Raw genomic sequence first — 288,358 nt, forward strand, 5'->3', positions numbered from 1 at the left:
CATTCCTACATTACTATTCCACGTACGAAGTCAGATGTCACAGGATGATCGATCATCTATTCAAGGCAATACCTTGTCGCTGTATGAACCACATGAGTCAGTCTCAAGGAACTTTGTTTTCCTCTATTTCATAAACATCGATCCTCTTTTACGTTCTTTAAAGCAAATACATTTGTTTAATATCCATCCACATTGTTTTTGTAATTCTTCTCCAAAACCACATTTTAATAGCGTCAAGTTTTGTTCCCTCCTGTTTTACTAATACCCAGGTTTCGCACCCATACAGTAGCACACTCCAAACAAAGGAACTGAGAAATGATTTTCTGGTCTCCAAACTGAGATGGTTGTTTAGCAATAAGGTTTCCTTATTTCGGAAGGATGGTTTTGCTACCATTAACCTTTTCTTGCTTTCTGAAAGGGATCTGTTATCAAAGGTAATTATAAGAGTTATGTGACTTGCTCTAACGGTGTGGTATTGTTTTCTGCCTGTGGGCTTCATTTTTGTCTACTATCATGAATTTTGTTTTCTTTATATATATTTTTAGTTTAAATTTTCCCGAGGATTTGTTGAATGTTCTTAACATCTTACTCGTGTCCTTTTCGGAATTAGCTAAGGGAGCAGTATCACCTGACTGCGCACCCCTTTAGTGTTGTTCCCGTGTGGGAAGGGCCTTCCCATTATGATATGAAACAACTGATACGATATTGGAATACTGAAACACATATTGGATTGCTGGTACTTGCTTGCGAAATATCACAACACATCTGCACCAATATTCAGACAGACCTGGAGCCAGGGAGATTAAATATATAATAGCAGTGGGCATTTCCATGTCGCAAAGCCTGGCTAGTTCAAAAGATTATCTCGGCGGAAAGTACACGAAGTGTCCCCTCCCTGATTTACGCAAGTGGAAAGGGAACAAAAGTAACAGAGACGTTAATTGTTACCAAGAAGAGAAGACTGTTATTCTTGCACAAGGTGAGTTCGCATAACGACACAGGTTCTGAGAAGTAAGGACCAAAAACGGGCATATACTCGTCAGGTTGGCGACTGGAACATTTAAAAGACCCGCTTTTGTTTATATTCTGGTAACTTTTGGATTTTTCCCGAGGGGGCCAGCTTTGAATTAGTAAATATGAAATCCGACTATATTTCCCATTAATAATAAATGAAATATTAAAACCACAGAACTCCAAATGTGAGAAATTTAGAAGATCGTCCCTACGATGATAGACAATAAATTAGGTAAATTAAGGTATTAATTTCTAGAAATTGACCCAAGCAGGACTATTCTTGGCTAGAACTACACCACGCCATTAGCGACGCTCAGAATTGCACGAAACGTGGGGGATGGAAATTCATTGGTATCTTTATAATCTACGATCCAACTTGGATAAGATTACGACGTGTGAGTGTATATTATCAGACAGTTCACATTGAACATCCTGGTCAGCTCCCTCTCTCTCAGGGTTGATCTCTGGTGAACCGAAAGAAGAGGGCAAGCGACTCGACACAGAATTGTACGTCGAGCCTCTGCCGCTCCATGCAAATTTATCTGTGCCGTACTTAAGCTGGTTGTAGTACATAACATCAGTTATATTAGTTATATAAACAGTGATCAGTTCAATTTAACTTTACGATGACTCTTATATCGTAGGAAGTCATTGAGAATAATATCAATTATTGGCAGATGCCGGTGGCACTTGTAAGAAAACATTGTGCTTAGCCTGCACTTACAATATTTAAGATGAGACGCGAGATTTCGTCACATGTGGAGGAAACCGAGTCAGTGTATCAAACACTAGACGGCCTAGACAACATTTACGGGAGTGCCGTATTTGACAATCGCGAATCGCCTCGGGTCGATTGATACGATACTTCGTCGTTAGTATCAACAGTTCCTAGTGCGGGCAGGAACAAAGAAAGTGTCAGTGAAGGTATAGATGATCTTAGGCAAATATGCACATTTCCTTGTAGAAATTTTAGTTTAAGATGAGTGTAATGTACTGTATAGGCCTAAGTGCACAGGTTAATTGAGCTCCATTTCTTGATGGCAGAGTAAAGAGGATGAGGGCCTCTCGCCCTGTCTCCATCCAACGCAGGAATTCTACACAGTGATGAGTACCTTAATTTGATTAGTCATTTTATCGCAATAACATGGGAAAATAAGTAGTTTAATAATGGTTACCTAACGTAACACATGAACCGCTCCTCGATTCCATGATTTATTTAAGAAAAGACGGGCGGAAATATTTAGATTAAATGTGAAAAGGGTTAAATTAATTAATTCATATTTATTTGTTGTACATAAATTGAATAGGGATGATATAATTTCATTACGCTTCTTTGTTGTACATACATTTGATTTTGGGTTTGTTTAATTTGTTTATTGTTTGTTTCGGGGAGTGTTACGCTAATCCAGGTATTTGAGTGAATTTCTCGACCACTTTTTCAATGTTGTTTTTTAGTACTAGGAATTAGGCATGTTTTTACGATAAAACCAGTGATATGAAAGTGACAGTGTATTTAAATGTGTGGTTTACGTACAGAAGGTCGAATAACAATAATAATAATAATAATAATAATAATAATAATAATAATAATAATAATAATAATAATGATAATAATAATTGTACCGGTTGGTACACCTCTACGCCACACATTTGAAAATTCCGCCTTGAAGTACTCCTCTACAGAAGAAACTCTGAACTTTAAAAATTGAATTAACTCAACAGATTCTCAGAAGATGTCACTGTGTTAATTTCGAACGGGTTTTGTCGACTAATTATCAAGAAGTGTGCACATTCTCTCACAGATGTCTCTACAAAAACTATGATCATGCACCCTGGTGCGAAGTGAAGTAACTTTATTTGAAGAAATTTTATATTCATAAGTTTGTTCTTTACTAAATTTCGTTCTTTCATTTGTGGGTTGGCAACATTAATCTTTTCTTCCCGCCGGTTTTGAAGTTAGCCAATCAATTATTTCTGTAATTAATTTTTGACCAATCGTGTCTTTCTTCTTCAATTTTGATGTGTAACTTTCAGCCAGCCAATAAACGTCTGTGGGTGGGTCTTAATTATTCATGAAAGGTCTCGAATCTTCCCAGAGAGTATAAAAACTGCTGATTTTCCTGTCTCTCGGCCACTCTAACAACATCTAGCCTAGTGTATGGAAGTGTATCAGGGGGGCGGGAAGCGCCTCTTTCATACGGCAGCAGCTCTTCAACAAGATAATGGCCACTTAACATCTTTATATCTTGCTAGCTCAGCAGTTTAACCCTCGGGGCAGGTCCGAAACCTTTTTTTACGTAACCTATCTCTTAAACATGTAAAATTTTGTAAATCTTCATATAACTTTAACTAAAAATCGCGGATAGAGAGTGCTTTAACCTCTCGAGCTCCCCTTCATTTTAATTTGAGGTGACTATGTTTTCGTAACCGATTTTCTACTCTTTCTTAATGTATTAATTTTTTTCTTATACGAGTCACCTCCCTAGTGTGGGAATAGACCCTGTTTAAACGGCCTAGTTCCCTTAGGTTTTAACAAGCCTTCATGTAGGAGTACAAGTACTCGCCTCTATTAATTTTGCATTTTGGGGCCATTTTCTTAACCTTTTCTTGTCTGATGAGGCCCAGTAGGACATGAGCTTCCAGTACAGAGACTGAAATCTAGGAAGAGCTTCCTACGAACATCTCAGGAACTTATAGTACCAGCTGAGAAGGCAAGGATACAGCTATGGAAGACGAAGATCCCCCAAGGCTGTGAGCAGATGGCGGTTGAGGAACGTTTGCCACCCGGTTGCAATGAAAGCTGGACAATCTGGAAATCTCTCAATAGGTTGAGATCAGGAGTGGGAAGGTCCAAAGTTAATTTGGCAAGATGGGGCTTCATCAATGGCGACAACACCAAGTGTGACTGCGGAGAATATCAAACCATCCAGCATATGCTTCAGTGTCCGCTGTGTCCATCTTTGTGCACGCAAGATGACCTGCATTGAGCTACAAAGAGAGGACTCGAAGTAGCGTTGTATTGGTCCAAGATTATTTAAATGTTACTTGAAATTATTGTAACTGTTTTCTTTTTTGATGTATCTGACACGAGAATAATAATAATTATGAGTTGTGCCTTGATGGCAGTTAATTGTAAAGTATGGTATTGCCTTCTATAGGCCTGAAAATTGAGAGCGGGTCAGCTCTTTCTGACGTGGTAAAAGTGCCTCTAGGAGGCCCGATATGGTTTTTGGAGCTAACGCTCCTTGAATGAAGGGGTTTTCTGCCCTTTGATCTTGTGTGTACCTGGGTAAAGTTGGGCTAGTAGCTCAAGGCTTGTGAAATTGGGGCTCGAAGCTCAGAACTTGTAAAGACCCCGAAACTCGGGCTTTCGTTTGTAAAATTATACCTTGTACCTGATTATTGGATAGTTGTTGACTTGTTGTATTTGTTAAGTTTTCAAATTCTATAAAAAAATTTGTTAAATCTTGCTATGTTCGAAAATATAACCTTTATAGAAATTTTAATTCAACTTTCGGCCTTGTAGTTAGACCCATTCCAGCCCGCACCTTCTTTCACCTCTGCCTTCCGCGGGTAACCCCGTAACAAGTGGTAGCACAGCGTGGTTGAATGGGTGTCATTTCAGCCCCTTTTAACTACTAAACATTGCATTTAATTTGAACTGTAACAATTTTCTCAATTGCTGGAATTTTCCTTCCGGTTTTTCTAAATTGGTCAATCTTTTGTCATCATGTCCGGACCTTGCGATGTCCTCCATCCCGGCTATTTGCGCAAGGAGGAATTGATTTATGAATTAACAATTAGAAATGTTCAATCTGGAGGCACGGTTGCGGTAGACACCAACAAGCTTAAAGATTCCCTTGATTTGCCGATTAGTATCCCAACCTTGGGAGAGAAAGATATTGACGACGCTCTCTCCACGATCACGAACAATACTACTGAGCTAGCATCCGTAGTTAGTTTTTTGAAGTAGGTGACCCATCCCCAAATCAACTCAAAAGAGTACAGGCCAGATTGTACCATTTTTCCAATGGAGTTAGTGATCTATTGTCTCTTAAGTTGAGTGACATTCAGGGGAAGGAGGCTAGTGCTCCTGTTGAACACCTTTCTAAACTGTTTAGTAAGGTTAATCAATTGTTAACTGGGGCAGCGGCTCCCAAAACCGTCCAGCCCACTGTGATAAACATCGCTAGCGAGGAAGAGTCGTCCAAGGGGGAAGAAGGTAGGAAATCCGTAGGAGTCCAACAAACACCTGCCCCATTAGAAACCGAGTCAGGTCGTCGTACATCCATCCCTCCACTTGTGTTGAATAATGCACCCTCTGAAACAGCTTCTCCACCCCTAGGCCGTTGCCTACTATGTGACCAGGGTTCAGTAGCTTACCTCACCTTTGGCTTAGAGGTATTTCTAAGTTTTCCGTTAACCCCACCAGTGATGTCATTTCATTTTTAAGATTTTTAGTCGCGTTCCAGGATCACGCCCTTGTCTTTTCTCTTTCCCCATGTCAAATTCTTCAGATTATTTATCCCTATGCCATCGGTGTCCTTCCAGACAAAATATTAAGAGCCATAGCTGATCAATCATCCATAGAAGACTTCCATGCCCACCTGTTAGCTAATTTCATTCCGGCTCGAGCAAGGTCCTCTCTAATACAGAAGTATTATTACAGAGTACAGCGCCTGGATGAAAATTTTCATCCAAGACATTAAATTCTTCACTAGGGTATTTGCTCTTCATTTCCCAGAAGATCAAATTGTTCACGCCATTGTGGAAGGAATTTCACCACCCTACAGGTCATATTTGTGTTTCACGTCGCGTTCGCAAACTTCTGCCGAGTTAGAGGCTATGGCTGTCTCAGCCGAGGGAGTTAAATATGCAGACACCTTACGCGTCGCGAAGGATCCCCCTCCGTCGTCGAGTAATTTTCGGCCTCCTCCCCGCCGAACCTTCACACCCCGCAAATGTTATGCTTGTGGGTCGCCTGACCATCTTTGGAACAAGTGTCCATTGATTAAATCTAGCGGGACAAGGAGTGGAGCAGGGTCATCCCAAGTCTGTTTTAAATGCGGCTCGTTTTCCCATATAGCCAAGAATTGCCCTAATACTAACTAATAGCACCGCCTCCTGTTCAACTTCTGCTGCAACTTCCACCAATAATCGAAAGTGACTAGTGGCTTCGGCTGAGCCGGCAAATTCATCCTTTCAAGGCTCAGCCCCAAGTAAATCATCCGAAATCTCAGGCTCGGAACATGGTAGAAAGTCCAACCCCAAATTTGAATGCCCTAGAGAATGTCTTAGGATTACTGCGGATTCCCCCGCACCTGTACCATTTCTCAAAATTGAATTAAATAATGAACCCGTCACCGCTCTATTAGACTCAGGCAGTGTTTGTTCAATTATTTCGGCTGAATGGTACTCTAAATTAAAGTGTGCCTCTAAATTTTCTGAATATTGTTCGTCTTCGGGTCAATGCATTTCGGCCAACCTTTCTCCATTAGAGATTTCAGGTTTTATCTTTGCCAAAATTAGGATTGCTAAATTTACTTGGAAAGAAAAATAGTTGGTGGTTAAGCATTTGTCTTGCACCATCATATTAGGAGCGGACTTCATATCTCAACCCGGTCTTGTGCTCGACATTCAAATTTGCTTGTAATTGTAATGTAATTCTGTGTCATGTTCACTTATTTCGCCTACCCAGGACGAGATGTTCTTAGACCTTAGACATCTACCTGAGGAGCAGGCTGAGAGTATTCGTAAGTTGTGTCAGTCGTTTCCAGAGGTTTTCTAAGATACCCTTGGTGTTACTGACCATATTGAATACAAGACTGAAGTTACGGATTCGATTCCTGTTCGATTTCCATCTTATAGGTTATCTCCACCTAAAATGAAAGCTCTGAAGGAGATCATAGAGCAGATTCTGAAAGATGGTATTATTCCACCCTCCAAGTCGGCGTATTCATCGCCTATATTTTTTAGTTCCGAAACACCAAGGTGGCTTCAGGCCTGTGATTGACTATAGGGCTTTAAATCGGAAGGTGGTGTTACAATCTGTGCCCCTTCCAGACCTTCACTCTTGTTTCTCATGGTTTCGGAAAGCTAAATTCTTCACCATCTTAGACCTCAATCAGGCGTATAATCAGATCTCTCTACATGAAGAATCTAAACATCTGACAGCTTTTGCCACGGATTGGAACTTGTATGAGTACAACCGCGTGCCTTTCGGGCTCCCCACGGGAGCAGCTGTGCTTACGAGATTGCTAGACAGGGTCTTCTCCGACATCAAATTCGAATACTTATACCATTATCTTGATGATGTCGTCGTATTTTCTGAGAGCTTTGAAGAACATCTAGATCATCTGAAAGAGGTCCTGAGTCGCCTGCGTAAGGCAGGGTTAACCGTGAAGTTGTCTAAGGTTGCTTTCGCTAAGCCTTCTATGTCATTTCTAGGGCATATTGTGTCGCCCGATGGTGTCGCAGTGGATCATTCTAGAACACAGGCCATCCGTGATTTCAAACCTCACAAGGGCCTCAAATGTATTGCCAGATTCATTGGCATGGTGAATTTCTTCAAGAAATTTATTCCTAACTTCGCTAATAGATCGGCGCACTTGAACTTACTCCGCAGGAAAGGCGTCAAATTAGAGTGGGGCCCTTCTCAACAAGCCGCTTTGTAAGATCTCAAATTAGCTCTTTGTAAAGCCAGTGTCCTTGTTATGCCTGATTTCTCTAAGAAATTCATCTTCCAAACCGACGCGTTGTCGTCGGCGGTGGCTGCAGTCCTTCTTCAAGAGACTGAACTAGGGAGGCGAACCATCGGCTCGAGAAACTAAGTATTCCATCTATGAACTTGAGGGTTTGGCAGTCTTATTTGCTCTAGAGAAGTTCCGCCTCTATCGGGAACACGTTAAGTTCGACTTGGAAACGGATAACCAAGCCTTAAGTTGGGTCTTAGCTAGGCCGCGTCGTACTGGTCGCATAGCCCGCTGGGCCATCAGGATTGCTGCTTTCCAATTTGATGTTAGGCATGTGAGAGGGTCTGAAAATGTTGTGGGTGACGGACTAAGCCGTATGTTTTCCAATGATGTGGAGATCTTTGAACAGGAAGACAGTTCTTCACTGCCCGAATCCATACCTGCTGGGGTGAATGACATTTTAACGGATGCTGCCATGTTGTTTAGGGATATTGAAAAATATCAACGGGAAGATCCGACGCTGGCCCCTATTATGGAAACCCTTTCTTCTGGGGAACATGATGTCCTTTAAGTACTGAGGAATGGTGTTTTATGTTGCCCGTCGAGGTATGATCAGAAGATTAAAGTTGTGGTTCCAGCTGTTCTTGTACCTATGATCTTCAAGTACTACCATGAGACACCGTTAGAGGAGGTATTTAGGCATCTTCAAAACCCGGGAAAAGATCCGAGATATGTTCATTTGGAAAGGTATGGACGGCGAAATTCGGGAATTGGTGAAAGCTTATAAATCTTGTTGGCTTAGTATACCTACCATGTCCACTAAGCAAGGGCTATTGTCTCCTCATCAACGTCGCGCAGCATGGAACGCCTCTATATCGACTACGTAGGACCCTTCCCCCAATCAAAGGGGAATGCCAACAAATTCATTCTTGTGTGTGTAGATGGTTTCACTAGATTTTCCTGGCTATTTCCGACTAGCTGGCTACCGCGCAGTCCACCATTTCTTGTTTAAATTCCATCTTTGCTTCTTTTGGTCCGTGTCAATATATTGTTTCTGATAATGCTAAAGCCTTTACCTCCAATCTCTTTCGTAAATTCTGTTTTGATCTGTCCATCTCACATGTAACAACATCAGCGTATTATCCTCAACCTTCTCTGGCTGAAAGGGTCAATCGTAATCTGAGGTCGGCTCTAATTGCCTATCATCATGATGATCATTCCAGGTGGGACACCTCCCTGCATTGGCTAGACTTCGCCTTGAATTCGGCGGTTCATGAATCTCACAAGTTCACTCCAACTTCGTTGATGTTTGTACCCAATACGCCGCTCTCTAACCTTTAGTCTCTTAGTGATATACTACCTGAGGCAATATCCCGATAATACTGTATTAGAGATCTATGGAAGAAGGCTAAGGCGAAACAAAAATTTCGCATGAGAAGGTTAGGGAAAGATATGATCGTGGACGGAGGCCCACCAATCTAAAAGTAGGAGACCAAGTTATTATCAAGAACTTTGTTCCCGCGGGCAAGCTTGCCCCCAGATTTCATGGGCCGTGCACGGTTTTGGATTTCCTAACTCCAGTAACATTATTAGTGAGCAATCCAGCCACCGAGAGAATCTTTAGGGTACATATATCACAGATTAAATCTGTTTAATATCCTGGTTAACTTAGCCACTAAACCTTGCTGGAACTCTGAAGGTTATATTTTCCATTAATCTTAGGCCTTCTGCCCCTTGTTTCCTCATCTGCTTTGTATAAGTATGTAAAACCTTCCCCTATGGTTACTCTGCTCTCCTTTCCTTGCGGACATTACCAAGCTCCCGTCTCCTGCTAAACCATACCAGTGGCTTAAAAAAAATTCCACGCCGCTGGCCACCCAGACTCACCAACTTCGCACTTGCGGCGTCCTTCACCACGACTACCCCTCTCATAGTGCGGGAGAGAGGTATCTCAGGGGTACTTGAGGGGTCCGGAGGACCTCGACTGGACATCGGCAGTGGCGGGTGGTCTTGCCGTCAAAATTTCATGCACAAGTTACCAACAACATTTTTCTGCCGCCGAGATCTTACTATTTCAGTGCCTCGCAGCCTTTTTGTTGCCTTACCACCACTGTGGTGGGGTAAGGGCCCACTCCACTCACGTGATGTCCTTCTGTGTACGGCGCGCCGGAGGCTATCTCCCGGCAGAGGCTGAAATGCGGCGCACCAACCGCAAGCTTATCTGGGGACTGTAAACAAACTTCGCACCTGCGGCGTCCTTCACTACGACTACCCCTTTCATAGTGCGGAGAGAGGTATCTCAGGATACTTGAGGGATCCGGAGGACCTCGACTTGACATCGGCAGCGGTGGCTGGTCTTGCTGAAAAAAATTTTCATCGTGTGGTTGGCATTTTACGGCAACAAAGACACTCTCAAGTCGGAGTTCAACTAACTCCTAACTATCTATTTCAAAACAGAGAAGACTAAAAAAATTTTTTTATGCTATATATAGTTTTTAAAATTCCTGTACAAGAATTTGAAAATTCTTAATGTCTCATCCTCCCTCTAATCTATTTGCAGGGAAGCAGAAATTTTCTTTAAGTGATGATTAATTTTGGTTAAGAAACGTGGAATTTTGTTTTGGAAGATAATTTTCTTCAACTTCTTCTGTGTCACCCCAGGGATGGACATTTGGAGGGGGGAGGGGGAGTCTGTACCGGTTGGTACACCTCTACGCCGCACATTTGAAAATTCCGCCTTGAAGTACTCCTCTACAGGAGAAACTCTGAACATTAAAAACTGAATTAACTCAACAGGTTCTCAGAAGATGTCACTGTGTTAATTTCGAACTGTTTTTGTTGACTGATTATCAAGAAGTGTGCACATTCTCTCACAGATGTCTCTACAAAAAACTATGATCATGTACCCTGGGGCGAAGTGAACGAACTTTATTTAAAGAAATTTTGTACTCATAAGTTTCTTCTTTACTAAATTTCGTTCTTTCATTGTGGGTTGGCAATATTAATCTTTTCTTTCCGCCGTTTTTGAAGTTAGCCAGTCAATTATTTCTGTTATTAATTTTTGACCAATCGTTTTTTTCTTCTTCAATTTTGATGTGTAACTTTCAGCCAGCCAATAAACGTCTGTGGGTGCGTCTTAATTATTCATGAAAGGTCTCGAATCTTCCCAGAGAGTATAAAAACTGCTGATTTTTCTGTCTCTCGGCCACTCGAACAACATCTGGCCTAGTGTATGGAAGTGTAGCAGGGGGCGGGAAGCGCCTCTTTCATCCGGCAGCAGCTCTTCAACAAGGTAATGGCCACTTACCATCTTTATTTCTTGCTAGCTCAGCAGTTTAACCCTCGGGACAGGTCCGAAACCTTTAATATGCAACCTATCCCTTGAAACATGTAAAATTCTTCCGTCTTTGTAAAACTTCATATATATTTAACTGTAATTCGGGGATAGAGAGTGCTTTACCCTCTAGAGCTCCCCTTCATTTTTGATTTGAGGTGACTACGTTTTCATAACCGATTTTCTTCTCTTCCTTAATGTGTTAAAAAAATTTCTTATACGAGTCACCTCCCTAGCTTGGGAATAGCCCCTGTGTCATCGGCCCCCTGTCTCTTAGGTTTCGAAATGTGTATTTAGGAGTGCTAATTCACGCCTCCTTTCCTTTTTGCATTTAGGGGCATTTAAATTAACCTTATTATAATTTATCTTTAAGGCCCTGTAGGCTGGGTACGAAATACCCCTGTTTAATTCTTGTAAGTTGTGCCTCGCTGGCAAGTGATTGTAAAGTATAGTATTGCCTTGAAAGATTGAGAGCGGGTCAGCTCTTTCCGGTGTTTTGGAAAGTGCCTCTAGGGGGCTTGACATTACTGCGTGGGAGCAAGTGCTCCATGTAATTAGGGGTTTTCTGCCCTTTGGTCATTTGTGGTTGTAAGCTGAGAGCTCAGGATTTATAAAACTTGGGGCTCGAAGCCCAGATCTTGTAATGATCCCCTGAAACTTGTACTTTCTTGCTCTGGTTTATAAATTATACCTTGTACCTGATTTTTGGCTTGTTGTTGATTTGTTACTTGTTGAATTTTGAAAGTCTATATGAAAATTGTTAAGTTCCGAAAATATAACCTTTATGGAAATTTTAATTAATCTTTCGGCCTTGTAGTTAGACCCATTCCAGCCCGCACCTTCTTTCACCTCTGCCTTCCACGGATAATCCCGTAACAATAATAATAACAATTGTTCCGCGGTTTTTGTGGACCGCAGAGGTGAAAGAAGGTGCCTACTCAAGCCTACTCGAGGCAACATACCATGAAACTCTAATCATCCCTGGCCTTACAAGGCACTATTTACAAACAGGGGTATCTAGTACCCACCCTGCAGGGCCTTAGTGAAAAAGAACAGGTTAAATAAACGGCCCGAGTACAATTTGAATAGAGTCGAAGACTGAGCTCCAAAATTATTTTTATATCCTATAGGGCACTTGGTCGACGAAACAGGGGCTATTCCCAAACTACTGAGGTTGCACGCATGGAAATAACTTTAATACATGGGAGAAACAAAAACGTGGCATCTCAACCCAAGATTAAGAGGAGCTCGAGAGGGTATATCACGCTCTATCCCCGGTTTACAGTACAGATTTTACGAACTTATTACATTAGCCGGCACAAAGTTACACTTTTAGAATGAAGGTTTCATGGTTAACGATTTCGGACCTTTCCCTCGGGTTAAACTGCGGAGCTAGCAAGAAAGAAAGAATGATATTATGTGGCTATTATATTGTCGAAGAACTGCTGTCTGATGAAAGAGGCCTCCCGCCTCCTGCTCTGACACACACACTTAGTAAGCTCACGATCAATTGGCCAAGAGACGTGGAAATCCGCAGTTTATAAACCCTCGGGGAAATTTTGAAGCCATTCCAGATTAAACTAGGCACACCCCCTCACGTTTATTGGGTACTTTGAAAGCTACACTGAAAATCGTAAAGGAAGAAGAAGACTGTGATTGGTAAAAAATGAATTACAGAAATTAGGGATTGGCTGGATTCAAAACTGGCGGGAAGGAAAGATAAATATTGCCAACCCAAAAATAAATGTACTTCAACTAGTAAAGAAATATGAATACAAAACTTCTTTAAATCAAAAGTTCTTTCACTTCGCATCAGGGTGCATGATCATAGGTTTTTTGTAGTGACATCTATGGAATTAAGTCCAAACTTCTTGATGAATAGCAAACAAAACATGTAGAAATACAGTCTGTTCAGGAAATTTTGCAATATTTAAATTACATCAGATTTCTGTGGTGACTTTTTCTGAGTAAACTTATAAGTTGGTCTAGTTTCAATTTCACAGTTTCTCCAGTAGAGGAGTTCTTTTAGGCGCTAGATTTAAATGCGCGGCGTTGGGGTGTACCTCCCGGTACAGAACTCCCCACCTAAATGTCCTTTCTAGGGGTGACACAAAAGAATTTTGAAAACATATATTTCACTTTGAAGAAAAATTTCTATGTTTTTTGTTGATAGGTAGAAACACGTTAAACTCCAGCTTTAGAGTGTCTTTGTTGCTGTAGAATATGAAATATATGTTGATAAATTTGACGGGATGTCCTGCCGCCGCTGCCGATATCCAGTCGAGGTCGCCCGGACCCCTCAAATACCCTCAGATCCACCTCTCCCGCTACTATGAGAGGGGTAGTCGTGTTGATAGACGCCGCAGATTAGAAGTATATATACAGTCCCCAGACGAGTTGGCGGTAGGGGCACCGCACTTCAGCCTTTGCCGGGAAGAATCACTCCGGCGCGCCGTTCAGAAGGAGGCCTTGCTAGAGCGAATAGGGCCCTTCTTCTCCCTGGTTTCACTCACATGATGTTAAAATACGGCGACGGCCAGCTGAGGGGGCACTGAAACAGCAAGAGCTCGGCGACAGAAAGGTGTTGTTGTAGACTTGAGATTAGGGGTACGATCTTTATAGGTGATGCTGCTGAGGGCCGGGGGCTTTTTAATGGCCAAAAAGGAATGGACAGCAGGAAAACCAGAGGGGAAGATCGTACATACAGTTTATACACCAAAATAAAATAATTTGGGGCAGAATGCCTCCCAAAAAGTATAACCTTCAAACTGCTGCTAAACGTTGATGGCTAAGTTAACATTGACATTACACAGGTTGCACTTGAGATAGGTAACTCTAAAGATCATCTCTGTGGATGGTTTGCTCACTAATAAGGTAACCGGTGTAAAAAATCGAAAATGATGCACGGCCCATGAAATCTGGGGGCAAGTTTGCCCGCGGGAACAAAGTTTCTAACTATGACTTATCTCCTACTTTTAAATTGGTGGACCTCCGTCCACGATCATATCTTTCTCTAACCTTTTCATGTGACACTTTAACATTGGCCTTAGTCTTCTTGCATAGATCTCTAATATTATTGGGATCTATTGTCTCTGGCAGAATATCATTAAGTGACCAAAGGTTAGAGAGCGGCCTGTTAAGCCCAAATTTAAACATCAGAAAAGCTAGAGTGAACTTATGGGACTCGTGAACTGCCGAATTCAAAGCAAAGGCCAACCAATGCAGGGACGTATCCCACCTGGAATGATCTTCATGATGAAATACAATAAGAGCTGACAAAGATTACGATTGACCCGTTCAGCTAGAGATGGTTGAGGTCAAAACAGAATTTACGGAAGAGGTTGGATGTAAATGCCTTACCATTACCAGAAACTATATATTGACACGGGCCAAAGGAATCGAATATCGTATTTAAACAAGAAATGGTGGACTGAGCGGTAGCCAGCTTACTGGGAAATAACCAGGAAAACCTAGTGAAACCATCTACACACACTAGAATGAATTTGTTGGCGTTGGGTAGTCTATATACAGGCGTTCCAAGGGGCGCGACGCTTGCTGTGATGACCTAGCTTAGTGGACGGTGGTCTCCACATCATGAGCAAACATGCGGCTTACTCCCTCCGCTACGACTTTTTCGGATCCTCTGATATGCCTAACATCAAACTGGAAGGCAGAAATCCTGATGGCCCATCGGCTATACGACCAGTACGACGCGGCCTAGCTAAGACCCAACTTAAGGCTTAGTTATCTGTTTCTAGGTCGAACTTAACATGTTCCAGATAGAGTCGGAACTTCTCTAGTGCAAATAAGACTGCCAAACCCTCAAGTTCATAGATGGAATACTTGCCTTCTTCAGCCGATAGTGTCCTAGATGCGCCTTCCGTGATCATTTTCTTGAACAAGCACAGCGGCCACCGCTCACGATGAGGCGTCGATTTGAAAAACGAATTTCTTCGAAAAATCAGGCATAGCAAGGACAGGGTCATTACAAAGGGCTATTTTCAGATCTTCAAACGCGGCTTGTTGAGACGGCCCCCCACTCAAATTTGATGCCTTTCCTGCGGAGTAAGTTCAAGGGCGCCGCTCTGTTAGGAATAGATTTCCTGAAGAAATTCACCATGCCTATGAATCTGGCAATTCCTTTGATGTCCTTAGAATGCTTGAAATACCGGATGGCCTGTATTCTAGAAAGATCAATAGAAACACCATCGGGCGACACAATATGCCCTAGGAATGGCATGCAAGGCTTAGCAAACGCTACCTTAGATTACTTCGCAGTTAACCCTGCCTTACGAAGGCGATTAAGGACCTCCGTTAGATGATCAAGGTGTTCTTTAAAGGTCTCAGAAAATACGACGACATCATCAAGGTAATGGTACAAGTATTCGAATTTGATGTCGGAGAAGATCCTATCTAGCAGTCTCGTGAGCATAGCTGCCCCCGTAGGGAGCCCGAAAGGCACGCATTTGTACTCATACAAGTTCCAATCCGTGACAAAGGCTGTTAGATTTTTTGATTCTTCAGCCAGAGGAATTTGATTGTACGTCTGATTAAGGTCGAATATGGTGAATAACGTAGCTTTCCGAAACTATGAAGAACAAGAGTGAAGGCCTGGAAGAGGCACAGATTGTAACACCACCTTCCAATTTAAAGCCCTATAGTCAATCACAGGCCTGAAGCCACCTTGAGGTTTCGAAACCAGGAAAATGTGCGATGAATACGCCAACTTAGGGGGTCGAAAGATAGCATCCTTTAACATCTGATAGATGATCTCCTTGAGAGCCTTCATTTTAGGAGGAGATAGCCTATAAGGTGGAAATCTAACCGGGATCGACTCACTAACCTCAATAAGGTCAGTAACACAAAGAGCATCGGAAAATATATCCGGAAATGACTGACACAATTGACGAATACTGTCAGTCTGCTCCTCAGGTAGATGTCTAAGGTCTAACCACATCTCATCCTGGGTGGGTGAAACAGTTGAACATGATGCGGAACTACACTTAAGCAAGGGAATTTTACAGTTGCTAGCAAATTTGAAAGTGCACGACTTGTTCTGAAAGTCGAGCACTAGACCAGTAGAAGACATGAAGTATGCTCCTAATATTATGGGGCAAAAGAAGCGCTTAGCCACAAACAATTTAACTTTCCAGGTGAATTTAGAGATCCGAATTTTGACAAAGATAAACACTAAAATTTCTAAGGGAGAGGAATTGGCAGAAATGCATTGAACCGAAGATGAACAATAGTCAGAAAATTTACAAACAGACTTTAATTTAGAATACTAGTCAGCCGGAATAATAGAACAAACACTCCCAGAGTCTACTCACTATTCAATTCCACATTCAGGAAAGGTACAAGTGCGGGGATCTCCGCCGCAATCCTAAGGCATTCTTTAGGGCATTCAACTGCGGGGTTAGAAGAACTTCTACCCTGTTCCAAGTTTTCGGTGGGTTTAACCGGGGCTGAGCCTTTGGAAGATGAATTTGCCGACTCAGCCGATGCCCCTAGTCACTTTCGATAATTCGAATTGGTAGAGGTTGCACCAGAAGTTGAACGGGAGGAGGTGCTATTGGCATTAGGGCAATTCTTGGCGAGGTGATTGAAGGAGCCACACTTGAAACTCCTTGTGATGAACCTGCTCCATTCTTTGTCCCACTGGATTTATTGAAAGGGCACTTGTAACGCAGATGATCTTCCGACCCACAAGCATAACATTGGCGGGTGGTGAAAGTTCGGCGATGTTTAGGCCGAAGATTACTCGAGGACGGAGGAGGCTCCTTAGCAACTCGTAAGTTGTCAGAATACCTAACTCCTTCGGCTGTGACCGCCATAGCCTCTAATTCAGCAAAAGTTTGAGAACGCGACGCAAAACACAGGTAGGACTTATAGGGCTGGGAAATACCCTCAGCAATCGTCTGCACAATTTGATCTTCTGGGAAATGGAGAGCAAATACCTTTGTGTAAAACTTAATATCTTGGATAAAGTCTGCCAGGTTTTCATCCAGTCGCTGTACTGTGTAATAGTACTTTTGAATTGATGATGACATTGCTCGATCCGGAATGAAGTTAGCCAGCAGATGTGCGTGGAAGTCTTCTATAGAGGATTGCTCAGCTATTGCTCTGACTATTTTGTCCGAGAGGACACCTATGGAGTAAGGGTAAACAATCTGAAGAATTTGAGAAGGAGAGAGAGAAAACACTAGAGCGTGATCTTGAAATTCAACTAAGAATCTTAAACATGAAATTACATCATTAGAAGAATTAATAGAAAACTTCGAAATTCCCCTAAGCAACAATGCCAAAAGATGAGGCAAACTACTGGAGCCGGGTGACATAATAGGTAAGGTCCTAGGGGGTGAAGAAGCTTCAGACCCAGTATTATTTAAAAAGAACGGTGGAATGGATGTACGACGATCAGGCTCGTTTCCTAATGGGGCAGACGTTTGTTGCGTTGATACAGATTTCCTGCTTTCTGCACCCTTGGAAGAATCCTCCTCACGATGTTTACAACAGTGCCTTTGTCGGTTTTTGGGGGTAGCTGCCCCAGTCAGCAATTGAAGAACTTTGTTAGACATTTCAGAAAGGTGTTCAACCAGGTTACTAGCTTCCTTAGCATGGTCTTCTTTTAGTTCAAGAGACAATAGGTCCCTAACTCTGTTGTAAAAGTGAAACAATCTAGCCTGTACTCTTTTAAGTTGGTTAGTAGAAGGATCACTCACTTCAAAAAACTAACTACGGATGCTAGCTCAGTGGTGTTGTCCGTGATAGTGGATAGAGCCTCATCAATATCCTTCCCTCCCAAAGTTGGGTTACTAATTGGTAATTCTAACGAGTCTTTCAGTTTGGTTGTATCTGCCGCAACCGTGCCTCCAGATTGAATATTTCTAATAGGTAATTCGTAAATCAGTTCCTCCTTGCGCAAGTAGCCGGGATGGAGGACTTCGCGAGGATCGGACATGACGACAGAAGTTTACAAATTTAGAAAATAAGAACAGAAAAATGCCAGCGACTGAGGAAATCGTTAGAGTACAAATCGAATCCTATGTTTAGCCGTCAAAAGGGGCTGAATTGAGACCCATTCAACCACGCTCTGCTACCATTTGTTCTAGGGTTTTTGTGGAACGCAGAGGTGAAATAAGGTGCCGGAATGAATGGATCTAACTGCAATGTCCAGAAAAGGATTTCAAACTTAAACTGAAGTTTATATTTTCTTAAATTCAACCTTAACAAATGAAACGTCAGGTACAATGACAAATTTTAAACCAGACAAGATAATCCAAAATTTAGTGAATTTTAACATGTGGGCTACAAGCCCCTCGCTTTACAATCCTCGAGCACCTAGCTCAAATTTACAAAACGAGCAAAAATTTACAACAGGGCAGAAATCCCCTAATGCCCGGAGCACTTGCTCCCTAAATTTCCATATCAAGCCTCCCAGATACACTTTTACAACACAAGAAAAAGAGCTAACGTGCTCCCAGTTTTTCAAGCATACTCAAGGCAACATAGCATACAACTCTAATCATCCCTGGCCTTACAAGGCACTATTTACGAATAGAAATCAATTACACAGGTGTATCTAGTACCCACCCTGCAGGGCCTTAGTGAAAAAGAACAGGTTAAATAAACGGCCCGAGTACAATTTGAATAGAGTCGAAGACTGAGCTCCAAATATTTTTTTATATCCTATAGGGCACTTGGCCGACGAAACGGGGGCTTTTCCCAAACTACTGTGGTTGCACGCATGGAAATAACATTAATACGTGGGAGAAACAAAAACGTGGCACCTCAACCCAAGATTAAGAGGAGCTCGAGAGGGTATATCACTCTCTATCCCCGGTTTACAGTACAGATTTTACGAACCTATTACATTAGCCGGCACAAAGTTACATTTTTAGAATGAAGGTTACATGGTTAACGATTTCGGACCTTTCCCTAGGGTTAAACTGCGGAGCTAGCAAGAAAGAAAGAATGATGTTATGTGGCTATTATCTTGTCAAAGAACTGCTGTCTGATGAAAGAGGCCTCCAGCCTCCTGCTTTGACACACACACTTAGTAAGCTCACGATCAATTGGCCAAGAGACGTGAAAATCCGCAGTTTATAAACCCTCGGGAAAATTTTGAGGCCATTCCAGATTAAAATAGGCACACCCTCTCACTTTATTTGGTACTTTGAAAGCTACACTGATCATCGAAAAGGAAGAAGAACACTGTGATTGGTAGAAAATGAATTACAGAAATTAGGGATTGGCTGGATTCAAAACTGGCGGGAAGGAAAAATAAATATTGCCACCCCAAAAATAAATGAAGTTCAACTAGTGAAAAAAATTATGAATACAAAATTTCTTTAAATGAAAAGTTCTTTCACTTCGCACCACGGTGCATGATCATAGGTTTTTGTAGTGACATCTATGGAGAAAACTGCAAACTTCTTGATGAATAGCAAACAAAACATGTAGAAATACAGTCAGTTCAGGAAATTTTATAATAATAATATTACATAGGATATCTGTGGTGACATTTTCTGAGTAAACTTATAAGTTGGTCTAGTCTCAATTTCACAGTTAATAATAATAATAATAATAATAATAATAATAATAATAATAATAATAATAATAATAATAATAATAATAATAATAATAATAATAATAATAATAATAATAATATTTGTTACGGAGTTATCCGTTGAATTCAGACGTGAAAGAAGGTGCGGGCTGGAATGGGTCTAACTACAAGTCCGAAAGATGAATTTAAAATTTAAATAAAGGTTATATTTTCAATAGACAACAAGAGGTAACAAAACTTTACATAGAATTTGAAAACTTAACAAGTCAATCAGGTACAAGACCAGAAAAGCAAGGATTTAGATACAAATTAATGATCTGGGCTTCAAGCCCCACCTTTTACAATCTCTGAGCTCTCGGCTCACAACCCCAAAATATCAAAGGGCAGAAAACCCTTAATTACATGGAGCATTAGCTCCCGACTTTACATCTCAAGCCTCTCTAAGGCACTTTTATCACAACACCACAAAGAGCTGACCCGCTCTCGATCTTTCAAGCCTATAAAGGCAATAACAGACTATTACACAAACTGCCATCAAGGCATAATAAAGAAACAGGGGTATCTCGTACCCAATCTACTGGGCCTTAGTGTGCAAAAATTGGTTAATTTAAATGGCCCAAAACAAAAGATGGAGGCGTGAATTTGCACTCCCAGATCTACATTTTAAAACCGAAGTGGCTCTAGGCCGATACACAGGGGCTAATCCCAAGCTAGGGAGGTGACTCGTACGAGAAAACTTTAATACATTAAGGAAGAGAAGAAACGGTTACGAAAACGTAGTCACCTCAATTTCAAATGAAGTGGAGCTCCAGAGGGTACAGCACTCTATATCCCCGAATTAAAGTTCAAGAAAACTGAAGTTTACCAGGAAAGGGGTTTACATGTTTAATAGTTTACATATTAAAGGTTTCGAACCCTCCCCGAGAGTTAAACTGCTGAGCTAGCAAGAAATAAAGATGTTAAAAGTCATTACCTTGTTGAAGAACTGCTGTCTGAAGAACGAGGCCCTTCCCGCCCCCTGCTACATATTCACATACTACGCTAGATGTTACTGAAGTGGCCCCGAGACAAGAAAATCAGCAGTTTTTATACCCTCGTGGAAAGTTCGAGACCTTTCCTGAATGATAACAACCCGCCCTCAAACTTTTATTGGCTACAGGACACAGTTACATACAAAATTGGAGAAGAAAGCCCCGATTGGCCGAAAATTAATTACAGAAATTCCTGATTGGATACATTCAAAACAGACAGAAGGAAAGGATTAATATTGCCAACCCACAAACGACAGAACAAAATTTAGTAAAGAGAAAATTTATGAATACAAAATTTCTCCAAGAAGGTTCATTCCTTCACACCAGAGCGCATTATCATGGTTTTTGTTCGAGACATCTGTTAGAGAATGTCCACACTTCTTGATCACTGAAAAACGAAAGCAAATCAAAAACATACAGTGACATCTTCTGATAAGCAGGAGAGTTGATTCAGTTGTTAAAGTTCCGGGATTCTCCAGTAGAGAAGTTTCGATTGGCGCAAGATTTGAACTTGCGTCGTAGAGGTGTACCGCCCGGTACAATAATAATAATAATAATAATAATAATAATAATAATAATAATAATAATAATAATAATAATAATAATAATAATAATAATAATAATAATAATAATAATAATTGTACCGGGCGGTACACCTCCACGCCGCTAATTCAAATATTGCGCCAGTTGAAACCTCCCTACAGGAGAAACTCTGAACTTTAAAATCTGTATTAAATCAAGGGTTTCACGGAAGATGTCTCTGCTGTAAATTTTTAAGTGTTCTGAACTATGTCTGTTTCGATTTGTATTTGTTTGCTCTGTAGTAAGTAGTGTGAACATTCTCTTCTTGATGGCACTACTTAAGAACTACAATTGTGCACCCTAGTGGGAAGTGAAGGATTTATTTTAAGAAATTTGGTATTCATAAGTTTGTTCTTTGTTAAATTTCTTTCATTCATTTTTAGGATTGGCAGTGTAACTCTTCTCTTTCCACCAGTTTTGAATTTGACCAATGAGTAATTTCTGTAATTAATTTTCCACCAATCCTAGATGTCTTCTTCAGTTTTGACTTGTAATCTTTAGCCGACCAATAAAAGTTTATGGGCGGGTTGTTATCATTCATGAAAGGTCTCGAATGTTCCACGAGGGTATATAAACTGCTGATTTTCTTGTCTCGGGGCCACTTCAGTAACATCTTTCGCTGTGTGTGAACATATATAGCAGGGGGCGGGAAGCGCCCCTTTCTTCGGACAGCAGTTCATTCACAAGGTAATGGCCGTTTAATAACTTTATTTCTTGCTAGCTCAGGAGTTTAACCCTCGGGGCAGGTTCAAACTTTTCTCATGTAACCTATCTTTAAAATGTAATAGACATTTGGTAAAATTTCGTCTCTTTAACTACAAATTGGGATAGAGAGTGCCTAACCCTGTCGAGCTCCCACTCATACTGTTTTGACGTGACTACGTTTTCATAACCGTTTTTCTTCTCTTCGTAATGTAATAAAATTTTCTTATCGTGTCACCTCCATAGTATGGGATTAGCCCCTGTATAACTGGCCTAGTGCCACCTAGGTTTTGAGATTTTTCATGTAGGAGTGCAAGCTACGCCTCCAGCCAAGTTGGTTTGTTGGGCCATTTAAATAACCCAGAGTTTGTTTTCTTCATGTGAAGGCCCTGTAGGTTGGGTACAAGATACCCCCGTTTCACTGTATGTGTGCCTTAAGGGCAGTTGGAATGAAGGTTGTAGCCTTTGACAGGCTGGTAAAATTGCGTGCGGGTCTGCTCTTTTTATCTTAACATTGTAATTAGGGGCAAGTGCTCCTTGTACTTAGGGGTTTTCTGCCCTGTAACTATTGTGGTGGTGAGCTGAGAGCTCAGAAATTAATATTGGGGCTCTGTAAATTCTTAAATTGTTAACGTGCTACTTGGTACCTGCCATATCTTTGTTATTTGTTGTCATTTGTTGATTTTGAAAGGAAAATATAACCTTTGTTAAAGTTTTAAATTAACTTTAATTTCGTAAGCTGAGACCTATTCCCGCCCGCACCTTCTTTCACCTCTAACTACCACGGATAACTCGTAACAGGTGGTAGCAGAGCGTGGTTGAATGGGTCTCAATTTAGCCCCTTTTGACGGCTAAAGTTTGCTTTGATTTGAACTCCAACAATTTTCTCTGTCGCTGGCGTTTTTCGAATTTTCCAAATTGGTATTCTTCTGTCATCATGCCCGGTCCTCGCGATGTCCTCCATCCCGGCTATTTGCGCAAGGAGGAGTTAATTTACGAATTAACCATTAGAAATGTTCAATCTGGAGGCACGGTTGCGGTAGATACTAATTAGCTAAAAGACTCCCTTGATTTGCCTATTACCATCCCGACCTTGGGAGAAAAGGAGATTGATGACGCTCTCTCCACGATCACTGATAATGCTACTGAGCTAGCATCAGTAGTTAGTTTTATTGAAGTAAGTGATCCATCACCTAATCAACTTAAACGTGCACAAGCTAGATTGTACCATTTTTACAATAGGGTGAGTAATCTATTGTCTCTTAAATTGAATGATACTCAAGGGAAGGAGGCTAGTGCCGCCCTTAAAAATCTTTCCGATTGATCCAGTAAGGTTGGCCTTCTGTTAACGAGGGCAGTGCCTCCCAAAACCGATAATCCCACTCAGGTGAACGTTTTCAGCGTGGAGCGTTCTCCTACCGGGGAAGAAAGTACTAAATCTGTTGGAGCCCAACTAATCTCTGCTCCATTAGACAAGGAATTGGAACGACGTACCTCTTTGAATAATGCACGTTCTGAATTAGCTTCTTCGAAACTTAAACCTTTACCTACTATGTCACCAGGGTTCAGCAGTTTGCCTCATCCATTAGCAATGTTGCTCAGAGGTATTTCTAAGTTTTCTGTTAACTCTACCAGTGACGTAATTTCATTCTTAAGGTTTTTAGTTGAATTTCAGGATCATGCCCAGGTTCTTTCTCTTTCTCCGTGTCAAATTTTGCAGATCATTTATCGCTATGCAATTGGTGTTCTCTCAGACAAGATAGTTAGGGAAATTGCTGAACAGTCATCCATAGAAGACTTCCACGCCCATCTGTTAGCTAATTTTATTCCAGCTCGAGCTAGGTCATCTCTAATTCAGAAGTACTATTATCGAGTACAGAGACTGGATGAAAATCTTGCTGATTTCATACAAGACATTAAATTCTATACCAGGGTGTTTGCTCTTCACTTCCCTGAAGATCAAATTGTACAGGCTATTGTGGAAGGAATTTCACCACCTTAGAGATCATATTTGTGTTTTGCGTCGCGTCCGCCAACTTTCGCCGAGTTAGAGGCTATGGCTGTCTCAGCCGAAGGAGTTAGATACGCCGATACCTTGCGTGTCGCGAAAGAACCCCCTCCATCCTCTAGTAGTTTTCGGCCTCCACCTCGCCGACCCATCACACCCCGTAAATGTTACGCTTGCGGGTCGCACGACCATCTTCGCAATAAATGTCCATTGGTCAAATCTACTAGGACAAATAATGGAGCAGGTTCATCCCAAGGCAGTTTTAAATGCGGTGCGTTTTCACATATTGCCAAGAACTGCCCTAATGCTAGCAGCACCCCGTCCTGCTCAACTTCTGGTGCAAATTCCACCAAAGCCAAAAATAACAAGTGACTAATTACTACGGCTGAGTCGACTAACTCCTCTTTCCGAGGCTCAGCCCCAAGTAAAACCGCCGAAGTCCCAAGGAAAACTCAGTCTTCGCATTCATCTTTTGAAGGCCCGAAGGAATGTCTTAGGATTGCGGCGGATACCCCCGCACCTATTCCATTTCTTAAGATTGAATTCAATAATGAGCCTGTAACTGCTCTATTAGATTCTGGCAGTGTTTGTTCTATTATTTCGGCTGAATGGTACTCTAAATTGAAAACAGTTTGCAAATTTCCTGATTTTTGTTCGACTTTGGTTCAATATGTTTCGGCTAATTCTTCTCCATTAGAAATTTTAGGTTCTTTAAATGCCAAAAATCGTGTTTCTAAATTTACTTGGAAGGTTAAACTGTTTGTGGCAAAGCACTTGTCTTGCCCCATTATATTGGGAGCCGACTTCATGTCTCACTCTGGTCTTGTGCTCGACCTTCAGAGTAAGTCGTGCACATTCAAATTTGCTGCTAATTGTAAAATCCCCTTGTTGAAATGTAGTTCTGTGTCATGTTCATCTATTTCGCCTACAAAGGATGAGATGTTGTTAGATCTTAAACATCTACCTGAGGAGCAGGCAGCGAGTATTCGTAAGCTGTGTCAGTCGTTTCCAGATGTTTTCTCCGATACTCTTGGCGTTACTGACCCTATCGAATATAAGATTGAGGTTACTGATTCGATCCCTACGAGATTTCCACCGTATAGACTATCTCCACCCAAAATGAAGGCTCTGAAAGAGATCATCGATCAAATGTTAAAAAATGGTGTTATTCGGCCCTCTAAGTCGGCGTATTTATCTCCTATTATCCTTGTTCCGAAACCCCAAGGTAGCTTCAGGCCTGTGACTGATTATAGGGCTCTCAATCGGAAGGTGGTGTTACAATCTGTGCCCCTTCCTGACCTTCATTCTTGCTTCTCCTGGTTTCGTAAAGCTAAGTTCTTCACCATCTTGGACCTCAACCAAGCTTATAACCAGATACCATTAGCAGAGGAATCCAAGCACCTGACAGCGTTTGCCACGGATTGGAATTTGTATGAATACAACCTCGTGCATTTCGGACTCCCCACGGGAGCAGCTGTGCTCACTAGACTGCTAGATAGGGTCTTCTCCGACATCAAACTTGAGTACTTGTATCATTATCTCGATGAAGTCGTCGTATTTTCGGAGACCTTCGAAGAACACCTAGATCATCTGAAAGAAGTTCTCAATCGCCTTCGTAAGGCTGGGTTAACTGTGAAGTTGTCCAAGGTAGCCTTCGCTAAGCCTTCCATGTCATTTCTAGGGCATATTGTATCGCCCGATGGTGTCGCAGTAGATCATTCTAGAACACAGACCATCCGTGATTTCAAACCTCCTAAGGACATCAAAGGTATTGCTAGGTTCATTGGCATGGTGAATTTCTTCAGGAAATTTATTCCTAACTTCGCTAACAGAGCGGCGCCCTTGAACCTTCTTCGTAGGAAAGGCGTCAAACTTGAGTGGGGACCTTCTCAACAAGCCGCTTTTGAAGATCTTAAATTAGCTCTCTGTAATGCCCCTGTTCTTGCTATGCCTGATTTCTCAAAGAAACTCATCGTCCAAACCGACGCGTCGTCGACCGCTGTAGCGGCAGTTCTTCTTCAAGAGACTGAACTAGGGAGGCGTACCATCGCCTGTGCCTCTAGGACTCTATCGGCTCAAGAAGCCAAGTATTCCATCTATGAGCTCGAAGGTTTGGCAGTCTTATTTGCTTTAGAAAAGTTCCGTCTCTATCTGGAACATGTCAAATTCGACTTGGAGACAGATAACCAAGCCTTAAGCTGGGTCTTAGCTAGGCCGCGTCGTACGGGTCGTATAGCCCGCTGGGCCATTAGAATTTCTGCCTTCCAGTTTGACGTGAGGCATATTCGTGGTACTGAAAACGTGGTTGCTGACGGACTAAGCCGCATGTTTTCCAACGATGTAGAGACCCATGAACTGGTTGATAGTTCTTCACCTTCCGAGTCCATACTACCTGAGGTTTATGCTATTCTCACAGATGCTCCCATGTTGTTTGCGGATCTTGAGAAATATCAACGTGAAGATCACGACGTTGGCCCCTATCATGGAAACCCTTTCTTCTGGGGAACATGTCGTCCCTTATGTATTGAGGATTGGTGTTTTACGTTGCCCGTCGAGGCATGATCAAAAGATGAAAGTTATAGTGCCAGCTGTTCTTGTACCTATGGTTTTCAAATACTACCATGAGACCCCAGTGGGTGGGCATTTAGGCATCTTCAAAACCCGCGAAAAGATCCGTGAGATGTTCATCTGGAAGGGTATGGACGGTGAGATTCGTGAACTAGTTAACGCTTGTAAAACTTGTTGGCTTAGTAAACCCACTATGTCCACTAAGCAAGGTCTTTTGTCTTCTCATCAAGCGTCGCACCCAATGGAACGCCTGTATATTGACTACGTTGGACCCTTCCCCCAATCAAAGGGGAATGCCAATAAATTCATCCTTGTGTGTTTAGATGGTTTTACTAGATTTTCATGGTTATTTCCGACTAAGCTGGCTACCGCTCAGTCCACCATTTCTTGTTTGAATTCCATTTTTGCTTCTTTTGGTCATTGCCAATATATAGTGTCCGATAATGCTAAGGCTTTCACATCTAATCTATTTCGTAAATTCTGTTTTGATCTGTCCATCTCTCATGTAACTGCTTTTGTTTACTATCCACAACCTTCTCTAGCTGAACGGGTCAATCGTAACTTGAGGTCGGCTCTTATTGCCTAACATCACGATGATCATTCTAGGTGGGACACATCCCTGCATTGGTTAGCTTTTGCTTTGAATTCGGCGGTTCATGAATCTCATAAGCTTACTCCAGCTTCGTTGATGTTCAAGTTTGTTCCCAACTCGCCGCTCTCTAACCTTTGGTCTCTTAGTGGTATTCTACCTGAGACAATAGATCCGGAGAACATTAAAGAACTTTGGAAGAAGGCTAAGGCCAAACTTAAAGTGTCTCATGAAAAGGTTAGGGAAAGATATGATCGTGGACGGAGACCCACCAATTTGAAGGTATTCGACCAAGTTATGGTCAAGAATTTTGCTCCCGTGGGCAAGCTTGCCCCCAGATTTCATGGGCCGTGTATTATTCTCGATTTCCTCACACCCGTTACTTTTTTATTAAACAATCCAGCTACCGAGAGGATCTTTAGGGTTCACCTGTCGCACGTGAAACCTGTGTAATTTCCGCGCTAACGTAGCTGTTTTTTTTTACCCTTTGAAAGAAATATGAAGGTTATATTTTGGGTTTCATGTTGAGGCCTTCTGCCCTTGAATCATGTTCGTTGTATTTAAATATTCATTGTACAACCTCCCCCGTCAGATGAACTACTGTCCTGTCCACCTAGGCCATTACCAGTCTCCCGTCTCCTGCTCAGACACACCAGTTGCTAATTAAAATGGAATAAAACTTCCACGCCGCTGGCCCCTCAGCCTCACCACAAAGAGTGTACCCTAAAATCATTATGGTCCAACAAAATTCTCCCGCCGAGATCTTAATGTTTCAGGCCCCCCGCAGCCGTGCAGCGCCGTACCGCCACTGTGGTGGAGTACGGGCCCGCTCTACTCCAGTGAGGTCAACCAGTGTACGGCGAGTCGGAGCCCTCCTTCCAGCCAAGGCTGATGTGCGGCGCACCACCTGCTAACTGCGTGCGGACTGTAAACAATCGTCGCGTGTGCGGCGTGCTTCACCACCACTACCCCTCTCATAGTAGCGGAAGAGGTGTATCTCAGGGTACTTGAGGGGTCTGAGCGGCCTCCTCTGGACACAAGCAGCGGCGGCTGGTCAGGAAGTCAAAGTAATTGGCAACTAATGTACTTATGCAGCTACGTGGACATGCCATATCCACAATTACTACGTTTGTGGATTAAACATCAACATCTGGTGGACTTAGGAAAAAAATTTTCTTTTCTTCCAAGAATTAAAGTTTTCCTTTGGAATTCAACTACAATAACCATAGAGACCTTTTCTTCAAATCTAGTGCAAAAGTTTAAAAATTGGATTTTATTTAATCCCACTCATATCAAACTAACTTCTGATTTTCTCTTCTAAATTCTTCAACTCCTCAACAAAACTTAGACTTTCTTAAAACAATTTTTTGTTTTCTCCTGTGTCACACCCTTGGAAGGACTTTGGGGGGGGGGGGGAGGTCTGTACCGGGCGGTACACCTCCACGCCGCTAATTCAAATATTGCGCCAGTTGAAACCTCCCTAGAGGAGTAACTCTGAACTTTAAAACCTGTATTAAATCAAAGGTTTCACGGAAGATGTCTCTACTGTAAATGCTTAAGTGTTCTGAACTATCTCTGTTTCGATTTGTATTTGTTTGCTTTGTAGTAAGTAGTGTGAACGTTCTCTTCTTGATGGCACTACTTAAGAACTACAATTGTGCACCCTAGTGGGAAGTGAAGGATTTATTTTAAGAAATTTGGTATTCATAAATTTGTTCTTTGTTAAATTTCTTTCATTCATTTTTAGGGTTGGCAGTATAACTCTTCTCTTTCCACCAGTTTTGAATTTGACCAATGAGTAATTTCTGTAATTAATTTTCCACCAATCCTAGATGTCTTCTTCAGTTTTGACTTGTAATCTTTAGCCGACCAATAAAAAATTATGGGCGGGTTGTTATCATTCATGAAAGTTCTCGAATGTTCCACGAGGGTATATAAACTGCTGATTTTCTTGTCTCGGGGCCACTTCAGTAACATCTTTCGCAGTGTGTGAACATATATAGCAGGGGGCGGGAAGATCCTCTTTCTTCGGGCAGCAGTTCATTCACAAGGTAATGGCCGTTTAATAACTTTATTTCTTGCTAGCTCAGCAGTTTAACCCTCGGGGAAGGTTCGAAACTTTTCTCATGTAACCTATCTTTAAAATGTAATAGACATTTGGTAAAAGTTCGTCTCTTTAACTAAAAATTGGGATAGAGAGGGCCTAACCCTGTCGAGCTCCCACTCATATTGTCTTGAAGTGACTACGTTTTCATAACCGTTTTTCTTCTCTTCGTAATGTAATAAAATTTTCTTATCGTGTCACCTCCATAGTATGGGATTAGCCCCTGTATATCTGGCCGAGTGCCACCTAGGTTTTGAGAAGTTTCATGTAGGAGTGCAAGCTACGCCTCCAGTCAAGTTGGTTTGTTGGGCCATTTAATTAACCCAGTGTTTGTTTTCTTCATGTGAAGGCCCTGTAGGTTGGGTACAAGATACCCCCGTTTCACTGTATGTGTGCCTTAAGGGCAGTTGGAATAAAGGTTGTAGCCTTTGACAGGCTGGTAAAATTGCGAGCGGGTCTGCTCTTTTTATCTTAACATTGTAATTAGGAGCAAGTGCTCCTTGTACTTAGGGGTTTTCTGCCCTGTAACTATTGTGGTGGTGAGCTGAGAGCTCAGAAATTAATATTGGGGCTCTGTAAATTCTTAAATTGTTAACGTGCTACTTGGTACCTGTCACATCTTTGTTATTTGTTGTCATTTGTTGATTTTGGAAAGAAAATATAACCTTTGTTAAAGTTTTAAATTAACTTTAATTTTGTAAGTTGAGACCTATTCCCGCCCGCACCTTCTTTCACCTCTAACTACCACGGATAACTCAGTAACAATAATAATAATAATAATAATAATAATAATAATAATAATAATAATAATAATAATAATAATAATAATTGTTACGGAGTTATCCGTTGAATTCAGACGTGAAAGAAGGTGCGGGCTGGAATGGGTCTAACTACAAGTCCGAAAGATGAATTTAAAATTTAAATAAAGGTTATATTTTCAATAGACAACAAGAGGTAACAAAACTTTACATAGAATTTGAAAACTTAACAAGTCAATCAGATACAAGACCAGAAAAGCAAGGATTTAGATACAAATTAATGATCTGGGCTTCAAGCCCCACCTTTTACAATCTCTGAGCTCTCGGCTCACAACCCCAAAATATCAAAGGGCAGAAAACCCTTAATTACATGGAGCATTAGCTCCCGACTTTACATCTCAAGCCTCTCTAAGGCACTTTTATCACAACACCACAAAGAGCTGACCCGCTCTCGATCTTTCAAGCCTATAAAGGCAATAACAGACTATTACACAAACTGCCATCAAGGCATAATAAAGAAACAGGGGTATCTCGTACCCAATCTACTGGGCCTTAGTGTGCAAAAATTGGTTAATTTAAATGGCCCAAAACAAAAGATGGAGGCGTGAATTTGCACTCCTAGATCTACATTTTAAAACCGAAGTGGCTCTAGGCCGATACACAGGGGCTAATCCCAAGCTAGGGAGGTGACTCGTACGAGAAAACTTTAATACATTAAGGAAGAGAAGAAACGGTTACGAAAACGTAGTCACCTCAATTTCAAATGAAGTGGAGCTCCAGAGGGTACAGCACTCTATATCCCCGAATTAAAGTTCAAGAAAACTGAAGTTTACCAGGAAAGGGGTTTACATGTTTAATAGTTTACATATTAAAGGTTTCGAACCCTCCCCGAGAGTTAAACTGCTGAGCTAGCAAGAAATAAAGATGTTAAAAGTCATTACCTTGTTGAAGAACTGCTGTCTGAAGAACGAGGTCCTTCCCGCCCCCTGCTACATATTCACATACTACGCTAGATGTTACTGAAGTGGCCCCGAGACAAGAAAATCAGCAGTTTTTATACCCTCGTGGAAAGTTCGAGACCTTTCCTGAATGATAACAACCCGCCCTCAAACTTTTATTGGCTACAGGACACAGTTACATACAAAATTGGAGAAGAAAGCCCCGATTGGCCGAAAATTAATTACAGAAATTCCTGATTGGATACATTCAAAACAGACAGAAGGAAAGGATTAATATTGCCAACCCACAAACGACAGAACAAAATTTAGTAAAGAGAAAATTTATGAATACAAAATTTCTCCAAGAAGGTTCATTCCTTCACACCAGAGCACATTATCATGGTTTTTGTTCGAGACATCTGTTAGAGAATGTCCACACTTCTTGATCACTGAAAAACGAAAGCAAATCAAAAACACACAGTGACATCTTCTGATAAGCAGGAGAGTTGATTCAGTTGTTAAAGTTCCGGGTTTCTCCAGTAGAGAAGTTTCGATTGGCGCAAGATTTGAACTTGCGTCGTAGATGTGTACCGCCCGGTACAATAATAATAATAATAATAATAATTGTTACCGAGTTTTGGTGGTAGGTAGAGGTGTAAGAAGGTGCGGGCGTGATGGGTCTCAAACTACGGAATCAAAGTTAATGTAAAAGTTAACAAGGTTATATTTCCTTTTCAATATTAAGTAATAACAAAGAACAGGTACTTAGTAGCCGAAACACAATTTGAAATGTACAATTACAGGGATTACAGAGTTTGGGCTTCGAGCCCTGAGTTCACAATTTTTGAGCAACTAGCCCAACTTTCCGACATACAAATTTTAACAAAGGGGCAGAAGACCCCAATCAAACCCTGGAGCACTTGCTCCAAATTACACAGTAAAGCCTCCTCGAGGCATACAACACTCCGTTTCCAAAAGAGCCACACGCTCTTTAATTTAAGCCTCTCCTAGGCCACACCAAACTCCACCTTCAAGTTGTCCTCAACGGACATAAACACAGGGGTAAAATACCCAATCTACTGAGGTCTATTAAATGAAAAGCAGGTTAATTGAATGACCTCTAAAACAATTTGAGAGGAGGCGAACTTGCACTCCTAAGACACTTTGATTTTAAAACCTACTTTGGCACTAGGCCGTTATTACAAGGGCTAATCCCATACTACAGAGGTGACTTAATAGCAATTTACATTACATTACGGAAGAATTGGTTGAGAGAATAAGTTCACCTCAAGACGATGTGAGTGGGAGCTCGAGAGGGTTAAGCACTCTCTATCCCGATATGTCGTTTTAAAATAGAATAGATACCAGTTGTTTTTACATTTTAGGAAAAGGTTACATGGTTGAACGCTTAGAACCCGCCCCGAAAGTTAAACTGCTGAGCAAGAAAAGAAAGAATTTATTAATCGGCCATTACCTTATTGTTGACCGCCGCCGAGGAAAGAGGCGCTTCCCGCCTCCTGCTATGTACTTAATACACTGAAAGATGGAACAGAAGTGGCCCGGAGACCCTAAAATCAGCAGTTTATATACTCTCGCGGAAGTTTCTAGGCGTTAGGGGAATGAAAACACCCGCCCACAATGTTTTTATTGGATAGGGCCCCGCAACAGATACAAGTTGGGGAAGATACACCAGATTGGTCAGAAATTACTAAAAGAAATTCGGGATTGGATAAATCTAAAACAAGGGGAAAAAGAGGGGTATACAGCCAACTTACACAATAACAGAAAGAAATTTAACAAGAAACAAACTTTTGAAATAAAAATTTCTCCAACAAATAGTTCTTTGACTCCGCACTAGGGTGCGCTATTGTTGATCTTCAGTAGTGTTTTCTAGAAGAGAAAGTTCACACTTCTTACTTCAAGCGAAACAAAAACACATCAAAAGTGACACAGTTCAAAAACTCAAAATTTTCCACGTGGTGACATCTTCTGAGAAAGTAGAGAATTAATAGAGTAGATAAAGTTCAACCTTCCTCCAGAAGAGGAGTTTCAACTGGCGCAACTTTTAAATAAACGGTGTAGAGGTGTACCGCCCGGTACAGACCTCCCCCCCCCAAAAGTTCCTCCAGGGGTGACACATGAAATCAGTTTGAAACAAAGTCCAAGTAATGATGTTGATACGAAGATAGATAGCAGAAGCATTTACAAGATTTCTTAATTCAGTTTCAAAATGTTGTTGTTGCAGGTGAATGAAAGTCTTTAAGTTTGTAGAATTTGAATTTCTGAAGATAAACTTTTAATACTTAGAAGTGAAGAAAAATTTTTGCACGGTCCACCAAATATTGCTGTTGAATTCCCAAATGTAGTTATCTCTTATAGTAACTGTCCATGTAGTTGATGTTGATGAAGTTGGATGGCCGGACCGGCCGTTGCAGCTTGCGTCCAAAAGGAGGCCGCTCGGACCCCTCAAGTACCCTGAGATACCGCTCGCCCGCACTATGAGGGGAGCAGAGGTGTTGAAGCACGCCGCGCCCGCGGTGAACATATACAGGCTGCGGGCAAGTAGCAGGTCGTGCGCCGCACGTCAGCCTTGGCCGGGAGGAGAGCTCCGGCTCGCCGTGCACATGTCGTCCTCGCTGGGGCCGAGGGGGCGCGACCTTGGCTCCAGTTGCTGCACGGCGCCGCGCGGCTGCGGGGGCACTGAAACATTAAGCTAGGCGGCAGAATTGTGTTGGACCATCATGTTTCTTTTAAGGGCACAGGCATGTAAAGAGATTGAGGGGCCAGCGGCGTGCAGATATCCATGGCATTTCATCTAAGCCAGCCACTGAGTGTGGTGGAGCAGGAGACGGGAGCGTGGTAATGGCCGTGACAAGGACAGGATGGCAGTTTAACAATCGGGGGAGGTTTACAAGAAATGCTTGCATATAAAATAAAATAGAAGGAGCAGAATGCCTTAAGAGTTGAACTCAAAAAAAAAAAAAATAACCTTCATATCCTTTCAAATTATATGAAGCAAGTTGAAACTAAATTTACACCGGTTTCACCTGTGACAGGTGAACCCTAAATATCCTCTCGGTGGCTGGATTGCTTAGTAACAATGTAACCGGTGTGAGAAAATCGAGAATGATGCATGGCCCATGGAATCTGGGGGCAAGCTTGCCCGCGGGAACAAAATTCTTGACCATAACCTGGTCACCTACCTTCAAAGGGGTGGGTCTCCGTCCACGATCATACCTTTCCCTAACCTTTTCATGAGACACTTTAAGATTGGCTTTAGCCTTCTTCCAAAGATCTTTAATATTGTCCGGATCTATTGTCTCGGGTAGAATGTCACTCAGAGACCAGAGGTTAGAGAGCGGCGTGTTGGGAACAAACTTGAACATCAATGAAGCTGGAGTGAACTTATGAGATTCATGAATCGCCGAATTCAAAGCAAAAGCTAACCAATGCAGGGACGTGTCCCACCTGGAAGGATCTTCATGATGATAGGCGATAAGTGCGGACCTGAGATTACGATTAACCCGTTCAGCCAGAGATGGTTGAGGGTAATAAGCAGAAGTAGTTACATGAGAGATGGACAAGTCAAAACAGAATTTACGAAAAAGATTTGATGTGAACGCCTTAGCATTATCAGATACAATATATTGGCACGGACCAAAAGAAGCAAAAATAGAATTTAGACAGGTAATGGTGGACTGAGCGGTAGCCAGCTTAGTCGGAAATAACCAAGAAAATCTGGTAAAACCATCTACACATACAAAGATGAATTTGTTGGCATTTCCCTTCGACTGGGGGAAGGGTCCTACATAATCAATATACAGGCGTTCCATGGGGCGCGACGCTTGATGAGAAGACAAAAGGCCTACTTTAGTGGACATGGTGGGTTTACTGATCAAACAAGATTTACAAGCTTTTACATGTTCCCGAATTTCACCGTCCATACCTTTCCATATGAACATTTCACGAATCTTTTCACGAGTTTTAAAGATTCCAAGATGCCCCCCCAATGGGGTCTCATGATAGTATTTGAAGATCATAGGTACAAGAACCGCTGGAACAACAACTTTCATCAACTTATCATGCCTCGAAGGGCAACATAGAACACCATTCCTCAGAACATAAGGGACAGCATGTTCCCCAGAAGAAAGGGTTTCCATTATCGGAGCCAGCGTCGGATCTTCACGTTGGTATTTCTCAATATCCCTAAAAAGCATGGGAGCATCTGTTAAGATGGCATTAACACCAGATAGTATGGACTCGGAAGGTGATGAACTGTCGACCGGTTCGTGGGTCTCTACGTCGTTATGAAACATACGGCTGAGTCCATCAGCAACAACATTTTCGGTACCTCTGATATGTCTAACATCAAACTGGAAGGCGGAAATACGAATAGCCCAGCGGGCTATACGACCAGTACGACGCGGCCTACCTAAGACCCAGCTTAAGGCTTGATTATCTGTCTCCAGGTCGAATTTAACGTGTTCCAGATAGAGACGAAACATTTCTAAGGCAAATAAGACTGCCAAACCTTCGAGCTCATAGATGGAATACTTGGCTTCTGGAGCCGACAATGTCCTAGACGCATAGGCGATGGGTCGCCTCCCTAGTTCAGTCTCTTGAAGAAGGACTGCAGCTACTGCTGACGACGACGCGTCGGTTTGGACGATGAATTTCTTCGAGAAATCAGGCATAGCAAGTACAGGGGCATTACAAAGAGCTAATTTAAGGTCTTCAAAAGCGGCTTGTTGAGAAGGTCCCCACTCGAATTTGATGCCTTTCCTACGAAGAAGGTTTAAGGGCGCCGCTCTATTAGCAAAGTTAGGAATGAACTTTCTGAAGAAATTCACCATACCAATGAACCTGGCGATACCTTTAATGTCCTTGGGAGGTTTAAAATCACGGATGGCCTGTGTTCTAGAATGATCAACTGCTACACCATCGGGTGACACAATATGCCCTAGGAAAGACATAGAGGGCTTAGCGAAGGCAACCTTGGACAACTTAACAGTTAACCCAGCCTTACGAAGGCGATCGAGAACTTCTCGCAGATGATCTAGGTGTTCTTCAAAAGTCTCTGAAAATACTACGACATCATCTAAGTAGTGATATAAGTACTCGAATTTGATGTCGGAGAAGACCCTATCTAGTAGCCTAGTGAGCACAGCTGCCCCCGTGGGGAGCCCGAAAGGCACGCGGTTGTATTCGTATAAATTCCAGTCCGTGGCAAACGCTGTAAGGTGTTTAGACTCTTCGGCAAGGGGAATTTGATTATAGGCCTGATTTAAGTCCAAGATGGTGAAGAACTTGGCCTTACGAAACCATGAAAAACAAGAATGAAGGTCGGGAAGGGGCACAGATTGTAACACCACCTTCCGATTGAGAGCCCTGTAATCAATGACAGGCCTGAAACCTCCTTGGGGTTTCGGTACTAGAAAAATAGGCGAAGAATACGCTGACTTAGAGGGCCTAATAATACCGTCCTTCAACATCTGATCGATGATTTCCTTCAGAGCCTTCATTTTAGGTGGAGATAGCCTATACGGTGGAAAACGGACAGGAATCGAATCCGTAACCTCAATTTTGTATTCAATAAGGTCAGTGACACCAAGAGTATCAGAGAACACCTCGGGAAACGACTGACACAGTTTGCGAATACTATCAGCCTGCTCCTCAGGTAGATGTCTAAGGTCTAACAACATCTCATCCTGGATAGGCGAAATAGAAGAACATGACACAGAATTACACTTTAATAGTGGGATTTTACAACTAGAAGCAAATTTGAATGTGCACGACCTAGACTGCAGATCGAGCACAAGACCAGTGTGAGAAATAAAGTCAGCTCCCAATATAATGGGGCAAGACAATTGCTTGGCCACAAACAATTTAACTTTCCATGTAAACTTAAAAACACGAATTTTGACCAGTAAGGAACCTAGAATTTCTAATGGAGATGAATTAGCCGAAACGTATTGAACAGGAGAAGAGACATAGTCAGGAAGTTTACAAACCGTTTTCAATTTAGAATACCATTCAGCCGCAATAATCGAACAAACACTACCTGAATCTAAGAGAGCTGTTATAGGCTCGTTATTTACCTCAATCTTAAGAAAAGGAACAGGTGCGGGGGTATCCGCCGCAATCCTAAGACATTCTTTAGGGCATTCAAAAGATGAACTTGAAGGCTGATCGTTCTCTGCATTTACAATCTGTTTACTAGGGGCTGAGTCTCGGGAAGATAGATTAGTCGACTCAGCCGAAGCCACAAGTCACTTTTTATTATTGGTGTTACCGGGTATTTGTGGTAGTTAAGCATGAAAGAAGGTGCTGGGTGGTGAATAGGTCTCAAGCTACTAAAGAGAAATTAAATTTTAAAATTTAACAAGGTTATATTTTCTTTTCCAAATTAGGTAACAACAAAATAGAACAGGTACTTAGTAGCCGAAATACAACTTGAAATGTACAATTACAGGGATTAAAGAATTTGGGCTTCGAGCCCTGAAAACACAATTCTTGAGCAACTAGCTCAACTTTACGATATACCAATTTCAACAAAAGGGGCAGAAGACCCCAATCAAACCCTGGAGCCCTTGCTCCAAATTACACAGCAAAGCCTCCTCGAGGCATACAACTCTCAGTCTTAGAAAAGAGCCACTCGCTCTTAAAGTTAAGCCTCTCCCAGGCCACACCAAACTCAACTTTCAAGTTGTCCTCAAAGGACATATACACAGGGGTAAAATACCCAACCTACTGAGGTCTATTAGGTGAGAAAAGATTAATACATGACCTCAAAATACAACTTGAGAGGAGGCGAACTTGCACTCCTAATACACTTTGCTTAAGACCTACTTGGCACTAGGCCGTTAATACAAGGGCTAATCCCATACTACAGAGGTGACTTAATGGCAATTTACATTACATTACGGGAGAATTGGTTGAAAAAAATAAGTTCACCTCAAGACGATGTGAGTGGGAACTCGAGAGGGTTAGCACTCTCTATCCCATAATGTAGCTTTACAAGAGAATAGAAGAAAAGAGTAGTTACATTTTAGGAAAAGGTTACATGATGGAAAACGCTTCGAACCCGCCGCGAGAGTTAAACTGCCGACCTAGCAAGAAAAGAAGATATTAATAGGCCATTACCTGGTAGTAGATCGCTGCCGAGGAAAGAGGCGCTTCCCGCCTCCTGCTATGTACTTAATACACTGAAAGATGGAACAGAAGTGGCCCGGAGACCCCAAAATCAGCAGTTTATAACCTCTCGCGGAAGATTCTAGGCGTTAGGGGAAATAAAACACCCTCCCTCAAAGTTTTTATTGGTTCGGGAAAAGAAACCCCTACATAGAGGAAAAGAAACACATTATTGGTGGAAAATTAATTAAAGAAATTCGGGATTGGCTAGATCCAAAATAAGGGGAAAAGGAGGGGTATACAGCCAACTTAAACCATGACAGAAAGAAATTTAACAAAGAACAAACTCTTGAAATAAAAATTTCTCCAACAAAATAGTTCTTTGATTTCGCACTAGGTCGCACTATTGTTGATCTTCAGTAGTGTCCTCTAGAAGAGAAAGTTCACACTTCTTACTTCAAGCGAAACAAAAACACATCAAAAGTGACACAGTTCAAAAACTCAAAATTTTCCACGTGGTGACATCTTCTGAGAAAGTAGAGAATTAATAGAATAGATAAAGTTCAACCTTCCTCCAGAAGAGGAGTTTCAACAGGCGCAACTTTTAAATAAATGGTGTAGAGGTGTACCGCCCGGTACAGACCTCCCCCCCCCAAAAGTTCCTCCAGGGGTTACACATGAAATCAGTTTGAAACAAAGTCCAAGTAATGAGGTTGATACGAAGATAGATAGCAGAAGCATTTACAAGATTTCTTAATTCAGTTTCAAAATGTTGTTGTTGCAGGTGAATGAAAGTCTTTATGTTTGTAGAATTTGAATTTCTGAAGATAAGCTTTTAATACTTAAAAGTGAAGGAAAAATTTGCAATGTCCATCAGATATTGCTGTTGAATTCCCAAATGTAGTTATCTCTTATAGTAACTATCCATGTAGTTGATGTTGATGAAGTTGGATGGCCGGACCGGCCGTTGCAGCTTGCGTCCAACAGGAGGCCGCTCGGACCCCTCAAGTACCCTGAGATACCGCTCGCCCGCACTATGAGGGGAGCAGAGGTGTTGAAGTACGCCGCGCCCGCGGTGAACAGATACAGGCTGCGGGCATGTAGCAGGTCGTGCGCCGCACATCAGCCTTGGCCGGGAGGTGAGCTCCGGCTCGCCGTGCACATGTCGTCCTCGCTGGAGAGGAGGGGGCCCATCCCCCTCCCCAGTCGCTGCACGGCGCTGCGCGGCTGCGGGGGCGCTGAAACATTAAAGCTAGGCGGCAGAATTGTGTTGGACAATCATTTTCTTTGAGGGTACAGGCTTGTGGAGAGGTTGAGGGGCCAGCGGCGTGTAGATATCCATGGCATTTACTATTATGAAGCCACAGTGTAAGGTGGAGCAGGAGACGGGAGCGTGGTAATGGCCGTGGCAAGAACAGGATGGCAGTTTAACGGGTCGGGGCAGGTTTTACATAAGGCTTACATCTAAAACCAAAATATTACAGAAGGGGCAGAATGCCTTAAAAGTGAAACTCAAAAAAAAAAAATATAACCTTCATATCCTTTCAAAATACTATGAAGCAAGTTAACACAGAAATTACACCGGTTTCACCTGGGACAGGTGAACTCTAAATATCCTCTCGGTGGCTGGATTACTTAGCAATAAGGTAACCGGCGTAAGAAAATCGAGAATGATACAAGGCCCATGAAATCTGGGGGCAAGCTTGCCCGCGGGAACAAAATTTTTGACCATAACCTGGTCACCTACCTTCAACGTGGTGGGTCTCCGTCCACGATCATACCTTTCCCTAACCTTTTCATGAGACACTTTAAGATTGGCTTTAGCCTTCTTCCAAAGATCTTTAATGTTATCCGGATCTATTGTCTCGGGCAGAATGTCATTCAGAGACCAGAGGTTAGAGAGCGGCGTGTTGGGAACGAACTTAAACATCAAAGAAGCTGGAGTAAATTTGTGAGATTCATGAACCGCCGAATTCAAAGCAAAAGCTAACCAATGCAGGGACGTGTCCCACCTAGAATGATCTTCATGATGATAGGCAATAAGTGCGGACCTGAGATTACGGTTAACCCGTTCAGCCAGAGATGGTTGAGGGTAATAAGCAGATGTAGTTACATGAGAGATGGACAAGTCAAAACAGAATTTACGAAACAGATTTGATGTAAAAGCTTTAGCATTATCAGATACAATGTATTGGCACGGACCAAAAGAAGCAAAAATAGAATTTAGGCAAGTAATAGTGGACTGAGCGGTAGCCAGCTTAGTCGGAAATAACCAGGAAAATCTTGTAAAACCATCTACACACACAAGGATGAACTTGTTGGCATTGCCCTTTGACTGGGGGAAGGGTCCTACATAATCGATATACAGGCGTTCCATGGGGCGCGACGCTTGATGCGAAGACAAAAGGCCTACCTTGGTGGACATGGTGGGTTTACTAAGCAAACAAGATTTACAAGCTTTTACAAGTTCACGGATTTCACCGTCCATACCTTTCCAAATGAACATTTCACGAATTTTTTCACGGGTTTTAAATATTCCAAGATGCCCTCCTAATGGGGTCTCATGATAATACTTGAAGATCATAGGCACAAGAACAGCTGGAACGACAACCTTCATCATCTTATCATGCCTCGATGGGCAACATAGAACACCATTCCTTAGAACATAAGGGACAGCATGTTCCCCAGAAGAAAGGGTTTCCATTATCGGAGCCAGCGTCGGATCTTCACGTTGGTATTTCTCAATATCCCTAAAAAGCATGGGAGCATCTGTTAAGATGGCATTAACACCAGATAGTATGGACTCAGAAGGTGATGAACTGTCGACCGGTTCGTGGGTCTCTACGTCGTTATGAAACATACGGCTGAGTCCATCGGCAACAACATTTTCAGTACCTCTGATATGCCGTACATCGAATTGGAAGGCAGAAATACGGATGGCCCAACGGGCTATACGACCTGTACGACGCGGCCTACCTAAGACCCAGCTTAAGGCTTGATTATCTGTCTCCAGATCGAATTTGACGTGTTCCAGATAGAGACGGAACTTTTCTAAGGCGAATAAGACTGCCAAACCTTCAAGCTCATATATGGAGTACTTGGCTTCTTGAGCCGATAGAGTCCTAGATGCATAGGCGATGGGACGCCTCCCTAGTTCAGTCTCTTGAAGAAGGACTGCAGCTACAGCTGACGACGACGCGTCCGTTTGGACGATGAATTTCTTCGAGAAATCAGGCATAGCAAGTACAGGGGCATTACAGAGAGCTAATTTCAGATCTTCAAAAGCGGCTTGTTGAGAAGGTCCCCACTCGAATTTGATGCCTTTCCTACGAAGAAGGTTTAAGGGCGCCGCTCTATTAGCAAAATTAGGAATGAACTTCCTGAAGAAATTCACCATGCCAATGAACCTGGCGATACCTTTAATGTCCTTGGGAGGTTTAAAATCACGGATGGCCTGTGTTCTAGAATGATCGACTGCTACACCATCAGGTGACACAATATGCCCTAGGAATGACATAGAGGGCTTAGCAAAGGCAACCTTGGACAACTTAACAGTTAACCCAGCCTTACGAAGGCGATTGAGAACTTCTCGCAGATGATCTAGATGTTCTTCAAAGGTCTCTGAAAATACGACGACATCATCTAAGTAGTGATATAAGTACTCAAATTTTATGTCGGAGAAGACCCTATCTAGTAGCCTAGTGAGCACAGCTGCCCCCGTGGGGAGGCCGAAAGGCACGCGGTTGTATTCATATAAATTCCAGTCCGTGGCAAACGCTGTAAGATGTTTAGATTCTTCGGCAAGGGGAATTTGATTATAGGCCTGATTCAAGTCCAAGATGGTGAAGAACTTGGCCTTACGAAACCATGAAAAACAAGAATGAAGGTCGGGAAGGGGCACAGATTGCAACACCACCTTCCGATTGAGAGCCCTGTAATCAATGACAGGCCTGAAGCCTCCTTGGGGTTTCGGGACTAGAAAAATAGGCGAAGAATACGCTGACTTAGAGGGCCTAATAATACCATCCTTCAACATCTGATCGATGATTTCTTTCAGAGCCTTCATTTTAGGGGGAGATAGCCTATACGGTGGAAAACGGACAGGAATAGAATCCGTGACCTCAATTTTGTATTCAATAAGGTCAGTAACACCAAGAGTATCAGAGAACACCTCGGGAAACGACTGACACAATTTCCGAATACTATCAGCCTGCTCCTCAGGTAGATGTCTAAGGTCTAACAACATCTCATCCTGGGTAGGCGAAATAGATGAACATGATACAGAATTACACTTTAACAAGGGAATTCTACAATTGGACGCAAATTTGAATGTGCACGACCTACTCTGGAGATCGAGCACAAGACCAGTGTGAGAAATGAAGTCCGCTCCCAATATGATGGGGCAAGACAAATGCTTGGCCACAAACAATTTGATTTTCCATGTAAATTTAAAAACACGAATTTTGACATTTAAGGAACCTAGAATTTCTAATGGAGATGAATTAGCCGAAACATATTTAACAGGAGATGAGTCAAGGTCAGGGAGTTTACAAACAGATTTCAATTTAGAATACCAATCAGCCGAAATAATGGAACAAACACTGCCTGAATCTACGAGAGCTGTTATAGGCTCGTTATTTAACTCAATCTTAAGAAAAGGAACAGGTGCGGGGGTATCCGCCGCAATCCTAAGACACTCTCTGGGGCATTCAAAAAAAGAATTTGAAGATTGCTCATTCCCTGAATTCTCGACCCTTTTGCCCGGGGCTGAGCCTTGGAAAGCAGAATTAGTCGACTCAGCCGAAGCCGCTAGTCACTTTTTATTATTGGCATGGGTGGAATTTGCACCAGAGCAGGAGGGGGTGCTATTTGAGTTTGGGCAATTCTTGGCGATATGTGAGAAAGCCCCACATTTAAAGCAGCCTTGTGATGACCCTGCTCCATTCCTTGTCCCACTTGACTTGATCAGAGGACACTTATTCCGCAGATGGTCAGGCGACCCGCAAGCATAACATTTACGGGGATTGACTGGTCGGCGAGGTGGAGGCCGAGTGTTACTAAAGGAAGGCGGGGGTTCTTTCGTGACACGCAAAGAATCGGCGTATCTAACTCCTTCCGCTGAGACTGCCAATGCTTCAAGTTCCGAGAACGTTTGCGGGCACGCCGCGAAACACAAATATGACCTATAGGATGGTGAAATACCTTCCACAATAGCTTGTACAATTTGATCCTCAGGGAAGTGAAGAGCAAACACTCTAGTATAAAACTTAATATCTTGGATGAAGTCAGCCAAATTTTCATCCAAGCGCTGTACACGGTAATAGTACTTCTGAATCAGGGAGGACCTGGCCCTAGCCGGGATGAAGTTAGCTAGCAAATGGGCATGGAAATCGTCAATAGATGATTGCTCGGCAATGGCTCTTACGATTTTATCAGAGAGAATACCAATAGCATACGGATAGATAATTTGCAAAATTTGACATGGCGAAAGAGAAAAAACAAGAGCGTGATCCTGAAATTCCACTAGAAATCTTAAAAATGAAATTACGTCACTGGTGGTATTAACGGAAAACTTGGATATACCTCTGAGCAACATTGCCAATGGATGAGGCAAGCTGCTAAACCCGGGCGACATAGTAGGTAAAGGTTTCAATGGCAAGGAAGTTAATTCAGCACGTACATTGTTCAACGATGTGCGGCGTTCAGACTCGTTGTCCAATGGGGCAGAGATAGTTTGAGCAGCAACGGTTATCCTATTGCCTTCTCCCTTAGCAGGATCTTCCTCACTACTTACATTCACAACGGTGGGCTGATCAGATTTGGGAGGAACTTCCCCAGTTAACAATTGAGTGACTTTACTAGACAATTCAGAGATAGTTTCAAGGAGCGTATTAGCTTGCTTCCTCTGAACGTCATTCACCTTCAGAGACAACAGATCATTAACTCTATTTGAAAAGTGATATAGCCTGCCTTGCACACGCTTAATTTGATTAGGAGACGGATCGTTTTCATCAAAAAAGCTGACTACAGATGCTAGCCCAGTAATATTCTCGACGATCGTGGAAAGAGACTCATCAATTTCTTTCTCTCCCAAATTGGGGATGGAAATGGGCAAATCAAGGGACTCTCTAAGCTTGTTGGTGTCGATTGCAACCGTGCCTCCAGATTGCACATTTCTGATAGTTAACTCGTATATCAACTCCTCTTTGCGCAAATAGTTAAGTAGGAGAACATCGCGAGGGCCGGGCATGATGACAGAACAATTTTGAAAAACTCAAAAAATTCCAGCAACTGAGACAATTATTAGAGTTCGAATCAAAGCAATGTTTAGCCGTCAAAAGGGGCTAAATTGAGACCCATTCAACCACGCTCTGCTACCACTTGTTACCGGGTATTTGTGGTAGTTAAGCATGAAAGAAGGTGCTGGGTGGTGAATAGGTCTCAAGCTACTAAAGAGAAATTAAATTTTAAAATTTAACAAGGTTATATTTTCTTTTCCAAATTAGGTAACAACAAAATAGAACAGGTACTTAGTAGCCGAAATACAACTTGAAATGTACAATTACAGGGATTAAAGAATTTGGGCTTCGAGCCCTGAAAACACAATTCTTGAGCAACTAGCTCAACTTTACGATATACCAATTTCAACAAAAGGGGCAGAAGACCCCAATCAAACCCTGGAGCCCTTGCTCCAAATTACACAGCAAAGCCTCCTCGAGGCATACAACTCTCAGTCTTAGAAAAGAGCCACTCGCTCTTAAAGTTAAGCCTCTCCCAGGCCACACCAAACTCAACTTTCAAGTTGTCCTCAAAGGACATATACACAGGGGTAAAATACCCAACCTACTGAGGTCTATTAGGTGAGAAAAGATTAATACATGACCTCAAAATACAACTTGAGAGGAGGCGAACTTGCACTCCTAATACACTTTGCTTAAGACCTACTTGGCACTAGGCCGTTAATACAAGGGCTAATCCCATACTACAGAGGTGACTTAATGGCAATTTACATTACATTACGGGAGAATTGGTTGAAAAAAATAAGTTCACCTCAAGACGATGTGAGTGGGAACTCGAGAGGGTTAGCACTCTCTATCCCATAATGTAGCTTTACAAGAGAATAGAAGAAAAGAGTAGTTACATTTTAGGAAAAGGTTACATGATGGAAAACGCTTCGAACCCGCCGCGAGAGTTAAACTGCCGACCTAGCAAGAAAAGAAGATATTAATAGGCCATTACCTGGTAGTAGATCGCTGCCGAGGAAAGAGGCGCTTCCCGCCTCCTGCTATGTACTTAATACACTGAAAGATGGAACAGAAGTGGCCCGGAGACCCCAAAATCAGCAGTTTATAACCTCTCGCGGAAGATTCTAGGCGTTAGGGGAAATAAAACACCCTCCCTCAAAGTTTTTATTGGTTCGGGAAAAGAAACCCCTACATAGAGGAAAAGAAACACATTATTGGTGGAAAATTAATTAAAGAAATTCGGGATTGGCTAGATCCAAAATAAGGGGAAAAGGAGGGGTATACAGCCAACTTAAACCATGACAGAAAGAAATTTAACAAAGAACAAACTCTTGAAATAAAAATTTCTCCAACAAAATAGTTCTTTGATTTCGCACTAGGTCGCACTATTGTTGATCTTCAGTAGTGTCCTCTAGAAGAGAAAGTTCACACTTCTTACTTCAAGCGAAACAAAAACACATCAAAAGTGACACAGTTCAAAAACTCAAAATTTTCCACGTGGTGACATCTTCTGAGAAAGTAGAGAATTAATAGAATAGATAAAGTTCAACCTTCCTCCAGAAGAGGAGTTTCAACAGGCGCAACTTTTAAATAAATGGTGTAGAGGTGTACCGCCCGGTACAATTGGCATAGGTGGAATTTGCACCAGAAGTTGAGCAGGAGGGGGTGCTATTTGAGTTTGGGCAATTCTTGGCGATATGTGAGAAGGCCCCACATTTAAAACAGCCTTGTGCTGAACCAGCTCCATTATTTGCCCTACTACTTTTGACTAATGGACATTTATTGCGAAGATGGTCAGGCGACCCGCAAGCATAACATTTACGGGGCGTGACTGGTCGGCGAGGTGGAGGCCGAGTGTTACTAAAGGAAGGCGGGGGTTCTTTCGCTACACGCAAAGAATCGGCGTATCTAACTCCTTCCGCTGAGACGGCCAACGCTTCAAGTTCAGAGAAAGTTTGCGGGCACGCCGCAAAACACAAGTATGACCTATAAGATGGTGAAATGCCTTCCACAATAGCTTGTACAATTTGATCCTCAGGGAAGTGAAGAGCAAACACCCTGGTATAAAACTTAATGTCTTGTATGAAATCAGCCAAGTTTTCATCCAACCTCTGTACTCGATAATAGTACTTTTGAATCAGAGATGACCTCGCGCGGGCGGGAATAAAGTTTGCAAGCAAGTGTGCATGAAAATCTTCAATAGATGACAGTTCAGCTATGGCTCTTACTATTTTGTCGGAGAGAATACCAATAGCATACGGATAGATAATTTGCAAGATGTGACATGGAGACAGAGAAAAAACAAGGGCATGATCCTGAAATTCCACTAGAAATCTTAAAAATGAAATTACGTCACTGGTGGTATTAACAGAAAACTTGGATATACCTCTGAGCAACATTGCCAATGGATGAGGCAAGCTACTAAATCCGGGTGACATAGTAGGTAAAGGTTTCAATGGCAAGGAAGTCAATTCAGAACGGATGTTACTCAATGATGCACGACGTTCAGATTCGTTGTCCAATGGGGCAGGGATAGTTTGAGCAGCAACGGTTATCCTATTAACTTCTCCCTTGGGAGGCGCTTCCTCACTACCTGGATTCACTATGGTGGGTTGATCAGATTTGGGAGGAACTTCCCCAGTTAACAATTGAGTGACCTTACTAGATAACTCGGAAATATTTTCCAGGAGCGTACTAGCTTCCTTCCTCTGAACGTCATTCAGTTTTAGAGACAACAGATCGTTAACCCTATTCGAAAAATGATATAGCCTGCCTTGCACACGCTTAATTTGATTTGGAGACGGATCATTTTCATCAAAAAGACTAACTACAGAAGCTAGCCCAGTAATATTCTCCGTGATCGTGGAAAGAGAGTCGTCAATTTCTTTCTCTCCCAAATTGGGGATGGAAATGGGCAAATCAAGGGACTCTCTAAGCTTGTTAGTGTCTACTGCAACCGTGCCTCCAGATTGTACATTTCTAATAGTCAATTCATAGATCAACTCCTCCTTGCGCAAATAGTTAAGAAGGAGAACATCGCGAGGGCCGGGCATGATGACAGAACAACTTGGAAAAAATCAAAAAATTCCAGCAACTGAGAAAATGGTTAGAGTTCGGAACAAACAATGTTTAGCCATCAAAAGGGGCTAAATTGAGACCCATTCAACCACGCTCTGCTACCACTTGTTACCGAGTTTTGGTGGTAGGTAGAGGTGTAAGAAGGTGCGGGCGTGAATGGGTCTCAAACTACGGAATCAAAGTTAATGTAAAAGTTAACAAGGTTATATTTCCTTTTCAATATTAAGTAATAACAAAGAACAGGTACTTAGTAGCCGAAACACAATTTGAAATGTACAATTACAGGGATTACAGAGTTTGGGCTTCGAGCCCTGAGTTCACAATTTTTGAGCAACTAGCCCAACTTTCCGATATACAAATTTTAACAAAGGGGCAGAAGACCCCAATCAAACCCTGGAGCACTTGCTCCAAATTACACAGTAAAGCCTCCTCGAGGCATACAACACTCCGTTTCCAAAAGAGCCACACGCTCTTTAATTTAAGCCTCTCCTAGGCCACACCAAACTCCACCTTCAAGCTGTCCTCAACGGACATAAACACAGGGGTAAAATACCCAATCTACTGAGGTCTATTAAATGAAAAGCAGGTTAATTGAATGACCTCTAAAACAATTTGAGAGGAGGCGAACTTGCACTCCTAAGACACTTTGATTTTAAAACCTACTTTGGCACTAGGCCGTTATTACAAGGGCTAATCCCATACTACAGAGGTGACTTAATAGCAATTTACATTACATTACGGAAGAATTGGTTGAGAGAATAAGTTCACCTCAAGACGATGTGAGTGGGAGCTCGAGAGGGTTAAGCACTCTCTATCCCGATATGTCGTTTTAAAATAGAATAGATACCAGTTGTTTTTACATTTTAGGAAAAGGTTACATGGTTGAACGCTTAGAACCCGCCCCGAAAGTTAAACTGCTGAGCAAGAAAAGAAAGAATTTATTAATCGGCCATTACCTTATTGTTGACCGCCGCCGAGGAAAGAGGCGCTTCCCGCCTCCTGCTATGTACTTAATACACTGAAAGATGGAACAGAAGTGGCCCGGAGACCCTAAAATCAGCAGTTTATATACTCTCGCGGAAGTTTCTAGGCGTTAGGGGAATGAAAACACCCGCCCACAATGTTTTTATTGGATAGGGCCCCGCAACAGATACAAGTTGGGGAAGATACACCAGATTGGTCAGAAATTACTAAAAGAAATTCGGGATTGGATAAATCTAAAACAAGGGGAAAAAGAGGGGTATACAGCCAACTTACACAATAACAGAAAGAAATTTAACAAGAAACAAACTTTTGAAATAAAAATTTCTCCAACAAATAGTTCTTTGACTCCGCACTAGGGTGCGCTATTGTTGATCTTCAGTAGTGTCCTCTAGAAGAGAAAGTTCACACTTCTTACTTCAAGCGAAACAAAAACACATCAAAAGTGACACAGTTCAAAAACTCAAAATTTTCCACGTGGTGACATCTTCTGAGAAAGTAGAGAATTAATAGAGTAGATAAAGTTCAACCTTCCTCCAGAAGAGGAGTTTCAACTGGCGCAACTTTTAAATAAACGGTGTAGAGGTGTACCGCCCGGTACAATAATAATAATAATAATAATAATAATAATAATAATAATAATAATAATAATAATAATAATAATAATATATTATCGGCATTAAAATTGAGATATGTAAACAGTGTTAAATGACTATGAGATACTAAAATTTGTTTACAAATTGAAATTTCCCGCGGGAGGAAGAGCGAGCCCCTGGGAAGGCCCCTCGGGTGGCGGCGGAGGAGCGGGTCCCTGGGAACCGGAGGAGGAGGCGGCGGCCGAACTGGTAAAACTGAATTGTTTGTACATTGTTTTTGAAGTTCTAAAGTTTTCAACACTTCTATCTTTTCCCTCCCGCTTAATATTTCATCCACTGATCGCTCGCCCCAAGAACTAAACACCCCTGAAGCTATTGACGCAGCCGTGCAAAACCTCACCGCATCCATAAGAACAACAGCAAAAGCTGGCAGCTCGCCGACCAACTACAACACTGATTGAAGGCTTACCGGCAAGATTAAAATTCCTTATCAAACTTAAAAACATCGCCAGACGAAGGTGGCAGGACGGCAGAAACTAATAAGATAAACGCACTTAGAACTTTCTTAACAGAAAATGTTCGGGAGAAATACTAGAGTATAGTAATGAACAATGGAACAACACCCTCCGCCATCTATCAACCAAGGAAAACAGCATTTGGCGAATGACTAGAATACTTAAACGGAAGCCCAACAATTTTCCCATCCTCAAAATCAGCAATATTACCGCAAGCACCAACTATAAGAACACTTTACACCAAATGACGAACCTCAATACACCAAAGAAACAGGAGAAGCAATCACCAACATTCGACGAACGCCATCAAGATATACAGACGAGTATCCAGTCATCACAGTCTGTTACAAGCTAAAATTGTATTTTTCAATTCTACGATGCTCGTCGTCTGTGAGACCGTGAGGTGAACGGATGTGCTGAGTGGAGCGCGGAGCAATGGGTAACACGTTAACACAATATAGGATAGCGATTGGCAGCTGGGAATGTAAAAAGGGAAGTAGAATGGAAACAAGATGGTGGCTACTCTACTGGTGGCGGCGGTGGTGATCGTGTCCAGTAGGTTCCATTGGATGGGAAGAGTTCGAAGCGATTAGAGACATGATAAGAGAGGCTTGTCCGACGGAGCAAATAAAAGAAATGTTCCGAGAGTTATCCAAGGAATTTATGGACCTAAAATTGAGTGTTAAGGAAGATGTAAAGAAGATATTGGAAGAGGAAGAGTGTAATAAAGATGAACTAGACCTATTAAAACAGAAGGTAAGAAATTTGGAGCGGGGCCTGAGAGAAACGAAGAGAGAAGTTGAGAAGAGTGTACAAGAAAGTGTAAGAAAAAATATCTTCATATGTGTCCAAGAAGAGGAAAGAGAGTCGAAAGTTGAACTAGTGTACAAAGTGGTGGAAGTGATCCAGAACAGGATGAAGATCAACTTTAGTCAAGTTGATATAGACGATGTGCAGCGTGTGGGGAGAGTGAAAGGTAAGAGGCCAATTAGAGTGAAATTACTATCGACACTGATGGCGGATACTGTAATAAGAAATTCGAGTAATCTAAAAGGAGAGAAAGTGAGGATAAAAAGGGAGATGGACAGGGAAGCGAGAGAGAAGAATAGAATCCTGAATAGACATTTAAGAGAGGCAAGAAAACAAGGTCTTAAGGCATATATTAGAGGCCAGCAGCTGGTGGTTGGAAACGACACATAGAATCGAGTATGGGGGGTGGGTAGGCTGAAAAACTGGATGTAGAACACCAACAGCAGCAGAACGAGAGGGAGTAGCAAGGAAGGGCATAACGAGGAGTGGCAGTGACGTACAAGTGAGCGAAGTCCACATCACATCAGGTGCGGGAAGTAGGAATGTGCTGAACAGCAGTGCCAGCAACCAGATGGGTGGAAATGCAGAGTCCTTGAAGAGTCAGCACAACACAGAGATGGAGGAAGCAAGTAATGTGCCACAACTGGTGAGGAGTGCAGTGAAAGTTGTGAATGAAGGTAACAGTAGGCAGGGTAAGGATGCATCCTCTCCGAGTAAAAGGAACATAGAAAATAAAATGGAAAAAAGGCAGGCGCTAAACAAGGAAGTATCATTAAGTTTGAAAGATTTATGGGGAAAGAAAAAAGGCACAGGTATGGAGAAAGGGAAGGAAGACGGGAGAAAAGAGGATGAGGAGAGATCTGCAGAGGACATACAGGGAAGAGTGACAAGAAGTAGAGGTTGAAGTGGAGAAGCACAGATGCAGAGAGAGGGAGGGAATAAATAGCGAGATATGGTGATAGGGGTGTGGAATATTGAGGGGTTGTTGGGGAAGATAGGGAATAAAGAATTTGAGAAAATAGTAAAGGAGTATGAGATCATGGGATGGGTATAGAGCAGTGAACGTGATAAAGAAAAAAATGGGGAAATGGTAAGAAACCCGGGCGGGGTTAACAGTTTTAATAAAAATGAGATAGTAGAGAGAGTAGAGAGAATACAAAATGAGGTAGAAGGCGTGGTGTGGTTGAGAATTAAAATGGGAAGTGACGCGAAGGAGGCAATTTGTCTGGCTCTATTATACAACCATCTTAAAGACTCAACTTACGCGATTAAAACATTTTTTGAAGAACTGATTGAAGAAATAAATAAAATTTAAGGATTATATGAAGAAGATGGAATGATATTGTTAGGGGATTGGAATGCAAGAGTGGGTAATAGGGTACCAGATTATGGGAGAGAGGATAATGAAGTGAGAGAGTACAGAAGAAGCAGTAAAGACAAAGGTATAAATAGCTAGAGTTATAGAAAGATTATATATCTTAAAATGGATGGATGAAGTAAGGGGGAACTGACATTCATCACATCGGAGGGTGGGAGTGTAGTAGATATAGGAGTAAGCACGGAAATAGCTCTAAAGAAAATAATAAGTTTTGAAGTGACAGGATGTGTGATAACAGAACATATGCCCATCAAGATAAAATTAAGAGGGGATAATGATGGAGTGAAGAGAGGGGTGGGAAAAAGAGAGGGATGGAAGTACATTTGGAATGATACTACGATTGAGAAATTGAGAACAGAGTTAAAAGAGAGGGAAGAAAGTATAAGGGTTGAAAGTGAAAGGATGCTGGAAGAAGGGGATGTAGATGAAGTTTTAAAACTAATAGAACGTCCACTAAGGACTGTGGGTAAGAAAGTGAGGAGAAGAGAAGAGAAAGACAGAAACATAGGCACGGGGTGGTTTGATGAAGAGTGTAAGGGGAACCGAAAGATTGTAATGGCAGCTCTAGCGGACTTTAAGAAAGGAGGGGAACAAGGGAAAAGAGAGGAATATTGTAAATTAAGAAAAGATTACAAGAAGTTACTAAATGAGAAAAAGATGCTGGAAAGAGGCGGAAGCTGAAAGAGTGAACAGATATTGTAAAGAGAAAAGATTTGATAGGATTTGGGAAACTATAAGTAAGATAAAGAGAACTAGATCGACAGGGGAAGGAACAATGATAGCAGAAAATGAGCGTATAGGATATTTTGCAGAGCTTTTGGGGAGGGGGGAATTGGAGGGAGGGAAAAGACGTATATTGTAAAAGAAGTACAAATAGGAGTACAGTTACTAGATGAGGAGATAACAAGCCAGGAAATAGGTAGGGTGTTAAGAAAAGCAAAAACTAAAACAGCGGGTGGGGCGAATGGTATTACTAATAGGGTATGGAAGGAAGTAGGAGCAAATGAAGCAATGCTGAAAGTGATGGTGAAATTTTTTAACAAGATATGGGAAACGAATAAATTTCCTAGCGAGTGGAGAAAAGGAGTACTATGTCCTATGTACAAAAATAAAGGAATTAGAAGTGATCCAAACAACTATAGAGGAATAACACTCCTGGATTCGCTGTCGAAGGTTTATACAGGAATTCTAGCTAATAGGATTAAAAATTGGGCAGGGAAGTATGGAAGGATTTCAGAGTATCAAAATGGGTTTAGAAATGAGAAAAATACTGTGGATAATGTATGGATTTTGGATACTTTAATTACGAAGTATGTGAAAATAGCAGTGAAGAGATTATATGTAGCAGTAATAGATTTAGAGAAGGCCTTCGATATAGTGAATAGAGAGGCGTTATTTACCAGATTAAGAGATGTTGGGTTATCGAAGAAAATGAGGTTGGCGATAGAAGGAATATATGAGAAAGTATTGGTGATGATTAAATTACAAGGGGGTGGGTTGAGTAAGTGTATGGAATCGAAGAGGGGTGTGAGACAGGGTTGTAAGCTGTCACCGATATAATTTTTATTATTTATAAATAATATATTAGATGGACATCGAGGTGAAAGATGGCAATGCCCTTGGATTGGGAATCGGGAGATACCGGGACTGCTATTTACAGGATCATGGCATTAACAGCAAATGGATTGCAAGCAGGGCTAAAAGAGGTAGTGGAATATACGAGAAGATGGGCGCTCAAAATACGCAGATGTAGGAAGAGGAAAGCCAAAAAAGAAAAGAAATTCTGGATAGTCGAGCAGCAAGAAATCAGACCAGAAAAAATGGAGTATTTAGGAGTAATAATTAGTAGTAACGGATCGTGGGAAAATCAGAGCAGAAGAGCCAAATATAAAGGGAGGGGAGCAGTTGCAGTAGTGGGGATATTAGAAAATAAATTCCCGGATATAAAGTACAAAATCCAGAGAATGGTGTTCCAATCAATGGTTAAAGGAAAAATGTTATATGGGGCAGAAATATGGGGATTGGAAGAAAGTAGAAAAGGACTAAACCAGGTGGTGGCTAAATTTACTAAGATTATTATGGGGGTCCCAAACTGTACTGCAAATGTGGGAGCTAGAGTAGTATGTAAAGAATCGATAGACATTACTATAGCTAAGAGGGTGATGAAATATTGGATGAGATTGGAAGAAGGGAAGGGAGGGAATTTATTACAAGAGACGTACAGGTTCCAGAAAAATATGGAGAACGAGAAGTATTGGGTGAATAAGTGCAAAAATAAATTATGAAAACTAGGGTTAGGAGATATAGGGTATGAGAGATGGGGAGAGAGGAAAGAATGGGTATGGAGAAGGGTTATAAGGAGAGTGGCTGATACAGAAAGATAGAGTTTAATAATGGAATGTAGAGAAAAAGCCTCACTATCAGTATTAAACAAATTGGTAGAAACTATGAACCCGAAAACCGAAGTCGAGGACAGGAAGGGTAAAATAGGTTTATACTGGTGGGTTTTGGGAATTCCAAGAAACAGAGGGTGGATAGGTAGAGAAAATGCGGGTAGATGTATTCTATGTGGAGAAAGATGATCGGACTTACATATATTTATCGAAAGTAAGGAGTTAGAGGAGTTAAAAAAGAAAGTGTTGAGCAAGAAAGAGAGAGAAAAAGTAGAAAAAAGGGAAAGGATGACGGTATGGCTAGCCAGAGAATGGGGAAGAGGAACAAATATTTCCAAATATTTAAATATGGTTAGAATTAGATTTATAATGAAATTAAGAGAACAAGAGGTAGAAGAGGATTGCAGAGGAAGGGGAGGAAATAGGTAGACGAAGCTGCTAGGTTATATATAATTTTATTACAATAAGAGGAGTTTGGAATATAAACAGATAAGATTGTATGATGAAAAGAAGATTTGGATATATTGGGAGAGGATTGCATTATTTGACAGAACGTAGGTGAATGAGTTGATAACACAATAGAAGAAACTTTAAATATTAGTTTAAGATTCTAATAAGTAATGAGTGGCTGTGAGGAGGAGGAACTGTTGGACTGTTTAGGAACATAAATAAGTGGTAAAAAATGGGAGGAATAAGGAAAAGACAGGTTTGATTTGTTGGAAATTCGGTGTTTTAATATGTAAGTTCAACTATAGAAAAAAATGTAATTAGAGAGTAGTTTCTAGTTTTAGAGAAATATGAAAGAAATGTGAGGAAGACGGAACTAGAGAATTGTCAACAAGTACGTTTGTAAATAGTGTTTAAATTTTAAGATTCTAATAAGTAATGAGTGGCTGTGAGGAAGAGGAACTGTTGGACTGTTTAGAAATGTAAATAAGTGGTAAGAAAGGTGAGGAATAAGGAAAAGGCAGATTTGATGTTGGCAATTCGGTGGTTTAATATGTAAGTTCAACTATAGGAAAAAAAAGTAATTAGGGAGTAGTTTCTAGTTTAGTATAAGAGACGTAAGAAGATGAAAGAAATGTGACGAATAAGGATATGGAGAATTGTCAACAAGTACGTTTGTAAATAGTGTTTAAATATTAACTATAGGGTGTAGTGGATGAACATAACCAAGCAGTGTAAAAGTCAACGTATAAGTATTATAAGAGAGATGAACAGAAGCAAGGAAGAAGTGAGAGGGGAAGATTGGGATGGAAGGGTCGGAGGGGTATAAGATGTAGACGGGTGGGGTGGAAGAGTCCCATTCCATGGTGAAAGATGAAGCATGTCCGCTCACAGAAGATCAAGTGAATGAAGATGGGGGAAGGTATGAAGTAAGACGACTCTGTTATAGGCGGAGCAGTAGATAAAAATGTGACGGATCGTATGATGGACTGGTCAACCGCCTATACGATTCGTCACGCAAAAGAGGAGGGAAGCACGAGCTATAGGTAGGGGTAATATCTGAGCCGGGAGGAGTGACTGATAGCGGTGCTGGGTGGGATGGTTCTCTCCTTACTAGGGAATTCCGCGTGCAGCCAGTTAGCTGTAGATAGTAGAATATGTGTTAGTACATTAGAATTGAATTAGGGGATGCCCTAACATGCGGTAGGAGTTCCTTGCATGCCAGTTTTAGGCAAGGTGGTGCAGTACACGGTACTGTCACCACTAAATGACTAGAGTAGATAGTAAATAGTTTTACAAGATATATAATAGTATGTTAGTTAGCTGCCTCTGTGGATCCGTGGTAGAGTGTCGGCCTCCGGATCCCAAAATAGCGGGTTCAAACCCGGCAGAGGTAGTCGGATTTTTGAAGGGCGGAAAAAAGTCCATTCGGCACTCCATGTCGTACGATGTCGGCATGTAAAAGATCTCTGGTGATACATTTGGTATTTACCCGACAAAATTCATTAAATCTCAGCCATAGTCGCCCAAGAGAGATCCGGTTTACTCCGTCTGCCATCTAGTGGGCCTTGAGTAAAACGGAACGTCGAAATTGACGAGCAGACAGCCAGATGGCGTCAAATCGAAATGTCTGCACACGGTAGCTGACGCCATACGATTATTATTATTTTATTAGTATGTTAGTTTATATTGTTTTGTTTTGTTTTGTTTTTGGGTTTAGGTGTATTTCACGGTCTTTATTGCCTGTAACCGATGGTGTACGCTAGGGTGGGCGATGCTCCTCCGTCTATTGTTTATTATTGTATTATTTTCTTTGTTATTATTATCATCATCATCATCACAATTTTTTCTCTGTTTCTACTCTGGCACAAGCAAACGAACTTTCCGTCCCATTAGTTCTTATCTTGTGTGCATTCTTCTTCTTCTTCTTCTTCTTCTTATTATTATTATTATTTTCATTACTATTCTTCTTATTATTATTTATGTTTTTCGTCCGAAGTGAGGACATATCGTATTATGTGACAGTGTTTCCGTTTCGTTTTTCTGCAGTGCCACAAGGTAATGCGTGTGCTTCTAATTTCTGTTTGTTTTTCTCAGTGCATTTATTCGTGCCGATTGACATTCTATCTGCGGCACGTTCTTTATTTACGTTATGTGGACTTGCTTAAGCTAGCAATTGGTGTTCTTGAACGTTATTCAACCGACTTTTCTTCCATATTCTTTATATTCAGTGTTGTCTTTCCTTTATTTCTGCAAATTCGTCTGTTATTTGTAACAATTGTCAGTGCACGCTATGTTCATTTCCTACTCGGCATGTTGTGACCTTGACTAATGCAGTGCTTATTTTGTCAGTGCATTGGACTATATAAACTCTTGCTCCAATACGATACGATGCAAACATGTTCTCTTCGTTGTATATTCATCATTTTGTTATCCTGTTCTGTACCTATCTGTATAACTGTGTATCCTAATTCGTTATCCTCCTACTTTTCCCTTACGTATGTCTATACATACCACTAAGCATTAGATTATCTTTTACATATATGTATTGTACACGGCCTAAGAGCTACTTTGTATACCCATAGGGTAGGAATGAAATAACCTTCTAATAAATAAATCACAGTCACTGAAGTAAAAAACCTAATAAAAACTACCAAATAACAGGGCACCAGGCCCAGAGGGAATTGGCAACAAAATATTAAAGCTAGAGCACTTAACAAATATCTACATGCCGTCCTTCGCCCGGTCACTTTCCTACTAAATGGAAACTTGCCAAAATTATCACTCTCCACAAACCGGGAAAACCAAGACCAGACCCCAAAATCTACACACCAATCAGCCTATTAGACGGATTTGACAAAGTCATGGAAAGACTAGTCTACCGACGACTTTAAAACAACACTACCCTAAATAACTCTCTTCCCCCATAGCAATTTGGATTTTGGAAAGGACACTCTACGGTCCAACAACTCGTCAGGATGGTAAACAGCATCACCAAGACCCGAAACACCAAAAGAGGTCGTGGCATCGTATATCTTGATGTTGCACAGGCAGTTGACAGAGTATGACACAAAGGCCTACTCTACAAGCTTCACCTAAAAGGGCTACAAAATGTATACTGGAACCTTATTGCCAACTACCTTACGGACCGTCAGTTCTACTTTGAAATATTAGGTGAAAAGTCAGGCCAAAAAACAGTGAGAGCCGGTGTACCCCAAGGATCCATTATCGGGCCATACCTGTACTCGCTCTACTGCTGAGACATACCAACCACCCATAAAACAGAGTTAGCACTATAGGCAGACGACAGTGCATTAATGGCAGAATCTTTTCAACCGCAAATTGTAATAAGAGACTTGCAGGACCCCATAACACACCTAGAAATTTGGTGCAGCATGTGGATGATTAACCCAACTAAATCTATCGCAGTATATTATACTGTCAGGTACGAAAGAAAACCTCAAACCTTCTTCGATTCAACAGCGAAGAAATTCAGCGGTCAACCGAGGCCAAATACCTAGGACTAATATTATACCGCACATTCCAATACAAGTCGCACATCAATTACATCCTTGATAAGTCCCAGAAGGCATTCAGATCTAACAAACGATCAATGCTCGAGGTAAAGAACAGAATCCTCATATATAAAACACTCCTTCGGACCGCGACACTGTACGCATCCACAGTATGGGTGTTATATCAAGAAATTCCAAATACTCCGAAACAAAATCCTGTGACTGATTGTCAATGCACCCTGCCATCTAGGGAATACAAAAATTCATCGACAACATAAGATTACCTCCATCAAGGAAGAAATCAAAAATGCTTCAAAACATTTCTACCGACCGGATCAAGAACACACTAATCCACTAACACAGCAACTTCATGAAATGGACGCAGACGTGTACTACCGCTATAAACACCCTAAAACCTGAATAATTAACGACTAAAACCCCTCTAAAATACTCCACCCAAGTATTGCTAATAAATATTGCACAGCAAAAAACTCAAACACCAAACCATATCCTATGTAAATACTGTATATATTGTAAATACCATAGACTAAGAAATCCAGTTCCATTTAAACACCGCCACAATACGGCAACATTGCACATACTTGTAAACAGCTTTACAGTAACATCATCCTCCAATTCATTTCAAAATTCCTCTAAATACTGCGCGTCCTTTCGAGACCCTCAAACAAATTTCCAACTACAAACTGCTAACATTTTACCTGTAAATAAACGCGCCACACTTCTCACCTGCAAATAAACACAAACTGTACCAAATTATACCAAACGTCCACGCTCTAAGAGCCCCATGTCAAGCTGAGATAACAGACACAATGAGGTCAGGGATCCCAATCAAATCCGCGAGGCTCAGGCTCAGGCCTTACTGTCTTTTGATCGCTCCAGTCAAGGGATTCAGAGTGTGTTTATAGAGGAGACGGGGACTGCCTAATCCCAGCAGCTCAAGGTAATGGCAACCTTTACTTAACCATGTAAGAGCCTCGAGGCGAAGGTATCAAAATTCTTTACTAATGTAAATTTCAAACTTGAAATGTAAATTCCAAATAAGTGTAAGAACTTAAGCTTAAAGAGTGTAAACCCTCTTGTATTGCCCTTCTACTTGGTGTTGAGGTCACTGTGTTTCGTAACATTCCAAATAAGTGTAAGGACTTTAGCTTAAAGAGTGTAAACCCTCTTGCATTGCCCTTCTACTTGGTGTTGAGGTCACTGTGTTTTCGTAACATTCCAAATAAGTGTAAGGACTTTAGCTTAAAGAGTGTAAACCCTCTTGTATTGCCCTTCTACTTGGTACTGAGGTCACTGTGTTTTCGTAAAATTTGAATCGATCACTTTCCTTGTAAATTAAAACTTTTCTCTCCATCTAGTCACCTGCTAATCCTCTGTAGCTTCGGGCTAGAAGCCCGCATAGGTTTTTAAATAATTTAATGTGAATTTCAAACGAGTGCAATATTTCGACTCGTAACTGTTTGATTTTGGCCTATAAACTTAACATTTCCTTTTTTTCTCTAAAGCCACGTAGAATGGGTACTTGTTACTCCTGTTAATGTTAACTGCTATTTCCTATGTAAATTCGATTATTGAGTGAATACTGTTCGTTGTGCGTAAAATGCATATTATGCCTTGAAGAGGCATCGATCTTGTAAAAATCTGAAAACATTTTCCTAGGTAGCAATTCTGTAGAGCAAGGATGCTCTTTCTGCTCAGTGGTGCTCCGGTTAAAATTGTGAGTTGGGAACTTCGAGCTCAGCCGGTAAAACTGTTGTCTCATAGTTCTAGATTCTTCTCATTTTGTTGAGTTCACGAGCCAAACTTGCACCTGAGCAATGTTTAAAACTTGAAAGGAAACAAAACTTTTTGAAGAAATATAAATACGGATTTTAGAGTTATAAATTAAATTTGGACCTTTCCTTCATCCACCCATTCATGTCCGCACCTTTTTCACCTCTGTCCACCACTATATTGCCGTAATAATAATAATAATAATAATAATAATAATAATAATAATAAATGTAGTGACCAGTCACCGTGAGTCGGGTTGGTTTCCCTTGAAGGCCTAGGTTCATAACTGTGCGAATAAGACCACGGACCTTCCGAGACCTTTATTGTCGCATTCACAACGGTCAATAATAAGTTGAGTTTTAATTTGACGAGCTATTACTGGCATGCTCGTGACTCTGGATATTTAGGCTAGAGTCCGTCCGTCTACTTTGTCCCATTTTTGTTAGGATAACATTTCTAGGATAGGAATCCGGACGATCTGATATGTATGTGACTCATAAAATGGAAATTTGAGGCGACCACAATTGGCCGCGTCTCCTCAGAATTACGTGTGTAAGCACACGGATTATTGTTTCGATCAGTTGCTCGGCAACTTCAAGTATACTTGTACGAGCGTACGGGTCGCTGTTCGACCCCACCATCAATGTGATAAGATGGTACAAAACAAACTGCATTTCTTTTTCAGGTTTCTTCGTGTCACATTTGAAAATATTGTCAGTATGTAAAACTTGCCAAATTACATGAATGAGTTGCTCCTTGTTGCAATTTCAAAAGGAAAGAGTTACATTATCTTTTTATTGTAGATAGTTAGTCATCCCCATGGAAATCAATTCCGTCACCACCTAGTCCTATTGTAGAGGCTCTTACTTGAATGTCCACGGACGAGCGTTCCCCCTACTTAACTTCGCAAGCCCCGTTCTTCCCTGTGTTTACTTGAGCGTTCGACAGTTTACGAACGAACCGATCACCCCTAAGATAAATGCTAGTCTCAGACTCAGAGGGTGAGCACTCCTCTTCTAATTATTTTTCTCTTGTAGAACTCCCGTGGTTTGAGCTTTATATAGATTCAGATTCTTCCCAGTCAAGTTCCATATTCCTCAATGTTATCAAAGGCTTTTTCCAAGCCACATTAGGTTTCCTGTAAACTTCTCTCCTTCTTAATGATGATAGAGCGTCGCTAGTTCCTTTCTGGGTTCTAAAGTCATATTGATCGTTATCCAATTGTTGTTCCATGTTCCTTCTAATAGCGTCGTTAATGATGATAAGTGAAATCTTAGAAACGTGAGAAAGGATCGCTAACAATCGCATGCATTTGGGAAGTGTAAATGTTCTACTTTTAACTGGCAAGGCTCCTTGTTCAATAATAACTTCAAACAGACCATTTTTCAAGGTATCTGTACCGAGGGTTCATCTTCTCCGGCCATTTAAATTGCGCACCATGTATGTAGTCTAACTTGAATTGATGTACTGCAAGATGCTTTGGTTTTCAACTGTTAGATGGCTCTATAATCGGTTTAATCGCCCGCTTTGGCGGGATCAACGATAATTAATTCTTAAAGGAAACTTAATTTTTACAGTTGGTAAACCTTAAGTTTTTAGAACTGTTTTGTTTATGTATCAAAGTTGTCAACACTTCTGCTGGTTCCTTCTCCAATAGCAATCAACGTATCAGAATTTTGTAAATATTTTCTCTAGCGAATTAAAATTGGGGGTGTGTGCAGGAAGCCAGCCTATCAGGAAAGAGTTCTGGAGGCTTCTTCTCAAAAATACTATAAAAGCTGGGCGCTCCAGGGCCGTATTATCTTCATTGCTCCAGTTAATTGAGTGCGGCGTGTCCTAAGGAAGGCAGAGGACGCGGGCCCAGCAACTCAAGATAATGTGATACATACTGCAGATAACTTGAGGGGAAGGTTCCATGTGAATTTCTAAAATTGCTGTTTAAATCTTGGGCAAGTTAAAATCCCTACTGGAAAATAGAGTGACCATCCTCTGTTGAGTGACTAAAGTTTCATTCTTAACACTTATTTGGTATTCAATGTTTCTCATTGAGTCATCCCGGTGGACAATAGGCTAACCGTCCACTGCAGGTGTTTCACCTCCTTGATCGCTTACAACCAACCTTTAGGCCATTTAGTATGAGCAAGAATGTCCCTGTAACTGTAGAATTGGTTACTTGGAGGAACAGAAAGTTGTAAACTGTTGAGCAATAGATAAGCCCACCTCGGGGCTACTTCGTGTAGGACAACCGATAGGTTGTAAGTGCGCAATTAGAAACAGACGCCTCTGGACTATGATATAGTTAACTATTGTACATTTTATACCTGATTTTAGGACTTGTGTTTTCTAGAGCCGACGAGCTCATTAACATTGTTATTTATTCAAATTTTATATGTATCAATTTTAAAGTAGAGAAAAAAGGAAAGAATAACATTTCAATATGTGTTGTGTTATGTTTGTCAGCCTGTTACCTCGATATTACATCACAAAAGTTCTGCTGGAATGGCATTATTCTCTTTTAGTTTACGGAGTGCTGCTGTAGTGATGGGCGGTCCTACATGTTAAATACCATAGGATTTCAATCATTTCACTTCTATGAGGTTCAAATGAGTGTTAGATCCAAAAATAAAAATTCATTCCTCCAAAACCTTTTGACCTGAGAACTGAGTGTGTATGTTACAGTCTCAGCTGAAGCTAGATTCTTCAAAATTTAAAACTTTGAAAGATTCCTTTCACTTTGGACTTGGCGAAGGGCGGGTATGTTGGCAGTACATTGACTTACCTTCGACAGTAGCCCAAGGATCATCAGTAGTATTGCGATGAATACCAACCCACAAACCGTCTCCAGTCCAATTGTAGACTTCTTTAAGCTCCTCCATGCTTTTCGGCACCCAAAGAGTTGCGCCGAGCTGCTGGCAAGCCTCAGCTCCTTTTTTCCAAGGCATTTGTTCAGGAAACAGATAGTACCTTCCGTGACCGTTAATATGATAGAAATCGTCTGTTGTACCTGGAGATGTAAAGAGAAAATGACAAGTAGTGGACACAGTCGGTTCCGTGGAAGAAGTCCATTAAGAGAGTGTGGTTAGGGGCCGATGACCTAGATGTTAGGCCCCTTTAAACAACAAGCATCATCATTATTATATTGTGGTTCAACATTTTAACGACAAGAAACATCAGCATGATTCTTTATTTTGATTATACTAAACAATGTTTGCCCGGGAGATATTACAAATGATGTTACAGCCTTTACATTGATGACAGCTTCGGGAAGTAATGATTCAGCTGGGTGTACAAACTGAGCACATTTTTCGTAACTGCGATATTCTCGAAAAGACAACAACGGCCCAGTGTGACAGACACATTCTTTATTCAATTAACCTTGACTTTCAGGTGTTTGCGATTTCTCTTGCTTTTTCTTGTAACGCTGGCCCACTCAGTTTCTTTGCTCGAACACATTCCAATCAAGGAAGTTTCACATGTATACGCCAATTTATCGAACTACGAAAAAAATCTAACCAAACACATTTCTTCAAAATTCCATTTATTATCCTCATTCCATAACTGTAACACTAGATCTTGCACTTCCTATCAGCCACTCTTCAATATATAATAGATCCTTCGTTCTGGCTCGGTCACGACTTCCAGCTGCTCTTAATCGACAACGAAATTTAAAATGGCATGCAGAGATTACCTGTTGAATACCGCTGATTGGCTCGTGTGATTGTTGTACGTAGGCCATTTTACTGTACAGCTGAAGAACACTGTAGTTCTTATTATTATATTTTGTTTGTTATACATAGATCACTGTTTATTGCCAGTGTTTTATGTTTTTCAGTTTGTACGTAACTTTTTCATTATGACTTTCGGTAGCAAAAGAAACCTTGACTTGTTAAAAAGTAGACATGAACCCCCAATTATTTTAAATAATACTGTCGTGCTCTATTGAAACTTATGACTGAGACACTAAACTGGACTGAACAAGTGACAAATACATGCCCTTAAGTGCTGCCTCTGTGGATCAGTTGGTAGAGTGTCGGCCTCCGGATCCCAAGATATCTGGTTCAAACCCGGCAGAGGTAGTCGGATTTTTGAAGGGCGGAAAAAAGTCCATTAGACACTCCACTACGATGTCGGCATGAAAAGATCTCTGGTGACACATTTGGTGTTTACCCGACAAAATTCATTAAATCTCAGCCATACACGCCCAAGAGAGTTTCGGTTTACTCGGTCTGCCATCTAGTGGGCCTGGAGTAGAACGGAACGTCGAAATTGACGAGCAGACAGCCAGATGGCGGCACACGGTAGCTGAGGCCATACGATTATTATTAGTGCAGAAATCTCTTTTTCCTCTCAAACGCTACTCTACTATATTTCCAAAACATCTTAAAATACAACTGGTAAAATCCCTAATCTTACCTTTTTTTTTTTTTTTTTTGCTATTGGCTTTACGTCGCACCGACACAGATATGTCTTATGGCGACGATGGGACAGGAACGGGCTAGGACTGGGAAGGGAGCGGACGTGACCTTAATTAAGGTACAGCCCCAGCATTTGCCGGGTGTGAAAATGGGAAACCACGGAAAACCATCTTCAGGGCTGCCGACAGTGGGGCTCGAACCTACTATAATCTTACCAATTCTAGACTACTGCGACACTCTACTTACAGACATAACTCAAGACAGTAACAACATGCTCGAACGGAGTTTAAACACCTGTATTGGATTTATACTTAAGATGCGCTGTGGTTCTCACATTTCACCTTATTATAGGGAGTTGTCATGGCTTCGTGTTCATGAGCGTCGCAGTCTCCACATGTTGTCCCTTCTGCATGGAGTTCTAAATACAGGTGTACCGAATTATCTCTCATCAAACTTTATTTACCTCTCCTCCTATCACAACCACAATTCACGATCTGGCTCCTCGCAGTCACTCCAGGACCTACAACCGCTCCTTTGTAGTCACTGTGGAATACCCTCCCTGCTACCATTAGGGATTTACCTTCTTCTAGGAGATTTATGATCGATTGCCGATATCACTTGCTGACTTGTTCGATGTGCGTAGTGTGAATGAGCTTATTTTCATAAAAATTAGAAATGTATTTGCTAGTTATAGGTATTTTCCTTTTTTTATTATTACTAGTGTTAGTTTTAAAATTATTATCATATTCATTTATATTGTCGTGTTGTATAGTTATTTCTTCTATTACTCTCTAATTTTTAAAATGATTTGTTTTATTTAAAACTATATGTATGTTCATTATTTTAAATGTTGTGGTTATGTACATCTGTTTTATTATTGTTCTGTTCGTTACGACCCCTGAGGATCACGACACGTCTTCTTCACTCTCTCACTCCTCCTCTTTCTCTCTGCTTCCTGGTGTCTGTCCATCTGTGAACTTCCACGAGCTATCCTGTACTGTCATCAGTGGATATTTTTCCTATCTTCTCTGACTTCCTTCATCCACTTATTTCCAGTTAAGCTGGTTAAATTCCACATCTTCGTCAGCCTACTGTCGTCCATCCTCACGAGATGTCCAACAAATCCTAACCTTCTCTTTCCTATCACACTCGAGATTGGGTCTATACTCGCATATAGTTCCTGCCTTGATCTGTGCACCCAGATTTCATCTTGTTTTTTGGTGCCCCATATATGTCTCAAGATTCTTATTTCCTCCTTCTCCAATTGTATGCAAGATCTCCTGCCCAATGTCAGCGTTTCAGTTGCAGATAATGCAGCATTCCTGATGGTTATCATGTAGTTCCTCAAGAGGTTCTTCTTTCCATATGTATTCAAGGCTGCATATCGTAGTTTCAGCAGCAGTTGAGCTCTGTCTGTTTTACTTTTGTTGCTTTGTACTTTACCCGTGATGTTCTCACCTAGGTACCGGAAGCTGTCCACTCTCTCTATCACTTGGCCTTTTACATTCCAATCGGTCTTCGTATTCAGTACCTTCGTCTTGTTGTAGGCTATTTTTAGACAACCCTTTGCTGCAGTCTCAGCTAGATTTGCTAGTGCCAACTTTGCGTCTTCTTCCTCCTCATGTAACAACACCATATCATCTGCGAAGGCAAGGTAATCCACTATGACATTGTTTTTGATCTTATATCCAGTCTGTACACTTTCAATTCCCATGGTTATATTCAACTGTCTCCACTGCTTCATCACTTCATCCAAAACTAGGTTAAATAATATTGGCGACAGACCATCCCCTTGTCGGACTCCTGTCTTAATTTCAGAGCTGTCTGACAACATACTCCGGTATTTTACACTAGCGGTTGTAGCCTTGAATGTTTCCCCCACAAATGCATGTGTCGTAGAATCCAATCCTCTGTCGCGTAGGATGTTCAGTAGTGTGTTCCTGTCCCATTGGCTTTATAGTGTGTGGTTATGATTCTCATCTTGTGTCTTTTGCACAAGTTCACAAGCCTTTCTCCATTCTTATTTGTTCTCTTGTGTGCAGGGTAATCCCCTACATGGCTTTTGGTCTCCTTTCAGTGCCTATCTGTGCATTGAAATCCCCCGGCAAGATAGTGACACCTCTCACGTTTGCTTCCGTTACTACCTTATCCAGTGTGTTCCAGAAGTTCTCGGTCCCTGCCTTGTCTGTTTTGTTCTTATCATTTGTGGGGGTTTGTGCATTAACAAGTGTATAAGTTGTATTGCCAATTTTCATCATCAAGTATGACAGTCTCTTATGCATACCCCTCCAGTCAATGATACTACTCAAGGAGCTTCGGTCTACTATAAACGCCGTACCAAACATAAACGGCTGTTGCTTCATCTTGATAGCCGGTTTTCCCTTCAATATTACATATCCTTCTGATTCCACCGTATCTTCATCTCTGAATCTTGTTTCCTGTAGAGCCACTATGCCGACTCCATGTTCTCTCACGGCATCTAGGACTTGTTTCAGTTTCCCCACTCTTTTCATGGTCTGTATGTTAATGGTTCCTAATCTAAAGGTGCTCTTGGGTCTGATCTTTTGTGTTTGGTGTATTGAGGACGTTGAGGTATTGGGGAGCTCCGACTCTCCTTCCGCACACGATGCAGGTTCCTCAGAATCCGACAACCTGCTTGCGTCGACCGAGGTCGACGGGGGATTAAGTCTCTGGGGTAAAGTAGTGATTATCAGGTGCTCCATGGTTAATTCACAAGCCGAAGTATTAAGCATTGTTACAACTGAGGTACTGAGCCCCAGAGGGCATTTTATACCTTCTGCCAGGATAATGTTCACCCTAGTTTGTGAGGGCTGGGAGTAGGCATTTCCTCCATACCCCCCAATAGCTATGGTTTTCCCGCCAATACTCGGGTGGCTGACTGCAGTGGTTTACCACTGGGCGATGGGGTCGCCACATCCCTACGCCTTCAGTACATCTGTTATTAAACAGTAATTTACGTGGTTAAGTGTAGGACAGGGCCACCAGCCCTAACTTCGCCACTGCTAAAGCTAAAGCTAAATAAATAAATAAATAAATAAATAAATAAATAAATAAATAAATAAATAAATAAATAAATAAATAAATAAATAAATAAATAAATAAATAAATAAATAAATAAATAAATAAGTAAATAAATAAATAAATAAATAAACAATGCTCAGTGGGTGTTTAGCTAGACATCTTTAAAGTTTCAATATTGGTTCGAAAATGAAATCTTGCATGCAACTCTTTGCTTGCCGTAACCAATGGAATTCGTCGGTGCAAGAGCCAAACGTTAGTAATATGGCTAAGCATGAGCACGACTTGATCACATATAAGAGTGTCGCTTTCGGTGGAAATGAAATCTCATAATATTATCAACACAAAAGCTACACGCCACCGTACGAGGAAGTGTAGTGTTGTTACTGTGAGTGTGAGCTTCTGTGAAACTGTAGTACTAGGCCATATAGAGGTAGCTCGCATTCTAGAGATCATACGTTCGAAACGCACCATCGTCCGCCCTGAAGATTTTTGCATCAGGCAAATACTGTAGCTGTTGTGGACACAGCTGTTCCTTCCACACTCTTGTCTTTTCCCATCTCACAGTTGCCGAAAACGTACGTGAATTAGCGAGAACATTATCCGCAAAAGACCACAACACACAGAAACTACTTTTTGAGTGCTTACTTGGCAGTAAATGTAATAAATGAATCCCTCCCAGTAGAAGTATGTCACAGCTCTCTGACTATAGGGACAAGTTATTCTGATATGGATGTAGTCGAAGAGAATTCCGGGGAAATTGTCCCAAATAAAACAAAATATATCAGTGGCCAAGAATTGCGACAGTTACCGTACTGTTTCATGGTACATAACCTTCACTTCTAAACGTTGTTCCCGGCAGTGTTTAAACATGGCCAATAGACAGTGTGTAATTGCAGCTATACTTACACAATGTAGAGATCGGCCCACTCCTGCTCCCTCAGCCACACTTCTGTGCTCTGCTTTGCTTGCCTCCATTTCTACAGCTGGGAGTTGTCACTATGCGTAACAACAGTGTTACCAAGTTTTGCGCGAAATGCTTGTTATTGCGCGTGTTCGGTTTTAATTTGACACAGTAAATAGCAGTTTTATTTGTACGTTGCTCAGAATTTGATAAAGAATGGTATTTACGTATTATGATCTGTAGTGAACTAAGTATCTCTAGGCCCAGGATAGAGAAAGTGAAATCTCTCTGCAAGCGAATAAGGGTAGAAAATCTCCAGGACGAGGAAATTAGACAGAAGTACATGGATATGATTAGTGAGAGGTTTCGAATAGTAGACAGTAAGGAGGTTGAGGATATAGAAAGTGAGTGGGTGGCATACAGGGATGCTGTAGTAGAAACAGCAAGGGAATGCCTAGGAACAACTGTGTGTAAAGATGGGAAAAGGCGAACATCTTGGTGGAATGATGAAGTGAGAGCAGCTTTGTAAACGTAAAAAGAAGGCTTATCAGAAATGGCTAAAAAACAAGGGCCGAGGCAGACAGGGATTTGAACGTAGACGAAAGAAACAGAGCGAAACAAATAGTTGTTGAATCCAAAAAGAAGTCATGGGAAGATTTTGGTAATAACCTGGAAAGGCTAGGTCAAGCAGCAGGGAAACCTTTCTGGACAGTAATAAAGATTCTTAGAAAGGGAGGGAAAAAGGAAATGAACAGTATTTTGAGTAATTCAGGTGAACTCATAATAGATCCCAGGGAATCACTGGAGGGGTGGAGGGAATATTTTGAACATCTTATCAATGTAAAAGGAAATCACCCTGGTGGTGTTGTGAACAGCCGAGCTCATGGGGAGGAGGAAAATGATGTTGGTGAAATTACGCTTGAGGAAGTGGAAAGGATGGTAAATAAACACCATTGTCATAAAGCAGCAGGAATAGATGAAATTAGACCTGAAATAGTGAAGTATATTGGGAAGGCAGGGATGAAATGGCTTCATAGAGTAGTAAAATTAGCATGGAGTGTTGGTAAGGTACATTCGGATTGGACAAAAGCAGTAATTGCAACCATCTATAAGCAAGGGAACAGGAAGGATTGCAACAACTATCGAGGTATCTCATTGATTAGTATACCAGGCAAAGTATTCACTGGCATCTTGGAAGGGAGGGTGCGATCAGTCGTTGAGAGGAAATTGGATGAAACCCAGTGTGGTTTCAGACCACAGAGAGGCTGTCAGGATCAGATTTTCAGTATGCGCCACGTAATTCAAAAATACTACGAGAGGAATAGGCAGTTGTGTTTATGTTTCGTAGATCTAGAGAAAGCATATGACAGTGTACCGAGGGAAAGGATGTTCGCCATACTGGGGGACTATGGAATTAAAGGTAGATTATTAAAATCAATTAAAGGTATTTATGTTGACAATTGGGCTTCAGTGAGAATTGATGGTAGAATGAGTTCTTGGTTCAGGGTACTTACAGGGGTTAGACAAGGCTGTAATATTTCATCTTTGCTGTTCGTAGTTTACCTGGATCATCTGCTGAAAGGTATAGAATGGCAGGCAGGGATTCAGTTAGGTGGAAATGTAATAAGCAGTCTGTCCTATGCTGACGACTTAGTCTTAATGGCAGATTGTGCCGAAAGCCTACAGTCTAATATCTACTTCTACTTCTCTTACCATCCATAGCAGAGTCCATTATTCTCCTAGGTAACCTATCCTCCTCCATTCGCTGGTTTATGCGTACAGCTTCATCCACCGAGTTCATTTCTAAATTAGCCTTTATCTCCTCATTCCGAGTACCATCCTGCCATTGTTCCCATTTGTTTGTACCAGCAATCATTCTTGCTACTTTCATGTCTATTACTTCTAATTTATGAATAAGATATCCTGAGTCCACCCAGCTTTCGCTCCCGTAAAGCAAAGTTGGTCTGAAAACAGACCGATGTAAAGATAGTTTCGTCTGGGAGCTGACTTCTTTCTTACAGAATACTGTTCATCGCAACTGCGAGCTCACTGCATTAGCTTTACTACACCTTGATTCAACCTCTCTTACTATATTACCATCCTGGGAGAACACACAACCTAAATACTTGAAATTATCGACCTGTTCTAGCTTTGTATCACCAATCTGACATTCAATTCTGTTGAATTTCTTACCTATTGTCATCAATTTAGTCTTCGAAAGGCTAATTTTCTTACCATACTCATTGCGCCTATTTTCAAGTTCCAAGATATTAGACTGCAGGCTTTCGGCACAATCTGCCATTAAGACCAAGTCGTCAGCATAGGACAGACTGCTTATTACATTTCCACCTAACTGAATCCTTCCCTGCCATTTTATACCTTTCAGCAGATAATCCAGGTAAACTACGAACAGCAAAGGTGAAAGATTACAGCCTTGTCTAACCCCTGTAAGTACCCTGAACCAAGAACTCATTCTACCATCAATTCTCACTGAAGCCCAATTGTCAACATAAATACCTTTAATTGATTTTAATAATCTCCCTTTAATTCCATAGTCCCCCAGTATGGCGAACATCCTTTCCCTCGGTACACTGTCATATGCTTTCTCTAGATCTACGAAACATAAACACAACTGCCTATTCCTCTCGTAGTATTTTTGAATTACGTGGCGCATACTGAAAATCTGATCCTGACAGCCTCTCTGTGGTCTGAAACCACACTGGGTTTCATCCAATTTCCTCTCAACAACTGATCGCACCCTCCCTTCCAAGATGCCAGTGAATACTTTGCCTGGTATACTAATCAATGTGATACCTCAATAATTGTTGCAATCCTTCCTGTTCCCTTGCTTATAGATAGGTGCAATTACTGCTTTTGTCCAATCTGAATGTACCTTACCAACACTCCATGCTAATTTTACTACTCTATGAAGCCATTTCATCCCTGCCTTCCCAATATACTTCACTATTTCAGGTCTAATTTCATCTATTCCTGCTGCTTTATGACAATGGTGTTTATTTACCATCCTTTCCACTTCCTCAAGCGTAATTTCACCAACATCATTTTCCTCCTCCCCATGAGCTCGGCTGTTCACAACACCACCAGGGTGATTTCCTTTTACATTGATAAGATGTTCAAAATATTCCCTCCACCCCTCCAGTGATTCCCTGGGATCTATTATGAGTTCACCTGAATTACTCAAAATACTGTTCATTTCCTTTTTCCCTCCCTTTCTAAGAATCTTTATTACTGTCCAGAAAGGTTTCCCTGCTGCTTGACCTAGCCTTTCCAGGTTATTACCAAAATCTTCCCATGACTTCTTTTTGGATTCAACAACTATTTGTTTCGCTCTGTTTCTTTCGTCTACGTTCAAATCCCTGTCTGCCTCGGCCCTTGTTTTTTAGCCATTTCTGATAAGCCTTCTTTTTACGTTTACAAAGCTGCTCTCACTTCATCATTCCACCAAGATGTTCGCCTTTTCCCATCTTCACACACAGTTGTTCCTAGGCATTCCTTTGCTGTTTCTACTACAACATCCTTATACGCCACCCACTCACTTTCTATATCCTGAACCTGCTTACTGTCTACTCTTGGAAACTTCTCACTAATCATATCCATGTACTTCTGTCTAATTTCCTCGTCCTGGAGGTTTTCTACCCTTATTCGTTTGCAGACAGATTTCACTTTCTCTACCCTAGGCCTAGGGATACTTAGTTCACTACAGATCAGATAGTGGTCTGTATCATAGAAAAATCCCCGAAAAACTCGTACATTCCTAACAGATTCCCTGAATTCGAAGTCTGTTGAGATATAGTCTATTATGGATCTGGTACCCCTAGCCTCCCATGTGTAGCGGTGAATAGCCTTATGCTTGAAGAATGTATTCGTAACAGCTAAACCCATACTAGCACAGAAGTCCAGCAAACGCTTCCCATTCCCATTAGCTTCCATATCTTCCCCACATTTACCAATCACCTTTTCGTATCCTTCAGTTCTATTCCCAACTCTCGCATTGAAATCGCCCATTAGCACTATGCTATCCTTGCTGTTGATCCTGACCACGATGTCACTCAATGCTTCATAAAGCTTGTCAACTTCATCCTCATCTGCACCCTCACGTGGTGAATACACCAACACAATTCTAGTCCTAATTCCTCCTACTGACAAATCTAGCCACATCATTCGCTCATTTACGTGCCTAACAGAAACTATGTTGCGTGCAATGGTATTCCTGATAAAGAGCCCTACCCCAGACTCTGCCCTTCCCTTTCTAACACCCGTCAAGTATACTTTATAATCCCTATCTCTTCCTCGTTATCTCCCCTTACCCGAATATCACTTACTCCTAGCACATCCAGATGCATCTTCTTTGCTGACTCAGCAAGTTCTACCTTCTTTCTTCCATAAGCCCCATTAATATTGATAGCTCCCTATCGAATTCCATTTCTTTCGCAGAGTTGTTTCCAAGGAGTCCCCCGCCTGTCAAAAGGGAGTGGGACTCCATTACTCCCATAGGTCCGAGGCTTGCTTAAAGTGTTCTGAGCTCGGTAAATTCATGAAGCAGGATGCTACACTACTTGCACATAGTCCAAGTCTCCTCTAACGGGTTATGGACCACCGGTGAATTGTATAGTCCTAGCCGTCTGAGCACAAGGAGGGCCATGACTCAGAATATGTCCGAGATGCCCACTCCCATTCCATAGCAACTGGTATCCCGACTCTCAGGACCACTTAGTCTGCCACTCAGCCGTTGCCCATGGTTCACGAACTAGGACGTGACTATAGTAACCCACAAACATGAAGAGTGGTGGAAGAAAACTAAACGTGAAGGCCTACATTATCGAAAGCTCATAAAATTGATCATCAATAACATTACGTTGACCAATGTTTGTTGTGATGTCGCTTGTCGCTTATGCTGGCACTCATCTCCGATAGATGGGATTACTGCTGTGTACCGAGTATAAGAGCCTGCCTGAGTATTGGCGGGAAATAGCTGGGGACGTGCACACTTGTTGCTTATGGCGACGATGGGATAAGAAAGGTCCAACAACGAGACCCTGTCAGGGATGGGATGAATGAAGCCCCATCTTGCGGCGAGTGCCTGTCGCACTCCTCGGGGGCAATGATTGATGACTGACAGATGAAATGAAATGATAGTGGAGAGTGTTGCTCGAATGGAAGATGACAGGCAAAACCGGAGTACCCAGAGGGAAACCTGTCCCGCCTCCCCTTTGTCCAGCACAAATCTCACATGGAATTACCGGGATTTGAACCACGGTATCCAGCGGTGGGAGGCCGGCGCGCTGCCACCTCAGCCACGGAGGCTCCCAGGAAAGGTCTAAGAGTGGGAAGGAATCGGTCGTGACCTTAATTGGTGTGAAGCCCCAGCATTTGCCTGTTGTGAAAATTGGAAACGGCGATAAACCATCCTGTTTGGTGCCGACAGTGGGGTTCGAATCCACTCTCTCCCGGATACAAGGTTACAGCTACGCGTCCAACTCTCCCGATGAAACATTTAGTGGCAGCAGCAGTAGTATTCGTTAAAAGTAAGAATATGTGTGGTTTTCCATTTGATCGAGTTTTTCATACGATGACATTCGTACTGACGTCATCCTAATGACCTGTGTTAATTTCACTTTGGAAAACCCCTAAGACAGTCTCTCGGAGGGTGTAAAAAGGCAGGTGGAGAGTGACTCTCTGCCATTATAATGAAAACTCCCCAAACTGATTGTGACCAATGGTAGGCAATAGGGCCTACCTTTACAATGAAAATTCCGTTACCCTTTCTTCACATGAGAAAAGGCGTATGGTCTAGGGTAACGTTAAGCGCTACAACGTACATACTACCTAACCTAGAATTCTGTATACAATGTAGAAATCCGTAGCGAAGCACGGCTACACCAGCTAGTTAACGATATCATAAAAAATATTGTGTGGCACACATTTAAATTTACTCCCTCGGATACTGGGATTCGTTAACATACATAATTTGAAGTGCGTGCCTTAACAAAACTAACAAGTTACGATAAACACTCGACGGAATTTGAAGCCGTGATCTCAACACAAAACCATAAGAAATACAGCACAAATAGTACAGCTCCATATTCCGTGGCCAGCAGTTACCAGCCTATCTTAAGGTAATCATGAGTAAAATGTTGTAAATTTTGACCAAAAAATCAAATTTTCAAATTTAGAAATCGTCCGATTCTTTGTCTTTAAAGTGCTGTTATGACGCTATACTAAGGCCCACGGGAGTTGGAGTCTGGCGCCACCGGCGAGGAAAAGCTGACTAACGCTGCTCGAAAATGATCTGTTGCTATGGTAACGATAACAGCGATGTGGGTTAGTTGTTGCTGCTTTATGTATTTACATGTTTGTTTTCCGAATATTATTTTCGTTGTTAGTTTATGTTTCCTGTAAGTTAATCAATGGCTAGTTCCAGTTCTATTCTGTATTGAGTTGGGTTTATTGCCAGAAACTGATGATTTGGATGATTATGCAAGCTCATATTTATCGGCAGTGGAATTATTAACACAAGGTTAGGAACGGGTGAAGTGCAGTGTAACCCTCTCGCTCTAATACGTAATTATAACGAATTAAATTGCTGTTGATGAGAACTATATTAGTGTGCAATGCTGAGATTTAGTGAAATTTAAATTTCTACTGAAATTGATGAATTTGTTACTAATTAATGGATACCATTATTATTTGCTATATGTAAATGGATCACTTCGATTGCCGGTATGGCTGACACAGATATGTGGTAGTGTTGTTATGGTGACCCATCCAATTACTGACCAACGCGATTGTTACCTCAAGTTGGTAATATGTATTTTTTGCAGGAACTACACATTTAATAAACTAATTAATATGAGTATATCTTGAAAGCAGCGTAGTTATCGGCTTCCAAACCACACCGCCATCTCAAGACTTGTGCTCTAATCAGGTGATCGTTGCGAGATGTGGCAGTATTTAGTACTAACCTTAGACAGAGTCCAAATGAGGTTCATGAAATGGATCAGTTACAAAGGTTTGGGTATTTCTCTCTCCTGCTCCGATTACGAGTCTGTTTGCGGGACCATGAGTATGAGGGCATTGCACTCGCGCCGCAGATGTACCAATGCCCTCTTTCCTTATAAGTGTTTGACGAATAGAGTCGCCTGCTCAACATTATTGGAGTTGATACCATTACCGTTCCTCGTCATCTGCCTAAAGGTAGAACTGCAGCTCGGGCAAACTCATGGCTGCTGAATTCACTTGATGAGGTGGGGGCGGTAGAATAACACCCACGGTATCCCCTGCCTGTCGTAAGAGGCGACTAAATGGGGCCCCAGGGGATCTGAACTTTGGAGTGTGGATTGGCGACCACGGGGCCCTTAGCTGAGTCCTGGCATTGCTTCCACTTACTTGTGCCAGGCTCCTCACTTTCATCTATCCTATCCGACCTTCTTGGTCAACTCTTGTTCTTTTCCGACCCCGACGCTATTAGGTTTGCGAGGGCTAGGGAGTCTTTCATTTCACGCCCTTCGTGGCCCTTGTCTTCCTTTGGCCGATATCTTCATTTTTCGAAGTGTCGGACCCCTTCCATTTTTCTCTCTGATTAGTGTTATATAGAGGATGGTTGCCCAGTTGTACTTCCTCTTAAAACAAAAATCACCACCACCACCACTCTCTGCAAAATAGATAAATATGTGTATGTCTCTAGATGTAGTTTAATCATGACAGTTATTTAAGGATATTCATTTGTATTTATCTATTTATTAATTGTGGTTCATGGTGTGGGTTACTGTAGTCACGTCCTGGTTCGTGAACCATGTGGCCTGAGAGTCGGGATACCAGTTGCTATGGAATGGGAGTGGGCATCTCGGACATATTCTGAGTCATGGCCCCCCTTGTGCCCAGGCGGCTAGGACTACACAATTCACCGGTGGTCCATAACCCGTTAGAGGAGAAATCCTCATTTGGACTATGTGTGGGTAGGGTAGCATCCTGCTTCATGAATTTACCGAGATCAGAACATTTTAAGCAAGCCACGGACTTATGAGAGTAACGGAGTCCCACTCCCATTGGACAGGCGAGGGACTCATTGGAAACAACTTGGCGAACGAAATGGATTTCGATGGGAAGCTAGCAATATTAATGGGGCTTGTACCGGGAGCTACACCCCAACGCCGCGCCTAAATGAACTCCTCTATTGGTGAAACAGTGAAACTGAAACTACACCAACTTAGAACTTTACTCAGAAGATGTCACCACAGAAATATGATATATTTTTGTTATTGTGCAGTTGCCTAAACTGAGTAAATTTCTCCTTGTTTTGTTTGCCATTCATCAAGAAGTTTGGACAATCTTACACAGATGACACTGCTAAAAACTATGATCATGCACCCTGGTGCGAGTGTAAGAAGTTATAATTTAAAAACGTTTTGTATTTCTAGGTATTTGTAACTGAATGCTGCTAATTTATTTTCGGGTTGGCAATATTTCCTTTTCCTTTCCGCCAGTTTTGAATCTAGCCAATCACTGAATTCTGTAATTAATTTCCAACCTATCACAGGCTTCTTGTTCGATTCTGAGTGTATCTTTGAAATTGACCAATTAAATTGAGAGGGTGTAGCTGCTTCAGTCTTGAATGACTTCGAACCTTCCCTGAGGGTTTATAAACTGCGGATTTTCACGTTTCTTGGCCAATTGATCGTCATCTTACCGAGTTTGTGTGTGTCAAAGCAGGAGGCGGGCAACCTCTTTCATCGGTCAGCAGAACATCTACAACGTAATGGCCACAAGTAGTATAATAGGGGGATTCGGGCGCCTCCTCCTCCTCCCGCGGCGCGGGAAATTTGAATTCTGGCGGGAAATTTGAATTTTGGCGCGAGATTTGAATTTGTAAACAAAGCCACGTGCTTTTTGACAGCTGTCATCGACAACAACGCATCGCTAACCTCACTGCTGCCATCTCGACGGGCCTAAACCTCAGTAGTGCCAACATAACCTAACTAGCGTGAGGTAAACTAAGCCACGTGTTTTTTGATAGCCACGTGCTTTTTGACAGACAACAACGCATCGCTAACCTCAGTACTGCCATCTTGACGGGCCTAAACCTCAGTAGTACCAACTTAACCTAACTAGCGCGAGGTAAACAAAGCCACGGGCTTTTTGACAGCCACGTGCTTTTTGATAGCTGTCACTTAACCTAACTAGTGCGAGGTAAACAAAGCCACGTGTTTTTCGACAGCCACGTGCTTTTTGACAGACAACAAGGCATCGCTAACCTCAGTACTGCCATCTTGACGGGCCTAAACCTTAGTGGTACCAACTTAACCTAACTAGCGCGTGGTAAACAAAGCCACGTGCTTTTTGACAGCCACGTGCTTTTTTGACAGCTGTCATCCGCCATCTTTAAACTACAGAGCACTGTGCTGCCCTCTTTAGATGTAAAATTCGTCACCTGTCATCGGCAGTGCTGCCATCTTGGCGGGCCTAAACCTTAGTGCTACCAACTTAACCTCACTAGCGTGAGATAAACAAATCCACGTGCAGCTGTCATCCGCCATCTTTAATCACAGTGCTGCCCTCTTTGTGGTGGCGGATAATTTGAAAAATGCTTTTTGATAGCAGGCATCTTTGAGCACCGTGCTGCCCTCTATGTGGTGGCGGTAAATTCCACGTGCTTTACAAACCTATATGCTTTTCTGACAGCTGTCATCCGGCATCTTTAATCCAGACAGAACAGTGCTGCCCGGTGGCGGCAAATTCCACGTGCTCTTGTTTGGAAACAAAGCCATGTGCAGCTGTCATCCGCCATCTTTATTCACCGTGCTGCCCTCTTTAGCTACTTACCTTTGACAGCTGTCATCCGCCATCTTTAATCCAGAGAGAACAGTGCTGCCCTCTATGTAGCGGTGGCAAATTCCACGTGCTTTACAAACCTATATGCTTTTCTGAGAGCTGTCATCCGCCATCTTTAATCCAGAGAGAACAGTGCTGCAATCTATGTGGCGGTGGTAAATTCCACGTGCTCTTGTTTGGAAACAAATCAACATGCATTTTTTGACAGCTGTCAACCGCCATCTTTAATCACCGTCCTGCCCTCTATGTGGTGGCGGTAAATTCTACGTGCTTTACAAACCTATATGCTTTTCTGACAGCTGTCATCCACCATCTTTAAGCTGTAAATCCCCGATTCTCGTGTTAGAAGTTGTAAAACAGATTCTTAATCCGAGTTCTTTGACGTCAGGAAGGGCAACCGGTCGAAAACAATAGTGTATGATGTAAGAGGCTAGATACTGCCAGTTTTGCGTCAGGAACGGCAACTCAACAAATTCTTGCGATTTAAAATCTTAGTTTTGCGTCAGGAAGGGCATCCGGCTGTAAAACAATAGTTCGTGATACAGTGATTTAAAATATAAAAAGACCATCTAGCTGTAAAGCCCGATTCTCGTGTTAGAAGTTGTAAAACAGATTCTTAATCCGAGTTCTTTGACGCCAGGAAGGGCAACCGGTTGAAAACAATAGTGTATGATGTAAGAGGCTAGATACTGCTAGTTTTGCGTTAGGAAGGGCAACTCAACAAATTCTTGCGATTTAAAATCTTAGTTTTGCGTCAGGAAGGGCATCCGGCTGTAAAACAATAGTTCGTGATACAGCGATTTAAAATCTAAGAAGTGCATCTAGCTGTAAAACCCCGATTCTCGTGTTAGAAGTTGTAAAACAGATTCTTAATCCGAGTTCTTTGACGTCAGGAAGGGCAACCGGTCGAAAACAATAGTGTATGATGTAAGAGGCTAGATACTGCCAATTTTGCGTCAGGAAGGGCAACTCAACAAATTCTTCTGATTTAAAATCTTAGTTTTGCGTCAGGAAGGACATCCGGCTGTAAAACAATAGTTCGTGATACAGCGATTTAAAATCTAAGAAGAGCATCTAGCTGTAAATCCCCGATTCTCGTGTTAGAAGTTGTAAAACAGATTCTTAATCCGAGTTCTTTGACGTCAGGAAGGGCAACCGGTCGAAAACAATAGTGTATGATGTAAGAGCTTAGATACTATCAGTTTTGCGTCAGGAAGGGCAACTAGTCTTAAAACAAAACAGATTCTTAATCCGAGTTCTTTGACGTCAGGAAGGGCAACCGGTTGAAAACTATAGTGTATGATGTAAGAGGCTAGATACTGCCAGTTTGCGTCAGGAAGGGCAACTCAACAAATTCTTGCGATTTAAACTCTGTAAAACATATTTTTAACCCCAAGAGAATCGAACCCGAGACTACCGGGTGAGAGGCATGCACACTAAACTAAACTGTAGGCTATAGGTTACATTTTTTTGTTCTACAGTCTTTGAAGTTGTATCAACGCAGTCATTCTGAGCGAGGCGCGGAATGCATGTGTTAGCTGAAATTGTACACGTATCTTTCGGCTGTAGTAGTAACCTTGAACGAAGACACGGTGTGCTGATAAGCGACTTGTAACTCACGAACGTCTTCTTAGCTGAGTAGCATTCAGCCCATGTAAGCTCTTAACATATTATGATTGTACGGAGAGGTTAAAACACAGTACCAATTAAGGTTGTAAAATATTCTGTTCTGTAAAACTGAAATAGTCCTCCTCTGTGGTGTAGTAGTTAGTGTGATTTGCTGCTACCCCCGGAGGTCCGAGTTCGATTCTAGCCTACTCCTACCGAAGAAGCCTGCACAAGGCTTATTACCTCCATCCGACAGATGAATCACCATCAACGTCTTGTACTCAAAAATCATTTTGGAAGGAGTCTGCACAAGGTTTAACGCCCCCCTATCAACAGCCCTTACTTAATGCTGGCTTTTTTGCACACCCCGCCTCTTAGATCATACACCATAGTTTTACGACGGGTTGCCCTTCCTGACTAGGATTTTAAATCGATAACTAGATATCCCGGTACCGGCACATAGCCTACTCCTACCGAAGAAGCCTGCACAAGGCTTATAGCCTCCATCCGACAGATAAATCACCATCAACGTCTTGTACTCAAAATCATTTTCGAAGGAGTCTGCACAAGGTTTAACGTCCCCATCAACAGCCCTTAATTAATGCTGGCTTTTTTGCACACCCCGCCTCTTAGATCATACACCATAGTTTTACGACCGGTTGCCCTTCCTGACTAGGATTTTAAATCGATAACTAGATATCCCGGTACCGGCACATAGCCTACTCCTACCAAAGAAGCCTGCACAAGGCTTATTGCCTCCATCCGACAGATGAATCACCCTCAACGTCTTGTACTCAAAATCATTTTCGAAGGAGTCTGTACAAGGTTTAACGTCCCCATCAACAGCCCTTACTTAATGCTGGCTTTTTTGCACACCCCGCCTCTTAGATCATACACCATAGTTTTACGACCGATTACCCTTCCTGACTAGGATTTTAAATCGATAACTAGATGTCCCGGTACCGGCACATAGCCTACACCCACCGAAGAAGCCTGCACATAGCTTAACGCCTCCATCCGACAAATGAATCACACTCAACACTCTTCAATCATTCTCGCTACTTCGGAAGATAGCGGGTTCGAACTAGAAGCCGTAAAAAATAGCAAATGCTAGGCGAGGGGCCTACGCGATCGTCATAACGTGATCTAGCTAAATGTAGTTTTAGCTCAATACCTTTAAGTGCCTACAGGTAAGGAATACCGCGGATGTAGCTTAGTACCCCCCCGTTTAAGTCGAGAAGTCGAGGATCGCGCGCTAACTTTCCAAGGCTCGATCCGCTGCAGAACTCTTAAATTCTGACACCTCGGCATCAACAGGAGGTTCGATTCCGGCTTAAATACATCAGCCTGCGGGACTTCAGGAGAGCTCTTGTTGCATAAATACTTCGTTCCGACTGTACTGCAGTTGTCAGCGATTTTCACATCCGCTTGGTAACAAGCAGCATATTTACTCGCTGCAGTCTGCGTGAAGTGTTCACAGTTCTCTGTATGCGTTTATTACGTACACACATCTCCCGTCTAAGTACTGTCTGCTGTGAATATTATTCTTCAGCCTTTATCTTAAGGTAAGGTAGAACTGTTAGTTACTTTTTGCAAAGCAACTTCTACGCTAGACATCTACATTCATATATGTTTGTTCTTTTTAGGTACCGTTCGAAAGTACGCATTTTATTCATCCGAGTAACAGTCTGCAGCACGTGCATTTTTTTAAAGGTATGTTTTGGAACTTTGAGTTGTAAAGATAACTAGGCTAGCTGATACACCCTACACTACATTCATATATGTTTGTTCTTTTCTTTTTAGATTCGACCAGAATATTATCATTCGAGTTTCAGGCTTGAACGTACGCATTTTATTTATCCGAGTAACAGTCTGCACCACATTCATTTTTAAGGTATGTTTTCGAACTTTGAGTTGTAAAGATAACTAGGCTAGCTGATGTACCCTACACTACATTCATATATGTTTGTTCTTTTCTTTTAGGTACGACCAGAATATTATCATTCGAGTTTCAGGCTTGAACGCACGCATTTTATTCATCCGAGTAACAGTTTGCAGCGCGAAGATTTTAAGGTATGTCTGACCTCTATTCGTTGAAACTTGGTTTCTTCTAAAACATCGTAACTTTAGTCTATTGATAAATAGTCATTTTCTTTAATCCTCATGCTATAGACGAGGTTAAATTTATAATTTCAAACACGCACATAGCTATGTCTGACCTCAGCAGGCTGAAACTTGGTTTCTTCTAAAACATCGTAACTTTAGTCGTTCTCTTCAATCCTCATGCTATAGAGAGGTTAATTTTATAATTTCAAACACACACATAGCTATGTCTGACCTCAGCAGGCTGAAACTTGGTTTCTTCTAAAACATCGTAACTTTAGTCTATTGATAAATAGTCGTTCTCTTCAATCCTCATGCTATAGACGAGGTTAATTTTATAATTTCAAACACACACATAGCTATGTCTGTCCTCAACAGGCCGAAACTTGGTTTCTTCCGAACATCGTAACTTTAAGCTAATCATAAATAGTTGTTCTCTTCAATCCTCATACTATAGACGAGGTTAATTTTATAATTTCTAACTTACAGCAATGTCTGACCTCAACAGGCTGAAACTTGGTTTCTTCTAAAACATCGTAACTTTAGAGTATTGATAAATAGTCGTCCTCTTCAATCCTCATGCTATAGACGAGGTTAATCTTATAATTTCAAACACGCACACATAGCTATCTCTGTCCTCAACAGACTGAAACTTGGTTTCTTCTAAAACATCGTAACTTTAGTCTTGATAAATAGTCGTTCTCTTCAATCCTCATGCTATAGACGAGGTTAATCTTATAATTTCAAACACGAACACATAGCTGTGTCTGTCCTCAACAGGCTGAAACTTGGTTTCTTCTAAAACATCGTAACTTTAGTTGTTCTCTTCAATCCTCATGCTATAGACGAGGTTAATTTTATAATTTCAAACACGCACACATAGCTATGTCTGCCCTCAACAGGCTGAAACTGAACATCGTAACTTTAAGCTAATCATAAATAGTTGTTCTCTTCAATTCTCATGCTATAGACGAGGTTAATTTTATAATTTCAAACACGCACACATAGCTATGTCTGACCTCAATAGGCTGAAACTTGGTTTCTTCTAAAACATCGTAACTTTAGTCTATTGATAAATAGTTATTTTCTTTAATCTGCATGTCATAGAAGAGGTTAATCTTATAATTTCAAACTCACAGCAATGTCCGGCCTCTATACGTTGAAACTTGGTTTCTTCCGAACATCTTAACTTTAAGCTAATCATAAATAGTTGTTCTCTTCAATCCTCATGCTATAGACGAGGTTAATCTTATAATTTCAAACTCACAGCAATGTCCGACCTCTTTACATTGAAACTTGGTTTCTTCCGAACATCGTAACTTTAGTCTATTGATAAATAGTCGTTCTCTTCAATCCTCATGCTATAGAAGAGGTTAATCTTATAATTTCAAACTCACAGCCATGTCCAACCTCTATACGTTGAAACTTGGTTTCTTCCGTAACTTTCACCTAATCTCTATCGGTCGTTCTCTTTTCAGATGTTCTCCTGCTGCGAGGAACGTAATGTAACGTTTACAAGTCGTGATAACTTCATGCGCCTTATGAAATCAAAACACCCTAGCATAACAACTGCTTTATGTAAAGTTTGTAGTGTGTATTTCGCTAACGTAGAGCGATACGAGGCACACTTAGCAGAGGTACATCAAATATCTACTTGCCCTCAGGTAGCAGTAGGGAAAAAGCGTGCAGCTACTGATGTAGCTGTAGAAAGTACTAGTAGTAAAAAACCTAGGAAAAATGAACTTCAAACTATTCACTGCGAGCACTGTAACACTGATGTACCATCTTCGCATTTTCAGGGACACTTACGGAGTAATGCGCACAAAAATAATGCGTGTAGAAATGGTAGTAACGCAAACATCGAGAAAATGAATACAGCATTTAAAAGTGGGATTGCTAGTTACCGAATTCGCACCAGTCAAAAGTTTCAGAGCACTTCAAACTTTTTAAATTGCGTTCAACCGGATGTACAACAGCTTCTTGCTAAATCCTTGTCCAATCATAGTTTATTTAAAGTTAATTTTGAACTTTTCGCCTTGTACATTAAAAGCATGGATGAATCCGAAATAACGGACATTAAATCATTTAATACGAAGAATTTTGTCATAAGTGAGTCGACTAATTTTGGTGATGTACTTAGGGATGTCGCTAACATTATTTCAACTAAGAGCGAAGAATTTCAGGAAAAGGAATCAGGGTGGGCTTTAGTTGAGATAATGTATCTAGAAGTTAACATCAATAAGTACAATCCTATGCGTGGATCTTCGCACATCGAGCTGCCGACATGGATTCAGCGAAAAGAAGCTGTTGTAAACATCCAAAACAATGACGAAGCATGTTTTGCATGGGCGGTGATGTCAGCTTCAAATCCTGTGAAACGGAATGTAGCGAATAGAACATCATCGTATCCACACTATTCAACGCAGCTAAATTTCGATAGTATAGAATTTCCTGTGCAGATAAAGGATATTAAGCGCTTTGAGGAACTAAATAACATTAGCATTAATGTGTATGGTGTAGAGAAAAAGTCTGTAGTAGGTCCTCTGTATTATACATGTCATAAGAAGAGTACTCATGTTAACTTACTCTATATTGAAAACTGAAAATAGCCACTTTTGCTGGATTAAAAATCTGAGTAGACTTGTTGGCAGTCAGTTGTCAAAACATAAGTGTAAAAAGTGGCTATGTGATGGATGCTTGCAGTATTTTAGAACTGAAGATCAGTTAACGAAGCATTCCAAGAATGACTGCAATCATGTACGTACAGAGATACCTACTACAGGCAATAATGTTTTAAAATTTACAAATTTTCACAAGCAGATGTGGGTACCGTTCGTGATTTATGCAGACTTTGAAGCCATCCTCACGCCATGCAACACATGCTCACCTAATCCTGACAACTCTTTCACTAATACTACGCACATGCATGTCCCGTATAGCTTCGCGTATTACATCAAGTGTAGTTACGATAACACGCTTAACAAGTTAGAGCTGTATCGAGGACATGATGCTGCTAAAGTATTTTTAGAAAGACTTGAAAGTGATGCAGTTCGTCTCGGTCGTATTCTGAATAGTAATATTCCTATGAAGCCACTCACCGAAATTCAGTTAAATGATCATGAACGTGCTACAAAGTGTAGCATTTGTGATGGGGAATTTTCCGAAAATGACCCTAAAGTTTTTGATCATGATCATTTAACTGGTTTCTACAGATGTGCCGCTCATTATAGCTGTAATCTTAAGTAGAGAGTTCCTAAATTTATCCCTGTAATTTTTCATAACTTATCTGGTTACGACTCTCATTTCATCATTTCACAATTTGGAGCTTCAGATGAAAAAGTAGATATAATCCCTCAGAATAAAGAGCGGTACATTGCGTTTGCAAAGTCTGTAAAAGTAGATGCTGAGCATTCTATAAAACTGAGATTCCTTGACTCGTTTCGCTTTATGGCGAGTAGCCTCCATAAACTTTCTAGTCATTTACAGCCTGAACAATTTACGGAAATTCGACGCGTTTTTCCCGAAGAAGCGCAGTTTTATTTACTTCGGCGTAAGGGTGTTTTTTGTTATGAATATCTCGACTGCTTAGACCGCCTAGAAGAACGTGCCTTACCATCGAAACAATCCTTTTACAGCTCGCTGAATTCAGCAGATATTAGTGATGATGACTATTTACATGCACAACATATCTGGGAGCAGTTCCACATTCAAACGCTGGGTGAATACTCCGATTTATATTTAAAGACAGATGTACTTTTGTTAGCTGATGTTTTTGAAACTTTTCGCTGTGTTTGCATGAAAACCTACAGCCTTGACCCATGTCAGTATTTTACAGCGCCTGGGTTAAGTTGGGACGCGATGTTAAAACACACGCAGGTGAATTTGGAACTGCTAACTGATATTGATATGGTGCACTTTATAAAATCATCTATTCGAGGTGGTCTAAGTCAGTGCAGCGGGCGGTATTCGAAGGCGAATAATAAGTATATGCCGAGTTTCGATTCTAGTCAGGAATCTCGGTATATCGTTTACCTCGATGCTAATAATCAGTATGGGTGGGCGATGAGTCAGCATCTACCGGTGAGTGGTTTCCGCTGGCTGACGCAGTGCGAAATTGATGCTTTACAGCTACACGCCCTAGGTGATGAAGCTGATAAAGGCTATTTCCTCGAAGTTGACTTACAGTATCCTAAAGAGTTACACACTTCTCATAATGACCTACCGTTCTGCCCTGAAAATATGAAGCCCCCGTACATCGCATCAACGACGAAAATGCTAAATGCTAATTTGTGTGATAAATCTAAGTATATCATTCATTACCGAAATTTAAAACAGTGTTAGCAGCATGGTTTGAAGTTATCCAAAATTCATCGCGTACTAGAATTTAATCAGTCACCGTGGCTAAAGCCATATATCGATCTGAACAATAATTTAAGAACGAATGCGGTTAACGAGTTTGAAAAAGATTTCTACAAGCTCATGAATAACAGTGTGTTTGGTAAGACTATGGAAAATGTTGACAAACGCGTTGATGTAAAATTGATTACAAACTGGGAGAATATTAAGAAAAGGTATGGTGCTAACTATTTAATAAGTAAACTAAATTTCCACAGCTGCACCATCATACATGAGAATTTAGTTATTATACATATGAATCGTGTTAAGGTTAAGTATGACAAACCTACCTACGTCGGCTTTGCAGTACTTGAATTGACTAAAACACTCATGTATGAATTCCATTACGATTATATGATGAAGAAGTACGCGCATAATGCGCAATTGCTCTACACAGATACCGATTCGTTTATTTATCAAATCAAAACTGATGACTATTACAATGATATAAAGCCGGACTTGGGTAGGTTTGATACAAGTAACTATCCTGCAAATAATCAATATCATCTACCGCTAGTGAACAAAAAGGTTCTAGGTAAAATGAAAGATGAATGTGCTGGGAATATTATCGATTCATTTGTAGGTACTAAATCCAAGTCATATTGCATAAAACTCTTAAATGAATTACAAATAAAGAGATTGAAGGGGGTTAAAAAGAATTTCGTTCAGAATCAGCTAAGTTTTGAAAACTATAACAATTGCATTAAAAGTAATCCACCTGTTTTGCATAAGCAAATGTCTGTTATTAGAAGCAAGAAGCACCAGTTGTACACTCATTTAATTAGTAAGGTAGCCCTTAATAATGTTGGTTGTAAACGGTTTGTCATTCCAAATTCTACCAACACGCTAGCCTGGGGGCATAGTAGTATTGATCGGTACTACTTTACATAAAGCAGATGTAAACATTATGCTAGAGGTGTGTACTTACGTTACGCTGTCTTACATCACAATTCACTGTACATATTGTAGGGAGAGGTACGCTGAGAGCGTAGTACGGCAAGTTTAAACTTGTACATTCAAGAATTGCATCGAGAAGTACGCAAACATCACTAGGGTAAAAACGATTCGAGATAAAACTTGTACATACAAGATGTAAATAAATAATGTAGAATTGGCATATTCTTTTATTTTAGGTTAGGTATTACTTTCCTCCCGCTCCTTATTTGCAAGATAGAGTTTTTGTTTATTACTCATAGAAGAAAGCAAGAAAGAAGGTGATGAGCAGATTCGTAAGTATAGTATCGTCTAGTTCGGTAAGTATCTCGAGAGCAGAATTTTTTGTCAAAAAAGCACATAGCTTTGTTTCCAAACAAGAGCACGTGGAATTTACCGCAGCCACATAGATTGCAGCACTGTTCTCTCTGGATTAAAGATGGCGGATGACAGCTCTCAGAAAAGCATATAGGTTTGTAAAGCACGTGGAATTTGCCACCGCTACATAGAGGGCAGCACTGTTCTCTCTGGATTAAAGATGGCGGATGACAGTTGTCAAAGGTAAGTAGCTAAAGAGGGCAGCACGGTGAATAAAGATGGCGGATGACAGCTGCACATGGCTTTGTTTCCAAACAAGAGCACGTGGAATTTGCCGCCACCGGGCAGCACTGTTCTGTCTGGATTAAAGATTCCGGATGACAGCTGTCAGAAAAGCATATAGGTTTGTAAAGCACGTGGAATTTACCGCCACCACATAGAGGGCAGCACGGTGCTCAAAGATGCCTGCTATCAAAAAGCATTTTTCAAATTATCCGCCACCACAAAGAGGGCAGCACTGTGATTAAAGATGGCGGATGACAGCTGCACGTGGATTTGTTTATCTCACGCTAGTGAGGTTAAGTTGGTAGCACTAAGGTTTAGGCCCGCCAAGATGGCAGCACTGCCGATGACAGGTGACGAATTTTACATCTAAAGAGGGCAGCACAGTGCTCTGTAGTTTAAAGATGGCGGATGACAGCTGTCAAAAAAGCACGTGGCTGTCAAAAAGCACGTGGCTTTGTTTACCACGCGCTAGTTAGGTTAAGTTGGTACCACTAAGGTTTAGGCCCGTCAAGATGGCAGTACTGAGGTTAGCGATGACTTGTTGTCTGTCAAAAAGCACGTGGCTGTCGAAAAACACGTGGCTTTGTTTACCTCGCACTAGTTAGGTTAAGTGACAGCTGTCAAAAAGCACGTGGCTGTCAAAAAGCACGTGGCTTTGTTTACCTCGCGCTAGTTAGGTTAAGTTGGTACTACTGAGGTTTAGACCCGTCAAGATGGCAGTATTGAGGTTAGCGATGCGTTGTTGTCTGTCAAAAAGCACGTGGCTGTCAAAAAACACGTGGCTTTGTTTACCTCACGCTAGTTAGGTTAAGTTGGCACTACTGAGGTTTAGGCCCGTCAAGATGGCAGCAGTGAGGTTAGCGATGCGTTATTGTCGATGACAGCTGTCAAAAAGCACGTGGCTTTGTTTACAAATTCAAATCTCGCGCCAAAATTCAAATTTCCCGCCAGAATTCAAATTTCCCGCGCCGCGGGAGGAGGAGGAGGCGCCCGAATCCCCCTATTATACTACTGCCACATAACTCCTTTTTTCTTGCTGCCTCCGCAGTTTAACCCGAGGGAAAAGTCCGACTCTTTGGCATGAAACAACCCTTCCAAAATGTAACTTTCTTCCGACTGATGTAAAACTTCATAAAATCTTTAACTGTAAACCGGGGATAGAGAGTGATATACCCTCTCGTGCTCGCCTTCACCTTGGTTTGAGGTGACTACGTTGTAACTGTTTTTCCTTCCGTAATTTGTTAAAGTAAATCCTATACAAGTCATCTCATTAGTTTGGGAATAGCCCCTGTTTCATCGGACTAGAGCCATTCAGTTTATTTTTTAGAGTTTATTATCTTGGAGTGCAGGGTACGCCTCTATTCCTTTTGTATTTGGGCCAGTCATTTAACCTGTCCTTTTCCATTAAGGCTCCGTAGGTTGGGTATTAAATACCCCTGTACATATTATTTTCAAATTGTAAGATGTGCCTTGAGAGGCCAGTAATTGTAAGTTGATGTTGCCTTGAGTAGGCTTGGTAAATTGAGAGCCTGTTAGCTCTTTCTCAAGTGTTGTAATAGTAAAGAGTGCCTCTGGAAGGCTAGGTTTTGGTATTTTGGAGAGCAAGTGATCTTGGATTAGGGGATTTCTGCCCTTGAATAATTTGTGCTCTTTTGTAAATTTGAGCTAGGAGCTCAGGAAATGTAAAGCGAGAGCTAGAAACCCAAGATTTATTAAGACCAGTAATCTTGTATTTTTCTAGACTTGTTTTATGATTATCACTGTACATGATGATTCATTAATATGATGAGAAATTGTTGAGTTTATAGTTCTGAAAATATAACCTTCATTATAAGTTTTAAATTAATTTTGACATTGTAGTTAGACCCATTCACCCCGGCACCTTCTTTAACCTCTTCCCGCTCCACGGGTAACCCCGTAACAAGTGGTAGCAGGGCGTGGCTGAATGGATCTCAATTAAGCCCTTTTGGCGGCTAAAATATTGTATCCGTGTCGAACTCTAAGAATTTTCCCAATCGCTGGAATATTTTTCCCTCTCTTCTAAATTTGTAATTTTTCTTTCATCATGTCCGGCCCTCGCGAAGTCCTCCATTCCAGCTACTGCGCAAGAAGGAATTAATTTATGAATTACTGATTAGAAATGTTCAATCTGGAGGCACGGTTGCAGAAGTTAGGCTAAACTTAAGGAATGCCTAGAATTACCAATTCATATCCCAATTTTGGGAGAGAAGGAGAATGATGAGGCTCTCTCCACGATCACTGAAAACACCACTGAGCTAGCATCTGTAGTAAGTGTTTTGAAGTGGGTGATCCTTCTGCTAACCAACTTAAGAGAGTACAGGCTAGACTGTTCCATTTTATAATAGGGTTAGGGACCTATTGTCTCTTAAGCTAAAAGAAGATCATGCTAAGCAAGCTAGTAATGTTGTCGATCATCTTTCAAAAATGTCTAATAGAGTCAATCAATTATTGTTGTCTGGGCCAGCTGCTCCCAAATCCGATCAAGCCCCTTTAATTAACTTGCCTGCTGTGGAAGATCCTTCCAACGGCGGAGAAAGTAGAAAATCTGTGGCAACTCATCAAACACCAGCCCCATTGGAAACAGAGTCTGGTCAACCCAAACAAATTCCACCTTTCTTTTTGAATAATACTGTATCGGAAGCTTCTTAACCCCCTAGGCCGTCACCAGTTAAGTGACCCTGTTTCAGTAGTTTGCCCCAACTACTTGCTATATTGCTTAGGGGAATTTCAAAATTTTCAGTAAATTCCACTAATGATGTAATTTCTTTTCTTAGATTTTTAGTTGAATTTCAGGATCATGCATTAGTGTTTTCCTTCTCTCACTCCCAAATTCTTCAAATTATGTACCCATATTCCGTACGTGCCCTATCGGACAAGATAGTTAAAGCCATAGCTGAACAATTATCCACAAAAGTCTTCCACGCCCACCTGTTGGCAAATTTCATTCCGGCTAGGGCAATGTCATCTTTAATACAGAAGTTTTATTTTAGCGTACAACGCCTGGACGAAAACCTGGCAGATTACATCCAAAATATCAAATTTTATACTCGACGGTTCGCCCTTGCATTTTTCGTAAAACCAGATAGTGCAAACTATAATTGAAGGGATCTCACCACCTTATAGATCTTAATTATTTTTTGAGTCTCGTCCCAAAACCATGGCAGAATTAGAGGCTATGGCGGTGTCAGCCGAAGGGGTTAGGTATGCCGACACCTTACGATTCCCTAAGGAACCCCCTCCAACTTCTAGTAATTTTCGGCCTCAACCTCGCCGAACTTTCACCATCCGCAAATCCTATGCTTGTGGGTCGACGGATCATCTGCGTAACAAGTGCCCAGTAATAAAATCGAGTGAGACAAAGAATAGAGCAGGGTCATCACAAGTATGTTTCAAATGCGGTTCATTCACCCACCGCGCACCCCCTCCTGCTCAACTTGTGGTGCAACCTCCCCGAAAATGACTAGTGTCAGCGGCTCAGGCTCAGCCAGAGGAAGCTCGGGTAAGGATAAGGGTTCTTCTAACCAATCATTTGAATGCCCAAAAAAATGCCCCAAGATTGCGGCGGAGAACCCCGCACTTTTACCTTTTCTCAAAATTGAATTGAATAATGAACCGGTCACCACTCTATTAGACTCTTGGAGTGTTTGTTCTATTATTTCCGCTGACTGATATTCCAAATTAAAGGCCGTCTGTAAGTTTCCTGAATATTGTTCGTCTTCCGTCCAATGCGTTTCGGCTAATTCCTCTCGGTTAGAAATTTTAGGCTTCATCCTTGCCAAAATTCGTGTTTCAAAATTATCTTGGAAAATAAAGTTGTTTGTGGCAAACACTTCTCTTGTCCCGTCATATTGGGAGCGAATTTCATGTCTCAGACCGGTCTAGTGCTCGACATTCAGAGCAAGTCGTGCACCTTCAAATTTGATAATAATTGTAAAATTCCTTTACTTAAATGTATCTCTGTGTCATGTTCATCTACCCAGGATGAGATGTTGTTAGACCTTAGACATCTACCTGAGGGGGAGGCTGATAGTATTCGTAAGTTGTGTCAGTCGTTTCCGGATGTATTTTCTTTATACTCTTGGTGTTACTGACCTTATTGAATACAAGATTGAGGTGACAGACTCGATCCCAGTTAGATTTCCGCCTTACAGTCTGTCTCCACCTAAAATGAAGGCTCTGAAGGAGATCATCGATCAAATGCTAAAATATGGTATTATTCGACCCTCTAAGTCGGGGTGTTCATCGCCCATTTTCCTGGTGCCGAAATCCCAAGGTGGCTTCAGGCCTGTGATTGACTATAGGGCGTTAAAAAGGAAGGAGGTGTTACAATATGTCCCTCTTCCCAACATTCACTCTTGTTTTTCATGGTTTCGGAAAGCTAATTTCTTCACCATCTCAGACCTTAATCAGGCGTACAACCAGATCCCCCTAGCTGAAGAATCGAAACAGCTAACTGCCTTTGCCATGGAATGAAACTTGTATGAGTACAATCGCGTGCCTTTCGGGCTCTCCACGCGGGTAGCTGTGCTCACTAGACTGCTAGATAGGGTCTTTTCCGACATCAAGTTTGAATACTTGTATCACTATCTTGATGATGTCATCGTATTTTCTGAGACCTTTGAAGAACACCTAGACCATCTAAAGGAGGTACTAAATCGCCTTCGTAAGGCCAGATTGACTGTCAAGTTATCCAAGGTAGCTTTTGCTAAGCCTTTCATGTCATTCCTAGGGCATAAAGTGTGTCGCACGATGGTGTTTCTATCGATCATTCTAGAACACAGGCCATCCGGGATTTCAAACCTCCTATGGACATCAAAGGAATTGCCAGGTTCATCGGCATGGTGAATATCTTCGCAAAATTTATTCCTAACATCGCTAACAGAGCGGCGCCTTTGAACGTACTCCATAGGAAAGGCGACAAATTTGAGTGGGCACCGTCTCAACAAGCCGCTTTCGATGACTTAAAATTAGCTATGTGCAACGCCCCTGTCTTTGCTATGCCCGATTTTTCGAAGAAATTCATCGTTCGAACCGTGATTCCACGTCATCAGCGGTGGCTGCTGTGCTTCTTCAGGAAACTGAACTCGGAAGGCGACCATCGCCTATGCGTCTATGACATTATCGGCTCAAGAGGCCAAATATTCCATCTATGAACTTGAGGTTATGGCAGTTTTATTTGCATTAGAGTAGTTCCGAACCTATGTGGAACATGTCAAGTTCGACCTAGAAACAGATAATCAAGCCTTAAGTTGGGTCTTAGCTAGGCCGTAGCGTACTGGTCGTACAGCCCGTTGGGCCATCAGGAGTTCTGCCTTCCAGTTTGATGTTGGACATATCAGTGGATCTGAAAATGTTGTTGCGGGTGGACTAAGCCGCATGTTTTCTCATGATGTGGAGACCACCAAACAGGATCGCCTTCCCACGCCCATACCTTCGGACATTAATGCCATTCTAACTGATGGCCCCATGTTGTTCAGGGATATTGAAGAATATCAACGTGAAGATCCTGTGCTGGCCCCTATTATTGAAACCCTTTCCTCTGGGGAACATGCCGCCGAGGCATGATCAAAATATGAAAGTATTGGTTCCAGCCGTGCTTGTACTAATGATCTTCAAGTACTATCATGAGACCCCATTAGGGGGCATTTAGGCCTCTTCAAAACTCGGGAAAAGATCCGAGAGATGTTCATTGGGAAAGGTATGGACGGCGAAAATCGTGAATTGGTAAAAGCTTGAAAATCTTGTTTGCTTAGTAAAACCCACCTTGTCCACTAAGTTAGTTCTTCTATCTTCTCATCAAGCGTCGCGCCCCATGAAACGCCTCTATATAGACTACGTCGGACACTTCCCCCAATCAAAGGGGAACGCCAACACATTTATTCTAGTGTGTGTAGATGGTTTCACTAGGTTTTCCTGGTTATTTCCGAATAAGCTGGCTACCGATAATTCCAACATTTCTTGTTTAAATACCATATTTGCTTCTTTTGGACCTTGCCAATATGTAGTTTCTGATAATGCTAAAGCCTTTACATCCAACCCCTTACGTAAATTCTGATTTGATCTGTCTATATCACATGTAACTACATCAGCGTATTATCCTCAACAACCTCTGGCTGAGCGGGTCAATCGTAATCTTAGATCTGCTTAATTGCGTTTCATCATGAAGATCATTCCAGGTGGGATACGTCCCTGCATTGGTTGGCCATCGCTTTGAATTCGTCGGTTCATGAGTCTAATAAGTTCACACCTGCTTCTCTGATGTTTACATTTGTTCCAAACACGTCGTTTTCTAACCTTTGGTCACTTACTGAGGTATTACCAGAGACAATAGATCACGATAATATTAGAGATCTGTGGAAGAAAGCTAAGAACAACCTGAAGGATTCTCATGAAACGTTTAGGGAAAGATATGATCGTGGATGGAAACCCACCAATTTAAAAGTCGGAGATCAAGTCATGGTTAGAAACTTTGTCCCGCGGGCAAGCTTGCCGCCAGATTTCATGGGCCTTGCATTATATTGGATTTAGTGACTCCTGTTACATTATTAGTGAGCAATCCAGCCACAGAGAGGATCTTTAGAGTCCACCTCTCTCAGGTGAAACCAGTATAATTGAAGTACATTTTATTGTCATTAAAATTTGGCAGAAGTTTGAGGGTTATATTCTCTTTATTATTTTTCGAGGCCTTCTACCCTGATAATGTTATTTGGTATATGATCTGTATGTACTGTACCAGGCGGTACACCTCCAGCCGCGAATTCAAATATTGCGCCAGTTGAAATCCCTCTACAGGAGGAAGCCTGAACTTTAACAACTGTATTAACTCAATGGTTTCTCCGAAGATGTCTCTACTGTAAATTTTGGAGTGTTCTGAACTATATCTATTTCGATTTGTATTTGTTTGCTCTGTAGCAAGAAGTGTGGACATTCTCTTCTAGATGGCACTACTTAAGAACTATAATTATGCACCCTAGTGCGAAGTGAAGGAACTGTTTTTTGAAGAAATTTGGTATTCATAAGTTTGTTCTTTGTTAAATTTCTTTCATTCATTTTTTGGGTTGGCAGTATAACCCTTCTCTTTCCGCCAGTTTTGAATTTAACGAATCAGTAATTTCTGTATTTAATTTTCCTTCATTCATAGCTTTCTTCCTCAGGTTTCCATGTGTAATTCCTAGTCTACCAATAAAGTTGTAGGAGTGTGTCTAACCATTCTTGAAAGGTCTCGAATTTTCCACGAGGGCATAAAAACTGCTGATTTTCTTGTCTCCGGGCCACTTCAGTAACATCCTTCTCAGTGTGTGATTATGTAGCAGGGGGGCGGGAAGCGCCTCTTTCTTCGGGCAGCAGTTCATCAACAAGGTAATGGCCTGTTAACATCCTTATTTCTTGCTAGCTCAGCAGATTTAACCCGCGGGGGAAGGTTCGAATCCTTTTTAATGTAAACCTTACTATATTCATGTAAATTAACCGCAATTTGGGATAGAGAGTGCCTAACCCTCTCGGGCTCCCACTCATGTTGTTTTGAGGTGACTACGTTTTCATACCCGATTTTCTTCTCTTCTTAGTGTAATAAATTATTCTTCTACGAGTCATCTCCCTAGTATGGGATTAGCCCCTGTATAACTGGCCGAGTGCCACCTAGGTTTTAAGAAGTTTCATGTAGGAGTGCAAGCTACTCCTCCAGTCAATTTGGTGTTTTGGGCCATTTAATTAACCCAGAGTTTGTTTTCTTCATATGAAGGCGCTGTAGGTTGGGTACAAGATACCCCTGTTTCACTGTATGTGTGCCTTAAGGGCAGTTAGGAATGAAGTTTGTTGTAGCCTTTGATAGGCTTGTAAACTTGAGAGCGGGTCTGCTCTTTTCCTCTTAACATTGTAATTAGGAGCAAGTGCTCCTTGTACTTAGGGGTTTTCTGCCCTGTAGCTTTTGTGATTGTGAGCTGAGAGCTCAAAAGTTAATGAATTCGGGCTGTAGCCCAATATATGTAAAAATCACTTGACTGGTTTTTGGTACAGCTTCTGTATACCTGCTTGTCTTTGTTATTTCCCCTAAATTGTGTACCTGATTTAACTTGTTGTTATTTGTTGTATGCTCAAAATTCTATGCTACCATTGTTAAGTTTTGAAAATATAACCTTGTTAAAATTTTAATTCATCTTTCGTGCTTCTGTAGTTCAGACCTGTTCCAACTCGCACCTTCTTTCACCTCTGCTGTTCCACAGTACCCTCGGAACAAGTGGTAGCAGAGCGTGGTTGAATGGGTCTCAATTTAGCCCCTTTTGATGGCTAAACATTGTTTTCGTTCCGAACTCTAACAATTTTCTCAGTTGCTGGAATTTTTGTTAATTTTCTAAAAAATTTCTGTCATCATGTCCGGCCCTCGCGACGTCCTCCATCCAGGCTGTTTGCGCAAGGAGGAATTGATCTATGAATTGACAATTAGAAATGTGCAATCTGGAGGCACGCTTGCAGTAGAATCCAATAAGCTTAAAGAGTCCCTGGATTTGCCTATTACCATCCCGACTTTGGGAGAAAAAGAGATAGATGACGCTCTCTCCACGATCACTGACAATGCTACTGAACTAGCATCTGTAGTTAGTTTTTTGAAGTAAGTGATCCATCTCCTAATCAACTCAAAACAGTACAGGCCACATTGTACCACTTTTATAATAGGGTATGTGATCTACTGTCCTTGAAGTTAAATGACCTTCAGAGTAAGGAAGCTAGTGCTGTTCTGAAAACCTGTCTAAAATGTCTAGTAAAGTTAGCCATTTGTTATCTGGATCTGCTATTCCAAAAACCGACCAGTCTATGGTAGTAAATATCGTAAGTGGGGAGGATTCCTCTAAAGAGGAAGGAGGTAGTACTGCGGAGGCTACCCAACGAACATCTGCCCCATTAGAAACTGTGTCCGATCGTCGCACGTCCATTCCACCCTTCGTGTTAAATAATGCTCCTTCTGAATCGGCTTCTCCGCCACTTAGGCCCCTTCATACTACGTCCCCGGGTTTCAGCAGTTTGCCCCATCCTTTAGCAATGTTGCACAGAGGTATTTCTAAGTTTTCCGTTAACTCTACCAGTGATGTAATTACATTCTTAAGGTTTTTAGCTGAGTTTCAGGATCATGCCCTGGTATTTTTCTCTTTCTCCGTGTCAAATTTTGCAGATCATCTATCCCTATCCAATTGTTGTTCTCTCCGAACAAGATAGTTAGAGCAATTGCTGAACAGTCATCCATAGAAGACTTCCATGCCCATCAGTTGACAAATTTTATCCCCGCTCGAGCTAGGTCATCGCTCATTCAAAAGTACTACTACCGAGTACAACGGTTGGATGAAAATTTGGCAGACTTCATCCAAGACATTAAGTTTTAAACTAGGGTATTTGCTCTACATTTCCCTGAAGATCAAATTGTACAGGCTATTGTCGAAGGTATTTCTCCATCATACCGATCATACTTGTGTTTTGCCTCGCGTCCGCAAACTTTCGCCGAGTTAGAGGCTATGGCTGTCTCAGCCGAAGGAGTTAGATACGCCGATACCTTGCGTGTCGCGAAAGAACCCCCTCCATCCTCTAGTAGTTTTCGGCCTCCACATCGCCGACCCGTCACACCCCGTAAATGTTACGCTTGCGGGTCGCCTGACCATCTTCGCAATAAATGTCCATTGATCAAGACTAGTGGAACAAGGAATGGAGCAGGGTCAACTCAAGGCTGTTTTAAATGCGGCGCGTTTTCCCATATCGCCAAGAATTGCACAAATTCGAATAGCACCCCCTCCTGCTCAACTGCTTGTGCAACTTCCACCAATGCCAATAATAATAAGTGATTAGTGGCTTCTGCTGAGTTGGCGAACCCATCTTCCCGAGGCTCAGCCCCAAGTAATCATGTAGAAATTTCAGGGAGAACTTAGTCTTCAAATTTATCTTTTGAGGGTCCCAAAGAATGTCTTAGGATTGCGGCGGATACCCCTGCACCTGTTCCTTTTCTCGAAATAGAATTAAATAATGAACCTGTAAGAGCTCTATTAGATTCTGGCAATGTTTGTTCCATTATTTCGGCTGAATGGTATTCCAAATTAAAATCTATTTTTAAACTTCCTGATTTTTGTTCGACTTCGGTTCAATATGTTTCGGCCAACTCATCTCCATTAGAAATTTTAGGTTCTCTGTATGCCAAGACCCGTATTTTGAAATTCACTTGGAAAATAAAACTGTTTGTGGCTAAGCACTTGTCTTGCCCCATTATATTGGGAGCAGACTTCATGTCTCACACCGGTCTAGTGCTCGACCTTCAGAGCAAGTCGTGCACGTTCAAATTTGCTACGAATTGTAAAATTCCCTTATTGAAATGTAGCTCTGTGTCATGTTCATCTGTTTCGCCTACCCAGGATGAGATGTTGTTAGACCTTAGACATCTCCCTGAGGAGAAGGCAGAGAGTATTCGTAAGTTGTGTCAGTCGTTTCCAGAGGTTTTCTCTGAGACTCTTGGTGTTTATGACCTGATCGAATACAAGATTGAGGTTACGGATTCGATTCCTGTCCGTTTTCCACCTTATAGGGTGCCTCCTCCTAAAATGAAAGCTTTGAAGGAAATCATAGGTCAGATGCTGAAGGATGGTATTATTCGGCCCTCTAAGTCGGCGTATTCTTCGCCTATTTTTCTAGTCCCGAAACCCCAAGTGGTTTTCAGACCTGTGATCGATTATAGGGCTCTCAATCGGCAGGTGGTGTTACAATCTGTGCCCCTTCCTGACCTTCATTCTTGCTTTTCCTGGTTTCGTAAAGCTACGTACTTCACCATCTTGGACCTCAACCAGGCTTATAACCAGATACCGTTAGCAGAGGAATCGAAACACCTGACAGCTTTTGCCACGGATTGGAACTTGTATGAGTACAACCGCGTGACTTTCGGGCTCCCCACGGGAGCAGCTGTGCTTACGAGGCTACTAGACAGGGTCTTCTCCGACATTAAGTTTGAGTACCTGTACCACTATCTTGATGATATCGTCGTATTTTCGGAGACCTTCGAAGAACACCTAGATCATCTGAAAGGAGTTCTCAATCGCCTTCGTAAGGCTGGGTTAACTGTGAAGTTGTCCAAGGTCGCCTTCGCTGAGCCTTCCATGTCATTTCTAGGGCATATTGTGTCGCCCGATGGTGTTGCAGTCGATCATTCTAGAACACAGGCCATCCGTGAGTTCAAACCTCCTAAGGACATCAAAGGTATTGCCAGATTCATTGGCATGGTGAATTTCTTCAGGAAATTTATTCCTAATTTCGCTAACAGAACGGCGCCCTTGAACTTACTTCGTAGGAAAGGCATCAAATTTGAGTGGAGACCTTCTCAACAAACCGCTTTTGAAGATCTCAAATTAGCTATGTGTAATGCCCCTGTTCCCGCCATGCCTGATTTTTCGAAGAAATTCATCGTACAAACCGACGCGTCGTCGTCGGCTGTGGCCGCGGTCCTTCTTCAAGAGACCGAACTAGGGAGGCGACCCATCGCCTATGCATCTAGGACTCTTTCGGCTCAAGAAGCCAAGTATTCCATCCATGAACTTGAGGGTTTGGCTGTCTTGTTTGCGCTAGAAAAGTTCCGCCTTTATCTGCAACATGTCAAGTTCGACTTGGAGACTGATAACCAAGCCTTAAGCTGGGTCTTAGGTAGGCCGCGTCGTACTGGTCGTATAGCCCGGTGGGCCATCCGAATTTCTGCCTTCCAATTTGACGTTAGGCATATCAGAGGAACTGAAAATGTTGTGGCAGACGGACTAAGCCGCATGTTTTCCAATGAAGTAGAGACCCATGAACTGGTCGATAGTTCTTCACCTCCCGAGTCCATACGACCTGAGGTTAATGCCATTTTAACTGATGCTCCCATGTTGTTTGGGGATCTTGAGAAATATCAAGGTGAAGATCCGACGCTGGCCCCTATCATGGAAACCCTTTCTTCTGGGGAACATGTCCCTTATGTGCTGAGGAATGGTGTTTTATGTTGCCGGTCCAGACATGATAATAAGATGAAGGTTGTGGTTCCAGCCGTTCTTGTGCCCATGATCTTCAAGTACTATCATGAGACACCATTAGGGGGGCATTTAGGTATCTTCAAAACTAGAGAAAAGAGCCGGGAGATGTTCATTTGGAAAGGTATAGACGGTGAAATTCGTGAACTAGTTAAAGCTTGTAAAACTTGTTGGATTAGTAAACCCACCATGTCCACTAAGCAAGGGCTTTTGTCTTCTCATCAAGCGTCGCGCCCCATGGAACGTCTTTACATCGACTACGTAGGACCCTTCCCCCAGTCAAAGGGGAATACCAACAAGTTCATCCTTGTGTGTGTAGATGGCTTCACAAGATTTTCTTGGTTATTTCCGACTAAGCTGGCTACCGCTCAGTCCACTATTTCCTGTTTAAATTATATTTTTGCTTCTTTTGGTCCGTGTCAATATATTGTGTCCGATAATGCGAAAGCTTTCACATCCAATCTCTTTCGTAAATTTTGTTTTGATTTGTCCATCTCTCATGTAACTACTTTTGCTTATTATCCTCAACCATCTTTAGCTGAACGGGTCAATCCTAACCTGAGGTTGGCTCTTATTGCCTATCATCACGACGATCATTCTAGGTGGAACACGTCCCTGCATTGGTTAGCTTTCGCCTTGAATTCGGCGGTTCATGAATCTCATACATTTACTCCAGCTTCTTGATGTTCAAGTTTGTTCCCAACACGCCGCTCTCTAACCTTTGGTCTCTTAGTGACATTCTACCCGAGACAATAAATCCTGATAACATTAAAGATCTTTGGAAGAAGGCTAAGGCCAATCTTAAAGTGTCTCATCATAAGGTTAGGGAAAGATATGATCGTGGACGGAGACCCACCAATTTGAAGGTAGGTGACCAGGTTATGGTCAAGAATTTTGTTCCCGCGGGCAAGCTTGCCCCCAGATTTCATGGGCCGTGTGTCATTTTAGATTTCCTTACCCCGGTGACGTTGTTACTAAGCAATCTAGCCACCGAGAGGATCTTTAGGGTTCACCTGTTGCAGGTGAAACCTATGTAATTTCCGTGCTAACTTGGTCCTTATAATTTTTAAGAATCCTGAAGGTTATATTTTTAAGTTCATTTTAGGGCCTTCTGCCCCTTGTTGTTTTACATTTGGTTGAATCTGCCTTGTAGAAATTGTGTGAAACCTTCCCTGAGGTTACTCTGCTGTCCTCTCCGTAAGGCCATTACCACGCTCCCTTCTCCTGCTAAACCACACCAGTGGCTAATTAAAATGAAATAAAACTTCCACGCCGCTGGCCCCTCAGCCTCACCACAAAGACTGTACCCTAAAATCATTATGGTCCAACAAAATTCTGCCGCCGAGATCTTAATGTTTCAGTGCCCTCGCAGCCGTGCGGTGCCGTACCGCCACTGTGGTGGGGTACGGGCTCGCTCTACTCCAGTGAGGTCAACCAGTGTACGGCGAGTCGGAGTCCTCCTTCCGGCCAAGGCTGATGTGAGGCGCACCACCTGCAAAAAGCCCGCGGACTGTAAACAATCGTCGCGTGTGCGGCGTGCTTCTCCACCACTACCCCTCTCATAGTAGCGGGAGAGGTGTATCTCAGAGTACTTGAGGGGTCCGAGCGGCCTCCTCTGGACACTAGCAGCGGCGGCTTGTTTGGCCGTCAAACTTAATCAACAACTAATGTACTTATTCAGCTACATGGACATTCCATATCCACAATTACGGTGTTTTTGGATTCAGCATCAACATCTGCTGGAGTTAGAAAAAAAAATTTTCTTCCTCTTCCAGGAATTAAAGTTTTCCTTTGGAATTCAACTACTACAACCATAGAGAACTTTCATCAAAAACTACTACAAAGAAATTCCAAAACTGGATGTTATTTAATACCACTTATGTCAAACTAACTTCTGAGACCTTCGACTATTGAAAAGTTATATTTTTCTCTTCTAAATTCTTCAACTCCTCAGCAAAAACTTGGACTCTTTATTTTTAAACAATTTTTTTGTTTTCTTCTGTGTCACCCCTTGGAAGGACTTTTGAGGGGGGAGGTCTGTACCAGGCGCTACACCTCCACGCCGCCCGCCCCTCTGCATCACCAATAATAATCGTACTCTCAAGTCTCCAACAACACTTCTCTTTCGCCGAGATCTTACTGTTTCAGTGCCCCCTCAGCCGTTCGCCGCCGTACTGCAACTGAAGTGGGGTAAGGGCCCACTCCACTCCCGTGAAGACTCCTTCTGAACGGCGCGCCAGAGTCCATCTCCCGGCATAGGCTGAAGTGCGGTGTCCCTACCGCCAACTCATCTGGGGACTGTACTCATACATGTCATCTGCGGCGTCAACCCCTCTCATAGTGGCGGGATAGGTGTATCTTAGTGTACACTCATGATCATAAATTAAGGATAATTGCATATTGTGGTGCCACACAACGAGGCACTACACAAAACTGGCGCTAATAGCATAGGCACATAGTGAACACAAACGAAACATATCTGTAAGTCCTCGGTATTGGTGATAAGTTAAGAAAACCGTCCCAAAACACATGTGCTACAAAACGCCACTGTTTCCTGTGGATGTACGCCGACATCAATATGGGATATGATCACCATGCACACGTACACAGGCCGCACAACGGGTTGTCATACTCTGGATCAGGTGGTCGAGCAGCTGCTGGGGTATAGCCGCCCATTCTTGCACCAGTGCATGTCGGAGCTCCTGAAGTGGCCTAGGGGTTTGAAGACTTGCAGCGATACGTCGACCGAGAGCATCCCAGACGTGCTCGATGGGGTTTAGGTCTGGAGAACAGGCAGGCCACTCCATTCACCAGAAATCTTCTGTTTCACGGTACTCCTCCACGATGGCAGCTCGGTGGGGCCGTGCGTTATCATCCATCAGGAGGAAGGTGGGACCCATTGCACCCGTGAAAAGGCGGACATAATGGTGCAAAGTGACGTTCCAATACACCTGATCTGTTACAGCTCCTCTTTCAAAGACATGCAAGGGTGTACGTGCACCATTCATAATCGCACTCTACACCATCAAACCACTACCTCCATACAGGTCCATTTCAAGGACATTAAGGGGTTGGTATGTGGTTCCTGGTTCACGCCAGATGAGAACCTGGTAAGAATCACTGTCCAGACTATACCTGGACTCGTTCGCGAACATAACCTGGGACCACTGCTCCAATGACCACGTACTGTGTTCTTGACACCAGGCTCTGTGAATAGGGGCAGTGGAATGCGCCTTGCAGGCCTTCGGGCGAATAAACCATAGCTGTTCAGTCGTCTGTAGACTGTGTGTCTGGAGACAAGTGTTCCAGTGGCTGTGGCAAGGTCCCGAGCAAGGCTATCTGCAGTACTCCGTGGCCGTCCGTGGGCACTGATGCTGAGATATCGGTCTTCCTGTGGTGTTTTACACTGCGGACGTCCCGTACTGTAGCGCTTGGACACGTTTCCTTCTGCTGGAATCGTTGCCATAATCTTGAGATCACACTTCGTGGAACACGGAGGGCCCGTGCTACGACCTGCTGTGTTTGACCAGCCTCTAGTCGCCCTATATTATACCCCTCACAACGTCATAATGTGTGTTCGTTGAGCCATTTTCACCACACAGTCACCATTAGCACGTCTGAAAACTTCTGCACACTTACTCGCTGCACTGTACTCTGACATGCACCAACACACCTCTGCGTATTTGTACTGTTTCCAGCGCCACCGTGCGACGACCGCAGGTCAAATGCACCACATGGTCGTACCCCGAGGTGATTTAAAACCGCAAACCGCCCACCATAGCGTTGTTTCACCATGTATCAGCATTATCCTTAATTTATGAGCATGAGTGTAATTGAGGGGTCCGGGCGACCTCAACTGGGTATCGGCAGTGGCGGCACGTCATATTCTACAACAACTAGGGCACTCTATAACTGGTCTTAAACAAGTTTCCAACTGACAACTTCAGCAAAAAAGAACCTTAGATTTTTTTAACTGGATATATTTTCTCAAAATTCTTCTATGTCACCCCAAGGAAGGACATTTGGCGGGGGAAAGTTCTGTACCGGTAGGTACACTCCAACGCCGCGCATTCAAATTCAGCGCCTAAATGAACTCCTCTATTGGTAAAACAGTGAACCTGAAACTACACCAACTTAGAACTTTACTCAGAAGATGTCACCACAAAAAATATGTTGTAATTTAGTTATTGTGCAGTTCCCCAAAATGAGTGAATTTCTCCTTGTTTTGCTTGCCAATCATCAAGAAGTATGGACATTCTTCCACAGATGACACTACTAAAACTATGATCATGCACCCTGGTGCGAGGTGTAAGAAGTTACAATTTAAAGAAATTTTGTATTTCTAGGTTTTGTAACTGAATGATGTTCATTTATATTTGGGTTGGCAATATTTCCTTTTCCTTTCCACCAGTTTTGAAACTAGCCAATCACTAATTTCTGTAATTAATTACCAATCTATCACAGGCTTCTTGTTCTATTCTGAATGTAACTTTGAAATTGACCAATTAAATTGAGAGGGTGTAGCTGCTTTATCTTGAATGACTTCAAACCTTCCCTGAGGGTTTATAAACTGCGGATTTTCACGTTTCTTGGACAGTTGATCGTCATATTACTGTGTGTGTGTGTCAAAGCAGGAGGCGGGCGGCCCTTTTCATCGGTCAGGAGAACATCTACAACGTAATGGCCACATAACTTCTTTTTTCTTGCTGCCTCCGCAGTTTAACCCGAGGGAAAAGTCCGACTCTTTAGTATGTAACAAACCTTCTAAAATATAACTTTCTTCCGACTGATGTAAAACTTCATAAAATCTTTAACTGTAAACCGGGGATAGAGAGTGATGTACCCTCTTGAGCTCCCCTTCACCTTGGTTTGAGGTGACTACGTTGTAACTGTTTTTCCTTCCGTAATGTGTTAAAGTAAATCCTATACGAGTCACCTCAGTAGTTTGGGAATAGCCCCTGTTTCATCGGACTAGAGCCATTCAGTTTATTTTTTAGAGTTTATTACCTTGGAGTGCAGGGTACGCCTCCATTCCTTTTGTATTTGGGCCAGTCATTTAACCTGTCCTTTTCCATTAAGGCTCCGTAGGTTGGGTATTAAATACCCCTGTACATATTATTTTCAAATTGTAAGATGTGCCTTGAGAGGCCAGTAATTTTAAGTTGATGTTGCCTTGAGTAGGCTTGGTAAATTGAGAGCCTGTTAGCTCTTTCTCAAGTGTTGTAATAGTAAAGAGTACCTCTGGAAGGCTAGGTTTTGTAGTTTGGAGAGCAAGTGCTCTTGAATTAGGAGATTTCTGCCCTTGAATAATTTGTGTTCTTTGGTAAATTTGAGCTAGGAGCTCAGGAAATGTAAAGCGAGAGCTAGAAGCCCAAGATTTATTAAGAGCAGTAATGTTGTATTTTCTAGACTTGTTTTATGATTATCACTGTACATGATGATTCATTAATATGATGAGAAATTGTTAAGTTTGAAGTTCTGAAAATATAATCTTCAGTTTAAGTTTTAAATTAATTTTGGTATTGTAGTTAGACCCATTCAACCCGGCACCTTCTTTAACCTCTTCCTGCTCCACGGGTAACCCCGTAACAGGGCTCATGGAAGAGAGAAAGTACGCAGAACTGACCGAGTCAGCTAAGAGGATGCACCTGGATGTGCTAGGAGTAAGTTATATCCAGATAAGGGGAGATAACGAGGAATAGATAGGAGATTATAAAGTGTACTCGACGGGTGTCATAAAGGGAAGGGCAGAGTCTGGGGTAGGGCTGTTTATCAGGAATACTATTGCACGCAACATATTTTCTGTTAGGCACATAAATGAGCGAATTATGTGGGTAGATTTGTCACTTGAGGAATTAGGACGAGAATTGTTTCGGTGTATTCACCATATGAGAGTGGAGATGAGGATGAAGTTGACATGTTTCATGAAGCATTGAGTGACATTGTGGTCAGGGACAAGTGCAAGGATAGAATAGTGCTAATGTGCGATTTCAATGCGAGATTTGGAAATAGAACTGAAGGATACGAAAGGGTGATTGGTGAATATGGGATTGATATGGAAGCTAATGGAATGGGAAGCGTTTGCTGGACTTCTGCCCTAGTATGGGTTTAGCAGTTACGAATACATTCTTCAAGCATAAGGCTATTCAACGCTACACATGGGAGGCTAGGGATACCAGATCCATAACAGAGTATATTTTAATGGTCTTCGAATTCAGTAAATCTGTTAGGAATGTACGAGTTTTCCGTTCATTTTTCGATGATACAGACCACCATCTGATCTGTAGTGAACTAAGTATCTCTAGGCCTAGGGTAGAGAAAGTGAAATCTGTCTGCAAACGAATAAGGGTAGAAAACCTCCAGGACGAGGAAATTAGACAGAAGTACATGGATATGATTGGTGAGAAGTTTCCAACAGTAGACAGTAAGGAGGTTCAGGATGTAGAAAGAGAATGGGTGGCATACAGGGATGCTGTAGTAGAAACAACAAGGGAATGCCTAGGAACAACTGTGTGTAAAGATGGGCAAGGCGAACATCTTGGTGGAATGATGAAGTGAGAGCAGCTGGTAAACGTAAAAAGAAGGCTTATCAGAGATGGATCCAAACAAGAACTGGTGCAGACACGTAGATGAAAGAAACAGAGCGAAACAAATAGTTGCTGAATCCAAAAAGAAGTCATGGGAAGATTTTGGTAATAACCTGGAAAATCTAGGTCAAGCAGCAGGGAAACCTTTCTGCACAGTAATAAAATAATCTTAGGAAGGGAGGGAAAATCTAAATGAACAGTGTATTGAGTAATTCAGGTGAACTCATAATAGATCCCAGGGAATCACTGGAGAGGTGGAGGGAATATTTTGAACATCTTCTCAATGTAAAAGGAAATCACCCTGGTGGTGTTGCAAACAGCCAAGCTCATTGGGAGGAGGAAAATGATGTTGGTGAAATTACGCTTGAGGAATTGGAAAGGATGGTAAATAAACTCCATTGTCATAATGCAGCAGGAATAGACGAACTTAGGCCTAAAATGGTGAAGTATAGAGGGAAGGCAGGGATGAAATGGCTTCAATAAGTAGTAAAATTAGCGTGGAGTGTTGGTAAGGTACCTTCAGATTGGGCATAAACAGTAATTGCACCTATCTATACGCAAGGGAACAGGAAGGATTGCAACAACTATTGAGGTATCTCCTTGATTAGTATACCAGGCAAAGTATTCACTGGCATCTTGGAAGGGAGGGTGCAATCAGTCGTTGAGAGGAAGTTGGATGAAAACCAGTGTGGTTTCAGGCCACAGACAGGCTGTCAGGATCAGATTTTCAGTATGCGCCACGTAACTGAAAAATGCTACGAGAGGAATAGGTAGTTGTGTTTATGTTTCGTAGATCTAGAAAAAACATATGCCAGGGTAGAAATAATGGAATTAAAGGTAGATTATTAAAATCAATCAAAGGCATTTATGTTGACACTTGGGCTCCATTGAGAATTGATGGTAGAATGAGTTCTTAGTTCAGGGTACTTACGGGGGTTAGACAATTCTGTAATATTTCACGTTTGCTGTTCGTAGTTTACATGGATCATCTGCTGAAGGGTATAAAATGGCAGGGAGAGTTTTAGTTAGGTGGAAATGTAGTAAGCCGTCTGGCCTATGCTGACGACTTGGTCTTCATGGCAGATTGTGCCGAATGTCTGCAGCCTAATATCTCGGAACTTGAAAATAAGTGCAATGAGCATGGTATAAAAAGTAGCCTTTCGAAGACTAAATTGATATCAGCAGGTAAGATATTCAAGCAGAATTGAATGCCAGATTGGTGATAAAAATATAGAACAGGTCGATAATTTCAAGTATTTAGGTTGTGTGTTCTCCCAGGATGGTAATATAGTGAGACTGAATCAAGGTGTAGTAAAGCTAATGCAGTGAGCTCGCAGCTGCGATCAACCGTATTCTGTAAGACGGAAGTCAGCTCCCAGACGAAACTATCTTTACAGCGGCCTGTTTTCAGAGCAAATTTGCTTTACGGGAGCGAAAGCTGGGTGCACTCAGGATATCCTGTTCATAAAATAGAAGTAACAGACATGAAAGTAGCGAGAATGGTTGCTGGTACAAACAGGTGGGGAGAATGACAGGGTACTCGGAATGAGGAGATAAAGGCTAATTTAGGAATGAACTCGATGGATGAAGCTGAACGCACAAACCGGCTTCGGTGGTGGAGTCATGTGAGGCGAATGGAGGAGGATAGGTTACCTAGGAAAATAATTGACTCTGTTATGGAGGGTAAGAAAAGTAGTGGTAGACCAAGACGACGATGGTTAGACTCGCTTTCTAACGATTTAAAGATAAGAGGTATAGAACTAAATGAGGCCACAACACTAGTTGCAAATAGAGGATTGTGGCGACGTTTAGTAAATTCACAGAGGCTTGCAGACTGAACGCTGAAAGGCATAACAGTCTATAATGATAATGTAAGTCTGTATGTATGTATTCATTTATGTATGTATGTATGTATGTATGTATGCATGTATGTATGTATGTATGTATTTATGTACGTACGTATGTATGTAAGCATGCATTTTTGTAGTTATTTGTTTATTTGTTTATTTAAAATGTTGTAAATATGTATATATACATGCCCATGGGTTTAGTTTAACTTTGGTTTTCATTTTGGGAAATTAGTGTTTATATATTTAAGGTGTATTTTTTGTATATACTGTTTTATTGAATCATCTATAATTAGGCAACATCCTGTTGGTGATAAATCTATCTATCTATCTATCTATCTATCTATCTATCTATCTATCTATCTATCTATCTATCTATCTATCTATCTATCTATCTATCTATCTATCTATCCATCTATATATCTATCTATCCATCCATCCATCTATGTATCTATCTATCTATGTATCTATCTATCTATCTATCTATCTATCTATCTATCTATCTATCTATCTATCTATCTATCTATCTATCTATCTATCTATCTATCTATCTATCTATCTTCCTATCTATCTATCTATGTATCTATCTATGTATCTATCTATCTATGTATGTATGTATCTATCTATCTATCTATCTATCTATCTATCTATCTATCTATCTATCTATCTATCTATCTATCTATCTATCTATCTGTCTATCTATCTATCTATCTATCGATCGATCTATAACTACTGAGCTATGGTAGCGCTGTCTATTTCCCCCTCCAGCTTCCCATACCTCCAGCTTAAGACCTCTGTTGTCATCTATATCCCCCTGAACCTTGCTAAGGAGCGGACATCACCTCATCAGGGAAGTGCAGCCAGAGCATTCTTTATTGTCATTCCTCTCACAGGTTTTATTACAGCTATGGCCGGCGTCAGGTTGACCAAAGGTTGGTTTTCGGTCACTGACCGAACCTTTGAATCGAGCTCTTCCAGCGATGAGGGTGTACCCCTACGCAGGGGGATATGATCGAATTCTTGCCTCTGCTAAACCATCTGGTAGGAGAACACCCGCTGAAAACTCGTCGAGAACGTCCTACTCTGGGCGATTATCATTCACCTCAAGGACACAAACTGCGTCGGCTTTTACGATAGGCACATTTATGAATAATTCATCTAGCCACTTAGACGCTGAGGGAGGGGATGCAGTCACGCAGACAGCCAGAACGCAGAGCTGGACATGAACTCGTCTCCTTCAGGTGTTACGGATTGCCACTGCGATGGTGCGACGCAGGATATTATGCCCTGCTTTTCGAAGTAGACGCAGACACCCAAGGCTGCAGCCAGGATCTTCAGACGCCTGTACGGTCCACCGTGGAAAGGCCTGCGACACGTGCTCACACCAGGACGGCGGCCCGACAAATGCACGACATCACAGAAGTGCAGATGGACGCTACCTGGAGTTTGGAAGCTGCCACAGAGGCCTGGTGCCTCCTTCAAAATGCAGACATCTGTGTGTGTCCTACAGACAAGAAAATCTATCGACGCTGCCACGAGCCAGGAGGACGAAGAAAAAGAAGCTGACACTGTAGCGGGGCTACCCGTGCGTTCACGGTCCCAAGTCCGGGCTGTAGCCTCCCCTCCTGCGGGAAGAACCAGAGCCACCCCCGCTTCAGGAAGAATATGCTGGCACAACAGGAGATACGAACCCAACCCAACACACACCCGCAACCAGGAAAGCAGTTGTGCGAGGAACCCACCAGGAGGGCACATCGACGGGGAGTGGCAACACTCGAAACTCTTGCCGTGTTTCCGCTGCATGAAGTGGAGCCACCATCAGGTTAGTTGGGCGCAACAGCTGTTCTGGCGCACCAACTGCACATGGTGGCAACTCGGCCAATGGCTCTGGGGTAGAGGGAGGAGGCCATTCGCCATGCACCACTCCTCCTCTAGACGGAGACCAGGGACCCCATGGAGTCCATGTTGCATTCTAAGAATTCTCGCGAGTGGGTTGATAGGAAAATCCCGCGCTAGCCACAGCAGTACGTGGAGGGACTGATCCCGCGCTAGCCACAGCAGTATGCGGAGGGCCAGAACCTACAGTAGTCACAGCAGTACGTGGAGGGACTGATCCCACAGTAGTCACAGCAGTACGTGGAGGGACTGATCCCACAGTAGTCACAGCAGTACGTGGGGGACTGATCCCACAGTAGCCACAGCAGTACCCGGAGGGACTGACCCCACAGTAGATACAGCAGTACGTGGAGGGACTGGTCCCACAGTAGGAACAGCAGTACGTGGAGGAACTGATCCCACAGTAGCCACAGCAGTACACGGAGGGACTGACCCCAGGAAGCCACAGCAGAACGTGGAGGGACTGATTCCACAGTAGCCACAGCAGTTCGTGGAGGAACTGATCGCACGCTAGCCACAGCAGTACGTGGAGTGAGTGATCCCACAGTTGCCACAGCAGTTCGTGGAGGGACTGATCCCACAGCAGTACGTCGAGGGACTGATTCCACGCTAGCCACAGCAGTACGTGAAGGGACTGATCCCACGCTAGCCACAGCAGTACGTGGAGGGACTGAACCCATGCTGGACACAGCAGTACGTGGAGGGATTGATCCCGCGCTAGCCACAGCAGTACGTGGAGGGACTGATCCCACAGTAGCCACAGCAGTACCCGGAGGGACTGACCCCAGGAAGACACAGCAGAACGTGGAGGGACTGATTCCACAGTAGCCACAGCAGTTCGTGGAGGAACTGATCGCACGCTAGCCACAGCAGTACGTGGAGTGAGTGATCCCACAGTTGCCACAGCAGTTCGTGGAGGGACTGATCCCACAGTAGCCACAGCAGTTCGTGGAGGACTGAACCCACAGTAGCCACAGCAGTTCGTGCATGGGCTTATCAGGCGCTAGCTACAGCAGTACACGGAGGGACTAATCACGTGCTAGCCACAGGAGTACGTGGAGGGACTGAACCCACAGTAGCCACAGCAGTTCGTGGAGGGACTGATCCCCTGCTAGCCACTGCAGTACGTGGAGGGAATGAACCCACAGTAGCCACAGCAGTTCTGGAGGGACTGATCCCACAGTAGGCACAGCAGTGCGTGGAGGGAGTGATCCCGCTTTAGCAACAGCAGTTCGTGGAGGGACTGATCCCACAGTAGCCACAGCAGTACGTGGAGGAACTGATCCCACAGTAGCCACAGCAGTTCTGGAGGGACTGATCCCAAAGTAGGCGCAGCAGTATATGGAGGGAGTGATCCCACAGTAGGCACAGCAGTACGTGGAAGGACAGATCCCACAGTAGGGACTGATGTACGTTGAGAGACTGATCCCACAGTAAGCACAGCATTACGTGGGGGGATTGATCCCACAGTAGGGACTGCAGTACATGGAGGGTCTGATCCCACACTAGGGACTGCAGTACGTGGAGGGATTGATCCCCAGCTAGCCACTGCAATACCTTTAGGGACTGATCCCACAGTAGCCACAGAATTACGTGGGGGGACTGCTCCCCCAGCAGCTAGACCAATACGTGGAAGGACTGATCCCCAGCTAGCCACTGCAGTACTTGGAGGGACTGATCCCACAGTAGCCACAGCAGTACGTGGAGGGACTGATCCCACAGTAGTCAGAGCAGTACGTGGAGGGAGTGATTCCACAGTAGCTAGAGCAGTACATAGAGGGCCTGATCCCACAGTAGTCACAGCAGTACGTGGAGAGACTGATCCCACAGTAGGGATTGCAGTACGTGGAGGGACTGATCCCACAGTAGCCACAATATTACGTGGAGGGGCTGATCCCACAGTAGGGACTGCAGTACGTGGAGGGACTGAACCCCAGCTAGCCACTGCTGTACTTTTAGGGACTGATCCCACAGTAGCCACAATAGTACGTGGAGGGACTGATCCCACAGTAGCCACAATAGTACGTGGAGGGACTGATCCCAAAGTAGCCTCAGCATTACGTGGGGGACTGATCCCACAGTAGGGACTGCAGTACGTGGAGGGACTGAACCCCAGCTAGCCACTGCTGTACATTTAGGGACTGATCCCACAGTAGCCACAATAGTACGTTGAGGGACTGATCCCACAGTAAGCACAGCATTACGTGGGGGGACTGATCCCACAGTAGGGACTGCAGTACGTGGAGGGACTGATCCCACAGTAAGCACAGCATTACGTGGGGGGACTGATCCCACAGTAGGGACTGCAGTACGTGGAGGGACTGATCCCCAGCTAGCCACTGCTGTACATTTAGGGACTGATCCCACAGTAGCCACAATATTACGTGGGGGACTGATCCCACAGTAGGGACTGCAGTACGTGGAGGGACTGATCCCCAGCTAGTCACTGCTGTTCTTTTAGGGACTGATCCCACAGTAGCCACAGCATTACGTGGGGGGACTGATCCCACGGTAGCTAGACCAATACGTGGAAGGACTGACCTCAGCTAGCCACTGCAGTACTTGGAGGGAATGACCCCGCGCTAGCCACAGCAATACGTGGAGGGACTGATTCCCAGCTAGCCACTGCTTTAATTTTTGGGACTGATCCCACAGTAGCCACAGCATTACGTGGGGGGACTGATCCCACGGTAGCTAGACCAATACGTGGAAGGGCTGACCCCAGCTAGCCACTGCAGTACTTGGAGGGAATGACCCCGCGCTAGCCACAGCAATACGTGGAGGGACTGATTCCCAGCTAGCCACTGCAGTACTTGGAGGGATTGATCCCACAGCAGTCACAGCAGTACGTGGAGGGACTGATCCCGCGCTAGCCACAGCAATACGTGGAGGGACTGGTTCCCAGCTAGCCACTGCAGTACTTGGAGGGATTGATCCCACAGCAGCCACTGCAGTACGTGGAGGGACTGATCCCACAATAGCCACAGCTGTTTTGAAGGGACTGATCCCCTGCTAGCCACTGCAGTACCTGGAGGGACTGATCCCACAGTAGCCACACCAGTACGCGGAGGGACTGATCTCACAGTAGCCACAGAAATACGTGGACGGACTTATCCCACAGTAGCCACAGTAGTACGTGGAGGGATTGATTCCACAGTAGGGACTGCAGTATGTGGAGGGACTGATCCCACAATAGCCACTGCAGTACTTGGAGGGACTGATCCCACACTAGCCACAGCAGTTCGCGGAGGTAATGATCCAACGCTAACCACAGCAGTACGTGGAGGGACTGATCCCACAATAGCCACAGCAGTTCGCGGAGGTAATGATCCAACGCTAACCACAGCAGTACGTGGAGAGACTGATCCCACTCTAGCCACAGCTGTACGTGGAGGGAATGATCCACGCTAACCACAGCAGTACGTGGACAGACTGATCCCACGCTAACCACAGCAGTACGTGGAGGGACTGATCCCACAGTAGTCACAGCAGACCATGCAGGGACTGATCCCAGAGTAGCCACAGCAGTACGTGGAGGGACTGATCCCACGCTAACCACAGCAGTACGTGGAGGGACTGATCCCACAGTAGTCACAGCAGACCATTTAGGGACTGATCCCACAGTAGCCACAGCAGTACGTGGAGGGACTGATCCCACGCTAACCACAGCAGTACGTGGAGGGACTGATCCCACAGTAGTCACAGCAGACCATGCAGGGACTGATCCCACAGTAGCCACAGCAGTACGTGGAGGGACTGATCCCAGGCTAACCACAGCAGTACGTGGAGGGACTGATCCCACAGTAGCCACAGCAGTACGTGGAGGGACTGATCCCACGCTAACCACAGCAGTACGTGGAGGGACTGATCCCACAGTAGTCACAGCAGACCATGCAGGGACTGATCCCACTCTAGCCACAGCAGTACGTGGAGGGACTGATCCCACGCTAACCACAGCAGTACGTGGAGGGACTGATCCCACGCTAACCACAGCTGTACGTGGAGGAACTGATCCCACAGTAGTCACAGCAGACCGTGGAGGGACTGATCCCACAGTAGCAACAGCAGTACGTGGAGGGACTGATCGCACGCTAACCACAGCATTGCGTGGACGGACTGATCCCACGCCAGCCACAGCAGTACGTGGAGGGACGGATCCCACGCTAGACACAGCAGTACGTGGACGGAATAATCCCACTCTAGCCACAGCAGTACGTGGACTGACTGATCACACAGTAGCCACAGCAGTACGTGGTGGGACTGATCCCACGGTAAACACAGCAGTACGTGGACGGACTGATCCCACGCAGGCCACAGCAGTACGTGGAGGGACTGATCCCACAGTAGCCACAGCATTACGTGGATGGACTGATCCCTCAGTAGGGACTGCAGTACGCGCAGGGACTGATTCCACGCTAGCCACAGCAGTACGTGGACGGAATAATCCCACTCTAGCCACAGCAGTACGTAGACGGACTGATCCCACGGTAACCACAGCAGTACGTGGATGGACTGATCCCTCAGTAGGGACTGCGGTACGTGGAGGGATTGATCCCCAGCTAGCAACTGCTGTACTTGGAGGGACATGTCCAACAGTAGGGACTGCCGTACGTGGAGGATCTGATCCCACAGTAGGGACTGCAGTTCGTGGAGGGACTGATCCCACACTAGGGACTGCAGTTCGTGGAGGGACGGATCCCTCAGTATCTAGACCAATACTCGGAAGGGCTGATCTCCAGCTAGCCACTGCTGTACTTGGAGGGACTGATCCCACAGTACCACAGCATTACGTGGGGGACTGATCCCACAGTAGCCACAGCAAAACGTAGCGGGACTGATCCCACAGTAGCCACAGCAGTACGTGGAGGAACTGATCCGACAGTAGCTAGAGCAGTACGTGGAGGGACTTATCCGACAGTAGCTAGAGCAGTACGTGGAGGGCCTGATACCACAGTAGTCACAGCAGTACGTAGAGGGACTGATCCCACTGTAGCCACAGCAGTACGCAGAGGGAATGATCCCACGCTAACCACAGCAGTACGTGGAGGGACTGATCCCACAGTAGTCACAACAGTACGCAGATTGACTGATCCCATACTAACCACAGCAGTACGTGGAGGGACTGACCCCAGGAAGCCACTGCAGTACGTGGAGAGACTGATTCCACATTAACCACAGCAGTTCGTGGAGGAACTGATCCCACAGTAGCTAGAGCAGTACGTGCAGTGTCTGATCCCACAGTAGTCACAGCAGTACGTAGAGGGACTGATCCCACTGTAGCCACAGCGGTACACGGAGGGACTGATTCCACAGTAGCCACACTAGTACGTGGAGGGACTGATCACACAGTAGCCACAGCAGTACGTGGAGGGACTGATCCCACAGTACGGATTGCAGTACGTGGAGGGACTGATCCCACAGTAGCCACACTAGTACGTGGAGGGACTGATCACACAGTAGGGACTGCAGAGCGTGGAGGAACTGATCCCCAACAAGCCACTGCTGTACTTCCAGGGACTGATCCCACAGTAGCCACAGCAGTACGTCGAGGGACTGATCCCGCGCTAGCCCCAGCAATACGTGGAGGGACTGATTCCCAGCTAGCCACAGCAGTACGTGGAGGGACTGATCCCACAGTAGAAACAGCAGTACGTGGAGGTACTGATCCCACGCTAGCCACAGCTGTACGTGGAGGGACTGATCCCGCGCTAGCCACCGCAGTACGTGGAGGGACTGATCCCACAATAGCCACAGCAGAACTTATAGGTACTGATTCCACAGTAGCCACAGCAGTTCGTGGAGGAACTGATCTCACAGTAGCCACAGCAGTTCGTGGAGGAACTGATCCCACAGTACCTAGAGAAGTACGTGGAGGGGCTGATCACGCGTTAGCCACAGCAGTACGTGGAGGGACTAATTCTACAGTAGCCACAGCAGTACGTGGAGAGACTGATCCCACTGTGTCACAGCAGTACGTGGAGCGCCTCATTCCACAGTACCCACAGCAGTTCGTGGAAGGACTGATTCCACAGTAGCCACAGTAGTACGTGGAGGGACTGATCACGCGTTAGCCACAGCAGTACGTGGAGGGACTGATTCCATAGTAGTCACAGGAGTACGAGGAGAGACTGATCCCACAGTAGTCACAGCAGTACGCGGAGGGACTGATTCAACAATAGTCACAGCAGTACGTGGTGAGACTGATCCCACAGTAGCTAGAGCAGTACGCGGACGGCCTGATCCCATAGTAGACACAGCAGTACCCGGAGGGACTGATCACGCGTTAGCCACAGCAGTACCCAAAGGGACTGATCCCACAGTAGCTAGAGCAGTACGTGGAGGGACTGACTTCAGGAAGCCACAGTAGTACGTGGAGGGCCTGATCCCACGCTAGCCACAGCGGTACGTGGAGCGACTCATTCCACAGTAGCCACAGCAGTTCGTGGAAGGACTGATTCCACAGTAGCCACAGTAGTACGTGGAGGGACTGATCACGCGTTAGCCACAGCAGTACGTAGAGGGACTGATTCCATAGTAGTCACAGGAGTACGAGGAGAGACTGATCCCACAGTAGACACAGCAGTACGCGGAGGGACTGATTCCACAGTAGTCACAGCAGTACGTGGTGAGACTGATCCCACAGTAGTCACAACAGTACGTGGAGGGACTGATTCCACAGTAGCTAGATCAGTTCGTAGAGGGCCTGATCCCACAGTAGTCACCGCAGAACGTGGAGGGACTGATCCCACAGCAGTCACAGCAGTACGTGGAGGGACTGATTCAACGCTACCCACAGCAGTATGTGGAGGGACTGATCCCACAGTAGCCACAGCAGTACCCGGAGGGACTGATCAAACAGTGGCCACAGCAGTACGTAGAGTGACTGATCCCACAGTAGTCACAGCGGTACGTGGAAGGACTGATCCCACAGTAGACACAGCAGTACGTGGAGGGACTGATCCCACAGTAGCCACAGCAGTACGTGGAGGGACTGATCCCACAGTAGGGACTGCAGTGCGTGGAGGGACTGATCCCACAGTACCCACAGTCGCACGTGGAGAGACTGATCCCACAGTAGCCACAGTCGCACGTGGAGGGACTGATCCCACAGTAGCCACAGTCGCACGTGGAGAGACTGATCCCACAGTAGCCACAGTCGCACGTGGAGGGACTGATCCCACAGTAGCCACAGCAGTACGTGGAGGGACTGATCACACAGTAGGGACTGCAGTGCGAGGAGGGACTGATCCCACAGTACCCACAGTCGCACGTGGAGAGACTGATCCCACAGTAGCCACAGTCGCACGTGGAGGGACTGATCCCACAGTAGCCACAGCAGTACGTGGAGGGACTGATCACACAGTAGGGACTGCAGTGCGTGGAGGGACTGATCCCACAGTAGCCACAGCAGTACGTGGAGGGACTGATCACACAGTAGCCACAGCAGTACGTGGAGAGACTGATCACACAGTAGGCACAGCAGTACGTGGAGGGACTGATCCCACAGTAGGCACAGCAGTACGTGGAGGGAGTGATCCCACAGTAGGCACAGCAGTACGTGGAGGGACTGATCACACAGTAGCCACAGCAGTACGTGGAGAGACTGATCACACAGTAGGCACAGCAGTACGTGGAGGGACTGATCCCACAGTAGGCACAGCAGTACGTGGAGGGAGTGATCCCACAGTAGCCACAGCAGTACGTGGAGGGACTGATCCCACAGTAGGGACTGCAGTGCGTGGAGGGACTGATCCCACAGTACCCACAGTCGCACGTGGAGAGACTGATCCCACAGTAGCCACAGTCGCACGTGGAGAGACTGATCCCACAGTAGCCACAGTCGCACGTGGAGGGACTGATCCCACAGTAGCCACAGCAGTACGTGGAGGGACTGATCACACAGTAGGGACTGCAGTGCGTGGAGGGACTGATCCCACAGTACCCACAGTCGCACGTGGAGAGACTGATCCCACAGTAGCCACAGTCGCACGTGGAGGGACTGATCCCACAGTAGCCACAGCAGTACGTGGAGGGACTGATCACACAGTAGGGACTGCAGTGCGTGGAGGGACTGATCCCACAGTAGCCACAGCAGTACGTGGAGGGACTGATCACACAGTAGCCACAGCAGTACGTGGAGAGACTGATCACACAGTAGGCACAGCAGTATGTGGAGGGACTGATCCCACAGTAGGCACAGCAGTACGTGGAGGGAGTGATCCCACAGTAGGCACAGCAGTACGTGGAGGGACTGATCCCGCGCTAGCCACAGCAGTACGTGGAGGGACTGATCCGGCGCTAGCCATAGCAGTACGTGGAGGGACTGATCCCGCGCTAGCATTAGCAGTACGTGGAGGGAGTGATCCCACAGTAGGCACAGCAGTACGTGGAGGGATTGATCCCACAGTAGCTACAGCAGTGCGTGGAGGGACTGATCCCACAGTAGCCACAGCAGTAGGTGGAGGGACTGATCCCGCGCTAGCCACTGCAGTGCGTGGAGGGAGTGATCCCACAGTAGGCACAGCATTACGTGGAGGGACTGATCCCGCGCTAGCCACAGCAGTACGTGGAGGGACTGATCCCACAGTAGCCACAGCGGCACGTGGAGGGACTGATCCCACAGTAGCCACAGCAGTACTTGGAGGGACTGATCCCACAGTAGTCACAGCAGCACGTGGAGGGACTGATCCCACAGTAGCCACAGCAGTACGTGGAGGGACTGATCCCACATTAGCCACAGCACTACGTAGATGGACTGATCCCACAGTAGTCACAGCGGTACGTGGAAGGACTGATCCCACAGTAGACACAGCAGTACGTGGAGGGACTGATCCCACAGTAGCCACAGCAGTACGTGGAGGGACTGATCCCACAGTAGTCACAGCAGTACGTGGGGGGACTGATCCCACAGTAGCCACAGCAGTACGTGGAGGGACTGATCCCACAGTAGTCACAGCAGTACGTGGAGGGACTGATCGCACAGTAGCCACAGCACTACGTAGATGGACTGATCCCACAGTAGTCACAGCGGTACGTGGAAGGACTGATCCCACAGTAGACACAGCAGTACGTGGAGGGACTGATCCCACAGTAGCCACAGCAGTACGTGGAGGGACTGATCCCACAGTAGCCACAGCAGTACGTGGAGGGACTGATCCAACAGTAGTCACAGCAGTACGTAGAGGGACTGATTTCGCGCTAGCCACAGCAGTACGTGGAGGGACTGATCCAACAGTAGTCACAGCAGTACTTGGAGGGACTGATACCACAGTAGTCACAGCAGCACGTGGAGGGACTGATCCCACAGTAGCCACAGCAGTACGTGGAGGGACTGATCCCACATTAGCCACAGCACTACGTAGATGGACTGATCCCACAGTAGTCACAGCGGTACGTGGAAGGACTGATCCCACAGTAGACACAGCAGTACGTGGAGGGACTGATCCCACAGTAGCCACAGCAGTACGTGGAGGGTCTGATCCCACGCTAGCCACAGTAGTACGTGGAGGGACTGATCCCACAGTAGCCACAGTAGTACGTGGAGGGACTGATCCCACAGTAGCCACAGCAGTCCCCGGAGGGGCTGATCCCACAGTAGCCACAGTAGTACGTGGAGGGACTGATCCCACAGTAGCCACAGCAGTACGTTGAGGGTCTGATCCCACGCTAGCCACAGTAGTACGTGGAGGGACTGATCCAACAGTAGCCACAGCAGTACGTGGAGGGACTGATCCCACAGTAGCCACAGCAGTACGTGGAGGGACTGATCCAACAGTAGTCACAGCAGTACGTAGAGGGACTGATTTCGCGCTAGCCACAGCAGTACGTGGAGGGACTGATTCAACTATAGCCACAGCAGTACGTGGAGGGACTGATCCCGCGCTAGCCACTGCAGTGCGTGGAGGGACTGATCCCACAGTAGCCACAGCAGTACGTGGAGGGACTGATCACACAGTAGCCACAGCAGTACGTGGAGGGACTGATCCCACAGTAGCCACAGCAGTACGTGGAGGGACTGATCACACAGTAGGGACTGCAGTGCGTGGAGGGACTGATCCCACAGTAGCCACTGCAGTGCGTGGAGGGAGTGATCCCACAGTAGGCACAGCATTACGTGGAGGGACTGATCCCGCGCTAGCCACAGCAGTACGTGGAGGGAGTGATCCCACAGTAGGCACAGCAGTACGTGGAGGGACTGATCCCGCGCTAGCCACAGCAGTACGTGGAGGGACTGATCCCGCGCTAGCCATAGCAGTACGTGGAGGGAGTGATCCCACAGTAGGCACAGCAGTACGTGGAGGGATTGATTCCACGCTAGCCACAGCAGTACGTGGAGGGAGTGATCCCGCGCTAGCCACTGCAGTGCGTGGAGGGACTGATCACACAGTAGCCACAGCATTACGTGGAGGGACTGATCCCGCGCTAGCCACAGCAGTACGTGCAGGGAGTGATCCCGCGCTAGCCAAAGCGGTACGTGGAGGGAGTGATCCCACAGTAGGCACAGCAGTACGTGGAGGGACTGATCCCGCGCTAGCCAAAGCAGTACGTGGAGGGAGTGATCCCACAGTAGGCACAGCAGTACGTGGAGGGAATGATCCCGCGCTAGCCACAGCAGTACGTGGAGGGAGTGATCCCGCGCTAGCCACTGCAGTGCGTGGAGGGACTGATCACACAGTAGCCACAGCATTACGTGGAGGGACTGATCCCGCGCTAGCCACAGCAGTACGTGGAGGGAGTGATCCCGCGCTAGCCACTGCAGTGCGTGGAGGGACTGATCCCACAGTAGTCACAGCAGTACGTGGAGGGACTGATCCTGCGCTAGCCACATCAGTACGTTTACTGACTGATCCCGTGCTAGAGCCAGCAGTGCGTGGAGGGACTGATCCCAAAGTAGTCACAGCAGTACGTGGAGGGACTGATCCCGCGCTAGCCACAGCAGTACGTGGAGGGACTGATCCCACAGTAGCCACAGCAGTACGTATTGTGACTGATCCGACAGTAGCCACAGTAGTACGTGGAGGGACTGATCCCACAGTAGGGACTGCAGTACGTGGAGGGACTGATCCCCTGCTAGCCACTGCAATACGTGGAGGGAGTGATCCCACAGTAGGCACAGCAGTACGTGGAGGTTCTGATCCCACAGTAGGCACAGCAGTACGTGGAGGGTCTGATCCCACAGTAGGGACTGCAGTACGTGGAGGGACTGATCCCCTGCTAGCCACTGCAGTACTTTTAGGGACTGATCCCACCGTAGCCACAGCAGTACGTGGAGGGACTGATCTCCTGCTAGCCACTGCAGTACATTTGGGGACTGATCCCACAGTAGCCACAGCAGTACGTGGAGGGATTGATCCCACAGTAGGTAGTCCAATTCGTGGAAGGACTGATCCCCAGCTAGCCACTGCAGTACTTGGAGGGACTGATCCCACAGTAGCCACAGCATTACGTGTGGGGAATGATCCCACAGTAGGTAGACCACTACGTGGATGGACTGATCCCCTGCCAGCCACTGCAGTACTTGGAGGGACTGATCCCACAATAGCCACAGCAGTACGTGGAGGGACTGATCCCACAGTAGGGAGTGCAGTTCGTGGAGGGACTGATCCCACAGGAGGGACTGCAGTACGTGGATGGATTGATCCAAATCTAGCCACTGCTCTACTTTTAGGGACTGATCCCACAGTAGCCACAGCAGTACGTGGAGGGACTGACACCACAGTAGCCACAGCAGTCCACGGAGGGACTGATCCCACAGTAGCCACAGTAGTACGTGGAGGGACTGACACCACAGTAGCCACAGCAGACCACGGAGGGACTGATCCCACAGTAGCCACAGTAGTACGTGGAGGGACTGATCCCACAGTAGCCACAGCAGTCCACGGAGGGACTGATCCCACAGTAGCCACAGTAGTACGTGGAGGGACTGATCCCACAGTAGCCACAGTAGTACGTGGAGGGACTGATCCCACAGTAGCCACAGCAGTCCACGGAGGGACTGATCCCACAGTAGCCACAGTAGTACGTGGAGGGACTGATCCCACAGTAGCCACAGCAGTACGTTGAGGGTCTGATCCCACGCTAGCCACAGTAGTACGTGGAGGGACTGATCCCACAGTAGCCACAGTAGTACGTGGAGGGACTGATCCCACAGTAGCCACAGCAGTACGTGGAGGGACTGATCCCACAGGAGGGACTGCAGTACGTGGATGGATTGATCCAAATCTAGCCACTGCTCTACTTTTAGGGACTGATCCCACAGTAGCCACAGCAGTACGTGGAGGGAGTGATCCCGCGCTAGCCACTGCAGTGCGTGGAGGGACTGATCCCACAGTAGCCACAGCAGTCCACGGAGGGACTGATCCCACAGTAGCCACAGTAGTACGTTGAGGGTCTGATCCCACAGTAGCCACAGCAGTCCACGGAGGGACTGATCCCACAGTAGCCACAGTAGTACGTGGAGGGACTGATCCCACAGTAGCCACAGCAGTACGTTGAGGGTCTGATCCCACGCTAGCCACAGTAGTACGTGGAGGGACTGATCCCACAGTAGCCACAGTAGTACGTGGAGTCACTGATCCCACAGTAGCCACAGCAGTCCCCGGAGGGGCTGATCCCACAGTAGCCACAGTAGTACGTTGAGGGTCTGATCCCACGCTAGCCACAGTAGTACGTGGAGGGACTGATCCCACAGTAGCCACAGCAGTACGTTGAGGGTCTGATCCCACAGTAGCCACAGCAGTCCCCGGAGGGGCTGATCCCACAGTAGCCACAGCAGTACGTTGAGGGTCTGATCCCACAGTAGCCACAGCAGTCCCCGGAGGGATTGATCCCACAGTAGCCACAGTAGTACGTGGAGGGACTGATCCCCTGCTAGCCACTGCAGTACTTTTAGGGACTGATCCCACAGTAGTCACAGCAGTACGTGGAGGGACTGATCCCACAGTAGCAACAGCAGTACGTGGAGGGACTGATCCCACAGTAGTCACAGTAGTACGTGGAGGGACTGATCCCACAGTAGTCACAGTAGTACGTGGAGGGACTGATCCCACAGTAGTCACAGCAGTACGTGGAGGGACTGATCCCACAGTAGTCACAGCAGTACGTGGAGGGACTGATCCCACAGTAGTCACAGCAGTACGTGGAGGGACTGATCCCACAGTAGTCACAGTAGTACGTGGAGGGACTGATCCCCTGCTAGCCACTGCAGTACGTGGAGGGACTGATCCCACAGTAGTCACAGCAGTACGTGGAGGGTCTGATCCTGCGCTAGCCACATCAGTACGTTTATTGACTGATCCCACAATAGCCACAGCAGTACGTAGTGTGACTGATCCGACAGTAGCCACAGAAGTACGTGGAGGGACTTATCCCACAGTAGCCGCAGTAGTACCTGAAGGGACTGATCCCGCGCTAGCCACGGCAGTACGTCGGGTACTGATCCCGCGCTAGCAACGGCAGTACGTGGGGGACTGATCCCACAGTAGCCACAGCAGGACGTGGATTGTCTTATCCCACAGTAGCCACAGTAGTACCTGAAGGGACTGATCCCGCGCTAGCCACGGCAGTACGTGGGGGACTGATCCCACAGTAGCCACAGCAGTACCTGGAAGGACTGATCCCACAGTAGCCACAGCAGTACGTGGAGGACTGATCCCGCGCTAGCCACGGCAGTACGTGGAGGGACTGATCCCGCGCTAGCCACAGCAATACCTGGAAGGACTGATCCCACAGTAGCCACAGCAGTACGTGGGGGACTGATCCCGCGCTAGCCACAGCAATACCTGGAAGGTCTTATCCCACAGTAGCCACAGCAGTACGTGGAGGGACTGATCCCGCGCTAGCCACAGCAATACCTGGAAGGACTGATCCCACAGTAGCCACAGCAGTACGTGGGGGACTGATCCCGCGCTAGCCACAGCAATACCTGGAAGGTCTTATCCCACAGTAGCCACAGCAGTACGTGGGGGACTGATCCCGCGCTAGCCACAGCAATACCTGGAAGGACTGATCCCACAGTAGCCACAGCAGTACGTGGAGGGACTGATCCCGCGCTAGCCACAGCAATACCTGGAAGGTCGTATCCCACAGTAGCCACAGCAGTACGTGGGGGACTGATCCCGCGCTAGCCACAGCAATACCTGGAAGGACTGATCCCACAGTAGCCACAGCAGTACGTGGAATGTCTGATCCCACTGTAGCCACAGCAGTACTTTTGTGACTTATCACGCGCTAGCCATAGTAGTACAAGGAGGGACTGATCCCACAGTAGCCACAGCATGTCGTGGGGGACTGATCCCACAGTAGCCACAGCAGGACATGGGGGACTGATCCCACAGTAGCCACAGCAGGACATGGGGGACTGAACCCACAGTAGCCACAGCAGTACGTGGAGGGACTGATCCCACAGTAGCCACAGTAGTACGTGGGGGACTGAACCCACAGTAGCCACAGCAGTACGTGGAGGGACTGATCCCACAGTAGCGACAGCAGGACATGGGGGACTGATCCCACAGTAGCCACAGCAGTACGTGTGGGGTCTGATCCCACAGTAGCCACAGCAGGACGTGGGGGACTGATCCCACAGTAGCCACAGCAGTACGTGGAGGGACTGATCCCACAGTAGCCACAGCAGTACGTGGAGGGACTGATCCCACAATAGCAACAGCAGTACGTGGAGGGACTGATCCCACAGTAGCAACAGCAGTACGTGGAGGGTCTGATCGCACGCTAGCCACAGTTGTTCGTGGAGTGACCTTTCACGCGCTAGCCACAGTAGTACATGGAGGGACAGATCCCGCAACAGCCACAGTAGTACGTGGAGGGACTGATCCCACAGTAGCCACAGCAGTAGGTGGTGTGACTTATCACGCGCTAGCCACAGCAGTACGTGGAGGGACTGATCCCACAGTAGCCACAGCAGTACGTGGAGGGACTGATCCCACAGTAGCCACAGCAGTGGGTGGTGTGACTTATCACGCGCTAGCCACAGCAGTACGTGGAGGGACTGATCCCGCAGTAGCCACAGCAGTACGTGGAGGGACTGGTCCCACAGTAGCTACAGCAGTAGGTGGTGTGACTTATCACGCGCTAGCCACAGCAGTACGTGGAGGGACTGATTCCACAGTAGCCATAGCAGTATGTGGACTGAATTTTCACGCGCTAGCCACAGTAGTACAAGGAGGGACTGATCCGACAGTAGGCACAGCAGTACGTTGAGGGTCTGATCCCACGCTAGCCACAGCAGTACGTGGAGGGACTGATCCCACAGTAGGGACTGCAGTACGTGCAAGGACTGATCCCACAGTACCCACAGTCGCACGTGGAGAGACTGATCCCACAGTAGCCACAGTCGCACGTGGAGGGACTGATCCCACAGTAGGGACTGCAGTACGTGCAGGGACTGATCCCACAGTAGCAACAGGAGTACGTGGAGGGACTGATCCCACAGTAGCCACAGCAGTACGTGGAGGGACTGATTCCACAGTAGCCATAGCAGTATGTGGACTGAATTTTCACGCGCTAGCCACAGTAGTACAAGGAGGGACTGAACCCACAGTAGCCACAGCAGTACGTTGAGGGTCTGATCCCACGCTAGCCACAGCAGTACGTGGAGGGACTGATCCCACAGTAGGGACTGCAGTACGTGCAGGGACTGATCCCACAGTACCCACAGTCGCACGTGGAGGGACTGATCCGACAGTAGCCACAGCAGTACGCGGGGGGACTGATCCCGCAGTAGCCACAGCAGTACGTGGAGGGACTGATCCCACAGTAGCTACAGCAGTAGGTGGAGGGACTGATCCCACAGTAGCCACAGCAGTACGTTGAGGGTCTGATCCCACGCTAGCCACAGCAGTACGTGGAGGGACTGATCCCACCGTAGGGACTGCATTACGTGCAGGGACTGATCCCACAGTACCCACAGTCGCACGTGGAGAGACTTATCCCACAGTAGCCACAGTCGCACGTGGAGGGACTGATCGGACAGTAGCCACAGTCGCACGGTGAGGGACTGATCCCACAGTAGGGACTGCAGTACGTTCAGGGACTGATCCCACAGTAGCAACAGGAGTACGTGGAGGGACTGATCCCACAGTAGCAACAGCAGTACGTGGAGGGATTGATCCCACAGTAGGGTCTGCAGTACGTGCAGGGACTGATCCCACAGTAGCCACAGCAGTACGTGGAGGGACTGATCCCACAGTAGCAACAGCAGTACGTGGAGGGAGTGGTCCCACAGTAGGGTCTGCAGTACGTGCAGGGACTGATCCCACAGTAGCAACAGGAGTACGTGGAGGGACTGATCCCACAGTGGCCACAGCAGGACGTGGGGGACTGATCCCACAGTAGCCACAGCAGGACGTGGGGGACTGATCCCACAATAGCCACAGCAGTACGTGGAGGGACTGATCCCACAGTAGCCACAGCAGGACATGGGGGACTGATCCCACAGTAGCCACAGCAGTACGTGGAGGGTCTGATCCCACAGTAGCCACAGCAGGACGTGGGGGACTGATCCCACAGTAGCAACAGCAGTACGTGGAGGGACTGATCCCACAGTAGCAACAGCAGTACGTGGAGGGTCTGATCGCACGCTAGCCACAGTAGTTCGTGGAGTGACCTTTCACGCGCTAGCCACAGTAGTACATGGAGGGACTGATCCCGCAGTAGCCACAGCAGTACGTGGAGGGACAGATCCCGCAGCAGCCACAGTAGTACGTGGAGGGACTGATCCCACAGTAGCCACAGCAGTAGGTGGTGTGACTTATCACGCGCTAGCCACAGCAGTACGTGGAGGGACTGATCCCACAGTAGCCACAGCAGTACGTGGAGGGACTGATCCCACAGTAGCCACAGCAGTAGGTGGTGTGACTTATCACGCGCTAGCCACAGCAGTACGTGGAGGGACTGATCCCGCAGTAGCCACAGCAGTACGTGGAGGGACTGGTCCCACAGTAGCTACAGCAGTAGGTGGAGGGACTGATCCCACAGTAGCCACCGCAGTACGTTGAGGGTCTGATCCCACGCTAGCCACAGTAGTACGTGGAGGGACTGATCCAACAGTAGGGACTGCAGTACGTGCAGGGACTGATCCCACAGTACCCACAGTCGCACGTGGAGAGACTGATCCCACAGTAGCCACAGTCGCACACGGAGGGACTGATCCCACAGTAGGGACTGCAGTACGTTCAGGGACTGATCCCACAGTAGCAACAGGAGTACGTGGAGGGACTGATCCCACAGTAGCAACAGCAGTACGTGGAGGGAGTGATCCCACAGTAGGGTCTGCAGTACGTGCAGGGACTGATCCCACAGTAGCCACAGCAGTACGTGGAGGGACTGATCCCACAGTAGCAACAGCAGTACGTGGAGGGAGTGGTCCCAGAGTAGGGACTGCAGTACGTGCAGGGACTGATCCCACAGTAGGGACTGCAGTACGTGCAGGGACTGATCCCACTTTAGCCACAGCAGTACGTGGAGGGAATGATCCCACTTTAGCAACAGCAGTACGTGGAGGGAGTGATCCCACAGTAGGGTCTGCAGTACGTGCAGGGACTGATCCCACAGTAGCCACAGCAGTACGTGGAGGGACTGATCCCACAGTAGCAACAGCAGTACGTGGAGGGACTGATCCCACAGTAGGGACTGCAGTACGTGGAGGGTCTGATCCCACAGTAGGGACTGCAGTACGTGCAGGGTCTGATCCCACAGAAGCCACAGCAGTACTTGGAGGGACTGATCCCACAGTAGGGACTGCAGTATGTGGAAGGACTGATCCCACAGTAGCCACAGCAGTACTTGGAGGGACTGATCCCACAGTAGGGACTGAAGTACGTGCAGCTACTGATCCCACAGTGGCCACAGCAGTACATGGAGGGACTGATCCCACAGTAGCATCAGCAGTACGTGGAGGTACTGATCCCACAGTAGGGACTGCAGTACGTGGAGGGACTTATCCCACAGTAGGGACTGCAGTACGTGGAGGACTGATACCACAGTAGCCACAGCAATACCTGGAAGGACTGATCCCACAGTAGCCACAGCAGTACGTGGAGTGTCTGATCCCACAGTAGCCACAGCAGTACGTGGAGTGTCTGATCCCACTGTAGCCACAGCAGTACTTTTGTGACTTATCACGCGCTAGCCACAGTAGTACAAGGAGGGACTGATCCCACAGTAGCCACAGCAGGACGTGGGGGACTGATCCCACAGTAGCCACAGCAGTACGTGGAGGGACTGATCCCACAGTAGCCACAGCAGGACATGGGGGACTGATCCCACAGTAGCCACAGCAGTACGTGGAGGGACTGATCCCACAGTAGCATCAGCAGTACGTGGAGGTACTGATCCCACAGTAGGGACTGCAGTACGTGGAGGGACTTATCCCACAGTAGGGACTGCAGTACGTGCAGGGACTGATCCCACAGTAGGGACTGCAGTACGTTGAGGGACTGATCCCACAGTAGGGACTGCAGTACGTGCAGGGACTGATCCCACTTTAGCCACAGCAGTACGTGGAGGGACTGATCCCACGCTAGCCACAGCAGTACGTGGAAGGACTGATCCCACAGTAGCCACAGCATTACGTGGAGGGACTGATCCCATAGTAGCCACTGCAGTACGGGGAGGGACTGATCCCACAGTAGCCACAGCATTACGTGGAGGGACTGATCCCATAGTAGCCACAGCAGTACGTAGAGGGACTGATCCCAGAGTAGGGACTGCAGTACGTGGAGGGACTGATCCCACAGTAGGGACTGTAGTACGTTTAGGGACTTATCCCACAGTAGGGACTGCAGTACGTCCAGGGACTGATCCCACTGTAGGGACTGAAGTACGTGCAGGGACTGATCCCACAGTAGCCACAGCAGTACGTGGAGGGACTGATCCCACAGTAGCAACAGCAGTACGTGGAGGGACTGATCCCACAGTAGCAACAGCAGTACGTGGAGGGTCTGATCGCACGCTAGCCACAGTTGTTCGTGGAGTGACCTTTCACGCGCTAGCCACAGTAGTACATGGAGGGACTGATACCACAGTAGCCACAGCAGTACGTGGAGGGACTGATCCCACAGTAGCCACAGCAGTAGGTGGTGTGACTTATCACGCGCTAGCCACAGCAGTACGTGGAGGGACTGATACCACAGTAGCCACAGCAGTACGTGGACTGAATTTTCACGCGCTAGCCACAGTAGTACAAGGAGGGACTGATCCGACAGTAGGCACAGCAGTACGTGGGGGGACTGATCCCGCAGTAGCCACAGCAGTACGTGGGGGGACTGATCCCACAGTAGCTACTGCAGTAGGTGGAGGGACTGATCCCACAGTAGCCACAGCAGTACGTTGAGGGTCTGATCCCACGCTAGCCACAGCAGTACGTGGAGGGACTGATCCCACAGTAGGGACTGCAGTACGTGCAGGGACTGATCCCACAGTACCCACAGTCGCACGTGGAGAGACTGATCCCACAGTAGCCACAGTCGCACGTGGAGGGACTGATCCCACAGTAGCCACAGTCGCACGTGGAGGGACTGATCCCACAGTAGCAACAGGAGTACGTGGAGGGACTGATCCCACAGTAGCAACAGCAGTACGTGGAGGGACTGATCCCACAGTAGCAACAGTAGTACGTGGAGGGACTGATCCCACAGTAGCCACAGCAGTAGGTGGAGGTACTGATCCCACAGTAGGGACTGCAGTACGTTCAGGGACTGATCCCACAGTAGCAACAGGAGTACGTGGAGGGACTGATCCCACAGTAGCAACAGCAGTACGTGGAGGGAGTGATCCCACAGTAGGGTCTGCAGTACGTGGAGGGACTGATCCCACAGTAGCAACAGCAGTACGTGGAGGGACTGATCCCACAGTAGCATCAGCAGTACGTGGAGGTACTGATCCCACAGTAGGGACTGCAGTACGTTCAGGGACTGATCCCACAGTAGCAACAGGAGTACGTGGAGGGACTGATCCCACAGTAGCAACAGCAGTACGTGGAGGGAGTGATCCCACAGTAGGGTCTGCAGTACGTGCAGGGACTGATCCCACAGTAGCCACAGCAGTACGTGGAGGGACTGTTCCCATAGTAGCAACTTCAGTACGTGGAGGGAGTGGTCCCACAGTAGGGTCTGCAGTACGTGCAGGGACTGATCCCACAGTAGCAACAGGAGTACGTGGAGGGACTGATCCCACAGTGGCCACAGCAGGACGTGGGGGACTGATCCCACAGTAGCCACAGCAGGACGTGGGGGACTGATCCCACAGTAGCCACAGCAGTACGTTGAGGGACTGATCCCACAGTAGCCACAGCAGGACATGGGGGACTGATCCCACAGTAGCCACAGCAGTACGTGGAGGGTCTGATCCCACAGTAGCCACAGCAGGACGTGGGGGACTGATCCCACAGTAGCCACAGCAGTACGTGGAGGGACTGATCCCACAGTAGCCACAGCAGTACGTGGAGGGACTGATCCCACAGTAGCAACAGCAGTACGTGGAGGGACTGATCCCACAGTAGCAACAGCAGTACGTGGAGGGTCTGATCGCACGCTAGCCACAGTAGTTCGTGGAGTGACCTTTCACGCGCTAACCACAGTAGTACATGGAAGGACAGATCCCGCAGCAGCCACAGTAGTACGTGGAGGGACTGATCCCACAGTAGCCACAGCAGTAGGTGGTGTGACTTATCACGCGCTAGCCACAGCAGTACGTGGAGGGACTGATCCCACAGTAGCCACAGCAGTACGTGGAGGGACTGACCCCACAGTAGCCACAGCAGTAGGTGGTGTGACTTATCACGCGCTAGCCACAGCAGTACGTGGAGGGACTGATCCCGCAGTAGCCACAGCAGTACGTGGAGGGACTGGTCCCACAGTAGCTACAGCAGTAGGTGGAGGGACTGATCCCACAGTAGCCACAGCAGTACGTTGAGGGTCTGATCCCACGCTAGCCACAGTAGTACGTGGAGGGACTGATCCAACAGTAGGGACTGCAGTACGTGCAGGGACTGATCCCACAGTACCCACAGTCGCACGTGGAGAGACTGATCCCACAGTAGCCACAGTCGCACGAGGAGGGACTGATCCCACAGTAGGGACTGCAGTACGTTCAGGGACTGATCCCACAGTAGCAACAGGAGTACGTGGAGGGACTGATCCCACAGTAGCAACAGCAGTACGTGGAGGGAGTGATCCCACAGTAGGGTCTGCAGTACGTGCAGGGACTGATCCCACAGTAGCCACAGCAGTACGTGGAGCTACTGATCCCACAGTAGCAACAGCAGTACGTGGAGGGAGTGGTCCCACAGTAGGGACTGCAGTACGTGCAGGGACTGATCCCACAGTAGGGACTGCAGTACGTGCAGGGACTGATCCCACTTTAGCCACAGCAGTACGTGGAGGGAGTGATCCCACTTTAGCAACAGCAGTACGTGGAGGGAGTGATCCCACAGTAGGGTCTGCAGTACGTGCAGGGACTGATCCCACAGTAGCCACAGCAGTACGTGGAGGGACTGATCCCACAGTGGCCACAGCAGTACATGGAGGGACTGATCCCACAGTAGCATCAGCAGTACGTGGAGGTACTGATCCCACAGTAGCCACAGCAGTACGTGGAGGGACTGATCCCACAGTAGCATCAGCAGTACATGGAGGGACTGATCCCACAGTGGCCACAGCAGTACATGGAGGGACTGATCCCACAGTAGCATCAGCAGTACGTGCAGGGACTGATCCCACAGTAGCCACAGCAGTACGTGGAGGGACTGATCCCACAGTAGCAACAGCAGTACGTGGAGGGACTGATCCCACAGTAGGGACTGCAGTACGTGGAGGGACTGATCCCACAGTAGGGACTGCAGTACGTGGAGGGTCTGATCCCACAGTAGGGACTGCAGTACGTGCAGGGACTGATCCCACAGAAGCCACAGCAGTACTTGGAGGGACTGATCCCACAGTAGGGACTGAAGTACGTGCAGGGACTGATCCCACAGTGGCCACAGCAGTACATGGAGGGACTGATCCCACAGTAGCATCAGCAGTACGTGGAGGTACTGATCCCACAGTAGGGACTGCAGTACGTGGAGGGACTTATCCCACAGTAGGGACTGCAGTACGTGCAGGGACTGATCCCACAGAAGCCACAGCAGTACTTGGAGGGACTGATCCCACAGTAGGGACTGAAGTACGTGCAGGGACTGATCCCACAGTGGCCACAGCAGTACATGGAGGGACTGATCCCACAGTAGCCACAGCAGGACGTGGGGGACTGATCCCACAGTAGGGACTGCAGTACGTGGAGGACTGATACCACAGTAGCCACAGCAATACCTGGAAGGACTGATCCCACAGTAGGGACTGCAGTACCTGGAAGGACTGATCCCACAGTAGCCACAGCAGTACATGGAGGGACTGATCCCACAGTAGCCACAGCTGGACGTGGGGGACTGATCCCACAGTAGGGACTGCAGTATGTGGAAGGACTGATCCCACAGTAGCCACAGCAGTACTTGGAGGGACTGATCCCACAGTAGGGACTGAAGTACGTGCAGCTACTGATCCCACAGTGGCCACAGCAGTACTTGGAGGGACTGATCCCACAGTAGCATCAGCAGTACGTGGAGGTACTGATCCCACAGTAGGGACTGCAGTACGTGCAGGGACTGATCCCACTGTAGCCACAGCAGTACGTGGAGTGTCTGATCCCACAGTAGCCACAGCAGTACGTGGAGTGTCTGATCCCACTGTAGCCACAGCAGTACTTTTGTGACTTATCACGCGCTAGCCACAGTAGTACAAGGAGGGACTGATCCCACAGTAGCCACAGCAGGACGTGGGGGACTGATCCCACAGTAGCCACAGCAGGACGTGGGGGACTGATCCCACAGTAGGGACTGCAGTACGTGGAGGACTGATACCACAGTAGCCACAGCAGTACGTGGAGGGACTGATCCCACAGTAGCCACAGCAGGACGTGGAGGGACTGATCCCACAGTAGCCACAGCAGGACATGGGGGACTGATCCCAAAGTAGCCACAGCAGTACGTGGAGGGACTGATCCCACAGTAGCATCAGCAGTACGTGGAGGTACTGATCCCACAGTAGCCACAGCAGGACATGGGGGACTGATCCCACAGTAGCATCAGCAGTACGTGGAGGGACTGATCCCACAGTAGCCACAGCAGGACGTGGAGGGACTGATCCCACAGTAGCATCAGCAGTACGTGGAGGGACTGATCCCACAGTAGCCACAGCAGGACGTGGAGGGACTGATCCCATAGTAGCCACTGCAGTACGGGGAGGGACTGATCCCACAGTAGGGACTGCAGTATGTGGAAGGACTGATCCCACAGTAGCCACAGCAGTACGTGGAGGGACTGATCCCACAGTAGCCACAGCAGGACGTGGGGGACTGATCCCACAGTAGCCACAGCAGTTCGTGGAGGGACTGATCCCACAGTAGCCACAGCAGGACGTGGGGGACTGATCCCACAGTAGCCACAGCAGTACGTGGAGGGACTGATCCCACAGTAGCCACAGCAGGACATGGGGGACTGATCCCACAGTAGTCACAGCAGTACGTGGAGGGACTGATCCCACAGTAGCCACAGCAGGACATGGGGGACTGATCCCAAAGTAGCCACAGCAGTACGTGGAGGGACTGATCCCACAGTAGGGACTGCAGTACGTGGAGGGACTGATCCCACAGTAGCCACAGCAGTACGTGGAGGGACTGATCCCACAGTAGCATCAGCAGTACGTGGAGGTACTGATCCCACAGTAGGGACTGCAGTACGTGGAGGGACTTATCCCACAGTAGGGACTCAGTACGTGCAGGGACTGATCCCACAGTAGGGACTGCAGTACGTTGAGGGACTGATCCCACAGTAGGGACTGCAGTACGTGCAGGGACTGATCCCACTTTAGCCACAGCAGTACGTGGAGGGACTGATCCCACGCTAGCCACAGCAGTACGTGGAAGGACTGATCCCACAGTAGCCACAGCATTACGTGGAGGGACTGATCCCATAGTAGCCACTGCAGTACGGGGAGGGACTGATCCCACAGTAGCCACAGCATTACGTGGAGGGACTGATCCCATAGTAGCCACAGCAGTACGTAGAGGGACTGATCCCAGAGTAGGGACTGCAGTACGTGGAGGGACTGATCCCACAGTAGGGACTGTAGTACGTTTAGGGACTTATCCCACAGTAGGGACTGCAGTACGTGCAGGGACTGATCCCACTGTAGGGACTGAAGTACGTGCAGGGACTGATCCCACAGTAGCCACAGCAGTACGTGGAGGGACTGATCCCACAGTAGCAACAGCAGTACGTGGAGGGACTGATCCCACGCTAGCCACAGCAGTACGTGGAAGGACTTATCCCACAGTAGCCACAGCATTACGTGGAGGGACTGATCCAATAGTAGCCACTGCAGTACGTGGAGGGACTGATCCCACAGTAGCCACAGCATTACATGGAGGGACTGATCCCATAGTAGCCACAGCAGTACGTAGAGGGACTGATCCCACAGTAGCCACAGCATTATGTGGAGGGTCTGATCCCACAGTAGCCACAGCAGTACGTGCAGGGTCTGATCCCACAGTAGTGACTGCAGTACGTGCAGGGACTGATCCCACAGTAGCCACAGCATTATGTGGAGGGTCTGATCCCACAGTAGCCACAGCAGTACGTGCAGGGTCTGATCCCACAGTAGGGTCTGCAGTACGTGCAGGGACTGATCCCACAGTGACCACAGCAGTACGTGGAGGGACTGATCTCACAGTAGCCACAGCAGTACGTGCAGGGTCTGATCCCACAGTAGGGACTGCAGTACGTGGAGGGACTGATCCCACAGTAGCCACAGCATTACGTGGAGGGCTGATCCCACAGTAGCCACAGCAGTACGTGCAGGGACTGATCCCACAGTAGACACAGCATTACGTGCAGGGACTGATCCGACAGTAGCCACAGCAGTACCTGGAGGGACTGATCCCACAGTAGCCACAGCATTATGTGGAGGGTCTGATCCCACAGTAGCCACAGCAGTACGTGCAGGGACTGATCCCACAGTAGCCACAGCAGTACCTGTGGGGACTGATCCCGCTGCCACAGAACACCTGTCCAGCTTTTCTCTCATGCTTACTACCCGATACCATCAGGTCATCTGGCCTGATCGCATGTGGACCTCCCTGCGGTCTCTTTCACTTCTAAGGCGGTGTAGCCACGTGAAGGTTTGCGGCCCACCGTTGTCCAACGCCCTCGGGCTTCGAGCACTTGGGGACCGGTGAATGCTGACTGGGCCAGTGATTGTCATCGGTGTGGTGTTACTCGTCGAGAATCAGAGATGTTACCCCTCACTCCCCGAAACAGGTCATCGACCTGACCGATAGGTTTCTCCACGCAGCCTGTGCGATTGGGTTAGGACTGTTAGGTTGTGATAATTTGATGTCATTATTAGGTTAAGGTAGGGTATTTAGGTTTGGTAATGGCGTTATGATGACGTCAAAGTTCGTTGAACTTGATTGCGTCTTCACTGTTTAAAAGAATGCTAATTCAGCGTAATTGAAATCGCCCGCCTTGATCCAGAACCGTTGGTCTCTTCAGTTTTGTAAATCACAGCATGAATTTAGAGTTTTCCTTTGTTCGTAAAAATTATCTTATTCTTCATTGTTAAGTTATACAAGTAGGTAACAATTCTCAATTGCAAAATAACACCAGCGAAAATACCACTAAATCTGTGTAGAAAATTTATTTGGTGGAGGTTCAAGACGAGAGTGATCATTCCCTTCTATTTCTACGGGGATGTGAAAACACGTACCTGGTGCTGTTGCATTCCCGCCTTCGCCTTCAACGTAGATGGTGATCCAATCGCAACCTTCGTCGAGTACAGCAACCGTGAGAGAAGTGGAATACCTACCACCATCCGTTTCGAAAGCTATGACTTCAGTCTGGAACAGTTACAAGCAGTAACGTGTTATTTATAACAGGAACAGTTACTATTAATAGTGTATGAAATGGCGTGTCGAATAACCGAGGCCAGCTGCCGGACACTACTACATACAAGTGGATGATACATGTTTGTTTCATGTAGATCCAAACACTGGTCTCTTAATGTAAGGCAAGATCAAAAAGTTTCCGTTTGTGGGCGACTCCAATATGGGTAAATAAGCGCGTACATCTGGCAGCCGTGTCGCGCCTTAAATGCGGCCACGTGAACGATGGCGACGTCCAAAGAGGATCAACGTGCTGCTAATGGTGCAGCATGACTGGTCTCAACAACGAGCGGGCGATCAGGGGGGACGGTAACATTATCACGCCTCAAAGGATGTGTAGTAAGTGGACCACACGGGGATGTGTAGTAAGTGGACCACACGGGGATGTGTAGTAAGTGGAGCACACGGGGATGTGTAGCAGGCGGAGCACACTGGGATGTGTAGTAAGTGGACCACACGGGGATGTGTAGTAAGTGGAGCGATGTGTAGTAAGTGGAGCACACTGGGATGTGTAGTAAGTGGACCACACAGGGATGTGTAGTAAGTGGAGCACACGGGGATGTGTAGTAAGTGGAGCACACTGGGATGTGTAGCAGGTGGACCACACTGGGATGTGTAGTAAGTGGAGCACACGGGATGTGTAGTAAGTGGACCACACGGGGATGTGTAGCAGGTGGAGCACACGGGGATGTGTAGTAAGTGGAGCACACTGGGTTGTGTAGTAAGTGGGGCACACTGGGATGTGTAGTAAGTGGAGCACACTGGGATGTGTAGTAAGTGGAGCACACTGGGTTGTGTAGTAAGTGGACCACACTGGGATGTGTAGTAAGTGGAGCACACAGGGATGTGTAGTAAGTGGAGCACACTGGGATGTGAAGTGGACCACACTGGGATGTGTAGTAAGTGGAGCACACAGGGATGTGTAGTAAGTGGAGCACAACTGGGATGTGTAGTAAGTGGAGCACACTGGGATGTGTAGCAGGTGGACCACACTGGGATGTGTAGCAGGTGGACCACACTGGGATGTGTAGTAAGTGGACCACACTGGGATGTGTAGTAAGTGGAGCACACTGGGATGTGTAGCAGGTGGACCACACTGGGATGTGTAGTAAGTGGACCACACTGGGATGTGTAGTAAGTGGAGCACACTGGGATGTGTAGCAGGTGGAGCACACTGGGATGTGTAGCAGGTGGACCACACTGGGATGTGTAGCAGGTGGACCACACTGGGATGTGTAGTAAGTGGACCACACTGGGATGTGTAGTAAGTGGAGCACACTGGGATGTGTAGCAGGTGGACCACACTGGGATGTGTAGCAGGTGGACCACACTGGGATGTGTAGTAAGTGGACCACACTGGGATGTGTAGTAAGTGGAGCACACTGGGATGTGTAGTAAGTGGAGCACACTGGGATGTGTAGTAAGTGGACCACACTGGGATGTGTAGCAGGTGGACCACACTGGGATGTGTAGCAGGTGGACCACACTGGGATGTGTAGTAAGTGGAGCACACTGGGATGTGTAGTAAGTGGACCACACGGGGATGTGTAGCAGGTGGACCACACTGGGATGTGTACTAAGTGGAGCACACTGGGATGTGTAGCAGGTGGACCACACTGGGATGTGTAGCAGGTGGACCACACTGGGATGTGTAGTAAGTGGAGCACACTGGGATGTGTAGTAAGTGGAGCACACTGGGATGTGTAGCCGGTGGACCACACAGGGATGTGTAGTAAGTGGAGCACACTGGGATGTGTAGTAAGTGGAGCACACTGGGATGTGTAGCAGGTGGACCACACTGGGATGTGTAGCAGGTGGACCACACGGGGATGTGTAGTAAGTGGACCACACTGGGATGTGAAGTAAGTGGAGCGCACGGGGATGTGTAGTAAGTGGAGCACACTGGGATGTGTAGTAAGTGGAGCACACTGGGATGTGTAGCAGGTGGACCACACTGGGATGTGTAGCAGGTGGAGCACAACTGGGATGTGTAGCAGGTGGACCACACTGGGATGTGTAGTAAGTGGAGCACACTGGGATGTGTAGTAAGTGGAGCACACTGGGATGTGTAGCAGGTGGACCACACTGGGATGTGTAGCAGGTGGACCACACTGGGATGTGTAGTAAGTGGCGCACACTGGGATGTGTAGCAGGTGGACCACACTGGGATGTGTAGAAGGTGGACCACACTGGGATGTGTAGTAAGTGGAGCGCACTGGGATGTGTAGTAAGTGGAGCACACTGGGATGTGTAGCAGGTGGACCACACTGGGATGTGTAGCAGGTGGACCACACTGGGATGTGTAGCAGGTGGACCACACAGGGATGTGTAGTAAGTGGAGCACACTGGGATGTGTAGTAAGTGGAGCACACTGGGATGTGTAGCAGGTGGACCACACAGGGATGTGTAGTAAGTGGAGCACACTGGGATGTGTAATAAGTGGAGCACACTGGGATGTGTAGCAGGTGGACCACACTGGGATGTGTAGCAGGTGGACCACACGGGGATGTGTAGTAAGTGGACCACACTGGGATGTGAAGTAAGTGGAGCGCACGGGGATGTGTAGTAAGTGGAGCACACGGGGATGTGTAGTAAGTGGCGCACACGGGGATGTGTAGTAAGTGGACCACACGGGGATGTGTAGCAGGTGGAGCACACTGGGATGTGTAGTAAGTGGAGCACACTGGGATGTGTAGTAAGTGGAGCACACTGGGATGTGTAGCAGGTGGACCACACAGGGATGTGTAGTAAGTGGAGCACACTGGGATGTGTAGCAGGTGGACCACACAGGGATGTGTAGTAAGTGGAGCACACTGGGATGTGTAGTAAGTGGAGCACACTGGGATGTGTAGCAGGTGGACCACACAGGGATGTGTAGTAAGTGGAGCACACTGGGATGTGTAATAAGTGGAGCACACTGGGATGTGTAGCAGGTGGACCACACTGGGATGTGTAGCAGGTGGACCACACGGGGATGTGTAGTAAGTGGACCACACTGGGATGTGAAGTAAGTGGAGTGCACGGGGATGTGTAGTAAGTGGAGCACACTGGGATGTGTAGTAAGTGGAGCACACTGGGATGTGTAGCAGGTGGACCACACTGGGATGTGTAGCAGGTGGAGCACAACTGGGATGTGTAGCAGGTGGACCACACTGGGATGTGTAGTAAGTGGAGCACACTGGGATGTGTAGTAAGTGGAGCACACTGGGATGTGTAGCAGGTGGACCACACTGGGATGTGTAGCAGGTGGACCACACTGGGATGTGTAGTAAGTGGCGCACACTGGGATGTGTAGCAGGTGGACCACACTGGGATGTGTAGAAGGTGGACCACACTGGGATGTGTAGTAAGTGGAGCACACTGGGATGTGTAGTAAGTGGAGCACACTGGGATGTGTAGCAGGTGGACCACACTGGGATGTGTAGCAGGTGGACCACACTGGGATGTGTAGTAAGTGGACCACACTGGGATGTGTAGTAAGTGGAGCAAACTGGGATGTGTAGTAAGTGGAGCACACTGGGATGTGTAGCAGGTGGACCACACTGGGATGTGTAGCAGGTGGAGCACAACTGGGATGTGTAGTAAGTGGAGCACACTGGGATGTGTAGCAGGTGGACCACACGGGGATGTGTAGTAAGTGGACCACACTGGGATGTGAAGTAAGTGGAGCGCACGGGGATGTGTAGTAAGTGGAGCACAACTGGGATGTGTAGTAAGTGGAGCACACTGGGATGTGTAGCAGGTGGACCACACGGGGATGTGTAGTAAGTGGACCACACTGGGATGTGAAGTAAGTGGAGCGCACGGGGATGTGTAGTAAGTGGACCACACTGGGATGTGTAGTAAGTGGAGCACAACTGGGATGTGTAGTAAGTGGAGCACACGGGGATGTGTAGCAGGTGGACCACACTGGGATGTGTAGCAGGTGGACCACACGGGGATGTGTAGTAAGTGGACCACACTGGGATGTGTAGTAAGTGGAGCACACTGGGATGTGTAGCAGGTGGACCACACTGGGATGTGTAGTAAGTGGAGCACAACTGGGATGTGTAGTAAGTGGAGCACACGGGGATGTGTAGCAGGTGGACCACACTGGGATGTGTAGCAGGTGGACCACACGGGGATGTGTAGTAAGTGGACCACACTGGGATGTGTAGCAGGTGGAGCACAACTGGGATGTGTAGTAAGTGGAGCACACTGGGATGTGTAGTAAGTGGACCACACTGGGATGTGTAGCAGGTGGACCACACTGGGATGTGTAGTAAGTGGAGCGCACGGGGATGTGTATTAAGTGGAGCACACTGGGATGTGTAGCAGGTGTACCACACTGGGATGTGTAGCAGGTGGAGCACAACTGGGATGTGTTGCAGGTGGACCACACTGGGATGTGTAGTAAGTGGAGCACACTGGGATGTGAAGTAAGTGGAGCGCACGGGGATGTGTAGTAAGTGGAGCACACTGGGATGTGTAGTAAGTGAAGCACACTGGGATGTGTAGCAGGTGGACCACACGGGGATGTGTAGCAGGTGGACCACACTGGGATGTGTAGCAGGTGGAGCACACGGGGATGTGTAGTAAGTGGAGCACACTGGGATGTGTAGCAGGTGGACCACACTGGGATGTGTAGCAGGTGGACCACACGGGGATGTGTAGTAAGTGGACCACACTGGGATGTGTAGCAGGTGGAGCACAACTGGGATGTGTAGTAAGTGGAGCACACTGGGATGTGTAGTAAGTGGACCACACTGGGATGTGTAGCAGGTGGAGCACACTGGGATGTGTAGCAGGTGGAGCACACTGGGATGTGTAGTAAGTGGACCACACTGGGATGTGAAGTAAGTGGAGCACAATGGGATGTGTAGTAAGTGGACCACACTGGGATGTGAAGTAAGTGGAGCGCACGGGGATGTGTAGTAAGTGGAGCACACTGGGATGTGTAGCAGGTGGACCACACTGGGATGTGTAGTAAGTGGAGCACAACTGGGATGTGTAGTAAGTGGAGCGCACTGGGATGTGTAGCAGGTGGACCACACTGGGATGTGTAGCAGGTGGAGCACACTGGGATGTGTAGCAGGTGGACCACACTGGGATGTGTAGCAGGTGGACCACACTGGGATGTGAAGTAAGTGGAGCGCACGGGGATGTGTAGCAGGTGGAGCACACTGGGATGTGTAGCAGGTGGAGCACACTGGGATGTGTAGTAAGTGGAGCACAACTGGGATGTGTAGCAGGTGGACCACACTGGGATGTGTAGCAGGTGGAGCACACTGGGATGTGTAGTAAGTGGCGCACACTGGGATGTGTAGTAAGTGGACCACACTGGGATGTGTAGTAAGTGGAGCACACTGGGATGTGTAGTAAGTGGAGCACACTGGGATGTGTAGTAAGTGGAGCACACTGGGATGTGTAGCAGGTGGAGCACACTGGGATGTGTAGCAGGTGGACCACACAGGGATGTGTAGTAAGTGGACCACACAGGGATGTGTAGTAAGTGGAGCACACTGGGATGTGTAGTAAGTGGAGCGCACTGGGATGTGTAGCAGGTGGAGCACACTGGGATGTGTAGCAGGTGGACCACACTGGGATGTGTAGTAAGTGGAGCACAACTGGGATGTGTAGCAGGTGGACCACACTGGGATGTGTAGCAGGTGGACCACACTGGGATGTGTAGCAGGTGGAGCACAACTGGGATGTGTAGTAAGTGGAGCACACTGGGATGTGTAGCAGGTGGACCACACTGGGATGTGTAGCAGGTGGACCACACGGGGATGTGTAGTAAGTGGACCACACTGGGATGTGAAGTAAGTGGAGCGCACGGGGATGTGTAGTAAGTGGAGCACACTGGGATGTGTAGTAAGTGGAGCACACTGGGATGTGTAGTAAGTGGACCACACTGGGATGTGTAGTAAGTGGACCACACTGGGATGTGTAGTAAGTGGAGCGCACGGGGATGTGTATTAAGTGGAGCACACTGGGATGTGTAGTAAGTGGAGCACACTGGGATGTGTAGCAGGTGGACCACACAGGGATGTGTAGCAGGTGGACCACACTGGGATGTGTAGTAAGTGGAGCGCACGGGGATGTGTATTAAGTGGAGCACACTGGGATGTGTAGCAGGTGTACCACACTGGGATGTGTAGCAGGTGGAGCACAACTGGGATGTGTTGCAGGTGGACCACACTGGGATGTGTAGCAGGTGGAGCACAACTGGGATGTGTAGTAAGTGGACCACACTGGGATGTGTAGCAGGTGGACCACACGGGGATGTGTAGTAAGTGGAGCACACTGGGATGTGTAGTAAGTGGAGCACACTGGGATGTGTAGTAAGTGGACCACACTGGGATGTGTAGTAAGTGGACCACACTGGGATGTGTAGTAAGTGGAGCGCACGGGGATGTGTATTAAGTGGAGCACACTGGGATGTGTAGTAAGTGGACCACACTGGGATGTGAAGTAAGTGGAGCGCACGGGGATGTGTAGTAAGTGGAGCACACTGGGATGTGTAGTAAGTGGAGCACACTGGGATGTGTAGTAAGTGGACCACACTGGGATGTGTAGTAAGTGGACCACACTGGGATGTGTAGTAAGTGGACCACACTGGGATGTGTAGTAAGTGGAGCGCACGGGGATGTGTATTAAGTGGAGCACACTGGGATGTGAAGTAAGTGGAGCGCACGGGGATGTGTAGTAAGTGGAGCACACTGGGATGTGTAGTAAGTGAAGCACACTGGGATGTGTAGCAGGTGGACCACACTGGGATGTGTAGCAGGTGGAGCACAACTGGGATGTGTAGCAGGTGGACCACACTGGGATGTGTAGTAAGTGGACCACACTGGGATGTGTAGTAAGTGGAGCACACTGGGATGTGTAGTAAGTGGAGCACACTGGGATGTGTAGTAAGTGGACCACACTGGGATGTGTAGTAAGTGGACCACACTGGGATGTGTAGTAAGTGGAGCGCACGGGGATGTGTATTAAGTGGAGCACACTGGGATGTGTAGTAAGTGGAGCACACTGGGATGTGTAGCAGGTGGACCACACAGGGATGTGTAGCAGGTGGACCACACTGGGATGTGTAGTAAGTGGAGCGCACGGGGATGTGTATTAAGTGGAGCACACTGGGATGTGTAGTAAGTGGAGCACACTGGGATGTGTAGCAGGTGGACCACACAGGGATGTGTAGCAGGTGGACCACACTGCGATGTGTAGTAAGTGGAGCGCACGGGGATGTGTAGTAAGTGGACCACACTGGGATGTGTAGTAAGTGGAGCACACTGGGATGTGTAGTAAGTGGAGCACACTGGGATGTGTAGTAAGTGGAGCACACTGGGATGTGTAGTAAGTGGAGCACACTGGGATGTGTAGTAAGTGGACCACACTGGGATGTGTAGTAAGTGGAGCACACTGGGATGTGTAGTAAGTGGACCACACTGGGATGTGTAGTAAGTGGACCACACTGGGATGTGTAGTAAGTGGAGCACACTGGGATGTGTAGTAAGTGGAGCACACTGGGATGTGTAGCAGGTGGACCACACTGGGATGTGTAGCAGGTGGACCACACTGGGATGTGTAGTAAGTGGAGCACACTGGGATGTGTAGTAAGTGGAGCACACTGGGATGTGTAGCAGGTGGACCACACTGGGATGTGTAGCAGGTGGACCACACTGGGATGTGTAGTAAGTGGACCACACTGGGATGTGTAGCAGGTGGACCACACTGGGATGTGTAGTAAGTGGACCACACTGGGATGTGTAGTAAGTGGAGCACACTGGGATGTGTTGTAAGTGGAGCACACTGGGATGTGTAGTAAGTGGAGCACACGGGGATGTGTAGCAGGTGGACCACACAGGGATGTGAAGTAAGTGGACCACACTGGGATGTGTAGTAAGTGGAGCACACTGGGATGTGTAGTAAGTGGAGCACACTGGGATGTGAAGTAAGTGGAGCGCACGGGGATGTGTAGTAAGTGGAGCACACTGGGATGTGTAGTAAGTGGAGCACACTGGGATGTGTAGTAAGTGGAGCACACTGGGATGTGTAGTAAGTGGACCACACTGGGATGTGTAGTAAGTGGAGCACACTGGGTTGTGTAGTATGTGGACCTCACTGGGATGTGAAGTAAGTGGACCACACTGGGATGTGTAGTAAGTGGAGCACATTGGGATGTGTAGTAAGTGGAACACAATGGGATGTGTAGTAAGTGGAGCACAATGGGATGTGTAGTAAGTGGACCACACTGGGATGTGTAGTAAGTGGAGCACAATGGGATGTGTAGTAAGTGGACCACACTGGGATGTGTAGCAGGTTTACCACACTGGGATGTGTAGTAAGTGGACCACACTGGGATGTGTAGTAAGTGGACCACACTGGGATGTGTAGTAAGTGGACCACACGGGGATGTGTAGCAGGTGGACCACACAGGGATGTGTAGTAAGTGGAACACAATGGGATGTGTAGTAAGTGGACCACACTGGGATGTGTAGTAAGTGGAGCACAATGGGATGTGTAGTAAGTGGACCACACGGGATGTGTAGCAGGTGGACCACACTGGGATGTGTAGTAAGTGGACCACACTGGGATGTGTAGTAAGTGGGCCACACTGGGATGTGTAGCAGGTGGACCACACTGGGATGTGAAGTAAGTGGAGCACACTGGGATGTGTAGTAAGTGGACCACACAGGGATGTGTAGTAAGTGGAGCACACGGGGATGTGTAGTAAGTGGGGCACACTGGGATGTGTAGTAAGTGGAGCACACTGGGTTGTGTAGTAAGTGGACCACACTGGGATGTGTAGTAAGTGGAGCACAATGGGATGTGTAGTAAGTGGACCACACTGGGATGTGTAGCAGGTGGACCACACAGGGATGTGTAGCAGGTGGACCACACAGGGATGTGTAGTAAGTGGAACACAATGGGATGTGTAGTAAGTGGACCACACTGGGATGTGTAGTAAGTGGAGCACAATGGGATGTGTAGTAAGTGGACCACACTGGGATGTGTAGCAGGTGGACCACACTGGGATGTGAAGTAAGTGGAGCACACTGGGATGTGTAGTAAGTGGACCACACTGGGATGTGTAGTAAGTGGAGCACACGGGGATGTGTAGTAAGTGGGGCACACTGGGATGTGTAGTAAGTGGACCACACAGGGATGTGTAGTAAGTGGAGCACACAGGGATGTGTAGTAAGTGGACCACACTGGGATGTGTAGTAAGTGGAGCACACTGGGATGTGTAGTAAGTGGAGCACACTGGGATGTGAAGTAAGTGGAGCGCTCGGGGATGTGTAGTAAGTGGAGCACACTGGGATGTGTAGTAAGTGGAGCACACTGGGATGTGTAGTAAGTGGAGCACACTGGGATGTGTAGTAAGTGGACCACACTGGGATGTGTAGTAAGTGGACCACACTGGGATGTGTAGTAAGTGGAGCACACTGGGTTGTGTAGTAAGTGGACCACACTGGGATGTGAAGTAAGTGGACCACACTGGGATGTGTAGTAAGTGGAGCACACTGGGTTGTGTAGTAAGTGGACCACACTGGGATGTGAAGTAAGTGGAGCGCACGGGGATGTGTAGTAAGTGGACCACACTGGGATGTGTAGCAGGTGGACCACACTGGGATGTGTAGTAAGTGGACCACACTGGGATGTGTAGTAAGTGGACCACACTTGGATGTGTAGCAGGTGGACCACACAGGGATGTGTAGCAGGTGGACCACATTGGGATGTGTAGCAGGTGGACCACACTGGGATGTGTAGTAAGTGGACCACACGGGGATGTGTAGTAAGTGGACCAAACTGGGATGTGTAGTAAGTGGACCACACGGGGATGTGTAGCAGGTGGACCACACAGGGATGTGTAGTAAGTGGACCACACGGGGATGTGTAGTAAGTGGAGCACACTGGGATGTGTAGTAAGTGGAGCACACTGGGATGTGTAGCAGGTGGACCACACGGGGATGTGTAGCAGGTGGACCACACAGGGATGTGTAGTAAGTGGAGCACACTGGGATGTGTAGTAAGTGGAGCACACTGGGATGTGTAGTAAGTGGAGCACACTGGGATGTGTAGTATGTGGAGCACACTGGGATGTGTAGCAGGTGGACCACACGGGGATGTGTAGCAGGTGGACCACACAGGGATGTGTAGTAAGTGGAGCACACTGGGATGTGTAGTAAGTGGAGCACACTGGGATGTGTAGTAAGTGGACCACACGGGGATGTGTAGCAGGTGGACCACACAGGGATGTGTAGTAAGTGGAGCACACAGGGATGTGTAGCAGGTGGACCACACTGGGATGTGTAGTAAGTGGACCACACTGGGATGTGTAGTAAGTGGAGCACACTGGGATGTGTAGTAAGTGGACCACACTGGGATGTGTAGTAAGTGGAGCACACTGGGATGTGTAGTATGTGGAGCACACTGGGATGTGTAGCAGGTGGACCACACAGGGATGTGTAGCAGGTGGACCACACTGGGATGTGTAGTAAGTGGAGCACACTGGGATGTGTAGTAAGTGGTGCACACTGGGATGTGTAGCAGGTGGACCACACTGGGATGTGTAGTAAGTGGACCACACTGGGATGTGTAGTAAGTGGAGCACACTGGGATGTGTAGTAAGTGGACCACACTGGGATGTGTAGTAAGTGGACCACACTGGGATGTGTAGTAAGTGGAGCACACTGGGATGTGTAGTAAGTGGACCACACTGGGATGTGTAGCAGGTGGATCACACTGGGATGTGTAGTAAGTGGAGCACACTGGGATGTGTAGTAAGTGGACCACACTGGGATGTGTAGTAAGTGGACCACACTGGGATGTGTAGCAGCTGGACCACACTGGGATGTGTAGCAGGTGGACCACACTGGGATGTGTAGTAAGTGGACCACACTGGGATGTGTAGCAGGTGGACCACACTGGGATGTGTAGTAAGTGGAGCACACTGGGATGTGTAGTAAGTGGAGCACACTGGGATGTGTAGTAAGTGGACCACACTGGGATGTGTAGTAAGTGGAGCACACTGGGATGTGTAGTAAGTGGACCACACTGGGATGTGTAGTAAGTGGACCACACTGGGATGTGTAGTAAGTGGAGCACACTGGGATGTGTAGTAAGTGGAGCACACTGGGATGTGTAGCAGGTGGACCACACTGGGATGTGTAGCAGGTGGACCACACTGGGATGTGTAGTAAGTGGAGCACACTGGGATGTGTAGTAAGTGGAGCACACTGGGATGTGTAGCAGGTGGACCACACTGGGATGTGTAGCAGGTGGACCACACTGGGATGTGTAGTAAGTGGACCACACTGGGATGTGTAGCAGGTGGACCACACTGGGATGTGTAGTAAGTGGACCACACTGGGATGTGTAGTAAGTGGAGCACACTGGGATGTGTTGTAAGTGGAGCACACTGGGATGTGTAGTAAGTGGAGCACACGGGGATGTGTAGCAGGTGGACCACACAGGGATGTGAAGTAAGTGGACCACACTGGGATGTGTAGTAAGTGGAGCACACTGGGATGTGTAGTAAGTGGAGCACACTGGGATGTGAAGTAAGTGGAGCGCACGGGGATGTGTAGTAAGTGGAGCACACTGGGATGTGTAGTAAGTGGAGCACACTGGGATGTGTAGTAAGTGGAGCACACTGGGATGTGTAGTAAGTGGACCACACTGGGATGTGTAGTAAGTGGAGCACACTGGGTTGTGTAGTATGTGGACCTCACTGGGATGTGAAGTAAGTGGACCACACTGGGATGTGTAGTAAGTGGAGCACATTGGGATGTGTAGTAAGTGGAACACAATGGGATGTGTAGTAAGTGGAGCACACTGGGATGTGTAGTAAGTGGAGCACAATGGGATGTGTAGTAAGTGGACCACACTGGGATGTGTAGTAAGTGGAGCACAATGGGATGTGTAGTAAGTGGACCACACTGGGATGTGTAGCAGGTTTACCACACTGGGATGTGTAGTAAGTGGACCACACTGGGATGTGTAGTAAGTGGAGCACACTGGGATGTGTAGTAAGTGGACCACACGGGGATGTGTAGCAGGTGGACCACACAGGGATGTGTAGTAAGTGGAACACAATGGGATGTGTAGTAAGTGGACCACACTGGGATGTGTAGTAAGTGGAGCACAATGGGATGTGTAGTAAGTGGACCACACGGGATGTGTAGCAGGTGGACCACACTGGGATGTGTAGTAAGTGGACCACACTGGGATGTGTAGTAAGTGGGCCACACTGGGATGTGTAGCAGGTGGACCACACTGGGATGTGAAGTAAGTGGAGCACACTGGGATGTGTAGTAAGTGGACCACACAGGGATGTGTAGTAAGTGGAGCACACGGGGATGTGTAGTAAGTGGGGCACACTGGGATGTGTAGTATGTGGAGCACACTGGGTTGTGTAGTAAGTGGACCACACTGGGATGTGTAGTAAGTGGAGCACAATGGGATGTGTAGTAAGTGGACCACACTGGGATGTGTAGCAGGTGGACCACACAGGGATGTGTAGCAGGTGGACCACACAGGGATGTGTAGTAAGTGGAACACAATGGGATGTGTAGTAAGTGGACCACACTGGGATGTGTAGTAAGTGGAGCACAATGGGATGTGTAGTAAGTGGACCACACTGGGATGTGTAGCAGGTGGACCACACTGGGATGTGAAGTAAGTGGAGCACACTGGGATGTGTAGTAAGTGGACCACACTGGGATGTGTAGTAAGTGGAGCACACGGGGATGTGTAGTAAGTGGGGCACACTGGGATGTGTAGTAAGTGGACCACACAGGGATGTGTAGTAAGTGGAGCACACAGGGATGTGTAGTAAGTGGACCACACTGGGATGTGTAGTAAGTGGAGCACACTGGGATGTGTAGTAAGTGGAGCACACTGGGATGTGAAGTAAGTGGAGCGCACGGGGATGTGTAGTAAGTGGAGCACACTGGGATGTGTAGTAAGTGGAGCACACTGGGATGTGTAGTAAGTGGAGCACACTGGGATGTGTAGTAAGTGGACCACACTGGGATGTGTAGTAAGTGGACCACACTGGGATGTGTAGTAAGTGGAGCACACTGGGTTGTGTAGTAAGTGGACCACACTGGGATGTGAAGTAAGTGGACCACACTGGGATGTGTAGTAAGTGGAGCACACTGGGTTGTGTAGTAAGTGGACCACACTGGGATGTGAAGTAAGTGGAGCGCACGGGGATGTGTAGTAAGTGGACCACACTGGGATGTGTAGCAGGTGGACCACACTGGGATGTGTAGTAAGTGGACCACACTGGGATGTGTAGTAAGTGGACCACACTTGGATGTGTAGCAGGTGGACCACACAGGGATGTGTAGCAGGTGGACCACATTGGGATGTGTAGCAGGTGGACCACACTGGGATGTGTAGTAAGTGGACCACACGGGGATGTGTAGTAAGTGGACCAAACTGGGATGTGTAGTAAGTGGACCACACGGGGATGTGTAGCAGGTGGACCACACAGGGATGTGTAGTAAGTGGACCACACGGGGATGTGTAGTAAGTGGAGCACACTGGGATGTGTAGTAAGTGGAGCACACTGGGATGTGTAGCAGGTGGACCACACGGGGATGTGTAGCAGGTGGACCACACAGGGATGTGTAGTAAGTGGAGCACACTGGGATGTGTAGTAAGTGGAGCACACTGGGATGTGTAGTAAGTGGAGCACACTGGGATGTGTAGTATGTGGAGCACACTGGGATGTGTAGCAGGTGGACCACACGGGGATGTGTAGCAGGTGGACCACACAGGGATGTGTAGTAAGTGGAGCACACTGGGATGTGTAGTAAGTGGAGCACACTGGGATGTGTAGTAAGTGGACCACACGGGGATGTGTAGCAGGTGGACCACACAGGGATGTGTAGTAAGTGGAGCACACAGGGATGTGTAGCAGGTGGACCACACTGGGATGTGTAGTAAGTGGAGCACACTGGGATGTGTAGTAAGTGGTGCACACTGGGATGTGTAGCAGGTGGACCACACTGGGATGTGTAGTAAGTGGACCACACTGGGATGTGTAGTAAGTGGAGCACACTGGGATGTGTAGTAAGTGGACCACACTGGGATGTGTAGTAAGTGGACCACACTGGGATGTGTAGTAAGTGGAGCACACTGGGATGTGTAGTAAGTGGACCACACTGGGATGTGTAGCAGGTGGATCACACTGGGATGTGTAGTAAGTGGAGCACACTGGGATGTGTAGTAAGTGGACCACACTGGGATGTGTAGTAAGTGGACCACACTGGGATGTGTAGCAGCTGGACCACACTGGGATGTGTAGCAGGTGGACCACACTGGGATGTGTAGTAAGTGGACCACACTGGGATGTGTAGCAGGTGGACCACACTGGGATGTGTAGGAAGTGGAGCACACTGGGATGTGTAGTAAGTGGAGCACACAGGGATGTGTAGCAGGTGGACCACACTGGGATGTGTAGCAGGTGGACCACACGGGGATGTGTAGCAGGTGGACCACACTGGGATGTGTAGCAGGTGGATCACACGGGGATGTGTAGTAAGTGGACCGCACGGGGATGTGTAGCAGGTGGAGCACACGAGGATGTGTAGCAGGTGGAGCACACGGGGATGTGTAGCAGTTGGAGCACACTGGGATGTGTAGTAAGTGGAGCACACTGGGATGTGTAGTAAGTGGACCACACTGGGATGTGTAGTAAGTGGACCATACTGAGATGTGTAGCAGGTGGAGCACACTGGGATGTGTAGCAAGTGGATCACACGGGGATGTGTAGCCGGTGGAGCACACTGGGATGTGTAGCAGGTGGAGCACACTGGGATGTGTAGCCGGTAGAGCACACTGGGATGTGTAGCAGGTAGACCACACGGGGATGTGTAGCAGGTGGACCTCACTGGGATGTGTAGTAAGTGGAGCACACTGGGATGTGTAGTAAGTGGACCACACTGGGATGTGTAGTAAGTGGAGCACACGGGGATGTGTAGCAGGTGGAGCACACTGGGATGTGTATTAAGTGGAGCACACTGGGATGTGTAGTAAGTGGACAACACGGGGATGTGTAGCAGGTGGACCACACTGGGATGTGTAGTAAGTGGAGCACACTGGGATGTGTAGTAAGTGGAGCACACTGGGATGTGTAGCCGGTGGAGCACACTGGGATGTGTAGCCGGTGGAGCACACTGGGATGTGTAGCCGGTGGACCTCACTGGGATGTGTAGCCGGTGGAGCACACTGGGATGTGTAGTAAGTGGACCACACTGGGATGTGTAGTAAGTGGAGCACACTGGGATGTGTAGTAAGTGGACCACACTGGGATGTGTAGTAAGTGGACCACACTGGGATGTGTAGCAGGTGGACCACACTGGGATGTGTAGCAGGTGGACCACACTGGGATGTGTAGTAAGTGGAGCACACTGGGATGTGTAGTAAGTGGACCACACGGGGATGTGTAGCAGGTGGACCACACTGGGATGTGTAGCAGGTGGACCACACTGGGATGTGTAGCCGGTGGACCGCACTGGGATGTGTAGTAAGTGGAGCACAACTGGGATGTGTAGTAAGTGGAGCACACTGGGATGTGTTGTAAGTGGAGCACACTGTGATGTGAAGTGGACCACACTGGGATGTGTAGCAGGTGGACCACACTGGGATGTGTAGCAGGTGGACCACACTGGGATGTGTAGTAAGTGGACCACACTGGGATGTGTAGCAGGTGGACCACACTGGGATGTGTAGTAAGTGGACCACACTGGGATGTGTAGCAAGTGGACCACACTGGGATGTGTAGTAAGTGGAGCACACTGGGATGTGTAGCAGGTGGACCACACTGGGATGTGTAGTAAGTGGAGCACACTGGTATGTGTTGTAAGTGGAGCACACGGGGATGTGTAGTAAGTGGCGCACACTGGGATGTGCAGCAGGTGGACCACACTGGGATGTGTAGTAAGTGGAGCACACTGGGATGTGTAGTAAGTGGAGCACACTGGGATGTGTAGTAAGTGGCGCACACAGGGATGTGTAGCAGGTGGAGCACACGGGGATGTGTAGTAAGTGGAGCACACTGGGATGTGTTGTAAGTGGAGCACACTGGGATGTGTAGTAAGTGGAGCACACTGGGATGTGTAGCAGGTGGACCACACTGGGATGTGTAGTAAGTGGAGCACACTGGGATGTGTAGCAGGTGGACCACACTGGGATGTGTAGTAAGTGGAGCACACTGGGATGTGTTGTAAGTGGAGCACACGGGGATGTGTAGTAAGTGGCGCACACGGGGATGTGTAGTAAGTGGAGCACACTGGGATGTGTAGCAGGTGGACCACACGGGGATGTGTAGTAAGTGGACCACACTGGGATGTGTAGCAGGTGGACCACACGGGGATGTGTAGCAGGTGGACCACACTGGGATGTGTAGTAAGTGGAGCACACGGGGATGTGTAGCAGGTGGACCACACTGGGATGTGTAGTAAGTGGAGCACACGGGGATGTGTAGTAAGTGGAGCACACTGGGTTGTGTAGTAAGTGGAGCACTCGGGGATGTGTAGTAAGTGGAGCACACGGGGATGTGTAGTAAGTGGAGCACACGGGGATGTGTAGCAGGTGGAGCACACGGGGATGTGTAGTAAGTGGAGCACACAGAGATGTGTAGTAAGTGGAGCACACTGGGATGTGTAGTAAGTGGAGCACACGGGGATGTGTAGTAAGTGGACCACACTGGGATGTGTAGCAGGTGGACCACACTGGGATGTGTAGCAGGTGGACCACACGGGGATGTGTAGCAGGTGGACCACACTGGGATGTGTAGTAAGTGGACCACACGGGGATGTGTAGTAAGTGGAGCACTCGGGGATGTGTAGTAAGTGGAGCACACGGGGATGTGTAGTAAGTGGACCACACTGGGATGTGTAGTAAGTGGACCACACTGGGATGTGTAGCAGGTGGACCACACGGGGATGTGTAGCAGGTGGACCACACTGGGATGTGTATTAAGTGGACCACACGGGGATGTGTAGTAAGTGGAGCACACGGGGATGTGTAGCAGGTGGACCACACGGGGATGTGTAGCAGGTGGACCACACGGGGATGTGTAGCAGGTGGACCACACTGGGATGTGTAGTAAGTGGACCACACTGGGATGTGTAGTAAGTGGACCACACTGGGATGTGTAGGAAGTGGAGCACACGGGGATGTGTAGCAGGTGGACCACACGGGGATGTGTAGCAGGTGGACCACACGGGGATGTGTAGCAGGTGGACCACACGGGGATGTGTAGCAGGTGGACCACAAGGGGGTGTGTAGTAAGTGGACCACAGTGGGATGTGTAGTAAGTGGACCACACTGGGATGTGTAGTAAGTGGACCTCACGGGGATGTGTAGCAGGTGGAGCACACGGGGATGTGTAGTAAGTGGAGCACACTGGGATGTGTAGTAAGTGGACCACACTAGGATGTGTAGCAGGTGGACCACACGGGGATGTGTAGTAAGTGGACCACACTGGGATGTGTAGTAAGTGGACCACACTGGGATGTGTAGTAAGTGGACCACACGGGGATGTGTAGCAGGTGGAGCACACGGGGATGTGTAGCAAGTGGAGCACACGGGGATGTGTAGCAGGTGGAGCACACGGGGATGGGTAGCAAGTGGACCACACGGGGATGTGTAACTGGTGGACCACACGGGGATGTGTAGTAAGTGGACCGCACGGGGATGTGTAGCAGGTGGAGCACACGGGGATGTGTAGCAGCTGGAGCACACGGGGATGTGTAGCAGGTGGAGCACACTGGAATGTGAAGTAAGTGACCACACGGGGATGTGTAGCAAGTGGACCACACGGGGATGTGTAGCAGGTGGACCACACGGGGATGTGTAGTAAGTGGACCGCACGGGGATGTGTAGCAGGTGGAGCACACGGGGATGTGTAGCAGGTGGAGCACACGGGGATGTGTAGCAGTTGGAGCACACTGGGATGTGTAGTAAGTGGAGCACACTGGGATGTGTAGTAAGTGGACCACACTGGGATGTGTAGTAAGTGGACCATACTGAGATGTGTAGCAGGTGGAGCACACTGGGATGTGTAGCAAGTGGACCACACGGGGATGTGTAGCAGGTGGACCTCACTGGGATGTGTAGCCGGTGGAGCACACTGGGATGTGTATTAAGTGGAGCACACTGGGATGTGTAGTAAGTGGACCACACGGGGATGTGTAGCAGGCGGACCACACTGGGATGTGTAGTAAGTGGACCACATTGGGAAGTGAAGCAGGTGGAGCACACTGGGATGTGTGGCAGGTGGAGCACACGGGGATGTGTAGCAGGTGGACCACAGGGGGATGTGTAGCAGGTGGAGCACACTGGGATGTGTAGCAGGTGGACCACACTGGGATGTGTAGTAAGTGGACCACACTGGGATGTGTAGTAAGTGGACCATACGGGGATATGTAGTAAGTGGAGCACACTGGGATGTGTAGCAGGTGGAGCACACTGGGATGTGTAGCAGGTGGACCACACTGGGATGTGTAGTAAGTGGACCACACTGGGATGTGTAGTAAGTGGACCACACGGGGATGTGTAGTAAGTGGACCATACGGGGATGTGTAGTAAGTGGAGCACACTGGGATGTGTAGTAAGTGGAGCACACGGGGATGTGTAGTAAGTGGACCATACGGGGATGTGTAGTAAGTGGACCATACGGGGATGTGGAGCAGGTGGAGCACACGGGGATGTGTAGTAAGTGGACCACACGGGGATGTGTAGCAGGTGGACCACACTGGGATTTGTAGCAGGTGGAGCACACAGGAATGTGTAGCAGGTGCAGCACACTGGGATGTGTAGTAAGTGGAGCACACGGGGATGTGTAGCATGTGGACCACACGGGGATGTGTAGCAGCTGGAGCACACTGGGATGTGTAGTAAGTGGAGCACACGGGGATGTGTAGTAAGTTGAGCACACTGGGATGTGGAGTAAGTATACCACACGGGGATATGTAGCAGGTGGAGCACACGGGGATATGTAGCAGGTGGACCACACTCTGATGTGTAGTAAGTGGACCACACTGGGATGTGTAGCAGGTGGAGCACACTGGGATGTGTAGTAAGTGGAGCACACTGGGATGTGTAGTAAGTGGACCACACTGCGATGTGTAGCAGGTGGACCACACGGGGATGTGTAGTAAGTTTACCACACAGGGATGAGTAGCAGGTGGACCACACGGGGATGTGTAGTAAGTGGAGCACACTGGGATGTGTAGAAGGTGTACCACACGGGGATGAGTAGCAGGTGGACCACACAGGGATGTGTAGTAAGTGGAGCACACAGGGATGTGTAGTAAGTGGACCACACGGGGATGTGGAGCAGGTGGACCACACTGGGATGTGTAGTAAGTGGACCATACGGGGATGTGTAGTAAGTGGACCATACGGGGATGTGGAGCAGGTGGAGCACACGGGGATGTGTAGTAAGTGGAGCACACTGGGATATGGAGCAGGTGGACCACACTGGGATGTGTAATAAGTGGAGCACACTGGGATGTGTAGCAGGTGGAGCACACGGGGATGTGCAGTAAGTGGAGCACACTGGGATGTGTAGTAAGTGGAGCACACGGGGATGTGTAGTAAGTGGACCACACTGGGATGTGGAGCAGGTGGAGCACACTGGGATGTGTAGTAAGTGGAGCACACTGGGATGTGTAGCCGGTGGAGCACACGGGGATGTGTAGTAAGTGGACCATACGGGGATGTGTAGCAGGTGGACCACACTGGGATGTGTAGTAAGTGGAGCACACTGGGATGTGTAGAAAGTGGAGCACACTGGGATGTGTAGCAGGTGGACCACACTGGGATGTGTAGCAGGTGGACCACACTGGGATGTGTAGTAAGTGGACCACATTGGGATGTGTAGCAGGTGGACCACACTGGGATGTGTAGCAGGTGGACCACACTGGGATGTGTAGTAAGTGGAGCACACGGGGATGTGTAGTAAGTGGAGCACACTGGGATGTGGGGCAGGTGGAGCACACTGGGATGTGTAGTAAGTGGAGCACACTGGGATGTGGAGCAGGTGGAGCACACTGGGATGTGTAGTAAGTGGAGCACACTGGGATGTGTAGTAAGTGGACCACACGGGGATATGTAGCAGGTGGAGCACACGGGGATATGTAGCAGGTGGACCACACTCTGATGTGTAGTAAGTGGACCACACTGGGATGTGTAGCAGGTGGACCACACTGGGATGTGTAGTAAGTGGAGCACACTGGGATGTGGAGCAGGTGGAGCACACTGGGATGTGTAGTAAGTGTACCACACTGGGATGTGTAGCAGGTGGACCACACTGGGATGTGTAGTAAGTGGTGCACACTGGGATGTGTAGTAAGTGGACCACACTGGGATGTGTAGTAAGTGGACCACACTGGGATGTTTAGTAAGTGGACCACACTGGGATGAGTAGTAAGTGGACCACACTGGGATGTGTAGTAAGTGGAGCACACTGGGATGTGTAGTAAGTGGACCACATTGGGATGTGTAGCAGGTGGACCACACTGGGATGTGTAGCAGGTGGACCACACTGGGATGTGTAGTAAGTGGACCACACTGGGATGTGTAATAAGTGGAGCACACTGGGATGTGTAGCAGGTGGAGCACACGGGGATGTGCAGTAAGTGGAGCACACTGGGATGTGTAGTAAGTGGAGCACACGGGGATGTGTAGTAAGTGGACCACACTGGGATGTGGAGCAGGTGGAGCACACTGGGATGTGTTGTAAGTGGAGCACACTGGGATGTGTAGCAGGTGGAGCACACGGGGATGTGTAGTAAGTGGACCATACGGGGATGTGTAGCAGGTGGACCACACTGGGATGTGTAGTAAGTGGAGCACACTGGGATGTGTAGAATGTGGAGCACACTGGGATGTGTAGCAGGTGGACCACACTGGGATGTGTAGCAGGTGGACCACACTGGGATGTGTAGTAAGTGGACCACATTGGGATGTGTAGCAGTTGGACCACACTGGGATGTGTAGCAGGTGGACCACTCTGGGATGTGTAGTAAGTGGAGCACACTGGGATGTGTAGTAAGTGGAGCACACTGGGATGTGGAGCAGGTGGAGCACACGGGGATGTGTTGTAAGTGGAGCACACTGGGATGTGGAGCAGGTGGAGCACACTGGGATGTGTATTAAGTGGAGCACACTGGGATGTGGAGCAGGTGGAGCACACTGGGATGTGTAGTAAGTGGACCATACGGGGATGTGGAGCAGGTGGGGCACACGGGGATGTGTAGTAAGTGGAGCACACTGGGATGTGGAGCAGGTGGAGCACACTGGGATGTGTAGTAAGTGGACCATACGGGGATGTGGAGCAGGTGGACCACACTGGGATGTGTAGTAAGTGGAGCACACTGGGATGTGGAGCAGGTGGAGCACACTGGGATGTGTAGTAATTGGACCATACGGGGATGTGGAGCAGGTGGAGCACACGGGGATGTGTAGTAAGTGGAGCACACTGGGATGTGTAGTAATTGGACCACACTGGGATGTGTAGTAAGTGGACCACACGGGGATGTGTAGCAGGTGGACCACACTGGGATGTGTAGTAAGTGGAGCACACTGGGATGTGGAGCAGGTGGAGCAACCGGGGATGTGTAGTAAGTGGAGCACACTGGGATGTGTAGTAAGTGGAGCACACTGGGATGTGTAGCAGGTGGAGCACACGGGGATGTGCAGTAAGTGGAGCACACTGGGATGTGGAGCAGGTGGACTACACTGGGATGTGTAGCAGGTGGACCACACTGGGATGTGTAGTAAGTGGAGCACACTGGGATGTGTAGCAGGTGGAGCACACGGGGATGTGCAGTAAGTGGAGCACACTGGGATGTGGAGCAGGTGGAGCACACGGGGATGTGTAGTAAGTGGACCATACGGGGATGTGGAGCAGGTGGAGCACGCGTGGATGTGTAGTAAGTGGAGCACACTGGGATGTGGAGCAGGTGGACCACACTGGGATGTGTAGTAAGTGGAGCACACTGGGATGTGTAGCAGCTGGAGCACACGGGGATGTGCAGTAAGTGAAGCACACAGGGATGTGTAGTAAGTGGAGCACACTGGGATGTGGAGCAGGTGGAGCACACTGGGATGTGTAGTAAGTGGAGCACACAGGGATGTGTAGCAGGTGGACCACACTGGGATGTGTAGTAAGTGGAGCACACTGGGATGTGGAGCAGGTGGATCACACTGGGATGTGTAGTAAGTGGAGCACACTGGGATGTGTAGCATGTGGAGCACACGGGGATGTGTAGTAAGTGGACCATACGGGGATGTGTAGCAGGTGGACCACACTGGGATGTGTAGTAAGTGGAGCACACTGGGATGTGTAGTAAGTGGAGCACACTGGGATGTGTAGTAAGTGGACCACACGGGGATATGTAGCAGGTGGAGCACACGGGGATATGTAGCAGGTGGACCACACTCTGATGTGTGGTAAGTGGACCACACTGGGATGTGTAGCAGGTGGACCACACTGGGATGTGTAGTAAGTGGAGCACACTGGGATGTGGAGCAGGTGGAGCACACTGGGATGTGTAGTAAGTGTACCACACTGGGATGTGTAGCAGGTGGACCACACTGGGATGTGTAGTAAGTGGAGCACACTGGGATGTGTAGTAAGTGGAGCACACTGGGATGTGTAGTAAGTGGACCACATTGGGATGTGTAGCAGGTGGACCACACTGGGATGTGTAGTAAGTGGACCACACTGGTATGTGTAGTAAGTGGAGCACACAGGGATGTGTAGTAAGTGGACCACACGGGGATGTGTAGCAGGTGGACCACACTGGGATGTGTAGTAAGTGGACCACACTGGGATGTGTAGTAAGTGGACCACATTGGGATGTGTAGTAAGTGGAGCACACGGGGATGTGTAGTAAGTGGAGCACACTGGGATATGTAGCAGGTGGACCACACTGGGATGTGTAGCAGGTGGACCACACTGGATGTGTAGTAAGTGGACCACATTGGGATGTGTAGCAGGTGGACCACACTGGGATGTGTAGCAGGTGGACCACACTGGGATGTGTAGTAAGTGGAGCACACGGGGATGTGTAGTAAGTGGAGCACACTGGGATGTGTAGTAAGTGGAGCACACTGGGATGTGTAGTAAGTGGGCCACACTGGGATGTGTAGTAAGTGGACCACACGGGGATGTGTAGTAAGTGGAGCACACTGGGATGTGTAGTAAGTGGACCACACGGGGATGTGTAGCAGGTGGACCACACTGGGATGTGTAGCAGGTGGACCACACTGGGATGTGTAGTAAGTGGACCACACTGGGATGTGTAGTATGTGGACCACACTGGGATGTGTAGTAAGTGGAGCACACTGGGATGTGTAGTAAGTGGAGCACACTGTAATTTGTAGTAAGTGGAGCACACGGGGATGTGCAGCAGGTGGACCACACTGGGATGTGTAGTAAGTGGACCACACTGGGATGTGTAGTAAGTGGACCACACAGGGATGTGTAGTAAGTGGACCACATTGGGATGTGTAGTAAGTGGAGCACACGGGGATGTGTAGTAAGTGGAGCACACTGGGATGTGTAGCAGGTGGACCACACTGGGATGTGTAGTAAGTGGACCACACGGGGATGTGTAGTAAGTGGAGCACACTGGGATGTGTAGTAAGTGGACCACACGGGGATGTGTAGCAGGTGGACCACACTGGGATGTGTAGCAGGTGGACCACACTGGGATGTGTAGTAAGTGGACCACACTGGGATGTGTAGTAAGTGGACCCCACTGGGATGTGTAGTAAGTGGAGCACATTGGGATGTGTAGCAGGTGGATCACACTGGGATGTGTAGTAAGTGGAGCACACAGGGATGTGTAGTAAGTGGACCACACTGGGATGTGTAGCAGGTGGACCACACTGGGATGTGTAGCAGGTGGACCACACTGGGATGTGTAGTAAGTGGACCACACTGGGATGTGTAGCATTTGGACCACACTGGGATGTGTAGTAAGTGAACCACACAGGGATGTGTAGTAAGTGGAGCACACAGGGATGTGTAGTAAGTGGACCACACTGGGATGTGTAGCAGGTGGACCACACTGGGATGTGTAGTAAGTGGAGCACACGGGGATGTGTAGCAGGTGGACCACACTGGGATGTGTAGTAAGTGGAGCACACGGGGATGTGTAGTAAGTGGACCACACTGGGATGTGTAGTAAGTGGAGCACACTGGGATGTGTAGTAAGTGAACCACACAGGGATGTGTAGTAAGTGGAGCACACAGGGATGTGTAGTAAGTGGACCACACTGGGATGTGTAGTAAGTGGAGCACACTGGGATGTGTAGTAAGTGGAGCACACTGGGATGTGTAGTAAGTGGACCACATTGGGATGTGTAGTAAGTGGAGCACACAGGGATGTGTAGTAAGTGGACCACATTGGGATGTGTAGTAAGTGGAGCACACTGGGATGTGTAGTAAGTGGAGCACACTGGGATGTGTAGCAGGTGGACCACACTGGGATGTGTAGCAGGTGGAGCACACTGGGATGTGTAGTAAGTGGAGCACACTGGGATGTGTAGTAAGTGGAGCACACAGGGATGTGTAGTAAGTGGACCACACGGGGATGTGTAGTAAGTGGAGCACACTGGGATGTGTAGTGAGTGGAGCACACTGGGATGTGTAGTAAGTGGACCACACTGGGATGTGTAGTAAGTGGAGCACACAGGGATGTGTAGTAAGTGGACCACATTGGGATGTGTAGTAAGTGGAGCACACTGGGATGTGTAGTAAGTGAACCACATTGGGATGTGTAGTAAGTGGAGCACACTGGGATGTGTAGTAAGTGGAGCACACTGGGATGTGTAGCAGGTGGACCACACTGGGATGTGTAGCATGTGGACCACACTGGGATGTGTAGTAAGTGAACCACACAGGGATGTGTAGTAAGTGGAGCACACAGGGATGTGTAGTAAGTGGACCACACTGGGATGTGTAGTAAGTGGACCACACTGGGATGTGTAGTAAGTGGACCACACTGGGATGTGTAGTAAGTGGAGCACACTGGGATGTGTAGTAAGTGGACCACATTGGGATGTGTAGCAGGTGGACCACACTGGGATGTGTAGCATTTGGACCACACTGGGATGTGTAGTAAGTGGAGCACACTGGGATGTGTAGTAAGTGGAGCACACAGGGATGTGTAGTAAGTGGACCACACTGGGATGTGTAGTAAGTGGAGCACACGGGGATGTGTAGTAAGTGGAGCACACTGGGATGTGTAGTAAGTGGAGCACACGGGGATGTGTAGTAAGTGGAGCACACGGGGATGTGTAGCAGGTGGACCACACTGGGATGTGTAGCAGGTGGAGCACACGGGGATGTGTAGTAAGTGGAGCACACGGGGATGTGTAGCAGGTGGACCACACTGGGATGTGTAGTAAGTGGAGCACACAGGGATGTGTAGTAAGTGGACCACACTGGGATGTGTAGTAAGTGGAGCACACGGGGATGTGTAGTAAGTGGACCACATTGGGATGTGTAGTAAGTGGACCACACGGGGATGTGTAGCAGGTGGACCACACTGGGATGTGTAGTAAGTGGAGCACACTGGGATGTGGAGCAGGTGGAGCACACGGGGATGTGTAGTTAGTGGAGCACACTGGGATGTGTAGCAGGTGGACCACACGGGGATGTGTAGCAGGTGGAGCACACTGGGATGTGTAGTAAGTGGAGCACACTGGGATGTGTAGTAAGTGGAGCACACTGGGATGTGTAGTAAGTGGAGCACACGGGGATGTGTAGCAGGTGGAGCACACTGGGATGTGTAGTAAGTGGAGCACACTGGGATGTGTAGTAAGTGGAGCACACAGGGATGTGTAGTAAGTGGACCACACGGGGATGTGTAGTAAGTGGACCACAATGGGATGTGTAGCAGGTGGAGCACACGGGGATGTGCAGCAGGTGGACCACACGGGGATGTGTAGCAGGTGGAGCACACTGGATGTGTAGCAGGTGGACCACACGGGGATGTGTAGTAAGTGGACCACACTGGGATGTGTAGCAGGTGGACCACACTGGATGTGTAGCAGGTGGAGCACACGGGGATGTGTAGTAAGTGGAGCACACTGGGATGTGTAGCAGGTGGACCACACTGGGATGTGTAGTAAGTGGAGCACACTGGGATGTGTAGTGAGTGGAGCACACTGGGATGTGTAGTAAGTGGACCACACAGGGATGTGTAGTAAGTGGAGCACACTGGGATGTGTAGCAGGTGGACCACACTGGGATGTGTAGTAAGTGGAGCACACTGGGATGTGTAGTAAGTGGACCACACTGGGATGTGTAGTAAGTGGAGCACACGGGGATGTGTAGCAGGTGGACCACACTGGGATGTGTAGCAGGTGGACCACACTGGGATGTGTAGTAAGTGGACCACATGGGGATGTGTAGTAAGTGGAGCACACTGGGATGTGTAGCAGGTGGACCACACGGGGATGTGTAGCAGGTGGAGCACACTGGGATGTGTAGTAAGTGGAGCACACTGGGATGTGTAGTAAGTGGAGCACACGGGGATGTGTAGTAAGTGGACCACACAGGGATGTGTAGTAAGTGGAGCACACGGGGATGTGTAGTAAGTGGACCACACAGGGATGTGTAGTAAGTGGAGCACACTGGGATGTGTAGCAGGTGGACCACACTGGGATGTGTAGTAAGTGGAGCACACGGGGATGTGTAGTAAGTGGAGCACACTGGGATGTGTAGTAAGTGGAGCACACGGGGATGTGTAGTAAGTGGACCACACTGGGATGTGTAGCAGGTGGACCACACGGGGATGTGTAGTAAGTGGAGCACACTGGGATGTGTAGCAGGTGGACCACACGGGGATGTGTAGCAGGTGGAGCACACTGGGATGTGTAGTAAGTGGAGCACACTGGGATGTGTAGTAAGTGGACCACACGGGGATGTGTAGTAAGTGGACCACACTGGGATGTGTAGTAAGTGGAGCACACGGGGATGTGTAGTAAGTGGAGCACACTGGGATGTGTAGTAAGTGGACCACACGGGGATGTGTAGTAAGTGGACCACACTGGGATGTGTAGTAAGTGGACCACATTGGGATGTGTAGTAAGTGGACCACACTGGGATGTGTAGTAAGTGGACCACACAGGGATGTGTAGTAAGTGGACCACATTGGGATGTGTAGTAAGTGGACCACACTGGGATGTGTAGTAAGTGGACCACACTGGGATGTGTAGCAGGTGGAGCACACTGGATGTGTAGTAAGTGGACCACACGGGGATGTGTAGCAGGTGGAGCACACTGGGATGTGTAGCAGGTGGACCACACGGGGATGTGTAGTAAGTGGACCACACGAGGATTCATTCATTGTACACAAGTGCAGGAAGTTCACAACATTTTTGCTCACGTTCAAATGTACCAACGTAGAACGAAAAGAACTAAGAAGAAATATTCATTTCATTAGAAGTTATTTGTCCGTTTCCTGTGGGGTCACGTGTGCGACGTGCGTCGCGCATGTGGACTTGGTCTGTTTTCGGCCGGATGCCAACCCTCTTTGGAGACATGTAATTTCTAATGCGTGTTTCTCTGTGTTGTTTGAGTATTATGATGAGCAGAGTGCTGGGGCATACACAAACACCCAGTACCCGAACGAGAAGCGATTAAAATCCCCGACCCGGCCGGGAATCGAAATCGAGACCCATTCTTAAGTTTCTGGCAGTGCCGAAAATCTAACCCGGGCTCACGGGGACGGCTAACCGTTACGCCTCAGGGGCGGGCGGGACCAGCCCATCGCCTCCCGTGCATGCGGGGTCGTCTTTTCTCTGAGATCCTTTCTGTTTACCCGCCAGGGTGGGTTTCCCACTCGAACTCCGCGAGAGATCCCGCCTCTACCGCATCATGACCCATGACACATTACGTCGGTGATATAACTGGGGAGGATGACCAGTACCTCGCCCAGGCGGCCTCACCTGCTCTGCTCAACAGGGGTCTTGGTGGGGGATGGGAAGATTGGAAGGAATAGAAAGGAAGAGGGAAGGAAGTGGCTGTGGCCTTAAGTTAGGTACCATCCCGCCATTTTCCTGGAGGAGAAGTGGGAAACCACGGAAAATCTCTTTCAGGATGGCTGATGTTGGAATCGAACACACATCTACTCAGTTGATCTACCGAGACTGAGTGGACCCCGTTCCAGCCCTCTTATGAAAAGAAATCTACAACCTGTTTTCCAGTCAAAGACCGGGTCAGAGATGGAATGAATGAAGCCGCAATCTTGCAGGCGAAAATAGGAATTGTACCACCTGGCCAAGCCTGTCGCACTCCTCTGGGGAATGATTAATGAATGATTAACGAAATGAAATGATATTGGAGAGTGTTTCTGGAATGAAAAATGACAGGCAAAACCGGAGTACCCGGAGAAAAACCTGTCCCGCCTCCGCTTTGTCCAGCGCAAATCTCACATGGAGTGACCGAGATTTGAACCACGTAACCCAGCGGTGAGAGGTGAACGCGTTGCCGTCTGAGCTACGCAGGTTTCCCAGCCCTCGCACTACTTTTCAATTTTTGTGGCAGACCCGGTAATCGAACTCAGGCCTGCGGCGGTGGCATCTAATCACGCTAACCAGTACACTACAGAGGCGGACTCCCTGATATCTTTCCGCACACAAACATCTCTCCCACATATTTCCTCCACCATGTGCAGTATTCTCCTTCCCACATAATTTTCATCCATTCGCTTAATGTGGCCATACCAGAGCAATCCTCTTTCTAGATATTTCAATCGCTTGAACGCTGCTTCGTGTAAAGGTGGTCTTTCCCCGCATCTTCAAGCCGGCCGCACATTGTGACCACTGTCAGCCGAAGCTACTCGGCTGTATTGTAACGAGCACACCGCGGAGTTCACAAGAAGCATGTTACTCAAATTAACGGTGCTCCACCGACAACGTAAAGTAAACTTACAAACACTTGTGGGAGAGGGGCACATACCTTACCGTGCTCCTCGTTTGTGAGGACATCTGCTATTCAGGATCGCAGCACAAAATGTAATGTGCTCCCTGCAATGTCAGTCAAAACGAATAGCTTTCATTGTAACGATATAAGTCGAATGTTTTTGATCGATTGCTGAAAACAGGCCGAAACAAATAAAACGATTTAAAATTATCCATGAATGCCCGAATGTGCACGAGGACCCATTGCAGAACAGCTTGCGTGCCAATGCGTCCTTGGCCGAACGCACACTGTTTTTATTGATACCTCAAATTATTATACAATCTTCCTGCAACAGCTGCAGGTTGCCCAAAGACAAAGAGTACCTTCACAACAATAATGGATGTGGATACAATAGATAATGTGTTCGTATGATGTTAAATGTAGGCAGTCGAGTGAGGCATGTCAAACATTTATTTGAGGTCCGCAAGCATGGTTCTTGAAGATCATGATGGACTTCTTGAGTGTGGTAATGGCGATGTTATAGAAAAAATCTCTATTTAGCCCAAAGGTATTGCAGAAGTTGACAAAAAATGCAGGTATTGTTCCTCGAGCACCTAACATCAAGCCGATTACAGAAATGGATGAGAGCTTATATTTTTGCTTGTAGAAGTCCGCCGTTTCTTCATAAATTCTTCTTTTTTCTGCATCGACTTCTTCCGGCTGGTTTTCGTTGGTCTCAAATCTAATTGTTGGATCAATGATGAAACCTTCAGAACAGGATGGCTTAAAAGCAATAATGTCAATGCGTCGGTTGCTTCCTCTGTTGGAGAGACCGTGTACTTCTTCATAGACATTATAACCTTGTCCTCTAAGAGCGTTAGCTATCATTGATCTGACTACATTATGGCGTGAGGTGCGCAGTAATTCACCATGTGGACAGGCTCCCAGGACGTGTGAAAGAGTTTCGAACTCTCTGTGGCAACGCCGACAGAGGCTGTTGCCCTGGGATCTGCCAGGTACAGTACGCACAGCAGAGACATTGGCGTTCATTTTTATTGCATCACGCCATTCACTGCAAGACAATCCTTTATGATCACGAATCCATGTATTCGCTGGAGTATACTGTTTAAATAGGACTACACCTTTGCCTTTATGCTCTTTTTTGCTCCAGTTGTCAAAGGCTCTTCTTCTCAGTTCGAGTCGGACTTTCTTTGTATCTACAAAGCCATGTCTTTTGTCTCGAATAGATTCTGTTTCTGCTACATTTAATACGGCAAGGCTTGTGCTGATTTCTTGACATAAGTTTCTCGTTGAATGTAGAAAATTACTATTGGAAGATTTCAAAATTTTGCATGCATTAATATGTTGCAGATATATTTCCCATGATACACAAAATAAACCCAGACCTTTAAATTTCATTTCAGCGTATATCATATCATTCGGGACATCCATGGGAAGTTGCAAAATTTCCTTTAATGCCCCCCTAACCATAATATCGGCGTCATTTGTAAATTTGACTGGAATCTTTTGTGGTGGTACTGTCTGAAATTTATATACCAAACTGGGACAGATTGAAGTGTTTATGATTACAAATTTTTGATCGGAATGCAAAAGGGGTGAAGAAATGAGGAGCTCTAGGGTGTTTTTGAGCTTATTTAGGACCTCGACGGACTGGAAGGTAATTTCATTGGAAAAATTTACACCCAAATATTTGATAGATTCTCCTTTCTTCAGACATGGTATCTGTTTTTCATCTGCCGTGAATAGTTTTTCTTCTGACAGGTGACCATGTTTGATGCATATTCCTTTACATTTTCCAGTATTGATGCTAAGTCCAATTTCTTGTAGTTGATGTATGGCCGCATGAGCAAGTACTAAAGCTGACTCAGAATCTTTTCCAACAATAACTACATCATCAGCAAAACTTAACACTGTTAGAGCTTCATGATCTGGACTCAACTGAAAGCCATATTGGGTAGATATCGACGTTTCGCTAAGGTCATCCAGAATATGATTGATGGCGAGATTGAACAGGATTGGCGACAGAGGAGAACCTTGCATAACTCCCCTGCTTATCAAGAGAGGTCTTGTTTTGCTTCCCTGCGTCTGAATTTGTGTGACATTTCCTGATTGCAGATTCATGATTAAATTCGTAAGTTTGGATGGAATTGGTAACGACTTTAGTGTCTCATTTAAATGGGCATGACCAACGTTGTCAAAGGCTTTCTGGATATCTAAGAATATAGCAGTCAGATTAGCTTGTTTATTTTTGGCTTCACGGAGAAGAGAGTCGAGTATCGCAGTGTTGACATGCGTTCCAGAGGAGTTGGTAAATCCTCGTTGATTGGGGTTTAAGACAACATGTTCACGAAGACGCCTGTCAAGGACCCGCTCAATTATTCTCCTTATTACTGAACAGATTGTGATAGGTCTCCAGTTCTTAATATTGAGTGAATCTCCACCTTTATGAATTAGAACAGTCCTGGCCTTTTTGAAGATAGAAGGTACAACCCCAGTTTTCAACATACGTGTGGCAATGTGAGATATTATGTCGATTGCAATACTTTCTTTGATAACTCTGACGAGGACGTGGTCTGGGCCGGGTGATGTGTCTACGGCTATATGATTAATAGCAAATCTGATTTCATCTGGGCTTATAGTGTCATTAAATAAAATGTCAATTTGTTCCCTATCAATATCACTTGTATGAGATGGGTATTCGGGTCGAATCATGTCATTAGGTTGCCCGAGAATTTCAGAGAAATAATGAAATATTTCATCCGAAGGAATTTTACAGTTTTCAGCATTGGAATTTAAAACAGATCTAATAGCCTTTCTGCGCTGATTGTAAAAGTGGTACTGGGTAAGCTGATATTTGTATTTTTCGCGGCGTTTTATTCGGTCCCGTTTTCTTGCCCGTTCAGGGTTGGTTGTCTGTTTATATTTCCTTTGGTTGTCTGTGATTTGTTTATTTTTCCTATACTGGTAGTATTTCCGTGACGGATGTTTGGGGCCAGGAAGTAGATCAATCGCAGAGGCCAAGAACTCACACCAAATGTTAATCTCATTGTCAAATTGCTCGTCTGTCAAATTGTTTAAAAATCTACTTCGCCACTGCATCATTTTCTGCTTAAATTCATGCGGTAGTGTGTTGACATCTTTAGTTTCCGTGTTAGCATTAGGGTCACTTTCTTGAACGATTGTTTGGACATTTTGAGAGGGATCAGCCCTCTGTCGATTTCTAGAAACTAAAATTTGACGGTGAATATCAGGATGAGCTCTGCTGATGTGTATTTTGACCCCACGGGAACTGGAGTAATGACATCCGCAGTGTGGACACTGACAATTTATGTTATCACATGCCTGGTTTGAAGAATTCGCACTGTGTCTAGCTGATAAATTTGTATGAAGAGTTTGAGATGCCTGAGGAATTCCTAAATTAACGTGCAACTGTTCACTATCTAGCAATGATGAGTCCTGAGATAGTTGCTCGTGAGCTCTTGCTATGTGTATGTTAATGCCCCTCTTTGTAAACTTTCTGTGACATATCTTGCATTCAATAAATGTAGGCACAGCACTTGAAGTGCTTGATGCTTCCCGAGAATCGACCATGCTTTGGAGTGTTTGGCTCATCTGTAATAATGCTGTTTTTGAATGATAGATCTTACCGAGTCAGATGGTTCTCTCCACTGCTAACACAAAGGTAAATAGCTGATGTGAAGTGTCAGAATAATAATACTGCTTTTATATCGTCATATGTTCAACGACAGTGGTACAGAAATCAACCAACGAAGCCGTCATAGAGGGTACCCCACAATGTTATCACGGAGGTTGTACATTGGTAATGTAACGGAGGAAAATCAGGTGCAGATCATTAAAATAATCTATACTATAACATAAAGGTTCTACCGCAGTATTTTCATCCAGTTAATTATATTGTAAGATTTGTTATATAAATTCAATATATATCCAATCAAATGTCCAAATGCAGCACCTAACCTAAATTGTTGGTATCGTATGTAAACAGATTAGATTGTTTAGCCACAAACAATATGGTCACGAGATGATAAAATTCTTACTCATAAGGGCCTAAAGACTGCCAATTGTCCTAAACGGAGATTGTATTAGTTAATCTTCAAAATATTCGTGATATAGAATAACATAGCAACCATTCGATGAACGTAAATAAACAATACGTGTACTAACCTATAAGTATATGACAAAACAACTATAAACGCAGAAAACGATACAAGCCACAATGTAAACTATAAAACATATTTCAAAATATCACCAAGACCAGAAAAACTATAGTAAAAATGAATATTAACCGTAACAAAATGTCAAAATATCAAGATCGGGAAGTGTCTCTTAACACTCAAGTCACCGCCTTCTTGTGACCGCCTCTGTGGTGTAGTCGTTAGCATGATTAGCTGCCATCCCCGGAGGTCCGGGTTCGATTCCCGACTCTGCCACGAAATTTCAAAAGTGGTACGAGGGCTGGAACGGGGTCCACTCAGTCTCGGGAGGTCAACTGAGTAGAGGTGGGTTCGATTCCCACCTCAGCCATCCTGGAAGTGGTTTTCCGTGGTTTCTCACTTCTCCTCCAAGCAAATGCCGGGATGGTACGTAACTTAAGGCACGGCCGCTTCCTTTCCTCTTCCTTGCCTATCCCTTCCAATCTTCCCATCTCTACAAGGCCCCTGTTCAGCATAGCAGGTGAGGCCGCCTGGGCGAGGTACTGGTCATCCTCCCCAGTTGTATCCCCGACCCAGATTCTGAAGCTCCAGGACTCTGCCCTTGAGATGGTAGAGGTGGGATCTCTCCCTGAGTACGAGGGAAAAGCCAATCCTGAAGGGTAAACAGATTAAGAAAGAAAACATATTTGAACTTGTACACAGTTGAACCTTTAGGCCAGGTGTATGCATTTATGCCGTTCCATTTAAAAATACGGAGCACATAATTTTTCCAGCCCCTGGATATCAGAATGCCGATATCTGTGACGCGGTATATCAACAGCTAGCACGTCCACCAGTTTCTTAAGGGGAACAAGTGTTTGCCCAAAAAGACAAGGTTGCTTCACTTTGCTCTGTTTTTACTCGGTTCGATATCGAACCTGGTGCTGTTGATGTTGATAGTCGCACTCCGTACCGTCCGGCTCCATGGCTAAATGGTTAGCGTGCTGGCCGTTGCTCACAGGAGTCCCGAGTTCGATTCTTGGGAGGGTCGAAAATTTTAACCACAATCGATTAATTCCGCTGGCACGGGAGCTGGGTGTAGGTGACCTGCATCTGACGAGGAGAGGCTCGTCCTCCATGGCGAATGATGGGACAGGCTACGGCCGCCTCCCCCTTCATGCTTACTAGATCTCTATATACACTAGTGTACCGCCTCATAGGAATGCTGAACAAACGGAAGATGAATCACACACCATATGTCACGCAACTTCTCCAAAAACACAGTGTCAGAAAGGTTCTCATAGCTAAGGTACGCCTTTGACAACAACTAACAAAACTTAGCAATGTTTTCCACAACAAAATATGCTGTTAATAGGGTGTATGGTTACCCCTAACGGCAGCGACGTGGCATGCTCCCTATCAGATGGTCCAAGAGCTCTTGTGTCAGTCGAACCCATTCCTCCGAAAGGGCAAAGCGAAGATCTTGGAGAGTCCTAGGTGGAGGCTGACGGGATACAAATCGCCTCCCCAATGCATCTCGGGCATGTTCTATAGGATTCTGATCGGCATAACTCGCTGGCCAGTCCATGCGATCAATGTCTTCCCCAGCCAGAAATTCATCCACCAGAGCAGCGCAGTGCTGTCGGGCATTATCGTCCATTAATAGGAAGTCTGGACTAACCGCACCTCTGAAGAGTCGAGCATGTGGTCTCAGTACCTCATCCCTGTATCTCTGAGCGTTAACAGTGTACCTCGGACCACCCATGAAGATGTGCAGGTCCCTACGGCCATTCAAAATGATGCCGCCCCACAACATGACGCCAGCACCACCATACCGGTCCCGTTCCACGATGTTCCTGTGGTTGTATCGGCTACCCGGTTCTATCCAGTTTAAAGTGCGACGGGAATCGTTCTGCAAACCGAAGCGGGATTCATCTGTGAAGAGCACATGCCTCCATTCATTCATGGTCCAGTTTGGATGTTGACGGTTCTACAGTAAACGGGCCAGTCTCTGTGCTGGAGTGAGCCTGACGCACACCGCTGGACGTCGGGCAAACAGCCCTGCTACTCTGAACCTCGGGTACACAGTTTGACGGGTAAAGGCAACCCCTGAGACGGCTGCAAGCTCCGCCGACAATTGTCTTGCAGGTGCACTCCGATTTCGTCGGGCGGTTAAGGCCAGATATCGGTCCTGCTGTGGGGTGGTTACCCTTGATCGACCTGGTACTGGCCTACGACTAACATCTCCTGTGTCTCGAAATCGTCTCCAAAGCCTGGAAATGACTCTTTGTGGCGCATTCAAGGATACGACGACTTCGGTCTGTGTCAGGCCTGCTTCCAGGCGGCCGAGTATTCTAACCTGCAAAATGGGGTCCAAATATCGTCCTTGTGCCACTATGTTGTCACGTTCACGACGAGGCTAAACTCCGCACACTATAACAGGGCAAACACGACTGAGCGAATATGGGATGCAGACACTGGCTGTGTTTACCTTGCGATTACGCCGCTAGTCAAAGCAGGGAACACTCCTTTCCTATACAGAGCGAACACGTAAGGTTGGTAGGTGCATATGTCGTGCGATTTGCGCTCTATTTCCTGTTGCCCTGCTTACTCGTAACTTATGCTTAACTTTTGGACACTAGTATAATATACAATCAATCAATCAATCAATCAATCAATCAATCAATCAATCAATCAATCAATGAATGAATGAATGAATCAATCAATCAATCAATCAATCAATCAATCAATCAATCAATCAATCAATCAATCAGTCAATCAATCAATCAATCAATCAATCAATCAATCAATCACTACTGATCTGCAATTAGGGCAGTCGCCCAGGTGGCAGATTTCCTATCTGTTGCTTTTCCTAGAATTTTCTTAAATGATTTCAAGGAAACTGGAAATGTATTGAAATCTCCCTTGATAAGTTATTCCAATCGCTAACTGTCCTTCATATAAACGAATATTTGCCCCAGTTTGACCTCTTGAAATCCAACCTTATCTTCATATTGTGTTCTTTCCTACTTTTAGAAACACCACTCATAATTATTCGTCTAATGATCTCATTCCACACCATCTCTCCACTGACACCTCGGAACATACCACTTAGTCGAGCAGCTCGTCTCCTCTCTCGCAGTTCTTCCCAGCCCAAACTTTGCAACATTTTTGTAACGCTACTCTTTTGTCGGAAATCACCCAGAACAAATCGAGCTGCTTTTCTTTGGATTTTTCCAGTTCTTGAATCAAGTAATACTGGGGAGGGTCCCATACACTGGAACCATACTCTAGTACTTTTCGTTTTCAGGAAACCCCATTAAAGGGGGGGGGGGAAGGGGGAAATTTGTTGAATACCTTTTACGAGGATACTTATATCTCAAAAACGTTACAGACAAGGAAATTGGTATTTTGTATCTCCTTTAAAAATAAAGAAATATTTTTTGTTTTTGGAAAATCCAATGAATAGTGGGTGAATGTGAGTGACAAATGGGGGAATTTTTAAAAGAATGTAATGTTATTTGCTTTACGTCCCAATAACTACTTTTACTGTTTTCGGAGACGCCGACGTGCCGGAATTTAGTACCGAAGAAGTAAGTCTACCGGCACGAGGCTGTCGTATTTCAAATAGCACCGGACTGAGACAGGATCGAACCTGCCAAGTTGGGATCAGAAGGTGAGCCTTGCAATATGTCTCGGGCACGTTACAGGCTTGAAAACTTCTACTTGGAATCTCCTTTTAAAAACAACGCGCATTTTTGGAGGAAGGGAATGAACTTAACTGGCGGGGGGTGGGGTGAAAAAAGGAGTTGAATTCATTTTATGAGGATACTTATATCTCAATAACTGAAGCTGTTACAGACGTGAAAACTTGTATTTCGAATTTCCTGTAAAACTAATGGGACACATACTTTTTGTTTTTCGAAAATCCACTTAAGGGACTGAAAAGAATTGAGAAAACGGGTGAATTTTTAAAATGAGTGCCGGTATTTCTACAGTATATGTCGAAAACTTAACATGTTACACACAAGAAACTTGTCCTTTACAAAACATGAACGTTTTTGTTTTCGTCTTAACGAGGGGGAAAGGAAGTGGAAAATTAGTTGAATTATTTTTGTGACGATACTTATATATCAAAAAATGAAAATGGTACAGGCATGGAAATTGGCATTTGGAATCTCCTTTAAAAATAAAAAGCGTGTACTTTTTTCGACTTTAGACAAGGCTGTTTCTCACATGTACAGTTCTATGTCGCACGGTCGGCTTAGCCCCAAAAGGCAATACCACAAACGTGGTTCACAAAGAGTTTCTGGGGTAAAAGAAACTCTTATATTCTGGTGAGTTTTTATACTTTAGGGATTTTTAGATATTGTCTCAGTACAGTGCCGAGGAACTATTATTTTTATCAAATTACGAAATGCACGCGAGCGAAGCCACGGGTAACTGCTAGGTGGAAATAAATAAACACGAAGCGGCAAGGTGCGGGGCTGTCACGCGCCAAACATACAAGGCGTCTAATGAAATCTTTTATGAAACTTGTTATCGATATTTTCAGGAGCTAAAAGCTTCAATCCTTGCAGCGATATTCCTTATGCAGGAATTGAAGATACAGGAGAAAGAAGACAGATCGGCCCCCGGCTCCAAGGGCCGCTAGATCGGTCGCCTGGCAAGTGATACACGTTATATGCAGCACGGATTTTCTAATTAGTTATTGTACCTAAATTCTCTGAGTACCGAAGTGAGAGCACTGTATGCACGCAGTAAGCGATGATGAGGAACTCCCGCGAGGTGGTTTGCGTGTCGTGCGAAGCCATGAAGTGATAAACACGTGTGGCCGGATTACAGTAGATCAATTGCGTTGAAATGCCAGTGAAATTTACGGTTGAACTAAGTGTTTTATGTAACAACCGACTCATGTAGAGGTGTGTGTAGGCGATTTGAGAAGACGTTCCAGTTCCAGGTAGAGAAACAGATATTACGTGAATACATTAAGAACAAGGGGATCACTTAATGCGAATGTTCTGATATTAACACATCATTCGTACGACGTTTTGTCCGTATCTCGAAATAGAGCTACTAAAATATTGAAATTGAAAGCTCACACAGTGACTCTCGTCCACCAACAACGACCCTTAGACGTTGCAGAACATTCCTTGTTGAGGCGTAGTTTCTTCTTCACAAAACAATAAGCACTGGAGCGTGGTGTGCAGAACGGATATTAGCCCAATATCTTTTAACGAGAGATGCCGCACAAATATTCTCGCAAATGTTGACAGATCATATAAGATATGGGTATTTCAATCGGGATTCTGCCACAGATCATCCTGCACATGATTCCTTGCAAGACATGGAGGTGATTTTTGATGATAGGATAATATCGAAAGGTTTATGCCCCACCCCCCACCCCCGCTCCCCAGATCTTACTGCGTGTGACCTTTACTTGTGGGGAAGCATACAAATAAAATATACAGAAATAATCCTCACACCATACATGAACTTAAATACAATATTACAATAGGAATTTAGACAATTATGCAACGAGACCTTATAGGAGTGGAGTTCCCAGGAACACATGATAGAGGCCTCTCAGTAAAACGTTCTGGGAGCTTTCCCCTTAAACTACTACAAACGCAGGGCTCCTGTGGGCCATGCCTGAACTGGTCCAGTTATTGTGAGTGCGCGAGGAAGGCCCAGCTCCTGCGGATAGTTTGAGGTGAAGGTTTTAAACCTCTTTATTTAATAGAAATGTCAAATATTCGCTACTGGGAAAGAGTGTGGAGCCCGTTCAAACTTGCGTTTTCAAAACCTCTGATGGCACTAACGCTCCTCATTTAGTCACACCGGGCCACTTAGCGTCTTAATGATTTCTTGAAGCTTTTTCTCTTGCCACGTAGTATGGGCTGTTATGCCCCTGTATAGTCTTTCCAGAGTGTAAAAGTTTCCTTCCGTTGGTTCCATTTCGGGAACAGTGAACTTTATAACTGTTGAGCAATAGATAAACCCACATCGGGGCAAATGATCAATCAATTAATAAATCAATCACTACTGATCTGCATTTAGGGCAGTCGCCAAGGTGGCAGATTTCCTATCTGTTGTTTTCCTAGCGTTTTCTTAAATGATTGCAAAGATTTTGGAAATTTATAGAGCATCTCCCTTGGTAAGTAATTCCAATCCCTAACTCCCCTTCCTATAAACGAATATTTGCCCCAATTTGTCCTCTTGAATTCCAATTTTATCTTCATATTGTGATCTTTCCTACCTTTAAAGACACCACACAAACTTACTCGTCTACTGATGTCCTCTCGCGCCATCTCTCCACCGACAGCGCGGAACATACCACTTAGTCGAGCAGCTCGTCTCATTTCTCACAAGTCTTCTCAGCCCAAACTTTGTAACATTTTTGTAACGCTACTCTTTTGTCGGAAATCGACCACAACAAAACGAGCTGCTTTCCTTTAGATTTTTCCAGTTCCTGAATTAAGTCATTCTGGTGAGGATCACATACACTGGAACCATACTCTACTTGGGGTCTTACCAGAGACTTACACGCCCTCTTCTTTACATCCTTAAAACAACCCCTAAATACCCTCATAACCATGTGCAGAGTCTGTACCCTTTATTTACAATCGTATTTATGTGATTATCCCAATGAAGATCTTTCCTTATATTAATACCTAGCTATTTACAATGATCCCCAAAGGGAACTTTCACCCCATTAATGCAGTAATTATAACTCAGAGGACTTTTCCTATTTGTAAAACTACTCACACACCACACATAACACTATCCTCCACCACAGTAACACGCAGTTACCTACACATGGCAGATGCCGCCCACCCTCATCGGAGGGTCTGCCTAACAAGGGCTACACTCGGCTATAAATAGCCACACGAAATTTTTAAAAAATGTGTAAAATTCACAACCCGAGTTTTAATGCCATTTATCATCATACCATTGCTTACTGTCCATCTCACAACATTATCGAGGTTATTTTGCAGTTGCTCACAATCTTGTAACTTATTTATTACTCTGTACAGAATAACATCATTTGCAAAATGCCTTATCTCTGATACCAGTGATGCCACAGTGAAAACAAAGTTCAAGTATCCATGACAACAAATGTGGCAAAGCCCAGGGCCTGTCCTGGATTCGAACACACTTCTCCGCACCGAGCTTAAGAGTGTGGAGGACTATACTATGGCACAATGAAATTAGGAGCAAACTAAATTTTAATGTCCTTGGCAAAATAAAATAATATTTAAGATAATACAGTATACAAGTCTTTGGGACCAAACCACCGAGTACATGTAACTACGAAAATACATAAATTAACAAAATAATATTAATTTTCGGATGAGATAGAATAATTGTTAACTATGGTTACTCAGATAAATGCATCCCCAGTATAGTATCTAACAAGTTACTGTAATTACGAATGCGTCAGTGAAACCTATATGACATTCCCTTCGACTCAGGGAAACAAGTTACAACTAAACAAGAAAACACTTGAAACTGGTTGAGTTTACACACAAAAAATGAAATGAAATTATAGACATAATAGATTGGTTCCCTACTCAGGACAGAGAAATACGAACCCAACGTCATTACGTGAATAAAGTCAGAATTTACTCTTAACTCATAATCAAATCACTTGTATAAGCAGTCAAGAAACACAAAGAAAAACAATTAAAAGAAAAAAATACACATTCAAACACTGGCTGTATAAATATATCTGTGCAGGTCAAAGGATCCCGAACGATTCCACGTTGGATGTGCCGGGATTCCAATCATGGGTCTTCTGGTATCGTAGCGGGTTGCTGAAAGAAAAACCCTATCTATTTCATTTGCAAAGGGATCCTATTGACAAAATTCATTAATTAATTACATGGCCCTACGGCCGAGCAATTTATTTGTATACGGCACAAACATAACGCATTTTAGAACTCCTTGTGACAGAGAATACGATTCTGGTCAAGTGATCCATTTCAGGTGTTCCTTCGCTGACAACGCTCTTCCTGTGTGGCCCTCCACACTGTTTTAAGATAACAAGTCAGATCATTAACAGGGATCTTCTCAGACACAGACTCAAGAAATACAGACCGGGGTTCGTGACCTGGGCACGCTCAAGAATAACAAAGAAACAATGCTTTTAAACTCGATAATTATGCATAAAAGAAACATTACACTTCTTTGCAATGCAGGGGAATAGAAGAATTAACATAAAATGCTTCCTTCCGGAAACCCCTATCTTAAATGGAGGTTGTTGATTCGAATCCCAGCCTTGTTCATCATACATCATACAGCATATCTGTATCCAAAGACCTTATGCTATAAATCTACTACTGATTTGATATTTAAAGGAAAATGTATTGAGTGCATACCTACTTGTAGAGAAAATACATGCATTAATTATATTATATTTACATGTAGTGACTATAGGCCTACGATACATATTCCACCATCTTAATCTTTAACCTAATGCACTCATAAAGTAAATCTTAAAAAGTGTCTGTTCAAAAATAATAAAAACTGTACAACTAACCTGCTCCCAAAATGAATTACGCGATTACTGTAACCCAATGGTGAAAGTGGATTAATTACACCGATTCCACCATCATTTCTAGAAAATCAATAATATTAACTCACTCAACAAGCTTCCTACATAAGCCCTGAAATATAATTCTCTTTTTAAAATACATCCTACTCTACTATTAACTTATTTACAGGATACGCATTCATAATTACCAAAAATGGAATGCACTTAGCTGGATAATTCATGACGCCTTCTATTCGAGCCGCAGGGTGGGCCCATATCAGCATACCAAGGGTCCCTGTTTCTTGGAACATGATTGAATCTCTCGTTCTGCACTGAAGACACTGTTACACCAACACAGAATGTTGCCCACTCATGAACTTAATGTGACAATCACTCTGGGCTACCGTCAGGCCCTGTTATCTATTAACAATAGTCACAATTCGTTTAAAATGTTATAGAACTTATTCCACATTTGATCGCTCTCAAAACACATACATTTGTGTACTCTTTTCCGTATACGAGCTTATATCTGAACAATATCTTTGAATAAAGGAGCAGATTCCGGTGACAAGTGACGAGAAGTAGGCCCCAAGACTAGTTCCAGTCTGACCTGGGGTGCGCCTGCTGCTGGTCTATATTTATTTACACTGGCAGAAAATGGCTGGCCCTAGACTACTCGCGGAGAGGATATCAATCTATTCCATTGATATTGTGAGTATTAGTGAGACACGAGAGGTAGCCAAACGTATTCCATGAACCTCGATTGTATGCGGAAGCTGATCCATTCGTAAACTATTTTGCAATATCCATAGCATCATCCCTGCCTCTTAAGCAATTGCGGGACTCCCCGCGGCAGGCCACGTGTTCAGTGTATCGCGTGGGGATTCTTTCTTTATGTGACAGAGTCACTACTGCGTAATTTAAATTCCAAGGGATATTTAGCATACCCGTTTCGGACAATCTCTCTACATAATTCCAAAGATGCATGTGGTGTCATTTGTTCTCTTAATCATAGTATAATTTGAGATGATAATTTAATCTCTCTTCGCCTTTTCGTCCCGTTCTTTTCTCTGCGGAATGTTGGATATCCGCGATTTTCGCCCCCACTGTAATATCACGTGGTACGGGATCGATGCCTGCCCTATGCTGTTTTCGTCACACAGATATCTCCATTGCACTTAGAACTTCCCCTGGCTTTCAAGGCTCACGCATTTCCCCTCCCGGACCTGCGCGCTCCAAATACAGAACATGTTTAATAAAATTTTGAATGTATGTGCCTGGATCACTAATTCAAGGCTCTGATACGGCACAATACACACACATATATATCAGAAAACATAAAGGTCCAATAATACTGCCTTGAGAAATTCCCCACTTAATTATTACAGGGATAGATAAAGCTTCGCCTACTCTAATTCTCTGAGTTCTATTTTCTAGAAACAGAGCCACCCATTCAGTCACTCTTTTGTCAAGTCCAATTGGAAACACTTTTGCCAGTAGTAGCCCATGATCCACCCTATCAAATGCCTTAGACAGGTCAATCGCGATACAGTCCAATTGACCTCATGAATCCAGGATATCTGCTATATCTTGCTGGAATTCTACAAGTTGGGCTTCCGTGGAATAACCTTTATATAATCAGAAAGAATGCTTTCCCAAAGCTTACATGCAAAGCATGTCAAACTGACTGGCCTGCAATTTTCAACTTTATGTCTATCACCCTTTCCTTTATACACAGGGGCTACTACAGCAGCACTCCATTAATTTGGTATAGCTCCTTCATGCAAACAATAATAAACTAAGTACTTCAGATATGGTACTATATCCCAGCCCATTGTCTTCAGTATATCCCCCGAAACCTTATCAATTCCAGCTGCTTTCCTATTTTTCAACTTGATTATCTTACTGTAAATGTCATAGCTGTCATAGGTAAAGTTAAATTTTAATACGTCGTTAGTATTAGTCTCCTCCTCTATCTGGACATTATCCTTGTCACCAACAATCTTTACATACTGTTGACTAAATACTTCTGCCTTTTGAGGATCCTCGCATACACCCTCCCTTTGTTATTTAATGATTCCTGGAATAGCCTTCTTAGAACCTGTTTCTGCCTAAATGTACCTATACATACCCTTCCATTTTTTACTAAAATTTGCATGGCCGCCGATCATGCTTGCCATTATGTTATCCTTAGCTGACTTCTTTGCTAGATTCAATTTTCTAGTAAGTTCCTCCAATTTCTCTCTACTTCCACAGCCATTTCTGACTCTATTTCTTTCCAACCTGCACCTCCTTCTAATCTCTTTATTTCTCTGTTATAATGTAGTTGATCCTTACCATTCCTTACCACCTTTAACCTCCCCTGCGAACCATGTGACCTTGCCGCGTTGGGGAGGCTTGCGTATCCCAATGAAGCAGATAGCCGATCCGCAGGTGCAACCATATCGGATGGGTATCTGTTGAGAGACCAGAGTAAGGAATAGTTCATCGAAAGGGGGGTAGCAGCCTTTCGCAAGTTGCAAGGGGGGCAGTCTAGATGATTGACTGATATGGCCTTGTAATAATACTCAACATGGCTTAGCTGTGTTGATACTGCTACACGGCTGAAAGCAACGGGAAACTACAGCCGTAACTAACTCCCGAGGACATGCACCTGTCTCTGTATGAATGATGTACTGATGATGGCTCCCTCCAGGCTAAAATATTCCGGAGGTAAACTAGTCCCCCATTCGGATCTCCGGGTGGGGACTACACAAGAGGGGGCGAACGTCAGGAAGATGGATACTGACATTCTGCGAGTCGGAGCGTGGAATGTTAGAAGTTTGAATCGTTGTGGTAGGTTAGATAATCTGAAAAGGGAGATGGATAGGCTAAAGTTAGATGTAGTTGGTATAAGTGAAGTACGTTGGCAAGAAGAACAGGATTTTTGGTCAGGCGACTACCGAATTATCAACTCAAAATCAAACAAGGTAATTGCAGGAGTTGGTTTAATAATGAACAAGAAAATAGGGCAGCGGGTAAGCTACTACAACCAGCATAGTGAAAGAATTATTGCCGTCAAGATAGACACCAAAACAATGCCCACCACAATAGTGCAGGTCTATATGCCTACTAGCTCAGCAGATTATGAGGAAGTTGAAAGAATATATGAAGAGATAGAAGAGTTAATATAATATGTAAAAGGTGACGAGAATCTAATTGTGATGGGAGACTGGAATGCAGTGGTAGGCCAAGGAAGAGAAGGTAGTACAGTAGGAGAATTTGGATTGGGACAAAGGAACGAAAGAGGAAGTCGGCTGGTTGAATTCAGCACTGATCATAATTTAGTCCTTGCCAATACTTGGTTCAAACACCACAAACGACGGCTGTATATGTGGACGAGACCTGGAGACACTGGAAGGTATCAAATAGACTTAATTATGATTAGGCAGAGATTCAGAAACCAGGTGTTGAATTGCAAAATTTTCCCAGGTGCACATGTGGACTCTGACCACAAGTTGTTGCTCATGAAATGCCATCTGAAGGTGAAGAATTTGAAGAAAGGAAACAATGCAAAAAGATGGGATCTAGACAAGTTGAAAGAAAAGAGTGTGAGGGCTTGTTTCAAGGAACATGTTGCAAAAGGACTAAACGAAGAGGCTGAAGGAAACACAATAGAGGAAGAGTGGATAGTCATGAAAAATGAAGTCAGTAAGGCTGCTGAAGAAATGCTAGGAAGGAAGGAAACATCAACTAAGAATCAGTGGATAACTCAGGAGATACTAGACCTGATTGATGAACGACGAAAATACAAGAATGCTAGGAATGCAGAGGGCAGAAAAGAATACAGGCGATTAAAGAATGAAGTGGTCAGAAAGTGGAAGGTAGCTAAGGAAGACTGGCTGAAGGAGAAGTGAAATTATGTCAAAGGTTGTACGGTCCTGGGAAAGGTAGATGCTGCATACAGGAAAATCAAGGAAACCTTTGGAGAAACGAAATCTAGGTGTATGAATATTGAGGACTCAGATGGAAAGCCACTTCTAGGGAAAGAAGACAAAGCAGAAAGATGGCAGGAACATATCCAGGGGTACGAGGGTATAGTGTTATCCAGGAATTAGGTTAAGGCAGATGTTGAGGAAAGTAGAAGAGAAGGAGGAGAAAAAGAAGAAGGTGGCAGTGTTTCACGTTGGTACTATCAACGTAAGACAAGAAGCTATAAGTACCAACATAGTTGGGGAGTTGCGGGACCTGGTAAATGCAGCACGGTTGACGTTTAAGGAAGCGGAGATTGTTATCAGTGGAATACTGTGTAGGAGGGATACTGACTGGAGAGTGGGAAACTGGGAGTGAGATTTCTAGATGGGTGGGGATCTTCACTTAAACAGCAGTGGTACGTATAAGGAAAACGGGATGGCCTAGGGAGCGGTGATAAGGGAACAGGGAACTGGAAATCAAGTACGGATGACTTAAAATTTTAGTGCTCAACTGTAGAAGTATTGTAGGCTAAGGAATAGAATTAAGTAATTTAATAGACATATAATACTTACAAGATATCGTAATAGGAGTTGAATCATGTCTGAGGAATGATGTAATGGATGCAGGAATTTTCTCGCGGAACTGGAGGGTGTATCGCCGAGATAGGAATGGTGGGAGGGGGAGTGTTCATTCTCGTGAAAGAAGAATTTGTAAGCTACGAAAATGTTAAAGATGACAAGCACGAATTTCTAGGGGTAAGGCTCATTTCTAAAGATAATAGGCAACTTAATGTCTTTGGAATGTACAGACCAGGAAAGGGTAGCGCAGATGCTGATTCAGAATTATTTGATAAGATAATCAGGCATGTGGGAAACGATAAGGAAACGAACGTGATTGTAGCGGGTGGTCTCAATTTACCAAATATCAATTAGGAAGGTAATGCGAACGACAGGAAGCATGATCAACAAATGACAAGTAACTTAATAATGTAAGCAAATCTGATTCAGAAAGTGATGGAACCAACTAGAGGGAAGAATGTTCTGGATGTGGTGCTGGTAAAACCAGATGAGCTCTATAAAGAAACCGAAGTAATAGATGGCATTATTGATCACGAAGCTGTATTCGTGGTAATTAAAAATAAATGTGAAAGAAAGGAAGATGTTAAAATTAGGACTATTAGGCAGTACCATATGGCTGATAAAACAGGCATGAGGGAGTTTTTAATAATTAACTATGTTCGGTGGAAAACGGTAAAAAAAAATGTAAACAGACTCTGGGATGGGTTTAAAGCAATTGTTGAGGGATGTGAAAATAGGTTTGCACCTTTAAAGGTGGTAAGGAATGGTAAAGATCCACTATATTATAACAGGAAAGTAAAGAGACTAAGAAGGAGGTGCAGGTTGGAAAGAAATAGAGTTAGAAATGGCTGTGGAAGTAAGGAGAAATTGAAGGAACTTACTAGGAAATTGAAACTAGCAAAGAAGTCAGTTAAGGATAACATGATGGCAAGCATAATTGGCGGCCATACAAATGTTGGTGAAAAATGGAAGGATATGTATAGGTACCTTAAGGCAGAAACAGGTTCCAAGAAGGACATTCCAGGAATCATTAATGAACAAGGGGAGTGTGTATGCGAGGATCTTCAAAAGGCAGAAGTATTCAGTCAGCAGTATGTAAAGATTGTTGGTTACAAGGATAATGTCCAGATAGAGGAGGTGACTAATACTAAAGAAGTATTCAAATTTACCTATAACAACAATGACATTTACAGTAAGATACAAAAGTTGAAAACTAGAAAAGCATCTGAAATTGATAAGGTTTCGGTGGATATACTAAAGACATTGGGTTGGGATATAGTACCATATATGTAGTACACTGACTTAGCAAATGTCAAGAGATAGTCACCTAATAGCGTGTGGGGCCTCCTCTGGCCCTGCGAACTGCAGTAAGACGCCGTTGAAGTGAGTCGACAAGTCCCTGGTAGTCTTCTGGATGCAGCTGACACCAAATCGTTTGCAGAGCGGCCGCCAATGCTGGTCTGTTCGTGGATGCAGGATCCATGGCACGGAGCCTGCTTTCCAAGATATCCCAGATATGCTCCTTAGGGTTCATATCGGGGCTCCTGGGTGGCCATGGCAGTCGTTGGACCTCCGCCGCATGTTCCAGGAACCATTCCCGGGCGACGTGGGAGCGATGTGGCGGCGCGTTATCATCCTGAAACACCGCAGAACAGTCTGGGCGCTGGAAGGCCAAAAATCGGTGGAGATGGTCTCCGAGCAGCTCAACGTACCGCGTACCATTCAAAGTATCTTCCAGAACAACTAGCGGTCCCATTCCATACCAGGAAAATGCACCCCAGACCATAACAGAGACATCAGCGCCCTGGACCACACCTCCGAGGCAGGCGGGATCCATCGCTTCATGTGGTCTACGCCATGCACGGTGCCTCCCATCGCCATGGTGCAGTTGAAATCATGATTCGTCCGACCATATCACGTTACGCCATTTTTTCATTGTCCATCCCTGGTGACTGGCGACAAATGCGCGTCATTGTGCCCGATGACGTTGGGTTAACAGTGGCACCCGTGTGCGGCGCCGGCTCCCATACCCCACAGAACCCATGTTCCTACGCATTGTCCACTGGGAGACGTGTCTAGCACGGCCTGTGTTGAATTGAGCCGTGATTTGTTGCACGTTTGCCCGTCTGTCACTATTGACAATCCGTCTCAGATGTCGCCGGTCAGGGTCATCGAGGGTACCTGGACGGCCGGTCGTTCGTCTGTTGTGGACGGTGACACCCGCATTCTACCTTTCACGGTACACCTTGGACACGGTTGATCGTGTGAAGCCGAATTCCCGCACCACTTCCGAAATCGCACTTCCCATCCGTCGGGCACCGACCAACATACCCCATCCAAACGGTGTCAGCTCACGACAACGGTCCATGTTACACCTGTCACATGCACAGCCACTGCTCACAAGGTCTCCTATACAAATGCCGCTGGCACAGGGAGCGTATGGTGCGCAGACAACACACCTGCGCATCAGTGCTCCGCTATCCCATGACATTTGTTCAGTCAGTGTACTTATTTGATTATTGTTTGCATGAAGGAACTATACCAAATGAATGGAGAGTGTCTATAGTAGTCCCTGTATATAAAGGAAAGGGTGATAGACATAAAGCTGAAAATTACAGGCCAGTCAGTTTGACATGCATCGTATGTAAGCTTTGGGAAAGCATTCTTTCCGATTATATAAGACATGTTTTCAAAATTAATAACTATTTTCATAGAAGGCAGTTTGGGTTTAGGAAAGGTTATTCCATAGAAGCCCAACTTGTAGGATTCCAGCATGATATAGCAGATATCCTGGATTCAGGAGGTAAATTGGTCTGTATCGCGATTGACCTGTCTAAGACATTTGATAGTTTGATAGGGAAGATCATGGGAGACTACTTGCAAAAATGAGTGCAATTGGACTTGACAAAAAGTGACTGTATGGGTGGCTCTGTTTCTAGAAATCAGAACTCAGAGAATTAGAGTAGGTGAAGCTTTATCTGTCCCTGTAATAATTAAATGGGGAATTCCTCAAGGCAGTATTATTGGAACTTTATGTTTCCTTACATATATCAATGATATGTGTAAAGAAGTGGAATCAGAGATAAGGCTTTTCGCAGATGATGTTATTCTGTACATAGTATTAAATAAGTTACAAAATTGTGAGCAACTGCAAAATGACCTCGATAATGTTGTGAGATGGACAGTAGGCAATGGTATGATGATAAACGGGGATAAAAGTCTGGTTGTGAGTTTCACAAATAGGAAAAGTTCTCTCAGTTTTAATTACTGCGTTGATGGGGTGAAAGTTCCCTTTGGGAGTCATTGCAAATACACTTAAGAAAATGGAAATTGCAACACCATGAGGGCATTGGTCATTTATGTTGATTTTCAAGATACGGAACCATACCATATAGGTATGTAAACGATCAAAGTTTCAGACCAATTGGATTGTTGCTACAGGTCTCCCCACGTGAATGGTCGCTGAGGAATCAACTTCAGTATACGGACTCTGGTGGAGCGTAGTTGACTTGCAGTCTGTGCAGTGAAGTGTTCCCCGTCAAACATGCCTCGACGACAGACGAGAGCACGCTAGCAGCAACTGTTGCCGTTTGAGAGGGCTTGGATAATTGGACTGTGTGAGGCTGGATTATCGCTAAGGACTGTCGCTGCACGTGTTGGCCGACAGGCATCTACGGTACAACGTGTATGGCAGCAGTGGTCAAATGAAGGTACCCACACTCGTAGACCTGGCACAGGCCCAGCGCGACAGACAACTGTGAGAGAGGATAGCCGCATCATTCGGATGGCCCGGATGGAACCCCATGCAACAGCAGCGAATATTCGAGCAGCTGTGGCACCCCACGTTACACAACAAACAGTTGGTAATCGCCTGCGTGCAGCTGGCTTACGAGCCCATGTCCCTGCAGAAGGTGTTCCATTGACCCCACAACAGCGACGTGTAAGGCTGGCCTGGTGTCGAGAAAGGTCGACGTGGGTCGACGAATGGCATAGGTTCGTCTTTAGTGATGAATCGCGCTTCTGTCTTGCCCGCAGTGATCGCCGAATCGTGTGCGCCGACGTACCGCGGAGAGGGGCCACCCAGATCTTATTGTCGAGAGGCACATACTGCCAACACCAAGCATTATGGTCTGGGAAGCTATTGGCTATAATGTGAAATCACAATTAGTGCTCGTTGAGGGCACTATGACTGCTCGACAGTACGTTGATAGGGCACTCAATCCAGTGGTTGTCCCTATGATGGCGAACATCGCTAATGGGATGTTTCAGCAGGACAATGTCCGGGTTCACACTGCACGCATCTGCAGAGAAGCTCTCCACGACATCACAACCTTAGAATGGCCCGCCAGATCCCCGGACTTCAGTCCTATTGAGCATGTGTGGGACATGATGGGTCGGCAACTGGCCAACCGTCCTCAGCCACCCACAACTCTAGAACAACTGACCCGCGCAGTGCAGCAACCATGGGCCACAATTCCTCAAGAAGCGATCTAGGGTCTTATTGACTCTATGCCTCGACGAATTCATCAATGTATTGCATCTCGTGGTGGGCACATCCTGTATTGATTGCTGTCCAAACTTTCGGTCAGAGGGACCTGAAAGTGTAGTCATCGAATCATAACCGAACACTCGTCCTGCATGTTCAATTGCAGCAATGTAGCACCACTCCTGGGTGTTGCAATTTCCACTTTCTTCAGTGTTCTTGTTGTTGTTTGAGTCATCAGTCCATACACTGGTGTGATGCAGCACTCCATGCCACCCTATCCTGTGCTAACCTTTTCATTTCTACGTAACTATTGCATCTTACGTCTGCTCTAATCTGTTTGTCATATTCATACCTTGGTCTACCCCTACCGTTCTTGCCACCTACACTTCCTTCAAAAACCAACTGAACAAGACCTGGGTGTCTTAAGATGTGTCCTATCATTCTATCTCTTCTTCTCGTCAAATTCAGCCAAATCGATCTCCTCTCACCAATTCGATTAAGTATCTCCTCATTCGTGAATCGATCTATCCATCTCACCTTCAGCATTCTTCTCTAACACCACATTTCAAAAGCTTCTATTCTCTTTCTTTCTGAGCTAGTTATCGTCCATGTTTCACTTCCATACCATGCCACGCTCCACACGAAAGTCTTCAAAAACATCTCCCTAATTCCGATATCAATGTTTGAAGTGAGCAAATTTCTTTTCTTTAGAAAGCTCTTCCTTGCTTGTGCTAGTCTGCATTTTATGTTCTCCTTACTTCATTGGGGTAATCACATAAATATAATTGTAAATAAAGGGTACAGATCTCTGCACGCAGTAACGAGGGTATTTAGGTTCTGTGGTAAGGATGTAAAGGAGAGAGCATATTTGTGTCTAGGGAGAACCCAACAAGGGTATGGTTCCAGTGTATGGGACCCTCACCAGGATTACTTGATTCAGGAACTGAAAAAAATCCAAAGAAAATCAGCTCGATTTTTTCTGGGCGATTTCCGCCTACACCACATCTCAAAGGCTTCTATACGGTTCTTGTCACTAGACTTCACAGTCCAGGTCTCAAAACCGTGCAGGAAAACTGAGAACACCAGTGATTCCACCAATCTTATTTTCACTGTTTTGGATAATGCCCGGTTCTGCCAGATCTTTGTGAGTTTAACCATTGCGGCACGACCTAGGACAATCCGTCGTTTTATTTCTTTATCACAATTTCCCATGTACTAAATATACACAATCGTTCACAAACTCCAGATCTTTCAGACATCCTGTTATTTGGATTGGGATTTGACTTTGTCGGATGATAACCATTAGTTTGGTCTTTTTCGTGTTATTTTCTAGACCAAAATCCGAACTAATGATTGTCATTCTAGAGAGCAATTCATCAAGTTCTTGTCCACTTCCTGCAATGAGTGTAGTATCATCAGCGAAGCGTAAATTGTTGAATTTCCTACCACCGATTGAAATTCCACTATTCCAGTCATCCAGTGCTCTTCTCATTACATACTCTGCGTAGATATTGTAGAGTTGGGGTGACATTATGCAACCTTGTCTGACTCCATTTCTCACATTGAAAAATTCTGAGCATTCACCATCCACCCTTATGGTTGCATTATGACCACTAAAAGACCTTTCAATAATGACGGTAAGTGTTTTGGGACTCCACATTCATTGAGCACTTCCCACAACTTGTCCCATTTGACAGAGTCGAAGGCCTTTTTATAATCAAGTAACATACGCAGGGACACAGAACTCGCGGAGGCTAGTAAAACAACGGATAGGGAATCTGCCACCTGGTCGACTGCCCAAAATGGTGATCAGTAGTGACTGATTCTGAAGGTGATTGCGATCAGATACCGAGAACGAAGAATTATATACAATCTGTATAAAACCAGTCTGCAGTGATAAGAATTGTGGGCTTTGAAAAAAAAGCAGCAATCAAGAAAGGAGTGAGGCAAGGCTGCAGCTTGTCCCCCTTCTTTTCAATGTGTATATAGAACAGACAGTAAAGGAAATCAGGGAGGAATTTGGAAAGGGAATCAGAATCCAAGGAGAGGAAATCAAAGCATTGAGATTTGCCGATGATATTATTATTTTATCTGAGACTGCAGAGGATCTCGAGAAGCTGCTGAATGGTATGGACGAAGTGTTGTGTAAGGAGTACAAGATGAAAATAAAGAAGTCCAAAACAAAAGTAATGGATCGCAGTCGAACGAAGGCAAGTGATGCAGGAAATATTAGATTAGGAAATGAAGTCTTAAAGGAAGTAGATGAATATTTTTACTTGGGTAGTAAAATAACTAACGGTGGCAGAAGTAAGGAGGACATAAAATGCAGACTAGCACAAGCAAGGAAGAGCTTTCTTAAGAAAATAAATTTGCTCACTTCAAACATTGATATAGGAATTAGAAAGATGGTTTTGAAGACTTTCGTGTGGAGTGTGGCATTGTATGGAAGCGAAACATGGACAATTACTAGCTCAGAAAGAAAGAGAATAGAAGCTTTTGAAATGTGGTGTTACAGAAGAATGCTGAAGGTGAGATGGATAGATCGAATCACAAATGAAGAGATACTGAATCGAAGTGGCGAGAGGAGATCGATTTGGCAAAATTTGACGAGAAGAAGAGATAGAATGATAGGACACATCTTAAGGCACGCAGGACTTGTTCAGTTGGTTTTTGAACGAAGTGTATGTGGTAAGAACGGTAGGGGTAGACCAAGGTATGAATATGACAAGCAGATTAGAGCAGATGTAGGATGCAGTTGTTACGTAGAAATGAAAAGGTTAGCAGAGGATAGGGTGGCATGGAGACCATCTGAAATATACCATCAGTAGGATACCTAAAAAGGAAATATTTGTCATCCAAGGGGATTTTAACGCGAAGATAGGTAAGACTATAGATGATAGACATATGAGACCTATGATTGGACTGTTCGGTCTGGAGGTGAGAAATGAACGCGGAGAACGAGAATTTTGTGTGAATAACAACTTATCTATTTGTAACACCCTCTTCCAACATCATCCAAGGAGTCGCTACACGTGGATTTCTCCTGGGGATAAGGTTAGGAATCAAATTGATTTCATTTTGGTGAGGCAACGTTGGCAGACTTCAATCCTGGATTGTAAGACCTACCCTGTGGTAGTGACCATATACTGCTATCTATGAAAATGTGGATAAAATTGAAATCATTGAAGAAGGTGAAAGTAAAACAGGTACGCATTACTGACAAACATATTCTCCATGAGTTTGGTGAAAAAATAAGAACAAAATTCCAGCAAGTAGAGGAGGAAAGAGCTTCTTCTCAAACATAGGACAATATGAAGGAAATCATCAATTCATCCCTTCCCGAACAAGTTCCTAAGACCCCTCGAGCAAAACATCCCTGGATTTCAACATCTACACTACTGTTGATTGAAGGAACGTGGTATGCAAACTGCAGGAAACATATAAAGAGCTTTGCCGAAAAATACAGCGCAATAATTGTAGAATTATTGTAGAATTGACAAAACACAGTATCTTACCAGTATCTGTAATGAAATAGACCACCATCACAAGTTAAATGAAACACGTGACCTTTACAAGAAGATAAATAGCATCACCCGAGAGTTCAAACCACGTACTTGGGTGATCGAAGACACACAGGGAAATGTAATTGGTGACAAGAAAGAAGCATTATCCAGGTGGAAACAGCACTGCGAAACCTTATACTGCTAAGGTAATAGCATAAGAGAAGAGAACAACTGCATGGAATGTGACATAGAGTCTGCTGTCCTATTTAGTGAAAGTCAGAACGCCATCAAACATTTGAAAAAACAACAAAGCCCCAGGCATAGACGGTATTACTGGAGAAATGCTGAAAGTAATGGGAGAAGAAGGCCTCCATGCTTTACATTCAATATGTAATAAAGTGTGGAAAACTGGAGAATGGCCTAAAGACTGGACTACATCTGTTCTCACCCCCCTTCACAAAAGAAGGGTCAGTTAGGGATTGTTCTAATTACCTCACCATAGCATTAATATCACATGCTAGCAAAGTTCTTCTGTACAGAATAAATCAACAACTAAGAACTTTCTTGCAATCTCAGATTTCTGCTGAACAAACAGGTTTTGTGGCAGGTAAAGGTACACGAGAGCCAATAACAAACATGAGGCAGATAATTGAGAAAAGCCGCGAGTTCTGTGTCGCTTCGTGTATTTGTTTCCGTGATTATAAAAAGGCCTTCGACTGTGTCAAATGGGACAAGTTGTGGGAAGTGCTCAATGAATGTGGAGTCGCAAAACACTTACCGTCATTATTGAAAGGTCTTTATAGTGGTCATAATGCAACCATAAGGGTGGATGGTGAATGCTCAGAATTTTTCAATGTGACAAATGGAGTCAGACAAGGTTGCATAATGTCACCCCAACTCTACAATATCTACGCAGAGTATGTAATGAGAAGAGCACTGGATGACTGGAATAGTGGAATTTCAATCGGTGGTAGGAAATTCAACAATTTACGCTTCGCTGATGATACTACACTCATTGCAGGAAGTGGACAAGAACTTGATGAATTGCTCTCTAGAATGACAATCATTAGTTCGGAGTTTGGTCTAGAAAATAACATGAAAAAGACCAAACTAATGGTTATCATCCGACAAAGTCAAATCCCAATCCAAATAACAGGATGTCTGAAAGATCTGGAGTTGGTGAATGATTGTGTATATTTAGTACATGGGAAATTGTGATAAGGAAATAAAACGACGGATTGTCCTAGGTCGTGCCGCAATGGTTAAACTCACAAAGATCTGGCAGAACCGGGCATTATCCAAAACAGTGAAAATAAGATTGGTGGAATCACTGGTGTTCTCAGTTTTCCTGCACGGTTTTGAGACCTGGACTGTGAAGTCTAGTGACAAGAACCGTATAGAAGCCTTTGAGATGTGGTGTTGGCGGAGAATGCTCCGTATACCATGGTCAGAACGAAGAACAAATGCCTCCATTTTAGAAGAACTGAGCATCACGAAACGTTTATCTTCCAGCGTTAGTGAAAGTTCCTGGGACACATTTTGAGGAGAGAAGGAGACCATTCTGCAAGGCACCAGACCAACAAGTAGATGGTTAGACCAAGCAAAGAAGATCACCGGTCTACCTCTTCACAATATCTTAAGAAGTGCTGAAGACCGCTCAGCATGGAAAAATCTCGTTATGGTTGCAGTTACTAACGAAGTGAAGAAATGAGGTCACGACGCTCAGCAATGAGTAAACCGACTGATGATGTTGACTTAGGTTTCTCTATAGAGCTCATCTGGTTTTACCAGCACCACATCCAGAATATTCTTCCCTCTAGTTGGTTCCATCACTTTCTGAATCCCATGCCCTTACATTATTAAGTTACTTGTCATTTGTTGGTCATGCTTCCTGTCGTTAGCATTACCTTCTCAATTTACATTTGGTATATTGAGATCACCCGCTACAATCACGTTCGTTTCCTTATCATTTGCCACATTGTTGATTATATTATCAAATAATTCTGAAGCAGCATCTGGATCTAGAATTCTCAATGCCAGTTTCCCACATACGCACTCCATAGTCTCATTTAAATCCCCAATCACCCTCCAGTCAGTATCCCTCCTACACAGTATTCCACTGGTAACAATCTCCACTTCCTTAAACTGCACCCGTGTTGCATTTACCAGGTCCCACACATCGCCAACTATGTTGGTACTTATGGTCAGTAGCAACGTGAAACACTACCACCTTCTCCTTCCCTCCTCCTTCTCTTCTACCTTCCTCATCGTCTGTCTTTACGTAATTCCTGGATAACACTCTACGCTGGTTCCCTTTCCTCCACACACTTTCCCGACATGTCTGACAATGGAATCCCCCATGAACAGAGCCTCAACCCTACCATCCTCATTTGATCCCCTCCCCTCCTGGTCAGTCCTATGTTTCCTAACAGCTGCAGAAGCTACTTCCCCCTTGCTTTTCTCCATCCAATGACCCTGTTCCACCTGTCTTTTCCTATCAACTACTCCACATTTATCTTTCCTACCTTTTCCCTTCCTCCTACTTCCACACATATCAGCACGAGCTCCCTGTTCCTCATCTTCCCTCGGTTGTTCTACCTGCAGTGACTCGTACCCATTTCTCATAGACACCTGTCCTGAATTCTGATCCTGAATAGAGCCTGCAATCTCCTTCCCCTTAAAACATTAGACCACCTGTCTTCTACAATTCCCCCTTTCCTTCCCATCTCTCTTTTATACCTACTGTATCCTGTACATTGTTTGAAGGGGGCCTACTTTATTTTCCTTCCTGTCCTCTGAGAGAACCCTAATTATCTCCCTCAAGCTCTCGAACTCCTCCTTCATACTCCTTAATGCCCGGCCATGAGAAACTAATGCCTCTGCGATACGGGACTACGGACTCCTATATTGTGTAAACGATGGGAGCAAAGCGTGTTCTTGTGTAGGCCTAATGTTCTTCCTGTCAATAGCAATAATGTTGTTTTTTATGTGATAATTATCTCAAGTTTTGGTCCTCATATTAGTTCCGTATGTTGTTAGAGTTGAGGAGCTCATCAATATTGTTGTTACTCGTTCATATTTTCTATGTATCAACTTTAAACTAGGGAAAATAATAGAAGGAAAGGAATACAATTTTGAAATTTGTTATTCTATATGATGCTCTTAGTAATACATCGTCCAGACACTTCTGCGAGCAACGATATCCTCGCAACAATGATAATGCTAAGGGCATCGTGCTGCGAACAAGTAGAGTATATTTTGTATTCCTGTATCAGTATCTGCAAACGTTTCAAACAGTCAGTAAGGAGATATAACACAGAATACTCACCTCTACAAACCGATAATTTGTGGTGTTCTTCCAGGTAACCACGGTGAACTTCTGAAGGAGATCTTTATTTTGCTCGCACGTTTCGGAAGAGTTGTTGGCCCTTGATTGCAGAGGCATTGTTGACAGGATTATGAAGAGGAGCATGGTGATACCTGTTGTGTAAATCGATTACAAATCAATCAATCAATCAATCAATCAATCAATCAATCAATCAATCAATCAATCAATCAATCAATCAATCAATCAATGACCATAGCATTCAAGTTCATATATCCCAGATTAACTTATATAGAGTTTGTTGTCTTCCTTTCTGTCGTTCACTTTAATATTTGGTGAATTGAGTTCACCTGTTGTCGTTCCCCACATAACTCTTTAACTTGGATGTTTAAGACCTAAAAATCTCCGGAATAGTGAGCCCTTATTGAGTGCTCATTTAATTAATCAGTCATTAATTCGAATGTACAGTGATTACTCCATTTTTATTAAGTACTAGTAACTGGCAGGAAACATCTATCCCTTTCAGACCATGTACGTACAATTGTGCGGGTTCGTATTTTATTTATGTCTGAGCTTATTTGACATTTTCTTGGTGCTAGACTGGACTGCAGTGCTTGTGCGGGACACGTAGCATGTACTTCAGCTGTTTTTATTTAGTACTTGACCACCAGGGACCAGGAAGAAGAGTTTAAAAATACAGTTCATTAGCGGGAAGCAGTAATGACTAAAGTATTTATTTATTGCATTCATATTAATCTAGAAGCTTTCCTGAATGTCAGAATATAATCTATGGAGTGTGTAGATTGTGTAGCAAACGTAAATTGTGAACTTTCAATATCGTACGTAATACCCTGAGGTTTTGAATGTTGACACGCACATATGTGCGGGCCAGGTTTCCTTACAGGCAATGCATGCAGGAGTGCTGGATGCTGTCGCAAAAAGGACCGATAAAGAAAAACTCGTACTCTACATGAGAAATGTAACGTATAAGATTTTAACTGTTTAAAATCGTTCCACACTGTAAAATAGAACATTTGATCATGTCCATGTGCATATTCACATGTACTGAGATTATTTTCTTTTATTTTTTGCAAGTAGTGAATGAATTCCTGACACGCACAGCCGATAGTTCTTATTTTGTAAAATAAACTGTAAAAACAAGTATTTGAGAGCATTTTAGTAAGTTTTTGACGTTTTGACACCTCCAGATTTCATTCAGGTCTGACGACAAGCTGCTGCGAAAAGGACAGTAATGTCAAAACTCCTCAATGTAGAAAATGTAACGTTTACTTGTGTTTGAACGAAGATTTAATTGTTTTAAATTATTTCCCACTGTAAAATAGAACATTTGATCATGTACATATGTACACTGACTGACAGTGACAATGCAACACCAAGGAGGAGTGGTTCGAAAGGGATGAAAGTTGGGGAAAAAACAGAGACGGCACGGATGGATAATTGATGTTTATTTCAAACCGATATGCAGGTTACACAATGCGCACGGCATCGACTCAGTAGGATGTAGGACCACCGCGAGCGGCGATGCACGCAGAAACACGTCGAGGTACAGAGTCAATAAGAGTGCGGATGGTGTCCTGAGGGATGGTTCTCCATTCTCTGTCAACCATTTGCCACAGTTGGTCGTCCGTACGAGGGTGGGGCAGAGTTTGCAAACGGCGTCCAATGAGATCCCACACGTGTTCGATTGGTGAGAGATCCGGAGAGTACGCTGGCCACGGAAGCATCTGTACACCTCGTAGAGCCTGTTGGGAGATGCGAGCAGTGTGTGGGCGGGCATTATCCTGCTGAAACAGAGCATCGGGCAGCCCCTGAAGGTACGGGAGTGCCACCGGCCGCAGCACATGCTGCACGTAGCGGTGGGCATTTAACGTGCCTTGAATACGCACTAGAGGTGACGTGGAATCATACGCAATAGCGCCCCAAACCATGATGCCGCGTTGTCAAGCGGTAGGGTGCTCCACAGTTACTGCCGGATTTGACCTTTCTCCACGCCGACGCCACACTCGTCTGCGGTGACCACTGACAGAACAGAAGCGTGACTCATTGGAGAACACGACGTTCCGCCATTCCCTCATCCAAGTCACTCTAGCCCGGCACCATGCCAGGCGTGCACGTCTATGCTGTGGAGTCAATGGTAGTCTTCTGAGCGAACGCCGGGAGTGCAGGCCTCCTTCAACCAAACGACGGGAAATTGTTCTGGTCGATATTGGAACAGCCAGGGTGTCTTGCACATGCTGAAGAATGGCGGTTGACGTGGCGTGCGGGGCTGCCACCGCTTGGCGGCGGATGCGCCGATCCTCGCGTGCTGACGTCACTCGGGCTGCGCCTGGACCCCTCGCACGTGCCACATGTCCCTGCGCCAACCATCTTCGCCACAGGCGCTGCACCGTGGCACATCCCTATGGGTATCGGCTGCGATTTGACGAAGCGACCAACCTCTCCTTCTCAGCCCGATCACCATACCCCTCGTAAAGTCGTCTGTCTGCTGGAAATGCCTCCGTTGACGGCGGCCTGGCATTCTTAGCTATACACGTGTCCTGTGGCACACGACAACACGTTCTACAATGACTGTCGGCTGAGAAATCACGGTACGAAGTGGGCCATTCGCCAACGCCGTGTCCCATTTATCGTTCGCTACGTGCGCAGGACAGCGGCGCATTTCACATCACGAGCATACCTCAGTGACGTCAGTCTACCTTGCAATTGGCATAAAGTTCTGACCACTCCTTCTTGGTGTTGCATTTGCTCTGTCAGTTAGTGTATATTCACATGCATTGAGGTAATTTTTCTTTTTTGTAAGTAGTGAAGTAAGTCCTGACACGCACAATTGTGCGGGTGCTTTTTTTTCAGATGTTAATTTTTATTTTGTAGAATAAACTAAAAATATGTATTTAAGAGCATTCTAGTCAGTTTCTAACGTACAACCAAAAATGCACACCGCCAGTTTTCTTTCAGGACTGAAAGGGCTATATTCAGCAGCACATGTCGCAATTAATGCAAGGAGCTGGGAGCTCTGATTTGTTTGCTCACCAGCAAGTTTGGAAGGTGGAATTTCGACATGACTCACACAAAGGCGAACAAGGGAACAATAGAATTCCAACGGACAACATTTCGGATGCCCGGGCGAGAGGCTAGGTTCACTTATGAGAAATGTTTGAAGTAAGCGTCAGGTACGCGATGCGTTGAGCCAATGAAACGATAGAGCCACCGTCGATATGGCTAGGCATTGGTTTATGGAAAATATGGCCCCAATCGAGGATACGATGGCGTCTTTGAGGACGAGTTGATAAAAACGATGACCGCGTCAGTTAGTTACCCTATTATTTGGCGAGATTCGTAAGAAGTTTTTATTTACGCGAGTGATCGTGTGGGGACTCGTAATATTTTGTTGGAAGACGCTCAGTCTACATTTGATATACTCAAGTTTTATAATACTGGGAAAATGGCATTTGACTTAAGATTACCAAAGGGAGAGAACAGTTCCATTTAATCATTTCAAAATGCATAGCAGCCTGCCTGTGTAAATAGTTTTCCGAGGGCATAAACTTTACAATTTCCAGTCCAGCGTTTTATAAATGGAAAATATTTGACCTAGTTACGGGAGTAGATAAGAGAAGCGGCTCCGCGACTGATTGGGAACTGGTTTCACGGTCGGTGGAATTTACCCCCCGGCTGGAGTATTCTCGTAACCGCCCGGTTGATCTTGACCTAGTTTCTACATCGTGAACGAGGGGATATTTTAGATGACATCCTGAAGCAGAGCATCACGTTTCTACCCCTCGATGGAGACAAGAGGACTGATCCAAGTCCTTTCTGAAGGCAGCATTATCATCGATATGGCGGGCTAAAAGCAAGGTGGGGTCGGCTGTGTCCTGAAGACGAGCGGCCATAGTTCAACATAACAGATTGGTACAGAGTTTTAATGTGAGTGTGAACGTGTTTAATGTTGCAAAAGGGATAGGTTAGTTTGATATTCAATTTCTGTAGATGTAGCTTTGTTTGGTAGGACTACGTCCTATTTAAAGTAAGTGATAGGAAGCTCCTTAAAGTAAATATAAATTTGTAACATAAATGTGGACCGTTTGCATGAGGTCGCAGCTTGCTTTCCCACATTTTATTCTGATTTGTTTAGCTGAGTGGTTAGCGTCATTTCTTCTACGAGTCAGTTTCTTATTTTAGCCTCATATATTTTGATTTGTTTGTTTTGGTGTTTGAGACGCTGTGTACGTCTCGGGGCTTAATTGTAATTGTATATAAGGATTCAAAGTCAGGAAGGACTATATTAATGTATTATTAATGGGAGCTCAAAGTGTACGGAAACATGCCGTCACGATTTCTGGGATTTATTGCATGATGTGTGAATGAGAGTGTGTGAGACGGTGGAGTGTGGATCCACGAAGTTGTTAGCGTCATCTTCACGACTACTTTGTTTATCTAGGTGGTAAATTAATTATTGGTTCACGAGTTCCGCGAAAGCAGTTTCGTATTTCGAGTTCCGAATATTAGAATACAATTTCTGTAAAATGTATTATTGTTATTATTATTATCAGTTTAATATTTATTATTATTATTATTATTATTATTATTATTATTATCATCAATGTGAGTTTCGCGCGATGTTGGATTGAGATATTTCACTAACTTTCCGATGTTCAGACATGATCGATTGTCAATGTGGCAATTTCTTAGTTTCAGTTCATCATATTTATTACAGATTTGGCCACTTTATTATTCATGTTTATTTTGTGCGCGAGTGCTTTATTTGTGACCAGCGCGGCCATTTCTTCAGTTTTACGCGACTTTGGGACATGAGATATTATTTGTGTGATTTTGAGTAAGAGGGCGCGTTCCTCATCTGAAAAGCCTGCATTTTCTTGATTGTGCGACTTGCCACGGGTAAAATGTTGAGCAGTGTGTGTAAAGGGTTGGACCCTGTGGTTTGGGTATTGCTGCTCTATTTTGGGGGACGTGGATCTCCACTTTGAGTCATTCCGCCGTGTGTTGGCGAGGAGAGTTTTATTTGAGCGGCCTCTGTCCATGTCTCTATATCGCGACGTTTGTTTTGATATAACCGCGCTCAGGAATATTCTGTGTCATGTCATTTCTTCCAGGATACAACATTGAAATAGGTGTTGAAAGGTGAAGCCTACTCTGTCCTTTTTAATTGATTTTGTGTCATATAATTATTTTTCAGGAACCTGTGTTGTGTAGGAAGTGTTGCTTAAGTGTAATTATGTTTCCTTTTATTTTCATTGAAGCTTAGCGTGGATGCGAGTTGTATGAATGCCGCATGCTTTTCTTACGGAGCCCTGGAAATTATGACATCATGTTTTTGTTTCTTGGAATGTATATATTGCCATTTACATGTTTTGTTTGTATCCGCATTGTTAGTTATGCTCATGAGATTGTTCATGGCTCGAGAGGTATATATTGTGTGCGTAGGATGTTTTACCACTCAGCGTGTTATATATTGTACAGTTAGGTTAGTTCTCCCACCCATGTTGCGCATTAGATCACGTCTTTTCTTAAGGTTAGGGACCCCACTGCAATGTCAGAAATGGGAAACGTACTCATCTACAGTTAAAAGTGTTAACAAATGTTAGTTTTATTGAGCAGATTTTCCTCCAAAACTGGCGTCATGTTTCGCCTTGCTTTATTTGTAGTTTTAATTGACCTCACCGGGTCCGTATTTAGTTATATGCTCCCCATCAAGATCCAGGGTGTATGTATTTTTTTAGGACATTATTTTTATCATATTTCGGACTGAGCACGCCTGGGATCGGCTGACTACTCTGGGACAAATTACCTTGATGGTAGAAACGGGGACAATAGGCGGGCAGATATGCTCCAAAATAGCCAAATACGACGCAAAAGTTCAAAATATAACCAGCTATAATATGTTTTTCCAGCGAATGATTTTGACACTGGTTGTTTTAGGATCCATTGCACAATGTTATTGCACTCCTTAAAATAATACCTGTACATGTTTTAATTCCACCAATGTCCATAATTAATTAATTAAACTACGGTCAGTACCGAATATATTTTAAATCAAATTGCAGTCTTACACAGTGATGAATAAGACCACGTTACTGCTCTAGACAGTGACTCTGGGCACGAAACTCCCGCAAGGTGGGCTTGTCTCTCCTGTGTCTCACCGCGCGTGACACCGCCATGGCAACCACCCAGAGTTCAAAATTATCTCCAAGAAACTCTCCTCCTCGTGTAAGCCGGCAATGGGCTCCACTTAGACTCCAGCTGTACGAAACCTCCGTTCGACTAATGCTTGAATATGCCAGTCCCGTCTGGGGGATCGCTGCCAAAACGCACCTGGATTGTATAAAAAATCGTGCCCTCCGCATGATTGCAGGTGCGCAATGGTTCGAACGGTATCGAGAAATTCAAAACGACCTCCACATTGACGAAATCTACACCAATATACAGAAGTGCGCTCAGTAATTGAGGATCGTGCATTGTGAAAAAATGAAATTTCAGGAGGGAGAAGAAACTATTTTCCAAGAAGGGCTTTAAAAATTACAGACTTGGTTTTTATACGATTAATTTTACAGTTAGGACTTATTAAAAGGTGATAATCGAAATTGCTCTACGTTGAGAATTTTGAACTTCATGAGGGTCCAAATTTCGATAGCTTTATCAAAACTTGCTTTCTACAAAAATAGTAGTGAAATTGTTAGTAAAACACTAGTTCTCTTTGTTTTTCCATCAATTATGCACATTTATTTACAATGTAATATTATAGTACACCATTCCTGATAATTCTGGCATCTACACTCTATATAAATACGAATTATACAGAAAATGAAATAAAATGTTACACTTGTTCTATGAAATGTATTTAGGCCTATACAAATATTCTGTTCACCCTTCACTCAAAATTCTCCTACATCAGAGCATTGTCTCTGACATGTACACGGATTACGAATGTAGAAGATAAAAAAAGAGAGGAAAATAAGATTATTTTTTCTATCAAGACATATACTTTGTCCACTTTTCACTCCACCTCTCCAATATCAGAAAAACTGAAACTTTGTTTTTGTCACTTACTTCAGTGCTCTTCATCACATCCTCAGAGAAGGATTTGGCATCGTCCGAAACCTCAAAAAATCGTTTCAGTTTTACAATATCTTCCTTCTTCTTTTTACTCACTTTATTTGATTTCTTCTGAACAGTGGCACCGTACATCTTCCCCGTATCGACCTTAGTTTCCAGTCCTGACACTGGTCCTCTCCCATACATTTTGTTATATTTGATGACTCTAACCTTTGAAATATGGAATGGTTACTTACTTTTCAAAAGCTTGCTTGATTTTTCTTTCATATCGTAGACTTTCCAGTTATCTCCCAATAGTTTCAGAACACTGTAATTTAGTACTCATATGGAGATAAGATTTCTTCTTTCATTCTGTATTTCTTTTCTAAGTTACCAAATATCCTATCCGGAGGTACAAAACTGTGTCGTCGAATGGGAAAGTAGTGCTGAACCTCGAGGAATACCCTGGATTTCTCAAAATACCTTGATACAGTTGCCAGAAGTTTCTGCGCCATACAGGAATCCGAAAATAATCTAAGAAACAATTTTTTCTCACATTTATTTAATATTTTTTTTCCAAGATCTTCAAGGTAATCTAGAGAGCTGAAGCTACCTCATTAGCACCTCGACCAGACTGTGTTTCTAACCAAGTGTAGAAATTCACTTCAGATTTATCTATGGGTGTTTTATTTCCCATAATGCAAAGTTTGTACAGCCAACCCTGCCTAGAGGAGAAAACTTCGCCATCAGTTAGCTTGGGGAGGGGTTGGTTCTGTTGCAAGTCAAACACCACGTGTACATGAGAGTCAGTGGTTTCCTCCATAATCTGGAAAAACCTATTTGCTCCTAATTTGTGTAAAAGATACTCAATTACAGCCTTTCTCTTGCTTTCTAAGTCGCTGAATGGTTTTTATTTTCTAATAATGATTTACGTGTCGAACAAGTATCGGAAAGGGGATTGCCAAAGCCTAGGTTGAAGTTTTTATAAAATACACTTTTAAATTTTGATAATGAGCATTTTTTCTTCCCCCTTTTTCTTGCCGTCTGATTATGGTGTTGATGTTCAGTTCAGGTGGTAAATATGATCTCTTGCATTTACTTCGGCTGTAGTGGACTTGTATTGTTGATGTGTGTTATTATATGCTCCTGATCCTTCCTTAGTCGAGATCCCCCACGATTTTCTCAGAAAATATCCCGCAATAAGACGACGTCTCCTGCGCGATACACCCGTTATTTCGTGAAAATCCTTCTCACACACACGGATCATTTCGTCGCCCTTCCTTATACAGTATAGTACCTCACTGACACTCCAACACCAGGGTCTACAGTTTGTCTTCTTGGCTGACGAACCTCCATATACTTAACTACAAAAGCATCTTACTCACATTTTGTTTTATTGGGGGTAAAGAAGTTTCCTAAATTCATCCACATCTTCAAAAGCACTCCCAGAAACATAGCAACCATAAGGACCTCGCTTAACCACATATTCTTACAAGTAACATTGACTTCTCCTCTCAATATTTCTTTCTTCTTGAAACATTTTCTCTTCTTCTTTTCCTACCTAGTTCAACTGATGACGCAGAATTTTAATATTCCTCAGCCATGTTAAATTTCTTGACTGCACAACTTCTATAGCACACAACTCACACAGGCCTCTTTCACTGACCTGAGAAGACAGGCGGGAAGTGACAATCAATAGTCCCATTGTCGTACAAAATCCATGCAGTTATAATGAGTAACAGTTTCAGTGACTTCAAAATAAAGATTTTCCCCGCAAAAAAAACAAGTTTTGCTCTAACTCTTGAGTTGTAGAAAGCAAGATTTGGAAAAACACTCAAACTTTAAAAAAAATATTATAGCAGCAAAAACCAAGGTCAGGCCGATGACCTTCGATGTTAGGCCCCTTAAAACAAGAAGCAAAACCAAGGTCTGTAAAGACAGATTGCACAGAGAGCTTTAATATATATGTATATGAATAATAAAGTAAATGTCAGGTTTTGTTTGCAGAAAACAAGTTGTGTAAAACCGGTCCCCAACCACCTCATTTCGGACTTGGCGAAGGTCTTCACAACAAAAGGCCAGCCCTATTCCGTTCACAAAACACCATCACCTATGCTAAAGATGTGTCGGAAGTGCACTCAAGGCTCGCAAGGCCGAATTGCTGCGCTCCTCCTGCAGTCCGTTAACATGCCTGGTCTGTCATTGGAGAAGATTTTATGAACGATAGAACCTCGGAGAATCAGACCCGGGCGTCGAGGTCCTATCCTCCCTACTTTCGTCCCTAGTAACCTATCCGCTCAAGAGCAAACGGGTCCGCGAAACCAAAGTGGGGCACTACAGTTAGAGGAATGAAATAATCTAATAAAGAATAAGAATGGGTTTACCTTGTGCTAAAAACACAGTTTATCGAACTGAAAGACACAAAAGAAATGTCTGTGTGTCAATTGCAGGTGTGATATTCTATCACGTCGCCTGGGTAATGTCTTTCTATCATTGTGACCAGTTACCGTCTCTATCAGTTCATATTTGATACTCAAATGTGTTTTGACATTCCCAGCTTCGAACCTCCTAACTCACTGGCATATATTCCTGATTCTTTCAATTTCACTTTAAAGAGGATACCAGTCCACACTTGGCTGGAAGGACCAATCTACAAAACAAACACAAAGGCAATATGACAGCCTATATGACAGAATATTTTATTGAGTTCATCCCACCAGATGCTTATTCATGAAAATTCGTTGCCGCATAAGTTTACCCATCATGCACTTAAGAACACCTAATTATAAATTAATGTACATTCGAGTACGCGTTTCTCTCGGGATAATCAAACTCATTGCTAATATTTACACAGTAGACGCATCGCAACGCTGACTGACAAGTCACGCTGGATGAATGGTACAAGCAGGATAACAAAACATGACACACACAACCATTGATACATAATATGGTGGAGCATAGGAATGCCAGATCACCAACCTGAAGAAAGAGTACACAGCCTACTTTCATCACAGACCATTGGCCTATCATCTTTGTCATTAATAGGTTCTTTTTGCTGTGCCATTCGTACATTTCCGAAGATGAAATCTTCTGTAAAACTTCCAGGGAAGTTCTCAACTCATCAGTCAAATGTTACCCAATTACAACAGTCAAGTTTTAGGGAAGAAGGGGGTCTGAGATTGCTCTTGGTAAACTGTCAGAGTGTAGTAAATAAACAATTAAAATTCGGTACATTGATGGAATCTTATGAGACTGATGTGGTGATAGGAGTGGAATCGTGGTTGAGAGAAGGGGTGGGTAATGGAGAAGTATTTCCTGAAGGGTAGACAGTCTATCGTAGAGCCTGAGGAGATAAAAAGGGAGGGGGGTTGTTTATTCTGGTGAAGGAAACTTATTGTTCACATGAATGGTTTACTGATGAAAGGGATGAAATATTAGGGATAAAATTAGTTTGTGATAATATGAAAGAGGTGGGAGTTATAGGAACATACAGGCCTGGAAGAGAGGAAAGAGACATGGAAATATTTGAGAAAATAATATATTATACTCATAAAAACAATAATAATGATGTGGTAATAAATGGGGGAGATCTAAACTTGCCTGAATTTGAATGGAATGGAGCTGCAAGTGAAGCCCATGAACAGAAACTGGCAAATACGTTAATTTGGGAGGGAGGATTTACACAAGTAGTACAAGAACTGACTCGTCTCAATAACTTACTAGATGTATTCTTGGTTAAACCACGGAAAATTGTTGATAAAACTGAGGTAATTGAAGGAACAGGTGACCATAAGGCTGTAATAATGGATGTAGGACTCGTACCAAAAATGCTTAATAAGAGGGTCACAAAAGACAAGAAATTATACAGAAAAACTAAAGTTGATGAATTTGGGACTTAACTTAAATCACAATTCAGTTGTTGGATAAGTGAAGGGAATAATGTGGATACACTTTGGGCTAAATTTAAAGGAATCTTTTGGGAAGGAGAGAAGAGATTTGTACCTGTTAAAAAGGGTAAAATGACCTCAGACCCTGTTTATTATACAAGTGAAATAAGAAACTTAAAAAGAAAATGTAGAATAGTAAACAGGAAAATCAAAGAGGGTAGGGAGAACAGAGAAACTAGAAAATAGCTAATGAGGGAACTGAATAGAGTGAAAAAGGAAGCAAAAGAGAATTATATGAATGGCATACTTCAAGAGGGTAATGACCACAAAGGGAAATGGTAAAAGCTGTATTCATATATCAGGAATCAAAAAGGAAAAGGAATCCAAATTCGTACAATGGTGGGAGAAGGGGGTGAACACTATTTAACAGATACTGAGAAAGCAAACCTCTTTAGTAAGGAATTCAGAGATTCAGTAGAAGAGGGTCAGGGGCTGGAAACCGAAACAGAAGATAGAGAGGGAGAGAGACAGAGGGAATCAAGAAGCTTCTCATTCACAAATGAAGATACTTTCAGAGAAATCCAACTGCTTCAGCAAGGAAAAGCAGCAGGAAGTGATCAAATTATTGGGAAGGTGTTAAAGACAATGGGGTGGTACATAGTGTCTTATTTAAAATTTATCTTTGACTATGTCATAAATAAATGTAATACCAAAGGAATAGAAGGAATCTATAATAAAACCAATTTAAAAAGGAAAGGGTGATAAAAGGAAACCAGACAACTACAGACCAATCAGCCTGAGCAGTATAGATTGTAAAATACTGGAGAGTCTAATAGCAAAGTACATCAGAGGGATATGTGATGATAAAAATTGGTTCATGAGGAGCCAGTATGGATTTAGAAAGAAATTTTCTTGTGAGGCACAACTGGTGGGATTTCAGCAGGACATATCCGATCAGTTGGATTCAGGAGGTCAGTTAGATTGCATAGCCATAGATCTTTCCAAAGCCTTTGATAGAGTGGAACATGGAATATTATTAAAGAAATTGGAGGGACTAGGATTGGACGTAAGGGTTATGCGTTGGATAAGAACATTTCTAAATTCAAGGGTTCAGAAAGTCAAAGTAGGAAATAATGTATCGCAGGAAGAGAAAGTTTGGAAGGGAATTGCACAGGGTAGTATAATCGGTCCGTTATTTTTCTTAATATACGCAAATGATTTAGGGAACAATATAACAGCGAAAATAAGATTGTATGCAGATGACATAATAGTTTATAGGAAAATAAATAACATTGAGGATTGTTCAGAATTACAAAGGGACCTAAGAGTATCCAAGAATGGGTTGAAGATAATAATATGAAGATTAATGGAGGCAAATCAACTGTTACAACATTTACAAACAGGAGCTTTAAAACTGAATTTGAATATACTTTAGATGAGGTAGTTATCCCAAAAGATGGCAAGTGCAAATACTTAGGTGTGAGATCTGAAAGTAATTTGCACTGGAAGGGTCATGTGGATGACATTGTTGGGAAAGCATACAGATCGTTACATGTCATAATGAGGCTACTTAAAGGATGCAACAAAGAATTAAAAGAAAAAAGTTACTTAAGTATGGTTCGTCCATTATTGGAATATGCAAACAGTGTTTGGGATCCTCACCAAGAATACCTAATAAAAGAAATAGATAGTGTGCAGAGGAAAGCAGCAAGGTTTGTAACAGGGGATTTCAGGAGAAAAAGTAGTGTATCAGAAATGTTAGAGGAACTTGGGTGGGAACTTTAAGTAAGAGAAGGGAGAAAACTAGACTTATAGCATTATATAGAGCCTATACAAGAGATGAAGCATGGGGAGATATCCGTGAGAGGCTTCAGTTGGTAAATAATTATATTGGCAGGACTGACCACAAATATAAAATTAGAAGGAATTTTAGCCGAAGCGATTGGGGTAAATTTTCATTCATTGGGAAGGGTGTGAAGGAGTGGAACAGTTTACCAGAGGTAGTGTTTGATCCTTTTCCAAAATCTGTACAGATATTCAAGAAGAGAATAAACAGCAACAGAGAAAAAAATGAAATATTTGAGGGCATTCGACCAGTGCAGGATGTAAATAAAAAAAATGTATGTGATTAAATTAATTCTATCCCCTGATCTATGGAGTTTGGACAGCCCAAGTAGGGGACTGCCTGTAGGGGTGAAGTACGGTGGGGACTTCAAGGGCCCTGGGACCGCTACAGTAGCTGTGAAGGCCCTTCAGGAACTCTGAAAAGTGGTGGCAAAAGGGGCTCTGGTTAAGACGCAGCAGGTCGTTATGCTACTTAGGTTCCAAAATGGGTAAAATAAAAATTAAATAAATACAATGTTAATTTTAATCTTATGCCAGTTGCATAGTATCATTTGAAGTAATTTCACATACTGTATATGAGTTGACTATGTTCGTAGGTACAGGAGATATTATAAGTAAATTTTTTTAAACAATATAAATGTATTAAGGATGATGTGTGTGTTTAATAGAAAAAATATTCGTGTAAATTGTATAATATTATATTCTAGGAAAATTTTCTTCATCTCTTGTTAATTTAAATTTTAGGGCTTGACAATAATGTATTTTAGTGTACCATTTGCCACCGAGGTAGACACCTCATTTGCAAATCAAGAGATTTTGATTTGCTTTGATTTGAAGTATTTTGTTCCCCAACAAATAGTGGTCAGTCTGGACGCAACTGAAACGTGGAAGTTATACTGCTAACACGGTACACCATTCACAGTCCCAACTGTGAACATTATGCATTATACATTTATTGCATTATGGCTTGGAATACAAAAGAATAATTCGTATAATAATACAACCTTCAGAACTTAATTTATACACAATTTATGCACAAACACAACTTCTAAACAGCGCTGAGCTGCAAAGAAAACAGAAGCAAATAATAGTTTAAACAAAAAGTACAGTCTATTTAAATGTGGCGGTCAAGTTGAAAACTAAAAACCGGGTGAAGTTTAAATCTTCTCTTCAGACCCCCAAAAATAGGACAGTTGTAAAGTTGACCAAAAATATGGCTTCCGATTCAGACAGCTAAATCAAATTCAGGAAACTCAAGCGTCAAAACTTACCAGTGTGACATGGGCTCATCAGTAAATGATGCAGTTCTCCCCTAGTACGTAGTCACTGCAGCAGTCTCGCTACAGGACGTGCTTCCCACTGAGTCACTCTCTACTTGTTGGCACATCTCCGAACGAGCTTTGCTACAGTGTGCGCACTACACGCATTGTCAGGATGCACTTCTCAGTTTCAGGTTATATTTCAGGAGGATAAAGATAAAGTCATTATTCATCCCAGCGAGACCGACCGACTACGTTTTCCGAGTAAGGATACGCTCGGAGCCCGGCGCTGATGGTGTAAGATCGGAGTGGGGAAGTAAACCTACACGGGGACTATTATTGTTATAATCAATCTCCTTACAGCGATAGCGGAGCACGTCGGAGCTTGTCCACGAGGTGGCCATTGGCTGGGCGTTCGTCATCTGCCCTAGGGACCCAAGCAGCATCTGCGCCTACGAGAGTATTATGTCTCAACACTTTCAGGTTTTCCGGCCACTAGGAATCAGAGAACCGCTGGATGACACAGGCAGGCAGGAGGCAGCCACCCAGACGTCACAGCAGAAGTCTACTGTCGAGACGCAGACTGCCAGGAGGCAGAAGAACAAGCAGGTGGGCACGGACTCCCGAGCGCCGCGACCCAAGTTGATTTAGTCCACCACCTGGCGGGGCCACTGAGGGAAGGCGCCACGGAGACAAACGTCGCTCGGCCTGCTGGTGCGCCCTATAGGACACGGAACGCACAGAGACGCTGCCGCCGCTACCACCCGCTACCTCCGGGTCGCCAGGGCAGGAGGAGGGCCACCAGGACCACTGCCGGGAATAAGACGCTCCCCTGGACCGCTGCTATACTTATTCCCACCTCTACCGCCTCAAGGGCAGAATCCTCGAGCGTGAGACGGTCGGGGGATACAAATGGGAAGGAATGCCTGTAGTTCGCCCAGGTGGCCTTACCTGCTATGCTGAACAGGGGCTTTGTCGGGGGATGAGAAGATTGGAGGGGGTATACAAGGAAGAGGAAGGAAGCGGCCGTGGTCTTAATTTAGGTACCAACCCGACATTTGCCTGGAGGAGAAGTGAGAAACCACGGAAAACCACTTCGTGGATGGCTGGGCCGGGAATCGAACAGCCTTCTACTCAGTTGACCTCCCGACGCTGAGTGGACCCCGTTCCAGAACTCTTACCACTTTTCAAATTTCGTGGCAGAGCCGGGAATCGGACACGGGCCTCTAGCGGTGGCAGCTAATGACACTAACCACAGAAACAAATGTAGTTAAACTTGGTGATTAGCAAACCTCACACAGCTGCGAATATTCTGTGGGCTGCCACAATTTCGAAACCATTTTGCCCTCCTGTTCCTATCTGTCTGGAGTCCCTTTAAGTGAATGACTTCTACAATTTGGAGCGACACAATAACCCATGATAACTTAAATCTCACTGTACTGTATAACACAGAGTGGAGACCTTTGGACCCATTATGGCCGCTGCCGCAAAGAATTCTGGGAGCGCGACCAGACGCTCCTACAGTCCAGAAATTGAAGCTTTTCGCTGGTTGCAGGGAGCAACCGAGTGTTGATCGCCCTGAGCGCAAATTTACAGACGTAATTAAAGAAATATGCACTTGATTGACGAGTTATATATTTTTAGGGGGTTCACTGAACCACTGAATATATAGAACGCACCGTCACTGGGTAGCAATATAATTTAATGTATATTTACCATTTAGAGTAAAGACGAACGAGCTGCAGTTCGCACCTACTTGCAGGACTCTAACGTGCTTACTCACCGAGTTTCGTTATCGTATTTATGGGCAATAAATTAGTACATTATTCTTGTGCGTGATTTTGGCCCTGTCCGTATCTGAACTCTTGCACTGTTCGTGACCTAGTAGTTATTACTTAAACTCCAGTACTTGTATATCCCAGGCATTAAACTGGTATTAATTTCTGACATCCGCCTCAGTGGTATAGTGGTTAGTGTGATTAACTGCCCCACCCCCCCACAGGCCCGGAATCGATTTCCGGCTCAGCCACGAAATTTGAAAAGTGGTACGAGGGCTGGAATAGGGTCTACTCTGCCTCGCGAGGTCTGCTGAATAGAGGGGTTCGATTCCGTCCTCAGCTATCCTCGAAGTAGTTTTCCGTGGTTTCCCACTTCTTCTCCAGGCAAATGCTGGCATGGTACCTAAGTTAAGAACACGGCGGCTTTCTTCCTTCTTCCTTGTCTATCCCTTTCAATCTTCCCATCCCCCGATAAGGCCCCTGTTCAGCATAGCAGGTGAGGAAGCCTGGACAAGGAACTGGTCCTTCTCAGCCAGTTTTCTCCCCTATCCAAAGTCTCACGCTCCAGGACACTGCCCTTGAGGCGGATCTCTCGCTCAATCCGAAGGAAAACCAGCACTGGAGGGTAAACGGAGAAGAAGAAAAATATTATTTTCGGTCGTCATGTGATTGCATATATACAGATATCAAAAGTTATAGTTAGTACGTATGAAGCTATTTATAATTCTACCTGTATTTTCATTTGTTCATACGAACAATTTGTAAGGGCTTCGTGTCAGGAATATTCTCTGTGTATGTGAATCGAATACAATTATTCTCCCCACACTGGTGACATGAAGGTTAGTGTTCAGAACTCAATGAAGGGGCATTACAGGGTTGAAAACAACTCCTTGTTATCTTCACTCTGCCTGTGTGCCGTTTCACATCAAAGAACATGAGCTCGAAACCCAGTCATGGAATAGTCATACCGTACGGGGTAGCTCTGCTCTTCCAGATCGGGGACATAGACATCATAGCGTAATCCGTCTCCACTTTGACTAATTTTGGCTCCCAAGGAGATGGAATCCTCCTCACCCCCTATCTCCTTCCCATTCAGCTTTAGACAAACTGTACCACACTCAGCCGTAGTCATAATTTGAGTATTTTGAATGTTGAGATAGAGGCCCACTTCTTCACTTTCATCTTTCAGCGGGAAATTAAAAGCTTTAGATGTTTTTCTTTTTCTGCAAGCTAGGTTGTATCATCTCGAACTGTGTATAGTTGTTCCTGCATCTTCACATCAATGTCGAGTTCCCCTGCATACAGATTGAAAAGAAATGGTGAGAGGATGCGTGTCACCATGTGGTGTGAGTCACAGTCAAAGTAAGACTCTGATGCACCGCAGATTAGCAATACGATCACGGGTGCCACGACCTCGATGAAGAGGTAAATGGACTTCAAGGATGGGTGCATGGCGTTTCTCTATGATTTTTAGAAGAACTTTGCTAGCGGTTGGAATCAAAGCTAATAATTAGATCATCCTTTCTTAGGCAGCTGGATAAATATTGGCCTCTTCAACCCCCTTGGCCAGGCGGTAGCTTGCCATACCTTCTGGCACAAAGCAGTCATATGTGCCAAACAGACGGCTTTAGCAGTTCAGTTGCGATAAAATAGAAACCAGGAGCTTTATTATCTGGTGACTTTTTCAGTGCCCTTCGTGCAGGATATCTAGTTTAACAAAGCTCTTCTGTGTACTCCGGCCATCTGTTCTTAATATTTTGTTGTGCAGTCCTTGCATCGTATGGCTATTCCTTTGCGAGCACTAAAAGGACTTCGAACTTTCTTTACTTGCATGAAAAGATTCCGGATGTGAGCCTTCTTGGAGTCATCTTGGTGGTACTGCTGACCCTTTCCTCGCAGCTCGTTGAAAATCTAACGAGATCTCTATTACCATTAGCCTCGGCTGATCTCCTTTGATCTGCAATCCATATGGTATGTGCAGAGAGCCATTTGTGAGGATTCTTTCTTGGCTGCAACAAACCTAAACCTGTTCGAAGATGAACTCGACACGAAGACTTCCAAAAACAAATACTAGTAGGCTAAACTATTAAATGAACCAAAGGCTGGGGAAAACACAAGGTTTATTAAAAACTAGGAAAGATAAAATAACAACAAAATTACTCATGAGGAGCTCCAGTACAAGTATCAGATAAGCAGAATCAAGAGATTCGTGTCTCGTTACATCATAGAGGACATCAACACCCGGAATGTGGGTTTGTTGATGGAATGCTCGTTGTTTAAAGGGGCCTAACATCTAGATCATCGGCCCGATTTGTAAAACGAACACCAAAAAACGAATTTTAATTTATCCGAGACGGGATGGTAAGTACATTTTCCTTTGGTGTCCATGGGCAGGGCAGGGCATCCTTCCTTCCTTTAATAAGGTTAAGGTCTCGTATTAGGTTACCTTTTTCTCTGCTCTCCCTTGAGATTCATTTGAGATCCGGGCATCCTTGATAGTGCGGGTGGATTTTCTTTTCCTCATAGGGACCTTCCTGAACGAAAATTACGAAAATTGCTGTGTCAACACATTAGACCATTGATTATTAGACTGTTACAGGCGAGTCATCTTACACTGTCACGACCTGCGGAGATCTTCAATAACCTCAAAACTAGAGAGAAGTTGGCCGTGCGGTTAGCTTGCATCCGGGAGATAATGGGTTCGAACCCCACTGTCGGCAGGCCTCAAGATGGTTTTCCGTGGTTTCCCATTTTCACACCAGGCAAATGCTGGGGCTATTTATTAATTAAGGCCACTGCCGCTTCCTTCCAAATCCTAGGCCTTTCCTATCCCATCGTTGCCGTAAGACCTCACTGTAAAGCCACTAGCAAAACAAAAAGCTAACCCGATGTGAAAGTCACATAAACCAGCAGCCTTGCTCTAACCGGGCATGCGCAACACATACACTCAGAGCCAGGTGCTTTAAAATAAACTATACACATGAGCTAGGCACAATTTCACAATCTAGGAACAGTACATAGAGGGAATTGGCCCTTATTGTAGACATCAACATTATAATCTATACAAATATAAAATAGGATGTTGGTACATTTGCAATTAATAGACTCGAAAACTACTGGACTCATTTCGCTGAAAATTTCACACTTTGTTCTTACTACTTCTGTGAGAGATTATGAAGTGGTTTGAACTAAATCCGATGGGTAGTTCTTTTTCATGATGAGTACGGTAATATTAGGTCATTTTACTCAATTGCAAAGCCGCACCAATACTGGATTGACTTGATGGACAGATTGTCGCTAGGCGACAGCAGCTTACGCTATATCTTGATAGTCCGCTAATAAATACTGTATACAGTAGGATGGGCACATGTCGCTATCTTATCTTACTATATATAAAAATGAATGTATGTATGAATGCATGCATGTATGTAAATGACACATCTACTCCTAAACCACTAGAACAATTTCAACCAAATTTTGAACACGTATTATTTGCTATCTGAAGACGAGCACTGTGGGGGTAAGACACCTCTAGCCCCCTTAGGGGTGGGGGGTTAGAGGGTTCAGGTAAAAAAACAATCGAAAATAGTGTCGAATCCATACTTTTTTGGGTCGCTGAGGTGAATAGTGACACTCCCGATTTTTTAAGAGTCAAATTTCTGCTCCCATTTGGGTGGGGGGCAAGGGGGGACTGATGTATAAAATTAAACGAAAATAGTGCCGAATACATAGTTTTCGGGGTCGTCGAGGTGAATTGTACACTCCGGATTTTTAGTATCAGGAGACAAACCACGTGAGGGTAAGACAGCCCAGGAAACCTTAAGGGCGGGGGGGGGGGGGCAAGGGGTTCAGATATAAAAATTAACGAAAATAGTGTCGAATCCATACTTTTCGGGGTCACTGAGGTGAATAGTGACACTCCGGTTTTTTAAAAGTCCAAGTTCAGCTCGCTTTGGAGAAGGGTGAGGGGTGAGTGATATATAAAAATAAACGAAAATGTATGTATGTATGTATGTATGTATGTATGTATGTATGTATGTATGTATGTATGTATGTATGTACGTGTGTAAATGACACATCTCCTCCTAAAGCACTGGAGCAATTTCAATCAAATTTTGAACTCTTATTATTTGCTATCCGGAGACGAGCACTGTGGGTGTAAGCCAACTCTAGCCCCCTTAGGAGTGGGTGGTTAGGGGGTTAGGTAAAATAATAATCGAGAATAGTGCATTTTTTAAAAACTCTTTTACCTGATTTCCTTTATCATTAGGTATAGGTGCTACCGATTTTAAACAAATTTACCCATCAAAATGTGACTGACGTTACGCATAGTGAATTTCGGCAGAAAAGTGGACATGTCGTTATCATCACAACTCTGCAACTCGCACTTCACATTGGAAACAACGTCCTCGGACCTCCCCATGCTTTTCCTCGGATACGCCAAAAAAAATGCAATTAATTTTTTTTTATTCACTTCATGTACAGCAATTTACTTCGATATCCGTACACATTGTAGAATACCGTAGCGAAGCACGGGTACATTCGCTAGTCTTACTATATATAAAAATGGATGTATGTATGTAAATGACACATCTCCTCTTAAGCCTCTGGAACAATTTCAATCACATTTTGAACACTTATTATTTTCTATCTGAAGACGAACGCTGTGGGGGTAAGCCACCTCTAGCCCCCTTAGGGGTGGGGTGATAGGGGGGGAGGTAAAAAAATAATCGAAAACAGTGTCGAATCCATAGTTTTTGGGGTCGCTGAGGTGAATAGTGACACTCCCGATTTCTTAAAAGTCAAATTTCTGCTCCCATTTGGGTGGGGGGCGAGGGGGACTGATCTATAAAATTAAACGAAAATAGTGTCGAATACATAGTATTCGGGGTCGTCGAGGTGAATTGTACACTCCGAATTTTTAGTATCAGGAGTCAAACCACATGAGGGTAAGACAGCCCAGGAAACCTTAGGGGCGCGGGGGGGCAAGGGGGGTCAGATGTACGAATTAACGAAAATAGTGTCGAATCCATACTTTTGGGGTCGTTGAGATGAATAGTGACACTCCGGGTTTTTTAAAGTCCAAGTTCAGCCCCCTTTAAGGGGTGAGGGGTGAGTGATATATAAAAATAAACGAAAATAGTGTCGAATACATTGTTTTTGGCGTCGCCGAGGGGAATTTTACACTTCGGATTTTAGTATCAGGAGATAAACTACGTGGGGGTAAGACAGCACAGGAACCCTTAGGGGCGGGGGGGGAGAGGGTCAGATATACGAATTAACGAAAATAGTGTCGAATCCATACTTTTCGGGATCGCTGGGATGAATAGTGACACTCCGGATTTTAAGTATCAGGAGACAAACCACGTGGGGGTAATACACCCCAAGAAACCTTAGGGGCAGGGGGGCAAGGGGGCTCAGATACAAAAATCATCAAAAGTGGTGTTGAATCAATACTTTCGTGGTAGGGGGCGATGGGAGAGTGATATATGAAAATAGTCGAAAAGAGTGTCGAATCCATAGTTGTCGGGGTCGCTGAGGTGAATAGTGAGACTCCCGATATTTTATAAGTTCATCCCCCTTTGGGGTGGGGGGCGAGGGGGGAGTGATATATAAAATTAATCGAAAATAGTGTGAAATACATAGTTTTCGATTTCGCCGAGGTGAATTGTACACTTCGGATTTTTAGTATCGGGAGACAAACCACGTGGGGGTAGGACACCCCCATGAACCCTTAGGGGCGGGGGGGGGGGCGACGGGGCTGAGATATAAGAATCATCGAAAGTAGTGTCGAATCCATACTTTTCGGGGTCGCTGAGATGAATAATGGCCCTCCGGAATTTTTTAAAGTTCAGACCCCTTCGTGGTGGACCGCAATTGGAGAGTGATACATAAAAATAAACGAAAGTAATGTTGAATCCATAGTTGTCGGAGTCGCTGAGATGAATGGTGAGACCCCGGATATCTTAGAAGTCCAAGTTCATCCCCCTATCTGGTGGGGGGTGAGGGGGATTCAGATTTTAAAATAATCGAAAGTAGTGTCGAAGCCATAGTTTTCGGGGTCGATGAGATGAATAGTAACACTTCCGATATTTTACAACTCAAATTTAACCCCCTTTAGGGGGAGGGGGAGTGAGATATAACAATAATCGAATATACTGACTAATCCCTAGTTTTCCGGATCGCTGAGATGAATAGTAACATTCCGGATTTTTAAAGTCCAGCTTCAGCCCCCTTTGGCATAGAGGGTGAGAAAGGGTGAAAAAATAAATTGTCAAAAATGCCCCCCCCCCTTTAGCACAGAGGGTGAGAAAGGGTGAAAAAATAAATTGTCAATAATGTCCAAGGTAACAGACGTGTGTATGTTCCAGTATGATTTTCAGCTATGACTTACTACCTGGAAAACGTATTGTGGGAGTAAGACGCCCCTAGAACCACTTCGGAAGCGGGTGAAATATGTAATCCATATTAATAAATAGAAGTCAGTTTGGCGCCATCTACATATACTGCACTATACATATATAAATTAAGGCATAAAAATGAAGACAGGCGTGAATTAATGAGACCATTGTAGGCATCCTAGAAACTTAAAACTTGGTACCGGTTAACCTGATGACTTTAGGATCCCTGGAAGAATCTAAGATTCTCAAAATTCTCTGAGAGGGATACGTTGGGAGTTCAAATCTGCGTAAGAACACATTCGGTGATATTTATCCTGAACGATAAACTATAGGTTTCATGGGCTTAAAAGTTTCCTGAAAGTCCTAATTTTAACCCCCTCCCGCATATCAAGATGGCAGCACAATCTCCCATACGAGTTAGAAAACAGACATTTTGTAAAATTATAGCTTTTTGCCTGTAACCGATGGAAAATTTACGAGATGTTAAAATTTTTTTTTTACCCCCCAAAAATATCGAAATATAGAAGCAAATTTAATGACGGTTTAGACCTTCCTTTCGAGGTATTCGGTGGCTAAACTGTAAGTCGTATCACAAAACGGATGGCACAATCTCCGTTTAATTTGGAGTGATCTACAACTTTGGTCCTGTGACTTTTTGTCGTATCTCTATCCCTTATGTTAAATTTGGCTCCATTTCTGGATTTACCTAAATTTTGTACTTTGTACACGTATAATTGATGGTTTGAGTCACTTATAGAAAAGATGGGATCATCAAATTCTACACGAATATTGGCCCACCCAGCCAAATTCTATGTTTGAAGCTGTCGCATAAGTACCTGAAAAGTAATTCAGTGTGTGAAAACCTTACACAAATTTCACCCTGTTCAACGATTCTAAAATAATCTTGCCTTTAAATAGATGAGATACGAGGAAATATCATAGGGCCAGCCATTTAGATAGCTAAATGAGGCCAGAGGCGTCTTTTTATATAATCCGTTTTTCAATATGAATGCACCGTTTAGCAGCAGTTATTCTGTAAATGAAGGTGAACATGCATATACTTCCGTATGTCGATCTACATTTATTAATTAAAGTCGATTTGTAGCGATCTAGAAAGGAGTGTGTCTTACACTGTAATTAATACCTTACAAATCAATAGTGACTGTCAGCAGGAGGGCGTCTGCTGTTGTAATCAGCACTCCCCACATCGACTTTAACTAGCAATAGGAATGGGGTCCTTCTCCAGCGCCTGTACCATTGTAATGTATAATTCCCTTCTTGATTTGACTAGCAGAGGGCAAGGGTGCGTGCATTTTTTTAAAAACTCTTTTACCTGATTCTCTTTATCATTAGGTATAGGTGCAACCGATTATAAACAAATTTACCCATCAAAGTGTGACTGACGTTACGCATAGTGAATTTCGGCAGAAAAGTGGACATGTCGTTATCATCATAACTCTGCAACTCGCACTTCACATTGGAAACAACGTCTGCGGGCCTCCCCATGCTTTTTCTCGGATAACGCCAAGAGACATGCAATTAAAATTTTTGTATTCACTTCATGTACAGCAATTTACTTCGATATCCGTACACATTGTAGAATAGCGTAGCGAAGCACGGGTACATTCGCTAGTAATGTAATATATATAATTTGGACGATGAACTGTCCACGAGATGTATATTTAAATAGCGTGCCTTATCGGCACAGCTCATCTTCAGTCATTCATGCCTTCTTCAATTGAACTCTGCATACATGGCCTGGTACGTGTGTATCGAGCGTTGACATTATCTCCGTTACAATAACCATATTAAATTGGGATCCGACGCTATTGGATTGAACTGTATGATTAAATAACGTATCTGTATGACAGAGATAATCTTTAGTGCAAGGGCGCACGGAACATTTGATCTACATGTCTACTACTCATTTGATATGTGGCGATTGGGACATCTCGTCACCTAATTATTCTGCAAGTTATTATATCTGGTGTGAATGATTGTACTGTGGAGACAGCAACACGAACTCCTACGCCATCTGTGTGCGTCGATTTGAACCGCAATTAGTGTTCTGACTGTGCTTGCCAGAGCGCGTACCAATAGTAGACGGTGTCGCAGCCAGTGGCATATAGCGGAGTGTGTTTTGTCGATGCATCGCCCTCTACTATAACTGCACCAAGACCGACTACAATATATCAGACCTTAATGTTACTATCGATTGGGAGGAAAATGGCGACTTCGTGGGCGAGCTTTTGAGACATATGGTTGGTTCATATCTGTGTTTACATTCTGTTAAAGAGTCTTATTTTGATCCAGTTATTGAAGTATAAAGTATATGTTTGGTAAAATAGTAATCTATAACGGTTTATCAGTATGGTGTTTTGCTAGAAGTTTATTTGATGGTATTTTTAATGTATAATAGTGTTTATATTGCCGTGCTGTAACATAGCACAAAGTGGGTCGTTCCTGCTGCGTTCGTGGTTGTAGATCTAATTATACCGTTGCTGAAGCTTTTAAATTCCCTGAAGATAGATCTCTACAGGAGAAATGAATAAGGAATATTCACCGGGAAAATTTTGAAGTCAAAGACCAAACTATCGTAGGCTGTGTGTGTAACCAAAATTTGTGGTTAGGGAAGATCTCTTTCCAACCGATAATGGTGAGCCTATTCGTCTTTGTTTTCTTATTCAGTCGGAGTAATTTCATGTAAGTTGACGATAAGTATTAGTTTCTATGTAGAATATAAGTGTGTGAGTGTATTTATATGGGTCAGTGGTCACTAAGATCTGTAATTATACGCAGAATATGTTTGTTTTGATCGTGTTGTGAACCAGATTTGAATCGAACTATGGCAATGCCTCTCATACATCTATTCTTAAGTTCGCTAAGGAATGAAACATTAAGAGAGAAGTGGATCAGGAACATACATCGTGAATATTTCTACAAAACAGTAGTGTGCATATGTCATCTGACAGTAAGTCTGAGATTAGGGAAAACTATTTTTCTAATTCTAAATGGTGGACCTATTCGTATTCCTAAAAAAAATAAAAAAAAAAAAAAAATAATAGTGATAATTGATATGGTGTCTATGTGCTTCAAAGTGTCGTGTGATTTAGATGCAATTGTATTTTGAAAGAATCTGTGCTTGCCTGCGGGAACATTTGGCTAGATCTTGGTGTATAACAAAACTTATAGTGTGACAGATGGAGCAATCTGTAGACTGTTACACAGAAGAAATTGTGACTTGCAGGGATAGTGGTGGCGGTGATTATTGTTTCAAGAGGAAGTACAACTAGGCAACCATCCTCTATATAACACTAATCACAGAGAAAGAATGGAAGGGGTCCGACACTTCGAAAAATGAAGGTATCGGCCGAAGGAAGACAAGGGGCACGAAGGGCATGAAATTGAAAGACTCCCTAGGAATCCATACGTAATACCGTTGGGGTCTGAAAAGAACAAGTGTTGAGCAAGGGAGGTCGGATAGGATAGATGAAAGTGAGGAGCTTGGCACAAGTAAGTGGAAGCAATGCAAGGACTCAGCTGAGGGCCTCGTGGTCGCCAACCCACGCTCCAAAGTTCAGAGCCCCTGGGGACTCTTTTAGTCGCCTCTTACAACAGGCAGGGGATACCATGGGTGTTATTCTACCGCCCCCACCCACAGGGGGACTTGCAGGGATTAGCTTTGTTTGTAACTAAGGGGTTTTATTGTACCAATAGCTTCCGATTCATGCTGTGGATATCTGCTATCAAGCAGTCTACACCAAATTGTAGCTCGTCCATGTAGGTTAAAGACATCATTGTTTAGAGTCAATAGAGTTGTTTTACTCATGTTCTTCAATGGGGAAAATCCTATTATATTTTCCGTGTCTGAACGCTTCATTGCTAAGTTTACCATCGTGGTTGGAAGTGCTACTTTATCGTATGTCAACATACGATTTAAGAGTTTCCAGTAAGGAAGGCTTAACATCACCGGGGCTGTTCATTGGGCGTAATCATTTCGGGTGTACTTCATTTTCATCGAGTGCTGAACATTAGAAATTGTCCACCATTTCGAAACTAAGGCAACACGTTATGTTTCATAGTTCTTATGAGAGCGAATAAATTGAGGAATTTCGAACCTTACATTATTTTTAAACATTCCAAATGATGTTATAAATATCATTTTAACAGTTTTATAATGTGTTTCCATCTATCCAGCGAAGTGTAATCTAAGAGAAAACGTTATTTGACTAAGTGAAATTTCGAAATAATTAGCTTGTTGTTCTCTTTTGCTGTGGGGTTGTGCATCTATTGTAGCACAGTATGTGTGATTCTAGTTGTTTATATGTGATGAGTACTTGCTCGCGAAACGTTTTCATCGGTGCAACAGTGATTTTCCCTATGATGTTACATTTATCATGTTAAATTATCTAACACCGTTTGCAAAATATGTTCGTGATCTTTTCGTAATTTCTGGCTGATTGAACCAGATATTGTGTAGCTCTTTCGATGGTATCAACACAATAATTTAATGTGACGCCGGGCTGAGTGGCTCAGACGGTTGAAGCTCTGGCCTTCTGACCCCAACTTGGCGGGTTTGATTCCGGCTCAGTTCGGTAGTATTTGAAAGTGCTCAAATACGTCGGCCTCGTGTCGGTAAATTTACTGGCAGGTAAAACAACTCCTGCGGCACTAAATTCCGACATCTCCGAAAATCGTGAGTTGGTTTATCGTCGAAATGAAGTTATTGCGTGCTACCCTAACCTTCATCAGTCGGCAGCTACTGCGCCCACGACGTCCACCATCTTGATTTTGATATTACGGTCTGATATATTGTAGTCGGTCTTGACTGCACTAAATCGCCTTCCCAATACAGCAATATGAGCGGTATGGGCCTAGTTCCCATTTTTACCACCGAGCGCTGCTTCGCTGGCATTGAAACACGATTGTGCATTACAGCACACGTTAAGTGTTTTGTATATTTCTGTTCAAATATATAGTCAATCACTCAGTAAACATATTTGAATCACACCTTACACCTTAATAAAGAAATTCAGTGAATAACGTACCCCTCTGCAGCGAAAAAACCGTACAAAATAATGTTACCGTTAGGTAGTAAATACTGTAGGAAATAAATAATTTCACACACTTTTCTGTTTAAATGTTTCGCGTTCTCGCGTTCAAATCTTTCAAGGATCTATGTTATTTATGTGGCTATGTGATTTAAGAATAGAGGAATAGCATACCCGCAAATAACTTCACTCAATAACTATGAATGTCCGATTTCAGAACAACTGAAGCGAGGGAAATCACGCAACACAGAGACTAAATAGTCACTCATAGACGCAACAGGATTTTTATGCTTAAATGGTTGTGTTTTCAATACAAAACCATGAATAACATTCAAAATCCACAGTGGCAAATCAGATGGGTACTGCAGCCTGCTGATTTAATCTTTTATAAATCAAGTCCATTAGCACTGTTGAATACCTTGGTCTTGTCAAAAGGATAAAGCATCTTGTCCGGCTGCAATGTTGCTACATTTGTGCTACTTACACGTATGTCGAATCAACTTTTTATCGTTAACATGTATTTGACAGTGGTACCTGCATTAAAAAATCGTTCACATCTGTATACGAATGGTCTTGTAAATATTCTAGGGCTTTTATTACTTCAGTCACGAAAATATCTTTCGCGCGCCACAAATTCATTTTCTCAAACTTAGACGACTCGATGTTTTTGCATGTATGAAAAATGAACCGGTTTCACAGTTTCATGATTGCATCTGATACAGTTTCTTGATAAAATCACCATGTATATCCTGGGAACCATCAAAGAGATTTTTTGAGTAAAGAATTTGTTACTTTTCAGAATGTGCCATTGTCGAAGGCAATAAAAGGCATTTCACTATGAACAGGATGGCGGATTTGGGGTTTAATGTGTTTTGAAGAAAACATTCTTCTTATCCTGCTAACATTAGTCTTATGATTATCACTCACAACGCGCAACACGAAAAAACCGCAAATTTCGAGTTCCTTTATTGTTTGGAGTGTTAAAGTATGTAGCTCTGTACCTAAAAGGCTCTTAAAGAAGAAAAATTTTGTTGTAACCTTTATTTTGTAGTCACTGCAGAAATTATAAAACAGAAAAGGTTGTTGACTAGGGTCATTCGATTTCTACTTTCGCTTGCATGACAGTTATCTTGAGTAGTTTTTATTCGAAAACGTGGAACGAAGCGTCTTTCTGCTGAAAGAAGGTGTCGAGTTTCTTGTCATATAACACTGCTGTTCGATGGAAAACCAACAATCACAATCTCTCTGCTTCGTTTAGGCACTGACTTTCTGCTAAGAGGCGCTCCCTTACTACGAGTGTTATTCCAGTCTTGCAGTTCATGTGGCAAACATATCGTTTTGTTGATCTCGAATTGAAATCCTCTCTTGAAATAACATTTAGCCATTCATGACGTTGTTGCTCGTTGAGAGGAAACTCATGAAATGAAATCCCACTTCCCGATCTGCTTTTCAACTTACATTAAGGCACACATCAGTAAACAATATTATGTACATACACATTAAGACGATTCACGGCCAAAAAACAATCCAAATAAGGTGAACATAGGCTCAAATTACACCAGCACTCTTAGTAATGATCACCGAGCGTGTCTCGTCAAGATGTGTGACTGGACGAATGAGAAGGCGTATTAGCGCAGTCATAGTAGAGGGCGATGGTCGATGGTTGGAACTGCTCGAGATTAGACATTTGCTGTAACCATGTATAACTGCTGTACAGCTCCTAATATAATGACCGACTCGGTCGCCATTGGATAATAGGAAGGGTATAAATCGCCAAGGGACGAGGATGGATATTTTTAAAGTGTAACATTTTCACTCTAGTGTTAATTATGTAAGATTTTTCTTTAATATCCCTACTTGTAATATTAAGCCAGACACGGATGAGTTACCTAAGCATATATGGATCCATGTAACTACGCCGTTAATGATGGCCTTAAGCTTATATTATACTCCTGGTGTGTTGTAGTTATATTCTAGTATTTTATAAAGTATCCTTCTTACACACTCCTAACGAAGAGGAACTGGGGGTTCTCAACGAGCAAATGTGAGTCTATGTAATCTACCACGATAGGTCTATATATATAAATGTCATTGTGAGGGTAAGTATGTATGTATGCATTGCATCTTCCCCTGACCAGTGGAGCGAGTTCAACCAAACTTCGTACACTTATGACTTAGTATCAGGAGACATGGGGATAAGACACCACATGCACCGTTAAGGACGGAGGGGGGGGGCGTGGTGTTGAGATATAAAAAATCCAAATAGTGTCGAATCCGTACTTTTCGGGGTCGCTGAGTTGAATAGTGACACTCCGGATTTTTTCAGCCCAAGTTAAGCCCCTTTGGGGTGGGGGCGAGTGGGGATTGAGATATAAAAATAATCCATAGTTTTCGGCGTCGCTGAGACGAATAGTGACACTCCGGAAATTTTTAAAAGTTCATCGTCCTTTGGGGTGGGAGCGAGGGGGGCGTGAGGTATAAAAATAATCGGAACTAGTGTCGAATCCATAGTTTTGGGGTCAGTGAAATGAATAGTGACACCCCGGATTTTTTAAGTCCATGTTCAGCATCCTTTTGGGTGGGGACGAAGGCGGAGTGAGGTAAAAAAGTAATTTAAAAAATAGTACCGAATTCATAGTTTTCGGGGTTGTCGTATATATAAACAAGTTTTCTTTATTGCACTTCACTTCGTACCAAGAGAAAAACATAGTGATGTCAAAGAAGATACAAAAAATTCAGACAGAGAAAAAATTAAGACATGGTTAATCCTCCGCATCCTCCCCACCCTGGTCGATCTCCAAAGGTACGACCAGCTGTACCGGTCGGGTGATCTCCGTTCCATCGCTGAGTCCTCGCCTTCCCGTCACGGCCAGAGATGCGAGCTCGTTGCCATGTGTGATGTGGACGCAGGTCGTCTTGAAGCAGGACGACATCCCCCTTCCGGCACTTCGTCTGGTTGCCGCACCTCGTGCAAACTTCTCCGGGCAAGAAGATACTCTTTCTTCCACCTCTTCGAGAAGTCGTCTTGCATCTTTGTCCTTAGTCTTGTTTCTTTTCTCAGATCTGGGTAGACGCTAGGTTCTGGACCGTTGGGTAATGTTGTTAATAGTCCCCCATTTATGAAGTGGTTTGGTGTCAGTACGTTGGGACCGTCTTGGATTGGTCTGCTGTTGATGGCGGCTTCTATTTCTGCCAGTATTTTCTCAGTTTCCTCGTCCACTTGAGACGTGCCCAACACTTTTCTCAAGCATCGTTTTGTTGGGTCTACCATTCGTTCCCACCATCCTCCCCACCAAGCCGCCCGTGGAACAATAAACTTCCAGGATACACCGTTGTGGGTGAAATGCTGGCTCGTACGTGGGTCCGTGAAGATACGAGAAAGTTCTCTGCTCGCCGCTTGAAAGGTCTTCGCATTGTCCGAGTAGATGGTGTGAGCTAATCCGTGTCGTGTCTGCTGGAGAAGCGTCTGAACGACATGATGAATGTTTCAGTACTCATGTCCGATGTTAATTCCAGGTGCAAAGCCCCTGTAGTGGCGCAAGTGCACAGTTCAATATACGATTTCTGTAACATGCTCCTCACCCTGACATACAGTGGACCGGCGAAGTCCACTCCCGTGACCGTGAAAGGTTTAGTGGCTTGTATGCGATCCACAGGTAGGGGCGCTTCTGTTTCGTCTCCTCGGTGGTTCTTGGCGATTTTGCAAGGGAGTCAAGCGTGAATGACTTTCTTAATGGACTGGCGTGCCGTTAAGATCCAGTACTGCGAACGTAGTTCGCACAGTACAATTCTTACTCCCAGATGCTGTAGATGAATATGCGTCTGCTTTGTGAACAGTTTTATAAATTGATGGGATCCGTCGAGGAGGAGTGGATGCTTCTCTTGAGATGTCAGGTCTGCATGATCCAGGCGTCCGCCCAGTCTGATGAGATCTCCCTCCAGGAAGGGATTGTAGCGTGCAATTTTGGACTTAGATGGGAGATTCATTTTATCTCGTAGACATGCGTGTTCTTCACCAAAGCTTCCCAGTTGTACGATGTAAATCCAACGCAGTTTCGCAGTCTCCAGCTCCGTGGCAGTTAATTCACAGTCGTGTTTCTCCGTGCTTCGAACATCCTTTATAAACCGTAGAATCCAACCCATGACCCGATTCATCTTCCCATAAGAGCTGAATAGACTGGCATCTATGGGACTTTCCCATGTGCTAAATGTTAATACTTGGCCTTTCTTTAGTGCCTCTGGGAATGGGGTGGTGTTAGACACCGAGTGTTGAGGCCAGGAGTTAGGAGCGTTGGCAAGCCATCGTGATGCGTGCCACCATCGTGAGCTCTGCACCTCTTTCGCTAACATCACCCGTGATAGTAAATCTGCTGGATTGTCTTCACCTGGACAATGTCGCTATTGTGCAGGATTGGAGCTCTGCTGGATGTCCGTGACACGATTGGAGACGATTGGTTTCCATCTATTTGGATTGTTGTGAATCCAGCCTAGTGTCACCATAGAATCACTCCATAGTGTTGCCCTCATGATATAATATCCTGTAGACTGACAGAAATACTTTAGAAGTCTTATACCCACTAGAGCTGAAAGGAGTTCAAGTCTTCGGAGGGTTACTCGCTTGATAGGTGAAAGTCTGTTCTTGCTGCAAACCAAGTGTACCGAGAGTGTATTACTCTCCACTACTCTAAGATAAAGTACGGCACCGTAAGCCCTCTCCGAAGCGTCACGGAATACATGCACTTGATAGTTCTCTGGCGTTGTAGAAGAAGATCCTATGCATCGAGGGATCTGAATGTCGGGTGACAAGTGAATGAGGCTGGAAATCCAGTTTTGCCACCTTCTTGCTAGGTCTATGGGTAGGAGATCGTCCCATTCTATCCCTCTACACCGAGTATCCTGGAACAGGAGTAGTATAATACAGGGATTCGGCCGCCACCGCCACCTCCGGCTCCCAGTGGCCACCTCCACCTCAGCCAGTGGCCTCTTCCAGTACTGCCAACTTAACCTAACTAGCGCGACAGTACTGCCAACTTAACCTAACTAGCGCGAAATTTGAATTTGTAAACAAAGCCACGTGCTTTTTGACAGCTGTCATCGACAACAACGCATCGCTAACCTCAGTACTGCCATCTTGACGGGCCTAAACCTCAGTAGTGCCAACTTAACCTAACTAGCTCGAGATAAACAAAGCCACGTGCTTTTTGACAACCACGTGCTTTTTGACAGATTTGTAAACAAAGCCACGTGCTTTTTGACAGACAACAACGCATCGCAAACCTCAGTACTGCCATCATGACGGGCCTAAACCTCAGTAGTGCCAACTTAACCTAACTAGCATGAGGTAAACAAAGCCACGTGTTTTTTGACAGCCACGTGCTTTTTGACAGATTTGTAAACAAAGCCACGTGCTTTTTGACAGACAACAACGCATCGCTAACCTCAGTACTGCCATCTTGACGGGAATAAACCTCGGTGGTACCAACTTAACCTAACTAGCGAGAGGTAAACAAAGCCACGTGCTTTTTGACAGCCACATGCTTTTTGACAGCTGCCATCCGCCATCTTTGAGCACCGTGCTGCCCTCTTTCGTCACCTGTCATCGGCAGTGCTGCCATCTTGACGGGTCTAAACCTTAGTGCTACCAACTTAACCTAACTAGCGCGAGGTAAACAAAGCCACGTGTTTTTTGACAGCCGTCATCCGCCATCTTTAATCCATAGAGCACAGTGCTGCCCTCTTTAGCTACTTACCTTTGAAATGTGGTGGCGGATAATTTGAAAAATGCTTTTTGACAGCAGCCATATTGCATCGCAAACCTCAGTGCTGCCCTCTTTAGCTAGATACCTGTGGTAGCAGACAATTCCACGTGACAGCAGCCATCTTTAATCAAGAGAGCACCGTGCTGCCCTCTATGTGGTGGCGGCAAATTGAAAAATTCCACGTGCTCTTGTTTGGAAACAAACTCACGTGCTTTTTTGACAGCTACCATCCACCATCTTTAATCAACAGAGCACAGTGCTGTACTCTTTAGCTAGATACCTTTGAAATGTGGTGGCGGCAATTTGAAAAATTCTATGTGCTCTTGTTGGGAAACAAAGCTACGTGCTTTTTTTGACAGCTGTCATCCGCCATCTTTAATCAATAGAGCACTGTGCTGCTATCATGCGGGCAATTTCGTTAGCTGTCATCCGCCATCTTTAATCCAGAGAGAACAGTGCTGCCCTCTATGTGGTGGCGGCAAATTGAAAAATTCCACGTGCTCTTGTTTGAAAACATACTCACGTGCTTTTTTGACAGCTGTCATCCGCCATCTTTAATCCAGAGAGAACAGTGCTGCCCTCTATGTGGTGGCGGCAAATTGAAAAATTCCACGTGCTCTTGTTTGAAAACATACTCACGTGCTTTTTTGACAGCTGTCATCCGCCATCTTTAATCCAGAGAGAACAGTGCTGCACTCTATGTGGTGGCGGTAAATTCCATGTGCTTTACAAACCTATGTGCTTTTCTGACAGCTGACATCCGCCATCTTTAATCTAGAGAGAACAGTGCTGCACTCTATGTGGTGGCGGCAAATTCCACGTGCTTTACAAACCTATGCGCTTTTCTGTCATCCACCATCTTTAATCTAGAGAGAACAGTTTTGCACTCTATGCGTTCTGTCATCCACCATCTTTAATCTAGAGAGAACAGTGCTGCACTCTATGTGGTGGCAGCAAATTCTACGTGCTCTTATTTGGAAACAAATTCTACTCGCTCTTCAGCTGTCATCTACCATCTTTAATCAAGAGAGCACCGTGCTGCCCTCTTTGTGGTGGCGGATAATTTGAAAAAATTCTTTTCTACAAGCAGCCAACTTTAATCCAGAGAGAACAGTGCTGCCCTCTTTAGCTACTTACCTTTGAGGCGGTTAATTTGAAAAATTCTTTTCGACAAGCTGCCATCTTTAATCCAGAGAGAACAGTGCTGCCCTCTTTAGCTACTTACCTTTGAGGCGGTTAATTTGAAAAATTCTAGCTGCCATCTTTAATGAAAAGGGCATCGTGGTGCTATCTTGCGGGTAATATTTTACGTCACAGCTGTCATCCACCATCTTGCATTGCTAACCTTAGTGCTGCCCTCTTTAGCTACTTACCTTTGACAAGCTGTCACCCGCCATATTGCATCGCAAACCTCAGTGCTACACTCTATGTGGTGGCGGATAACTTGAAAAAATCTTTTTGACAAGCAGCCATCTTTAATCAACAGAGCACCGTGCTGACATCTTTAGCTACCGCCATCTTACATCGCTTACCTCGCTGCTGCACTCTATGTGGTGGCGGTTAATTCGAACAAGTTTAATCACGCATCGGGTAAGCTAGAGTAAGCACGTGCTGTTGTGATGACATCATCATACATGTTTAGACTTGTCCGTTTTCTTAAGAGTAAGTCGATGTAAAGGAATGTGGTAGCGGTAAATTCCAACGAGTTTAAACATGCATCGGGAAAGCTAGAGTAAGCAAGTGCTGTTGTGATGACGTCATTGTGCATGTTTAGACCTGATCGTTTTTCTTAAGAGTAAGTCGGTGTAAAGCAATGCAATAAGTACAACATTTTTTGAATGCGATCAAATATTTATTTACAAATGTACTACAACAGTGTTCGTTTTTGCTGTTGACAAGGTTGGTGTGCTTCTTAACAACGTATGCTTCCGAAATGCCTCCTGCAACATTCAAATTAAACAAAGCATTTAGAAATATATTATACTAAGTATGTTATGCTTTACAGAGAAGATCATGTACTTCTTACCTTGCTGTTATTCCTTTTCGGAATCATCATCATCATCATGAAGTACTAGAGAAAGTTCATTCATACACTGTGTACAGTGTTCAATCCTCGGATTTGGTCCATCCCAATCATCATCACCATTTTCTCCTCGATGCTTGTAATGTCGCTCACAAGTTCTGCATAAAGCTACTTCGATTGACATCTTACTGTGTAGAGGAAGGATGTCCCAAAAATTATGTACGTAAGAGGCAGCGTACGTATATAAAAATCCTGGTGGTAAGTATTGAATAAGATGTTTCGGCATCGATGATCTACGTTTATAGAACATCTTAATAGCCTCACTCACTCGTGAAACATAAATAAGATGTTGCGTATGAGCATGCAAACAGCATGCACATTTACAGTTTTGTTCCATAGCGTACGATGTCGAAGCACACACTAATGAAAATGATAAAGATCTATTCTTATTTATAGTCTCGTAACAATATTCGTTAGCGGATGGTAAGTAACATCACTCATATGAATAATAAGACAATAGGCTGCTGTGTTAGCAGGAATGTTTTCAGATGTTTCAAATTCTAAACGAATATCAACTGGAGATTCTTTTATAGATTCTTCATGATAAGAGCAGTCTATAACTACAATCGGTGCTTTATTTTTAAATTCTTGAGGTGTAAATAGCGGACGATCTTCTTTCTGATAATACGATGATTGAAATTTACAAAACATGTCATAGAGCATCCCAAACTTATTTTTCTCAAAGTTAATGTCGATGTTTTCGTAGGGATACGTAATTCCATTGAGATATAGTCTAATGTGTCTTAATTTGCAGTGATCAAACAGTGAGCTATCTTTTTCGTGATTGAATTTACGATTAGTTTGAAATCCAAAAATAATGTACAAGGGCTTCTCAGTAAAACGTGATGTTTTAACTGCCCAGCTATGCTTGTTTGTAGGTGGTAACACAGGATATTCATGCATCTCCCAACTTCTAAAACGTATAGGTAATGGTGTATCATTTTCTACAATCTTGAGCAATCGAAGTTTTTCACGATCAGATAAGGTTACATGTGGGATCCGCCACAGTATACGATGCAGTGTTATTTTCGATTCTACAGGTGTTTCTACTGCTTTAAGAGAATTGTAATCACTTCGATCACGGATTAGAATAAGCTCTTGTTTTACGTTGATTATAATACGTGTAAAGTCTTCTGCGAATCCAAAAATATGTTTCAGTGATAACATACCCGTACAAGTTCCATCCTCATTAATCATCCAGTTGTTAGTAGATTTTGGACACCATCCAGCCATCCGCAAAAGATTACTTTCTTCATCACAGAAAGAAGGGTAGAGTTTCATTGCGCTTGTAATACCAACATTCTTCGTTCGATCTATTTCAACATTATTTACTTCATATCGCGCTTCAGAAAAGAGAAAAGCTAGAGCATGGTTGTTTAGTTGTGAAGTGCTTGGTCCACTTCCATCAGACTTTTCTAATCGTCCTTCAATATAGAGGTAGCTTTCGTGTGGTAAGGTGTAAACATCTTGTTGATTAATAATAAAATGAATTTCATCATTGTTATTTAATCCAAACGTAAAAGGTTGATAAGAATGAAGCTCACTTCGTACTACACCTTCACGACTTTCTACTGTATTCGTAATGTCTAGCATTTCTTCCATTCTGTTGTAGTAGTGTATATCCTAAATCTTGGAGTATCTGCTTATGGGTATCTGTTAACTCGATGAGTCTCTGCACACATGTAGTATGCTTTCGGAATGTACACCGTGTTTTATAGATGGTTTTCATACTGGTTTAAGATGTAGTTTGTAAGCTACGTACGCGTGCTGATCTAAATGAATAAGCTGATTATGTTTATTTACAAGTCTAAGAGTAATGTTGCTAATGTGTTTTACAGACACAGGATGATAAAGAACTACTGCTGGTTTCTCACAAATAGTATATCCACGTTCCTCTGTAACAATAAAGTCGTGCAGGACGTGCGAAGGTTGTAGATTACTATTCAAGTCTGTAATAATATTACAAGTAATGTTCACATTATAATCATCGAAGAGTTTTATAGGTTGATCAGACTCGTAACGTACGTTCGGTAGGAGCTCCCTCGATGAAAATCCAAGCAGTGGACCAATCGAATCAGGTTGTGATTTGAAGTCAATCTTAAATGATGATTCAATAACACATTTGTGCGTAATGTTGCTTATAGTGATTGAGAACTTGTAATTATGATTACTAAAACTATCTTCCCCAAACTGATCAATTAACGTACTTTCAATATAGTCGTGAATATCATCTACTGTATAACTACCTGAGGGTAGTGTTAGCACATACTCATCGTAATAGAACTTGTTTAAACCATCACGCACATTATAGATTTTATTGCAGCTTTCAAACGATACTAGTCCAAGACTATGCGGCTGATAACCAAGTTCGATTGGCGGATTAAAATAGATGGTTGTTTCAGGTCCTTCTCCACGTACAGCAAACGTTCTTTCACTGTTCGTCATCACGTAGACACTAATACACTTTCTCTACTGTCTGGGTTTGATATAAGAACATAAGACATAATCGTCCGCACATGCGTGTATTAAAGTTTTGCACACGGTTTTTATTGTAAACAATGTCTGCACTGCTTCCGAAATAACGTATGAGCTCAAAAGGAGGAGGTAAATCTCCATAGCTATCAAAATACCATACTTTAGATTTACGTTTTACATAAGCAACGTAATGAGTTCCAGGTCCACGACTGTCGTCCAAGTTAATTACGGCACTTTCACGTTCACGTGGACGCGCTGGTAGTTGATCGCGCATATACACTCCTCGAAAATAATGAATTCCTAGTTGTTTAGCAAACGTAAAAACTTCATCATGCGTTAGAGCTCGATATGGCAGTGCATTCAGTAGACGTTTTTTGGAGAAATGTAGATACCAAGCCCTTTCTTGTATGGCGCTAGCTTCATGTTCACACCTTTGCCTCGTAACGCAATTGCCTCCATCGTCTTGTTATGACGTTCACTCTCTTTCAACTGTTGTTTCGCTTCTTCTACAGCTTTGACAGTTCTCGCTACAGCACTAGCACCACCTAGCAATGTCCCTAAAGCTGCTAAGCCAGCAAACAGCGCAGGAAGAAATCCTCCTCGTTTTGGTACAGGAATAATTCGCGCACGTTTACTAAATATTGCTCTGCACTTTGGAGAAATTCTCGCTCTTGCTGCGCGTAACGCCTTAGTAATAGCTACACGAGGATTGTATTCCCCTCGAATAGCTTTTTGCGCAGCCTTTATAACATCTTTCCATCCAACAGTTTTTACTTTCTTCTTCTTCTTCATGTCGTTTGGATATCGTTGTTTCACCATGCTGGACACGACTTTACTAGTCAAGAGCAAATCATAAACTAACCGTTGCCTCTTGTTTCGTTTAATATATATATATTACTATTACGTACTTTATGATTCAGTTATCATGAAGATTATAAAGCAGCAAGACACGCTACCTGTTACCGACATTGTACCACATCTCTTACCTAGTTCTAGTACAACTACAAGAAAACGTCATGGAACGTTGTTTCCTTTTACTGTGCGATGTATTATATCAGGTCCGTCGGGATGCGGTAAAACAAATCTTTTACTCACACTTATTACTTCTGTAAATGGTATACGCTTCGAGAATATTTACGTTTTCGCAAAGTCACTCTATCAGCCGCTATATACTATTCTACAAACTGTAATGCACGATCTAGTTAAAGATGGAATAAGATATTTTAAATTTAATTCACATGAGCAAGTACCATCACCAGACGATGTGCTTCCTAATTCTCTAATGATCTTTGATGATGTCGCAACAGAACAGCAAAACGTTATTCGTGCATTCTTTAGTATGGGTCGACATAAATATGTTGATTGCATCTATTTGTGCCAAACCTATTCTCGTGTGCCCAAGCAGTTGATACGCGACAACGCAAATGTTATTGTGCTTTTTCGGCAAGATGAGCGCAACATGCGACATGTGTATAACGATCATGTTAACACTGATATGACATTCGATGACTTTAAACGTAGGTGTGCTAAATGTTGGTCATTACACCGTTACAGCTTTTTAGTTATTGATAAAGAAAGTGATGTACAGCATGGACGATATCGCATGGGTTTCGATCATTTTATATGCATTAACACAGAATTACAGTAACTACTTGATTAAAAACCACCATCATGTTAACATCTAGCAAGGAGATCACAAAACATATCATCCAAGCTCGAAACAATATTCGACGGAAATTTAAAGAGCTTAAACGTATTCAAGCAGACACGGATTTATTTTTAAAAACACAACTAAGTACACCACTCAAAGAAATTTTTAATTCTACTTCATTACCGCAGTCTACTTCAAGTTTTGCTTCTATGCAAACATCATATCATAAAGAGAAGCATGAAGAAGAAAAGCATGAAGAAGATACGGAAGAGAAGAAGCAGGATGTAGATCAAGAAGAGGAAGATAAGGAAGAAGAAGAAGAACTTAATGATGCATCACCATCTAAGCGTGTTGAGTTTTTAACTACAGATGTTATTGCAGAAACACCTACTACATCGACGCAAAATCTACCATCTTTGTCTGAGGTTATGATTACACCAGAATATCGCAATCAGTTTAGAACTTTTATTCAAGATACCTATGGATCTCTCTTTGCACCTTATATAGAAAAACTTTTTACAGGACAAACTGACACTACCTATGGTATTCGCTACGAAGATGACTGTTTCCGGATAGGAAATTCAAATGTTAAGATTAATAGCAACAAACTCATTGTAAAAGGTGTCACCTATAAACCTACGAAAGGACTCTTAGAACTTCTTTTCTCACGAATACCTGACAAGGATATAATTTTACAAGATGATCTTAAAAAGTATAAAGCAATACTTTTTGCTACCGATGCAACACGACGTAATTACAAGAGAACAGAAGCTGTAAATGCGAATAAGAGTTACAAGTATCGTGAGTTTATTTCTAAGCTGTTTCCGACTGCACGTAGTCTAGACGTTATCTACAAGCCTTTGTTGCCGTATGTGGATGTAAGATACTGGAATGACCCAAACTTACTCGTTGAACGATTTCAACTTTTAAGAGCATCGCAAGAGGCTGGTCACACTGGTCACGGATCAGAAATTCTAGAAATAGAAAGAGAACTACGTTATGCCGGTATTATTTTATAATGGCTCGTCAAGAGAAGATCTCACCTGTAAAGGTAAACATCGCACATGAGTTACATAAACCAGCACGTCGCACCTACTGTCGCAGACGCGTTATTACACGAGGAAAAGATGATCTCTGGCAAGCAGACTTAGTAGAAATGATTCCATATGCTTCTAGTAATAAGGGCTATAAGTATCTACTTACTGTTATCGATGTGTACTCAAAGTTTGCTTTTGCACAACCCGTGCGTTCTAAAACAGCAGCTCAAGTTAAAGAAGCATTTAAACATATTGTTGAAGAATCGAAACGCTGCCCAAGGCTTCTTCAAACTGATCAAGGTAAAGAGTTTTACAACAAGGATTTTTCTTCTTACCTCAAGTTACTTGGCATTCAACACTACTCTACGTTCAGTAATCTCAAGGCAAGTGTTGTAGAACGCTTTAATCGTACACTCAAAACAATGATGTGGCGAGAATTTACAGCGCAAGGTTCATATCGTTGGATTGATCTGCTACCTAGACTTTTATCTACCTACAACGATACACCTCATCGCACTATCGGAACAAAGCCACGTCTTGTTACAAAGAATACACCTCGTCTAGATGCTATTCATCTTGTAATCAAAACAGCTGATCCACGTCGCTATCGCTTTAAAGAAGGTGATTTCGTTCGCATCAGCAAACACAAGTCTATCTTTGCAAAAGGATACACACCTAACTGGAGCACTGAAATTTTTCAAATCAGAAGTGTTAAGCTTACTAATCCAGTTACGTATTTACTTCGCGATCTCAGAGGACAGCCTATTGAAGGAGGATTCTACATCGAAGAACTGCAGAAAACAAAATATCCTGATCACTATTTAGTTGAACGTGTTATTCGACGTCGTGGTAATAAACTGTATGTTAAATGGCTTGGTTTTAATAACAGCTTTAATTCATGGATTAATAAAGAGGATGTACTTTAAATCTTATGTGTGTTTTCTTTTAATCCTCTACGTTTCCTTTCTTCTAAGTCACTAGGACATGCTGTAGGATTAAACAACACCTGTAATATGTTTTAACAATTCATATTTATTTTAGACTATATACATACATTTTTATCCTTTGTTCATGTTACGGTCTTTGTCACTCAGTTTTTCGTTTTATTGCACCAACAACGACAAGTGCTGCTATATTCTTCTGAGCAGCTAAAGCACTAGGTAATAACACATACACACACACACAGCATAACTTTACGAAGCAGATTTTAACAGCTACACTCTATGCAGGCAGCATGTAACTACGTATCAGGCGAACGTGTTCTAGGGCCGCAGGGGAGATGAAGCACGAAGAAAAGAAGATCAATCACTCTATTGATGAGTCCACGCCCAACATGCTTCCTCATCTTTCTCCCAGCACGTTTCTTCACCTTTTCCTTGTTTACTCTCTCCACAGCCATGATAAGTGTTTATAAGCGAAGACAACTCGTTAGTTTTAGGTCCGTGATACAGTTTAATTAGTTGACATGTACGGCACTGTCTCACAGAAGGTCTTCTAGCTAAACTCACGTGTTCATGATGTAAACTACACGTTTGAAGCTCTGACAAAACAGGATCTTGAGTCCACTCACGAGGCACCTTATCCCAAATCTTCTTTACAGCATTCGCAGCTACATTGACCAAAAATGCCTTTGGTAATGCATTTAACTCTTCTTCAGTAAAAGTGTTTAGTTTCTTTTTGCATGCATAAAACTTTACGATCGCCTTTTCAACTGCGTTACACTTAGTATCTGTTAGAAATGACATGATGTCTTTACTCTACAAATGTTTCTTTTACACTAAGGTTATTTCGACACTGCAGTTTACATACGTTGTTCACTTCCCGACATGCACTGCGACACAACCAATCAAAGAGCATGCATACATGTTGTAAAGACTGTTTAGTTGTTTCTCTACTATGCTCTTTCGGAAGAGTTTTAAATGATGGGCACCCCAATTCATGCATGTCGATAACTTCACATGATGATGATGGAAAATCACGCAACCATTCTTTCTTTTCACAACCCTTTAAAAGAACAAGATCTGCTCTTGACAAATGTGCATTCATCATTAAAGGTAGAAAACGATAAGGTATTCCTTTTTCTTCCCACTTCAAACCTAAATTGTTTTCAATCCACTGAGTCTGCTTTTTATCTTCATCTGTTTGCAAACAGTAAGGGAACGGTGGACTAAATACTAAACTAACAAGTTTTGGTGCCCACAACACACAGCAATCTAACACAGCCACCTCTTTAAACACAAACTTGTTTCCGTTTACTTTAAAGCCTTGCACATCAACTATTAATGTCTTCGTCATGTTTGCACTCCACACTCTATCACTGTTTCCCGAAGACTAAAGCTTTTAGTCAACGAACGGGTTTAAACATGCATGATAACGTCATCACTGCAGCACGTGCTTACTCTAGCTTACCCGATGCGTGATTAAACTTGTTCGAATTAACCGCCATCACATAGAGTGCAGCAGCGAGGTAAGCGATGTAAGATGGTGGTAGCTAAAGATTGCAGCACGGTGCTCTGTTGATTAAAGATGGCTGCTTGTCAAAAAGATTTTTTCAAGTTATCCGCCACCACATAGAGTGCAGCACTGAGGTTTGCGATGCAATATGGCGGGTGACAGCTTGTCAAAGGTAAGTAGCTAAAGAGGGCAGCACTAAGGTTAGCAATGCAAGATGGTGGATGACAGCTGTGACGTAAAATATTACCCGCAAGATAGCACCACAATGCCCTTTTCATTAAAGATGGCAGCTAGAATTTTTCAAATTAACCGCCTCAAAGGTAAGTAGCTAAAGAGGGCAGCACTGTTCTCTCTGGATTAAAGATGGCAGCTTGTCGAAAAGAATTTTTCAAATTAACCGCCTCAAAGGTAAGTAGCTAAAGAGGGCAGCACTGTTCTCTCTGGATTAAAGATGGCTGCTTGTCGAAAAGAATTTTTCAAATTATCCGCCACCACAAAGAGGGCAGCACGGTGCTCTCTTGATTAAAGATGGTAGATGACAGCTGAAGAGCGAGTAGAATTTGTTTCCAAATAAGAGCACGTAGAATTTGCCGCCACCACATAGAGTGCAGCACTGTTCTCTCTAGATTAAAGATGGTGGATGACAGAAAAGCGCATAGGTTTGTAAAGCACGTAGAATTTGCCGCCACCGCATAGAGTGCAGCACTGTTCTCTCTAGATTAAAGATGGTGGATGACAGAAAAGCGCATAGGTTTGTAAAGCACGTGGAATTTGCCGCCACCACATAGAGTGAAGCACTGTTCTCTCTAGATTAAAGATGGCGGATGTCAGCTGTCAGAAAAGCACATAGGTTTGTAAAGCACATGGAATTTACCGCCACCACATAGAGGGCAGCACTGTTCTCTCTGGATTAAAGATGGCGGATGACAGCTGTCAAAAAAGCACGTGAGTATGTTTTCAAACAAGAGCACGTGGAATTTTTCAATTTGCCGCCACCACATAGAGGGCAGCACTGTTCTCTCTGGATTAAAGATGGCGGATGACAGCTAACGAAATTGCCCGCATGATAGCAGCACAGTGCTCTATTGATTAAAGATGGCGGATGACAGCTGTCAAAAAAAGCACGTAGCTTTGTTTCCCAACAAGAGCACATAGAATTTTTCAAATTGCCGCCACCACATTTCAAAGGTATCTAGCTAAAGAGTACAGCACTGTGCTCTGTTGATTAAAGATGGTGGATGGTAGCTGTCAAAAAAGCACGTGAGTTTGTTTCCAAACAAGAGCACGTGGAATTTTTCAATTTGCCGCCACCACATAGAGGGCAGCACGGTGCTCTCTTGATTAAAGATGGCTGCTGTCACGTGGAATTGTCTGCTACCACAGGTATCTAGCTAAAGAGGGCAGCACTGAGGTTTGCGATGCAATATGGCTGCTGTCAAAAAGCATTTTTCAAATTATCCGCCACCACATTTCAAAGGTAAGTAGCTAAAGAGGGCAGCACTGTGCTCTATGGATTAAAGATGGCGGATGACGGCTGTCAAAAAACACGTGGCTTTGTTTACCTCGCGCTAGTTAGGTTAAGTTGGTAGCACTAAGGTTTAGACCCGTCAAGATGGCAGCACTGCCGATGACAGGTGACGAAAGAGGGCAGCACGGTGCTCAAAGATGGCGGATGGCAGCTGTCAAAAAGCATGTGGCTGTCAAAAAGCACGTGGCTTTGTTTACCTCTCGCTAGTTAGGTTAAGTTGGTACCACCGAGGTTTATTCCCGTCAAGATGGCAGTACTGAGGTTAGCGATGCGTTGTTGTCTGTCAAAAAGCACGTGGCTTTGTTTACAAATCTGTCAAAAAGCACGTGGCTGTCAAAAAACACGTGGCTTTGTTTACCTCATGCTAGTTAGGTTAAGTTGGCACTACTGAGGTTTAGGCCCGTCATGATGGCAGTACTGAGGTTTGCGATGCGTTGTTGTCTGTCAAAAAGCACGTGGCTTTGTTTACAAATCTGTCAAAAAGCACGTGGTTGTCAAAAAGCACGTGGCTTTGTTTATCTCGAGCTAGTTAGGTTAAGTTGGCACTACTGAGGTTCAGGCCCGTCAAGATGGCAGTACTGAGGTCAGCGATGCGTTGTTGTCGATGACAGCTGTCAAAAAGCACGTGGCTTTGTTTACAAATTCAAATTTCGCGCTAGTTAGGTTAAGTTGGCAGTACTGTCGCGCTAGTTAGGTTAAGTTGGCAGTACTGGAAGAGGCCACTGGCTGAGGTGGAGGTGGCCACTGGGAGCCGGAGGTGGCGGTGGCGGCCGAATCCTTGTATTATACTACTAACAGGATTTTTCCTGTAATCGATATTGGCGACAGGAGACCAAGCGGATCATAAAATCTTGCTGTAGCTTGTAGTACCTGTCTCTTCGTTGCCGGCTCTTCTGTTAGCGTTCCATTGATGTCTTAAGGGTCGAAAAGAAGATAGTCCATGTGCGTGTTCCAGTGAACACCCAAAACACGTGTCTCCCTCTTCTCCTCGCGCCTTTCGGCTCTCCATATATCCTTTAACTGTGCTGAATTAGTCGCCCAACTTAACATGGCATTTATATCTCTCGGAGAAGCCCTGTTATCTCGTAGTACACAGCAATTATTTCATTTTCGTCTTCTATATTGGCTGTGAAATCATCCATGAAGGTCCCTTGTCCTAGCAGTTTTGTAGCCAAAGGATACTTGTCACAAAATCTGGAAGCCAATTCACTTAATGTAGCTGATAAAAGGAATGGGCTGCATGTAAGCCCAAATGGCAAGCGGGCGAATCGGTATACCGAAGTGTTGTCAGTTGTCTTCCAATCTCCGTTTTCCCCTCTCTCCATTCCAAACCATACAAATCTCGTTAAGTCTGTGTAATTTTTATCTAGACACAACTGCAGAAAGGCTTGGGCTCCGTCCCCAATTAAAGCTAGTCGGTAGAGTCGGAAGCGGAGTAGTGTTGCCAGAATTTCTGGTAGGAGATTAGGCCCTGCCTCTAGGGCATCACTGAGTGATAGGGAACCCTTTTTGTGAGATGAATCATCAAAAGCTATTCTCCACTTCTTCGTGCCCTCTCTTTGCTTCTTTATAGCATGGCGAGGCAAAGATAAGGTGTCGGTAACCGATTCAGCCTCGGAGACCATCTCTACATGTCCCTTCGCAAAGTAGTCAGTCATTAAAGCATGGTATACCTCTCGGAACTGTTTGTTTCCATTTTGTTCTTCAAGGAATCAAAACGTTTCTCAGCGTTCTTGCGATTGCAGTGCAGTATTACTCTTCCCTTCCTTGGTAGGGAGACAACCCTCCTCCCGTCTTCCATTTTGAATGACTCATGAAAGCCTTCCAAGATTGCAGACTCTCTCGCAGTGAGTGTTCGTTGCTGATCATCCTTTATCCCTAGTGTCTCTAGATCCCAAAACTTGCGTAGATTGTCCTCAGAAGATAGTAGTTCTGCATTGATACTGACGTGGTTTACGGACCCGTGATTCGCTGTAGTACCGGACTTATTCCCACTAAGAATCCAACCAAACCTAAAGGAAAGAAGTACCATGGAACTCGAGATGCGTATTGGCTCTTCGACCTTCATCTCCTATCAGGACCTCAATCATCAGATCGTCTGCATCATCTTGAGGATCTGCTAGTTGCAATTTGTGAAGGCGTGATAGACTCTGTATGTCACGTGGGACGGTTGGGTGTGGTGAGTACGTGTTCCTGCTCTCGAATGCCGAGATTCGCACGGAATCTTTCGTCCACATTCCAATTATGCTGAAGTTGGCCAATCTGCGAGTCACCTATGTACTTAATGGTGCTTCAAATGCTGTGACTGACAGATCTCTCCTGTCAATGACTTTCAGCTTCAAATCATCTATCAGTTCCGAGCTGATGAAGCTTGACTGACTTCTGGCGTCCAGAATGCAACGTATTCTTTTCCGAAGACCGGTTGGTCCGATTACCCAAATTCGAGCTGTTTGGAGGTATGTCAATTTCGACATGCTAACATCTATTTTTCCTACAGTTACTCCCATTTGTCCTTCACAGATGGAGATGTGATGTGGTCCCTTTCATTTAGTGCAGGATACTTTGTTCTTCTTGCTGCAGTTTCTCAAGGTGTGACTTCTGTTTAGGCATAAAAAGCATTGTTGAGCAGACTTCAGCTTGTCTATGCGTTGCTTGACATCTGTCATCTTGGTACAATTTTGAGCCCAATGGTCTTTCCCTTCGCAAAATATGCAAAAAGGTGACGTCTTCGTCTTCTTGGTCGTCTGGCCCGTCCTAGTAGTGACTTGCATGGCAGCAGCAGTTGGGTAATATGAGTTTGAGATGGCGTTGTCTTCTTTGATTTCCTGCGCCGTCATTGCGCCCGCCACTTCTTCATTGAGGAATTCCATAAGTCTCGTTATGTGCGCTTCGGAAATCTTCGCGTAGATGATCCACCTTCTACAGATATCATCCGGAAATGCACGTAACAGTTTGCGGGCTAGCATTCTCCCGTAGTGGTCGACGTTTTCCCCTAATGCCCTTTAAGCCTGAATACGTCTATTTCATTCTATATATGTACGATTCAGGGCGTCGGGCGTAGCATCGCGAACTGATCACATGGTCTCTAGGTAATCCAGATGCGCCTGGACGATGCGATTGCTATCGCCATATCGTCCAATAAGAATCCTGTTTATTTCCTCGTATGCGTCTGCAGTCGCCGCTATGCCATCGATTAGCTCCTTAGGTTCGCCCTCCAGGTGTCCACGAAGGAAGACGTGTTGATGGTCGGGTTGTTGTCTACCGCTGACAGGAATTGCTCCCAAAACCGGGACCATTTTTCTACATCTCCTGCGAATGGTTCTAGGTTGATAGTGGGTAATTTTACGGAGTGCGTTATGGAAAAGTGTGATGGGTCTGGTACTGCGGATAAAGGTCTGGAAGGGTCAAGATTAATCTTTTCGAACGACTCAGATAATTTGTCACGAATGACGCGTGTCGAATTAAATATTGCGTGCTTCGCGACCACGATGTATTTCTGACACTCCATGACGTCAGCGTCATATTCAGCGTCTGATAGAAGTTCGTGAATGCCCAAGGTAGGTAGAGTATATTAGGTAGGCCATTCCCGCTCACAGCGCTCTCATTGGTTAATCGCGCGTGACGTAGCCGGGAGGGCTAGAAGCGCGCGCCTGCATTGCCAGCATGCAGCATAAACCTCGGTAATTAGGTAAAATAAGTTCAATTTCTTATAAATAATTAAAAGGTTGCATTATTATTATAAAGTGTTACTTTACATACCACCTGCAATCGGTGATATAATACTGTTGATAGAAAAGTAGAAGAAACTCTGAGTAATTACATTTTAAAAGCCGGTTGTAAGAACAATACATACATAGAAACACTGGAATAGTTATTGGTTTAATTGTATTTAAAACTCACGTTTTGATGACTTAGGAAGTTGTTGAAGAAGTTGAAGCTGCCCACAGTCGACTTTTTTCCGCTGAATACTTCTATGATGTTTTCTGTTGAGGTGACGTATTCTAATAAAAGTCCTAGTTTTGACATACAGTGATATGATATTCTCGTCAAGTTCTGGAAATTTTGATTTAATTATAGATATCAAAGTCCGCATTACTCTTTCACATTTAGAAATATAAATCCCGTGAAAGCTTTCAAACAATACCTCAAACTGCATAACTTTTGGATACCATTCTTTCGTTGGACGAGTAAGGCCTCCTTTTGAAATTATTGATAACCAGTCGTGAGGCACTTCCTGTGGCAAGGCAAACACTTCACTTTTATCACCCAAGCTGTTATCAAGTAGCCTGCAAGGTATTTAATTGCATCCTGGTTTACGTCCTCAGTTTCGAAATCCTGGCTCAAGTCTTCCATTCTTAACAACTCCAACGTTTCTTCCTGTTCATCTACGGGTACAGGTGTTAACGGCCCCTCAAAAACATCTATACATAGTTCATTGCTTACGAAGCTCAAGAAATCTTCCTCATTATCAGCATCAGGATGTACAATACCCGTATCACTCGGCGATGAATTATTTTCAGCTTCCACTGACACACTACAGGAGAGAAGGATTTTATTACTCTCTGTGAGTAATAGAAGTCGAATTCTGTTGTGAACTTCGAAAGGGGACGGATTGCTATAATAAAAACCTCCGTAGCAGTCCTGGTTTACTCTGGCAGTTAAAATATAAGACATATTTGCATGTTTCATGCCTTTAAAAAAGTCCTAAGAGAGTTTATAGATATAATGAACCCCTTCTGAAACGAAAGTAAAGTTTTCCGTTTACCAAATCTCACTTGTGTAATCACCTCCAGAAAGCGCTTAAGAGTATTTTCCTGGCTTCTTAAGTTTAAGCCGTATCCACTCCTAAGAGGAGTCTTTATCTTTAGGCGCCCTGGAGTTCAACACGTCGAAGGTGTCATTGACTAGCTCGATGAAGTTGCTTTCAGCGTCCTTATTTAAAGTCCGAGCTGTGCGCCTGGAAAATAACTGCGCAGCCATTCTCACATTCTGACGGGATCTGCTTGTTACACTCAGATGAGCCTCATTAATATGATGTGTAGTTGATAGGTCCCCTGTTTGAGTTTGTAATAGGTGTTCTATTGTCTTCTTCTGAAATTCTGAACCATCAGCTAACGTCTAACCTTCAACTAAAAAGTGGTGTCTCACTAATTTCAAGAGGTGGGGTACATCACAGAACACCCACACCTTCCTTTTATCATCCACTGGATTGGTAAAAAAGCTCTTGTCCTTGTGTACGTTTAGTACCTTCCACACTTTGGCATTTTTGCCCCCATGTCACAAGTTACTGCGACAATATGAATGTCACAAGCCTCAAGATTACTAATTATGTTTCTTAACAACTCTGACATCATTGTCACGTCGAAATCATTAAAAATTGGGTGCTTCCATGCAGCAAAGGCCCCTCGAACTATCGCTACCCGGACGTTGCTGTGAGGCTCTAGTATGCGGTCATCAGATGAATCGTATGAAATATGTCCGTCTATTTTATCAAAATAATTTCAAAACCACGATCTTTTCAAACTCCTTGTATTTTACTGCGCTGGCTTTCAACAGATATAGCACCTCTGTTAAAATTCCGGGCCTACATTTAAAGCGCCGAATCCATTTTTGTAAGGTTGACCGACATGTTAAAGGAATGTTCCTGTTCTTCAAATACGGTAATCATATACTTTTCTGGAAAGCGGTCTCAAAAATAAAGCATTTGCTATGTTATCCGAGGATCATTTCACCCGTTTGTTGCCTCTCAAGAGACATCGAATCTGCCCTGGCGTAAAATATTTGGACAGAATCTTAACTACTTCCTCTCTTTGTGCACTCTTCTTCACTTTCGGCGGAGAAGTTGTTGTCGTCTTCTCGAGACTAGACACCTAGGTCCCTTGAGCTTCTTTAGAGCAGACTCCCTTCGTCTTAAAATCGCGTTTTCCTTTTCCAAAATCTCCACCCGCTTACGGAGTTTTAAGATCTCCTCATTTTGAAGCGATTCAGGGTTAGTCGCCTGGTCAACTTTCCTTTTCTTTGGTGACAAACTCTCTAATGTTGACCGCGCCCACTTCTTCACGCTCCTAACTTCATGACGCAAATGTCTATCACTGGAAATCTGTAAAATGAAGGTAAACCTTTATGAGCGATCAGGTTTTAAACATATATAAAATCGAAACTACGATCGTTAAGTAAAATAAGCCTAACTACTTAACGTTCGAAGTATATGAATAGTTGTAAGTTAATATACTGTCGCAACACGGTGTTCTCACCTAAAACGTTCTGCTGGCAAACAACAGAACAAATTAAAAAGATTCAAAAATTTGCTCCAGTACCAGGAATCGAACCCAAGCCTTCTAAACGAAAGTCAGCTACCCTAGCCAGTATCCAATACCGTAGCACGACAGAATTAGTTTTTTCATACCTCCACTTAGCTGGTCAAATTTATTACAATTGATTAAATATTGTATTTAATTATTCAATATTAAAATTGTATGAAAAGTAGGAGACAGACAGGCCTACGTGCTCTGCTGTTTCGCTGGGAACGGTGCTAGTGATTGAACACGAAGCTTTATCACCATGCCAATTTGCAATGGACAGACACGGAACAGTATCTGCCCGCAAAATTTTTCTCTGCGGTAATCCCAGTAGTTCATTTCTCAAATCTCGTTCATATTCCTCTTGACGAAAATGTATGGAACATTCTCTGGCATTATCAAGATTAAATTCGTCACTTCGCTTGCAGCGCAACACCCACACTCGCCTAATCTCCTCACGTTTTGGAAATCTGTGGTACAAGATACCAGTTGTTTTCGATCCCCAAGTAGTACATTGTGCCATAGCACAATTCATTTTATATTTAGAAACCTTACTCATCTTTAACACATCAATCAACACAATACGGAAAATGTTACAAGACTGCGTACTGCAAAATAGACCTATAATGAAAGCGAGTTCCTTTATCGTTCACCGCAACAACCGCCGACAGAAACCTCCACGTGACGTCAGCATGAGGCGATGCTACGCTGGAAGCAAAGCGCGGGAGTCGGGAATGAGCCCCCCTGGTGAATGCCATTATCTAGGGAAATGAGTTGATCTAAAGGGCCCCATACACGCGCAGACTTAGTCGGAGGTAAGTCTGCGCAAACCAGTCTCTTCAGACATGGCTCTGTGTGTATGGCCGATAAGTCTGCCGACAAAAAGTCCGCAGGCAAGTCTCTGACATTCTGGCGCTGCTTGAATTCAGTTGGAGACTTTGCGACAAAAGCGCTATCTTAGAGTTGCGGCAATAAATGTAAACGTGGTAACCTACAAATATGAAAACTGAAATCATTTTTTGAGCGTCTTCTTCGTGCAGAGCGCTACATTATGTCCAAATAACAACTCATCTTCTATACCGACTATCTAATTAATTTCGGTCCGTATATATTTTTCAACCATCCGAAGTGCATAATCTTAAATAGAAAACAGCTGAGTGTGTCGTATTCAACCTCCTCGGTAAATAATCATTTAGTCTGAGCGTGTGTGGGCAACTGCATACTTCCGACTTACCTCCCAGAGGCAAGTCTGTGCAGGTAAGTATTCCAGAAGTCTGCGCGTGTATGGAGCCCTTATGGTCTCTTGCAATCTCGTCCGGTTATATTCTTGATCTATTTCTGCATCTGACGCTGCCTTTGTAATGTCATTACTGAATTTGGTTATGTTTGCTCGCACTGTCTTTCGTTTTCTCTTCGTCTACATTAACGCCTTATCTCCGTTCTCGTCTACTATACTCGTGAAATGTTACTTTAAACAAACTGCAAGGGAAGTTCTTATTGGTATGTTGCTATAAGTATCCGATAGATAGCAGCACTAGTCACATATACGTTCTTAGATTCCTTTAGCACCCATTGTATCTAAGAAAACAAGATGGCTGCTCTTTCCCTTCAATATTACTGGTCACGCTCTCGCCAATAATGGAACCTAGCATTTAGCTATACAACCTCAAATGAACCCTTAACTGGCAAACGTTCAATGAATAACTCCCGTATAATATTTCAAAGTAATTCAAATAGGTAATTTGGAAACTTATCAACGTTCCCGATGTCTCGCGGTGGAGTACCATGTGATCGTTATTGGAAGCTTGTTTAGTAAAAAATGTTGACAAGTTCCGTTCACTTTCCTCGCCAATTCTGAAGTCTACTAGTGGAAGTCGTCTTGTATTCGTATATATTCGTAATTCATTCCGTATTTCCCTAAACTCTTCTCAGGGCGGGTTTCGGCACCAAATTATGTCGTATATATGTAAACAAGTTTTCTTTATAGTACTTCACTTCGTACCAAGAGAAAACCATAGTGACGTCAAAGAAGATACAAGGAATTCACACAGAGAAAAAATAAAGACATCGTTAATCCTCCAAAGGGGTAAATGAGATAGATAGTGACACTACGCGTTTTTGAAGTACAAGATCAGCCCCTTTGGCACATGGTTTGAGAAAGGGTGAAAAATAAAATGAGCAAAATGACCGAGATTATGGATGTATGTATATATAACTCACTATGTGTGAAAAATGCTGTGAGGACAAGACATCCCTGGAAACTTTAGGGGAAGGTCTGAAATACAATTATGAATTAAAACGATCAGTAATAGCGCCGAATCCATAGTTTGCAGGACTACTGGGGCGATTTTAACAAAACCGGTACACTTATGACTTACTATCTGGAGACTAATCGCATGGGGGAAAGACACACCTAGCACCCTTAGGGGCGGGAGTGAGGGGTAAATGGAATATAAAATTGATCGAAAATAGTGTCAAATCCATACTTTTCGGGATCGCTGAAATGGATAGTGACAATCCGGATGTCATTTAAATCCAAGATGAGCCCTAATTCGCAAGCAGTGAGAAGAGATGAAGAAAAGAAGTAGTTTAAATGACCGAGGTTATGGATATTTGTGTGTATGTTCCAGCATAGGTGTCAACTAAACTTGGTGCAAACATTACCTGCTAACTGGAGAAAGCACTGTGGGGACAAGACACGATTAGAAGCCCTAGGAAAGGGGTGAAATTTAATTAGTAGATATAGTGGACAGTTCGGCGGCCGCCTCCACCTCAGGCCCTCCGCAGAGGCCGCCACCGCCACCTCCTCCTCACGCTCTTGGGAGAGTCCTCCACCGCCACCACCACCGCAGGCCCTGGGAAGAGGCCTACTCCTCCCGAGGGATTTTTGAATTTTGGGGGGAGATTTGAATTTGTAAACAAATCCACGTGCTTTTTGACAGCTGTCAGCGACAACAACGCATCGCTAACCTAACTGCTGCCATCTTGACGGGCCTAAACCTCAATGCTGCCAAGTAAACCTTACTAGAGCGAGATTTGAATTGGTAAACAAAGCCATGTGCTTTTTTGACAGCTGTCATCTGCCATCTTGCATCGCAAACTTCAGTGCTGCACTCTTTAGCTAATTACCTTTGATAAGTGGTGGCGGCAATTTGCACGTGCTTTAAAAACCCACTTGCTTTTTTGACAGCAGGCATCTTTAATCAACAGAGCATCGTGCTGCCCTCTTTAGCTCTCTTGTTTGGAAACAAACCCACGTGCTTTTTTGACAAGCAACCATCTTTAATCAACAGAGCATCGTGCTGCCCTCTTTAGCTACTTACCTTTGAAATGTGGTGGTGGTAATTTCCACGTGACAGCTCTCATCTGCCATCTTTCATCGCTTACCTTAGCGCTGTACAGCTGTCACCCTCCGTCTTGCATGGCAAACCTCAGTGCTGCCCTCTTAACCTACTACCTTCGAAATGTGGTGGCGGATAATTTGAAAAATTCGGTCAACTGTTATCCGCCATCTTGCATCGCTTACCTCAGTGCTGCTATCTTTACGGTGCTAAACCTTATCGTGGTGGTGGTAAGAAATTTCCTTATCGTGGTGGTGGTGGGAAATTTAAAGTCTACATGCTTTTTGACAGCTGTCATCCGCCATCCTTAAACATGAGAGCACCGTGCTGCTATCTTTACGGTTACTACCTTACGCACGTAGCAGCGGGTAATTTGAAAATTCTAAACAGCTGTCATCCGCCATCTTTAATCACCAAAGCACCGTGCTGCTATCTTTAGCTACTACTTTTGAATTTTGGTGGCGGATAATTTGAAAACAAATCCGTTAGCTATCGTCAACTTTAATGCATTTGCGAACCTAACCTCTCATCTACTATCTTGAAGGAGACCATCCTTAGTTTACAACAAGATGCCCCTCCCGACGCTAATTACTCCGTAGAGGTTACTACACAAGATGGAGTTGGCTGTTATGGCTACCTCCTCCTCTTACTCCTCCCGCTCCCTACCTTCGCCGCCTCCTCTACCTCCTCCTCTGTCACGGCATAGCTTTATCGAACATGCATCGCCAAGGCAAGAGTGTGCAGCGATAACATCATTGTGCATGATTAGACTTGCGGATTACAAAAGAAACATAGCAAGACTAGAATCGAACACTGCACTCGATGTTGTTAACTTCAACATGTAATTAGAACTTTGACTGATGTGTTGAGAACACTAAATAAGTAATCAAGACTAGAATCGAACACGGTACTCGATACAACATGTGCTTAGAACAAGTCAGAGGATACCTTTGTTCTAATAAAATCAGATTGAAACATAACAAGATTAGAATCGAACACTGCACTCGATGTTGTTAACTTAACATGTAATTAGAACATAGATTGATGTGTTGAGAACACTAAATAAGTAATCAAGGCTAGAATCGAACACGGTACACGATACAACATGTGTTTAGAACATGTTAGGGGATTCCTTTTTTCTAAGAAGATTAGATTACAAAAGAAGTGATTAAGAATAGAATCGAACACCGTATTCGATACAACATATGAACAGAACATCGTTTGATGTGTTTAGAACATGATACAACATGCCTGGGGTATACCTTTGTTCTAAAAGAAACAATAAAATAATAAGACTAGAATTCTGAACAGTTTGCGTAAGATAGCGATTGTTATAACCTCCTATTCCTCTTCCTGTTCTGTCAAGGCATGGCTTTATCGAACATACAACGCGATCTTATGCATATCATGTAGCTAACTCGCTCAGTAAAGGATATATAACTTCAATGATTTGCCTAGTGCGAATATTAAAAACACACTGTGCACATACTGCGCATCTAACTCGCTCAGTAAAGTATATAGCAACACATCAATTATTTGCCTAGTACCAAAATAAAAAACACACTATGCACATATCGCGTAGCTAACTCGCTCAGTAAATTATATAGCAACACTTCAAATGATTTTCCTTGTCTTGTGCGAAAATCTAATAACTATACTGCGTAGCTAACTTGCTCAATAAACGATATAGCAACACTTCAATGATATGCATAGCGCAAAAATCAAAAACCATCCTCCACTCGATGCTAGAGCGTCACTACAACAATGCCAAAGCACAGCCCAAAGGAGCAGAAGCAAATGAACAAGAAGATGTTGCCACACTTACAAAAACAACAACTAATCGCCGACAATGGAACAGATAGAAATACAAAACAGGACACCACACATAGCCCAAACCGGCCAATTAAAACGACAACAGAAAAAGAGAAGAAAGGAAAATTAAACTTAAAATTACGAGATGCGGTGAGTACTATAAACCGTACACAGGCACGGACCAGGCCGCAGGAGGGCGACGGATATCATTAACTCACGAGCTTGGTTCAAACACGACAGATACAATGCTGGACGGCAGTAGATATATTGGAGAGTTAGCTGGCCACCTCCAACTCCGGCTCCCAGGGGCCCGCTCCTCCTCCCCCTCCCGGGAAATTTGAATTGGTAAACAAAGCCATGTGCTTTTTGACAGCTGTCATCGACAACTACGTATCGCTAAGCTCAGTGCTGCTATCTTGACGGGCCTAAACTTCAATGCTGCCAACTTAACCTAACTAGCGCGAGATTTGAATCGGTAAACAAATCCACGTGCTTTTTTGACAGCCACGTGCTTTTTGACAGACAACAACGCATCGCTAACCTCACTGCTGCCATCTTGACGGGCCTAAACTTTAGTGCTACCAACTTAACCTTACTAGCGCGAGATTTGAATCGGTAAACAAAGCCACGTGCTTTTTGACAGACAACAACGCATCGCTAACCTCACTGCTGCCATCTTGACGGGCCTAAACATCAGTGCTGCCAACTTAACCTTACTAGCCCGAGATTTGAATCGGTAAACAAATCCACGTGCTTTTTTGACAGCTGTCATCCGCCATCTTTAATCAAAAAGCAGCGTGCTGCCCTCTTTATCGTAGTAGCAGGCAATTTCTTCAGCTGTCATTCGCCATCTTTAATCTACAGAGCACCTTGCTGCCCTCTTTATGGCATGTAGTAGCGGGCAAATTAAAAAGTCCCGTTAGCTGTCATCCGCCATCCTTAATCAAGGGAGCACAGTGCTGCACTCTTTAGTTGGAATGTGGTGGCGGATGATTTGAAACATTTTATTTGACAAGCTGCCATCTTTAATCTAGAGAGCACCGTTCTGCCCTCTTTAGTTGAAACGTGGTGGCAAATACGAAGTGCGTTTTTTTGACAGCTGTCATCCGCCATCTTGCATCACAAACCTCAGTGCTGCACTCTTTAGTTACTAGCTGAATTAGTAAACAAAGCTACGTGATTTTTATCAGCCATCTTGCATCGCTATCCTCAGTGCTGAACTCTTTAGTTGAAATGTGGTGGCGGACAATTTGACAAGCTGCCATCTTTAATCAAGAGAACATCGTGCTGCCATCTTTATAACACTAAACTTTATGCTTTGACATGTGGTAGTAGTTAATGTGCTTTTTTGACAGCTGTTATCCGCTATCTTTAATACCTTAGACATGTAGGGTTCATGATGTGAGACACTAGATACTGTGATTTAAAATCCTAAAAGGGTATCCGACAGTAAAACAGATTCTTGCAATTTAAAATCTTGCGACAGGAAGGGCATTCGACCGTAAAAGAGATTCTTCCGTCTTAAAATTTTGCGTCAGGAGGGGCATCCGGCTGTAAAACAGGAGTAGGAGTGGGGGAGCAGCAGCTAGCTGCTTCCTAGTGTAGTTCAGGCGTTATGCTTTGCGCGTAGGTATGTACTAGCACCGGGTTTCGAATAAGCAGACTCTAAAGTTCCTGAACAAGAAAAAATATCGGAGATGCGTTTTTAGAGTAAGCTCGAAGCAAGCCTATATACACACACAAGCTACATCAGGCCGGCGAGCTGCTGTTGGAATGTGATGCTTCAGCTACTTTCGCAAAGTACGAAGTTCACTGCACACGTACTGTCCGCATCAAAATTATCAGCAGCAGCAGCTTGTCGGGCTGAGCTCAGAGACGTAGGCCTTCTGGTTTAATCACGGTATAAATACGTATGCTTGCAGAACTTCTATATTTCAGCACCTCCCCGTTTCGTGTTGTTCTTACCCTACCTCAAAGGTCTCTAACAGGTAGGGGATACCGTAGATGCGGTCTTAGCTCAATGCCCTTGAAAATAGCTTCTTAGCCTAGCGCTCTCTATCTACCTACAGGCAAGGGACACCACAGATGTAGGCTTTTTGCTTAGCTTAGCACGCTGCTAAGTACAGCCAGGGGATACCATAGATGTTAGCTTAGCTTAGTGCCCCTGAGGATCGCAACTCAGCTCAGCGCCTCTGTTTACCTACAGGCAAGGGATACCGTAGATGTAGGCTTTTTGTTTAGCTTAGCACGCTGCTAAGTACAGCCAGGGGATACCATAGATGTTAGCTTAGCTTAGTGCCCCTGAGGATCGCAACTCAGCTCAGTGCTCTGTTTACCTACAGGCAAGGGACACCACAGATGTAGGCTTTTTGCTTAGCTTAGCACGCTGCTAAGTACAGCCAGGGGATACCATAGATGTTAGCTTAGCTTAGTGCCCCTGAGGATCGCAACTCAGCTCAGCGCCGCTGTTTACCTACAGGCAAGGGATACCGTAGATAATACCATTTTGCTTAGCTCAGCACCCTGCTAAGTACAGGCAGGGGATACGGTAGATGTTAGCTTAGCTTAATGCCCCTGAGGATCGCAACTCAGCTCAGCGCCTCTGTTTACCTACAGGCAAGGGATACGGTAGATGTAGGCTTTTTGCTTAACTTAGCACGCTGCTAAGTACAGCCAGGGGATACCATAGATGTTAGCTTAGCTTAATGCCCCTGAGGATCGCAACTCAGCTCAGCGCCTCTGTTTACCTACAGGCAAGGGATACGGTAGATGTAGGCTTTTTGCTTAACTTAGCACGCTGCTAAGTACAGCCAGGGGATACCATAGATGTTAGCTTAGCTTAGTGCCCCTGAGGATCGCAACTCAGCTCAGCGCCTCTGTTTACCTACAGGCAAGGGATACCGTAGATAATACCATTTTGCTTAGCTCAGCACCCTGCTAAGTACAGGCAGGGGATACGGTAGATGTTAGCTTAGCTTAATGCCCCTGAGGATCGCAACTCAGCTCAGCGCCTCTGTTTACCTACAGGCAAGGGATACCGTAGATATGGTCTTAGCTTAATGCCCTTGAGGATTGCTTCACAGCCTAGCGCTCTCTTTCTACCTATGGCAAGGGATACCGTAGATGTAGGCTTTTTGTTTAGCTTGGCACCCTGCTAAGTACAGGCAAGGGATACCGTAGATATGGTCTTAGCTTAATGCCCTTGAGGATTGCTTCACAGCCTAGCGCTCTCTTTCTACCTACAGGCGAGGGATACCGTAGATGTAGGCTTTTTGTTTAGCTCAGCACCCTGCTAAGTACAGGTAGGGGATACCGTAGATATGGTCTTAGCTTAATGCCCTTGAGGATTGCTTCACAGCCTAGCGCTCTCTTTCTACCTACAGGCGAGGGATACCGTAGATGTAGGCTTTTTGTTTAGCTTGGCACCCTGCTAAGTGCAGGTAGGGGATACCGTAGATGTAGGCTTTTTGTTTAGCTTAGCACCCTGCTAAGTACAGGTAGGGGATACCGTAGATATGGTCTTAGCTTAATGCCCTTGAGGATTGCTTCACAGCCTAGCGCTCTCTTTCTACCTACAGGCAGGGGATACCGTAGATGTAGGCTTTTTGTTTAGCTTAGCACCCTGCTAAGTACAGGCAGGGGATACGGTAGATGTGATCTTAGCTCAGTACTTTTGAGGATCGCTTTTACCCCAGCGCCCTTGTCTACATACAGGCGAGGGATAACGTAGATGATGGCTTTTTGCTTAGCTTGGTGCCCCGCTTAAGTTCAGAGGTTGAGGATCGCGCGCTGGCCTCCCTAGGTTCGATCCGCATCAGCCTGCAGAACTCAGCGTCTCTTCTAAAGGCACTCGGAAGAACTCTTGTTAATAAACATTTCGTTACAACTGTAGTGCAGACGTTTGCTCGGTAACAAGCTGCACATTTACTCGGTGCAGCCTGTGTCAAGCGCTAACTGTTCTCTGTGTGCACATCCCCTACTTTCTCACCTACCGTCTAGCAGTAAAAAACAAAGGTAAGGTTAATACCTTGAATATTATTTTTATTATCATTGTTATTATTATTAACGATTTTTTTGTTTTTTAGAAAATCACTGCCTGCTGTGAATATTATTCTTCAGTTTTTCAGTCTTCAATTAACTGTAAGGCTAAACTGTTGGTCAATGTTTGCCTTTTTTGTTCGAAAGCAACTTCTACGCTAGCTTACCCTTTCATATCCTATCATCACAAGTGCTTTTACGCTAGAAACGTAGGCTAAGCTAGCTGACTTGCCCTTTCATATCCTACCATCACAAGTGCTTCTACACTACATTCATATATTTGTGTTCTTTGTTAGGTACAACAAGAATATTATCGTTCCAGTTACAGGCTTGAACGTGCATATTTTATTTATCCGAGTAACAGTTAGCAGTCTGCAGCGTGTACATTTTAAGGTATGTTTCGAAATTTTGTTATTGATCTTATACGTTTACATTGTTTGTAAAAAAATAGCATTATAGGATAGGAGAATTAGAAGACATAGAAGAGGTTAATCTTGTAATTTAGAACTCACGACAGTGTCTGACCTCTATAGGTTGAAACTTGGTTTCTTTCGAACATCGCAACTCTAGGCTAGCTGACTTGCCACTTCATATACTATCATCACAAGTGCTTTTACGCTAGCAAAGAAGGCTAGGCTAGCTTACTTGCCCTTTCATATCCAATCATCACAAGCGCTTTTTCGCTGGGCAATAAACATCTTTGAGTTGCATGTTTGTAAAGATAGCTAAGTTAGCTGACTTACCCTTTCATATCCCTACGCTACATTCATATAATTTTTTCTTGTTTTAGGTACAACAGGAATATTATCGTCGACATTTATTCAAGTTACAGGCTTGAACGTGCACATTTTATTCATCCGAGTAACAGGTTGCAGTCTGCAGCGCATACATTTTAAGGTGTGTTTCAAACTTTTTTCGATTTTATATGTTTACATTATTTTTTGCCTTCTAAGATAGGAAAATTAGAAGGCATAGACACAGAAGACGTTAATCTTGTAATTTCAAACTCAAAACAATGTCTGACCTCTATATGTTGAAACTTGGTTTCTTCCGAACAACACAACTTTCGTCTAATCTCTAGTAATAAATAGTTGTTTTCTTCAATCCTCATGCTGGTTGACCATTATTAATTGAATTTTCGGTTTTCTTTGCGACTCGAGGGAAGGATAATGAGTTATTATGTTTTTAACATCAAAAGTACTTCTACTTTGTTAGGTATAGATCATTCATCTCTCTCTGTCCGCTTTTTAAATTTACGACAATGTCTGACTTCTATAGGTTAAAACTTGGCTTCTTCCGAACATTGCAACATTAGTCTAATCTCTATTGAAAAATAGTTGTTCTCTTCAATGCTCATGCTGGTTGACCATTATTAATTGAATTTTCGGTTTTCTTTGCGACTCGAGGGAAGGAAATTGAGTTACTATATTTTTAACAGGCGTGCTCCTACTTTGTTAGGTATAGAACATTCACCTTTCTCTGTTTGCTTTTTAAATTTACGACAATAGTAGTATAATGGGAGAGTTCGGCGGCCACTGACGCCGCAGTGCTCCCGGGGGCCTCCTCCTCCGCCACCGCACTGGGGGCCCTCCCAGGGGCCTCCTCCACCGCCACCGCAATGGGAGGGCTCCAAGGGGCCCGCTCCACCTCCCGCGGAAAATTTGAATTGGTTGACAAAGCCACGTGCTTTTTGACAGCTACCATGGACAACAACGCATCGCTAACCTCAGTACTGCCATCTTGACGGGCCTAAACCTTAGCGGTACCAACTTAACCTAACTAGCGCGAGATTTGAATCGGTAAACAAATCCGCGTGCTTTTTGACAGACAACTTATCGCAAACCTCAGTGCTGTCATCTTGACGGGCATAAACCTTAGTGCTCCCAACATAACCTTACTAGCGCGAGATTTGAATCGGTAAACAAATCCACGTGCTTTTTTACAACTGTCATCCGCCATCTTTAATCCACAGAGCACTGCTGCCCTCTTTATGGCACGTAGTAGTGGGCAATCTCGTTAGCTGTCATCCGCCATCTTTAATGAAGATAACATAGTGCTGCACTCTTTTGTTGAAATGTGGTGGTGGCAAATTCCACGTGCTCTTGTTTGGAAACTAACCCACGTGCATTTTTGACAGCTGTCATCCGCCATCTTTAATCAACAGAGCACCGTGCTGCTATTATGCGGGCAATTTCGTCAACTGTCATCCGCCATCTTCAAACCACAGAGCACCGTGCTGCCCTCTTTATGGCATGTAGTAGCGGGCAATTTGAAAAGTTCTGTCAGATTTCATCCGCCATCTTTAATCTACAGAGCACCGTGCCGCACTCTTTAGTTGAAATGTGATGGCGGACAATTTGACAAGCTGCCAGCTTTAATCAAGAGAGCATCGTGCTGCGCTCTTTATCGTAGTAGCGGACAATTAAAAGAAAAAAGAAAAAGAGGAAAAAGAGAAATAAAAAGACTACAGTTCTGAACAGCTTGCGTAAAATCGCGATTGTTATAACCTCCTTTTGCCTGCTCTGTCAATGCACAGCTTCATCGAACATGCATAAGACAGCACACATATCGCGTACTTGCAGTGATGCAAGTTTAGACATTGTTTGGCATTCCAAGACTAGAATCAAACGCTGTTCTGTGAAAAAACAATTCTCTTGTCAACATACTTACTGAGCTAGACGAAAGCATACTTACGAATCTGCTCAACACCTTCTTTCTTGACATACTTACTCTTCTTCCTTGAGTGATATAGTATTGAACAAAACTCTATCTTGAAAATAAGGAGCGGGAGGAAGAGGAGAAGGTAATACCTAATCTAAAATAAAAGAATATGCCAATTCTACAGTATTTATTTACATCTTCTATGTACAAGTTTAAACTTGAATCATTTGCTGTACTTCGCTCTCAGCGTACCTCTTACTCTCTTTATACAATATGTACAGTGAATTGTGATGTAAGACAGCTTAACGTATACATTACAAAGTACACACATCTAGGAATATTTTTCATACACACACACACACCGGCTTTATGTGAAGTGGTACCCATCAATACTACTATGCCCCCAGGCTAGAGTGTTGGTAGAATTTGGAATAACAAACCGTTTGCAAACATCGTTATTAAGGGCTACACTACTAATTAAATGAGTGTACAACTGATGCTTCTTGCTTCTAATAACAGACATTTGCTTATGTAAAATACGTGGATTACTTTTAATACAATTTTTATAATTTTCTATACTTAGCTGATTCTGAACAACATTATTTAAATCCCCTTCAATCTCTTTATTTGTAGTTCATTTAGGAGTTTTATGCATTATGACTTGGATTTAATACCTACGAATGAATCGATAAAATTTCCAGCACATTCATCTTTCATTTTACCTAGAAACTATTTGTTAACTAGCGGTGGATGATATTGATTATTTTCAGGATAGTTACTAGTATCAAAACTACATAAGTCTGGCTTTATATCATTGTAATAGTCATCAGTTTTGATTTGATAAATAAACGAATCGGTATCTGTGTAGAGCAATTGCACACTATGAGCGTACTTCTTCCTCATATAATCGTAATGGAATTCATACATAAGGGTTTTAGCTAATTCAAGTACAGCAAAGCCGACGTAGGTAAGTTTGTCGTACTTGACCTTAACACGATTCATCTGTATAATAACTAAATTTTCATGTATGATAGTACAGCTGTGGAAATTTGGTTTACTTATTAAATAGTTAGCAACATACTTTTTCATAATATTTTCCCAGTTTGTAATCAATTTTACATCAACGCATTTGTCAACATTTTCCATAGTCTTACCAAACACACTGTTATTCATGAGCTTGTAGAAATATTTCTCAAACTCGTTAACTGCATTTGTTCTTAAATTATTGTTGAGATCGATATATGGCTTTAGCCACGGTAACTGATTAAATTCAAGTACGCGATGAATTTTAGTTAACTTCAAACCATGCTGCAAACACTGTTTTAAATTTCGATAATGTATGACATACTTAGATTTATCACACAAATTAGCAATTAGCATTTTTGTCGTCGATGTGATGTACGGGGACTTCATATTTTCAGGGCAGAACGGTAAGTTACTGTGAGAAATGTGTAACTCTTTAGGATACTGTAAGTCAACTTCGAGGAAATAGCCTTTATTAGCTTCATCGTCTAGGGCGTGCAGCTGTAAATAATCAATTTCGCACTCCGTTAGCCAACGGAAACCACTTACCGGTAGATGCTGACTCATTGCCCACCCATACTGATTATTAGCATCGAGATAAATAATATACTGAGATTCCTGACTAGAATCGAAACTCGTCATATGCTTATTATTTGCCTTAGAATACCGCCCGCTACACTGACTTAGACCACCTCGAATAGACGATTTTATAAAGTGCACCATATCAATATCAGTTAGTAGTTCCCAATTCAACTGCGTGTATTTTAACATGGCAACCCAACCTAACCCTCGTGCTATAAAATACTGACATGGATCAAGGCTGTAGGTTTTCTTGCGAACACAGCGACAATTTTCGAAAATATCAGGTAACAAAAGTACATCCGTCTTTAAATATAAGTCGGAGTATTCACCTAGCGTTTGAATGTGGAACTGCTCCCAGATATGTTGCGCATGTAAATAGTCATCATCACTAATATCTGCTGAATTCAGCGAGCTGTAAAATAATTGTTTTGATGGTAAGGCACGTTCTTCGAGGCGGTCTAAGCAGTCAATATATTCATAACAAAAAACACCCTTACGCCGAAGTAAATTAAACTGCGCTTCTTGAGGAAAAACGGCTCGAATTTCCGTAAATTTTTCTGGCTGCAAATTACTAGAAAGTTTATCGAGGCTACTCGCCATAAAGCGAAACGAGTCAAGGAATCTCAGTTTTATAGAATGCTCCTCATCTCCTTTTACACACTTTGTAATTGCAATGTACCACTCTTTGTTCTGAGGGATTATATCTACTTTTTCATCTGAAGCTCCAAATTGTGATACGATAAAATGTGAGTCGTAACCAGATAAGTTATGAAAAATGACAGGGATAAATTTGGAACTCTGTACTTAAGATTACAGCTATTATGAGCGGGACATCTGTAGAAACCAGTTAAATGATCATGAACGAAATCTTTAGGGTCATTTTCGGAAAATTCCCCATCACAAATACTACATTTTGTAGCATGTTCATGTAACTGAATTTCGGTGAGCGGTTTCATAGGAGCATTAGTATTTAGAATACTACCAAGACGTTCTGCATCACTTTCAAGTCTTTTTAAAAATACTTTAGCAGCATCATGTCCTCGATACAGCTCTGACTTGTTAAGCGTGCCATCATAACTACACTTGATGTAATACGCGAAGCTATACGGGACATGCATGTGTGAGTATTAGTGAAAGAATTGTTAGGGTTAGGTGAGAATGTGTTGCATGGTTTGAGGATGGCTTCAAAGTCTGCGTAAATCACGAAAGGCACCCACATCTTCTTGTTATAATTCGTGAATTTTTAAACATTATTTCCTGTAGTAGGTATCTCTGTACATACAAGATTGCCTTCATTCTTGGAATGGTTGGTTAACTGATCTTCAGTTTTAAAATACTGCAGGCATCTATCGCATAGCCACTTTTTACCATTACGTTTTGACAACTGACTACCAACAAGTCTACTCAAATTTTTAATCCAAAAAAAGTGGCTAGTCTCACTGTTTTCGATATAGAGTAAGTTAACATGAGTACTCTTCTTATTACATGTATAATACAGAGGACCTACTACAGACTTTTTGTCTACACCATACACATTAATGCTAATATTATTTAGTTGTTCATAGCGCTTAATGTCCTTTAACTGCATAGGAAATTCAATACTATCTACATTTAGTTGCGTTGAATAGTGTGGATACGATGATGTTCTTTTAACTACGTCTGATTTCGGAGGATTTAAAGCCGACATCACGGCCCATGCAAAACACGCCTCGTAATTGTTTCGGATGTTTACAACAGCTTCTTTTTGCTGAATCCATGTCGGCAGCTCGATGTACGATGAATCTCTAATGGGATTGTACTTATTGATGTTAACTTCTAGATACAAAATTTCAACTAAAGCCCACCCTGATTCCTTTTCCTGAAATTCCTCGCTCTTAGTTGAAATAATTTTCGAGACATCCCTAAATACATCACCAAAATTAGTCGACTCACTTACTACAAAATTCTTCGTATTAAATGATTTAATGTCAGTTATTTCGGATTCATCTGTGCTCTTAATATAAAACACAAAAAGTTCGAAATTACCTTTAAATAAATTATGATTGGACAAAGTTTTGTCAAGAAGCTGTTGTACGTCCTGTTGAACGCAATTTAAAAAGTTTTTCAGTACTTCCAAACTTCTGACTAGCATGAATTCTGCAACTAGAAATCCTACTTTTAAATGCAGTATTAATTTCCTCGATATTTGTATTGCTGGCACTTCTACAGGCTTATTTTTATGCGCATTACTCCGTAAGTGACCCTGAAAATGTGAAGATGGTACATCGATGTTACAGTGTTCGCAGTGTGTAGCTTGAAGTTCTTCATTTTTCCTTGGTTTTTTACTACTACTACTTTCTACAGCTACATCAGTACTTACACGCTTTTCCTACTACCTCAGGGTTATAGTTGTAAGTAGATACCTGGTCTACCTCTGCTAGGTGAGCCTGGTATTGCTCCGCATTACGAAATACACCCCACAAACTTCACATAAAGCAGATGTTATGCTAGGGTGTTTTGATTTTAAATGTCGTTTGAGGGTATCTAGTCTTGGAAATGTTAAGTTACACTGCTCGCAGTGTAACGTATCGGATGCCTCATGATGTTTGGTTTTGATATGTCGCGTAAGGCTATTCCGTCTTGTAAACGTCACGGCACACTGCGAGCCGGGGAACTTCGTATCTTCAAGTTCTGAAAAGAGAACAACCATTTACCAATAGAGATTAGCCTAAAGTTGCAATGTTCGGAAGAATCCAAGTTTTAACCTATGGAAGTCAGCCATTGTCGTAAATTTAAAAAGCAGACAGGGGGAGATGAATGTTCTATACCAAACAAAGTAGAAGCACTCTTGTTGTTAAAAATATAGTAACTCAATATCCTTCCCTCGAGTTGCGAGGAAAAACGAAAATTCAATTAATAACGATCAACCAGCATGAAGGCTTGAAGAGAACAACTATTTATCAATAGAGATTAGACTTAAGTTGCAATGTTCGGAAGAAACCAAGTTTTAAGCTACAGAGGTCAGACATTGTCGTGAGTTTGAAATTAGATGATTAACCTCTTCTATGTCTATGCTTTCTAATTCTCCTATCTTATAATGCTAAAAACAATGTAAACCTATAGGATCGATAAAAAAGTTCGAAACATACCTTAAAATGTACGCGCTGCAAACTGTTACTCGGATGAATAAAATGTGTATGTTCAAGCCTGCAACTCGAACGATAATATTCTTGTTGTACCTAAAAAAGAACAAAAATATATGAATATAATGCAGAAGCACGTGTGATGATAGGATATGAAAGGGTAAGTCACCTAGCCTAGCTACCTTTACAAGCATACAACTCAAAGTTCGAAACATACCTTAAAAAGTACACGCTGCAGACGGCAAACTGTTACTCCGATGAATAAAATGTGCACTTTCAAGCCTGTAACTCGAACGATAATATTCTTGTTGTACCTAAAAAGAACAAAAATATGTGAATGTAGTGTAGGGATATGAAAGGGTAAGTCAGCTAGCCTAGCTATCTTTACAAGCGTAAAACCACTTGTAATAATTTGATATAAAAGGGTAAGTCAGCTTGCCTAGCCTTCTTTAAGCACTTATAATGATAGGATATGAAAGGGTAAGTCAGCTAGCCTAGAGTTGCGATGTTCGAAAGAAACCAAATTTCAACCTATAGAGGTCAGACATTGTCCTGAGTTTGAAATTAGATGATTAACCTCTTCTATGTCTATGCCTTCTAATTCTCTTATCCTAAAATGCTGAAAACAATGTAAACATATAAGATCGATAGAAAATTTGTATACATACCTTAAAATGTACGCGATGCAGACTGCAAACTGTTACTCAGATGAATAAAATGTGCACGTTCAAGCCTGTAACTCGACCGATAATATTCTTGCTTTACCTAAAAAGAACAAAAATATATGAATGTAGTATAGGGATATGAAAGGGTAAGTCCGCTAGCCTAGCTATCTTTACAAACATGCAACTCAAAGATGTTTATTACCTGGCGTAGAAGTTGCTTTCGAACAAAAATGCAAACACTAACCAACAGTTCAGGCTTACTTAAGTTGAAGACTGCAACCTGAAGAATAATATTCACAGTAGACAGTAATTAGACGGTAAGTGAGATAGTAGAGGATGTGCACACAATAAACGCACACGGAGAACTGTGAGCGCTTGACACAGGCACCACCGAGTAAATATGCAGCTTGTTACTAAGCGGATGTGGGAGTTGCAGACGTCTGCACTACAGTTGGAACGAAATGTTTATGCGACGAGAGTTCTCCCGAGTGCCTTACGCTGAGTTCTGCAGGCTGACGTATTTGAGCACTAAGCCGGGATCGATCCTGCTGTTTTTTAAAGATGCCAGAAATTTAAGAGTTCTGCAGGTTGATGCGGATCGAACCTAGGAAGGTCAGCGCGCGATCCTCGACCTCTGAACTCAAACGGTGGGCACTAAGCTAAGCAAAAGTCGACATCTACGGTATCCCTTGCCTGTAGGTACTTAAAGGTGTTGAACTAAGACCGCATCTACGGTATTCCCTACCTGTACTTAGCAGGGTGCTGAGCTAAGAAAAAGCCGACATCTACGGTATCCCTTGCCTGTATTTACTTAAAGGTACTGAGCTAAGGTCACATCTACGGCATCCCCTACCTGTACTTAGCAGGGTGCTCAGCTAAGAAAAAAGCCGACATCTACGGTATCCCTTGCCTGTAGGTACTTAAAGGTGTTGAACTAAGACCGCATCTACGGTATTCCCTACCTGTACTTAGCAGGGTGCTGAGCTAAGAAAAAGCCGACATCTACGGTATCCCTTACCTGTAGGTACTTAATGGTACTGAGCTAAGATCGAATCTAAGGTATCCCCTAACTGTACTTAGCAGGGTGCTGAGCTAAGCAAAAAAGCCGACATCTACGGTATTCCTTGCCTGTAGGTACTTAAAGGTGTTGCACTAAAACCGCATCTACGGTATTCCCTACCTGTACTTAGCAGGGTGCTGAGCTAAGCAAAAAAGCCGACATCTACGGTATCCCTTACCTGTAGGTACTTAATGGTACTGAGCTAAGATCGAATCTAAGGTATCCCCTAACTGTACTTAGCAGGGTGCTGAGCTAAGCAAAAAAGCCGACATCTACGGTATTCCTTGCCTGTAGGTACTTAAAGGTGTTGAACTAAGACCGCATCTACGGTATTCCCTACCTGTACTTAGCAGGGTGCTGAGCTAAGAAAAAGCCGACAAATACGGTATCCCTTGCCTGTATTTACTTAAAGGTACTGAGCTAAGATCACATCTACGGTATCCCCTACCTGTACTTAGCAGGGTGCTGAGCTAAGCAAAAACTCGACATCTACGGTATCCCTTGCCTGTAGGTACTTAATGGTACTGAGCTAAGATCGAATCTAAGGTATCCCCTACCTGTACTTAGCAGGGTGCTGAGCTAAGCAAAAAAGCCGACATCTACGGTATCCCCTACCTGTACTTAGCAGGGTGCTGAGCTAAGAAAAAGCCGACATCTACGGTATCCCTTGCCTGTATTTACTTAAAGGTACTGAGCTAAGATCACATCTACGGTATCCCCTGCCTGTACTTAGCAGGGTGCTGAGCTAAGCAAAAAAGCTGACATCTACGGTATTCCTTGCCTGTACTGTAGGTACTTAATGGTACTGAGCTAAGATCGAATCTAAGGTATCCCCTAACTGTACTTAGCAGGGTGCAGAGCTAAGCAAAAAAGCTGACATCTACGGTGTCCCTTGCCTGTACTGTAGGTACTTAATGGTACTGAGCTAAGATCGAAGCTAAGGTATCCCCTACCTGTACTTAGCAGGGTGCTGAGCTAAGCAAAAAAGCCGACATCTACGGTATCCCTTGCCTGTAGGTACTTAATGGCACTGAGTTAAGATCACATCTACGGCATCCCCTACCTGTACTTAGCAGGGTGCTGAGCTAAGCAAAAAAGCTGACATCTACGGTGTCCCTTGCCTGTACTGTAGGTACTTAATGGTACTGAGCTAAGATCGAAGCTAAGGTATCCCCTACCTGTACTTAGCAGGGTGCTGAGCTAAGCAAAAAAGCCGACATCTACGGTATCCCTTGCCTGTAGGTACTTAATGGCACTGAGTTAAGATCACATCTACGGCATCCCCTACCTGTACTTAGCAGGGTGCTGAGCTAAGCAAAAAAGTCGACATCTACGGTATTCCTTGCCTATAGGTACTTAAAGGTATTGAGCTAAGATCACATCTACGGTATCCCCTACCTGTACTTAGCAGGGTGCTGAGCTAAGCAAAAAAGTCGACATCTACGGTATTCCTTGCCTATGGGTACTTAAAGGTATTGAGCAAAGATCACATCTACGGTATTCCCTACCTGTACTTAGCAGGGTGCTGAGCTAAGCAAAAAAGCCGACATCTACGGTATTCCTTGCCTGTATTTACTTAAAGGTACTGAGCTAAGATCACATCTACGGTATCCCCTACCTGTACTTAGCAGGGTGCTGAGCTAAGCAAAAAAGTCGACATCTACGGTATTCCTTGCCTATAGGTACTTAAAGGTATTGAGCTAAGATCGCATCTACGGTATCCCCCACCTGTACTTAGCAGGGTGCTGAGCTAAGCAAAAAAGCCGACATCTACGGTATCCCTTACCTGTAGGTACTTAGTGGTACTGAGCTAAGATCACATCTACGGTATCCCCTACCTGTACTTAGCAGGGTGCTGAGCTAAGCAAAAAAGCTGACATCTACGGTATCCCTTACCTGTAGGTACTTAATGGTACTGAGCTAAGATCGAATCTAAGGTATCCCCTACCTGTACTTAGCAGGGTTTTGAGCTAAGCAAAAAAGCCGACATCTACGGTATCCCTTACCTGTAGGTACTTAATGGTACTGAGCTAAGATCGAATCTAAGGTATCCCCTAACTGTACTTAGCAGGGTGCTGAGCTAAGCAAAAAAGCCGACATCTACGGTATCCCTTGCCTGTAGGTACTTAATGGTACTGAGTTAAGATCGCATCTACGGTATCCCCTACCTGTACTTAGCAGGGTGCTGAGCTAAGCAAAAAGCCGACATCTACGGTATCCCTTACCTGTAGGTACTTAATGGTACTGAGCTAAGATCACATCTACGGTATCCCCTACCTGTACTTAGCAGGGTGCTGAGCTAAGCAAAAAAGCTGACATCTACGGTATCCCTTACCTGTAGGTACTTAATGGTACTGAGCTAAGATCGCATCTACGGTATCCCCCACCTGTACTTAGCAGGGTTTTGAGCTAAGCAAAAAAGCCGACATCTACGGTATCCCTTACCTGTAGGTACTTAATGGTACTGAGCTAAGATCGAATCTAAGGTATCCCCTAACTGTACTTAGCAGGGTGCTGAGCTAAGCAAAAAAGCCGACATCTACGGTATCCCTTGCCTGTAGGTACTTAATGGTACTGAGTTAAGATCGCATCTACGGTATCCCCTACCTGTACTTAGCAGGGTGCTGAGCTAAGCAAATTAGCTGACATCTACGGTGTCCCTTGCCTGTACTGTAGGTACTTAATGGTACTGAGCTAAGATCGAATCTAAGGTATCCCCTACCTGTACTTAGCAGGGTGCTGAGCTAAGCAAAAAAGCCGACATCTACGGTATCCCTTGCCTGTAGGTACTTAATGGTACTGAGCTAAGATCGAATCTAAGGTATCCCCTACCTGTACTTAGCAGGGTGCTGAGCTAAGCAAAAAAGCCGACATCTACGGTATTCCTTGCCTGTAGGTACTTAATGGTACTGAGCTAAGATCGAATCTAAGGTATCCCCTAACTGTACTTAGCAGGGTGCTGAGCTAAGCAAAAAAGCTGACATCTACGGTGTCCCTTGCCTGTACTGTAGGTACTTAATGGTACTGAGTTAAGATCGCATCTACGGTATCCCCCACCTGTACTTAGCAGGGTGCTGAGCTAAGCAAAAAAGCCGACATCTACGGTATTCCTTGCCTGTAGGTACTTAATGGTACTGAGCTAAGATCGAATCTAAGGTATCCCCTAACTGTACTTAGCAGGGTGCTGAGCTAAGCAAAAAAGCTGACATCTACGGTATCCCTTGCCTGTACTGTAGGTACTTAATGGTACTGAGTTAAGATCGCATCTACGGTATCCCCCACCTGTACTTAGCAGGGTGCTGAGCTAAGCAAAAAAGCCGACATCTACGGTATCCCTTGCCTGTAGGTACTTAATGGTACTGAGTTAAGATCACATCTACGGCATCCCCTACCTGTACTTAGCAGGGTGCTGAGCTAAGCAAAAAAGCCGACATCTACGGAATCCCTTACCTGTAGGTACTTAATGGTACTGAGCTAAGATCGCATCTACGGTATCCCCTACCTGTACTTAGCAGGGTGCTGAGCTAAGCAAAAAAGCCGACATCTACGGAATCCCTTACCTGTAGGTACTTAATGGTACTGAGCTAAGATCGCATCTACGGTATCCCCTACCTGTACTTAGCAGGGTGCTGAGCTAAGCAAAAAAGTCGACATGTACGGTATCCCCTACCTGTACTTAGCAGGGTGCTGAGCTAAGCAAAAACTCGACATCTACGGTATCCCTTGCCTGTAGGTACTGAAAGGTATTGAGCAAAGACCGTATCTACGGTATTCCCTACCTGTAGGTAGACAAGGAAAGGATTAGGCTAAGAACCGATTTTCAAAGGTATTAAGCTAAGACCGCATCTACGGTATTCCTTACTTGTAAGTAAAGAGGGGCGCTAGGCAGAGAAGTAATCCTCAGGAGCACTAAGCTAAGCCTACATCTATAGTATCCCCTACCTGTTAGCGACCTCTGAGCTAGGGTAAGAACAACACGAGACGCTGAGGTACCGAAATAAAGAAGTTCTGGAAGCAGACGTATTTGTACTACGATTAAACGAGAAGGCCTACATCTCTGAGCACAGCCCGACAAGCTGCTGCTGCTGCTAATAATAATTTTGATGTGGACTGTACATGTGCGGTGAACTACGTACTCTGCGAAAGTAGCTAATGCATCACATTCAAACGGCAGCTCGCCAGCCTGATGTAGGCTTGCTTCAAACTTCATCTCAGGTACTCTAGAGTGTGCTTATTCGATCCAAGTGCTAGTACATACCTACTCGCAAGGTATAAAGCTTGAACTACACTAGGACTCCTACTCCTAGTCCTGTTTTTACAGCCCGATGCCCTTCCTGACATGAGATTTTAAGTCGCAAGGTCCTGTTTCACAGCCGGATGCTCCTTCCTAACGCAAGAATCTGTCTTACAGCCGGATACACTTTTAGGATTTTAAATCACAGTATCTAGTGTTTTACATCATGAACTATTGTTTTACGGCTAGATGCCCTTCCTGACGATAAAAGACCAGGATTTAGCCAGTTACCTTTCCTGATGTAACAAGACTAGGATTTATTATTTTCGCTAATTTACAAAAGCATGCTAGGTGCAAGTTATGCTAAGCAAACAATCGCTATCTAACGCAAGCTGTTCAGAACTGTAGTCTTATTATTTCTCTTTTTTCTCTTAGAACAAAGGTATTCCTTGACATGTTCTTTTAAATTGTCCGCTACTACGATAAAGAGCGCAGCACGGTGCTCTCTTGATTAAAGATGGCTGCTAAGCATATTACCTAGCACCACATGTCAAAGAACAAAGATGGCAACACGATGCTCCCTTGATTAAAGCTGGCAGATTGTCAAATTTTCCGCACCACATTTCAACTAAAGAGTGCAGCACTGTGCTCTGTAGATTAAAGATGGCGGATGTGGAATTTGCCATCACATTTCAACTAAAGAGTGTAGCACTGCGCTCTCTTGATTAAAGATGGCGGAAGACAGCTGAGAGAACATTTCAAATTGCCCGCTACTACATGCCATAAAGAGGGCAGCACGGTGCTCTGTAGTTTAAAGATGGCGGATGACAGCTGACGAAATTGCCCGCATGATAGCAGCACGGTGCTCTGTTGATTGACAGCTGTCAAAAAAGCACGTGGGTTTGTTTCCAAACAAGAGCACGTGGAATTTGCCACCACCACATTTCAACCAAAGAGTGCAGCACTGTGCTCTCTTGATTAAAAATGGCGGATGACAGCTAACAAAATTTTGTGCTAGAGGCTTTACGTCGCACCGACACAGATAGGTTTTATGGCGACGATGGGATAGGAAAGGCCTAGGAGTTGGAAGGAAGCGGCCGTGGCCTTAATTAAGGTGTGCAAATGGGAAACCACGGAAAACCCTCTTAGGGCTGCCGATAGTGGGATTCGAAGCTAACGAAATTGCCCGCTACTACGTGCCATAAAGAGGACAGCACGGTGCTCTGTGGATTATATAGATGGCGAATGACAACTGAAAAAATTACTTGCAAGAGAGCAGCACGGTGCTCTCTTGAATAAAGATGGTGGATGACAGCTGTCCAAAAAAGCACGTGGTTTTGTTTACCGACATAAATCTCGCGCTAGTTAGGTTAAGTTGGTACCACTAAGGTTTAGGCCCGTCACGATGGCAGTACTGAGGTTAGCGATGGTTGTTGTCGATGACAGCTGTCAAAAAGCACGTGGCTTTGTTTGCCAATTCAAATTTCTCGCGGGAGGTGGAGCGGGCACCTGGGAGGGCCCCCAGTGCTGTGGCGGTGGAGGAGGCCCCTGAGAGCACTGCGGCGCCGAACTCTCCCATTTTACTACTGAAAATGTCTGACTTCTATAGGTTAAAAGTTTCTTCCGAACATCACAACTTTCGTTTAATGTCTATTGATGATGGTTGTTCTCTTACATCATGTTTCCCTGCTCGCAGTGTAACGTAAGGTTTACAAGACTTGAGAGCCTCGCACGTCATTTAAAAACAAAACATCAGTAGCAGTGTAAGGCGACGTTTACGAGAGAAGATAACCTTTCGCGCCATATAACATCTGCTCTATGTGAAGTTTGTGGGGTGTATTTCGTAATGCGGAGCAATACCAGGCTCACTTAGCAGAGGTACATCAGGTATCTACTTGCAACTATAACCCTCAGGTAGTAGGAAAAAGCGTGTAAATACGGATGTAGCTGTAGAAAGTAGTAGTAGTAAAAAACCAAGGAAAAATGAAGAACTTCAAGCTATACATTGCGAACACTGTAACATCGATGTACCATCTTCACATTTTTAGGGTCATTTACGGAGTAATGAGCATAAAAATAATGCCTGTAGAAGTGCTAGTAATACAAACATCGAGGAAATTAATACTGCATTTCAAAGTTGGATTTTTAGTTGCAGGATTCGTACTAGTCAGAAGTTTCCAAGCACTAAAAACTTTTCAAATTGCGTTCAACCGGATGTACAACAGCTTCTTGACAAAACTTTGTCTAATCATAATTTATTTCAAGTTAATTTCGAACTATTTGCGTTTTATATTAAGAGCAGAGATGAATCCGAAATAACTGACATTAAATCATTTAATACGAAGAATTTTGTAGTAAGTGAGTCGACTAATTTTGGTGATATATTTAGGGATGTCTCGAAAATTATTTCAACTATGAGCGAGGAATTTCAGGAAAAGGAATCAGGGTGGGATTTAGTTGAAATTTTGTATCTAGAAGTTAACATCAATAAGTACAATCCCTTGCGAGGTTCATCGTACAACGAGCTGCCGACATGGATTCAGCGAAAAGAAGCTGTTGTAAACATCCTAAACGATGACGAGGCGTGTTTTGCATGGGCGGTGGGGTCAGCTTTAAATCCTGCGAAATCGAATGTAGCGAATAGGACATCAACGTATCCTAACTATTCAACACAACTAAATTTAGGTAGTATTGAATTTTCTATGCAGTTAAAGGACATTAAGCGCTTTGAACAACTAAATAATATTAGCATTAATGTGTATGGTGTAGACAAAAAGTCTGTAGTAGGTCCTCTGTATTATACATGTAATAAGAAGAGTACTCATGTTAACTTACTCTATATCAAAAACAATGAGACTAGCCACTTTTGTTGCATTAAAAATTTGAGTAGACTTGTTGGTAGTCAGTTGTCAAAATGTAATGGTAAAATGTGGCTATGCGATGGATGCTTGCAGTATTTTAGGACTGAACATCAGTTAACGAATCATTCTAAGAATGACTACAATCATGTTTATACAGAGATACCTACTACAGGAAGTAATGTTTTAATTATTGCAAGCAGATGTGGGCGTCTTTGGTCATTTTACGCAGACTTTGAAGCCATCCTCAAAGCATGCAGCACATGCACGCCTAATCCAGACAACTCTTTCACTAATACTACACACATGCATGTCCCGTATAGCTTCGCGTATTACAACAAGTGTAGTTATGATAGTACGCTTAACAAGTTAGAGCTGTATCGAGGACCTGATGCTGCTAAAGTATTTTTAGAAAGACTTGAAAGTGATGCAGAACGTCTTGGTAGTATTCTAAATACTAATGCTCCTATGAAACCGCTCACCGAAATTCAGTTACATAAACATGAACATGCTACAAAATTTAGTATTTGTGATGGGGAATTTTCCGAAAATGACCCTAAGTTTTCGATCACGATCATTTAACTGGCTTGTACAGATGTCCTGCTCATAATAGCTGTAATCTTAAGTACAGAGTTCCAAAATTTATCCCTGTAATTTTTCATAACTTATCTGGTTACGACTCACATTTTATCGTATCACAATTTGGAGCTTCAGATAAAAAAGTAGATATAATCCCTCAGAACAAAGAGTGGTACATTGCAATTACAAAGTGTGTAAAAGTAGATGAGGGGCATTCTATAAAACTGAGATTGCTTGACTCGTTTCGCTTTATGGTGAGTAGCCTCGATAAACTTTCAAGTAATTTGCAGTCAGAACAATTTACGGAAATTCGGCGCGTTTTTCGTGAAGAAGCGCAGTTTAATTTACTTCGGCGTAAGGGTGTCTTTTATTATGAATATCTTGATTGCTTAAAACGCCTCGAAGAACGTACTTTACTATCAAAAAAATCATTCTCAACTCGCTAAATTCAGCGGATATTAGTGATGATGACTATTTACATGCGCACATATCTGGGAGCAGTTCCACATTCAAACGCTAGGTGAATACTCCGACTTATATTTAAAGACGGATGTACTTTTGTTACCTGATATTTTCGAAAATTGTCGCTGTGTTTGCAAGAAAACCTACAGCCTTGATCCATGTCAGTATTTTACAGCACCTGGGTTAAGTTGGGATGCCATGTTAAAATACACGCATGTGAATTTGGAACTGCTAACCGTTATTGATATGGTGCACTTTATAAAATCGTCTATTCGAGGCGGTCTAAGTCAGTGTAGCGGGCGGTATTCTAAGGCAAATAATAAGTACATGCCGAGTTTTCGATTCTAGTCAGTAATCTCAGTATATTGTTTATCTCGATGCTAGTAATCAGTATGGGTGGGCAATGAGTCAGCATTTACCGATAAGTGGTTTCCGCTGGCTAACGCAGTGCGAAATTGATGATTTACAGCTGCACGCCCTAGACGATGAAGCTAATAAAGGCTATTTCCTCGAAGTTGACTTACAGTATCCTAAAGAGTTACACATTTCTCATAATGACTTACCGTTCTGCCCTGAAAATATGAAGTCCCCGTACATCACATCAACGACAAAAATGCTAATTGCTAATTTGTGTGACAAATCTAAGTATGTCATTCATTATCGAAATTTAAAACAGTGTTTGTAGCATAGTTTGAATTTAACCAAAATTCATCGCGTACTAGAATTTAATCAGTTACCGTGGCTAAAGCCATATATCGATCTCAACAATAATTTAAGAACAAATGCAGTTAACGAGTTTGAGAAATATTTCTACAAGCTCATGAATAACAGTGTGTTTGGTAAGACTATGGAAAATGTGGACAAACGCGTTGATGTAAAATTGATTACAAACTGGGAAAATATTAAGAAAAGGTAGGGTGCTTACCATTTAATCAGTAAACCGAATTTCCATAGCTGTACTATCATACATGAACATTTAGTTATTATACAGATGAATCGTGTTAAGTTTAAGTACGACAAACCTACCTACGTCTGCTTTTCAGTACTTGAATTAGCTAAAACACTCATGTATGAATTTCATTACGATTATATGATGAAGTACGCTCATAATGCCCAATTGCTCTACACAGATACCGATTCGTTTATTTACCAAATCAAAACTGATGACTATTACAATGATATAAAGCCAGACTTGGGTAGGTTTGATACAAGTAACTATCCTGAAAATAATCAATATCATCTACCGCTAGTGAACAAAAACATTCTAGGTAAAATGAAAGACGAATGTGCTAGAAACATTATCGATTCCTTTGTAGGTAATAAATCCAAGTCATATTGCATAAAACTCTTAAATGAACTACAAATAACGAGATTGAAGGGGATTTAAAAGAATGTAGTTCAGAATCAGCTAAGTTTAGAAAATTATAAAAATTGTATGAACAGTAATCCACCTATTTTACATTAGCAAATGTCTGTCATTAGAAGCAAGAAGCATCAGTTGTACACTCATTTAATTAGTAAGGTAGCCCTTAATAATGATGATTGCAAACGGTTTGTCATTCCATATTCTACCAACACTCTAGCCTGGGGGCATAGTAGTATTGATGGGTACTACTTCACAGAAAGCAGATGTCTGTGTAAACATTGTGCTAGAGGTGTGTACTTTGTAATATATACGTTAAGCTGTCTTACGTCACAATTCACTGTACATATTGTATAAAGATAGTAAGAGGTACGATGAGAGCGTAGTACAGCAAATGATTCAATTTTAAACTTGTAAGATAAAGCATGTACTTACTAGAATTGCGTCGAGAATAGGAGAAGTACGCAAACATTACTACGGTAAAATGATTCGAGATAAAACTTGTACATACAAGATGTAAATAAATACTGTAGAATTGGCATATTCTTTTATTTTAGTTTAGGTATTACCTTCTCCTCTTCCTCCCGCTCCTTATTTGCAAGATAGAGTTTTGTTCACCGGGCGAGTTGGCCGTTCGCGTAGAGGCGTGCGGCTGTGAGCTTGCATCCGGGAGATAGTAGGTTCGAATCCCACTATCGGCAGCCCTGAAAATGGTTGTCCGTGGTTTCCCATTTTCACACCAGGCAAATGCTGGGGCTGTACCTTAATGAAGGCCACGGCCTCCTAGGCCTTTCCTATCCCATCGTCGCCATAAGACCTATGCGTGTCGGTGCGACGTAAAGCCCCTAGCAAAACAAGAAAGAGTTTTGTTCAATACTATATCACTCAAGGAAGAAGAGTAAGTCAAGTATGTTATCGTCTAGCTCAGTAAGTATGTTGACAAGAGAATTGTTTTCTGAACAGTGTTTGATTCTAGTATTGCAAGGCAGTGTTCTACACCATCGAACTATAGCATGCGATTCTAGTTGTAATATGTTTTTAACAGCAGTGTGTGTTCAAGTCTAAACATGCATCGCTGCAGCTATGCGATATGTGCACTGCATTAAACATGAAATCGCGTTGTATGTTCGACAAAGCTATGCCTTAGCAGAGTAAGTAAAGGTAAAGGAAGTTATAAGAGTTGGTATCTTGCGCAAGCTGTTCAGAATTCTAGTCTTATTTTTTCTCTTAGAACAAAGGTATACCCCAGATATGATGTAAACACATCAACTGATGTTCTGATCATATGTTATATCGAGTAGAGTGTTCGATTATATTCTTATCACTTCTTTTGTTATATGATCTTCTTAGAACAAAGGTATTCCTTGACATGTTCTTTTAAATTGTCCGCTACTATGATAAAGATATCAGGACGGTGCTCTCTTGATTAAAGATGGCAGCTTGTCAAAAAGAATCTTTCAAATTATCCGCCACCACATTTCTACTAAAGAGTGCAGCACTGTGCTCTCTTGATTAAAGATGGCGGATGACAGTTAACGGAAGTTTTTAAATAGCCCGCTACTACATGCCATAAAGAGGGCAGCACGGTGCTCTGTAGATTAAAGATGGCGGATGACAGCTGACGAAATTGCCTGCTACTACGATAAAGAGGGCAGCACGGTGCTCTGTTGATTAAAGATGGCGGATGTCAGCTGTCAAAAAAGCACGTGGATTTGTTTACCGATTCAAATCTCGCGTTAGTAAGGTTATGTTGGCAGCACTGACGTTTAGGCACGTCAAGATAGCAGCGCTGACGTTAGCGATGCGTTGTTGTCTGTCAAAAAGCACGTGGCTGTCAAAAAAGCACGTGGATTTGTTTACCGATTCAAATCTCGCGCTAGTTAGGTTAAGTTGGCAGCATTGAGGTTTAGGCCCGTCAAGACGGTAGCACTGAGGTTAGCGATGTGTTGTTGTCGATGACAGCTGTCAAAAAGCACGTCGTTTTGTTTACCTATTCAAATTTCCCGCGGGAGGAGGAGCGGGCCCCTGGGAGCCGGAGGTGGAGGTGGCGCCCGAACTCTCCAATATATCTACTGACGGCCGAAAAATAGGCAATGCTGATCCAAATATAATCGTAGCAATCTCAGCATTCGTCGAGCCGCTACCCGGGACAGCCTCACGTGGACAAACATGGATTAAACCCCGCAGCGTCAAATCATACAATATACTGATGCTCAACCATGATTCCAAATGATGAAGAAACAGAAGTGCATGGTCTAAAAACCCACAAACACACAAGCACAAACAAACAGATAGGTCCGCTCTCGCTCGTGGGCACACAAACAAAGAAAAAAATTAAAACACACACAAAATGAATTAACTAAGAACCTAGAGTACGGGAATGCAATTACATAGAACCGTTCTTGTAACTATGGCACGTGAAATGAAATGAAATACCTGGGAGCAGCACATCTGGATCCTCAAAATATTTACGTCAATCAAAATAACGACTCCCAACAGAGAGCTGAGCGTTGAAACAAGTAAATCCACGATAATAGCAATTCGTAGATCAAGATCAAGATCCCAGTTTGTTCATTTTCGATCCCTCCATTGTTGGTATCACGAGCACACTCGGAGAGCGAAGGACAGACTGTTTATTAACTATTCGGGTAGGGGCAGGCACACCTGTGACACTTGATCGCAATCAGTATGGAGGTTGACCGAGATTACGGTTCTATGTTCCAGAATATCTCTCAACGAAACTTGGTGCCATTATGACTTACCACCTGTACTATGGACATGAAACATCCCGACCCCGGCGGGGGAATTGAAAATAACCTCCCTTGTTTATGTGTCGCTGAGACGAATTTAGACGCTCTGCCTCCCTTGGGACGGCCTTAATAGTAAATAGCTTAAAATGACCGAAATTAGTGTTGAACCGCTGCTCTTGGGGTAGCAAGGCTGACTGGTGATAGTTGAAATCGTGTAAATCAAAATCCCTAAAGCTAAGTATGAAAACCGCAGTTCTGGAGAAGTGTGTACTTCCACTAATGCCTTATGAATGCCACACCTGGTCATCAACTTCCAAGCAAAGCAAAACGCTGCAAATAGGCCAACGCAGGATGGAAAAGAAAATCCTCAACATCACGCTGAAAGGATGAGGAACGAGGAGATACGCAGAACAACCGGTATAAGAGACGCACTCAACACAGTGGGGAGGCCACACAGACTAACATTGTGGAATCCTGGAATCGGCAAGAGAAACGTAGGAAGGCAGAGTTTCCGAATGGCTGATGCACAGTGAACAAGAAGAGCAAGAGACAGAGAAAGAATGGAAGACCCTTGAAGAACTCTTCTAAGTGTATAAATATAAATTGAAATTTTGTTTGTGCTTAGATGTACGAACAAGAATAGATAACAGACAAGATGAATAGCTTAGAAATGTATGTGTCACTAACAGGCCAGAAAAGTGCACCACATGATGTTCACCTAACGAGTTAATCCGAGCGAAGCCCTGCTTAGCAGGAGGCCATTGCCCTTAAGGGATTTCGAGCGATAGATTTAGATTTAGATATCGTATTTATAGTGCGACTGGTAAATACATGCAGTTATCACTTATGTTTTTTGAAAGGATCAAATATTTCCCAGTCTATTTCGAGCTTCAACAAGGACAAAGTTTTACTCGAAAAATAAATGTTCTGAAACTTGAAATCAAACACATCTATATAGGTATAAAACTACATAATAGATGGTAAAATTAACATCCCAAAATAGAATTCGATAACATTTCACTTCACACATAACTAACTGGTAATACAAATCTTAAGGGTAAACATTCAAAAATCATCCGGGCAACTCCGTGTACTACAGCTATATATATACCAGGTGGCTCTCGACCGCCGTACTTTCTACTTATAAATGTTCCGCATGCACAAATGATGAATGGGATGTCTGCAAACAGATTTTCACAGGTGAGCTACTGCCAGCGGGCAGGTTACGTCAGAATATGAAGAGATAAGGACCGGAGTGTCGCTCGCAGCATGTTACTCAGCGAAACCGGTCTAATGCACCCCTTGCTTTAGTAAACATCGTTTTCGACCGCATAGTTCTAGGCTGGTGTATGGTACAGCCGCACTATATTTACTGTCTGCTTATCGCCAATGGCTAGTGTGATCAGCAGCGGTGAATACTGTCCCCTTCAAAATTGGCAAAATCATTTATTGGAAAGCATTTATTTCTACTGTGTGTTAAAATATTATTTTATGAACCAGGAAGGGAGTTTATCACGTCGAGTTGACTGAGCGAGATATGCCAGGTGGCTGGGAATTCCACTCAAGGCCAGGCGAGGGGAGAACGCAGAGACAGCCAGCCAAATAACCTTGGAATCAGCCGTGAATGACACGTGACCAGGCTGAATGTGTGTCAAGTGCTCGATCGATAATTGTGAAGGTGCATGACGTCTGACTATGGCAGCCAATCAAGCGATTAATTTGGTGCTAAGTTAATAAATTAACCAATCGCTTATGAGGAAAGGACGCACCCCTGTCTTAAGACAGTGAATAATGGATTTTACTAGGGAAAATTTTCACAGAAATTTCTACCTCTGAACACGTCTTTTGGAGGATTACTCTAGCTTCAACAGCGGACGGAAGAAGACGTATTTCGCTTACTGGGAAGAATTACTCTAGCTTCGACTACGGGCAGAAGAAGACGCACTTCGCTTGCCAGGGAACTTCGTCATTCAGAGCCTACAACTGGTTACAACTGCAGTTCAGATGTTTGCGGATTCCACCTATAATTCAGCAGATTTTAAAAGTTAAGTTTTCTTGTCATCTTATCAGACATCGGTGTGAGTTTTGGACTTTGTCTTAGACGTGATTTTTAGTTTCAGCTCACAAGATTTCCACAGAAGAGGTCACCGGTTCGAGTCCGAGTCATCATGTCAGTCTTCTTTCTTCGTGAACGGTGTGATTTCCAGCGCGCCAGCATGTCTCCAATGCACGAGTAAAATGTAAGGCAGTCCAGACGGGCGTGACGAGGATCGATGGTGCGTAAGGTGATAATGCACTAGGTCATCAGCCCGAGTTCTACAACCGACAGTCACCACCAAGTAATATTTAAACTTTGTTATTCTTTCTTTCCTTTTGTAAAGTAATTGTAATGACATAGCCTCTACTTATTTGTTTAGACATTTTCTATTAGTTAGAATTTTTCCATCTCTTCTTTCTTGGTGATGGTAGATTGAGGATGAGTGAGTATTTGAACCTATTAGTTTGTTTTGAGTGGATGTCTTCGAGAAGTGTTTCAACTGTCCCGAGTTCATTGTGGCAGGAGAAATAAGTGTAAATTGACCCCAACGTTAAACTTGGACTATTTGAATATTTTTGACTTTTAATAAGATCAAATGGGACAGAAATTCCGTGGATTCTATCATGTCAGAGTTCATTCTTCAATTATGCGACATATGGTTGAGTTTTGTGTGCAATAGAGTCATCTGAAATATTATTGTGTAGTAGCTTCAGCACGTATGATCTTGCGCGGCCAGTAATAATAATAATAATAATATTAAAAATAATTTAACTAAATTACCGTGTAAAAGAACACCTAAGGTCATGAGCATAATATTAGTTATTATTGAAAATGGTTGATGTGCGCTCATTATTGTAATCTAGGCCTGGGAAATGGCAGTATCTGACCGATACAATTTGTTATATATTTGCTGTGCTGTGATGATTAGTTGATTGATTGATGGATATTATTGAATTCAGCAGTCGAGCTGTGCATCCATTAATGAGTCGATGATGGAATAAATATGTTACTTGATGTAATGTCTTCGTTATGAGTGCAGATTGATCGAGAATCACAATTATAGTGGGGAAGTAAAAATAAATGTCGTAGCTCATGAACCGCGTGCGCGGAATGTTTATTCTGGCCTATGTTCGAGCGGTTTATCGATGATTTTTTGGATGATTTTGTGTTCGTAAATTTTCTCTAAACGTTGTCGTATAACTGTGTTCTATAATTAAGTGATAATCCTTGCTCTGTCACATTTCCCAGTTGATGAGAGGAGGTCACCACGATAGTGTCATCGTGATAATAATTTTCCTAACTTTGTCTAATCATAAAAATTAATAATCAAGGGCTAGCGTTCGTGTAAATATGTATATAATATTTCCGTGTATCCTTGTGTGAGTGTAGTATGTGTGATTTGACTGTGTTTTGCTTAATGTAAGTTTATAATCCATATTTGTGATGATGCTCTTCATTATTTTGTGGAATTTTGGCCTGAATTTACGCCAACTTTAGTGGTTCACCATTTGAATGAATTCAAACCTTTAGTAAATTTTATTCGTTTTTAAGGAGGAATAGGATCTTATTTAACGAATACACATGAATAAGTATAGGCCATGTCAGTGGATTGAACTCACAAAGTCGAAAATTGTAAGAATAATTTAATTAATTGTTTCGAGTAACGGATAAATGTAAATTGACATGAGGTCAAGTTCCGAGCTATTATGTAAGAAGCAACTACTAAATAATTATAAAGTTGAGTTTATTAATTAATTTAAAAGTCAAGGAAGACGACTTAACTATAATTTTATAAAAGAAAAATTTTTATTTAATTTTCAAAGAGAAATGAAAATGATCATTTTCAAATTTGTTTAAAATCAAATCCAGGAAGGAAGGAAGGAAGTTTATTTTCAAATTATTAAATTATCAAAGAGAGAGATCATCTCAAATTAATTATTATTAATTATTTAATTAATTTTTCACTAAAAATATGAATATTATATTTGCAGATACAGGCATTTCCTGTTTCGTTTACCGATGAAGTATCTATGTGACCACGACGTAAAAGAAGACAATCACATAAACAAAATACCTAGATTTTGTTAATTATTGTATGATTTATGAAGAGCAGTAGTTGTAATAAATGTCTAAAACCTATTTAGCTTTCTCTCATTTGCCACTAGTTCATCATCTATCCCTGCACTTTAAAATTTTCGCACAGCCGATAAGCGAACGGTCTACACCCTGCAGATCTTCGCTCACCGGCCGAGCTGAGCCCGGCATGACGGGTGCAGGTATAGATTTGGCGGCCAACGTGTTAAGGCCCGATTTATTGGCTGTACCAATAAAGAACTCGATCTTGTAGTCCAGAATTTGGATGCAAACAAGGTGCAGTGGCAAATTAAAAATTTCAGGTTTATTTTGTGACATTTATTAGCCCAAATTTTTGTGGCGAACTACGCTCATGTTAAAGGTTAGGAAGGGCCTTGGTGCTATATTATAAACAAAATCTGGATGATATTTTCAAAATTAATCTTTTGCGGCAGATTTCCGCATAGTTTGGACTTAAATTATAAGATATTATTTATGCGATAATAATCTTCTTTTATGACTGTGAATTCAATCCACACGTGACTGTCGATCAGAACTCGGGTATTAGACCATCGAACCTGGTCCGTCCAATGTCTGAACTGCTAGTTGTCTCAAATTAGAATGGGTACTGTGACTATGGAGGACCTTCGTAGGCTCTTAGAGGTAGTGACTGCGGACTTGAAGGACAGTTTAAACGAAAACAATAACTTATTGAAACAGGAATTGAACGAAAACAATAACTTATTGAAACAGGAGTTAGCTGAAAACAATAACTTATTGAAACAGGAATTAAATGAAAATAATAACTTACTGAAACAGGAGTTAAAACGTGAGTTAGGTGAGAACAATGAACTGTTAAAACGTGAGATTAGTGAGAATGTGAATGCTCAATTAGGACTTAAGCTAACGGAGAATAATGCTCAACTAGAACGCAAATTAACCGAAAATAACACTCAGTTGGAACTTACACTAACAGGAAAACTGAATGCGGGACAGGACAAACTCAGGCAAGATCTTAAGGGTGCCCTAGAGGAAATTCAAGCTAGGACGGACGAAAACTTAGGGAAACTGCACATGGACGTTAGATTATTTAACGGAAAACTAGCGTCAGTCCAGAGTGAGTTGGTGTCCGTTAAGCAAAAATTTTCTAACCTGAAAGGGGAAATCCAGGCCGGAATCGATAGCTCCATGTCAGCGATGTCAAATGAGTTTAGCGAAAGGCTAGCCAAAGTACAGACAGGAATACTGCATGGACTAGATCAATACAAGGACGAAGTAAAAGAAAATTTTAGGACCATTGAAGATAAAATTAGTGACAATGCCGAGGACTTGTCTGCAACTAAAACCGCATGGGGCAGGAAGTTCACCGAAATTTATGAAACGGTAAAACAGGTGGAGAAGGGCGTAATAGCCGAGATTAAGGTAGCCCAAGTCACTAATTCGGAACGACTCGAATACTTCTATGAAACAATCGAGGAAACCCAACAGAGTCTTGAAACAATAAAAACATCCGTGGACAAGGAGATAAGTGAAGTTAGAGCTAGCTCGGAAGTCTACAAACAGGAATTACAGGGAGAAATACAGGAGCTTACCAAGGAGCTGAAACTACTCAAGTTACAAGGAGAGAGTAATAATATTGTAGCTAATTCTTTATTAGAACGGCAGGGACAACTGGAGAAACGTTTATCTGGGGAAGTTCAATTCTCAACTCCCAAGACCGATGAAAGGGTAATTCTAAACGTTCCCGTAAACACCACCAACCCATTTTTAGAGCCTGTTAGGGGGGAAACAAGTCAACTGAACACTTCTGGTCAAACCCAAATCGTAAATATAATACGATTGCATGAGGACCACCCAAAGAAATTCAATAATGTAAAAGGAATAACCCCCAAGAGTTTATTAACGAATTGCAGGAGTTCTTCCGAGACAATAAAATCCCTGTGGAACGTCAACTACGAGTAACCGAGAGATACCTGGAAAACTCAGTGTTGACGTGGTTCACAGCCTTCCGATACTCGTTTGACGATTTTGAAGGCTTTAAAAGGGCATTTTTAGAGAAGTACTGGAACTCAGATATTCAGGACCAACTTAAGACAGAACTGTACGCTAAGAAATATGCTCAGTCTACACCCACGCGCTTCTCAGAATTTTTTTCAAGTCAATTACGCAAATTGCGTGAGCTTGACGCGCCACCTACAGAAACTGAACTAATAAAGGTCATCGTAAGACAACTGCCTGCGGATATCCAAAGAATTATGATAGCCTCGAACGTCCAGACGGCAATTCAAGCGGAAGCTATTCTCAGACAGTTAGATATGACATCTAGGGAACCGTCTCGGCGAAGTACAAACCCAGAGCAACAGGTGTTCCATGCAACTGTCAATCGATCAGACGACAGGAACCTTACCAGCCAAGGGAGAAACCGGAGTCGCGAAAGTGAAGAAAGACCGTCTAGGGATCGTTCTCCAAGACCAGGCTATAGGAACGAAAGAGAATGGAATTACTACCGGCGGAACAATCGGAGGAGGCCGTATGAAAATAATAGAGATCGCTGGAGAAGAGAACCCAACGACCGCAAACTCGAAACCCGGAAGAGGAACTGGAGGCAAGAAGAACGGGAAAAATATCTCCGCGAGTTACAACAATCCAACCAAGAACAACGCAAATGGCACCGTGCTATCCACGACCAAGACGTCAATCCTGACATGGTCGGTGCCGAGAGCCTAGAATATCAGAGAGCTAAAGAAAAGGAGGAAAGGGAACGTCCTGAAAGAGAAGAACAGAGTCAGGGCGCTATTAAAAAAAAACAATCCCTGAACTAACGGGAGATAATCGGAATTCTAGCCCTTGTATTAACAATAGAACACTATAATGGAAGAAGAAACGTCATAGGATACAAGTGAGGGTGCAGTGTACCACCATGCATCGACCCAAGTCAACCTGCAAGAAGAAACCTGTGAGGAATGTCAAACAATGCAGAACACTCTAATGAATCAACTTCGACTACTGGGCGCAGCACTAGAAGCGGACAACAGGAGGCTACGTGCCGGAACAAGAGCTGAAAATATGGCTTAGAAGTGTGACACATGTTTGCCACTCAAATTTTTCAGGGAACATGTTAAGGGTCTATTTCCAGCATTAATGATTTCATCTTCCGACTAAATCATTAACCAACCAAGGGAGAAGATGTCCCCTTCAAAATTGGCAAAATCATTTATTGGAAAGCATTTATTTCTACTGTGTGTTAAAATATTATTTTATGAACCAGGAAGGGAGTTTATCACGTCGAGTTGACTGAGCGAGATATGCCAGGTGGCTGGGAATTCCACTCAAGGCCAGGCGAGGGGAGAACGCAGAGACAGCCAGCCAAATAACCTTGGAATCAGCCGTGAATGACACGTGACCAGGCTGAATGTGTGTCAAGTGCTCGATCGATAATTGTGAAGGTGCATGACGTCTGACTATGGCAGCCAATCAAGCGATTAATTTGGTGCTAAGTTAATAAATTAACCAATCGCTTATGAGGAAAGGACGCACCCCTGTCTTAAGACAGTGAATAATGGATTTTCCTAGGGAAAATTTTCACAGAAATTTCTACCTCTGAACACGTCTTGTGGAGGATTACTCTAGCTTCAACAGCGGACGGAAGAAGACGTATTTCGCTTACTGAGAAGAATTACTACGGGCAGAAGAAGACGCACTTCGCTTGCCAGGGAACTTCGTCATTCAGAGCCTACAACTGGTTACAACTGCAGTTCAGATGTTTGCGGATTCCACCTATAATTCAGCAGATTTTAAAAGTTAAGTTTTCTTGTCATCTTATCAGACATCGGTGTGAGTTTTGGACTTTGTCTTAGACGTGATTTTTAGTTTCAGCTCACAAGATTTCCACAGAAGAGGTCACCGGTTCGAGTCCGAGTCATCATGTCAGTCTTCTTTCTTCGTGAACGGTGTGATTTCCAGCGCGCCAGCATGTCTCCAATGCACGAGTAAAATGTAAGGCAGTCCAGACGGGCGTGACGAGGATCGATGGTGCGTAAGGTGATAATGCACTAGGTCATCAGCCCGAGTTCTACAACCGACAGTCACCACCAAGTAATATTTAAACTTTGTTATTCTTTCTTTCCTTTTGTAAAGTAATCGTAATGACATAGCCTCTACTTATTTGTTTAGACATTTTCTATTAGTTAGAATTTTTCCATCTCTTCTTTCTTGGTGATGGTAGATTGAGGATGAGTGAGTATTTGAACCTATTAGTTTGTTTTGAGTGGATGTCTTCGAGAAGTGTTTCAACTGTCCCGAGTTCATTGTGGCAGGAGAAATAAGTGTAAATTGACCCCAACGTTAAACTTGGACTATTTGAATGTTTTTGACTTTTAATAAGATCAAATGGGACAGAAATTCCGTGGATTCTATCATGTCAGAGTTCATTCTTCAATTATGCGACATATGGTTGAGTTTTGTGTGCAATAGAGTCATCTGAAATATTATTGTGTAGTAGCTTCAGCACGTATGATCTTGCGCGGCCAGTAATAATAATAATAATAATATTAAAAATAATTTAACTAAATTACCGTGTAAAAGAACACCTAAGGTCATGAGCATAATATTAGTTATTATTGAAAATGGTTGATGTGCGCTCATTATTGTAATCTAGGCCTGGGAAATGGCAGTATCTGACCGATACAATTTGTTATATATTTGCTGTGCTGTGATGATTAGTTGATTGATTGATGGATATTATTGAATTCAGCAGTCGAGCTGTGCATCCATTAATGAGTCGATGATGGAATAAATATGTTACTTGATGTAATGTCTTCGTTATGAGTGCAGATTGATCGAGAATCACAATTATAGTGGGGAAGTAAAAATAAATATCGTAGCTCATGAACCGCGTGCGCGGAATGTTTATTCTGGCCTATGTTCGAGCGGTTTATCGATGATTTTTTGGATGATTTTGTGTTCGTAAATTTTCTCTAAACGTTGTCGTATAACTGTGTTCTATAATTAAGTGATAATCCTTGCTCTGTCACATTTCCCAGTTGATGAGAGGAGGTCACCACGATAGTGTCATCGTGAGAATAATTTTCCTAACTTTGTCTAATCATAAAAATTAATAATCAAGGGCTAGCGTTCGTGTAAATATGTATATAATATTTCCGTGTATCCTTGTGTGAGTGTAGTATGTGTGATTTGACTGTGTTTTGCTTAATGTAAGTTTATAATCCATATTTGTGATGATGCTCTTCATTATTTTGTGGAATTTTGGCCTGAATTTACGCCAACTTTAGTGGTTCACCATTTGAATGAATTCAAACCTTTAGTAAATTTTATTCGTTTTTAAGGAGGAATAGGATCTTATTTAACGAATACACATGAATAAGTATAGGCCATGTCAGTGGATTGAACTCACAAAGTCGAAAATTGTAAGAATAATTTAATTAATTGTTTCGAGTAACGGATAAATGTAAATTGACATGAGGTCAAGTTCCGAGCTATTATGTAAGAAGCAACTACTAAATAATTATAAAGTTGAGTTTATTAATTAATTTAAAAGTCAAGGAAGACGACTTAACTATAATTTTATAAAAGAAAAATTTTTATTTAATTTTCAAAGAGAAATGAAAATGATCATTTTCAAATTTGTTTAAAATCAAATCCAGGAAGGAAGGAAGGAAGTTTATTTTCAAATTATTAAATTATCAAAGAGAGAGATCATCTCAAATTAATTATTATTAATTATTTAATTAATTTTTCACTAAAAATATGAATATTATATTTGCAGATACAGGCATTTCCTGTTTCGTTTACCGATGAAGTATCTATGTGACCACGACGTAAAAGAAGACAATCATATAAACAAAATACCTAGATTTTGTTAATTATTGTATGATTTATGAAGAGCAGTAGTTGTAATAAATGTCTAAAACCTATTTAGCTTTCTCTCATTTGCCACTAGTTCATCATCTATCCCTGCACTTTAAAATTTTCGCACAGCCGATAAGCGAACGGTCTACACCCTGCAGATCTTCGCTCACCGGCCGAGCTGAGCCCGGCATGACGGGTGCAATACACAGACATTATTTTAATCTGGATAACCTGGTCGGAATGCAACAGTAGCTCTAAGCAGACGTAAGCCTGCTGCACACGTACTTCAACGAACAGTATTAGTTTTTGTTTCATACATGCAACTCTTTTATCGAGTGGAATGTCTACACGTGTATAAATGAATAAGTTATTAGATTTCCTTTTCTGCCTATTTGGCGTGTCTACAAACAGTAGCAGCGATTAGGGGGTGGGGTGAGAAGGGACAGTCCCCCCCCCCCACTTTGTGGAGTAAACATAATATTTTTATTCCACTTTAGCCAGCTGGAACTAGGAATTATTTCAAAAAAGCTGTTTGTACAAACCTTGTTATGTTATCTTCAAATTCCTTCGTTTATTTCGTTTAATTATTAACATAATTATTGACGGAAAATGCTATCCAATTTGTATAGCACTACGGCAAGTAGTGGAGACTGTGAGGAAGGGTAGTAGGGGTACATTTTTTTGCCAAGGTCGTGGCCACTGAGTCATAATTCACCCGCTTGCCGCGTGCATTCGTCACTCTGGCAGTCTCTTTAATGTCTGTTAGTTTCTTAGTGTGTATTTAAATACAAAATGATTTTAATTGCATAATCATGCCGTACTTCTATTTAATTGTACCGGGCGACGTGGCCGTGGGGTTAAGGGCGCGCAGCTGTGAGCTTGCACTCGGGAGATAGTGGTTTCGAATCCCACTGTCGGCAGCCCTGAAGATGGTTTTCCGTGGTTTCCCATTTTCACACCAGGCAAGTGCTAGAGCTGTACTTTATTTAAGGCTACGGTCGCTTCCTTTCTACGCGTAGCCCTTTCCTGTCTCAACGTCGCCATACATCTTATCTATGTCGGTGTGACGAAAAGCCAATTGTACAAAAATATTCAATTGTAATTGTATTTCAACGGGAGATAATACCAACGTTCCTGTCACTGGGCTAAATTATTTCTTTGTGTTATGTTATGTATTAAGTAAATGTATTTAACCTGCCCCGTAGTATGTTTGTGAGACCTGGTGAAAATTTGATTATACAGCATTGAATCAAATTCTCGAAAGAAAGCTGTTATTAGGAATAAGGCAAGGGGCAGGTTAATTACATTTACATATAAAAGAACATAATAAAAACCGAAGAATTTAGTCCGGTGAAAGTAAAGTTGGTATTCTCTGGCGTTGAAATTACAATTACAATTAAATATATCTTCTTTTACATTTGACTTTACGTCGCACTGACACAGCGGGAAGGAAGCGGCCGTGGCCTTAATTAAGGTACAGCCCCAGCATTTGCCTGGTATGGAAATGGGAAACCACGGAAATCCATCTTCAGGGCGGCCGACAGTGGGATTGGAAACCACTATCTCCTGAGTGCAAGCTCGCAGCTGAGCAATCGTAACCCCACGGCCACCTCGACCGGTACAATTACATAGAAGTACGGCATGATAATGCAATTAAAATCATTTAGTATTTAAATACACACTAAGAAACTAACAGACACTAAAGTGACCGCCAGACTGAAGAATGCGCGCGCAAGCGGGTGAATTATGACTCAGTGGCCACGACCTTGGCAAAAATTATGTACCCCTACTACCCTTCCTCACAGCACATGCAAAGTCTCCACGACTTTCCGTAGCGCTAAACAAGTCGCTTAGCCGCGACAAACGGCATTTTGTGCGTATATCCGCCAATAATTATGTTAATTAGAGAAAATAAAGGAAAGATTTAGCATATAAGAAAACAAGACTGTACAAAGAGCTATTTAAAAATAATTGCTAGTTCCAGTTGGCTAAAGTGGAATAAAAATGTAATGTTTACTCCACAAGGTGAGTGGAAGCGGGGACTGTCCCTCCTCGCTCCACCCCCTAATCAAATCGCCGCTACTGTTGGTAGACACGCCAAAGATGCAATAAAGGATATATCTAATAACTTATTAATTTATACACGTGTAGACATTCAACTCGATAAAAGAGTTGATTGTATGAAACAAAAACTAATACTGTTCAGCGAAACACGTGAGTAGAAGGCATACGTCTGTTTGGAGCTTCTGTTGCATTCCGACCAGATTGTTCAGATTAAAAGAATGTTTATTCATCACTTCTGAACACACTAGTCATTGTCGATATGCAGACAGCAAATATAGTGCGGCTGTATCATACACCAGCCTAGAACTATGCGGTGGTTTACTAATGCGAGGGGTGCATTAGAGCGGTGTCGCTGAGTAACATGCTGCGAGTGACACTCCGATCCTTATCTGACGTAACCTACCTGCTGGCAGTAGTTCCCCTGTGAAAATCAGTTGGTAGACATCCCATTCATCATTTGTGCATGCGGGACATTTATAAGTAGAAAGTACGGCGTTCGTGAGCCACCTGGTATAAAACGCTAACGTGCATGGTTCACAAAACAGAGCTAGTTAAAAGTAGCGGTTTGTACCAAAATCTTCCAAATCGTCTCAATAGTATAGTAAAAATCTAGCATTTCTTGAAAATTCGAAGGAAATATATTTATTTTGTTAAATAACTTTAATTACAAAGCCACACCAAGATTTGGATCGCTAGGCGGCAGCGACTTAAACTCTGTATGATGATAGTCCGGGGTCGTTGCCGTGACAAAAGCTCCTATGTCATAATATACTGACCCGCAGCACATCGAGAATGCCTTGACAATATTGAACTTTAGATGACAGAACCTTCTAAGCTAAAATATTTCACATAGGAGGTTTCGTCCCGGCAGCGACGATATGCTGTATATAGGAGGATGGGATTACGCCAACATGTTTTATGAGGTACATTTCTTGCTAGGAATTTCATGTAACTTTTTCATAATTTTGCGTATTCTTCATAGAGTTTTATACCTCTTCTCTAAAAATCTCCCATTTTTAGGGAAAATATCAAAAATAGCTAAAAATCCACAAAAATAACCCTATTATTAGTAAAATATATCAAAAGTTAATATTACTATAACATTTCAAAAATCTCAAAAGTAAAAAGGCCGAGAAATAATAAAAATCATGTTTTGTTGACAATTATATACATTTATTTCGTTCGTAATCTGTTTACCCTCCAGGTTTGGTTTTTCCCTCGGACTCAGCGAGGGATCCCACCTCTACCGCCTCAAGGGCAGTGTCCTGGAGCTTCAGACATTGGGTTGGGGATACAACTGGGGAGGATGACCAGTGACCCGCCCAGGCGGCCTCACCTGCTATGCTGAACAGAGGCCTTGTGAAGGGTTATAGGGAGGTACATTCAGGGAAACAGGCTGGCCTAGGAACGGGGAACTGGAAATCAAGTACGGATGACAAAACTGTTAGTGCTCAACAGTAGAAGTATTGTAAAGAAAGGAATAGAATTAAGTAATTTAATAGATATATACTTACCAGATATTGTAATAGGAGTTGAATCATGGCTGAGAAATGATATAATGGATGCAGAAATTTTCTCACGGCACTGGAGTGTGTATCGTGGAGATAGGATATGAATGGTGGGAGGGGGAGTGTTCATTCTGGTGAAAGAAGAATTTGTAAGCTACGAAAAAGTTAAAGATAACAACCACGAAATTCTAGGTGTAAGGCT

General features: G+C 44.1%; 1 protein-coding gene across 1 annotated transcript; it reads right to left on the minus strand.

Annotated features, from left to right (window-relative positions):
- Nucleotides 1-58,693: 58,693 nt before the first annotated feature.
- On the minus strand, nt 58,694-209,293 carry LOC136874255 (uncharacterized). Its single transcript, XM_068227709.1, has 5 exons — nt 209,256-209,293; nt 193,481-193,632; nt 135,813-135,942; nt 62,552-62,776; nt 58,694-58,725 (listed from the first exon to the last, which is right to left on the minus strand). Exons 2-5 carry the CDS (start codon nt 193,622-193,624, stop codon nt 58,694-58,696), a joined length of 531 nt encoding a protein of 176 aa, XP_068083810.1. The 5' UTR covers nt 193,625-193,632; nt 209,256-209,293.
- Between the last annotated feature and the right edge of the window lie 79,065 nt (nt 209,294-288,358).

Source organism: Anabrus simplex, chromosome 5 (genome assembly GCF_040414725.1).
Source record: "Anabrus simplex isolate iqAnaSimp1 chromosome 5, ASM4041472v1, whole genome shotgun sequence".
In the NCBI taxonomy this organism is placed as follows: domain Eukaryota; kingdom Metazoa; phylum Arthropoda; class Insecta; order Orthoptera; family Tettigoniidae; genus Anabrus; species Anabrus simplex.

Coding starts and splice junctions, on each gene's coding strand:
- LOC136874255 (XM_068227709.1), bottom strand. CDS start 193,624: ATGCTCCTCTTCATAATCCTGTCAACAATGCCTCTGCAATCAAGGGCC. Junction 135,943..193,480: donor CAAATTATCGGTTTGTAGAG/GTGAGTATTCTG, acceptor TAACTGTTCCAG/ACTGAAGTCATAGCTTTCGA. Junction 62,777..135,812: donor CGGGAATGCAACAGCACCAG/GTACGTGTTTTC, acceptor TTACATCTCCAG/GTACAACAGACGATTTCTAT.